The 268,237-nt window shown below is 47.2% G+C and overlaps 8 protein-coding genes, 2 long non-coding RNA genes and 2 other non-coding genes across 27 annotated transcripts; 6 read left to right on the top strand and 6 right to left on the bottom strand.

The window, feature by feature from the left end:
* The first annotated feature begins 28,370 nt into the window (after positions 1-28,370).
* Positions 28,371-43,207, top strand: LOC101952156 (uncharacterized). Its single transcript, XR_002888153.3, has 6 exons — positions 28,371-28,505; positions 28,847-28,904; positions 31,396-31,535; positions 33,177-33,262; positions 37,063-37,176; positions 38,158-43,207. It is a non-coding gene; the product is annotated as an uncharacterized LOC101952156 (long non-coding RNA).
* Positions 31,223-31,300, top strand: LOC112058989 (small nucleolar RNA R38). The gene has a single exon (XR_002888185.1). It is a non-coding gene; the product is annotated as a small nucleolar RNA R38 (small nucleolar RNA).
* LOC112058988 (small nucleolar RNA R38) lies at positions 32,999-33,078 on the top strand. Its single transcript, XR_002888184.2, has one exon. It is a non-coding gene; the product is annotated as a small nucleolar RNA R38 (small nucleolar RNA).
* Positions 37,332-63,591, bottom strand: ST6GALNAC2 (ST6 N-acetylgalactosaminide alpha-2,6-sialyltransferase 2). 3 transcript variants are annotated; one of them, XM_042841155.2, is made up of 11 exons: positions 63,123-63,591; positions 50,378-50,470; positions 48,082-48,139; positions 46,212-46,386; positions 44,143-44,308; positions 43,066-43,204; positions 42,532-42,635; positions 41,592-41,675; positions 41,067-41,166; positions 40,499-40,662; positions 37,332-37,739 (listed from the first exon to the last, which is right to left on the bottom strand). In XM_042841155.2, the coding sequence occupies exons 1-11, from the start codon at positions 63,230-63,232 to the stop codon at positions 37,604-37,606; spliced, it is 1,329 nt and encodes a 442-aa protein (XP_042697089.2). In that variant the 5' UTR covers positions 63,233-63,591; the 3' UTR covers positions 37,332-37,603. The 3 variants fall into 3 exon arrangements, with proteins under 3 accessions (XP_042697089.2, XP_042697090.1, XP_005297599.1); XM_042841156.2 differs by having other exon boundaries at positions 37,332-37,965; positions 63,123-63,586; XM_005297542.4 differs by lacking the exon at positions 37,332-37,739 and having other exon boundaries at positions 39,150-40,662; positions 63,123-63,582.
* On the top strand, positions 60,897-84,423 carry LOC135974789 (uncharacterized). Its single transcript, XR_010591871.1, has 2 exons — positions 60,897-62,238; positions 80,364-84,423. It is a non-coding gene; the product is annotated as an uncharacterized LOC135974789 (long non-coding RNA).
* Positions 78,938-106,829, bottom strand: ST6GALNAC1 (ST6 N-acetylgalactosaminide alpha-2,6-sialyltransferase 1). 2 transcript variants are annotated; one of them, XM_005297543.4, is made up of 9 exons: positions 106,577-106,829; positions 100,998-101,538; positions 91,586-91,754; positions 90,659-90,830; positions 89,308-89,443; positions 86,541-86,644; positions 85,212-85,301; positions 82,569-82,668; positions 78,938-81,550 (listed from the first exon to the last, which is right to left on the bottom strand). In XM_005297543.4, the coding sequence occupies exons 1-9, from the start codon at positions 106,702-106,704 to the stop codon at positions 81,380-81,382; spliced, it is 1,611 nt and encodes a 536-aa protein (XP_005297600.2). In that variant the 5' UTR covers positions 106,705-106,829; the 3' UTR covers positions 78,938-81,379. The 2 variants fall into 2 exon arrangements, with proteins under 2 accessions (XP_005297600.2, XP_042697091.1); XM_042841157.2 differs by lacking the exon at positions 106,577-106,829 and adding an exon at positions 101,631-101,758.
* Positions 106,830-135,563: 28,734 nt separating this feature from the next.
* LOC101952591 (circumsporozoite protein-like) lies at positions 135,564-144,150 on the bottom strand. Of its 2 annotated transcripts, XM_065563390.1 has the most exons (4): positions 143,992-144,131; positions 142,543-143,898; positions 142,210-142,307; positions 139,560-139,694 (listed from the first exon to the last, which is right to left on the bottom strand). In XM_065563390.1, the coding sequence occupies exons 1-3, from the start codon at positions 144,059-144,061 to the stop codon at positions 142,273-142,275; spliced, it is 1,461 nt and encodes a 486-aa protein (XP_065419462.1). In that variant the 5' UTR covers positions 144,062-144,131; the 3' UTR covers positions 139,560-139,694; positions 142,210-142,272. The 2 variants fall into 2 exon arrangements, with proteins under 2 accessions (XP_005297601.2, XP_065419462.1); XM_005297544.4 differs by lacking the exon at positions 142,210-142,307 and having other exon boundaries at positions 135,564-139,694; positions 143,992-144,150.
* Positions 144,151-148,863: 4,713 nt separating this feature from the next.
* On the bottom strand, positions 148,864-197,420 carry MXRA7 (matrix remodeling associated 7). Of its 5 annotated transcripts, XM_005297547.5 has the most exons (5): positions 196,724-197,388; positions 173,762-173,822; positions 166,583-166,682; positions 162,558-162,638; positions 153,017-154,781 (listed from the first exon to the last, which is right to left on the bottom strand). In XM_005297547.5, the coding sequence occupies exons 1-4, from the start codon at positions 197,213-197,215 to the stop codon at positions 162,605-162,607; spliced, it is 687 nt and encodes a 228-aa protein (XP_005297604.2). In that variant the 5' UTR covers positions 197,216-197,388; the 3' UTR covers positions 153,017-154,781; positions 162,558-162,604. The 5 variants fall into 5 exon arrangements, with proteins under 5 accessions (XP_005297602.2, XP_005297603.2, XP_005297604.2 ...); XM_005297545.5 differs by lacking the exons at positions 153,017-154,781; positions 162,558-162,638 and adding an exon at positions 148,864-149,282 and having other exon boundaries at positions 196,724-197,379; XM_005297546.5 differs by lacking the exons at positions 153,017-154,781; positions 162,558-162,638 and adding an exon at positions 148,864-149,282 and having other exon boundaries at positions 166,583-166,679; positions 196,724-197,373.
* Positions 197,421-203,923: 6,503 nt separating this feature from the next.
* Positions 203,924-220,189, bottom strand: JMJD6 (jumonji domain containing 6, arginine demethylase and lysine hydroxylase). Of its 2 annotated transcripts, none has more exons than XM_024101665.3 (7): positions 219,834-220,189; positions 217,580-217,968; positions 215,480-215,766; positions 213,476-213,611; positions 211,952-212,090; positions 210,559-210,686; positions 203,924-204,238 (listed from the first exon to the last, which is right to left on the bottom strand). In XM_024101665.3, the coding sequence occupies exons 1-7, from the start codon at positions 219,960-219,962 to the stop codon at positions 203,992-203,994; spliced, it is 1,455 nt and encodes a 484-aa protein (XP_023957433.2). In that variant the 5' UTR covers positions 219,963-220,189; the 3' UTR covers positions 203,924-203,991. The 2 variants fall into 2 exon arrangements, with proteins under 2 accessions (XP_023957433.2, XP_005297605.1); XM_005297548.5 differs by lacking the exon at positions 203,924-204,238 and adding an exon at positions 205,615-208,317.
* METTL23 (methyltransferase 23, arginine) lies at positions 219,078-228,178 on the top strand. 3 transcript variants are annotated; one of them, XM_042841161.2, is made up of 5 exons: positions 219,078-219,170; positions 224,378-224,482; positions 225,309-225,546; positions 227,261-227,345; positions 227,621-228,178. In XM_042841161.2, exons 2-5 carry the CDS (start codon positions 224,399-224,401, stop codon positions 227,802-227,804), a joined length of 591 nt encoding a protein of 196 aa, XP_042697095.1. In that variant the 5' UTR covers positions 219,078-219,170; positions 224,378-224,398; the 3' UTR covers positions 227,805-228,178. The 3 variants fall into 3 exon arrangements, with proteins under 3 accessions (XP_042697095.1, XP_005297606.1, XP_065419464.1); XM_005297549.5 differs by lacking the exon at positions 219,078-219,170 and adding an exon at positions 222,309-222,608; XM_065563392.1 differs by lacking the exon at positions 219,078-219,170 and adding an exon at positions 222,471-222,608 and having other exon boundaries at positions 224,331-224,482.
* Positions 228,179-229,187: 1,009 nt separating this feature from the next.
* Positions 229,188-232,792, bottom strand: SRSF2 (serine and arginine rich splicing factor 2). 3 transcript variants are annotated; one of them, XR_006172393.2, is made up of 5 exons: positions 232,067-232,766; positions 231,340-231,650; positions 230,926-231,029; positions 230,127-230,238; positions 229,188-229,618 (listed from the first exon to the last, which is right to left on the bottom strand). XR_006172393.2 is itself a non-coding variant. In XM_005297551.4 (3 exons), the coding sequence occupies exons 1-2, from the start codon at positions 232,426-232,428 to the stop codon at positions 231,347-231,349; spliced, it is 666 nt and encodes a 221-aa protein (XP_005297608.1). In that variant the 5' UTR covers positions 232,429-232,792; the 3' UTR covers positions 229,188-230,238; positions 231,340-231,346. The 3 variants fall into 3 exon arrangements, 1 of the variants encoding a protein (XP_005297608.1); XR_002888179.3 differs by lacking the exon at positions 230,926-231,029 and having other exon boundaries at positions 232,067-232,781; XM_005297551.4 differs by lacking the exon at positions 230,926-231,029 and having other exon boundaries at positions 229,188-230,238; positions 232,067-232,792.
* A 4,052-nt stretch (positions 232,793-236,844) lies between these two features.
* On the top strand, positions 236,845-263,890 carry MFSD11 (major facilitator superfamily domain containing 11). 3 transcript variants are annotated; one of them, XM_024101798.3, is made up of 14 exons: positions 236,845-236,978; positions 237,333-237,503; positions 239,793-239,848; positions 240,656-240,763; positions 241,244-241,323; positions 241,426-241,522; positions 241,975-242,033; positions 245,497-245,641; positions 247,016-247,056; positions 248,208-248,273; positions 255,124-255,249; positions 256,659-256,833; positions 258,327-258,462; positions 261,313-263,890. In XM_024101798.3, exons 1-14 carry the CDS (start codon positions 236,952-236,954, stop codon positions 261,475-261,477), a joined length of 1,452 nt encoding a protein of 483 aa, XP_023957566.2. In that variant the 5' UTR covers positions 236,845-236,951; the 3' UTR covers positions 261,478-263,890. The 3 variants fall into 3 exon arrangements, with proteins under 3 accessions (XP_023957566.2, XP_023957568.1, XP_023957567.1); XM_024101800.3 differs by lacking the exon at positions 236,845-236,978 and having other exon boundaries at positions 237,361-237,503; positions 240,709-240,763; XM_024101799.3 differs by lacking the exons at positions 236,845-236,978; positions 237,333-237,503; positions 239,793-239,848 and adding an exon at positions 240,351-240,462.
* The last annotated feature ends 4,347 nt before the right edge of the window (positions 263,891-268,237 follow it).

Below are 268,237 nucleotides of genomic sequence, written 5' to 3'. Positions count from 1 at the left end.
GGTGGTTTTATTTTGTCTATTAGCAGCAGTGATCGTCACCTTCAGTGTTCAAGACCCATGTTACTGCAGTGGAGGAATATTTTGCATCAAAATCTTTGGAGCTGAAAACAGCCAAAAACTGGAGAATAGTTGAGTTTTGGACAAAATGGCTCGGGCTCTTGGTTTTCCAATGAAAAATCAATTTGTTTTTTAGGATAAAAGATACTTTCCAAGACATCTTTTGTTTCATTGAAAACCCAGTTTTCCACTGAAAAAAGTTCTGATGGAAAATTTTTGACCCCGCACAATTGAGGTTATTTATGGAACTTTCACTTTGAACTTCTAGACTTTCAAACACTTACTTGTTCTTAATTCTACCTTAGGCCTAGTCTACACTCAAAAGTATCAGTATAATTAGAGGAGTGGCTTTTTTTTTTTTTACTGAAATAGCTATACCGCTCCAACCCCTGGTGTGGACACAATTATACCAGTGTAAAGGTGCCTTATCCCAGTTTAGCTTATTTCCCTGCCTATACAGAAGAGCCATATTAATATAATTGCATCCACACTAAGGGTTTGTAGTGCTTTAACTAAACTTGCTACTGTAGACAAGAATTTCCTAGTTTCCATAGTTAGACTTCTGTTAATGTCCACAAACTGTTTTCTAATGGATTCCCCTGCCGCCGCCCCCAAAGCATTTAATTAAGTCTTTATAACCTCAGCTCAATCGTAATGATGGTTTTTTGTCTGGAAATAACAACGGCTTTGGGGTGAAGAAAGTCACTGCTTAGCTGGAGCTGTTTCCATTTTTACAGCAGATTAGGAATAAAGAGGAGGACATGGAAGGTGCAGATAATTAGATAGAAGAAGGATCAGGTGAAAGGAAGAGGCAGCACCATGCATTCAGTGAGGGCAAAGCAGATGAAGTGAAGGACTGTTCTGCTGAAGGCTGGAATACACCCAGAGACTCTGTTGGTATAAATTGGCTTAACTCCACTGATTTCAATAGAGCTAGGCTGATTTACATCAGCTGAGGACCTGGCCCTATGAGGCCTTCACATTTTTTGGTGTATTGGCTTTTTTTTTTTTTTTTTTAATAAGCTCAGGGCTTAAACCCAGGGCCAATATTGGGTTTGCCTTGTTGATGATCACATTTAGCTCTAGTGCAATAAGAGCGTGGTTCCCACAGACTTTACAGGATAAATTACACAGCCCCTTTCAGCTGAGCATCTCAAAGTACATTACAAAAGTAGGTGAGGATTTATTTTTTAAACAACCGAGGAAACTGAGCCGCAAAGAGGGGTCGGCCCACATGTTTGAAGATATTTAGGCGCTGCTGTGCCTCTCATTTTCCAAAGGGATTTTAGCACTTAGGAGTCAATGGGATTTTAGAAAATGAGACTTAAAAGGCCTGGTTTACACTACAGAGTCAGGCCGACGTAAGGCAGTTTATGTCGGCCTAACTCTGTGTGTCTACACTACCATGTTGGGCCTGCCTATGAACGTCGCCCATTACACCAACCTAATCACTCCAGCTCCGCAAGAGGCATAGTGTGTAGGTCCATGTCGTTTGGGCGACGCAGTGTCTGTGTTGACACTGCATTACTTACATTGCCTGTTAGCTGTCAGCTCTGTACAGCACGGAGCTCTGTAGCTGCCTCCTGATGACAGTTTGGGCGGGAGGAGAGCCCTAGCCCAGCCGCCGCTGCCCAGGCTTGAGCTGGGCCCCCCATTCCTCACTGGGAGGCTGCTGGACTCGGACTCTCCTTCTCCCGGCCCCCTGAATCCCTCACCGAGAGGTGGCAATGGGGTACTGGGCTGTCAGCCACAGGGGTCCAGCTGTCAATGCCCCACAATGCCTCACTTCAATCGGTGGAAGCACTCCTGGTAAGGACGCGTACTGCTGACAAAAGAAGCAAGTGTGGACATGAACCACCGCTTTAATTATTGCGGTGGCCATACGTCGACCTAACTTAGGTGGACTTAATTTTGTAGTGTAGGGTTAGGCTCCTAAATCAGTTAGGTGTTGAGCACCGCAATGACTGAGTACCTTTAAAAATCCGTGCCTAAGCAACTTGCAGAAGAACAAATGTTGAGACAGTGGCAGGTCTCCCAAGGCACAGCTCTGAATTCACAGCCCCTTGCTCCAACCACTCTCTCCTTTCTCTGAGTCTTGGAAAAAGCCAATTCCCTGCCTAGGGGTCTCCAAGGAGGTGTATTCCGTGAGAAGCCCTCTGGTTACTTGATTAGTTGCAGCCAGAAGTTGAGCTAATAATGGGCGGAGCCGCTTTCAGTGAGTGGCTGAGTGAAGATTTCTGGCCCACAATGAGGCATTTGCTGTCTGTGCTAAGATTTGGGTGGCTCCCAGAAGGCCCCTGATGGCTTGGAGGGAAATTTGCGTAATTTCATTATCCACAGCCTCACTACCAGCCAAACCCACACTCGGCTTAACAAGAAAAACAAAACTGGAACTGCCAATCCTCTGGGAGCCTTCCAGGCCTGACACAGCCTCGCTGGCATTCTGCCACGTCTTGCCCTTTAACAACGACCAAGCCTCTTTGGAAATGAGATGCTGCATGGAATGGCCCAGCTGGGCACGGCCCCAGTCACAGTGCATTCCAGCCCGCAGCCCTGAGGTGGATGGACGAAGTCCTGAGCTGTTCCGCAGCCTTGTCAGGGCATCCATGTTACACGGCTGTCGCCTTTACAGAAGAAGCAAGTTTCCTTCCCGGCCCTAGCGCTGTCCTCCATCCTGGCCCCTCCGCTTGCTGGCTGCTCCTGGCTGACCCTTGTGAGTGCTGAGAGGAAGGAAGGGTTGTGACACACTTTCTCTTCTTCTTTCCTCTCACCACCTCTTTAAAATAGAGGTGCCCGGGGCCAAAGGGAAATGAAACGGGTGTGCAGCAAAGACGACTCCGTCTTGTTCTGAGTGGATGCAGGAGGAGGCAATGGGGTAGGCTGGGACGAACTTGCTTGTGCAGCTGGCAATGATGGTGGGAAGGCAGATCTTGGCACTTGCTCCCAGGAAGGAATTTTTGGCTTACTTCAGAACTGGTGGATGTGCCGCTGCTTTATCATCTCTCCCCATGTGCCTGTGAAGAGACAAAGGGACCATACAGCAACACAAAGTCCAGGAAATCAGCAGGGAAGGCACCTATCTCCATGCAGGACCAGTCCACCTCTCCCCTGAATGCCCTCCAAGTCTCATCTCCTCCTCAGTCCTTAGGCTTCTTCCCCAATGTGCACCTGACCTCAGCCCCTTGCCATGCCCGTCATTGCTCCGCCAGTTGACAGAGAGCAAGTGTGTGTGGGACAGGGGTTTTGCTACAGAAACTTCTTACCCTTCAGAACCTCTGCTTAGAGGCTAAACGGTCCCTGTCTCTTTGGAGCCAGCTGGGATTTTCCCTTTATAATTCCTTCCCTCTCTTCACCACGTGGGGAGAAGAGCTGTGCAGAAGTGTTCCTCTGGGAAAGAGTAGCAGAGCCATCTCCAATATGCAGCAGATCTCATTAAAGAGATCTGTGATACTTTGGCCTGGAGGCCTCTGCCCTAGGCATTAAAGGAAGGGCAGAAATAGCAGAGCAGGAAAGAAGTGTTCATAATGAGATCTGGAACTGTACAAAACTTGCCTGCTCTGGGGTTTGAAACGCCAACCAGTTTCCCACGGCTTCAGGGCGAATTGCCTCCCCCTTTGGATCTGAACTGCCTCAGATCCCCGGGGCATGTGGATCCAGAGTTCAGCCCAGTCTAGACATGGGAATCCAGATTCCAAGGGGTTTTGGATAAGGCTCATTCGCAAGAACGGCTGGCGGCAAAGCTTGGGTTGGAGCCCAGAGTTCTAGGATGTTTAAGGTTGGATAGGCAGCGAGTTATATGGGCCTGTGGTGCCCGTGCTCCACCAATATTCAGGAACATGGGCCAGGCTCCACCAATGTTTAGGCTTATATTTAATCAGAGCCGTCCAGTCCATAGGACGGACCAGGGCAACTACCCTGGGCCCCATGCTTCAGGGAGACGCAGGGTCCAGGGCAGCCTGGGGGGATAGCGTGGGGCCTGGCACCCGCAGCAGTGAGTGGCCCAGCCCCAGCCCGCCCCGCCTCTTCCCGTCCCTGCTCCACCCCCATTCCACCCTTTCCCTCAAGCCCCCGCCCAACCTCTTTCCGGCTTCTGCACCTCTCCCCCGAGCGACACTGGGAGCCAGCAGAGCCACCCTAGACCCTGTGTCCCCCTGAAGTGTGGAGCCCCCCCAAATCATGGGGCATGGTGGGCGGTTGCCCCCGTCCGTCCTATGGACAGTGTTGACAGCTCTGCATGGACCCATTCTGGGCACCACCAAAAATTATACAAACCTGGCACCCATGTTGGAGGGCTAGTTTGGACCCATCTCTACTCTAAGGTCGCTGGGCCCAGTGTGCCTGTGGGGGGGGACCTTCACCTTAAAGCTGTTGCTGTCTCAGTGAGCTTCACAAAAGCAGGTGAAACTCTATGGTTGGAGTTCTCAGAGTTCTTTCAGCCCCCAAAGAGGGAATGAAAGTGGTGAGGTGCAAACCCCACACAAACTGAGCCTAAAGAAACACCCCCTGTGCGCGGTCCTGGGAAGAGCTGAGCTTCATGCAGCCCTGAGAGCCGCTATTACAAGGTCCTTCCTTAGCTTGCCAGCTAATTACGACACTATTAAGGCTGAATGCTGCTCTGCTACCTCATGACATCCCCCCTCCATCCTGCAGGTCAATGTAGGTTAAACAGATGCAAGTGAGAGTCGAATTTGGCCCTTAGTCTCCCTGGTTTCTTCCCTGGATCTTCTGATGCAGACTTTGGAGGGAGAGGGGGGTTGATCTTAGCAAGGAGGCTCCTCGCTTTAAGTCCTGATTAGAGACACCATTTCCTGCCCTAGCCAAGATGAAAGTGCCAGTCCAGCCCACACACACTGAATGGCTCCCACTATAGTGTCGCACGTGGCTTGCTCTCTATGGCAAAGCTGGTCCTGATCAGAGAACCTCCATCCAGACTACTATACAGGCTGCCTCCCCCTGCTCCAGTCAGAAGACCAGCCTGTGTTCTAGGCCCAGTGTTCTGGGGATACTGAAGGTAACGTGCCTCCTGTATGTTGCCTTAGGGCAGAAAAGCTAAAGCGGGTGGTGGGAGAGGGGTTGACTGCAAGTTTCCCAGTATTTCATGGAACAAATCATGCCCTTTCAGGCTGCTTTGGGGAGAGAGGGGGTTGCACATCACTAATTAATGCTGATTTATTAAGAGGGCCAGGCAGTAAGATCGGGAGATGTTCCAGCTGCCTGTCTCAGTAAATCTGGAGCCTGGATTTTGATTCACGCACATAGGATTCATGCACATTTGATTCCCTCCAGTCTGTTTGCAGTTGAGATGCCATAGACTGTAGCCAGAAGGGGCAGTTTTGCACAGGATTCAGAGAGTCTAAAAAGTAGGGCTGTATCATGACTATAATGAAGCAGGTTAGATCCAAAATTTGACCTACGTTACTATTGTAATAATTGGGGTGGTGGGGAAGATCTTCTGGATTTGTTTAACCAAAGCAAATAACTAGGGTATCACAATTTGGGTAGGACTGACTCAAAAAGAGCTCAATTCTCCCTGACGTGTATCCCGTCCAGGCACCTCCTTGCCCAGCGCAGAGATGGCAGAAGGGTTCTACACCAGCCCGGCTCGCAGACTGGTCTGGGTTTGAACCACGTTGGAGGCACTGTCAGAGCACTCTGCATCGCAGCTCTTTTCTGCTTCCTGGGCCATAAGAAGCAGACTGTAAATCAGAGCAACCCTGAGGCTGTGAAAACTTATACTGGGAGCTGCACAGGCCCCTGCACGGCCTAGAATATGCTCTAGTGCAACCCCAAACATTTAAAGTCAAAATCGTGAGATTGGCTTAAAAAATCACAACGTTTTTTTTTTTTAATAATACATTTGGGGGTCTTTTTATTTGCCGTCTGGTTTCTGGGCCTTTTGGGGAGCACTTAGGCCATGTAACCCAGGTTTTCCTCTACAACTATGGGTGCTAGAAACTTATGTTTCTTAAAATCAGTAAATAAATGAAACTCTCTTCTGCTTGGCAGCCACTCACTGGAAAAAGAAAAATAGCCCAACCGTAGAGGAATGATTAAAAAAAAAACCATAGGAAGTTGTGGTTATAGAAAAATTAATGTACCAATTACGCACCCAACGAAACAGACAAAGGACAGATAGATACTTAGATATTTGTTTATCTTTTATTCAGTACTCAGACACAGCCCATTCTCTGGCAAAAAAACCCAGCATCCCTGTCCAATTTTTTTGAATATTAACATTTGACAGACACACCTGGTCTATTCAGTGATTTCACTCCATTTAATAAAATCATTAGAAACGACAAAGGTGTTGTAATGACACTCACTCTATAATTCAGTAACACCCTGTTAAATAGAAAGATCCGTTGACTATATTGCTGTACGATGTCTCTTTAAACAAAAGCTAACTGTTGTGGTGATTGTTTTGTTTCTGATATTTACGTGGCAAGGATTTGTAAATTTGTTAAAACGTCCTAACGAAATAGTTTTTTAACAAAAAGGAAATCTGAGATTCTCCCATAATCACCTGCCTCCAAGGGCTGTGGCTTTGATAAACATAAAGTATTGCCCGACTCATGAGAGCATTGCAAGAGGTAGCAACGGGGACTATGGGGAGTGCAGCGATGACTTAAAGCCATCCCTGCTCCAAATGCAGGAAAGAAACACCTGAAAATCAGGCTCTTTGCACCTGATTCATCAGTGCCCCACACCTTGTTGGTAACATCTATGCAGCTTGGATTTCCCACGCTAGCTGTAATCTAGCTAGCCCAGTTAAAAATAGCAGTGAAGCCGCAGTCAGGGCCGGCTCCAGGCACCAGCTTAACAAGCAGGTGCTTGGGGCGGCCAAGGGAGAGGGGCGGCATGTGTGGCAATTCGGGGGCGGCAGGTCCCTCACTCCCTCTAGGAGCAAAGGACCAGGGCCGGCTCCAGGCACCAGCTTAACAAGCAGGTGCTTGGGGCGGCCAAGGGAGAGGGGCGGCACCTGTGGCAATTTGGGGGCGGCAGGTGCCTCACCTCTAGGAGCGAAGGACCTGCCACCGAACTGCCGCCACCGATCGCGGCCTTTTTTTTTTTTTTTTTTTTTTTTTGCTTGGGGCGGCAGAAATGCTGGAGCCGGGCCAGGCCGCAGTAGAGCAGACTATACAAGCCCACCTGGCACCCTGGGTATGTCCTCGCGTTGCTAGCTTGCACAGGGGTCCATGCTGCCATGTCTTCCCTACTATTTGGAGTGGGGCCAGCTAAACTAAAGCGAACATGAGTATGCCTACCTGCGCTGCAGTCACAGCTCTGAAGGCAGTTTAGACATACTCGGTGTCATCATTTACACAGTACGTTGGTGGGGGGCATGGATCAGTGTTCACATCGCACTCCCCGTCAGTACCTGGCCCAAGCCAGGGAAGCTAATGATCCAACCAGCGGACCAAATTTGGTGATGAATCCCGCCTGGGCATGTGCCACCTGCGGTACATTGCGCATACGCTAAGGGTACGTCTATACTTAGCCGCTGGTTCGGCAGCAAGCTATCGATCTTCTGGGATCAATTTATCACGTCTTGTCTAGACGCGATAAATCGATCCTGGAAGTGCTCGCCGTTGACGCCGGTAATCCTGCTCCGCGAGAGGAGTAGGCGGAGTCGACGGGGGAGCCTGCCTGCCGCTTGTGGACCCGCGGTAAGTACCTTTAAGTTCGAACTAAGATACTTCAACTTCAGCTACGTTATTCACATGGCTGAAGTTGCGTATATTAGTTCGAACTGGGGGCTTAGTGTGGACCAGCCCTAAGACCAACAACTTTGGTTGCATTTTGCACTCTCTGTGCACTGGTATAAATGACAACACAAGGGCCCATTGCGTCGAAGGTGTTTAGGCACCAACTGGAGCTAGCTGCCTTGAGCATCTGTGCCAAGGAGCATAGCAACGAGGAACCAGGCCCTTCATTTAGAGCTCTGTGCTCTTGCTTGCGCCAGCCACAGTGATGGTCCATAGACAAGGATGTTTACAAAAGGACGCTGCATTTAGTGTAAGCCCATTAGAAACAGGTCAGTGGCCAAGTTCTACTCTCAGTTAAATGCTCGCAGCCCCGTGAGATGCTGCTGAGACCAGAATTCTGTGAAGGCTCCTCAAGGCAGGCAGCAGGGCCATTCGCTGGCCTGTTTTGAAAAAAATACATTCTGATCTTCACCTTCTGCTGTAAACTGGTGCTGAGTTGACCTTTTCTGCCTCACTTTCACTCACGTGCTTTCAAATATCACCAGTCTCCACTGGCAAAATCTCTCCTTAAGTGCGGGGGGCAAAACGGATGGGGGGAGAAATGGTCTTTTCTTCATGATGACACTGCACATGGCAGTATTTCTAAGCGTGAAGGAGAGAAAAGCAAGGGGAAAAAATCCCAAAGATAATATTGGAATATATGAATGCTTCAGATCTGCACTGTATAACAGTGATAATTGGGGTCAATATCAGCCAAGTGACATGGAAATCAATAATATCTCTGAGCTCCGTAACAGCAAAGTGCTTTGCAAACGACAGTGTATATATAGGATCAATGCAGCCACCTCTGGGGTGGAAGGTAAGAGTGGTCTGACAGTGCACAGGAACCCTATGCAGGAATGTAGGCTAGGAAATGAAGAATAATATTTCACCAGATCTTGAGCTGGTGTAAATCAGGATAGCTCATATGTAAGTTACACTGAATTACACCAGCTGAGGTTCTGGTCCATTGTATCCAATTAAAACGGCAGGAACTTATAGAGACGGAACGTAATGTACCCGCACTGGAATCCTAGTTTAGGAAGGGAGGTAGAGCTCAACGGATCCAATTCATCCCTGGTGTAACTCTACTGGAGTTACCCCCGGGCTATATTTGGCCTGAAACATTTAAACTATCTCATTTACTGTTATTCATGCTCTACTGGAGATGAAAATGTTTATACTAAATGAGAGTCTCTAATACTCCATGGAAATAATAGAGTGTGAGGTTTATATGGGCTCTCATTTGCGAGGGCAGCTAGGGAGGCCAACTTGTCACAGATGATGTGGCAGCCACAGATTCCACGGTTCTTTAAGCATGGTCCCTGCGCGGGGAGGCAGCTGTCCTTTCTCTTCCTTCCTCCTCCAGTGTTTCCACTTCTAGCAAGTGGCTCCTAGCCCAGCTCTGGCCCAGCAGGCTTGGATTCAGATCCACACCGGTACTTTGTTCCCTAGGGCTGGATGTGGAAGATCTGGGCCAAAGATATGGTTGGGAGCTGGTATTTTGAAATTGCTGGGAGTTAGTTTAGCAGCTCTTGCGGTGACTGATGGGCATGTGTGCAAAACCCAGGGTGGGGGAAGGGAGGGACACTAGAAGCTGGTAGCTAGGAAGCAGAAGTAGGTGATATAGGAGCCCGGGGAAGAGGAATGGAAACTGCTGAAGGGCAGCGTGGCCTCATGATGACTGTGGCTTTTTTCCATAAAGCCCCCATAAATCACCAGTGATCATAAGGCAAAAATCCCCCCCCTTTTTTTTGCCATCCTAGTTATAACAAAAGAGGAAGAGGGAATTTGCTCCTGTGCTTATCCCTACGGAGCAGCTGCCTCGCTTGTCTCCATCGGCGTGACGAGCAGGAACAGCACATAAGAGAATTCCGAAGTGTGGGATCAGTGCCTAAGGAGTGAGCGCTCCATTTAACTTGGCACACGTGCACACTCCAGACAGTGCCAAGATGCAGCCTGGGTGTCCTCCTCACTCAGTACTCCCAGCCATTAGCCGGAGGCTGTTTCACTTGGTTACAGACTCCATCTCAAGGTCATTCCAACTTGCCACCCAGGCGAGATTCGCATAATGGCTCCAGCTTGATCGTGAGCAGAGAGCACCACACCCCTCCACAGACAGCTGGGTAGAGTTTGGACAGCCAGACTTCGGGGACCCATCTCCATTCCTCCCCGGTTCAGTTGGGCCACCTTTGCCAGGTCTGGAAAAATGTGTATTCTGTAGGTCTCAAAAGCAAAACCAATGGGCTAAATGCTTCCCTAATGCATCGCCACTGCAGCCAATGGCATGATGCCAGCGATTAATTCAGCCCTGTGTTTTCTTTGTAAGTCCAACAGCCTTCAAAATCCACTCCTAGAATTAACAGGTATTTCTTCTCTACGCAGGCATGCGGCCACATTGTTGCAGACCTTGCCATGCCCTTCGCTGGATTCTTGGAGGGCTGGTGCTACAGTTCCGTTCATTCTGTGTGCGTTTCCATTCCAGAGGGGAATTTCCAAGCAGCTTTGTGGTCTGTCCCTTGACTCCCTTCCCACTGGGAGCCCCAGACTGTGCAGTCTTGTTTGTTCAAATGCAATTTCTAATGTCTCATGGCTTAATGGGAAATGAGATGTTCTCATCAATTCTGACTGTCACTCGCTCCTCGGGGGATTTCAGATCCTCCCCGGCCCTCTCGTGATACTTCCCCACTCGCTGTAGCTGTTTCTCTCATTTTCATTTCCAGACTTTTCCAAATGCTATTTAACAGAATCGGTCTTTGAAGCTACTTGCTTCAAACTTTCTCCTGCTACGTTTTCCCCAAGCATGAATAAGCTGCAGCGTTGCCAGACGCCTAAACCTGGAGAAAGCGTGTCAGGTACCGGTTGGAACAGGGACTCCTGGGCTCTAGTTCCTGGCTTCACCACAAATTCCTGTGTAAAATGGGCCTGGTACTTAGCTCACAGCTGTGATGCCATTGACAGCAGTAAGGCTGTGTCAGTGTAGAGCAGGTTGGACTTGGTCCTATCGTTGTGTGCCAGCCTTGTTCTGTACAGGTGCCCCGATAAGAGAGTAGTTCATTCTCTACATCCACTTGATCGTTGGCCTTTCTGCTGCGATCGCCAATGAAGGTGGCATTCTTTTTTGCAGTATTTCCACTGGGAACCAAACACCAAGCGCTGGCTTATTTCACAGAGGCACCAGATGGTAAGGACGGTCGCTCATTACCAACCTGCGCTGGATCCCAGCCGGTGGCCTTGAAGTGAAAGGCTCTGTATTCCTCTGCCCATCCGCTGGGCTAGGCTACCCAGCCCCCAGCCAACAGAAGCAGTGTCAGGGGATACTCTACTTTGATCCAGGGCTGCCCTTGGCGTTTGTGTGTGTGTGTCACAGGATAAACAGAGACGCAGGAGTCTGGGGAGCAAGAACCATTTTGTATAATTTGCTGAATTCCTGCTAAACCTCGGCTGCCTCTCCTGACCCCAGCTGCCCTGCTATTCCCATATGCAAGCCATTGGGTTGCTATACACAGATTTAAACATATCCCCATTTTTGCTAGCAGAGACCCAGGCTGGACCCCAGTTGGCAGTAACTCCTGTTCCTCTCTGTCAGCCATTAATCTTCCCAGGAACACCCCAAATCCCCCATCCCACCCTCCTCTCCATGTCTCCTGCTGCCTCCCCCCACCCCTGGGCCCCCACCTGAGCATGGAATCCTTTCACTTCCACTTAACATTCTCATATTTCGTATGCACAAAGATCGAGGAGTGTCTCTGGGCATCAGCATATAAATCAAACAGCTGCCGCTTCTGATCTGTGGGGGTGGGGGGGCGTGAAATACAGTGGGAAAGGGGAAAGGCAAGGAAGAGCAGAGGTGGTGCTAGCCCATTGGGGGCCCAATGCAGGAATATCCCCCCACCCCACCCAAAAAACCCCACAACACATACTAAAACAGCAAATAAGGGGGCCTTGAGCTGTTCAGGGCCCTAAGCAATTGCTCAATCTGCTTATGCCCAGCTCTGGCTCTGCGAGGAAGAGATCTTACAAGGGAGAGAAAGTAAAATAAAAGGAGGGAGGGAGGAAGAGAGAAAGTGCTCAGAAAAGATTCAATTCTAAAGGAATGAACTGAGACGAGGGGAGAATTTGCCACCTGGCAGCAGGGGCTGGGAGCGTAGCAGAGGACCTCAGGGCCCAATGCTCCTCTGCTGCTGGTCTCAATCAGGAGTGAGCTTAATGGAGTGAGACTGATGTAAATTTGAGAGCCAAATCAGGGGCACATTCCTGTGAGGGGACTAGAATCACCCATGTGACTCTGCAGAGCATAGTTGGCCAGTTTCTCTCTTGCTCTTTCCCACTGCCCTCTTGCCTGTCCTTCCCTTGCTCCCACCAGGGATCTTTTATGTGGGGCAGGCGTTTAAGGTCCCCCATCAGGGAGGGCAGGAAATGCTGAAGGAAGTCATCTTGGGGGCTTTGTGTCTGCCGACACAGAGCGCTGAGACCTGCCCCACTGTATCACCTGTGGATCTTGGGGCCACTCCCACTTTTATTGTCCCTAACTAAACGGATGCCATTGCACATCATCAGCATTTGCATATGGCTCAGGAAGGAGCTGCAGGACTGAGTGGGGGGGGAATGCACAGAGCTAAGCCCTAGAAAGTTAACAGTCAAATTTACCCTCCCCTCATATACACAGTGTCCTCTCCCGTTGGCTGGGACATTTAGTGACTCTGACACCCAGTCCCAGAAATAAACGGCCACAATCTAGCCACTGACCCAACGCTTACCAAGCCAGCCCTATTGAAGAGGAATACGATAGCGGGGAGGGAAGGGTCTGTGCCCAGAGTCGACTGGGGGAATGGAGAGAAGACTGCGGGGGAGACCAGAATGCTAAGCCGTCAGCGAGAAATGTCAGCACACGGAGAGCACAACCAATTTTCTTTCAATAGAGTTCATGCCATTCCCGCAGTGCCTAGAATAACAAACTCTTTCCAGCACCATCCAAGCCTGAACGCTGGAGGAAGCTGCTGAGGAACTTAATTGATTAGCCGGATGCATGCGAGAATAGATTGCCCAGCATCAATGAAGTTACTGTCCTGAGAGCTAATGTGCGGGTCAGGATGATGCTGGAGGAACCGGCTGTAGCTTCGTGTTGCACAGCCCCTTCTTTCAGTTCAGAAACAACGCAAGGTTTGTTTTTATTACGTGGCCGTTTTGCAGCCTCCCTGATACTATTGCTGGAATGCAGAGGGATTTGAATCCAGGAGCAATAGCCCAATCCTGGCATCGCACCAGCATTTAAACAGGAAGGTGACAGCCGGTCAGTTGGACCCCAGAGCATGGGAGGGCACGCAGGTGACCAGACCAGTCAGTCATAGAGCCACCGCAAAGCAGTGTGGGAATAGCAGGAGCACTGCCAAACCAGTCTGAATGAGCAATGTGTGCACGCGAGCATCGGCGAGTACGCATGGCTCTTGCTACGCTGTCAACGCGTACTAGAGACTACGCTTTAACGGTGGAGCTAGTACACTTTTAAGGGTTTACAGCTTGTGTATGTAGGTCATTTCAGTGAGCACAATTCCAAATCAGTGCATAATAAACCTGCCTGTAAACAAGCCGTTAGGCAATATGGTGGTAAAAACGCCTGGTCCCTATCTGCACTACAGCCTCCACCATTGCTACTAGAGGCGGACCTGCACCCAGGTGAATTGTGTCTCTCATTGCTAATGTAGCCAAGGCCTGGTTCTGTTCTGTCTCCTCCCCCAGGGCCCATTCCTGGCTCACCCCAACCCCCCATGGAAGCCAGTGAGCATTTTAGATGCATCGGGAACGCAGGATTTGGGTCCCTGTGTCTCTGCCTCACTTGCCCACGCTGTTCGGGCCCCACTGGCCCTTCCCGTGCATGCCACAGCTGAGGGAAAGCGCTCACTGTACAGCCGAGGGCCTGGGCTAGGTAGCAGTGAGTGCTTAGCTGATGAGACACTCACGCAACAAGTGCCATCGCACGCATGATCTCGGGCTAGGGTGGAAGCTGTGCCACATTCTCCACAGCCCAGCACGAGAGTGGGCCTGGGGGGCAGAGTGTGAGTGCCCAACATGAGACACATCCCAGGGCCCTGGTTTTCAGAGCCCAGGTGCGTGGCCCCTTTGGAACATCAGGCCCCTTTTAGGTGTCTCAGGTTGAGCATCCAAAAATGGAGGGCCCGAAAATGATGAGCCACTTTTGAAAATGTTAGGCCCCTGCCTCCATCCACGCTCCCCCACCCACTGAGCGGGTGTCTGAACGGGACCACTGCATTATTCACTCCGTGTCTCTAGCTCGGTCATCAGAGATGACTTCCGTCCTAGATCAGCCGAAGAAAACAAGAAGCCAAAAGTCTGGTAGGGCTGTGAACCTGCCTGTCATGTTTCCTGACAGCCGCAGCATGTCCCTTCGGTTTTGTTTTTACCAAACTGTCACCGTATGTCACAGCCCCGGCTCAGGCCATTGGTCTAAAAACTTCTCAAGCCAAGAGAAGAAAGTGTGTTGTTGTTTTTCTTGTTTGCTGACAGTGAGCGCAGTGCCAGTGAGAGGGGCCAGCCCCAGAGAATGAGCCCTCTGCCCACAGAACAGGAACAGGCAGGACAACTGTAACCCACTGGTCAGGGTGTGCTCCAGTATTGCCAACCCCAAATGTTCAGAAATCATGAGTTGGGCTCACCCTGGTTGGATCCTCAGGGTTGACTGGGATGGTGACTGTCACACAAGCTTCCCCGATGTTTTCCTCATCGATATTCGACCTGGAGGATGAGAAGGGAGTTTAGTCCCAGAGTCTTCCTGGGACAGGGTCTGTTTTCTGGAGGAAACGGGAACAGAGTCTCAACAGGGTCAGCTGGCAAAGTATAAATCCTCACCCAAGGCCTGGGGCATCCTGAGGTTCTTGTGGGCAGAGCCAGGGCTAGGCAGCGCTAGGCTAAGCAGACTAAGCAATTCCTTCAGGCCCCAAGCAGCTCAAAGGGGCCCCCTATGAATAACTAGTATGTGTCATGTATGGTGGGGGGGCAAATATTCCTACTTAAGGCCCCTAATAGACTAACACCAGCACTGCTTGTGGGGTAATTGGGCCCTCATGAAACTCACTGGAAATGCAAGGGCTGGAGTCCAACATTTGGGACCCATCCCACTTCCCTGCAGGGAGGTCTGGGAACAGCAGGGGGATTGCTACAGGCCAAGGAGATATGACAGTGGCTAATGACAGTGGTGACAGTGTCCAGGCAGTGCAGGTGAGAGCCGCCTAGAAATACTAATAAAAGGAGAAACTACAGAAAACAAAACAAAACTGTGAGGAGAAACCAAGACCCCCTGCTCTCTCCAGTGGGGATCAGAGGAAGAGGCAAAGCATTGTGGAATAGAGGGGGCACTCTGGCTGGATCCTGAGCCTGTCCAAATATCTTCCCATCGAGCTGTGCCTGGCCTCCAGCTACTTTTCGAGGGTCTGTTCCGCCAGTCGTGCTGAGATGACTGGCTGTGCTCCTTGCTGTCTGTAGTGTAACGGGATCTTGGGCTGGCAAAGAGGCTAAATGGCACTCATCCCCCTGGGCTGGAGCAATGCCAAACTCCATTAACTCCCGAGGCCCTAACTCACTGCCACCGCTCGCACAGCATTCCCACTGAAGATAGAGGGCGCTATGTGTGCAGGGTTGATCACTTGGCTTTCAAAGGCTGCAGAGGGAACAGACAATGTACGTACGTGCCTGGGTGCAGACTGGTGGTCGGACCGGGGAGTTTGCGTGTGTGAGCCTGTTTTAGCTCTGCCGATACAATACACAGTTTCACTTTCCCGTCCCCTTTATCCTGACAATTATCCATCATCTCAGGAGATTATCTGACTGCAAGACAGATCTTCAGTCGAGTTGGCATAGGCCTCTATACCAGGCCAGTCCTTATGGCAGTGTATGTCTTCCCATAGCTCCTTGGGGCCGAATGAGCGGAGGTACAGAACGGGGATGGGCCAGTGCTAGTGAATCTTCTGGCTCATAGTGTCTGCGGGGAGGAGAGGAGCACATTGGACCAGCACTTAATTTTCCTGCCTCAGGAGTTTCTTTCCTCTCCCTCCCCATATTGACCACAGAGCTGTTTCTGTGAAGTGGATAAATTCCATAAAGGCTACCCTGAGAAAACGGAGACCCACAGACTCGCTTCACTTGTGACCTAAACCAGATTGGATGAAACCGAGTCTGAGTCTTTCAGAATTGCCAGCATGGAGGAGCCGGGTGGGGAGTCGACTAGCTCATCCTCAATTAATCCTGAGCCATCCCCACGGGGCAGTCGGATTCCTAGCGGAAATGCTTGTACCCAGCAGGGATTGTGCAGGCTGATCTACAGAAACCGGGAACTGCTGAAGCTTGGAGAACTAAGAGCTTAATTAAAGTGAAGGATTGAAGCCACAAGAGGAAGGTGGGCAGGCAGGCACTGGGCAGTTCCTCCGCAGATGGGATCCATCTCCCACCTGTCAGTCCATACTAGGCCCGTGCTCGGCATCACCAGTTCTGACCTGCATGCTCCCTTCATTGTTCCAGCCATGGGGCTCCTCCGGAGGAAATAATGGTGACCAGATTTGCTGCGTAGCTGTGATCTTTCCAGCACAGGCTAGGCATTGAGACTGCTAAACACAGTTCATCCTGGGGCTTAATCAAGATTTGAACCCAGGTCCTTGAAAGTAAAAAGCCAAGTGTATTAAATTATGGTGCCTCCACCACCTCACATCCTGTGGTTTACTTATATTATTATTACGTGTATAATCACAGCACCTAGGAGCCTAGTCCTGGCCCAGGACCCCATTGTGCTAGGCACTGTACAAACACACAACAAAAGACAGTCCCTGCCCCAAATTGTATCTGCTAGTAGCTCAGGTGTCCACAAATGTGCATTGGCAGTTCTGAGCCACTACCTGATGGCACGTGTAGGCTGGAAACCAAAACCTGGTTTGGTGACATTGAAATGTCAATGTTGTTTTCCTTTCAAAGTGTTCAAAATGGCCTCTCTTTTGTTATATTTTGTGATTTTTTTTCTCTATTTAAAAAAAAAATAGCAAAAATGACCAAAATTGTTTAATATTTGAAAAATATTTTAAAACTGCACATTTCCCCCTCAAAATGAAAATAATTCAAAATTTTCATCAAAAATTTAAATTAAAAGAAGCCCACCTTTTTCCCTCACCAAAAAATTCTTGTTGTTGGGCTGGTGTTTCTTTGCAAGGGGCTCAGGCAGAGCTGTGATGATCACGGATGCAGAGATTATAACTAGAGGGAGTATGAAGTTCTGGGAGGTAAATTCCCATGCAGATCAGGTACACATAGCCACAAACGCTTGTCGCAGCTGAACCTTTTAGCTGGAGTCTCCCCCAACGTATGGATTTTCTACATGCAATCTGGGCATTTACCAGCTTGTAATCCCTTCCACATTTTAATCACACCTTAACTCAGCAGCACTGTGGGCTTGTGGAAGTGTAAGGCAGCACAGTCAATGGCTAGGACACTGGACTAGCATGCAGGCTAGCTGTGGCCTATTCCTGACTCTGCTACTGAGTTATTGTGAGCCTTGGGCAAGTCCCTTAACTTCTCCCCATCTCATTTTCCCTTATTGTAAAGTGGAGCCAGCAATTCTGACTTCCCTTAACAAAATGCTGTGAGATCTGCAGATGAAAAGTACTTAAGTGCTACTAATAAGAAATACTTTGTTCTTCTTTAGCTCCTTTCACCTGAGGATCTCAACATACTTTAAAACCATTAGCTAATGGTTCACAGCTCCCCAACCTACAAGGTACATAAAGTAGCATAATCTTCATTTTACTGATGGGGAAGCAGAAGTGAAGTGACTCCCATAAAGCCATGCAGCAAGTCAGCGGCAGCATCTGAAAGAGAGCAAGGGCTGAGAAACCCAGCATGAAGTGCACTGTCTACATCAAGAACACATGCTGAGCGATGATTGTTAGGGACATTATCTCCCTGAGTGAGGAGAGGAGGATGCCACTTCTGAGTTATCCCCTCTCTCCTCACAAGTAAACACGACTGCCATAAAAGATCAACCATCTCGCATTATATATGTGTTCCTCTCCTTCAGCAGCAAAGACTGTTTTAGATGCCAGCTGGACGGGGGCGGGGGGGGGGGGAGGAAAGTGCTTGCAATGTGCAAATACAAAGGCATCTGAAGACTGTTCAGCCTTTAGCAATGTCAGAGTTATTAGATCAACAAGAAAACAACAATAAATGTGTTTGTAGTTCAGTTGGAAAGAGAAGCACCTGAACTGTCCTGGGCAAACCTCCGTGGATTTGCAGCCCGGGTTTGGTTCATACGTTTTCAGCTGAAATCTGGAAAGAGACGGAGAGCTGTGAGGCATGGAGTCTGATGAGGCCGTTTCAGATTGCAAAAGCTGCAGAGGAGAAGGCTCTTGCACAATTGCTAAGCCTGAGTGAAAGGACAGAGAGGAGATGGGTGAGGAGTGAGTGGTGGAAGCAGGAAGAGAGACAGAGACTCCATCTATGAGACAAGCTGTAGGTGAGTGCAGGGAAGTCTTTAAAGGCAAGGAGGGTGGTTTTGAATGGAGCCTTCCCAATGAATAGGAAACCAGCGGTGTATAAGGATGAGAATGGAGCACTTGGTTTGGTCTGCACATGACAGAGTCTGGAGAACTGGGACTTGGGGAGGCCAAGGAGGAGCAGTTTGAAGTAATGACCTGGAAAATCCACCTCCATCTTCCTTAGCAGGATAAAATAAACCACTCCAAATGCCCCCTGCCTGCTTTGGCAGAGGCTCTAGGGCAGCTGGGACAAGGGGTGAGTGGTTCAAGCTTGTGCAGCCATCCAGTCCAAGTGTATGTTTGCACTAAACCTGCCGACTCTTGACATCAGCACTGAATTTTAGTCTCTCTATTAATTCCAGGCTCCACCATCCCTGGGGCAAAATGGGTCATGGGTTCGTTCTCACTGCCAGCCACTCTCACTGCAAACTAGGCCCAGTTACGGTGCCATGTGGCACCGGCTCATTGGGCAGAGCCCGTCACAGCCACAGCATGCTGGGGAGCAGAGAGGTGCTTTCCTGCAGTGCCATCGCTGAGCGATTATGTAGAGGTGCGGGGGGAGGGCTCTCTGCCTCCCTTGATCACTGCTAGACCCAGCGTGTGGGAGAAGGTTTGTGAAAAGATGTCCCACATTCAGACCTGGTGTAACCAAATGCAATATCTATGGAGTTTTCCCCATTTACACCTGGCCTGAGTTTGGGCCATTCAGACTGGGCTTAGGAGGTGGTGACAAACCCCATCCTTACACCTCAGAGATTAAACTGGAGCATGCCCCGGGGATAATATCACTTTAGTGGCCACTGTTGATTTATATAGGCCTTGGAAGGGGTGATATATAAGAAATACTCTGCAGGAAGCATGCTTCGGAAACACCTCTGTCAATTACAATTCCTCCTTGCCCGAGGGGGAGGTGTGTGTGTGTGTGGGAGGTAGTATAATTAGCACCTGCCCTATACCAGCAATAACGCCCCCTACCACAGTTGCACTGGCCATAAAGTTTGTGCATGGGGGCGGGGGACCAGGGGTCCATCCATTCCCTTCCCACCCGCCCCCAGAAAGGGGTAAACTGGCACGTCATCCCAGGTACTCCCAGGGGCCCATGGCCTGCATAGGTGTGTCAGGGTGTTTTTTACACCCTGACTCAGGCTCATAGTCCCACTCCCAGTGTAGCCCAGAATACGGGCCACATGAGCTGACTCTGGGCATCAGGCAGGCGTATGGACCTGAGCACCGAGCGCACCCCCTGGGAGGCTGCAGGAAGGCAAAATAGAATTCAGACCGTTTAGGTTGGAAGGGGGATGGGGTGGAGAGAGCAGGCCGGCCTCCCCCACTGGCAGCCTCCTTTCTTGTTTTCCTCTTTTTAAATGTCTGCTTCGAGTACAAAGGGAATTAGAACTTGGCCAATTCACTTTAATTATCTGACTGGCTGCAAATCTCTGTTTGTTTGTTTGAAATCCCTTCCAGGGCCTGACAGGAAAGAATTCCTGCACATTTGAGATAAAGGATGCTGAGATGTAGAGGAGGCGTTTCAGGGTCAACAGAGGAAAAGCCAGCCAGTAAACTGAACTGCTGCTGCTTCTCTTTATTATCATTACGGCTATTATTCAGTGCCATTTACGTTGCTGTGGCCTGACACGAAACATGACATGGATGCTAATGACGGCTAGCGTGAAATGGACAGAAAGCAGCCTGGGTTTCAAGGGCCGGCCCAGCCCTGAGCAGCACCTTCAGTTTGTGTGGCAAGACACAATGTATTAATATATTATGCTCCCTACTTTTTTGTTACCCCCTTTCATTGCATCATGGCTAAAAGGAGATTGTAAGCACCTCTGGGCAGATATTGAGCCATCTTGTTTGTTCTGCACAACACCTAGCACACTATGGGCTCCGTAGGGTAATTGCTATTTGCGAACAAACTTAGGGTTACGGTTTTGTAAGTATTTAGGTCCCTAATTCCCATTGAAAGCAGTGGGAGTTAGGCACCTAAAGACCTTTAAAAATCTAGCCCTTAGCTTTTAGATAACATGCATCCGAAGAAGTGGGCTGTAGTCCACGAAAGCTTATGCTCTAATAAATTTGTTAGTCTCTAAGGTGCCACAAGTACTCCTGTTCTTTTTACTTTCCATCTGTAGAGCTCAAAGCAATTGACAAAGAGAAGGGAAGTACACAGATGGGGAAACTGAGTCACAGAGCGGCACCATGACGTGGCCAAAGCTACACAGTGAGTCAATGGCAAAGATGGGGATAGAATGTGGGTCTCCCAACTCCCTTGTCCAGTGCCTTCTCCAGGCTGCTTCCCTCCTTGATGCTGTACAATACGCACACTTGAATGCCCTGGTCTAACAGACAGACACTGGGGGTACATCTACACAGCAAGCCGCAGGCCAGGGCAGTGAGTCTCAGCGCTTGGGTCTAGAGCACCAGGCTGCCGCTTGCCATGTAGACGTACCCTGAGATGACAGGGCACACGGGGAAATCAGAGGAGAGAAGAACTTAGTGGTTGGGGGGGGGGTTGTAGCATCCTTCTTGTGGAGAGCCTATCAACCGTGACTCTGCAGGAGGGATGAGGTGGGGAAGGTATCAGATGCATTAGGGAGATGTGGGAGAAGGAGGTGCCTGGGCCACAGACTCTGGCCTGGATGTGATGGGATGTTATAAGGCCTGAAATGTCATCTGGCAAGGAGTCGTGTGACGGGTGGAAAGGCAAGAACATTTCCCTCATGGGCTATGTGTGTGTGCACCTTCATGTGTGTGCTGGTATATTGTGTGTCCAAGCATGTATGTACTGCGCATACACATCTGCAGTGGGTCAGAGATGGGCCTCAAGCAACTCCCTGATGTGATCACTCCCAAACACTAGGGAGGGTCAGATCTGGATCTAAACTTCCAAGTCCTGGCCCATCTCGCCATGGCAGCCATTTAAAGTGATAGCCCTGGGTGTGGTGGTATGTGTGCACCCATGCTGCATGTCTGTATACTCTGTGTGCACATGGCTGTGTATCAGGTGAGGAATTTTCTTTATGTCCCTTACCCGTGGAAAATCCAGATCCCTAGTGTTATTGTCCAACCAGTACACATGGGCGTCCCCACTATGTGTATTTATTTTTTGTAATCGGAATGATTTATTTGGGGTACACGTGTCATAATTTACTCCTTCAAAGACAAGCTGCTGATACAATCTGACCGATATTGAAACCCTGGCTGCCTTGACTGACTGGAACATCTGACATGAAGCTGAAAATTCAAGTGGTTTCTGGCTTCAGGTTGTATCTCGATGCCTCTGTGTGAGCTAGATACACCCAACAGTGCATTCAGAGGAGACTGCATTCAGGGTGGGTGCACAAATGGCTGAGTGGAGCCGCAGCGGGAAGAAGTGAGCAAAATAATAGGCTGGCTGGGTGAATCATTCATTTCTTCTGCTATCTGGTGGCATTTACATGTGATGTGAGGCGGGAGGTCAGTTTCCAGTCTCAGGCCAGGTCTACACTACAGACCTATATTAATATAACGAATTGTGAAAAAAATCCACCCCCTTGAGCAACATAATCGTACCGACCTAGCTCCCTGTATAGACAGGGCTATGTTGGTGGGAGAGCTTCTCCCACCGGCATAGCTACTGCCTCTTGGGGAAGTGGACTAGCTATGCGGACAGGAGAAGCTCTCCTGTTGGTGTAGAAGCAGCTATGCTACAGTGGTGCAGCTGCAATGGCGTAGCTGTAGCGCTGTACAAACCCTCAGTAGTGAAGGGCCTAAATTGAACTCCTGAACCCACTCTGCTTTTTGAATCTGTATCTGAAGTTTGCAGCCCAGGCCCTTACTAATATTCCACCCTGAGACAAAGGGGTCCATCAGTCAGTGCACCCAGTTCTCAGCTGAATTCTACCCTCAGTTAGGCCCCAATTCACATACACACATGTTTAAAGTTTAACGTATGCTTACGTGACTTGATCAAAAGGGATGGATTTAAGTGTGCGCTTAAAGTTATTTGTATTTAAGGGCTTTGCTGAATTGGGGCCTGTCTGATTCCAGGGTGCAATCCAGACCAGTGAGAAGTTGAGTCACCACCTGCCCCGTAACCCTGGGTGCCTCAGAATGCTTTGCTGTTGTATCTCCCAACCTGGGCCACTCACAAACAACTTAAGAGCATGCAGGTCATACCCTGAGTATGTGTGTATAGCCACAGCCCTGGCCCAATAGCTCTGATCCCAGCAGCCTGTCAGCAGCACTCCAGTCACACTCTGGCTTCCACCAGCCTGGCAGGGTGGCCCCAACATACTCCCAGTCCTGAATTCCCCCCAAATGTGTGTTCTGCACTGACCCTCTCCTGGGCACTTCAGATATTAGCGGTCCGTTGCCCCTGTAAAGGGTCAATATGCAACTGTTTGCTACTTTAACTGGAGTTACCTAAACAGTTCTGTTGAAACACAACACTGAATTAGTTTAATTAAAAAAATAAAACAAGTTCATTTAACTGCAAAGAGAGAGATTTTAAGTGAGTACAAGTATAAGACATTAAAGTCAGAAATGGCTACAAGAGAAAGAAAGATAAAACACTTTCTAGTAGCTAAAACTAAAACAAGCTAGCAACGTTGCTGACCAAAATCTCAGATCAGGATCCCCCCCAAAGTGAAAGGGCTGATTCTTTTGATTTTGTGGGGGCAGGGGGTAGAGAGAGAAAGAGAGAGATGGGAAGAGAGAGATAGGGACAGAAATCAGGAGAGATCCCTGGAGGTGTTTTTTGTCTTTCACTTTTATAGTCCAGCCACCCTTTGAAGTGGATTCTTCTGAGGATTACCCCTCAAAGCAAAGTTTATACAAACAGTAACAAAGGCAACTTTATGGAGTCTGGTGGTGAAGGTGGCTTCTTACTCTTTCTTCTCCCCTGTGTATGCTGAAATGCAGATTTGCCTTGTCTCCTACCGGTTCCCCCCTTGATTTCTCAAGAACCCTGTTTACTACTTATATGTAAACTGAGGTAAACACACAGGTCTGTGTTTAGGACCGATCTGTTTAACAATCTTTGCTTAGTCGGGGTTGTGTGGGTTTGAACATGTGCTAACAACATCATACCAGAGAAATTCATAACTTTACATAGACTGTTGCTGCACACATTTCACCATGATATTATTGACCAGCAAGTTATTAGTTTTCAAATGAGACCTTACGAGGTATATTTTGCACAAAGGTTATTACAATGATGTGTAGGGTGTGAATATGGGAGTGCTTTCGGTCACAGGGCCTTACTTTGCAGTATGCCTTGTCCTGTGCAGGTGGGGTATAATTTCTGTCCATTGTGTTCTGTTTTTTTCGGGGGGGGGGGCACTTCTTTGTATCACCTTATTTGAACCTCTAGTGACTCCAGAGAATTAGATTTGAGTGACTCATCTTGCGCTTTCTTTAGTACAACTCGGTAACATAAAGGTCTTTCCTCCTCATGGTCTAATAATACCTGAATTACTGGGATCTGGCCCCCAGCCATATACCTAAGGCCAACTTGATATGCCCAGCAATAGGCTGAAATCTGAGAACACAAAGAGCAGAGGTAACAAACTAGACTTCCAGTCTGTTCAGCTACTCTGCTTCCCACTTTCTTTCATAGACTCCATTTGTAGATTGCTGCCCACAGGAAACATTGAGCAATGGGGGGCTTTTTAAAAATAAATTCCAATATCCTTTTTTCCTAGCCATATATTTAAGCAGGTAACCGCAGTGGCCGGTCTCAAATCCAAGGCACGCTCTGCTTTTCCTAGCCTCACGTACCCATGGCGTTTGCTGCTAGGCAAGATTGTGATGGGCAGGGCTCCGAGATGGAAAGTGAGTGGCATCATTCAATGGATACAATTAGTAAGTAAGAAAATTTTCCCAGGTGGAAATGCTTGTTATGCTAGAAGAGTGGGATCAGGTAACAATATTGGAAAGACGACCTTCCCCTGCAATTCTGGGGGAATCCTGGACCCATTGAAATCAACAGAGGTTTTCCCCTTGATTTCAGTGGAGACAGGATTTTATTTTACCCCTGGGATGGATCGATCGATCATCCCTCATACACCTTGCTCATCACCCTGGCATCTGAGCTGGGGATCAGCAGTAGCACAGAAATATTGTATCCCAAACTAGAGCTCAAACTGCTTTGTAAACAGTGATGACTGCCATTAATTTGTATGACTGATCCAGGAGAACCCATTACTTATCTGTTGAAATTGATTAATTTTTGTTTTTTCACAGCACCTAATTAACCTGAAGAACTCATTTGCACAAAATCTTCCAGTGGCCAAGAGCTTATTAGCATTCAGAATAGAGTTAGATATTTACAGTGATGATAACATCCACCGTTGCATGAGGCAGGATAGAAATATGTAACAGATATAAATCCCAATGCTCCAGGGCATAAACCGACTCCTGACTGACAGAGGTTAGGGAAAATCTTCCCCGATGCGCAGATTATTCCATAATTGTCCTTTATGGGGTGTCTTGCCCTTCCTATGCAACATCTGGTACTGGCTACTATAGAGTTTTTTAAGCAGGGATAGAATTCTCTATTCAGTTCTATAGAATGGTTCATAAAGCCTACAGAAAGGCTATCATTTTCTATTGAATTCTATGGGGCTTTTCCATACACTACAATTGTAAGGCAAAGTTCTGCCACTGGAGATTTGTTTGACATGAGCGCCCCCTAGAGTTGAAGGAAGCGTCAAGATTCGTAAGCACACAAGTCTTTGCAGATAAGCAATGAAACATGTAAGGTACCTAATGCATGATGTGCTTAGTGGAACCTCGTTAATTCTCACTTTGTTAAGCCACAAACTCCACCGCTCACACAAACAAAAAGCTTTCTCCGTCACCCAGCAAAGATTTAAGAGTGGATGCACGGTTGTAACCAGAGACTTTCTCATTTCTACAAAATAGCCCCTGGAACATTTTTTGCTTCAATGTGAGTGTAGAAGCTTAAATAATTACCGTGAATGACACTCATCTCAGATAAAGGGCCTAAGTACATATTGTGGCACTTATTTATTGTGTTGGTTTGCTTACTTGCTATTTAGCAAAATTAATTCATGTAGGCTTCTAGTTTTTTAGGCTTTGACAATTTTTTATTAATTCACCTTTATTGTTTTTTATGGTTGATTTATTAAGGGTTTTTGTTTGGTTGGCCGGTTTAGGGGTTTTGGGGTGTTTTAATAACTGGGATGACAAATGTACCCTCATTGTGGGAAAGTGGATAAAAGTTTACAGAATGTTTCAATCACCTATAATGATAAATGGTGATGGGAAAAGGGGAGACAGAGAGATTGAGTTGATGGGTTTCAGTCCAGCACCTAATAGGCTGGTGCCCACATCACACAGAAGCACCATTCAACTGGCACTAGCTGGCACCCTCTGCAGAGAGGCTGAGCACTGAATGGACATGGAGACTGAACTCCAGTCTCATCCCTGGAAATGGTTTCTCCGAGTCAGGTAATTGGTGGGGGCGGGGGGCATTGGTGGGTAAGAGTGAATGGCTGGTGCCCATGCTGTGTAAGGCCTCTGGTTAGACAGAGGGTGACATCCAGAGGCAGTACAGTCATGTGGTTAGTGAAATGGTCTGTGAGACCTGGGTTCTGTTCCCACATCTACCACTCACCAGCTGTGGGACCTCAGCTGACTTCACCTCCATTTCCCTTCCCACGCTTTATTTCTCTCAATCTCTTTGGAGCAGGGACTCTCCCTCAGGGTGTTTATACAGTCCCCAGCAAACTATTGTAACATTAGTAATAATTAGGAGGTCATTCGTTAGGGCTTCCACCAGCACTGTGCTTCCTGGGGGGATGGAGGAAAGGGAGGATTCCTAAGAAAGGGCGGGGGGCTCTGATTTCTAATGTAGGGAAGATGCTCAGGGTTTTTCCTGTGTTAAAGATTATACACCTGCAGGTTAAAGATAGCATCTATGCATGAGCAGATAAACCCCAGAGGTGTAGAAATGGATACTTTGTATACTTGCTACTTTTGCTTTTGTTCCATTTGTTTCTTTTAGAGCAGTATACATTTTGGCTATTTAAAATTTGTTACAATTCATGGGTTGAGTGGTGCCCTACTAATTTTATAGCATCTTTTAATAATAAATGATAATCAGACCACTTATAGCATGCATTACATATTCAAAGTATTATACACACACTTACTAATTAATCTCTAATTAATCCAAAACCTCTAGCTAATTAGCCATTTAAAATTAAGGCTGGTACTGCCTGTTGGAGATGCAGAGCTCTGTATCAATGCTAAGTATGATCATATTTTTATTATTAACTGTTGAAGATTCAACAAACGCCATTAATAACCGGTAATGGTAATACTGTGTTCACAGAGGCACTAGTGCTTGATTCTGAACTCACATCCATGTAAATCAGGAGAAACTCACCAACATCTAATCAGATCTGTCCATCTATCTATAGTGTACTATTGCTGTGGTTTCTGTGCAGCTGGCGTGGAGTTACACCAATGTGACAGCAGTATATGTGAGATCAGGACCAAGCCCGGGGTTTGAATTTGTTTCATTCTTTATTATTATTGTATTTCTTCTTTGTTAAGTGCCAACAGGAAGCATGGCTCTGTTCTAAATCCAAAATTAGACAATCCTTGTCACAGAAACTTACAGTGTAGAGAAGACAAGATGTAACAGGGAATTTAGAGACGGGCATCACAGAGAATTCTTTATTTATGTTATTAGCTCCTTCACTAGGGTTACCATATCTCATAAATAAAAAAAGAGGACCCTCCACGGGCCCTGGCCCCGCCCATTTCCCCACCCCAGCCCTGCCCCAACTCCGCCCCTTCCCCACCCTAACTCCGCCCCCTCCTCCCTCCCACTCCCAGCCAGGGGGAAAGGGCTGCCCCAGTGCTACCGGCTTCAGGGTTTGCTGGGCAGCCCCCAGACCCTGCGCCCCCAGCCGGCGCTTCCCCAGCGCAGCTGGAGCCCGGGCGGGGAAGCGCCCAGCCGGGGGCGCAGGGTCTGGAGGCTGCCCGGCAAACCGTGAAGCCGGTAGCGCTTGGGCTTTGGGCAGCCCCTATGCCTCCGGACCCTGCGCCCCCAGCCGGGCACTTCCCCGCCCGGGCTCCGGCGGCACAGGGTCCGGAGGCACGGGGGCTGCCCGAAGCCGGTAGCGCTCGGGCAGCCCGGCTCTTAAACAGAGCCGAAGAGTCGGGGAGGAGCAGAGCCGCCATTTTCCCGGACATGTTCGGCTTTTTGGCAATTCCCCCCGGACGGGGGTTTGACTGCCGAAAAGCCGGACATGTCCAGGAAAAAGAGGACGTATGGTAACCCTACCTTCACAAAGGGGGTGAGGCTTTGGGTCTTTCGTCATTTAGTCTCACCTTAGCTATCATCTTCTATATGGTATAGTGCTCCACCACTGATGCCAGCCTTTAATGCCCATTAGTCAAATTTCCAACAAGCACTGTTGTACTTTCTGCCACAGACTTTTATTCTGTGTGTGTACGATACCTAATCCAGTGGCGCCTGTTCCCTCTGGCGCTGTGGCTGTACAAAGAGGAATAATAATACTTTCAGGAAGGGCTCAAATGGAGATATGGAGGCAGCTTTGTGAACTCTGCTAGGTAGAGCATTTAGCATGGAAGAAAGCACCAAGACAGGAGTGGGAGAAAGAAATTAATCAAATTCTGATCTGATGTGCAGCCCCATTGCTTCTGACTGCCCAGGCCGGTGTAATCCTGGGCAGAATCTGGCTTTCCCATCAGGCAAGCTCATTGTTAACAAAGTTAGCAGCTTGCCCCATGGAGCAGCAGCGTGTAAAACACCCGGGAGACCAAGCGGGCTGTACGATGAAAATACCGCAAAAAGAAGAACAGGAGGACTTGTGGCACCTTAGAGACTAACAAATTTATTAGAGCATAAGCTTTCGTGGACTACAGCCCACTTCTTCGGATGAAAATACCGCCACTCCCTCCAAAGACTCAGCCTCCCTCCAAAGAAGCCTCAGAGGCACTAGCGGGCCAGACGAAAAAACTACATTTCCCACAATCCCCTCTCAGCCTCGCGAGAGATGAAACGAGACTTGCAGTGGATAGGGCGGGACACTTCCGGCTGTTGCGGTCTCTTCCGCTCGCAGCCGGTGGAGTGGCGGGTGAACTGGTGGTGACTAGATTCGGACTGTGGCAGGATCCGATGCCATCTTCGGTAACGGCGACTTGTAGGCAGACGCGGTCTCGTGATATGTGAGCGGGTGGCAATTGTGCATCGCCCCGCGGTGTATCAGTTGGGTTGGTGCCCGGTCAGCGTGTCGCTTTGGTGGTGTAAGTGCTGCCCCCTTCCCCGTCAGCCTGTGCGGAAGATCTTTGGCCGCAAGTCCCATGGCTGCCTCTAGCTTGTTCTCTCCTCCCCGATGGGGGAGTGACTAGGGCCCGGGTGCCCCTCTGTCAATTGCCCCTGTTCCTCTGAAGCTACTGGCCCAGCTGGGTATGGGAAAGCGGCTGGTGATAAGATGCCCCAATTAACCCCTCTGGTTTCCCCTGTTGCAGGTCCCTGCCTAAAGCATGAGGGAGGAAGGAAAGCCCAGCAGCACCCTGCTGAGTCCTGGTAAGTGGGCAGCTTAAATGACAGTGCAGCACAGGGGAAAACTGCTCTACAGTCATCTGGCAGCTCCCCCTTCCCTGCCTCTGGAAAAACAACAAGGAGTCTGGTGGCACCTTAAAGACTAACAGATTTATTTGGGCATAAGCTTTCGTGAGTAAAAACCTCACTTCTTCGGATGCATCCGAAGAAGTGAGGTTTTTACTCACGAAAGCTTATGCCCAAATAAATCTGTTAGTCTTTAAGGTGCCACCAGACTCCTTGTTGTTTTTGTAGATACAGACTAACACGGCTACCCCCTGATACTTGCCTCTGGAGAGCTTCATTCAAGAGCCTGGGCTGAGGCACCCGAAGTCTTGGTGTAATTCAAGTTTAAAACCCACCCCTACTAGGTCATGTGACTTGCTGGGCCATTGAGTTGTCCCTTAAACCAGGGGTTCGCAACCTTCTTCTTTTGGAGGCACCGCAATGTGCTATAAAAACTCCATGGCCCACCTGTGCCACAGCAACTGTTTTCCTGCATATAAAAGCCAGGGCTGGCCTGCAAGCAGGGCAACTGCCTGGGCCCCATGCCACGGGGAGCATTGTGAAGATAAGTTGCTCAGGCTTTGACTTCAGCTCTGGGCTGCAAACTTGTGTGATGGGGCTTTGGCTTTCTGCACTGGGCCCTAGGGCGTCTAACACCAGCCATAAGCATGATGGCCCTGAAACCTGCCTGGGGGCCCTCAGCCCCTAGTTGGGGGATACTGCCTTAAACTACTCTAGGGTTCTCTGCGTAACTGTATATGCACTCATAGTGGTTCCTGATTCTACCCAATGGGCATCGCTAATGGCATCTGTGCTAAATGCGTCTGGGGTGTGCATATGTCACATGAATGTTAAGGTTTGTGGCTCAAGGGGACACCTCCTATTCAGATATTCTGTTTCAATGACTCCTGTATATTATTGCCTACTTTGAAGGGACAGCTTGAATCCTGCTATTGTTGCTGAAGTCATTTCCTTTTGGCTGTAAACTGAAAAGCACTTCTGGTCTTGGTAGCTCATGGGAAATGTCTGAGAATTTTTACTTCTAAAGGGAATGGTTTCCCCCAAGGAACAGAGACTGAGAGTCTGTTCCCTTCCTTGCTCAAACTTTAGCATTTTATGCACTTCTTTGACACCTTAACAGGAAGTCAAGGTAGGGGAAGTAATATCCTTTTGTTGGACCAACTACTGTTGGTGGAAGGGACAGGCTTTTGGGTTGCATGGTGTTCTTAAAGTCTCTTTTGGTTTCTCTTAACATGAAACAGTCAGTGTGAAATCCAGTCAATATAACAAAGCTAAGTTATGTCAGGTTCTGCTGACTGCCCTTGCTAAATACGGCTGTTCTGCAAAACATGAACGTGTAATTGTATATGGTGTGTTTCTCTCCTGCTATGTGGGAGAATTGCACAAACAGGGAAAACCAAGAGATTTTGGAAGTGTTCTTTAAAGTCTATAGGGATCTTTTCATTCACTTCAGTAAGGTTTGAACCATTGCCTTAACTGATTATTTGGGTAAACAGTACAGCTAACAGTATAATATGCTGCATGTGTCTATGATGGACAGTGTAAGCTTTTTAAAAGGTACAGTCGAATCTGAGTTACGAACACCAGAGTGACTATTCAGTTCGTAAATCACACACCTCATTTGAAACGGGAAGGACACAGTCTGGCAGTAGCAAAGATATGGGGGGGTGAGGGGGGGAGAAATGTAGTACAGTACTGTGTTAAACATAGTTTCAAAGCTGTGTTTAAATCAATGTTCAGTTGTAAACTTTTAAAAGAACGACCATAATGTTTTGTTCAGAGCTACGAACAGCCTCTATTCCCGAGGTGTTCATAACACTGAGCGTCTACTGTAAATAAATTTCTCCTTTACTCTTTTCATTCCGACTAATCTTAAGGGGTTCTGGTAGCGGTGACAGAACAAAGTGATTGATTTATTTTTAAGCTGACTTTCCCGTCAGTGTGAAGCGCTTCTCTGAGCAGTTCTGGTGTGAATTCTACTACAAAAGCAATACTCTGATACTAGAAAGATTTGTTTGTTTTTTGGAGTGGGTGATGAGTTTGGCTAACAAACAGCCTTCATGCTGAACTTGCAATGCCTTTGCACAACACAACCTCTAACTGAAATGTCCAATAAAGAAAATGAGTGCTATTGAAGGTGCATTCTGCTGATGCCACCAGGTGTCGTCACATGGGGTGGAGAGCATGGCGATCAAAGGAACAGATACAGTTAGAATAGAACCTTTGGCTTTGCACACACCGACTTTGCTTGGTACGGGTCTTAACTGTTTTGAAAGCTGAGCAGGTGATGATACAAAGTTATCCCTGTCTGAAAAGGATCTTTTCACTTGTGGAGTTGTGACTCTGAAGCTCAGCACTGCAAAGTTGATTTAAGGAAACCCAGAAATGAAAGCTTGTCTGATTGTATGTTGACTAACCCTAACCCTGTGACCTGTTCTTAAATTCCCAGGGTACAGCACCTCTTTCTGTTTGGAAATCAAGAATGAGGCTTTTGGATGAGAGTATCCCTCCCACTAACCACCCATGAGTCTCTAACGAAGGTGAAAATTCCTTTGATCAGCCTGTGTTTGTCTGCTCATCTGCACAATGGTGAGGCATGTTAGCATCTGTCTTGTGCTGTCAATGTCCCTTTCATTGTTGTTGGGAAATGGAGGCAAGGCTGCTCTATTCAGTGGTTTTGGATGACACTGTTGTGATCCCTAGAGCTAATGAGTGCAATGCTTGATTATTGTAATTATTCTGTCTCTCCCTCCCACCTGTCCTGGCTGCTGGTTTGTTGCAGTAGACATTTGAGTGCAAACCCCTTTGCTATCAAAGACCACAAGTTGAAAGGTAGCGTTCCATGAATGGGCATTTAAGTCTGTCATTGTGCTAGGCTGGACAGCTGGGTGCTGTGACAGTCAAAGGTGAGTGGGAGAATGGAGTACGGAGGGATTAGGTGACTCTCTGCTATGGAGATGCAGCTCATCCCACAAATATATTTGTTAAAGGAATAGAGCTAGTGAAAGAATAAATAATTAGTCTGTGCATTGATCTGGACTTACGCTGAAGCCTTTTTAAGCTTTCTTTGGCTGGAGGGGAGGCATAGATCAGAATCACCAAGTGATGACTCAACAGGGAATATAAAAGCTAAAGGCACCTCCAAAGGATGTATTAATAGTTTATTTTCTATATGTCCAAGTGTATTTCATGTAATAAGCCCTCAAATGTCTTACAGAAAGTGCTGGTGGATTCTTCCTGTATGAGAGTTGGGGGGGGGGGAGTGTTACAATATTTCCACATAACGTTTGTCAGAAGCTGGAAATGAGCGATGGGATGGATCACTTGATGATTACCTGCTCTGTTCATTCCCTCTGGTGCATTGGCCACTGTTGGAAGACAGGCTACTGGACTAGATGGACCTTTGGTCTGACCCAGTATAGCCGTTCTTATAAGTTCTTAACGTAGCGCAGGGTAGTCCAACTGGGGCCCCCAAATGTGTCCACTACACAGCAGACCTGCTCTAGAAAATGGTGTCCTCTGTGCAGCGTGACCCTGCACGCGTTGTATGTGACAACATCACATGGAGGACACCATTTTGTAGAGCATGTATTTCTGTATGTGGCTGGTGGAGGTGCCCCAAAACTAGCATCCGGCCATGAGCACTGAAAAGGTTGAGCCAAGAGGGATGCTGTTGGCTTGAAATACAGCAAATAAAAATGAATTTTAAAGTAGCTTCAGGTAAGGGACCTTCCCCTTCTTGTCCCTGCCAGCATGTAGTTTTACAGCCTTGTCTCGCACGCAGGGGAAACTGACACTAATCACCCAATTTTGATCATACAAAGGGCCCAAATTGGGAGGGGGTTGGGGAAGTGGTACTCTCTTTTTCTTTTTCTTTTTTTTTTTCTTCATTTTAGTAACTATAGGTAACACTTTAAGTTGGTGTTCCTGTAAGCAAGGATTTAGAATGAGAAATCTTGGGGGTGTGGATGCCTACTCTTGAGTGGGTGACAAGTAAACAGCTGCAAAGAATGTCCTTTGGCCTCCTGCTGGGCAGATCTCTAGTCTGAGTGCTGAGCTAGTGATGATGCTAAGTTATCCCTGTCTGAAAAAGACAACTTCCTTTGTGGAATTCTGACTCTCTGAGGCTCAGCACTTTCACATCTGCTTTAATGAAATTGAAGGATCCAAGTTTACTTTAAGGACTGGTATGATGAATCTTTAATATGTGGCTTGTACTTGCATTCACAGGATGCAATGTGTCTTCCACCCAGTGATCCAGTACTAAAGAAAGTGCCTGTCTCAAGCCAGGAACTGGTAACTTTGACTGCAAGCTGGTAAGGAATTGCTAGAGAAATGTTTGCCTCTGTGCCTTGTGAGAAATCAACAGGCTTTTTGGTCAGCAGAGGTGGGTCATGGCGTGCAGAGTGCTGATTCCTTGAACCTGTTCCTTGCCAGGGAAGCATAGGAATGTAGTGGGTGATCATTAGTATGTTCAGCTGTTGCCCTCCTGAACAGATTGAATCCTGTCTCTTATAAGGCTGTAACTTGATGTGGTGAATGATAAAGGGCTGAGGAAATGATGGTCCAAATGTTGCCGAAAGGAGCAGAACTCGACTTGATGTCCAGTTTTCCACACATTCCTCCTCCCTGCCAGTTGCTTAATCTCTGTGATCATATCTGGGTTACACCTGCAGTGGGCAAGGCTGACACACTCTACAGAGCTCTTCAAATAAATCCTAACTAGGTTTTCAGTCTGCTTTTCTGTCCCTTGAAGTCTATAAGCCAGTGATGTGATGTTATCCCTGTCTGAAAACTCAGCCGTGAGGGGAAAAACAAATATTCTGAGGCTTTTGAGCTTTGCCCCTGGCAGTTTATTTTCCTACCTTGGTGACCTTTGTAGAAGATTAAAATCTGAAAGACAAGATAAATGATAGGGTGTCCTTTGAGTGTCCCATATGTCTGTGCTGAATCCTATCCTGGGCAATCATCACAGCTTTGTCTTGGTGAAATCCTATAGAACTTGCACTTGGGGACATTTCCCAGGGGACATCCTTTTTCAACATAATGGATAAATGGAACCCTTCAAAATAGGCATTGCCCAGTTTGGTGCATTCTGTAAAATCTTTAGCAAACAAAAAATTGGTTGTGGATTTCATGTATGATAAAGGGTTTTTTAGAGACGCATGTTGCTTGCCCTGGCTAGTGGGAAAATTTTGAGACGTTTGTGCTTAACTTGATTGATCAACCTTCTGTTCACTTACAATCTGGTTTTTGTCTGTTACCTTGACACTGCAATAACACTGTCAGTGTTTCTGGTTGAACCAGCTTTGAAGCTTGTTCTGCTGGCAAAATGCTGATTTCACTGATTCTAACTGGTGGGGAGACCTATAGGCAAAACATTGGCTATAATAACTTGATGGTGCCTTCTGCGGTGGCTCTTTTTATGGTGTCAACAAAATGTGACATCAGAGGAATATGCTCCTGGGAGCCAGGATTTGGACTGGTCCATAACTACTTGATCTATGTGCTGTACCACTAGCATGTCAGAGCAAAAGTAGTGTTCTACCTCCCCACTACACTGGTGACAATTGTTTCTTCCCATCCCAAAGCGATAGGCAGCAGCCAAATTTGGGATAGTGTTTGAGTTTCAAGTACATTGCATAATGCTCTGTTCAGTACGCTGACCTGATCAGTGCAAGATGCAAAGACATAGTAAGAGATAAGAACATAAAAATGGCCGTACCAGGTCAGACCAAAGGTCCATCTAGCCCAGTATCCTGTCTACCGTCAGTGGCCAATGCCAGGTGCCCCAGAGGGAGTGGACCAACAGGCAATGATCCAGTGATCTCTCTCCTGCCATCCATCTCCATCCTCTGACAAACAGAGGCTAGGGACGCCATTCCTTACCTGTCCTGGCTAATAGCCATTAATGGACTTAATCTCCATGAATTTATCCAGTTCTCTTTTAAATGCTGTTATAGTCCTAGCCTTCACAACCTCCTCAGGTAAGGAGTTCCACAAGTTGACTGTGCGCTGCATGAAGAAGAACTTCCTTGTATTTGTTTTAAACCTGCTGCCTATTAATTTCATTTGGTGACCCCTAGTTCTTGGATTATGGGAATAAGTAAATAACTTTTCCTTATCCACTTTCGCCACATCACTCATGATTTTATATACCTCTATCATATCCCCCCTTAGTCTCCTCTTTTCCAAGCTGAAGAGTCCTAGCCTCTTTAATCTCTCCGCATATGGGACCTGTTCCAAACCCCTAATCATTTTAGTTGCCCTTTTCTGAACCTTTTCTAGTGCCAGTATATCTTTTTTTAGATGAGACCAAATTGTACACAGTATTCGAGATATGGGTGTACCATCGATTTATATAAGGGCAATAATATATTCTCAGTCTTATTCTCTATTCCCTTTTTAATGATCCCTAACATCCTGTCTGCTTTTTTTGACTGCCTCTGCACACTGCGCGGACATCTTCAGAGAACTATCCACGATGACTCCAAGATATTTTTCCTGACTTGTTGTAGCTAAATTAGCCCCCATCATATTATATGTATAGTTGGGGTTATTTTTTCCAATGTGCATTACTTTACATTTATCCACATTAAATTTCATTTGCCATTTTGTTGCCCAATCACTTAGTTTTGTGAGATCTTTTTGAAGTTCATCACAGTCTGCTTTGGTCTTAACGATCTTGAGCAGTTTAGTATCATCTGCAAACTTTGCCACCTCACTGTTTACCCCTTTCTCCAGATCATTTATAAATAAGTTGAATAGGATTGGTCCAAGCACTGACCCTTGGGGAACACCACTAGTTACTCCTCTCCATTCTGAGAATTTAGCATTAATTCCTACCCTTTGTTCCTGGTCTTTTAACCAATTCTCAGTCCACGAAAGGACCTTCCCTTTTATCAACTTAATTTGACAACTTAATTTACGTAAGAGCCTTTGGTGAGGGACCTTGTCAAAGGCTTTCTGGAAATCTAAGTACGCTATGTCCACTGGATCCCCTTGTCCACATGTTTGTTGACCCCTTCAGAGAACTGTAATAGATTAGTAAGACACGATTTCCCTTTACAGAAACCATGTTGACTATTGCTCAACAGTTTGTTTTTCTATGTGCCTGACAACTTTATTCTTAACTATTGTTTCGACTAATTTGCCCGGTACCAATGTTAGACTTACCGGTCTGTAATTGCCGGGATCACCTCTAGAGCCCTTTTTAAATACTGGTGTTAAATTAGCTAACTTCCAGTCATTGGGTACAGAAGCCGATTTTAAAGGACAGGTTACAAACCTTAGTTAATAGTTCCGCAACTTCACATTTGAGTTCTTTCAGAACTCTTGGGTGAATGCCATCTGGTCCCGGTGACTTGTTAATGTTAAGTTTATCAATTAATTCCAAAACCTCCTCTAGTGACACTTCAATCTGTGACAGTTCCTCAGATTTGTCACCTACAGAAGCCGGCTCAGGTTTGGGAATCTCCCTAACATCCTCAACCGTGAAGACTGAAGCAAAGAATCCATTTAGTTTTTCCGCAATGACTTTATCGTCCTTAAGCACTCCTTTTGTATCTCGATCATCAAGGGGCCCCACTGGTTGTTTAGCAGGCTTCCTGCTTCTGATATACTTAAAAAACATTTTATTACCTTTGGAGTTTTTGGCTAGCTGTTCTTCAAACTCCTCTTTGGCTTTTCTTATTATATTCTTGCACTTAATTTGGCAGTGTTTATGCTCCTTTCTATTTGCCTCACTAGGATCATTGTTTTCTCCTCAGGGAACGCGAGAGCCCTACTGTCCTCTGTCATGCTCCACTTTATTTCTCCATCCCTGAATAACCCCTTGATTCTTTTATCAAAACAATAAGAGTAATAGCATTGAGAGCAAGAGGAGAGGCTACAGCAAGAGATTGGACATCCAATCAAAGATTTACGTTCTATTCCTGACCTGCAGCTTGACCTTGGGCAAGTCACTTAACTTCTGTACTCCATGTCACAAATGAGGAAAGAGAAGAATGCATACTTGCCTTTTTAAGCACTCTAATCTTGAATTTAAAAAGTTTCCAAATGACTGACCATTAACTGCATTCTTTCTAGCAACTCACTGTAATTTAAACTCCAACAGGATTTGAAGGTGTGATCGATCTGCCAGAGGTCCTTGTAACATGTGCATGGTTTCCTGACCTGGAATGAATTGGACAATGGATCCAAAGATAACCGAACTCCTTTAGGCTTGGAGGTTGGTATGTGGGATGGGGAGGAATGTAGTAGAAAAGCAATGGATTTGTTTTAAGTGTTTGGTGTTTGATATGCGGTAGATTGGCAGTGAATTCCTGTACAAAACTTTGTTCTATCATTTGGATTTTTCATGTCACACTTGGTGCAATGTCAGGATTTGTTTAATTAGAAGGCATAATTTATTGAGTAAGAAACTGGAGCTGTCTGCTCCCAGGTTGCAAATAAAACAAAAGAGAGGCTAGAAATAGAAAATAAAAGTAAACAGTGTTCAGTACTTGTGGAGATTCAGGAATTGTTTCAACACAAATCTTATTTGCAATATCTAGATAGCAGCTGTTTTTTGCAGACTTTGCATGTCAGTTGACTTTGATAAGTCTCTAACTTCAGGATGCTGCTGCAAAAGAGGAAGAATGATCTGAAGCAAGGTCTCAGTCAGTCTGTCTCCTATATAGTCCTTGTTTATCAGTACTTCTCATTTGGTACCTGATACCCACAGGTGACGTCACCAGCACATAACTGCAGGGTTTCCTCTTTGCTGTTAAGTTTGACACAGCTCCGGGGTGTCTGTTAAGGCAAGAATGGGTCTGAGACTCAAGTGCTGAAAAGGGACAATTGCTTGGAGTGCTAGGAACATGGCTCCAGTGAGATTAGCTGTGCCATTGACAGGACCAGCCTTGCATCTGATAAAGTGCAGGTCTTTATCATGCCAGTCAGTAATAGAGCAAGAACGGGCCTGTCCATCATTTCAGTTAAGTCTTGCCAACCTCCTCAAACGATCTTCTTTGTATTCCTGGTAAAATAAAGATGGATGGCTCCTTTGTGTCCTTGGCGCTTGGCCACCTTCCCTACTCTGATTTTTTTTTTTTTTTTTTTTTTTTTTTTTTTTTTTTTTTTTTTACAATAAATTTGACAGCACAGAAGAAAGGGGCTTGTTAATGTTTTCCTTTACTGACTAGATCCTGTTTTGTTTTTTCCCCTACAGGGCTGGCTGGAGAAGAGAGCTGTTGACCAAGGAGGTTTTATCTTTCAGAAATAAATCATCAAAAATGTCAGGTGTCTGAGTTTTAGTGATGTTCTAAACCCAAAGTTAAGTGAGTCTAACCAGCCCTTTCACCTATGATACATCAGACTCTATGCTATATGACTGCAAGGAGAAGGGCGAGTCCCTCATTACTAAAAGAGGCTACATCACCAGGCTATAGAAAAAGCTAGTAACATGCAGCACTTTACAGGGCTTTCAGAATGTAAGGCCCTCCACACAGGGGCTTATGGCTGGAACAGTTTTCAGATATGGTTACAGCCTTCCATGACTAACCTACCCCTATAGAAGGCAAGAGATCTGCTTGCACCGGGAGGGTATAGTAGAACTGTTCCCTAACTGAGCTAAAGTTCTAGATCATCCATGTTGGGCACTGATGTGGACTTGGACGATTCACATCCCCCATCTGTTAAATGCAGATAACGTGTATGTGCTTTACAGATATGGAATGAGTCAGTATGAACACTGCTAGTTTCTGTATCTTGCAATACATAAAATCAAACCTGAGAACAGACACAGTGGCACAGCGAGGTTGAGTTTCTGGGTCTCCCGATACCTAGTCTTGTATCCTAGCTGTTCCCCTGTTACAATCTGCAGCCCTGAGTGCTGTTCTACAAGGATGACTAGGACAAATAAACTATTTTTTAAAATGTTAATTCTTGGGCTTAGAGCAAAGCAAGTGGGTGCTGAGTCCCTGCCTGTGCGCGTTAGGATCACGTTCATCAGCCTTTGCCAGCACTTGTCGCTCATGGAGTTCAGAACTGTTCACCCTCCCCTCTTGTGTAGAAATTCACTGCAGCCGTACCCCCAGATCAGACTCCTCTCGTGTCCAGCCACCCACTGTATTGTTGCTCTGCTTTCAGTGCCAGCCTCTGCCAGTCATATTCTACCCCCTTCCCCCACCCCAACCCAAAACAACAAAAGAAAACATAAAAGATCATTCAACATTTATGCAATTATACAGAGTGGGAAAATGTTTCAAATTACACTCCTCCATTGTGCTTTAGCATCCATCCATCACTAGTCATTGCAACCTCCCTGTAGAACAAAACCAACCTGTTGCTGATCTACTCTTCCTAGTTACATGTAATTAACTTACAAAATGTAGCTTCATGGTTAAAGAATTTTCCCTCCTTACTGCTGGCTAGTTGAGTTTTTTATTTAGCTTGAGGGGGATTTAGTATTAAGTAATGGAGTGGTGGGTTCCATCCATCTGTACAAGAGCTGGGGCTCCTCTGAATATACACGGTGCCCCTAGGTTTGCAATGCAAAATAATGCATAGTTCAACTCCTCCCATTTGACCAGGTCCACCTGCCCCAATTTCCTGTGGGGGGCCTAATTAAGCTATGACAACCCCACCCTCACCTGTTGACATCAATGTGGAGTGAAAGCCCCAGGAGTGTGGCTGAAGCACAGGTTGGAGAGGGCAGTCAGCCTCTGCTACATGCTGCTAGTGATGGGAGATCTGTCTGGAAAGTGGAGTGTATGTGCATATGTTGGCTCGGGGGGCCTTCATACAGTTAAGGCTGCCTGGCCCCAATGCTCTTCACCTACCCACCCAATCTATTGAGGAGCAATGTCCACAAGCTCCATCAAGGTGGTCTCAGCTATAGGATTGTGGCTGTGATGTGTCCCTCCATGAAGGAGTTTGAACACAACAAATTAGGCTCTTCGGGGTTGTGGCAGACCCTTGTGTGTGATGGAAAGGTGGGACCGGCAGGCTGGGTATTTTCCACAGCCACATTCTGTGCTCTGCATGTAATACTCAAAGGAAGGCAATGAGAAGCTGGAATGTGCTGGGGAGCAAGCGTCTTCTCTCAGGGCTATCACGCCCCTTTGGGAGACGCGCATCGAACATTCAGGCTTATTGCTTCTGAAATCCCCTCGTCGTTTCCCAGTGTCAGAAGTTACTCCTTGCAGGTGTCGTATTCAATAGGAGGAACCGGGGCATTTCTGGGACAAAGGCAGGGTCTGGGATTTGTTGTCTCGAGCCAATCAGCAGGTTCCTTGGAGAGAGACCTCACCCCACTTGCTTTGCCATCTCAGCAACATCTGAGCAAAATCCTCCAGGCAGCACCCCTGGCTTGCAGAAGGCAGTCTTGCACTTCATGCACTCGCCCTCTGCTCCTGCTTGTAAGGCTGGCTTTGGGTGAGCTCTCAGTTTGCCACCTTTGCCCATGAATTCTGGACAGCCCCTGCCAGGGAGAATGGAGCCCTTGGGGAAGAGGAGAAAAACTACTTTTGTTACAGCAAGAGTCCAAGGGATGTGCCACCCAGCCTCACCGCTGATACAGCTTCATGATGCCTGCCCTGTGCAGGCTCTTCCACAGCTCCGCCTCCAGCAGCATGTCATGGTTGGCATAGAACACCAGAGGCTTCTTCTTTCGCTCATAGTAGTGGTCTGAAAACTCTCGGTAATTGTCCGTGATAAATCCATAGGCACTGACCTGCAGATGGGGGAAAGGGTAACAGAACAGACAGGAGGTAGGATCGGTGCCCAGCCTGTCCTAGGCAGACCTGACCCCAGGCTTCAGATAAGGAGTTACCCACTCAGTCAGACGTTGCTGGAGTAGTTGTGTGGAGTACAGTGCCCCACTGGTGCCGCCCCATGTACCTGGTACATCCTGGAATCCATGTGGCACACTGCAGCAGGCACCATGAGTGAAATGATTCATACCAGGTTGGGGCTCATGGAGCTCTACCCAAATATCTCTGGTTCCTATAACAGGAGGGTTAAGAACCAAGCCAAGGCCATGCTTTAACTCCACCCCACGCTAATTCCATCAGCCTTTATTCAGGCTGGCCAGCAGAGTACTAGGCACTGAAGAAAGGTAGCCCTGACGGCTCTTACCTGGTCACAGGTATGGAGGGCTGTCAGTAGCATGAGGGCACCAGTACTGGGCATGTAGAGATACCCATATTGAGTATTTATTATTTCAGATCTCAGAAATCTGTAAACAAACAGGGATTATAACAGGTGAGATCAGTGAAATGGAGAGAGATGGGCTGCACCAAATCCCAGTGAACAAGATGAGTTGCCGAGGAAAGGATGACACTGCATGGCAGTGAATGGACACACAGTGGCTTGCAAGAAACTGGATTGGCTTGCAATGAATGGGAGCACGTGGGTGTAAATCCAAGAGAGATCACAGTGGGTTGGGCTCCAGTGACTGGAATGTAATGCACTGAGTGGTACTGGACTACATTTCAGTGATGGGGGAAGACTGCAGTGAGCAGGTGCGATAGAGATGGAGGGGTTTGATTGCGGGGCAGGCTGCAGTGAACAGAACCAGGGCAGTTCCAGAGCGGTTTGCTGAATGAGCTGGAGGGTTTTGAGGCAATGTTTTCCGTAGAGGCAGTGCCTCGTTTTCCTTACCTCAGTGTTAGATAGTGTATGAAATCTGAGTGCAGCAGCTTGAACTTTTTTCCAGATGCCTCTGGTCCAAAATACGTCCGTGGGCTGTGGCAGGAAGATCAAAAGGACTAGTTTCATTTCAAGTCAGTATTTAGACAGCTCAGTGTTTATATTACGACCTGAAAAGAATCTGAATTTTTAGATTGACCAATGGTGCTGGTTGTCAGCAACGGAGGGATCAGACTGAGAGAAAATATTAAACAGTGGAATAAAAATACAACTCCCTGGAGCCCAGAGTTAACACTTTTCCTCTGAGGCAGAAACTCAGAGAGACACTGAAGGGCTTTCATTTCTTATTATGGAGTTAAGGTTGCAGCCAGATGTACAATGTAAGCTTTGTTTTGATCCTGCTCCCTTCTAACTTTGCTTACAAATGAAAGGTGCTTGTGAAAAATGATTGTCATTAATAGAAGGGAGGAGAATCATTTCTGTGTGCAGAGATTTTCTGCATTAAATTACTTCTGGGTCGGTCGTTCGGGACGTCTGGGTGATGCTTTCAGAGCTGCTCCAATTGGGGTTGTGAAAATGAGGTGCTGCTGAGGCCCAAAGACAGGGCAGAGAGAGGAAAGATGGTCCAGTGTTTAGGGCACTAGCCTGGGATGTGGGAGTCCTATGTCTCTGCTCTGCCACAGCCTTCCCGTGGGACCATAGTCATGTCACTTAAGTCTCTGTATTCCAATCTGTATAATGGCCCTTCTCTCAAAGAGGTTCTGGGAGGATGAATACAGAGACTGTGGGCCACGTAAGTACCTTAGAGAGGGCTGAGACAGCTTTGCAGAAGGCAGTGTGCACTAATGCTGTCTATGCTGTATCCACCCTGCAGTTGGAGGACATCCATTGCCCAGTAGCATTATGCCTGAGATGGCTCAGGGTGGGCAGAAAGGTTGGAAGTGTTACTTACTCATCGCCTTTGTCATAACCCTCTTGGACACGGCTGCCCAGTATGGCTGACTTCAGCATGATGTAATCGCGTATGTCCGAGGGGATGAAAATATACCGCAGGTCCTGCAGCAGGGTGGGGGCACAAAATACATAATGCTTTGGTGTAGCAGGCACTACAGCACGACATCCTGTCACACCCTCAGCCCCACTTAGATGCAAGAGCCTCAGTCACTAACGCAGAGCAACTAAACATACACATGCTCTTTGGCGGTAAGATTGAGCATGGGGAGCCATGGACACCCAGCGCTTCTCAAACATGGAGAAGGTTTCTGGTGGAGCTGAAAGGAACCAGGGCGACCTCACAGGAAGAGTCACAGATTGATGGTCTCAGGGCCTCCTGCACTTTACGCAGGTTCCAAGGTGGTGTGAGTCAATGGCCAGAAAGGCCAAGATGGTCAGCAAAGCTCCATCCCGCAGCGGGTGTTGCCACGGCCTGGATGACTCCAGTTCCAACCAAATATTTGCACAACAACCCCCAGCCCTGATGGCTTACCTTGGACTGGGGTATCTGGATGAAGCCATACTCTCTGTAGGCGATCAGGGAATTCTTCATTGTGTTCACCGTGAAACCATAGAATGATGTCTTGGTCCCGACGTCGTCTTCAAAGCCTTTGATCACAGCCCCATTTAGCCTGTGGGTGGAAAAGGGAGAAGACCAAGGCTCTGATTAAGGACCGGTCTTTCACCACAGAGCCCTAAGCACAATTCTCCCCCATCAATGCTGCTGCTAATTGGGATTGTGTGCCAGTTTATGGCTGTAGAGTTGTCACCTAAAGTCCCTCACACATTATTACGCAGGGATGGCACAGAGGGCCACGCGTGCAGTTTGAAAGGCCTAGGGTCCTGGTTCAGTTCCCAGCAGGGATGACTCATCCCTCATCCTTCTGAGGTAGCCGTGCTGGGTATCATGCACTTATTGTATGAGGAGGGACGGGAACGACACTCAGATGGGACGCTACAAACTGAGGCCTCTCTCACTTGGACAGTAAATATCTCAGCCCCTCTACAGCACCAGGGATTTGGTCTGGTGTCCTTGGCCTACATTTCCTCTCCCCACACTGGTGTGCAGAGCACTGCACTGATGCCTTCCCTTTGGCCGAAGTGCAGGCGCGGTCTTTGGCAGCGGTTACACCTTCCTCCTAATTGCACAAATGCTACCCTGGGGCCAGATAATCCCACAGGATGAGGCTGTGCTGGTACAAAGTGACTGGAACACACCTTACACTGGGGCATCCAGGAAAGGCCAAAGCAGCCTGAAAGGGGAACCGTGGGATAGGGATTTGCCATATGGTCTCTGTGAAAGTTGTATAATCCTGCCCCTTCTGCTGGAGCAGCTGGGCCACATGACAAGCTATCAAGCAGCATTGCCCACAATGGGCAGCAATCACAGCCATGGCTGCAAGAGGGCATGAAATGTACAGCCGGAGCTGCCCTACGAAGAATGCCCTGGGTTAATACACAAGATCTTTAAGCAGGATCCCCTGCTAGTTAACTGCTGATCACGGGTAAGTGCCCCTGGTTCCCTCAAACTACAGCTCCCAGGATGCGTGGGCTGCTGAGCTCTCCATACCTGAAAACAAAGTCATGGGCATCTATCTCCTTGCCTTGCCGGGATCCATTGAGAATCCCTCCGTTCCCGACCACGGCGCAGCGGACGCAGCCTTCAGTGAACCTGGCTTTGTCGAACAGCCAGCTGTTGGCAGAATCATTGAGCAGATGCAAGGTGGAGGCAATGGCTGCAGATCAAGGCAAGAATCGGCTAGTCAGCACCAGCCCCGTACTGCGTGAGCAGAGGCGCAGGTATCTACAACAACATCTAAACTGGGCCCAGCTCAGAGCTCCGCAACCCCGACTTCTGCCGGCTCCCCGGCACTCCCCGGGTGTGTCTGGCTGGCTCGGGAGCAGTGTAAAGGCTATCGTCTGAGTCTGAAAGGAACGGCTCTTTGCAGTAGGGGCCTATGGAGCGCTCTGCTCTCATCCCCCTACTAGGGGTGGTGAGACAGAAGCAAGCCTGCCCTGGCCCTTTCAGGCATGACTCTTTGCAGCTGGTGCTGCCCACGCAACTGCCAAGTGCCTCTGTCGTCATCGCACCATTGAGGGAGTCATGCTGCTGGCGGCTGGAGAGGTGCAGAGGGTGGGAAGGGAAACAATTCCCAGCAGCCAGTCGCCAGCAACAATGGAGCAGGTTGTTTGAGAGCCTTGTGGTTTGAGTTAATAATTGTGCAGACACTGGGACCTATTATTCAGGAAAATGTCACAAGATGTTGATTGCAGCATTTCCAAACCGTCCCCTCCCACCCCGCGGGCTCTGACTCCCCGGGGAGGAGGGGCTTTAGTCAAAAGGTATTTAATTCTCTGGTTACACAGCAGGCGTTTTAATCAAGGCCTGGGCTGTAGGATGACCTCTACCCAGCCATGCCCATACATGCCCCTCCAGCTAATCTCTCTGTCTGTGGCAAAGAAGTTTGTAGAGCAACCACCAGCATTTCCAACCTGAAGTGAGCTTCTTGTCAGAGATCACCCTTTACCCTCAGAGGCGGTTTGCCCACCCTCCCCCGCCTCCCCTCAGGCACAGGATGAGATGGTTGCTCTACAGAGAAGCTGGGAGCAGGGGAAATCTTAGTGTAATCACTTGGTTTGTAAATCTGCTGCCACGCCCCCCCCCTCCTATCCCGCTCCCCCACCCCAGCTGCCCTATCCCCCTCCCCCCATCCCACTCACTCACCCCAGCTGCCCTGTCCTCCCCCATCCCATTCTCCAGCCCAGCTGCCCTGCTTCCCCCTCCCATCCCACTCACCTACCCCAGCTGCCCCGCCCCCTCCTCCCATCCCACATATCCGCCCCACTCAAAACAGGAAGCGAGTGCTGGTGGAAGGTGCCTGTCCCAATGCTGGAGGAGCAGTCCTCCCAACAGCTGCAGCACGGGCAGCTTCCCTGCCACTTTCCTGCCCATGTGTCTCCACAGCCGGGGCCACTCCTCGAGGTGAGCAGGGAGCTCATGCTCCATGGCCTGTTCACTCCTTGGCCTCTCTGCCAGTCAGAGCTCATTAGTTTGGAGGCTTCTGTGATACGGGTGTCTGCTAGGAAGCTTGCAGGGGCAGCACTGGGATATAGGGTTAGGCTGACACAGCTAGAGCTGAACCCTGGGAACCTATTCCTCTTACAGCTCAAAGGCAGTGGTTCAAGCCCTAGGCTGAGACCTTAGTTCTATTCCCAGCTCTGCCATGGAGCTGCTGGATCCCCTTAGGTAAGTCACTACACCACTCCGTGCCTCAGTTTCCCTACCGGTACAGGGGATAATGATACAGACCTCTTATGTGAAGGGCTTTGAGATCTACCAATGAAAAGTGTTATATTGGAGCTAGGAATTATAAATGGAAAGCAGGGCCCGGCCGGCTAAGAGGATTGGCGATGGGATCCAAAATCTTCCATCCCTACGTCACTTTCCTTTTGTTCTTTTATCCAACCTATTGTATTTATAATGCATCCAACACAATGGAGGTACCAGTCCCAGCCTTGGTGGGCGGCAAGGGAATGTTGTCCCCATCAGATGGCTATTGGGTAGACTATTCCTGGGACCAGGAATGGGGCTTCTGGCATGTCACAAAGGGGTTTGCAGTGCACCATCACTTCCATTACCTGTGTTGGACAAACCCTGCCAGCCATACGGGACGCTGCGCTCCTTCAGTCTGTCCCAGGTCTCCTGGGTGAAGTGCCGTGCCCACATCAGCACTGGGATGTGGAATCTAAAGAGCTTCCCGAACCTGGGGTCCGCCTTCACTATTGACGTCAGTGACTGGGGGCACGAGCTGGCCTGAAAGAAGAAGGAACCACATTTCGGTCTTGAAATCATCCCACACTTCTCCTTAACACCTCCATTCCTTACCAGATGCCAGGGAGGCGTGAAAGGGATGCACCCACCCATGGACTTCTGCTAACCCCAGCAGCAGCAGCTGTTTGAATTATTCATTATTATTATTACTATTTTTTTGGATTGTGGGAGCCTGTATGAGCCCTAATCATGGACCAGGAGGATCCCATTGTACTAGGTGCTGTACAAACACAGAACAAAAGAATGGACCCTGCCTCAAGGAGCTTCTATACGTATTGGTCTGAGCATAGGACTGTGAGCTGAGAACTCCTAGATCCTGTCCATGGCTCTGCCACTGACCTGCTGTGTGACTACCGGCAAGCTACTTCCCCGCTATCTGCCTCAGTTTCCCCATTTGTAAAAGGAGCATGGTGATACCCAATTCACAAGGGGTGTTGGTAGAATCAGTTAATCAAAGCACACAAATCACTTAGAGATTAAGAATGCTCAATAAACAGTAGCAGTATTGTCTCCTCTGCAGACTTATTCTGTGTTAAGGGGCTTCCAATACCTTATTAATGATTCCTCATCACAGCTCAAATGTACTTTCCTTGGCTGGTCTTAAAGCTTGAAGTCACAGCCAGACCAAGCATGTCCATGGAAAGCATGAATACAGGGTGGGGGAGCTGAGCACTAGACAAACCCCACATACACTGGCCAGGCAAGCCAGTGTGAAAGCCATGCAAAAGCAGAGTTCTAAATGGGGTTCTGCCACAGCTTGGAAAGCCAGTGGAGATGGGTAGAACAGTGGGTCCGATGGTGACCAAGAGCTGCAGAACTAGGCACTGTGGACTGGATCCAACTCCCACGGATTTCAAATGGCACTGGAGCAAGCTCCTGCCTTGGTAGAACATTGATGTTCCACCACTGTTCTACCATAGTTTGGCTAGTGTGGACAGTACAGACCCGGGCTTAGCACTCCCACACATGCTGCTTAACACGCTCCTCCTCTTCCACCCACCAGCTATGACTTCTTGTTATTTATTTACACTGGGAAGGTGCAGAGAAGGCCAGCCCCTTGCCAGTCACATCCTGGGCAAAACATAATACAGTTCACATTCAACTCCTGCACTAGTCCAGTGCCACCACACAGGCTATCACTGGTATAGCCGTTTGGATTAAAGAAGTATTGGATAATACAGTTCACCTTCAACACATACTTCAGCTCTTCTGAGGTTCGGAAAGGTTTGGCTTGCTTTTCCATTAGTATCTTTCATGGTCTCGCTTCCTTGGGTTCCACCCAGAGCTGGGTGCTCAGGCACAAACATGCCGTGAGAAAAGTCACTGGCATCCAAAAGCAAATGCCTGTCCCTTGAGAGTCCCAATTCAGTTTGGCAGGCCCAGGAGATCTGGGGAGAGCTAATGAGTGGCTGAAACTCTGTCTGCTTCTCTGAGCCAAACCTCCAACCTTTTCAGAATTGCTTATCCTTCCTGCAAATCTAGGATCACTCAGTCTCTTAGGAGAAGTGCCGTGGGAGGGTGTGTGTGTCAAACACCTTTCAAATAAACGGACCTTATTTTCAGAGAACATTTCCCCTTCCTCATCGGGTTCTTTTCCCAAAGCCCAAACTGACTACAAACTTTGGAAAGACAAGGACAAAGTGATGAGAATGACAGCACTAAGCATATGCTTATTACCTGTTCCTTGGTGGATTTAGCCTTGCCAGGCTCCGAAGAATATTTAGATGGCTTCTCTCTGGGGGGGAGGGGGGAGAAAAAGAGAAGAGCTAAATATTCCTTTTGCACTGAATTTCACTTGTGTGCATTTCTCTTTCATGTGCTGGTAAATCAGAAGAAGATCCAACAGCTTCTGCTGTAGCTCTTCCTATCCTTCTTACTGGGATTCCTGATGGTCTAATGATTAGTGCCTGGGGGGCTGGGAGTCAGGAGACCCGGGGTTTAGTCCCAATTCCGATACTGGGTCAGTGTGTGACCTTGAGCTAGTCACTTCGCTCTAAGCGTTCAAATCTGTGCACTAAGGTTGAGCGCCTTGGGTTTTGGGAGCCCAGTTTGAGAGGCCCAGCGATTCAGAGGTGCTGAGCCCTCGTGACTCCATTTGGAAGAAGTTTGGTCCTGTGGTTAAGGCAGCACTTAATTTGTAATGAAAGAGGTGCTGGGGCTCAAGCAATTTTTTCTTTTATTTTCATAACTGATGTGGCAAGCCCAGGCACAAATTAAGCACTAGGTTAAGGCACTAGACTGGCACTCTTATGGGGTCAGTCTGTCCCCTTAAGGGTAGTAGGCCCGAGGGGGCAGTCCACCTCTGTCCCAAAGCATGGCCCTTTAAACTTTTGGGCACCGGGCAGATGTATGCAGGGACCTAGGAAAATAGTAGTGTCTGGGGGGCAAACTTGTTATTGTTTCTTTAAGGGCCTGGGACCAGGAGCCTTGCAGAGTGGTTGAGACAAGGCTCCTCTCCCACCCAGCCAATTGGGATGAGCTTTGGGAAGGAAACCAGCATATGTTCTGCCTCCTCCCGCAGAGCAAGGGATGATGAGGCATTAGCTGGAGCCATTCCCCTCCTCCCACATAAAGGTGAAAGGGCAGATGAGGGGGGGAAAGGGACAACTGGAGGAGAAGCCGGCTGAGGACCTGCAGCTGGCCTGAATGAGAACCTAGCTCTAGAAGAGCTAAGGGGAAAGCTAATGAGCAACAAAGTCATTAAATGCCTGAGGCATAACTGAGCTGCCAGGGAGTGCACTTGAGGGAGCCTCTCAGCAGCTGGCTGGGAAGAAGCCACGTGTGGAACCTGAACTACAGACAGAGCGGGGCAATGAAGCCTGCAGCCCTGTGAGAGAGGCTGACAAACAAGGCAAAGGCAAGAGTAGCAGTGAGGGATTATAAGGAGCAGCATTTAGCTGCCCCACGCAGGTCCCTCCACAAACAAGAGAGGGAAGTACAAGCTTCGGCACTAGGAGAATCAGATGGGGACTGAAGGCTGAGCATCATGGCCAGGAGACTCTGGGTTTGTTTTGTTTGGACTTTTCTCTTACCCCTGGAAGGGGCCGGAAATGGAAAGGGGACCTGGCTGGAAGGCTGAGCCATGGAAGCTGTCCAGCAACAAGGGGCAGGACAGTAAAGAACCCCTGCCACACCGTGTCCTGGCACGAAGGGGGGATAGTGAGCGTGCCCTGGCACAGGCACTCCGGAGTTATGGATTTTGTTATTGCCTCTGCCGACTGCCCCACGTCACTGTGGGCGAGTCCCTTGATCACTCTCTGCCCCGGCTCCCGCTGTAAAATGGGGGTAACAGCCCCTGTCCATTTAGACTGTAAACTCTGTGGGGCATTGGTGACGTACAGGCCTGGTGCGGGCTCTCTCCTGGAGGTTAATGCACCCTGGAGGGAAGGGGAGGGGGAGTGAGATGGGCAGCACAGCCTGGGGGAAGAGGGGCCCTTCCCCTCTAACCAAGGAGTTAGATTAATGGAAATAAATAAACCATGTGGTGGCCAGTTCCAGTCCAGACAGCACTGAAGGCTGGCACCATCTGGCAGGTGCCTGGGGACCCTTGTGAGCTGAGGTGCTGGCCTCCTTCCAGTCCAATCACGAAAAACCAGTTGGGAGTAAGCGAGCCCCTGGCTGGCAGTCTCAGCGCAGAGGCAGGGGACTAAACTTCCATCCCATCCTACAGATGGGCCTTCCAGGGCTGGGTTGAGGGGCATTGGCAAGACAAGGTAAAAGCTGGTCCTGTTGCTGCCTGATCTGGGGATACCTAAAGGGCTTTGCTGTGCAGGGCTGTCAGTCAGCCCGGTGCCTTCCCCTTGCATAACCTTCATGTGGGAAGGAAAATAACAAAACCCAGTGATCTGATGCTGCTGGAACCATCCCCTGTCTAGGAGACCACAGTAACCCCCACCGTCCAATGAGAACAATTGGCAGGGGAAAAACCATGAGAGATGGCAACTAATTTCCTCCTTACCCCTGCACCACTCACCTGTCCATGCTGCTTTCTCTGCTCAGGCCATGGCTCCCGGCATTTCGGGACATCCCTCCAGGCACCAATGGCAGTGACTCTTGCTGCAGCAGGCTAGAACAGAGAGAGAGCCTCAGGGGGGAAGGTGCAGCCAAGCCATCACCTCCTGTGTCTATCAGGCCTCCCCTGTCCCCTTCAAGTGAGAACATGTAAGCACAGGAATACCAGCAGCAGCATAGACCGGTCGTGCATCAACTGGATTCATGAGACAACCTGAGATTTGATACGTCTGAACGTGGCCTGGATGGGCCAAAAGGTAAGGGCCTCGAACCCAGCAGTGTCTGTTTCAGGTAGACTTGCAAAAGCTGGGGGCCCCTATGGAAAATTCAGGGGACACTGGATTGGAGAGGCTCCCTGTGACTTGGGTGCTACATCAAACCAGGGGTTTTCCCTCTTCAGTGCTGGGCCCTCAACAGTTTTGCCCATTGTGACACGTACATCTTCTAACATGAGGCATGCAGGGATGCAATCTATCCTATAGCACTATACAATACACCCAAGTGAGGAACTCCAGGCATGCCAGAGGAACATGAAAGGTGTATAGTATTTTATACGATTAGCCGAGCTCTTAGCACCTTTCATGTCTCCAGGACTTCACCAACATTAGCTAATACCAAGTTGATGAGACCAATGATGGAAGTTGGGGCAATCTGGGAAATTGAAGGGGCCTGATTGCATTGTTTTATTGGAAAAAGTGGGGACACTGGACCATCCTGCAGGTTCCTAAGGAGCCATTCACCTCTAGGTTTTTTGTCAAAATCTAGCCCAGGTTGGTCGGGAGTCAGTCATTAGTAGAGCTGGTTAAAATTTGGAATTTCCATCGTAGGGGAAACTCCAAGATTCCAAAACTTGGTTTTGTCCCGATCTGGGCCAAAATGTCTCTCGCAGAACTTTTTGCAAAATGAAATATTCTGAAAATATTTCATTCTGATCTTATCAAAATGCTTCTTTTAATATGATATCAAAGTCAAAACAGTACAAACAAAACCCATTTTGATAACATCAGGAAACATTAGACCAAATTGGTACATTCCCAGGAAACATTTTGATCTTTGTCCAATCAGCATATTCCGACAAAACTGTTCTATTGGGCAATTTCCGACCAGCTGTAGTCATTGGCATCTGATGGTTATTTCACGGTCCACATGAAATGGGTAGGTGGGTCTCAGATGAGTTCCTAGTGGGCACGTGTCCACATCTGAGAAACTACCCATGCAATTTGCCCAAAGTGGGCATTCTCAGAAGAGAGGCCAAGCAGTCAATGGAAAGGCCAATGGAATCTGAACTCCCCTCCTCCCCCTAGTGGGGTCCCCCCACCCAGAAGCACTGGCGTGGGGAGGCTTGTACTGCTGCTGCCCATGCTGTAACTGTCCTGTGTGCAAACAAGAAACCTCAACTTTCATGGCTGGCACCCTTCACAAGCAGAAATGCCCTCTTAAAAAGGGAGGCCACAATTGCAGAGAACAAGTCTAGGTTTTTCTGTCTTTTTAGGTAGCTGAGAACAGAGGCAAGTGGGCTGGGACAGTGTCCTGCCTTTGCCCATGGCTGTGTCTGCTGGGGGTGAGTCTGAAGGAGGTGGTTCAGGAAGAGGAGGGCACGGTGTTTGGAGTCAGAGGCTGAGGAATGGAGAGGCGTTTTAGGTTGGAATTCAGCGAGCCAGCTTCGTGACTGGTATTTATCATTCAGCAAAAAAATGTTCCTGTTTAAACATTAACTGTCGCCCATCAAGGCAGTGATGCAGGGAATGAGAGACAACCCAGCCCCCAAAGGGCACACACCAGCCCAGCCCAGGGTGGGGGGGTTAATCCAGCCTTAGCCAGTTCTAACCAGCAGAGAAGCACCTGGTGTTCCCTCAATATGCTCTGCCTGGTGCAGTGAGAGAAACGGGCCTCCTGGCCTTTCATTGACCCTCAAAGGCGCAGTAACGGACCTGAGTGCGGCTCAGATATGCAGCTTTGCTCTGGCCCTTCATCCCCGGCTGCACCTACACTGGCAAATTTAAGAGCCGTGATTACCACCAGTGCAGCTGTAGTGTAGACAGGGCTCCTGTGTTTTTAGCATCATGGCATTAACCTCACTCTGGACAGGTCTAGATTCTAGATGACAGAACGGTAAAGATGCCAGTTAGTGAGGCTTGTTTGTGGTCTCTGCACCAAGTTGCTTATGACCTGGGACCCTGATCCTGTGAGAGGCTGGGCCCCTTCCACTGAAGTGGTCATGCTAAACCCAGGGAGGTGCTGAGGACTCATGGCTCCTATTGAAGCCCATGGGAGTGGAGGGTGCTTTCGCCCGCTCAGGATTTAGCCCACCAGGAGTCTCTGTTATTCTGTGCAGGCACAAAGGGCAATGGGCTCACTGCCAGGTAGGTCGAGATGCCATCGCCCTGGAGTTCAAACAGCAGTGTCCAAAGTCAACAGTAAATGCAGATCCAAATCTGCCCCGTGCTCTGGAGAGATGCGTGGCAGTGAAATGGAAGCTCCATGCCAGCTGCTGGGTGCAGTGAACTGGAAGTCTGATTTTCCTAAGCCCTCCCTTCATTCTGTCCTCAGGCCTGAAAGGTGAGGTGAGTGGTGAGGGATTATCTCCCTGACTCTGCCCCATTGAGAAGGGACGGAAGCAACAGGTGGGAGTGGCACCGCCTACAGATTGGATATCCAGTCTTTTTGGAACCACACGGCTCACAGCAGTCACTTTCGGTCCAGGAGAACCACCCAGGGGAAATTGGGTTTATTCACATTTGCCGAAGGGAATCCCACCCCCTTCCAGAAACATAAGCTTCCTGGCGTGGCACCAGGAGATCCAAGCTCGGGTAGTTCTAGCCCTCCGTACCAGCTCCCTGACTTGACATGGCTCCCAAAGTCACCATGGTAACACGGCCCAGAGCAGAATGGGAGGTCACTGGGGGGGTGGGGGACATGCAGCCTTGGGGTTCCTTTCTTTAAACTACCTGCTGTTCCCCTTGGGGTGAGAGGTCACCCGTCAGCAGAACACTTTATGGCAGGAAGCCAGTTGTCACCTGCTCACTGGGAATGCCTTCTCTGAGCAAGGAGAATTTCTCTGCAAACAATAGTCTCTTTTAGTCATCAGTTCCCGACCTACTGGATTATTTTCTTTACTCCTTTGCAATTTGAAAAAGACTCATGTTCCTGTTGGGGTTTTTTTTAAATAAAGAAAACCAAAGAAAGGCCCAGGCCAAATCCCTGGATAGAAACACACTCAAATGTGGGAAGAGTTCAGTCAGATCCAACACTGAAATCCATGGCTGGCTCCTACATCTATAATGGGCTGAAACTAGGCCTCAGTCTGGACACCCTGCAACTTGAACTTCTCAGCCTCTTTTTCTTCCTTAAGCCTCTCTTGGGAGTGATCAGAACAACTCAGGATTAGCTATGACGTGTCTGCACATGAGCCAACGGAAGCCAGCAGCCAGTTCCCACCACTGGCCAATCCCTTATGTTTCCGATGGAGATAAAAAACACACTTGGGCAATTGGGCAATGCTGTGCTGTGTGGGAGGATTCCTACCCTGGAAGCATAAACGTTAACCATCTGTATCACGCGCTCAGTTTGCATATCTACTCATCAAGCCTCCCAGACCCTTTCGAAATGGAGAAAGGCTGCTGTTCTGCAGGCTCCAGCTAAATTGATTGCATGGGTCCTGCAGGGTCTTGATCCACAACTGCCACTAAGAAAAAAACACAGACCTTTGATAGGGGGAGTAAAGGGCCTATGTCCTCCCAACCACCCCATCTCTACCATTCTGTCCATGATGACAGCTGTCAGTATATCAGGATCACCTTCAAAACATACTAAGCCTCAAAGCTGATCAAGACTGTGCAATAGAGTTGGGGTCATGTGCCCAGACTGCTCTGAGCAACTGCTTTGACTTCCATGGAAAACTGCCCCGATCCTGAAAGCTCTCCGTAGGAAATCGGAGGGCTTACAGTACCAGGTGCTCAGCTTGTGTGTGTTGTGTGCAAGAGAGAGACGGCTCTAGTGGATGAGAGCGTGCCTTCCAGAGGCTGCAGGCCACCTGCATACTTCTACTTTCAGAGGCAGGAGAGATAAGTTTACAGCAGCTCCGCATCCCAGCCTGCCAGCTGGGCCCCCTCAGAAAGGGGAAAAAAGGTTCCTATTCATCAGCAAACAGAAGGTTCACTTCAAAGCGACTCCTGTGGCAGTCTCTGTTCTGGATGAAGGGGGCCAGCTGGGGAGGGGATGCGTATCATCAGGTGCCTGAATTAAAATGCCTTACTGTGGACGAGACAAGAAGCATGTTGTTAGAGACATTGTCTGAGGAGCCTGGGACAGGTAGAGGCAGGCGGATAATGGAGCCTGCCTCTGGGTCCTTCTTCCCAGGTTTCTGTAAGAAAAATACCAGAGCTTGCTCCAGGATTGGATTTCCAGGTAGCTCCACCAGGTTCCCAGGATGTACGCCATTCCCCAGGGCCCTCTGCCTACTTAACATGAGACCTGGAGTGGTTTCTTATGTGCCAAACAGGGCTGAATGCACAGCTGCAACCACTGGGGAGCAAGGATATGTGACCCGCTCTTTTTGGCCTGCTGAGGGGTCCTCCTTAAACATTGTATGATAGGGCTGCCTGTAGTGTCATGAAGAATGTCACTTTCACAGTGGCCTCCTCCTCTGAGTGAAGTCCCTCTTTATTTTCTAATATACAGTACAGGTTGTCTATCTACTGTGAAACACCTCTACCTCGATATAATGCTGTCCTCAGGAGCCAAAAAATCTTACCGCGTTATAGGTGAAACCGCGTTATACTGAACTTGCTTTGATCCACCGGAGTGCACAACCCCAACCCGCCCCCGGAGTGCTGCTTTACCACGTTATATCCGAATTCGTGTTCTATCGGGTCGCGTTATATCGAGGTAGTGGATCTAGGCACTATTTCACACTGGGAAAACATTCTAATTTAACTGCCGATCAAAGCAAGGGCCTGTTTTCCTTTAACCAATGCTCCAGTTGGTGAGGAAGCAAAGATGCCAATTACTGAGCAGCACAAACATAGATCTTACTAGCATTGCCAACAGAGTCTTTTTCCCCGTCTCCCCCTTCAAAGAAATCTGCTTAGTCTGCAGTTTGTCTCTCTTTCTGGGCTGAATCTCAGTGAACCTGGTCTCAGCCAGCTGCTAGCAGCATGGCTAATTCTTTTCTTTTTACCAGTTTAGCTGCTCCCCCTGGCTCCCCCAATGCCACCTTCTGAACTGCTGCTTTTCACTGATGTTCCAGTGGGCTCATGACAGATGGCTGTGCTCTAGGAATTTGGGGAAGTTCTCTGGCCTGTGCTATACAGGAGGTCAGACTATATGATTACAATAGTCCCTTCTGGCCGTGGAATTGCTGATTGGGCTGGTACAGCTGGCCTGACTGGCTCTGACTTGGAGGGCAGGAGGCATGAGTTTTAGTCCCAGCTCCACTGCTAACCTGCCGTTTGACCTTGGGCAACTTATTTTCTCTTTCTCCCTCTCCCTCTGCATTGTCTAATTACACTGTGAACTCTTCAGGGCATGGATGGTGCCTAACTGCGTATTTGTACAGCGAGGCCTGCAGACACTACTGTCATCTGAATAAACTAATGGTGGAGCTGTGTTTCGCTTGATACCTGGCAGTTCAGCAGGTGTTTTTGACCCCCTAACAATACAGTAATGGTGAGTTGCCTTTTTCCCAGTATGCCTGGCCAGGGTTGAAGACTGCAGCCCCCTTTTAGCTGAAGTACTCAGCACTTCTGCAGCCCTGAAGCAGCAATGAAATTATTGTGATGCTTTCAGGGAGGTGGAAGATGTCCATAGCTGGCAGAAGGGGGGGTTGCAAAGTGGGCAGTAGAGAACAATCTTCTGATTTGGGTGTTTAGGGAAGAGAAAATGACGCAGGGTGGAGGTTTGGATTTGAAAGGTAACCCTTGTACATGCACAGTAACCCCTTTTCATAAAGATTTCTTGTCCCACATACAAGCATGCTCTAACTCCCTACATGCATATTTACACATACTGAAGGACTTTGGATTGCTGAACAGAGATTGGAGAGAATGGAAGTGGCTATGCAAACAGGCTGGTACATGGTGGAGGAAGGCAAAAAACAAGACTTCTGATAAGCTTTACAGGACTTTGGTCTGCCCATTCCAGACCCACTACGGGCTCAGGATATTTTTGGCCGACCCAGCGCACGTTCACCCTTGTACAGAAGGAGATTCCTGAGAGAAAGTTTGCCACCTTCAGGCAAAAACTGAAGTAAACCCACCCTGAGGCCCCTGCCACCTTCTTCCTCAAGCCTCACCCCCTCTGAGAGACAGCTCAGCCCTGACTCCTCTGCTTGGCCTTTCCTGATGTACTCAGGCTCTCTAGCAAGGCCTCCGCTTCAGGCCAGGTGTAGACACTGCGACTACGTCCGCACTTCAAGCTGGGAGTGTAATTTTCAGCTCAAGGACACACTGGTACTAGCTCTGATCAAGCTAAAGATAGAGCACGGCCCTGGCAGGTAGGGCTAGCCAACCTGAGTAACTGTATCTGAGTACCTGTCCAAGAGCCTGGATACACACACAGAGCAGCTAGCCACTCTTGCTGCTGGTGCAGCCGTGGTTACGCTCTATTTTTAGCACGCTGGCTTGATTGGAGCTAGAGTGGGTATGTACCCTTGAACTGAGAACAGCCCCCAAGTCGAAGGGCAGATATACCCTGGCACCTTTTGTGCGGCATGCACCAGGACTGACACTCGTTGTGCTGGACTCCTTCCAATTCAGCGATGTGGACCAGATGAGAAACAGGTGCCAAAGACGCTGCTGCCTAGCCAGCAACCCGATGTGGGGGATGCCATCAGCTCCCAGATGTCACCTGCTGGTGACCGCATCAAGATGGCAGCTGCTACTGGCAAGCACGGAGGGGCAGGGTCCCTCAGGACACATGGGAACAGGTCTGAACACTTAAAAGCTAGTTATCCTGGTTAGAAACTGTCACAACACGTAGCAGGGGTAAAGTGGCTCTATCCACTTCAAGCCCATGCCTGAATCAATGCCACATAAAGTTAAGCATGAACTGAAAGTCCTTACTCATGCAGAGCCTTCGGCTGATGCCATCCCCCTAGTGGCTGGAGAACAGAGAGGATCAGAGACCTGCTACTGGTAGCAGCTACAGGAGCTCGCTGTGAAGAGGCAGAGAGCTTTTGGAGCTAGAGGAGGCGTTTAAAGCTATGGCTACACTGGCACTTTACAGCGCTGCAACTTTCTCGCTCAGGGGTGTGAAAAAACACCCCCCTGAGCGCAGCAAGTTACAGCGCTGTAAAGCGCCAGTGTAAACAGTGCCCCCCCGTGGAGGTGGAGTACCTGCAGCGCTGGGAGAGCTCTCTGGTCCTTCGCTCCTAGAGGGAGTGAGAGACCCGCCGCCCCCGAATTGCCGCAGGTGCCGCCCCTCTCCCTTGGCCGCCCCAAGCACCTGCTTGTTAAGCTGGTGCCTGGAGCCGGCCCTGGATTCAAGCTAAATAAATCTGCCCCTGCCCAAACAGGTTTGCTCTTTCCAAACTGTCTGGAAATTATACCAGAATCTTTTGTTCATAGTGAGGTGTCCATTGCAAAGGGTGCTCAGAGGCTCAAGTGCAAGGCAGCTGGGTAGCGACTGCTGACCTTACACAGCAGGCTGCTCACTCATTCCTCAAATTGCAAGCACTACGGACCCATCAACCAGGGCCTGCTCCAGGCACCAGCTTGGCAAGCAGGTGCTTGGGGCGGCCACTTCGGGGGGGGCGGCACGTCCAGCTATTCGGCGGCAATTCGGCAGACGGCCCCTCACTCCGGCTCGGAGCGAAGGACCTTCCGCCGAATTGCCGCCGCAGATCACGATCGTGGCTTTTTTTTTTTTTTTTGGCTGCTTCGGGAGGCAGCCAAAACCCTGGAGCCGGCCCTGCCATCAACGCAGAGGTCATTGGTGGAATGAGCTTGGAAGTCAATACATTTTTTGTTTGCTGAATGGGATACGCAGCAGCAAACCACAGGGTGGGTCTTGGTTGTATTTTAATTAAGCACATGGGGCCCCCAGCTGCTGCAGCACCCATCGCTAGCCAATCGAAGGAGCACCATCAATGGGTTCTGGAGGGAGCCCAGCTCTCCACTGTGACTCCAAGGACGAAATGGAGAAATTCACAGTGCATGCTGGGGGTGAGCCACAGCCGTATCCAATACCCAACATGATTTTTAAAAATTCCCCATGCTCTCTAGTAAGTGGCTGATAACCCCTGTCAGTCATCCCTGCCTGTGTAGCCAGAGCTACTCTGCTCTGCTTTTAAGATCTCATCCCTGAGCTGCTCCTGGGGCAATGCCCTGAGACCACAGAGAGGTCAGGCCCACCAGCAAGGCTTCGCTCAGGTTCTGTATAGTCAGCCAGTCCACTGGAGGTTATACACTTACATTTAAGCATGTACTTAAGTCCCACTGAAGTCACAGAGATGCTTCTTTGAACTGCAGCCTAAGATCTGTCCCCTCCCAGTCTTTGAATGACCCAAGTCACCCATGTTTAGAAATAGTGTGTCTACTCCACCCCGCCAAACCGAGATCAGATATTGTCTGGGAGCTTGGGAAAGGGAATTTAGTTTATCTGAGACTCCCCACCATTCTTTCTCAGATACTTTGTTTGCAGAGATGATAAGATCTGAATCTCTGAGGCGTATGTCTGTGAAACAATTGAGTGGCACAGAATATTTTGTTCTTTCTCCAAGAAAGGTCCTGACTAAAAAGAAAGATCGTCCCCTCCCCTCTCCACCCTTCCCCAGACATTGCATTCCAGGGACCTTACAGTATGTGGAGTTATAAAGAGCTTTAAATCCTGTACAGACCACTCCTGCTAAAATAAGGCTTACGTACATCTGATTGGGACTCTACTGCAAAATGCAATCAGCTAAAAAGTAGAGTCAGAGGAGCAGACTCATGACATTCAGAGCGGAATCAGATCTACAGTCGACTGTTCTCAAAGCTGAAGAGGGGTTCGGCCCTGGGCTGGGCCTATCTCTGATCAAAAACTTACATGTTTCAAGAGAAAGGTTGGAAAAATCAAAACAGGTGGAAAAACTTGCAATCTGCCAGCAAACCAAGTAACACAGGTGAGAGAACATCTCCCCATGGTGTTGAAATGCTGTAAGATGTCCCTCTCCCCCTACTTACCTAGTGTAGGATTTTCACAAGCACTCAGCATTGGCCTGGATGTCAATGGCAGCAGAGTTAGGCCAATCGTTTTTGGAAATCCCATCCCTATGATTTTTCTAAGGCTAGGAGATCTAAGCACTCCCAGTGGTGATTAAGCACTATATGGTGTCAAACCAGCAGTTTAAACTCACTGGGCCCAATTCATCCCTTGGCTTGCACAGGCACCAAGGGAGAGAGAATTTGCACCTGCCCTTTTAGGGGATCACAAGGGCATGTACAGGCCCCAGTGCTATTTAGAACAACCCTTTACCGGCTGCCCTACTTTGCATGTCCCTGCCCTTCCATAATGGTCACTATGGCCTATGGCAGGGGTGCAGAAGTGCCCAGGTGCAGGCCTGCCCCAGTCATACCCGTTCATGCTCCAAGACACTCCAGCACCCAGGGCTGGTGCAGACGCTCCCTGCAGCAGCAGGGAATTCCCTGGAATGTAGGGGAATTTACACCTGGCCTGCAGCCCCTCTGCCACAAGGAGCTGTGGCCCAATATTAACTGGGGCCCACTCCCTGCAGAAAGTTATTTTTCCTTTAATGGACTTTCTCCCCGCCCCCCCCCCGCCGCCGCCCCCGGCAGGCTGGCCCTTCCATAGGTAACTGTTGTCATGACTGTCAAAGTGCTTTGCAGACAGGAGTCGCTCCAGCTTCAAGCTGACTTGTGAGTGACTTCTCTGTCCAGATTGTTTGCCCATTTCTCAGTGCTCTGCTGCATCCCGAGGGGCCCGCGCCCAGCTTTGCAAGGGATGTCCACCCAGACAGAGGAAGGTTGTTCCCATCTGTTCTGCCTTCCAGATGTGTGGCATTTTACATCCACTTTGCACAAGTGTGATTGGCTGTGCAAAAGCACTGGAGAATCAGACTCACGGAGTGGAAGTGGGCATGTACATAGGAACAGCTTGCATGTACGTAGCACCTCTTAGCTGGAAGGGTTCCAAAATACGCACTAAATATCAGTCACCAGTGAAATTCAGCTACCTATAAAACGAAGCAGGGCAGCTGCTCATCTCCCAATCTTGTAGCAGGAACAGCATGCTTGCTTTAAACTGGGATTGAGTTCTGTGAGCCTGGCGCTTGGCTATCCAGACTAAACAAACACAACCCAGCCCTTGAATTATAGAAATGGCCTTGAGGTTATCAATTCGGATACAGACTGGTTTAGCTTTATGATTCGAGGGAAGTAATTAAAATTCAATGGAGTGCATAGAGATAAGGAATTTAGTTTCGGGTCTGTGATTGTATAGTTTAGGTTTAGAATTAGGGGTTTTAATTTAATGTGGGGTGGAAGGTGTTGCTGTTTTGTTTAGAAAGTAGAGGGACTAATGATCCAGGTTGGCACTTTTAACCTTGTTTTGGGATTAGGATTTTGATTTTACGAATATATTCCTCCTTTTTAGCATCCCCACTGGCCCCAGGAAGCAGCGTTGTCCAGTGGCTATGGCACTGAACTGGGGGGTCAGGAGTCTTGATTTCTGTTCCCTACTCTGACACTGTCCTGCTGTATGGGATCTTGGGCAAATCACTTCACCTCGCTATGCCTCTGTTTCCCCATCCATAAAATGGGGACAATAACACTTTCTACAGCACTCTGTAGGATGAAAAGCTCTGTACGAGAGCCAAGTCTTCTCCTCCTTCTCTCCTGATTACTAGATGTTGTTGTTCAGTGCAGACACAGGGGTGCAGAAGTGTGGCTGCCCTACTACTTCTCCACTGCTGCTTGACCTTTAAACAGGGCTGCAGAGGTAAAGACTGGGGTTTCCAGTTGTGCCACTTCCCAGCAGGAGAAGGAATCACAGGATTAGAAATGCGTATTAGGGACAGGGAGAATTTAGCAGAGCTTTGCTAGACAGCGGCTAGAAGGGAGGGAGGGTGTGGATCATGTCTGAGAGCCAGATTTAAAATTTTTGTTAAGATGATGTTAAAAAAAGTGAACAGAGTTTGAGCATAGACGTTTCTGGTTCTCAGAAACGTCTATGCTCAAACCCAAATGGATCCCCAATCCCCACAGCTGGGTGATTCCCACTGTATTTACATATAGCACAGAGAGGTGTCAGTGCCAGTGCCAGTCACTGACTCACTTGCAGGCTGATACAGTAAAAACCATCACCCTGAGTCGCTTGTTACATCCACTCTCTTTACATCCATTTACTTGTCCCAAGGCTGCGTGACATAGAGGTGAGCAATGCTCCTAGAGGTAAATGCAAGTGCAAATACGGCACAAGCTACTTGATCCTCCCAGCAAAGCAGGATGGATTATGCCCCTGGAAGCAAAATGCCCTGCAGTGAAACTCGCCTCCCACATGCATAGCTGCTACATTGCAAGCTACTTCAACATTTTCACCATCTGGGTTGGCAGTGGATGGAACCCTCCTGGAGTCCCTTCAGGGCCTGGCAGCTGAGCAGGGCTGAGCCCAGGAGATTAGGAAATGGTGTCCATGAAGTTTTGCAAGTGCTGGGAATCTCTCCAGGTCTGAGATGACAAGGTGCCATAGGTATGTTCAACGTGCTGGGGGCCAGGCCTCCAGCGGGTGTACATCAGCACTGCTCTGTTGAATTCAGAGGGCTGCATCTCCAGCTGGGATGAATCAGCCTCGGCCCATTGAAGTCCAGGGTCCAGATCTGCTGCTGGGGTAAGTAACTCCGTGTAGATCTAGTCTAGGTCACTGGAGCTATGCTGATTTACGCCAGCTGGAGCTCTAGCACTGGGGGGGAGGCCCTCAATCACGTAAACCAATGTAAACGGAGGGCTCTTCGCACCATGCAGGATTGGGCCCAGAGAGAGACCTCTGCGTAGCACGTTACACAGCCCTTGGCTTGACAGAAAGCTAAGGGCAGCCAGAAGCCTGGCTTATCCCTATGCACTTAACATTCCCTGTCTTCTTTTACTACCAGCCCCTTGAGACCCAGATTAAAAATGCCCCTCTTCTCTCCTGCGCTTTGCTGCCTGCCTCACGCTCCAGGGTGGTTTTTTCCACTCGGTTGTCTTCATGTCTGTCCTTTGCTCTCTGTGTGTGTCCATCCTTCACTGTGTGTGCCTGCCTGTCCATCCTTTGCTCCATATATGTGTCCTTGGCTCTGTGTATGTGTCTGTCTTTCTCTCCGTGTGTGTCTGTCCGTCCTTCGCTCCGTTTGTATGTGTGTCTGTCCGTTCTTTGCTCTGTGTGTCTGTCCTTCACTATATGTGTGTCTGTCCTCCCTTCACTCCATGTGTGTGTTCTTTGCTGTGTGTGTCTGTCTGTCCGTTCTTTGCGGTGCCTGTCTGTCCTTCACTGTCTGTCTGTCCTTCGCTCAATGTGTGTGTTCTTTGCTGTGTGTCTCTGTCTGTCCGTCCTTCACTATATGTCTGTCTGTCTGTCCGTCCTTCGCTCTGTGTGCAAGTCCGCTGCTCCGGCCCCACCGCAGAGCATGTGTTGCGCTGCTGCCTACCGCAGGACACTGTTGTAGCCAGAAGTTCTCAGGAACTGTCTCTTCCCGTCCGCTGTGAGCTCCAACCCGCCCACCGCCGCCGCCTTACCTGGGCTTCGGGGAAGCCTGCGCGTCTCGGTCGTGCCCACACAGGAGCACCCAGAGCGTCACCGCCGCCAGGAGCAGGAGGCAGAGCCGCGCCCAGCGCGGAGCCCCCATCCCGGGGCGTCGCGCCGCCGAGCCCCCGGAGCGCAAACTCCGGCCGCCAGCGGGCGTGGAGCGAGCCAGGCACCCGAACGCGCCCCGCTCCGCTCCCGGGCGGCTCCTTCTCCCGGTGCGCGCCCAGCCCGGCCGCTCGCTTCGGCCCCGCCCCGGCCCCTCCTGCCCTGCCGCTCTCGGGGTCCCTCCGGCGGGGGAGGCGGCACAGCGCGGGCGGGCGGGGTCCTCGCTGAGCGATGAAAGCGCTTTGAACTGGGAGCCAGGCGTTCAGTGGTTCCTCCGGGAGGGAGATGCCATTTTCGGTTCCCCCTCGCCTGCTTCTTACAACTCTGCAGCAAATCCAGCAGCCACTCGAACGCACAACAGGTTTGCACTCTCGGGCACAGGCCCACGCGCAGTGGCCAGCGTGCACAGGCCCAGGGCCAGCCGGATCTCTGGGACGCCCAGTAACTCCGAGGCCCCCAGCTCTGCTAGCCAATCCTTGGAAGTGGGCGCTGGGGTCAGTGAGCTCAGAATCTGGCCCGCAGGACCAGGGAGGCGCACAGTGTCACATACCCAGGCTGACACACCTGTTCCACAAATACTGACCTGTAAAAACACCCCCTCCCCCCGAAATAAACAATGGACACGACCTCAGATACAGTTCCTAGCTTGGCCACAAGACCAGCAAGGCTGCCTCTGCGTAGTTGCCTTGTGTACATTAAGGCCATGTCTACACTACCACTTATGTCAGCAAACCTTATGGCACTCAGGGGTATTTCTAGTGTAGACATAGACAGAGAGAGACAAGGTGGGTGAGGTAAGATCTTTTCTTGGACCGACTTCTGTTGGTGAGAGAGAAGCTTTGGAACTACACAGAGCTCTTCTTCCGGTCTGGGGAAGGTACTAAGCCCTGGTCTACACTGCAGACTTATGTTGGTAAGCGTTCACATCATACTCCCCATCAGTAGCCAGGCCGAGCTGGTCTGGAGAAGCAGACCAAATTCAGTGATGAATCCTGGTGACGTGCCAGCTCAGGCGTGTTGCACATATGCTAAGAAGAAGGGGTGCAAAAAATCCACACCCTTGAGCGACATAGTTAGACCAGCCTAACCCCCAGTGTAGACAGCACTATGTCGATCAGGGGCTTCTCCTGCAGACATAGCTACCGCCTCTCAAGGAGGTGGCGTACCTACACCGACAGGAGAAGTTCTCCCATTGGCACAGGTAGCATCCTCACTAACCGCTACAGCTGCACCGGTGCAGCATTGTAAGTGTTGACAAGCCCTAAGAGCATCACAGAGAAATACAAGATTGAACAGATTGTTTAAAGTAGTTAGCACATACTGACAGGTTTCAGAGTAGCAGCAGTTAGTCTGTATCCGCAAAAAGAACAGGAGTACTTGTGGCACCTTAGAGACTAACAAATTTATTAGAGCATAAGCTTTCGTGGGCTACTGCCCATATAGAGTGGCTCTATATGCATCCGAAGAAGTGGGCAGTAGCCCACGAAAGCTTATGCTCTAATAAATTTGTTAGTGTCTAAGGTGCCACAAGTACTCCTGTTCTTTTAGCACATACTGTATTCTAAGGGACCATTTGAGGTGAAGTGGCCCATTAACACCCCTGTAGTCATAGGACAAAAGGAGTTAGTGGATTACAGATTGTTGTAATAAACCATAAATCCAGTGTTTTTAAGACCATGATTTTTAGTGTCTAGCAAAGTTATGGATTTAAGCTCCGAGGCTCATAGGTTCCAGCACCCACAGAGAAAAATTATCGGGTGCTAAGCACCTACTGGCAGCCAAGCTCCCCCTGCCCCCCACCGCCTCTCACCTGCCCAAGGCCTGTTGACCAACTCCGCCCCCTCCCTCCCAGCAACCTTCTTGCTCCCCCAGCCCCCGCAAACAGGAACTGCTGTTTCACGGCTTGTAGGAAGCTCTGGGAGGGAGGGGGAGGAGCGGGGATGGGGCGCGCTCGGGGAAGGAGACGGGAAGAGGCAGGACAGGGGCGGGAGCTTGGAGGAAGGGGTGGGGTGGGGGCGGGGCCTGAGGTGAAGCAAGGGTCGAGCACCCCCCAGCTAGAGGGGAAGTTGGTGCCTACACCCAGGCTGATCTTTTGAAAGAGTTGTGCAGGTTTCCTTTGAGGAAGAGGTGTAACGGGAGATACAGAGATTGCTTTGTGAAAAAACATGTGACAGGGTGTTTTTGTCTTCTATCATTTTCCTCGGGGAGTTCATTTGAAAGTGTTGTGATTGTCTTGTTTCACCTACACAGTTGTTATTGGGGCATTTAGTGCACTGGAAAAGGTACACCCCATGTTGTGAGAGGCAGGTATAGGACCTGGGGATGAGGGATCTTGTAAGATACGCTGTGGGGGGTGTTGATCATTGTAACAGTGAGATGTCTGCAGGTTTAGCATCTGTTGTTCTGGCAGAGTCTGGTGCTGCTTTGAGTTGGTGTATCCTGGTCTGTGGGGAGATTGCTTCTGATGATAAGATTGGGGGGTTATTTGAAGGCCAGAAGAGGGGGTTCAGGAAATATTTCTTTCAGGATGGGGTACCCATTAAGTATGGGCAGTAGTTGTTTGATAATACTCCATATGGGTTCAGTGTGGTAGGTGACAAGTAGGGCTGAGGTCAGATGGGGTTTTATTTCTGTATTGAAGCAGGTTCTCTTGGGGTATTTGGGTGGCCCGTTCCATGATGTGATGTACTCCTCTGGTGGAGTGTCCTTGTTTGGTGAAGGCACTTTTGAGTGCACGAAGGTGTATATCCCACACTTTCTCCTCGGAGCATATTCTGTAGTATCTGAGTGCCTGGCTGTAGATAACAGATTTCTTGGTGTGTTTAGGGTGGTTACTGGATCCATTAATATCATTGTCTGTAGGGTTCCTTTGTTGAAGCTGATTATGGTGTCCAGGAAGTTGATGCTAGTTTGGGAGTTTTCCAGAGAGAGTTAAATGGATGAGTGGTGGTTGTTTAAGTTGTGGTGGAAATTTATGAGGGAGTTGAAGTCATCTGTCCAGAGGATGAAAATATCATCAGTGTATCTCAGGTATATCATTTGTTTCATTGTGCATTTGTCCAGAAATTCTTCTTCAGGGAGGCCTATGAAGAAGTTGGCATGTGGGGGAGCCATCCTAGCACCCATGGCTGGTCCCATGGTTTGGACAAAGGTGTTTGTTGTTTGAATGTAAAATTGTAATGGGTGAGGATGAAGTTATGTAGAGCTTGAGTTTGCTAATGTTTTTGAATTTATGAGAGAGAGTTCATACAGAGCAACGAGAAAGCAGCAAACCATTGAAGGCAGAATGCATCACTCTGAAACGTGAAGGAAAATTACAGGGATTAAAGAATACCTTGCATAGTTAATTATATATTTTCTAGATAGGAATATGATCTGATTCTCCTTTCCGTTATGCAAGAATAAATCAGAGCCAATGGAGTTACATCAGTATAAAGCAGGTGTGACAGGAGAATCAGGCCCCTCGTATAAGAAGTACATTTTTGATAGCGTTTCTAGCAATCCCTAACTGCCTTTCATGATCCCCATAACTGTGATCAGTTCTCTCAGTGAATAGTATCATTTTACTGATACTTCCCGGCAGGCGCTCCAGGCTGGAAAAGTGGAGCAGGAGTCACGGACTCCAGCTCCCACTTGAATGCACAGGAAGAGGGCGATTCCAAGTTGTTGCACAGTAAATCCTGCTATTCTTTGAAAATAAGTTTGGGTTAATTGAATATTGGAGACTGTTACATTTTTAAACAATTACAATGTACCTTGAAGCAGTTTGGAACCCCCTGTTTTCAGGTGTCTGCAAATGGGAGATTTATTCCCTGAGCCCTACTGGCTCTCGTCAGATTGTCAATCTGGCAGCTCCCTGTTTGTTAACAGCACTTGGTTTATGCAGACTATTCCAAGTAATTGTGTGTACTTTATTAGGACTTAGATCTAGGAAATGACATAGCCTTGGGTAAAAATGATACTCGCTGTTTTTCCTCTGGATTACTACTTCTTTTGGGCTAGGATGCATTTAGCCAGTGTCCAGAAATTAAGTGATATCGATCTAGAAGCTGAATAAGTGTAAAATTTTGAGCACTAGTCTCTTAATACTGAAGTTGCCACATAAAAATAAATCCAAGAAGAAAAAATCAAGATAAAAATAGAGTCTCATTTTTGTCCATGACTTTTTATTGGAAACAAAGCTAGTGACATTGCTAGAGAGAGAAAAACAAGAACATTTTGCATCTTATGGCTGTTGGTAGCAAATTGCTGCTGAAAAGCTCTGAAGTCACGCTCTGCACTGTGAAGTGCCATCATGCTGGGGGAAGGCGATCTCCATAGATCACACAGAGGACTGTGTATAGACCCAGTTTGTTCAGCAGAGGCCAAAGGTGCATTCAGCCAACTGCAGAAAATTTGGCCTAAGGAAATCTCCCTCCAGATCAAAATCTGGAGCGATGAAGCTTGTGTTCTGTCAACCTTGCTGTAGAAAGCAGAGCATATGGTGCTCATGAAGGCAATGCTGCAGCATACTGACAGATTCGATAGCAGATGTCTCAGGAGGCTTATGCAAGGCCCCTCAATAGCAAACATGAGGAGCACAGAGAGGAGAAGATGTGTCTAACAGCCCCTTAACAGCTCACCCACCAGAAAAGGGGCATGCATTTATGGGAAGGAGCAGCCTGCAAAATGCTAGCCGGAACTGAAGGCTAGTTGGTAGGGAGTGGATTCCAGGGCTCCATTCCATCTCAGCTGGGGCTTTCGGTGCTACTGCAATATGAATAATAATGAAGGAGATGATGATGGGTCACAGAGATCTGGCAGTCATCCGCACACATAAAACGCTGATTGCTAATAAGAGCTCTCATATGTTCCAAGGACCTGAACTGATTGCTGGCCTTTGGGCTGGATGAAACATCAAGGCTGTGTTTGGGTTGGTTCCCCAACTTTCTAGGCTGGTTTTTTTGCCGAAGTGACCAGACATTATGGATTCAGGGACATATTGAGCATGAAGATCATTAGTCCCAAGTGACTCTATTATGGTGACAGTGGACATAAAGGGGAGCAAGACCTAATATGCGGATCTGAGATGCTCAGGACCGTGCTGGACTGCTCACAGGTTGCATTAAAAGCATTTCAACAGTGACTTTCATCTGAAGATCTCAAAATACCATAATGGCATTAATGAAAAACCCCTCCTGAGTGGTAGGTTATATTTTTATGATCCCATGTTATAGATGGAGAAAAAGGCTTGGAGCAGTAAACCTGGTGAGTCAGTGGCAGAATGGGAATAGAACCCAGGAGTCCTGACCCCCGGCTTCTAATCTTCCGTCTGACCTCCAGTCTAGACAAAACACCCTCCACACCTAAAGAAGAGGGCTGGTCCGGTAGTGTAGACCTGGGGCTGGGAAGTCCTAAGCTAGTCCTGGGTCTTATACTGACTTCTTGGTAAAGTCATTTAACATTTCTGCCTTAGTTTCCCTATCTATCAAATGAAGCTAATATTACCCTACCACGCTGAGGGTTTGGGAGGCTTAGTTAATCCTATGTTCATATACTGAGTGCACCAGCTGGGAATGTTTTCTCTCTGACTGTTCAGCCAGTGTCAGAGCCCGCAGAAAACAGGATGCCCATGATCCAAAGGTGTTATGTAGTATGGCTGTCTCACAGAGAATGTTATTCACTTCAAAACACCCCCAGCCGATTGTTAGATACAATTCACACTTCCGGTGCACAAGGCCTGAGGCAAGGCAATGGACCTCAATGGAGGTAGCTCTTTGTGAGGAGGCTGGAGCCTATGGAATTTCTGTCTGAGAGGCTGCTAATAGCACCCATTACCATAGCATCTGAGCATCTCTCAATCCATTTGTCCTCTACACCCATGTGAGGGAGGAAAGCAGGTAGGGCACTCAGGCCCAGAGAGTCTGTGTGTCTTGCCCAACATTGCACACCAAGTCTGTGGCAGAGGAGGAACTGGAACCCAGATCTTCTGGTGCCTAGGCTAGGGCCCCCACCACTGGAACATCCTTCCTCTCTCCTGGGTGTCTAATTTCCATTGAATTTCAGTGGGGTTTGGGCACCTCACCCCTTAGACTGAACATCCCAGCCTTGTTAGTTAAATAGAGGTTGTTGGGGCTTTTTTGCTTCCTAGGTGGTTCGTGTCTCTGGGACATTTGGGTAAGAAACATCCATTAACCCTTTCCCTGCTGAATTATCCAGGAGCTGCTGGGCAGTAGTGGGCTGCGGTGATGTTGTTCTGAAGCACAGACGTTCCAGAGATGCATGGTGTCCAGGAGATATGGGGGCACCTGCATGAGGCTCCTGCATCCCTACTGTGCTTGGCAGCACACAAGTGGTTAACAACTGTGTCAAACTACATGTACACATGCTGTGCCCTTAGCTCAAACCGGTGTGAAATGCTCACAGAGCCATGGGGGGTTAAGGATAGTGGGCAGCTGGGGGCCTTAATGCTGAATTTCCTGTCTTTTGTTGGCTTGTGTCACAGGCTGCCCAGAGAATCCTTCCAAACACTCCCATCCCAGATGCTACTGGGCACAATGAGGAATTACTATAACACAGCCCCAGGGCCACCCCTCAGGCAGAGACATCAGGGAAGAGATGGTCTGTGCCCTAGAGGGCAGGAGGCTCCGGATGTCTCCATCAACAGCGCCTTGGCTGACCTGCACTGCAGAGCGATAGATCCACTGGGGGATCCCTGCTCTGGCCCCAGGTCACAGCAAGGACTCAGGAGGACATGACAGGGCTCTTTTATGGAGCCCATCTGCCCTGCTCACTGCTTCCAATGGTAGTTGCCCTTGACCCCCACGAGGCGCTTTGCTCCTGGCCCAAGAGGGGCTGGGAATACTGGCTCAGCACCACCTGGGGGTGGGGAGTGCAGCACGGCTGGAACTGAGTGTGCTGGCTGGCTGGTTTCACCCCAATCCCCCCAACCCAACCCTCTCCCCCCGCCCCCCAGCAGATGTGTCCTATTCCATGCTGCCTCAGCCTCCCCCCCCTCCACACATCTCCCCTGGGACATGTGTCTTTAATTCTGCGAACTAGACCTGGAACAGCTTTGGGCACGTGCCTCTCCCTCCCACCCGATTCCCTGTGGGTTGGCAGCCCGTGGCCTGGGACGAATGCTAACACCTCGGCGAGCGAGAGACAGCAGGGTGCTATTTAAAAGCCTGACAGGGAGGAATGCAGATCCTTCCCCATGGCTGTGAGAAATGCTGCCAGCAGGGAGTAGAAGGCTGTGCACTGTGGTGTACGTGGCACCCATGCCAAGGGGCAGGCGCAAAGCCAGGGCTGCCCACTAGGCATGGCAGAGCAGTGGGGGTCTTCACTTTCCTAGCCAGGTTTTAGTGCATGGCAGCAGGGAGCTTTCAGCACTGACCTAGCCCCCCCGGGAACCAACCAAGGGCCTCCTCCAAAGCTGCTGCCTACAATAGGCTCTTGTCTTCCCAAGTGCAGTGATACCCCCCAACAGCAGAAAGCAGCTTTCTCTGGCAGCCATAGTGCAATGGGACATCTCAGGGCCAGGACACAGAGGGAGCTTATCTGTCTAAGGCCTCTATTGCCATGGTATCTGAGCACCTCCCAACCTCTGGGGTATTTATTCTCACAGCACCTCTGTGGGGGAGCGCAGGGCTGTTCTTCTATATTAACAGCACTGATGGGGAACTGAGGCACAGGGAGGCTAAGTGACTTGCCCGAGGTCACACAGGAAGTCTGTGGCAGAGCAGGGCATCGAATGTAGGTCTCTCATGCCCCAGGCTAAAGCCCTAACCACCAGGCCATCCATCCTCTCTGGGAGTTTAGCAGTCCAGGCCCTGGGTGGTTCTGCAGCAGAGGATGGGGATTTCCACAATGGGCTTGCAACCTGTTGTGCGTCTCAGGTGCAAAAATAGCTCATGTCACCTGCCCCAACTCCCATTGTTACCTGCCCTTCATACCCCATAGGGGAATTTTCAGGAGGGTATTAACTCAGTGGGCCAAATTAATCCCCAGTGGATTTATTCTAGAGATTAATTTTGCCCAGTATGTGAGACTTCAGAGTGGTAGATGCATAGCTACAGCCCGGTTAGCTAGCTAGGTATGAAGCTCCCATTTTACAGAAGGCACAGAGGCTTAAGCCAAGGTCACACAGCAAGTGAGCAGTACAGCTGGGAACTGAACCCAGGGATCCTGGTCTCCTGAGCTAGCACTAAAATATTAGACATAGACCCATTGGATTGGAAGCTCTTTAGGGCAGGGACCATCTGCCTGTCCTGTGTTTGTACAGTGCCTGGTGCAATGCACATACTAAATATTATTTAACATGTATTAATTATTTGTGGTGTGTGTTGCAGCAGAACCTTGGAGCCCTACAACTGGCCCAGGGCCCCACTGCGTTAGGTGCTGGATAAACATAGACCAAACAGCTGGGCCCTGCCCTGGTTCCCATCCTCCCCCTGTCCCACCCTCCACAGATCCCGTGTGCTGTCACGGGAAATTTCACCTTTTCTGGTTTTCACTGCAATTCGGAACAAAACCTTTTTGAACTGTCAGAATTTCCTGTTTCCATTGTTTCCTCCCCTGTGCGGTCCATGCCCTGTGTCTCGTAAAGGAGGCTGGCAGGTAGGGCTGGGAAGAGGGCACTGTACACACACCGACACTGCTCTGTGTGGAAATGTGACGGAATGGCTCCTTGGGGACGGTAACGGGATGGCCTTGTCTAACCTCGAGGATCTGTGTGCACGTGGACAACATGCTCCGCCGACCACCCCAGGGATTGCCAGCAGGGGGAGGAGGTTTGGGGCTGGCCCTGTGATGTCAGTGGGGCCGTGCCCGGTGACACCGGCTGGGGGTCTGGCCCTGTGATGTCAGTGGGGCTGTGCCCAGTGACACGTGTTATCCAAAATTGGGCCAGCTAGTAAGCTTAGGGAGGACTAATGACCCACCAGAGTTTGGAAGAAAGCAACACTTTTATTATACTGATAGCTAAGCTCAAAGGGGGGGGGGGGCAGGTCACACTCACACTTGCATACTCATGCTCCCAGGACAGGCACGGCATTGGAGATGTCAGGATTCTTCAAGGTAAGTGTCCCACAGCACAGCGATGGATGGTGCAATAAAGGTAAGCCTTCCCGAAGCATGATGGACTGCAACACGGCGAACCACTGGCCAGGCAGTCCGGGCGAAGGGCCTTCACGGGAGGTACAATCTTGCTTCGACTGGAGATGACTTGGCCACGTCTGGTTGGTCACACTCCACCTCGGGCAGTGTCAATGCAGTGTCCATGCATTGGGTGTGTGAGCGCTGCCTAATTAGAGTCCCAGACACCTTGTCTACCTGGGAGCTCTTCTGATCTTCCATCTGTTCAAGCAGCCCATTCATCCCACAAGCATTCCAGGAGGGATGGGGAGAGGGAAAGCCACTTCACAGGTATTCAGAGAGGGAGAGGAGACAAAAGGTGTGGGGGGGGGGGGGGGGGAAGTGTAACAGACCTTTTGAGCATACAGGTTATACATAGCATACAGATCACCGGTGCTCCTACAACAATACCAGCTGCTGGGGATCAGGCCTTATGTTCTCATTTTGGGCGATTTCCTTTTATTCTTTGAGAGTTCTTCATCAATGAGAGTTGGCATCACTGTGTTGAGTTGGTTGAATTTTTCTTTAGGGAAGACACTCAGGCTGTCATATTTTTCACAAACTCACTTCCCGTTGGATTGCATGGGACCCAGGTCTCCAAACTAGGGCCTTCTAAAATCCCAGCTTTAAAACCCAGGGAATAAGGCAAACTCATTTGGCTTCTTCAGTGTTACAAATCCCGAAAGGGAATTAGCAGGCTGGGTCGATGGAGGGAGATTTTCAGTGCTGATGGCCCTTCCTCCTGATACAGAGTAGCATTATACAGGGCCCTGGGAGAGCATGTGTTGTTGGGAGAAAAGATCGCTCTGGACTCTTGTATCTCTGCTAGTGAGTGATGCAAGTCAATTCCCGCAAGAGACAAAAATCCAGGGTCCTTCAGCCCCCCTCCCCCAGAATGTGAGTAACTGCTCTTGACATCAGTAGGAGTCACTGGTCTCCTGCGGTAGGGGAGCCTACAGAAATCTGCACTGGGATCTGACCGGTGCAGGGAATAGTTACAGGCTGTTAATTCCCTGGGCATATGAGGAGGAGCCTCTGAACTGAACCTAAAACATGCACTCTGGACACTCACAAAGAGGTGCTTCCATTGCACGGTGCTGTTGCATTGCCTAGTGCTGCAGTGTACTACCATAGAATCATGGACATGTAGGGCTGGATGGGAACGCATGAGGTCCTCTAGTTCAGTGGTCCCCAATGTGGTGCCCGCGGGCACCATGGCACCTGCTGGGGCATTTATGTGTGCCTGCCTAGTGCCTAGCAGGGGAGAGAAGCCGCAGCCCCATGCCTGACGGGGACAGAGAACTCAGGCTGCGGGTGCGGTGTTCTGTTCCTGGCAGGCGCGGGGCCCGCCTAGGGCCCAGCAGGGGAGAGAAGCTGCGGCCCCGCACCTGCCGGGGAAAGAGAACTCCGGGGCTGCAGGCTGCGAGCGCCGGTTTTCTCGGTCCTTGGCAGGCGGGGGGCCCGCCTAGTGCCCAGCAGGGGAGAGAAGCTGCGGCCCCGCACCTGCCGGGGAAAGAGAACTCCGGGGCTGCAGGCTGCGAGCGCCGGTGTTCTCAGTCCTTGGCAGGCGGGGGGCCCGCCTAGTGCCCAGCAGGGGAGAGAAGCCGGGGCCCCGTGCCTGCTGGTGACAGAGAACTCCAGGGCTGAGGGCGCCAATGTTCTCTGTCCTCGTGGCTTCTCTCTTCTCTCTGGATTCATATATTATTAAATATGATGTTTTTTCGTATTATTTAATGTACAAATACAAAATAAGCCTTGAAAAATTGTTGGCACCCGCCACACTCTTCTGAAAACATGAATGTGCTACTGGCCACAAAAAGGTTGGGGACCACTGCTCTAGTTTCTGGTCCATTCCACTCTCCCCCCCCCCCCCCCATCACACTGAGGCAGGACCTCGTCCATCCCTGACAACTGTTTGTCTAACCAGGTCTTTAAAAAAACCCACTGACGGGGCTTATCTGGCCGTGGGGTGCAGTACTGTGTGGTATCTTGGGGTATCACATTGCACTGTAGTACTGGCTGATAGGATCATCAGTAATATTACTACAGTGCCGTTGAGAGCTGCTGCCACGGATTGTCTCACCATATTACCTCAGCCCTGTCAACCCTGCATGGAGACAGACCTGATGAGGTTTTTCTGACTGGAATTCACGCCTACTGGGCTGCCCCGGTGCATTGAGTAAGGTAGGGTTAACATATTTAACAAATAAAAAAAAGAGGACCCCTCACAGGCCCCTGGCCCCGCCCACTTCCCATCCCAGCCCCGCCCCAACTCCGCCCCTTCCCCGCCCTAACTCCGCCCCTCCTCCCTCCCACTCCCAGCCACGCGAAAAGGGCTGCCCGAGTTCTACCGGCTTCATGGTTTGCCAGGCAGCCCCCAGACCCTGCGCCCCCGGCCGGCGCTTCCCCAGCGCAGCTGGAGCCCAGGAGGGGAAGTGCCCAGCCGGCAGCTGGGGTCCGGAGGCAAGGGGGCTGCCTGAAGCCCATAGCGCTTGGGCAGCTCGGCTCTTAAACAGAGCCAAAGAGTCAGGGGAGGAGCAGAGCAGCTGCGGGAGGGGAAGTGCCCGGCCGGCATTTTCCCGGACATGTTCGGCTTTTTGGCAATTCCCCCCGGATGGGGGTTTGATTGCCGAAAAGCCGGACATATCCGGGAAAAACCGGACGTATGGTAACCCTAAGTAAGGCCATGTCTACATTAGCAAACCTACAGTGGCACGGCTGTATCGATGCAGCTCGCTTGTGTAGCCGTGCTATGCCAACGGGACAGAGAGCACTCCCAGCGACATAATTAAACCACCCCCAACAAGCAGCGAGAGCTACGTCACGCTGGCCACACTGGCATGTCTGTCGGTGGAACGTACGTCACTCAGAGGGGTGTTTTTTTCACACTCCCGAGTGACATATGTTCTATTGACAGAAGTGCTAATGTAGACATAGCCTTAGCTTGTGTTACAGCGTGACTCATTGTGTTGCACTGTGCTAGACAGTCCACCACAATAGAACAGCATGCTGCATAACATCAGACCAGGTTGGCCCGCACGTGCTGGCCAGTGGGCCTGATCCCTGGCTGCCTGGCACCCTGTGTTACCATATGGGCCGTGCCAAGTAGGTGTAGGTGTGCAGGGCAACCTGCCCATTCTCACACTGGTAGGGTTACCATACATCCAGATTTTCCCAGACATGTCCGGCTTTTTGGTCCTCAAATCCCCGTCTGGGAGGAATTTCCAAAAAGCCGAACATGTCCAGGAAAATAGGGAGGCATGGTAAGGGGACCCCGAGTGCGAGTGGCTGCAGCAAAACTTACAACTCCCGCGATCTGCCGATCTGCTGGGGCACAGAGGCGGCGGGCGGCATCCGAGCACGCAGCCGCCTTCTCCCTGGGCTCCAACTTTCCCGGCTCCCGCTGCTCTCTACCACGCGCCGGGGCCGAAGCAACTTCCCCAGCGCAGCAGCAGCCAGAGCCCGGGGAGGATGCCGCCCGCTGCCTCTGTGCCCCCGCAGATCGGGGGAGTTGTTAGTTTTGCTGCAGCCACTCACCGGTAGCGCTCGGGCAAAAGACGCTCGGGGGACCCCGAGTGCGAGTGGCTGCAGCAAAACTAACAACTCCCCCGATCTGCCGGGGCACAGAGGCGGCGGCAGCATCTGAATGCACAGCTGCCTCCTCCCCGGGCTCCAACTTTCCCGGCTCCCGCTGCTCTCTACCGCGCGCCGGGGCAGAAGCAACTTCCCCAGCACAGCAGCAGCCAGAGCCCGGGGGGCAGGAGGGAGGAGGGGGAATGCGGAGTGCTATGGGGAGGGGGCGGAGTTGGGGTGGGGACTTTGGGGAAGGGGTTGGAATGGGGGCGGGGAAGGGGCAGAGTTGGGGTGGGGCCGGGGGCAGGGAAGGGGTGGAGTTGGGGGTGGGGCCCCCGTGGACTGTCCTCTTTTTTCAGTGTTGAAATATGGTAACCCTACACATTGGTGGCCATGTTTGACGCTCACTTTATGCAGGGGTGCACGATGAGTAATGGCCGAGCATGCTTGGTATTTATTGCTAATTTAGCCTCTTTGTTGCATAGTGAATCATTCACAAGTGGATCCTGCAGCCTTTGGGGTTTGTAACCAGTCGCTGAATCGTTTGGACAAATCAGTGCTGCTCGGCCTATTGTGTGGTTGAGAAATGGTCACTTCACATAGTCTCTGCTGCCCTTCCCCCACCCTGCTCCCCAGCTCTGCTCCTCCTGCCTGCTGGACTCTGCCCCTTTCCAGGCCTGAGGAAAGGGTAGCTGATGGTCTCCAAGGAGATGGCAGATTCTAGCATCTGACCTGAGTGATTTTTTTCAGAGGAGGTCAGGCGCATGACTTCAGTGGCCTGTATGTGTGCTAGCCTCAGACACACAGCTTCATCCCTGCACAACCCAGGACTGGAGTAGCAGGTGGGGCTGCAGAACAGGCGTGGAATGCCTCGTCAGAGCTGTGTGGGGTTTCAGGACTGGACTAGCTGGGGGTCACTGCAGGAGAGGATCGGGGGTGCGTTGGCAGAGCTGTGTGGGGGTTTCAGGACTGGCATAGCTGGGGTCACTGCAGGAGAGGATTGGGGGTGCATTGACAGAGCTGTGTGCGGTACCCAGGATTGGAAATAGCTGGGGTCACTGCAGGTGAGGATCGGGGTGCGTTGGCAGAGCTGTATGGGGTTTCAGGACTGGAATAGCTGGGGTCACTGCAGGTGAGGATCAGGGGTGCGTTGGCAGAGCTGTGTGGGGGTTCAGGACTGGACTATCTGGGGGTCACTGCAGGTGAGGATCGGGGTGCGTCAGCAGAGCTGTGTGGGGGTTTCAGGACTGGCATAGCTGGGGTCACTGCAGGTGAGGATCGGGGTGCATCAGCAGAGCTGTGTGGGGGTTTCAGGACTGGCATAGCTGGGGGTCACTGCAGGTGAGGATTCAGGGTGCGTCGGCAGAGCTGTGGGGGGGTTTCAGGACTGGCATAGCTGGGGTCACTGCAGGTGAGGATTTAGGGTGCGTTGGCAGAGCTGTGTGGGGTTTCAGGACTGGACTGTCACCTTAGAGCTGCATTGTGTGGCCAGAGCTGCGTGGGGTCCAGATCAGGAGGAGTGCAGGTCGGAGCCTGTATTGGCAGAGCCTTGGGGGCTGGCTCACGGGGAGCTTGAATTTATGTCCTTCCCCAGCCAGCACTGTCCATCTCTCATGTGCTAAGGCCCCTTCGTGCTTATCCAGCTTCTCCCTCCCCCAGCCACAGCGTACCCGACGTTAGCTACGGCGAGGAGACACTGGCTGACCTGAGCCTTGTTGGGGAGGACGGGGGTCGGGTGGTGAGCTGTAAAAAGGGAGCTTTTCTGCCTGGGGCCTGCTGAAAATGGCACTCGAGGCCCAGCATGGGAAAGGCCCCTGGGCACCAGCCATTTGCAACCTTCCTAGCCCGGTGCCCTAGATTGCCCGTTGACTCAGGCTGGGCCTTGTGGCTAATGCTTTTCTGGCCCTCATGGGTGGCCACACCCCCGTGTCCCCACACGCACATACCCTAATCCCCTCTTCCCAGCCCAGCAGCGAAAAGAAAGGAGGGAAGAGAAGAGGAGGAGGGGATGGGGGGGAAGGGCAGGCGACAGAGAAACTTCTTCCAACTTCTTGGGAATAAAAAGGCCCTATTCACTTTGAAGAATAGCAGTGCAGAGACGGTCACCTAGCAACCTGGAGCGATTCAGCATGGCCCAGACGCTGCCGGTAAGGAACAATGATTCCTTGCTACCCTCCTGAGAGCTCAAAGCCTGGGGGCCTTCCCAAGAAGAGTGGGGCGGGCAGCGGGGCTGGGAAAGCCAGGCGTGTTCAGCATGAGAATGGGCTTCCTTTGAGACTGGAAGATGAGCTTGTCCCAGTGACTGTGCAGGGGAGGGGGGGCGGGGTCAGGCCGGATTCTGATGCTGACGTAAATCGGGGACAATTCCACTGGAGCTATACCGGGTATAAGAGAGGAGAGTCAGACCTGCGGGTCTACTGGTATGCTGGCATCCTTGGCAGGATCCTCACCTGCGCCCTACACAGCCCTATTTCAGCCTCCTCTACAGTGGGGAACACCCTGATTCCTGCCATCGGCACATGGCAAAGTCCTGCGGGGTACAAGCAAAGCCTTGATTGGCACTGGTGGAACTTACCCCTTGGCCGGAGGGTGGGCAATCCCCATGTAGACAAGGCCAGTACATTTCTCCCACGCTCAGGATGGATCCAGACAACTGAGGGGTTACTGACAAACAGGACCCAGTCACAATACCCTAGAAGGGCTGAAGGCATGATCCAAAGCGTATTGAAATCAATAGGAGTCTTTCCATTAACTCCAGTGGGCTCTGGGTCAGACCGGTAAAGGGTCAGTCTGGGTAGGCGCAGATTTGGTTTGCTGGGAATTGCCTCCTTAGAGCAGCTTTGGGGGCTGTGCAAAATATTCACAACAGGTGACACTGCACATTTCAGCTCAGCTCCAGTGGGGAGATGCCAGCAGAGGCCACACCCAGCCGCCATAAACACGTTTTGATGACCCCAGCGTCAGAGTTTTTTTCCCCCAACAGCAAATAAATGGACTGACAGACACGTGTGAATCTGGTCACCCTTTGTAAAGCACCTGTATAAAAATAATAAAACAACACTGGTCCGAGCTGGCCAGATGATGGTTACAATTCGTGTTGCCAAACAGATCTGAAATTCCTCCCCTTAGAACTCAGGTGGCGTTTCCATGGCTTTGCAGAACGGCCTGGCAAAGGGAAGTCGTGTCACTCGCAGCCAGAGAAACTCCACCCATGCACCCAGGCTGAATTCACAACTGGGTTCGGACCCAAAGCCCAGTGAGGTCTGTGGGAAGACTCCCGTCTGCTCTTCGGGGCAGGCCCTTGGTTTGCAGTTGGCTGCCACTCGGGAGAAAGGTTTCTGCCCTTTGTAAATGTCTGAGTCATGTTAATAGGAATGTCTCCACATCCCTGCCCCTCACCCTCTATCCCAGTTTCTGCAGAGCATTAAAGGGGGTGGGACGGGCTTGCTGGAGCATGTGTATGTGTGAGTGAAATAAACATGCTTCTCTTGAGGTTGCAGTGAGCAAAAGCCTCCCTAGGCAAAACACGGCTGTGTAGTTCGGCAGCAAACCCCGTCTAGTGCTAGCAGGTCCCAGATTTGCCATCTCTATATGACACTCAGCGATGAGCGGTGGTGCAAGGAATTACCACAATCGTTCGCCTTGAAATATCTGGGAGGTGCTAACTGCTGCGAGTGCCTGATCCTATGAGATCCTGAGCGTGTCTGACAAGGTGCTGAGCACCTCAACCGCCCATTAGGACAGGACGGGGCCGCAAACGAGTGAGGATGATTAATCAGATGGGGGAAACTGACAGCAATGAGAACAGATCATCTTACCCCACGCAGTATTCATCGGCATCAATGACCGGCTATAGCTATGCCGGAAGAAGAGTGTCTCCTGCCAACATAGCGCTGTGCAAAGGAGTGCTTTTGCCAGCAAAAGCAATGTTGCTCACCGGGGGGGGGGGGGGGGGGGGGGGTGCCTTTTTCACAGCTCTGAGCAACCAAAGTTTTTTTGACATAGGTGCTAATGTAGATGTGGCCTAAATGTCTAGAGATAAGAGTATTATACTCTAGCTTCTTCTGCCAGAGGGGCTCCCAGAGCTACTCTGCTAGGTCAACCTTGTAAGTAGAGCTGGGCAAAATCTTTTGGCTGAAACTTTTCTTCGTTAAAAACTGCAGATTCAGGTCAACCGAAACATTTCGCAAATTCATGTCAAATTCACCAGATTGTTTTGGTCTAAAATAGCAAAAAACAAATAAAAAGAAAATCCAAAAAACCAGAAACAGATTTTTTTCAGTTCAAAATGTTTCATTGAGAATTTGACTTCATTTGTTTGAAAGGTTAAACTCAAAAATGAAACAAAATATTTATTGCTGGGTTGATGTGAACATTTTTTCAACCTGAACTAAAATTTTAACTTTTTTCAGTTTGTTAAAGAAATATTTTTGTTTCAGGTCGAACCAAAACAATTTTCGGCCAGCAAACCAAAAAGCCAGTTATTGACACAGCCTGAGTCACTTGAGAGAGAAAGCCTTTTTATGCCCATTTTACTGAGTATAAACCAAGGCACAGAGAGAATATGTGACTTACTCGAGATCATCGGGCAAGTCAGTGGCAGAATCAGGAATGGAACCCCGGAGTCCTGGTGCCAAATCCCGAGCACTAACCATTAGACCATATTGGTAACTGCCTGGAGAAAAACTAGCCCCATCTTAATGGGCGCAGTCTCTAATTGCACCCAGGCAAAAAGGAGCTAAACCAGAGTGGGACAATCAGTGCTGGATCGGCTTGGATTGAGCTCAGGCACAAACCTCCCTCCCCAAAACAATCACCGCCAATTACACGGGGGGACGGATGGTGACACATGAGCTGCAGCGGAGGAGTGGGGAGCAGGGCAACGGTTAGTCTGTGGGCTCAAGCGGGGGTGTTAAATGGGACTCCTGGTGCTCCATGCAATTGGGACTCACCACAGCAGTTCAAGCAGACTCCGTCCCCAACGACTGCTGCACCTCTCCCAAGAAACCCAGCTGAATGCCAGTTCAGATCCTCCACAGACAGGTCTGCTGCTAGCAAAAGGCTTCCAAATGGAATCATTCAAGATCCCTCCAGCTTGGAATCCTCTCTCCCAATGACAGCACTGCAAACCAAAGAACCTACAATGGCTTTTGTAGCCCCTAGAGTAATGATCAGCCCTGCACTGGCTGCATGTGTGCTTTGAGCTGGGGAGGTCCATGCTGTTTGCTTAGTTCTTCCTTCCTGCGCTGTTGCTGAGGTGCATGGGGTGCATATTCCTGGAACCAATGCCCTGAGACAGAAGATTTCTGGTGCCAAAGAATTAACGTACCTTCATGAAAATAAGTAGAAGATGACTTGAAGTCAGGACGCACCCCTGCCTTTCAAGTTTCTTTCCCACATGACCCTTTTACCAGAGAGGGTCAAACTCTCCAGCCAGTGTCCCTTCGGCCCCAGGTCAGGATCGCTGGTAGAGTTTCATGACATTTGCATCGTGGAGTTTTTTCCACACCCTTCGCTCCAGATCGAAGTCGTGATTGGTGTAGAAGATCAGACGTTTCCGCTCCTTGTCGTAATAGTGATCCGAGTACTTCTGGTAGCCATCTGTGATGAAGCCATAGGCACTCACCTGGAAAAACCAGAAGGGTCCAGTGGGTTAGAGGGCTTCAGAAATGGGGAAGTCAAGGGCTGGAGGGGTGGCAGGGAAAGAGAGCTGGATGGGCATGGCTATCACAGAGGGGAGCTGCTTCCAAATGGAAAGGTGAGTCTGGGGTCCCTGCAGCTGGGGCAAGGGGCCTTTTGCCTCCCACATTGCTATATGTAGGATTCCAGCCAGACCAAGCTAGGAACTTTCACTCCAAAGAATGTCCTTCTGCTCTCACACCAACTCCTTGGAAGTCAGGGGAATTATACTCCCAGCCACACAAGAGGAGGACCAGGTCAGGTCTTCTTAACCCACAGGGGTGTTTTTGCCATTTGTCTTATCCCCAAGTCACTGGGACATTTAGACTGTCTGCCCCAGGTCAGTCTGCAATGTAGTTCCAACTGGCCAACACAGGTGCTGATGCATGACTTGTACCAGGCCTCTTCATCCCATTCCTTCCCCCCTCCTCCAGCATACCCAGAGGCTGAGTGCCCTTCCCATGCGTCTGCCAGGAATATGCTCTTCCTGAGACAATATAATCAGGAGACTTAGACCTGTCTGTCAAACCTAGGATTTTACTCCTTGAAGATTTACGTTTCGCAAGAAGCACCTATCCCATACATTGTTATTATTAGGCCCCATTGTGAGTTTTCACTGAGTCCAAACTCCCATTGTTTATGGATACCCATAATACCCATTTTCCAGATGGGGAAATGCAAAGTTAAGGGCCCCTGATTTTCCTTAGTGCTGAGCACTCACAACTCCAAAGGAAGCCCACAGGAGCTGCAAGTGCTCAGTGCTTTTGAAAATCAGGCCCTAAATGACTCACCCAAGCCCAGAGAGGAATTTGGTGGCAGAGCTGGATTAGAATAAAGTTTCTGGCTACCAGCCCCGTGCTCAATCCCCCAAACACGCTCCCTCTCACCAGCTAGGGGCTACGGGACACTGCCTTTTGCCCATCCCAGGCAGTGTGGTGGGATCAGCAGCCCCATGGAGTCCTTACCCGGTCACAGAGATGGAGGGCAGTCAGCAGTAAGAAGGCCCCTGTGGTGGGTCTGTACAGTGCCCAGTAGGACTTATCCAGAGTTTGGGATCTTAGAAACCTGCAGCAGGACATAAGAAGGAGGAGCATGGTCTCCAGGTGTGATGGCTTGATTGTGGGGCAGCCTGTCCATCCCCATGTATCTGATGCATGATGCACACATTCTGAAGGCTCGTGCTGCCCACAGTACGTTGGGCATTTCAACATTGAGATAAGGGTCAGCCAACCTTTGATTCGGGTTTGGTCCAGTGCTTAATTTGTGCCAGGGCTTGCCAGGGCTGAGCCTTGGCACCTCTAGGCTTGGCAGTTCATAGCTCCAGTACCTCTGGGGGCTTGGCAGTTCATAGCCCCGGCACCTCTGAGCTTGCCGCGTCAGTTATGAAAGTACAAAAATTGCTTGAGCCCCAAAACCTCTTTCATTGCAAATTAAGCACTGATTTGGTCCAACCACAAAATCAGGCCAGACAGCTGGAAAGTTGGGGGGTCTCTATCACCCACATGCACCTCCACCCCTCTGAAATGCTACACTCCCAGATGCAGATTTGGTTTCCTAGGGCCCTGGGGCAGAGTAAGTGGGTGGCCCCCTCCACACCCCTTCCGCCTACAGTCCCGCCCCCATTCTGCCTGAAGCCCCGCCCCTGGCCCCCACCCCTTTGTGCCTCTTCCCCCATGCCCCGTCCCTGTCCCACCCAGGGTCTTTCTGCCTCCCCCACTGTGGCCCCCAACCTGTTTGCTCCTTTTTACCCCCATCTCCACTGTGGCCCCAAGACTAGAGAAGCTCTGTCCCTGTGCCACACCAGGGCCGCAGCAGGGAGAGTGAGAGCTCCTCCAGTCCCAGGGCCGCAGCGGGGATCTGGGTGCTGGGGCTTCCCCTGCCACTCCCCGTGCTTCTGCAGGGGACCAGGGTCGGGGCCCTGGGGCTTCTCCTGCACCACCTGCTTGGCGCTTCTGCTGGAGTTTGGGTCGGACACAGGAACTTCCCCTGCCGCCCCGCGGCTTCTGCCAGGGACAAGGTCAGGGGCAGTGCTGGGTCTTCCCCTGCCGCCCCGCGGCTTCTGACAGGGATGGGGTTGGGGGGGGGTGCGCTGGGTCTTCCCGCATCCCACGGCTTCTGCTGGGGAGCAGGGTTGGGATGCGGGGGCTTCCCCACCCGTCCGGAGGCTGGATTTTTTCTGGGGGCCCCCAGTTGGCCAGTGCCCCTGAGCATGGGCCCTGTGACTAATCTGCCGCTGTACACTCCAACGTCTTGACTCATCCTGACCCTGGGCTCACTATGTGCTACTATAGAGCTCAGAATTACTCCCCCAGGTGCCTAACAGGACTCACCCTCCTTCCCCTGCACAGAGGGGTGGGTGTTTGTCCTGAAGATTGGGTGAATGAATAGCTCCATGATGCATGGAGTCCCATCAGGAAGTACCACCTCTGAAAACAACATGGGACAGCCATGCATGGCTGATTGGCTGCCATAATGGTGCCCCATCCAGAAATGCTGGTTTTGTAGGGCTGGTCTCTAACGTTGGTCTCATCCATGACGGTGTGATGCGCACACGCATAGGGAGTCCCCTGGATAGCATTTACAGGGCGTTGCACTGGTCAGGTATCCCAGATCCCACCCACTTGTAGAACGCAAAGAGCAGTTGTAGAAGAGGCTCAGAGAAGGGGAATGAAAGCTGTTGGGGGCCTGCGTGTTTTGTGTAATGATGCATTGATGAGAGACACAAGGTAGGACACAAAGCCCTTGCACTCATTAGCTTGGAGGGAGCAGAGTCAGGGGAGCTATGGCTGATGTCTGCAAAATAAAGGATGGTCCATTTGGGCTCCAGTTTGCCTTCCCAGGATCTAAGCACAGGTGGGCACTCAAAGGAATTGAAAGGCATCATGTTTTAAGGGGGGGGGGGGGAGGGCAAAGGAAGTAGTTTTTTCCCTACACACGGAACCTGGTACAGGCAGACAGTACCACGGCAAATCACTTTGTAGGTGTCTAAAAAAGATTAGACAATTATAAAAGACTAGCAGTGGGAATCACACTAGCTAGAGTAGTAAAAAAATTATTCACCCTCATCCTTCAGGACATAGAATGCTGGCAGGGTCAGGAAGAAAGTTCATTTTAGGGGGTTTATGATTTCCACTGAAATATCTAGCACTGGCCCCTGACAAAGGCAGGACACTGGACAATTCGGCCCTTATCCTGCAACTTGACCTCAGAGGAACTCTGTGGGTGGAACCCCTGCACCCACACACTGATCCATTGGCAGGATTGGGGCCTTAATTTGTTCTGATGGGGCAAATTTGATACTCTTTTCTCTTGTATGTTGAAAAACAAACTGCCCTGCAGTCATTCCTTCTCCACCTCTCAGCTTCTTATGGGGGAAATCCACCCCTTGGCAGAAGGCCAGCATGAGGGCTAGATGCCACTGAAGTTCTGCATAAGCATTGCTTGTGTTTGCTCTCTGCATGGGGGTGAATTTCACCCCCCTGTATGATTGGGGTTGTGAGGAAGAGGGCGGGGATGAAAGAATGAAGACGACGAAATCCGGCAAGCGGCCTTTCAGAGACAGCCTGACAGATGGCGCTCGCCATGGCAAATAACACCCTGCTACTGACCTGTTTTTCATGTATCTGAGGAAATCGGGGTGAATGACCAGATAATTGTCCAGACTGAAATCCTTACTGAATCTGTCCCGTGGTCTGGGCCTAGGGAAGGGAACGGAAATAGATTCAGGATAGGTGAGTGCTTGAACCACTCATTTCACTTTGTGAAAATAATCAGGCCCCATCATGCATGCTGCTAAGCAGGGCCGGTTCCAGACACCAGCTTGTCAAGCAGGTGCTTGGGGCGGCCGCTCCGGAGAGGGGCGGCATGTCCAGGTATTCGGCGGCAATTTGGCGGACGGTCCCTCACTCCACCTGGGAGCGGAGGACCTCCCGCTGAATTGCCGCCACAGATCGCGATCGCGGCTTTTTTTTAATTTTGTTTTGGCTGCTTGGGGCAGCCAAAACCCTGGAGCCGGCCCTGCTGCTAAGAGCTGAAACAGACAGAAATGATGCCAACTGATACTGGAGCATTTCCCAGAACAGCACAAAAACTTCACCTTCTTGTAGCTTTAGAATATAAGCAATTTGGGGCAGGGACCATCTTTTCATGGCATGTGTGTACAGGAATTAAAACAACGGGGCTCCGATCCCTCAATGGGGGATAAAGGACCAAATAACAATAAAGATGTGCCCATAATGGGTTTTTTGTTTCAACGGCAGCTCTGAAAAGCTCAAAGAAAAAATGGAAACTGAATTTTTTTAGAATTTTCGATGCATCGAAAAGTTTATAAAAATACTAGTTTGGGGTTGAATAAAATGTTTAGTTCGACCCAAAAGGAAATGGTTCATGTTGATGTTGAGATATTTTTCCCCTTTAAGTTCAAATAAATAAATGAATATGGTTAAAGGTTAATTCAAATCAAAAAGTCAAAACGTTTCATTTTGAAAACATCAAAAAACATGAAACAAAATGTTTCCATGTGTTCAGATTTTTCCTTTTTTGGTTTTTCCTCAACCAAAACAATTTGCCCAAATCTGCACAAACTTGGGAAATATTTTGGTTGGCCCAAATCTGCGGGGTTTTTGCTGGAAAAAAGTTTCAGTTGAAAAATGTCACCCAGCTCTAAACAGCACATTTCATTCAGGAGAATCACAAAGTATTTGACAAGCTACTGATGTACAGGCTGTAGCATTCAGACACCCATCACTGAAATGCAGCCACTTCTGGGGCAGCACGCGACAGCCATTCCTGCAGCAATGCACAAAGGAGCAGATGGGAAGTCTGACTTCTCCAAATGAAATGACAAGGGGAATTTTTTACGTAGCTCTGCACAAAGGGAGGTGAGGCTGCAGCAAGCTTCAATGTACAAAGACAGGGTCTATGGCAGTCTGTTTTACCCGAACTGGTCCAAAAATCCCTTCCTGACATTCTTGTTCAGCAGGAGAGCCTTCAGCCACTCAAAATCCCTCGCGCCCTCCAGGAAGTGAAGGTACTTGATCTCCTAGAAAACCCACCAAGGAAGAGTTAGTGGCCAACATCAAAGGGAGATGGGCATTAAAAATTAATAGCAAACAAAAGCCCGAATTCGCTGGATTTCTTGGGCACAGAGCCAAGGTCGGTTGTTGCTAATTATATCCCCTGGAAACAAAACAGGAATGTAACTGAGCAGCAATGACAGGTTTCAGAGTAGCAGCTGTGTTAGTCTGTATCCGCAAAAAGAAGAACAGGAGTACTTGTGGCACCTTAGAGACTAACAAATTTATTAGAGCATAAGCTTTCGTGGACTACATATGCATCCGAAGAAGTGGGCTGTAGTCCACGAAAACTTATGCTCTAATAAATTTGTTAGTCTCTAAGGTGCCACAAGTACTCCTGTTTTTCTTTGAGCAGCAATGGTTAGGTAGCTTGAGTGCATTTACTTGTAAAGAACAGCAAAAGACACACCCATTAGTTTCAGGGTGAAAATGATTGACACAGGTCTGAGCTCTGATAGCACAGTGATGAGCAAGACATAGGTTCATAGGTAGAGAGACAGGTGAGAGAGAGGGAAAAGACAAATTAGATCCGATCTATAACTACAGACAGAGAATCATTAACTCAGTAGTTCACACCCTTTTCAATACTGGACGCTCCCACCATCCCCAGATTTGCCCTCCCATTTACTGACATAGATAGGGCAGGGTTGTCATGCTGACAACTGGCAGACATTTGTTGGATAAATGGTTTATTTGCTGAAGAATGAAGTCTGGGGCCATCCAAAATTATTCAAGAACTTGACTCAAATTCACAAATAGTTTTGGCCAAAAACAAACAAACAAAAAATTAGAAAAGTTTGAATCACTTTGTTTCAACATTTTCAAAATGAAACATTTCAAATTTTCATTTTAAAACAATCTTTCATTTAGAAATGTAGCTAGATTTATTATAAAGAACAAACAAACAAAAACCAGTAAAAACCACCCCAAGAGAAAATGAACAAAAATTGTTTCAGGTCGACCAGAAACTAGTTTTTTGGGGGATTTTTCGATTTGGCCCCAGAACTGAAAAATCAATTGTTTGCTCAGCTTTAGTCATGACCCCGATGTCTGTTCCCAACCCCCAGCTGACAACCTCTCAAATCAGTTAGATACAATTAGATTCGATTGAACTGAAAAGTGATCCGAGGCCAACTTCTACCCCACAGCTTCCCCTGGATTTTCCCCAATAACCCAGCCATCGGAGGAGAATTCAGTGCACCAGAGTAACGTGATCTCACACCTCTACGGCAAATTTCATCTCAAAGGTGCCCATACCACTTTACAATGACTCAGCTATGAACACAGATCACGTCATCCACCTCTGGGATGAATTACAGTAGCTGATTAGCAGCCTACAACAACACTGCATAGTGCTTTAGAACAAGACGTGAAGAACACTATTTCAAACTGAAATTGCAGGGGGGGCGGATAGGTAAATGACACATAATCCGGCCATGACACTGGGATTAGTGCCTAGCTCTTGCCAAAATAAATGTAAAGGGATGTTTAATAACCATAAATGGTCAGGGCCTCAGTATGACGTCTCCTCCCAAAGGAGGAACATCCAGCATCGCACGGCGCTCTACCACCAGGCCACGTCAGGGCTGACTGAGGGGAAGAGCGACCCAACATAGCTTCTCTACAGCACTTGGATGGAAAGTCTTCATGGAACACCCAAGTATTGACCCAACCCATCTCTGCTCAGCTAGGAGAGCTGACAAAAATCACAGCACAAGGTGGCTGCAGGCCAAAAGCCTCTACCTTGGAGTGATATAGGGCAGAACGGAGTTGCATTAATGCCAACTGCCTGAACAGGTCATGTTTTTGAGTTGGATCCATGCCTTGCTACTGGCTGGGATGGAGGCCACGGAAGCGAGGAGCGTAGCAAGCCAGAAATGCTTTACTTTACTGTGTTGGCTGGCTCAGAGCACTTCCACAGCACACTGCAAAACAATTCCTAGAGTGACACAGATTAGTGCAGTGCTCAGAACCAGGGCCGCCCAGAGGATTCAGGGGGCCTGGGGTCTTCCCGCCGCCGAATTGCTGCCGAAGACCCGGCACTTCGGCGGTGGGTCCCGGGGCGGAAGGATCCCCCCACCGCCAAATTGCCGCCGAAGACCCAGAGCGGAAGAAGCTCCGGGGGCCCGGGCCCCACGACAGTTTTCCGGGGCCCCCGGAGCGAGTGAAGGACCCCGCTCCAGGGGCCCCGAAAAACTCTTGTGGGGGCCTCTGCGGGGCCCGGGGCTAATGGCCCAACTTGTCCCCCTGCCCCCCAGCAGCCCTGCTCAGAACCCTGGGCTACACCCCCAACACTCCTAAGCCCAGCTCCTCCAAGGTGCCTCACTCAGTGGGAGTTAGGGGCCTAAATACCTTTGGGGACCTGGACCCTAGCATCTAAATTGGGCTAGTTCAGCACCAGTTTGGCCACACCTACTTGGAATGACTCAAGTGTGCCTTGCCACTGTGGATGCTTGACTGGGCTAACTCGGGCTCCCAGACCCAGGCGTTCAGACCTGGGTTAACTCTGCTGTGACCTGATATGCCTCTGCCCTGCTGCCCTTCACATGGGTCAGGATCAGAAACACAGGCCATAGGCAAAGCAGAACCTTGCCAAGGGCATGTTACACACGTCATCTGCCTGACTTACTTTTCCCATTGGGATCTTGCTGAATTTGCTCCCCAGCACCACAATAGAGGCCACCAAGGAGTAGGCTGTGAATCCATAGAAGGACGTTTTTGTTCCCACGTCTTTTTCGTAACCTTTGATCACGGCACCACTCACCCTGGGCCAGAAAATCAAACAGAATTGCAAAGTCAGCAGCATCTTGGTTTAATCACTGGGCTGGCATTCACAGCAGGGCTGGGGGAACTGGTCTGGCCAAAATAACCTTGAACCAAAACTAGCGTTGAACCTGAGCCTCCTAGGAACCGCCTCACACTCTGGGCTGGACAGCCACAGCGGGAAATGAATCCAGATGGAACCTTCCCTGAGGCTCAGAAACATGCTGTTCGCAGGGCCGTCCCTACCCATACGCAAAGTACGCAGCTGCATAGGGCACCAGGAAATTTGGGGCACCACATTTCCTGGTGCCCTGCACAGCTGTGTGCTGCTGCAGCCCTTGCTCCAGCTCTTCCCCTGGGCCCCTGCCCCGCCCCCACTCCACCCCTTCCCCAAAGCCCCCACCCCTGCTCCGCCCCAGCCCCGCCTCTTCCCACCCCTGCTCTGCCCCAGACCCGCCCCCCCACTCCCCAGAGGACTGCTGCCTGGGTCGGGCCTGCACTCACTGGCGGCGGTAAGTGCAGCGACCTGGCCCCAGCCCGCTCCGCTCCGCCGGCTCCCAGCTGTGCCGCTGGTGAGTGCTGGGGGGCGGTTCCCCCTGCTTCCCAAGGCTGGGAGCCAGGGGAGCACAGCGGGCTGGGACCAGGAGCCAGCCCACCCACAGAGGCCTGGGGCCCCACACAGCCCCCCCGCAGGGGGGTGCGTAGGGCACCCAAATAGCTAGGGACGGCCCTGCCTGTTCACACTTTGTTTTGGATTCCCATCCCCATTTTCACTTGCAATCTCCGCACCTCTAGATCCCAGTGTGGCACTAGAAGTGACAAAATACCACAGCCACAGCTATAGTTTTTTGTCCCAGCCAGAAATAAGATGACCTGGGAATAGCATAAGAAAGCCCGTCCCTCTGAGATTTCCAGTCTGAACTACAGACCAGGGAGGTTTAAATAAGGTTGAGCACATAGGTTATTTAGCCTTGGACTTCGCAGGCCAGTAGCAATGACTTGGAAACAGGGTTAAAACATAAAAAGAACGAGGAGTACCTGTGGCAGCTTAGAGACTAACAAATTTATTTGAGCATAAGCTCATGGTTAAAACATGGCTCTGGAGTTTTTTGTGGGCTCATCTCTGTAGAGGGAGTAGAAGGGTGTAGAGGGGAGTGGGGGGATAGAGAAAAGTGCATGATGGAGAAAGGAAAGTAACAGGAAGCTGCGCCTCTTACCGGAACACGTAGTCATGGGAGTCGATCTCCTGGCCCATTCCAGAGTTGTTTAATATCCCCCCATTCCCCACCACGGCACAACTGATGCAGGTCGGCCTCTGCTTGCTGTTGTTGGCCAGGAGGACCTGCTGGTAGGGGTTGGGTGGCAGCATCGTTATGACCTCCTTCACCACTGAAACACAGACAGGTGGTTTCCATCAAGGAGGATGAGTGAAAGGTGCCTTTTTGGAGAGCTTTCGGGCTGGGAAGGGAACACCGGGAAAGTGCCATATGTGAACTAGCCTGTGGGCCATCTAGTTTGTTACCCCGTCTCTGACAGCAGCCACACGGGATGCGTCGGAGGCAATACCTTCACATCTTTGGAATGCAACAATACACCATGGAGGGAAATTCCTTCCTGATCCCAACTGGCAATCAGTTTATGGCCTGGAGCATGAGGGCTGACAGCCCACCTAACTGTTATCCTAACTAGTGTGGCTGCTGCTGCTGCCTTGCCTATTGGTATACTTGCCCATACCTTCTTGGATACTTAATACACTACTTGCTTCAAGAGTCCATCAAATAAAGGAGCCATCAAAAAAACACCATAGTCTTTGCAATGAAAAGAAACCATGGGCCCGATTCACCACTGCATTACGCTTGTTTGCCTTCAGTGAAACGCCATGACTTCAGTGGGGTTATATGGCACTGATGCAGTGGTAAATTAGGGCCCATGCCTCAGGGTCAGCACAAAATTGGGAGCTGATGGAGGGACTGGCCTGCTCTGGGAACTGACAAAGAAGTGGAAGACACCTCCCTGAGGAACCATTGAGGGTGTGTCCCAGCTTGGGAGTTCTGTCCCTGCACTGCGAGTGGGGAGAGGGCACCCTGTGAGCGTCAGGGAGGGGGCAGGCCCAGCCCAGCCCACCATCCCCTTGCTGGACTCACATGAGTAATTCAGCTCCATAAAGCCGAACGGTGGTTTGAAATGCTCCAGGCGTTCCCACTCGCTGTGGTTGAAGTGTCTCCTGTCTATGAAGAGCGTGATGTTGGGCAGGAAAAGGTCCCTCAGCCAGGCAGACTTGGCGGCTTTGGCCCGCACCGCATCGGGGCAGCGCTGGAAGCACAGAAGATAGGGTTGTAAGGAAGCAGACAAGGGTTACGTGATGGCCGCCATCTTAGCTGCCACACCAGGGACTGAGCCAGGGCCTTCACGCTGCAGCAGCTAAGTGCCAAGCCCTCCCAGACGCAGGCTGCGCTAGAATACCCACCCAGGGGCACTTGCTCTTGCCTCAGAAAAATGCCATTATGGTTTTATGATGCAGAGGCTGACCAGGCCTTGCTGAATGCGCTTGCTGCTCCTGCCCTGAACGAGGTCTCCATGGCCTTATGCTCCTCGACACAGAGCTCATGCCATGCACAGCAGGACATCCCCTTGCACCAGCTCTTAATGTGCATATCTGCCCAGGCCCCAACCACGCCTCCTTTCCTTGGAGCCACACCCCCTTCAGCCTCCGGGTCAGTCACTGTGGTGCACATCCCCTTACGGCTGCTTCCACTGGGTTACACGCCTCCCTGCTTTCTGCATCTCCTCCCACAATGCAGGCGGCGTGCTGCCAGCTCTGAATTAACCCATTTTAAAAATCAAAGGTAAAAGCATCACTCCCTTCAGTGTGCTTCTACTTGCAATGATCAGGAGTCGACTGTTTGCGTGCAGGAGCAACGGAAACCTGCGCCTGATCAGTTCGATCCTCCACCTGCAGGTACAGGCAGAGAGCAGCTCTGGCCTGGCTGAGCTTGAGCACAAACTAACTATATGGCTGTTTGCGGCACTGTTCTTTCAGAAGCCTGGAACTCGCAGGCCAGCCCTTTTTTATGTAACCCACACACCTCCTGAGTGTGGTGTTCGGTCCCCTCTAGTGGCACCGAAACCCTCTAGAGATTAATGAGTCTGGTCTACAGCCTTAGCTAAGGGCCATGTGGCTTTTAGCTCATGCAGTAGAGGCTCATGCATGTAGTTTCAGCGGTGCCCTGGTTCGATCCTGTTACACTATTATTATTATTATTGATTTGTGTTGCGATAGCACCTGGGAACCCCAGTCTTAGACCAGGACCTATTGGGCTGGGCCTGGTACAAACCCAGAACTGAAAGACACGTCCTGCCCCAAAGAATTTACAATCCCGCTCTAGCTGTGCTACCAGAAATAGAAGTAACAATAGGACTCACTGCAGCATGAGCTGGCTACGCCCAGCTCAAGTACTCCTTTGCAGGAAGTTAGGGCCCTGAGCTTATCTGGGTTTAAGAGGCTGCCTTAGGCCAGCATTGTAGCAAATCTCACAAGCCGCATCAGCCCTTCAGGCTGCACTTTGGGCAGCTCAGCAAAGTGAGCGCTGATTGGCAGGAAGAAACTTCCCAAAATCTAGTTACTTCCTGCAGCAAGTTCGTTTTAAGCCCCAAGCTAGGGTTACCATATTTTGAGTGTCCAAAAAGAGGACACTCCACAGGGCCCCGGCCCTGCCCCCAGCCCTGCCCACGCCCCCACCCCAACTCCACCCCTTCCCCAAAGTCCCTGCCCCAACTCCGCCCCCTCCCCTGCTTCCCACGAACATTTCATTTGCGGGAAGCCTGAAGCAGGCTAAGCTGAGGGGAGGAGGCACGGCCGAGTCTGGCCCCCCTCCCCAACCGAGCGGCTCCCTCCGGCCCCCGGCCCGGCCCCAGTCCCCAGCCCCGCCGGGCCAGCCCCCGGCCCCGCACCGCCGGCCCCCGGCCCAGCACCTCCGTATTTTCCCGGACATGTTCGACTTTTTGGAATTTCCCCCCCGGACGGGGATTTGAGGCCCAAAAAGCCGGACATGTCCGGGAAAATCTGGACGTATGGTAACCCTATGCCCAAGCTTCTGTCTGCGGCTCCAACTCCCTGAAGCTTTAAGGCCTACTCAAGGATTATTGCAGTACAAAATGGGTTGATTTCTGAGCCTATAGCATTGACTGGAAGATTAACTAAACTCTGCTCAAGGCCGTGCGCTAGTTAAAGGCACCTTAATTACTTGTAGGACAGCTGCACAAGCCCTGCCTGCATTCATACTCATCAGCACTCTTCAGATACGCAGGGAAATCATTGGTTTCAGAGTAGCAGCCGTGTTAGTCTGTATCCGCAAAAAGATCAGGAGTACTTGTGGCACCTTAGAGACTAACAAATGTATTTGAGCATAAGCTTTCGTGGGCTAAAACCCACTTCAGCAGATGCATGCAGTGGAAAATACAGTAGGAAGATATATATATATATATACACACACACACACACACACACACACACACAGAACATGAAACAATGGATGTTACCACACACACTGTAACAAGAGTGATCAGTTAAGGTGAGCTATTACCTTAATAAATGGATACAAATCAGACATCAAGAATTATAACATTAAAAACCAGCTGGAGAACATTTCAATCTCCCTGGTCACTCGATTACAGACCTAAAAGTCACAATATTACAACAAAAAAACTTCAAGAACAGACTCCAACGAGAGACTGCTGAATTGGAATTAATTTGCAAACTTGACACCATTAAATTAGGCTTGAATAAAGACTGGGAGTGGATGGATCATTACACGAAGTAAAACTATTTCCCCATGTTTATTTCCCCCCCCCCCCCAGTTCCTCACACCTTCTTGTCACCTGCTGGAAATGGGCCATTTTGATTACCACTACAAAAAGTTTTTATTTTTTTTTTCTCTCCTGATAATAGCTCACCTTAACTGATCACTCTCGTTACAGTGTGTATGGTAACACCCATTGTTTCATGTGCTCTGTGTATATATGTAAGGGTGCGGACTCACCCCTGCAGCACCCCCTACTGGTTGCTTCGGGGAATCAGCTCATCCAGCATCTGGAGTGCCCTCTGCAGGCCGGTGATCTGCCTTGTCCCGATTTCTGGCCCCTGTGTCCCTCCCAGGACCCAGTGCCCCTATTACTGGGATGCTGCCCGCTGGCAGTACCCCACAGATCTGGGTCTCCCCTCCCTGGGGAAACCCCACCCACTATCCCAACCTTGCCTCAGCACTAGGCCACTGCCAGTCACCAACTAGCCCCCACTCCCTGGGGCAGACTGCAGTATAGGCCACTCATCACTGGCAAGGGGGGTTTGGACCTGCTGCCTTGGCCTAGTCCTGGGCTGCTCTCTGCAACCCCCAGTACCCATTGGCCTAATACTAGGCCACAGCCTGGGGCTTTCCAGGCTGGAGCTCCCCAGCCCTGCTCCACTACAGGTACCCTATGTCTAGCTCTCTGCAGCCAGGCCCTTCTCTCCCTGAACACAGAGAGAAACTGTAGCCTGAGTGCCTGGCTCCCTGCCTTTATAGGGCCTGCTGAGTCTGTTTGGGACATTGCCCCAGCTGCAGCCACTTCCCTCAGTCAGCTCAGCCTTCACAATGCCTGCTTCCTAGGCTATCTCAGGCCCTTCCAGGCCTGAGCAGGTGTCCACCCTGCTACAATATATATATATATATATATATTCCTACTGTATTTTCCACTGCATGCATCCGATGAAGTGGGTTTTAGCCCACGAAAGCTTATGCTCAAGTACATTTGTTAGTCTCTAAGGTGCCACAAGTACTCCTGTTCTTTTTAGGGAAATCATTGTGACATATTCTTGATTGTGAATGCTGCAGGCGTTATTTGGAAAGCTCACAGATGCTCACAGCCAGTTGCCTTAGAATCCCTGAGACTCCCACCGCTGGCACGCAGTGGTAGGTCAACAAACCACAAAGGGGATGTGTTGAGTCTAATCCATGGGTTGGCTGGAGTTACACGTTCCCTTCTGTGGCCTGTCCACACAGAATGTGAGTCTGTTACTCAAGCATCACATCATTGGGCGGCTGCCCAGATAGTTCTGTATCTGTGAGATTTTCATCCCTGCTTCTGCACGCTGACAGCATCTACTGTCCAAGGCTCCTCAGACAATTTCACTAGCCCTGTGGCCTCACCCCACTGATGTGAGTTATTGTTATTTGTATTAAGGTAGTGTAACCCACACACCTCTTGAGTGTGGGGTTCTGTCCCATCTAGTAGCACCGAGACCACTTAGCGAGAGAGAGAGAAAATGAGTCTGTTCTACAGCCTTAGCTAACAACCAGTTGGCTTTTAGCTCATGCAGTAGAGGCTCATGCACTATGTTCCAGAAGTCCTCGGTTCAATCCTGCCTGGCGACGACCGGGGTCAGTTGGCATTACAGTAGTACCTAGAGATCAGTGCTGCTAACACACAGTCAGGCAACCCCTGCCCCCAAAGAGCTTACAATTAACTAGTCAAGATAGCCAAGAGCGGGAGAAAGGAAGAATTATTATCCCCATTTTACAGATGAGAAAGAGAGGTGAAGTGACTTGCCCAAGGTTACACTGAAAATCTGTGGCAAAGCTAGGTATAGAACCCAGGGCTCCTGAACCCTACCCCCATTTGACTGCTATAATCACAAGAGCCTTCTTCTTCTTGAGCTAGGTGAGTATTAAGCCATGTTACAGGTGGGGAAACAGAGGCATTGGACCAGTACGGGCTGGACTTTCAGTGGTGCTAAGCACCCACAGCTCCCATTGATTTCAGCTGTACATTCTGAGAAACACCACTGCCTTCCACTGAGATCAGAATCCAGCCTGGTGCATACCAAAGGCAATGGGGACAGCCACAGTGTGTGCCAGCGTAACACCGACAGACCCCACTTGTCGGTGGCGGGATCAAACCTGGGGCCTCGGGGAGCTTAAAGCATTGGCCTCTACTGCATGAGCTAAAAGCCAACTGGCTCTTAGCAAAGGCTCTAGAGCAGAGTCATTTTATCTCTCTCGCTAAATAGTCTCGGTGCCACTAGAGGGGACACAACACCACCCGCAGAAGGTGCGTGGATTACACCAGGTTCCAGGTACTAGCTGCCTTTGGGCACAGGTGGATTTCCTGAATAGCTTTGAAAGCTGCAAATGAAGATGAATGGTCTGGCAGAGGCCTGGAAGGCATCTACAACTCTCTGAGCCCAGCAATGGCGAAGCAGGAAGGACGGAGGGCAAAGCCCCACACAACGCTGCTTCGCCAACAGAGGAAACTGCGCTGTGCGCGCAAGTGCTGCCAGTCTCCTCTTTTGCGGTTATCGTGTGACACTCGTCTATTACACTAATGGGAACACACCTAATTCTATTTCCCTTTTTTTTTTTAAATGAGTGCAGTGTAGAGAACAGTGCAGGATGTTCCTGCATGTCTATTGTTATCCATGCAAATACCGTATCAACAGCAAAGCGTTATTTAACTTGGGCGGTTTGGTCTCTAGTGACTCAGGTCATTCCTTCTCTGCCGGCAGCTGCATGACACTGCTCCAGGCTTAGAGCTTGTCACAAGCTCCTAAATTCACACAGAGACAGCGTGGCACAATAGGTGGGTGGATGATTTCTAGGGGAAAACCCAGTGAAGCAAGATGTGCAGGAGATGGTGAATCAGTAACAAGCGCTGCTTCTCCCCTGAGACTCACTATCAGAACCTTTGCACCCTTAGGGGCTGAATGATGGGTCATATTTTGGGTGAAATCTAAAACATGAGGTCCTGACATATGTGTTCATTAAATATCCCCTGCCACTTTTTGTAAGACTCTGGGAGCCTCATCCCCCATGTGCTGGCCAAAATCCAACGCGAGCAATTAAGTTCTGCCTAGCGAAATTTTGTGTAGTTTTAGCTGAATAAGGTGTCCTTAACTTCCTGTCTTAAACTGACACCCAGTGTCACTTTGTGCTGGTCTGCCAGCCACTGCTCTCCACCCCAGAGATAGCTGCATTGGAGCAGTGGGCAACGTGATTTCTATGGGGACAAAGTTAATACATTCATTTGGGGATCCATTTGTGACCCAAAAACCCCTTAATGACAACTGGCAAGGCGGGTTACAGGAATATCGTGATTCTGGGTGTGTACATTCTGGGTCACCAAAGAATGTCATGGGAGTTCTTACTGGTCATTCATAGCATTGTGAAATGTATGTACACATACTATTGGAGTTATGTACATATACTGAAAATATGTTTTAAAGTCTGGATCAAGGCAGAGCTGACAAATAGGCTTTTTGTCAGACAAGGGATGTTTACTGACTGGGTGCGCTGTGGAAAAGTAAATTACGTATTGTCTCATTCACAGTGGGTCTCCTGTCACCTGTTTATGCTGAATGCCGATGAAAGATTGTAAGAATTTCAGAAAGAAACTAACAGGTAGAAAAATACAGTGGGAGAAGAGAACCTTATATGGAGATACACTTCAAAGGTTTGCTGGACTATATTTGGGGAACAAAAAAAGACACCCCAGCATCCTGCACCTAGGAAGTAAATGGGCAGTGCATTTACATTCATGAAAATGGGATCACAAGCAGATTTGGTTGGAAACATAGCAGGAGACTTTGGGCGAGATAAGACTTCTTTAGACAGGAGATTAGCCTGTTAAGTTTAGTCTCTATGACTTTATGTGTAACCTTTTGTTTCTCTCACCCTTACTCCTAGGTGCCGACTTTCTTAAACACACCCCTGACCGACAAAAGTTTTACCAACGAAAGTGCAGTGTAGACATGGCTGTGTCGACACTGCCACTTTCAGCGCAAAAAGTTTAGTCATTCGGGGGGGGGGGGTGTTTTTTCACACCCCTGACCGACAATAGGTTTACTGATGAAAAGCGCCGGTGTGGACAGCACTGTGTTGGCGTGAGACACTCTCCCGCTGACAAAGCTACCATCCCTCATTGGGGGTGGCTTTATTTTGTCGGCAGGAGAGCGCTCTCCATCCTGCCGACAAAGAGAGGCTACACTGCATACCTTACAGCAGCACAGCTGTAGCAGCACAGTTGTGTTGCTGTAAGGTGCACAGTGTAGACATAGCATGAGTTAACACTGACATAATAACTGAGGGTACGTCTACGTTACCCGCCGGATCGGCGGGTAGTGATCGATCTCTGAACGTGCTCCCCATCGACTCCAGAACTCCACCGCTGCGAGAGGCGGAAGCGGAGTCAACGGGGGAGCGGCGGCCGTCGATCCTGCGCTGCGAGGATGCGAAGTAAGTCAATCTAAGGCTACATCTACACTACAGGGGGGAGTCGATTTAAGATACGCAAATTCAGCTATGTGAATAGCGTAGCTGAATTCGACGTATCGCAGCCGACTTACCCTGCTGTGAGGACGGCGGCAAAATCGACCTCCACGGCTTCCCGTCGACGGCGCTTACTCCCACCTCTGCTGGTGGAGTAAGAGCGTTGATTCAGGGATCGATCCCCGAGAGGTCGATTTCTACCCGCCGATTCAGGCGGGTAGTGTAGACCCAGCCTAAGATACGTTGACTTCAGCTATGCTATTCTCATAGCTGAAGTTGTGTATCTTAGATTGATCACACACACACCCCCTCCCGCCCCCAGTGTAGACCAGGCCTTAGCTTCACATTTAGCACCCCTTCAAGATGAATTGGAAGAGTTCTCACATCCTCGGGTGTTGCTGTTTCTTTCTTTGTGACTCAATACACAGACATCTTATTTGTATTGTGATGGCTATCACCACTTCATTGCTAGAAGGGACTGAACTGAAACGGGATCATATAATATAATAGTATCTGGAGTAGTTATGAATCACTGTTGCTCTTTAAACCACAAGGTAAATATGTAAGTGCTAAAACCCAGCCATTCTCTTACCTCTCCTGTTTGGCACGGTCACTGACTTCACTGCAAGAAAAAGTACAGATGGATACAACACATGGTTCTAATAGGGGTGTCCAACTGAACAAAACATAGTTCCAGGTGGCACAAAAACTGAAATTTCTGTTTTCTTTCCAAAACAAAATTCAGCCCAAAATGATTTTTTCCCCCCAGTTTTTCATTTAGTTAGGGTTTGGGTTGTTCTTTTTACCTCCTTTCAAAGATTTTAAAACAAAACTCCCTAAATTTCAAAACAAAAACCATTTTGACTTTTTTTTTTAAATTCGTTTAATTATTTATTTAGATGAAACTGGTTGCTGCATTTCACCGGACTTGGGGAATGGTTTCAGTCACCCTGAAATTGCATTTTTTGGGGGAGGGGGGAAATTAACTCAGCTCTACATGACACCCCATCCCACTCTTGTGGTCATTAATATTTCCATTCTTCTCACCACAGTCATCAATAATTCCAAGTGTGGATGATAAAAGTTAATCTCCGCCTTCTCCAAAGTAATTACAGCCCTGGGGAGGGAGACATCTGATGAGATACCAGAGAGTGACAGTCACGGCTCCTTTAAGTGCTTTCTCTGCCAGGGCACTGAGCTTGGCGAGGATTGGCAGGGGAAAGGTTCTGAATTCAACTCCCTCATGGTTCACCCTGTGAGAGTTCTCTGCATATTTGTTATGAGCTGGCAGGACCTGAGAGATGCAGAAAACATGAGTGTGACCGGGGAAGGGAGGGGGTGGAGAAGCAGAAATGAAAGGTAAAAGTCTTTGATGTTGCCAGTCTGGATATGGGAGAAACACCTAGCTGCCTTCACGTTCTGTAGACTCCAGAATAAACCCTGAAAACTTGGCATTTGGGTTTATGTTTCTCATGGGCTTTATTGATTTGCCTCAGGAAGCCATTTATGGGGCTGAAATGACAAGATCTGATCTTCTCATGATCTTTCCACACACCAAGATCTGAAATGTGGCAAGAAGACCAGATGAGCTAGTGTTTGAGCCCAATAATTACTCGCTGGGAAAAAAACTATACACAAATACAAATAGGCTCTGAGTCTACCTCATCCCATATTCCTTCTAAAAATGCAAATATTCCCTTTCATTCCCTGCTGGGAGACCTACTCGATGCTTCTTTATGATTTGGACTATGCCCCCAGACACAAAGATGCCACTATTTCAAGCTTATTAATGGGTGGTCAAACAGGGATCCACCAGGCAGTACACTGGGGCAGAGGGATTTATTTCTGGTGGGATAGAAGAGGGAGGGGGGAAGGATTTTTTTTTTTTTTTTTGCAGAAAAATAAGGACTGTCCCTCCTAAATATGTACAATTGGCCTGTGTCAGAGGCTAATCCCAGGGTTGGGCTGGGCAAGGTGTATTAAGGTGAACTCTGCTTCCTCTCAGTAGTTATATATTAAACTCTATTGTTTTGAATGAAAGGCCAAATTCTGCCCTGCCTTACAATCCACACATGCCTCCTTCATTTGCGCTCAGGGCATCTCCTGTGCATGCAGCTACCTGTCCATGCCAGAGGCTAATCAAGAAATCCCTGAAAATATGTGACTTGGAAAAACTAATGTGGAGGCTAACAAGGAGGTAGATTTATAGGAGACCGTCCAGCTGTATACATGGCCAGAACACATAGTAATCACTTACTGACTGAGAGGATGAACTGTCCAAGAGATAGCGGTCCTCAAAATCCCACTGAGGCTCGGACTTGAAGTCGGCAATCCTCAGCTTTCTCTTTTCTGTCACTGGAGGAGCCTGAGTCGTGGCATTCTGCATTGTGGGAGCGGCCACATTCCGCACCGGGAGGCTGGGATGAACCTTGCCTTTTGTAGAGGGTCTCAGAGCACTGAGCTTAGTTGACACAGGGGCCTTCTTTGGTTTTGGTTTTGCTTGGTCTTGGTATATGGTCTTTGCATTGGCTTCCTTCCCCTTGGGTGCTGGTAAGGCACTCTTAGCCTGGGTTTGCATCTTGTTGGATGCTGATATTACATTCTTATCCTCTGCTTGCTCCTCCATGGCCTCTCCTTCATCTGCTGCCATTCTCTTAACCATATCTTGCGCCGGCCTATTGCTGTCTGTGTCCAGTATCACATTTCGCTGGCTCGAGGAATCCCCTTCAACGGGCACAGTGTGGAGCTTGTTCTGTTGGATGACCGTTTCTTTGGTATCTTGCAAATAAATGACTGGCCTAAATGTAATAAAAAGAAAGGCAAATACACCACATGTACTTCAGCCGAATGACACCCCCTCCATCCCCTTTACCACATTAACAGCTCTTACCCTCCAAACGTTTTATGAACCTACTGAGTACAGCAGTTACCCTCTCTAGGGCTCCACTTTTGTAACCTTCACTGAGTTTCTGCAGGGAATTGTCATTATGCGTTGCTCAAAGGAGACCTGCCTGAACTGGTTTATGATTTAGCCATAAAATGGATATTCAGCACCTTGGACCCATCAGACATGAATCATGTGATTTGCCCCCCTCCACCCATGTAATAAATCAGACGTAATTCAGACTATTATACAGATGGTTTTTGAAATATTCATGACCAGCGGTAGCTGGAAATCAATGTAGGGGCAGGGAGGAACCTATTTGCAGCTAGGCACAATCCATAGCAATCATCCCAGGACAGTGCCGCATCCCACATGAAAGAGACAGGACTATGGTGTAGTAAACAGAGCAGAACCTTTATTCAGGATACTGGACAAACACTCTACCTGTAGCCCCCTTGCTCTCCAGCTTGCATTCTCGCTGAGTAATGTTGATGCACTTCACAGTTCCCAGCCAGAATGGGTCTGACACCTGGTCCAGATTTGGCATTCATGGAGTATACTGTGGGCACTGCTGCTTTTCAACAGTTAGAATAACAAGCATGATGTTGGGAAGAGTCATCTGATGTCTAGAAAAACTTCTGTGCAGGCTGCAGGGATACCAGCTACATACCGCTTAACCTAACAAGGTGCAAATGGGGGAAACTAGGGCACAATTCTGAGATGCTGGGTGTCCCCTACTCATACTGAAGTCAATAGAAGGGGATTGTGCTCAACACCTGGCAGGATCAAGCCCCATGTGCGACCCAGAGCCAAAATCAGGGACACCAGGAAGTGATTAGAGCAAGGTAAGGTCGGAATGAGGTAGGATTTGTTTCTGTAGCGGAAATGGCACTTTCTATGCAGTCTGCATTTCCAAAGTATGGAACGTACCGCAGTCCGAGTCAGAGAACACTGACTGCCCCTTCCTTGCAGTGACTAGGGACCTCTACTGAGCTGGTACAGAGCACTGATAAATGCTTGTTTTAAGGAGAATCATCAGTAGAGCCCTGCATGGTTCCAAAATTTATATTCGCATGCGAACCACAAACAAGTTACTTGGAAGCAGATATCCACAGATATGAAGCGGATATCCGCAGATTTGCAGGGCTCTAACGATCAGTCCCAATGTGACCAGGTACATCCCAGCCTTCCAGTGAGCTCAATGGAGCATTCGTGGGCAACAGCAGCACAGCAGAAGGCCAATAAAAGGGGTAAAGACACAGCACCAAATCCTGCCGTTTGGGGATTACATGTGAAAATCCATCGTGCATATGTACTGTAAATGCTGCGCTAGCCCAGGGCAGGGAATGGCAGCAGCTGGATGGACCTGCCATACAAGGGGCCTAAAACCACCTGCAAGCAATGGGGCAAAGCAGCCTGAAAGTCACAAAGCTTCATCTTTCACATAAATGGGCTTCAAGGCTGCAGGCTCAATAGAATAGTTCTGCCTCTTCCCACAGTTCCAGTTTCACTCCAGGCTGACTGTCACAGCTGGCTCGTGGGCAGCCAGACCTAGTGGTCAGAGCCAGGCTCCACAGTCACGAGACAGGAGTCAACAGTTGGTCAGGTCAGGATACTGAGATATCAGAAGCAGGAGACAAAGTTGAGAGCAGAACCAGGAATCTGTAACCAGAGTCAGGCCGGGTCAGGATACCAGGGGGTCAGAGGCAGGAGGCAAACTGTGATCGGAACCACAAGTCGGACACCAGGAGTCAAGCCGTGTCAGAATGCCACGAAGCCAAGCCAGGGAAGCAGGAGCAAGAGGCACCCATTCCAGAACAGGGTGACTCTCAGCTGCATGGACAACTTCCTGTTTCTGTGCTGGACAAACACTCTACCTGTAGCCCCCTGTGGACCAATCAGGACCTCCAGCATTCTGCCAATCAAGTTCCAGGACTGGAGTCCTCTGTCAGGGTTCAGCTTTTGCCCTAGCTCCTGTTAGCAAGTCCCTGGGTGGCAGGTTGGAACTTACTAGCTCCTAAGAGTCCTGTGGCGCAGAGTTCAAGACCTACAGTTCCTGATGCTGATTAACGAAGGGCATAAATGCAAATTCGCAATTTGCAAATGCAAATTCAACACCATTAATCTGGGCTTGAATAGGGACTGGGAGTGGCTGGCTCATTACAGAAGCAGCTTTTCCTCTCCTGGAATTGACACCTCCTCATCTATTATTGGGAGTGGACTACATCCACCCTGATTGAATTGGCCCTGTCAACACTGGTTCTCCACTTGCGAAGTAACTCCCTGCTCTCCATGTGTCAGTATATAATGCCTGCATCTGTAACTTTCACTCTATGCATCCGAAGAAGTGAAGTTTTTACTCACAAAAGCTTATGCCCAAATAAATCTGTTAGTCTTTAAGGTGCCACCAGACTCCTTGTTGTTTTTATAGATACAGACTAACACGGCTACCCCCTGATACTTGTCACTGTTACAGTGTTACTTTCTCACATATTTTTAGTCCCCACCCCCTTTTAAGTGGAAAAAAAGGGAGGGTCCTCCCCCCCTCACACACTTTCTCTAAAACCCCCTCCTCCCCGGAGATCCTTAAAAACCCTTGAAAAGCCAAAACATTTTTGTTGTTGTTGGACAAATGAAAAGTAAACATGAAAACCAACAAACGAAACAAAAACTACATTCTGTTTTTTGACCATCCCAGATTTTTGCAACATGTTTGCAAAGTGCTTTGCGCTCCTGAAATGGAAGATAAAATGGGGCTAATCCTGCCCCCCACCCCCACCCAACCCTAACCCCAAATGCAGGACTACCAGGCTCAGAAAGCTAAGTTACCATGGTAGTGGTCCATGTGGGGTGTCGTGTCATGGAGAGGCTATGCAGGAAGCCTCCACAACATCTGTGCAGGGCCCTGATCCATTGATCTCTGCACTGGTGCAAGACAGGGGATTTGACTACGGACATGGGATTTGCAAACTATACACTGACACTTGCTTTTAAAAATATATTGGTTTTAAGGAAACATTGTTCCATGCGGCTCTACTGTATAGAGGTAATAACTACCTGGGTCGTATGTCACATACTAGTGCAGAGTGCTTCTGTCTTTTGGCTCGTCAATCCAATGGCTTCATACATGCGTCATTTGACATGCAACAGGCAAAGGGACACATCAGCAAGTCCCCGGGAATTTTAGAGCGGTTACATTTTTTAGAGTTGTTACATTTTGAAATACACTGTATAAAATGCCAACATTTTCAGAAATAGCCTCCAATACAGTGTGAGCGTAATTACATCCGTTTGGAAGTCCCATTGCCTGATTTACAGATACAACCAGGTAATTAGGTCTTTAAATGGATGCAGCTGGAAGTGCCATTATTTCCACCTGCAGTAATGGAGGCTGGGGTGATCCCCAGCCAAAAAAACAGAGCCAAAATGTTTAGGTTTTTCTTGAGAAAATTCACTGTTGTCTGCATGCTTTCGAAAGGACAGACAGGCCTTGTCCCCATAGGAAAGTTCTTTGGTATAAACTAAGGTGTGAACTGAAATCGATATAATTTTACCAGTATAACCCCCGTGAGGATACTGTTGTTCCAACAACCCCCTGCACACACTTTTATTTATATTGCTTATGGGGTTTAAGCTAAACCAGGGGTTGGCAACCTCTGGCACACAGCTCGCCAGGGTAAGCACCCTGGTGGGCCGGGCCAGTTTGTTTACCTGCCACGTCGGCAGGTTCGGCCGATCATGGCTCCCACTGGCCGTGGTTTGCCGTCCCAGGCCAATGGGGGCGGCGGGAAGCCGCGGCCAGCACATACCTCGCCCGCACAGCTTCCCGCAGCCCCCATTGGCCTGGGACGGCGAACCGCGGTCAGTGGGAGCCGTGATCGGCCGAACCTGCTGACGTGGCAGGTAAACAAACTAGCCCGGCCCGCCAGGGTGCTTACCCTGGCGAGCTGCCTGCCAGAGGTTGCCGACCCCTGAGCTAAACCAAAAAAAGCCACACCTACTCTGGAATAAGAGTGTCCACATGGAGGTCAGTTTAAATTCACACCTTAGGTTATACTGAACAAACGTCCTGGCCCCAGTCATTGAACTCAACCCAATACCTCTTGACTTTCTCAGTGAGGACAGATCTTGGTGGGTTAAACTGCATGGAACAGTTCCTTTGGGAAGGATCCCACGACTGTACTGCTGGGTTGCTTTCTATAATGTTATTATCTGCATTATATGAATGCCCTGATTCCGAGTCCGACTTTCCTTTGTTTGTTTGTTTGTTTGAGATTACCAGTATAATTTTGGCTCAAACTCCAAATCAACTCAGATTGCCGAGCAAGCGTGATGATTCAGCTGCCCCACACCTGACGGGGCTCTTTGTATCTCATTCTGCTCAGAGGTAGGTTTCTTTCCCTGGCTCCCTAAAATAATTGAATTTGGAGAGTGGCAGAGTTGGCTTGGATGGTATTTTAGCCCTTGAAATGTAGTCTGAGTGCTTATTTCGGTTAAGGAAATTTGCACTACCTGTATATTGATTCCCTACTTTGCACTAGTGCAAAGCGTTTGCATTAAGGGTTTGCTTTGATGCAAATTTCCCTAAATTAGACAAGCCCTGAATTAGAGGTTTTAGAAAACTTTAAATATATTTTATGCATACATAACAATTGTATTAATGGAATATCTGCAGTATTGTTTATATAAATAATGTTTTAATTTAATATTTAGTCAAGAGACGTGATGATTTACATAATGTACCATCTTTCTTGTACCGATATTACCCAGATCTTGCTTCTTGCTTTCTAGTGCAAGGTTTTGGGTGTGGGTGTACACACACACACACACACACACACACACACACACACACACACACACCAGTATATAAAAAGTTTCACACTTAGAGCTAGAGAGATTAGAGAGAGTACACTACATGGATAGTTTGTTTTAGAAGGAGCTGGATCTCTTACCTGAGAAGACATTTTTCTGCAAAGCCGAAGAAGGAGCTAAAAGAGACAACGAGGAACAGAAAGACTGTCACAAAAATGGGCCAGAAGATCAACCGGGGCACCTTAGCAAATCTCCGGAGAGATCGCATGGTCTCGCTTTAGCCAGGACTGGAGGTGTTCTCCTTCCCTGCTACAGGTGTATTGCACAATGAACAAACTGGCCGTGTCACTCCTCAGATATCCCTGGCCAGTAGGTGCACACCCTCTGTCCCAAGACTCAGGGATAGTAATAAATTCTGTATGCTGAGCTTTCTCTGCCAAAACAAAGGTTGGGTGTTGGTTTTTTGTTTTTTCTCCATGCCAATATCGCAGCAGCTTTGTGAGGATTCTGTGGGCTTGGCAGGTCCGTGGGCAAACACCTATTGTTTAAACTTGCTTTGCAAATGTTTCTTGATGGTTGATGTAAAATAAATACCCCTCTTGTATCTGTTTCAGGCAAAAACAGGAGCAAATAAAAGCCTGTGTGAATGATGAGGTTTACGTTAGCTACACTTAGAGACTAGTTTTCAGAACAGCATCTAGGTGTGGGTTCAAGTCAGTTCTAGCGATATCTACATTATTACACTAGTGCTTGGAAGCTCCAACCACGATCAGGCCCCTGTTGTGCCAAGCACTGTGTAGACACATAGGGAGAGACCGTCCCTGCCCCCAAAAGCTCAACAGCTAGATACATAGATGCCCAGGCCACAAGTCTGACCTCTTTATAACACAGGCCATACTTTTAAACATGATCCAAGATGACCCATAAGCAAGTCCAAAGTTAAATCCATTATAAAGCATCAGGAATTTGTTTTTTTAAAGTGAATTTAGTACTTGGGTGAAGTGCCACATTAACAGGCCTGGAGCTGGAAATTTTCTCTTCCTCTCGCGAGCAGGCACAATATCAGTAGTGGCAATGCAAGCTTTCCCCAGCCTCCGCTGCCTATTTAAAATTGGTCAGGAAAATCCCCCACTCCACCCCAATTTTTTTTTAATTGGAGTTTACCAGTTTGTCGAAATTGAACGTTCTACAGAGACGGAGTGCCTTTGATCAAGTGCCAGTGGAACCCAGGCAAATTTCAAACCCTGCCTGGTTTCCTGCCAGCTTGTCTGGCTGGCTCCTGGGAGCCTAGCTGCCTGACAGCCACGGAGTCAGGAACCCCTGGGCTAGCAGAGTCTGCAGCTCCTGAGCAGTCCACCAGGTGGACACCAGTGGAGCCAGCACTCCATTCCTGAAACAGGGCCAGCGGGAAGAGGGAGTGTTTGTCTCTTGATCCTGAAGATACAAGGATGTTTGGATAGGACAACAGTATTCATCCTGTGAAATTCGAAATGGGAGGAATACCTGAGACAGATACAATGGGCCCCATTTCAAAGGTAAAATTATCTGCTCTTTGGAATGAAGAGCCACACAGAGAATTATTATCTCTGGCAGGGGTAATTTAGCAGCTTGGAAAGGGAGAGGTAGGGAAATCACTCCAAGGCTGTTTACAGTTTCACACTGGCATTTTAACAAGAGGCCCTCCCCGGTGCAAACCTGCAATTAATCTAGGTTTCATGACTGTACTGCCGAACACGTGGCATGCCTAGCATATCTTACAAACTTTAGGAGGACAACGCTGCACCACAAGGCATCTCCAACACTTTTCTAAGACACTAAAGTGACAAAAGTCCTGTGTAATTATTGAGCTTTTTGGTGTGCCCAGATCAGGTAATTGCCCATGCAAACACTCATTTGTGCATGCAGCCACCTAATTTTCATATGCAAGCAAGATGTTTTGCTGTTGTAAACAGGCATTACCAGAGTTTGCGAATTTCACTTGGCTTGCACAGTCCTTTCAATGTCTTGTCCAGAGAATCTTGTGTATTTGCACTGGTGTTAATGACCCTATCAGCTGCAAGGAAATAGAAAATCAGGTCCATTGTGTGACAGACCTTTCTAATGATATCTCACAAGACCCATCTTGCATAAAATACATCTTAGCTATAATCATGTTATAACAATATTTCCATGAAGAACATGGGGCGTAGTGTCACACATTGTTCCTTTCAAACTCATGCACAAGTCAACCTAGTCACAGCTCTCCATTTACACAGCATTAACTCTTTGCCTATAAAAATTGCTCAAAATGGTATTGATCCAAAAGACTGTTACCCATCCTTCAGCTCCCCTGACTCCACTGTGAGTTCCATGTGCGTAGAACCTCTAGAAAACTAGAATAGGCATGAAAGCTTGTTGTGTTATCATAATACTCCTAACCCTGTAAAGGTCTAACACAAAGATCCTTGGAATAGCACTGACAAGCAGAACTTTATTTCACTGATTCCCTGCCATGCAGTGCACAGGCATTTAACATTCCCACCTCCCAGCCTCCACCATGGGGAGGAGAATCGACCCCAAAGAACATTTATGACGGGTTGGATCACAGAACCCCCCTTGGGAGCTGCCACTAGATGTGCAAACACTACCCCTGCTTCTGTTTTCTACCTCTACCCCTGCTTTCCCTGCCAGCTCAGGACTCCAGCACCGTGTCTTGCTGAGCCAGACACTCCCGTCTGCTCCAACAAAGACCCAGGGTCTGAATTACTTGCCCCAAAGCTGCAGGCTTACCTGAAAGCAGCTCACAGAAGTGTGCTTGTCTTTAACACTCAGATGCCCAACTCCCAATGGGGTTTAAACACAAATAAATCCGTTTTACCCTGTATAAAGCTTATACAGGGCAAACTCATAAATGGTTCGCCCTCTATAACACTGATAGAGAGATATGCACAGCTGTTTGCTCCCCCAGGTATTAATACATACTCTGAGTAAATTAATAAGTAAAAAGTGATTTTCTTAAATACAGAAAGTGGGATTTAAGTGGTTCCAAGTAGTAACAGACAGAACAAAGTAAGTCACCAAGCAAAATAAAATAAAATGCGCAAATCTATGTCTAATCAAACTGAATACAGTAGACAATAAGCTTTGTAATGATACCTTACAAGAGACCTTTTGCATGAAGCATATTCCAGTTACATTATATTCACACATTATCATATTTTTATAAAATCATATAGACTGCAACATCACACCATTCATTTGCTTTTTAAAAGAATGACTTACTGTATATTCTCACAGGTCAGACACTCTCCTAATTATTCATCAGTCCCCCAAGAGTCGATTTAGGTCTCGATTCCATACAGTGTGATACGTGGGACGACTATGGCACCTGTGCTCAGTGTGGCTTCATTCCCACCCAGCCACTATGCAATGCAGCATCCGGGCCTGAATGATTAAATACAAAATACAGCTTCAGTTATGAAATATAGTCATTAAACTCTCAGGGCTAAATTCATCCCTGATGTAACTCCACCAACTTCAATGGAGTTACACCAGAGACCAATGGAGCACATTATCACAGAGTCAGATTCAGAATGAATTCAGCTTCTGATTCATTTTTGCTATGTGATGCTCTCGCTGGCCACAGATTCCATTATATATCTCTCATCCCCTGTATGATAACCATGTTACCCTAGTTAACCTCCTGTGACAGTCTGTACCCTTATGTTCACCCCTTTTACAGGACTATAATACATAGTATATGTATTATACATAGCATATGTATCATACATAATACATAGCATAATAAAGTATGCCTTGTGAGGTATCATTTGAAAACTCATACCTTGCTGATCATTATTGTCCTGATAAAATGTGTGTGATGGCCTTGCATGTAAAGTTATATGATTCTTCTGTACAGTATTACTAGACATGTTCCGAGTCTGGGGAGAAGCAGGTACAGACCAGTTCCCCAGAGACAAAAGGCTAGCCAATGCCTCAGCCAGGTGTCGGCAAAATCAAATGGACCATCACCTGGTTAAGTGGACATTCTTTGGCAGGAAAGAGGATGTGGGTGAAAAGCTACATCTTCACAAAGAAACAGCTAGGGGTTCCTATCCACACAGACTTTCTGTCTCCTGAATCTCAGCTGGAAATGATTCTTGAAGAAGAGAAAGGACTATAAGAGAAGAAAGGAGGTGCCCCATATTATTCCTTCCTTTCTCTCTACCTAGGACAGGGGTGGGCAAACTACAACCTGGGGGCCGCATCCGGCCCTTCAGACATTTTAATCTGGCCCTCAAGCTCCTGATGGGGAGTGGGGTCCAGGGCTTGCCCTGCTCTGGCGCTCCAGCCAGGGGCTTGCCCTGCTCCGCACATGCTGGGGCTCCTATGCATAGGGGCCACCAGGGGGCTCTGAACGCAGCCCCTGCCCCAAACGCCACCTTGCAGCTCCCATTGGCCAGGAACTATGGCCAATGGGAGCTGCAGGGGCAACGTCCGCGGATGGGGCAGTGCACTAAACCGCCTGGCTGCGCCTCTGTGTAGGACCCAGAGTGGGGACATGCCGCTGCTTCCGGGAGCTGCTTGAGGTAAGCACCGCCTGGAGCCTGCACCCCTGATCCCCCTCCTGCCCTCCAAACCCCTTGGTCCCAGCCCAGAGCTCCCTCCTGCACCCCAGAGCCCGCACCCCCAGCCAGAGCTCTCACGCCCCTCCTCCCATCACCTCAACCCCCAATTTCGTGAGCATTCATGGCCTGCCATACAATTTCCATACTCAGATGTGGCCCTCAGGCCAAAAAGTTTGCCCACCCCGACCACATCTGAAGAACAAAGGAAGGAGCTTTGGAGTTGGAAAGGGATCCGGTCTGAGATTCAGCCAGTAAGACTGTTAAAACATGTGATGCGAGATTAATTTAGCTTGTTAAGTTAGACATTAGTTGCATTTTACTTTTATTTTCTTGTAACCATTTCTGACGTTTATGCCTCATTACTTATAGTCACTTAAAACCTCTCTTTTGGAGTTAATAAACATGTTTTAGCTAAACCAGCGTGTTTGGATTGAAGTGTTTGGGAAACTCCATTTGGGATAACAAGATTTGTGCATAGCATTTTCTATTAACAAAATGACACACTTTGTATGCGCTTGTCCAGGAGAGAGCTGGACAGTACAAGACGTACATTTCTGGGGAAAAGTCTGGGACTGGGAATTCGCCGGTGTTGCTCTGCAGTGTAATTCATGCGTGGCTGGGTATAGCACTCATACACAGGGCCGGCGCTTCCACTTAGGCGACCTATGCAGTCGCCTAGGGCACCAGGATTTGGGGGGGCGGCATTTTGCCGCCCTCGGCGGCAATTCGGCAGCGGTGGGTCCTTCACTCGCTCCGGGACCCGCCGCCGAAGTGCCCCGAAGACCGGGAGCGCAGAAGGACCCCCCGCCACAGAATTGCCGACGACGACCAGGAGTGCGGAAGGACTCCCACCTAGGGCGCCAAAAACCCTGGTGCCGCTCCTGCTCATACAGTATAAGTGAGAGTAACTTATATGCTGGAGGTTGTGTTTGAGGAGACCAGGAGTGGTAACTCTCACGGTGAAGCAGTGTAAAAGACACTGCAGCTTGGAGAACTGAGGGGACACAGCTGGTCATCAGTCCAGATTTTCATTGTACCCTGGGTAACGTCACACCTACCCAAGTTGATCAGTGTATAAAATGACTACCTGCACCTGAACAAAGGAACCTTAACATTTCAGAATAAATCTCTCAACACAGTCATGCATTTATTTTATTCCAACAAGCAGCCTGTTCTAACCTGCTTTATTCTGACAACAACAAAAAACCCTCACCCCCAAAGCCTAGGCAGTTTTGCATGTTATTAAGTGTCATTATATGTATTATTCCAGGGAATAGTTAAATTTTAACCCTGCTGATTTGAGGGAAGGGGCTCATAGTGTTGTTTCAGTTGAAAGAGTGCTGTCTGCTGAATTCTTATCAGTCATTAAGCACAACTATCAATCAATCAGCCAAATGTTTATGTGCATTGTGAGGATAAAGTAGGCCTGCCCAGGTAACATTCAGGATAAGTGTTTGGGTAAGAACCAGTCTGGTCACCACAGGGAAATAGGGTTTCACGGAGTTACACCCATGTTGCACTCATTCAGATGTCACTTCCTACTCCAAGTGGAATGACTGGGCCCTGCAGGGGCTCAGCCCCTCTGAAAATCAGGACCTAAGAACCTAATTTACATAATTGCAATGGAGACAAATGGTGTTAAGCCAAGGCTGAATTTGACCCTCAGAGTCTCAGAGTTTCTAAAAAAGAAGTTCTAGTTCAACCACAAGTTATTGGGCTCAATCCATGAATCAATGGGTGAAGTTCTGTGGCCTGCGCTACGCAGGATGTCAGACTAGCTGGTCATAATGGTTCCCTTCTGGCCTTAAAATCGTTGCAGCTGTGAAAACTCAGCACCCAAAAAAATGAGGTATCAAAGTCAACGGTTTGTGCAAACCTTTTGGCTTTTGCATCTCGACCAGCATGAATTTCTTAACACACGCAAATAGTGTATGACTGCAGGCACCAAATCATCTGGGAATTTTTCCCTAGTAATTAAGAGTGGGCATCTAATTACTGAAGAAATTGGAATGTAGACACAGTATAACAGATATCAAAGAAATCCCATGTTAACCCTGCACCTTGTCATTACACACACAGCAGCCACCTTAGCACTAGCGAGGTTCGTGGGGGATCAGAAAGGAAATATTTTCTTTGTTCTGTTCAGGAATTTTGCCAGAGATGGCAGCGATAAGACTCTTTAGATAGGGTAGAGTGGGACTGTAAAGTATCTGAATCTGCTGCAGGTACACCAGTCTGGAGCTGGGGGAATGTTTGTATTTTTCAGGGCACAAAAACTATTGGTGAAGTGGAGGTTGAATTCAATGAATAGTTTCACATGAAAAACAAATTGATTAAACAACAAAAAAAAGTCAAAATGCTTTGCGTTGACCATTTCAAAACTAAATACCTTTTGGCGTTTCATTTAGAAATGGTGCTTAGTTTTCAAAATGTAGCTATATTTATTTAAAAAAAAAAAAAAGATGAAAAACACCTGAAAACACAAAACCCAAAACAAAGCTCCCAAAGTTGTGTTGGATTTTTTCATTTGGTTTTGGGTGTCTTTAATTGAAAACAAAAATTTATTTTTGGCGTGAAAACCAAGAAGATTCAGCTTCAGTTCAAAAGGAAACTGTTTTTCTTTTTTAGTTCAGATCCTCCCTTCCCCCAAACCAAAAAAACAATTATTTGCTAAGCTCTACACGAGCCAAAGACAAGTTTCTCAAACAAACCATAAACTTCTATGCGTCGATGAAAGGGGATTTAGAAAGACAAACTTCTTGTAGATATTCATTTCCTTGTTGAATTAGTTCAAGGTCAACTGCCGTGCGGTTTCTGGCAACAGTGTCCTATCCACTGCTGGAAATGACCCACTATAGAATAGATCTTAGCCAGCCAGCCTATTTAGATCATCATACTCAGCAGTGAAATAGGCCCAGGTTAATGTTCCAACCTCATATTACTGATCATAAATGACATAAAATCTACTGTGGTAACAAAAGGCTATTCAGAATTTCAGTTAAAATCTATTATTAGTTCATCCTGGATATGCTTCATCTGTGGACAGTTTTTCTTTTGAAGGTGAATGAGTCAATAATTTGGTGGAACTTTTCCATCTAACATCTGTGATCCAATACATTTCATTACATACACTGGATGTGCAAAATGTATATACACCTCTACCTCGTTATAACGCGACCCGATAGAACATGAATTCAGATATAACGCGGTAAAGCAGTGCTCCAGGGGGCGGGGCTGCACACTCCAGCGGATCAAAGCAAGTTCAATATAACGCGGTTTCACCTATAATGCGGTAAGATTTTTTGGCTCCCAAGGGCAGCGTTATATTGAGGGAGAGGTGTATTTGCTCCTTCACCAAGTAAACAAACTGGATTCTGGAAAGGGCTGCAACAGAGGTTGATTTTGCATCAGATTGCAGAAAAACAAAGCTGGCTATGAAAGCCCTAGTCCCATTGTTAAGAAAGGTTTGTTGTTTTTTTGGGGTGAGGGGGAAGGGGGTCAGTAGCTAACATAAGCTTTCTGTGTGTGTCACTGAAGGAAGCGCAAGGAGTTATACCTCTGAGCACTTCCTCTGGATAGCACCACTGCACATTTATCCAGCCAGCTGTGAACTTAGCCATTCCTGGATCATTTCAAAGGAAAAAAAGAAGCCATCTGCAACCAGAATGTAGGAAACTATTCACATCACTCACCAAACTCAAGCCACTGATGCCTGGCCAATGGCACTGTGGGTTGTGGGTGCAGCTCTGCACGTTGACTGAAGACTCATCACAATGACCCAAGAACACTGGGATAAGGCTGAGTCCTGCCGCTGAGTAAATACTGTGACAGGTATTGCAACCACCTGCACTGTTTTGGGGGACATATTGTCTTTAATGTTTAAAGCATGAAAACCTCAAAATACCATTATATTGAGATGGGCCAAACAGCATGAGCTACAGAACATACATAGCCTCTGCTACCAACACTGGACACTTGTGTTTGTATGTTCCTGGCCCATGGGGAGGTGGAGGTGGGGGCGGGGGGAGGGCCTGTGAAATCTGGAATCACAGATACCCAGCCTTTGAAGCCTGACCACCCAGCGAACATGGGAAGGGACGGGTTTTACCTGTGGGAGGAAAAGGTTTGGGGATTTGGAGGCTGAGTTAAACAAACTCAGACCTGTTCTACACGAACCAGGGGCATCGGAACAGGGGGGGGGGAGTGGGGGGCTCCCGCTTTTGAAAGTGGACGGGCGTGGCCCAGCCACTTTTTGCCATGGGCCTGGTCCCTCAATTTTCCCCCCCAAGACCCTGCCCCTGACCAGGCTGGAAGCTGGAGCCCAGCCCAGGCAGCTGTGGGGAGACACAGACCCTCCACCTGCCCGGCGTGGGGGGCCCCAGAGCAGCCCCAGATGGAGGGTCTGCAGCTCCCCACAACTGTCCAGGCGGCTCTTTGGCCCCAAGGCCCTGCCCCCAGGCTGGAAGCCAGAGCTGGGTCGGGGTAAGAGCAGCACGGGCAGCTGTGGGGAGCGGCGGACCCTCCACCTGCCTTTGGCAGGGGGTCTGGGCGCTGGGGACATGGGCTGGGGGCTGCTCTCAGGCCCCCCCGCCCCAGGCAGGTGGAGGGGCTCAGACTCCCCAGCCCAGCTATGGCTTTGCCAAGGGGGGCTGGGCCTCGTGGGGAAGAGGGGCCTCGTGGCCCCTCCCCACTTTTAGGAAGGCTTCGTTGCCCCTGAAACGTGTAAGTCGATCTAAGTTATGCTAGTTACGTTATATAAGTAACAGAACTTAAGTCGACGTAACTTAGATCAACTTACAGCGGAGTCCACACTATGCTACGTTGACGGGGGACACGCTCCTGGCAACGTAGGTTCCGCCTCTCATTGCAGTGGATTATAGATGTCGCCGGGCCAACGCTCACCCGTTGACTTTGCGCGTCTTCACCAGACCTGCTGCAAGAGCACCGATTTAGATGTGTAGTGTAGACAAGGCCTCAGACCTTCTTTCTAATCCAGCAAACAGACATTATCTTTTGTCCGGAGCAGAGATAGGAGCAGCCCTTGCTGAAAGGTTGGAAGACTTTAGCCTGCCAAGGCCCCATAGGACTGACAGACGCTTTCTGATACATTTAAATCCTTGTATTTGTTTTCAATCCTGGATGAATGTGCTGTTTGGAAAGAGCTGTGTGGTGACTTGTAACTGCTGGCACACCAGGGCCTGGCACAGAATCAGACTTGTCTACAGGAGGGCTTTTAGCCTTTGGCAGAGTATACCAAGGCGTGACACGTGGCTAGAAAGGGTTAAATATCCTGCAAAATAAATACCCTCAAAAGACATGTGGGGAAATAACGTTCGTGTTTTTGTGTATTTGCACATGTATGAGTAGGGTGGACAATGTAATCAACAATCCCTGTCTATGCTGTCTTCTGATAATTCAGAGGGTACCTGGATGGAGGCCTGAAGCTGGATCACTTTAAGGGAACTATGGACTTCTGAGTAACCAGTGAGGTAATAAAGGGCATGGCTACACTTGCGAGTTAGAGCGCATTAAAGCAGCCCAGTGCGCTCTAACTTACGCCGCGTCCACACTGGCAAGGCACGTAGAGCGCTCTAACTCCACGGCTAGAGCATTCCTGGTACTCCACCTCGGCGAGTGGAATAACATTTGATGCGCCCCCGGTGGAGTGCTGCAGCGCCAGTGTGGTCGCCCTAGTCTGTTAATGCACTCTGCTTGGCCTCCAGAAGTGTCCCACAATGCCTGTTCTAGCCACTCTGGTCATCAGTTCGAACTCTACTGCCCTGCCCTCAGGTGACCAACCATCAGACCCGCCCTTTAAATTATCTGGGAATTTTGAAAATCCCCTTCCTGTTTGGTAGCCGTGTTAGTCTGTATCTACAAAAACAACAACGAGTCTGGTGGCACCTTAAAGACTAACAGATTTATTTGGGCATAAGCTTTCGTGGGTAAAAACCTCACTTCTTCGGATGCTCATCCAGGCGTGAAGTGCTCTCAGCGAGTCTTTCCAGGTGACCATACCTCCACACGCCAGGCGATCCCCAGTATGGCGCAATGGCGAGGTGCTGGACCTCACCAGTGTTGTGGGGAGGAAGCTGTCCAGTCCCAGCTCCGCTCCAGCCATAAGAATTACAATACCTTCAGGCAGATATCAAGGGACATGATGGAAAGGGGCCATGACCGGGACGCACTGCAGTGCAGGGTTAAAGTGAAGGAGCTGTGGGATGCCTACCGCAAAGCCCGCAAGGCAAACCGCCGCTCTGGTGCTGCCCCCACAACCTGCCGTTTCTACAAAGAGCTGGACGCGATACTTGGGGGTGACCCCATCTCCACTCCGAGTACCACCATGGACACTTCAGAGCCCAGTTCAGCAAGGCAGGAGGAGGACCAAAGCAGGAGCGAGGGTGATGCGGCAGAGGAAGACACCCCGGAATCCCTAGATGCATGCAGCCAGGAGCTGTTCTCAAGCCAGGAGTAAGGTAGCCAGTTGCGGTGGCCGGTGCTTGGGGAAGGACAAACACCAGAGGAGATTCCTGGTAAGCGGTTTTTATTTTGGGAAGGAAGTTATTCGGTGCGGGCTCTTGGGGCGAGGAGGGTTAGGGCTGCATGCATGCCTAGATGCAGAATAGGGCATTGATGTGCTCTCACACCACAGTAATCGGCCCCAGTGATCTCTTCAAAGATCTCAGCCAGAACTTGGGCAATGCACTTGCGCAGGTTTCTTGGGAGAACCCACTGTGGTCTTTGTCCCAGTCAGGCTAAAATGTCCGTGCCAGTGTGCCGTGAGAGGGACCATTGCTGCACACAGGCAAGCTGCACAGGGGCCAGGGCGGAAGCTGCATTGTGGTAGAAGACCCTCCCTTGTTTCCCAGGTCACCCTCAGTAGCGAGATATCTTCCAGGACCAACTCCTGTGGAAAATGTGGGGACAGTGTTCAGTATAAGGGCCCGCTGCAGCTGTTGGCTCTCCCCAGTGCACAGAAACCAAGAGGATAGTACAGCCATGAAACAATCAGTCCCCCTTGACCCTGTGCATATTCACCATTTCGGGGCTCCCGTGGGTTATGTGCGCTCGCTTTGGGATGGGCAAATTATGCTATTGTGTAGACTGTGCTTGCCCCCCTTAAGTACGGGATCTTATCGCCACCAACTGCCTCCAACACCTGTAGCTTCACCACCCAGCCCTGAAAACTATGACCCTTACCCACTGCACTCAACCCCCGTCACTATGCAGTATAGCCATCCTGAAGTGCAGCACTCATTGCACAGCACTCCAGCCAGGAAGGCGGAGTATAACAGGACATACACAAATCTGTGATTGTACCGTTCCCCACCCCACCCCACCCTCCTTGCCCTTTCTGTTTCCCAAGCAGTTGTGTTTCTTTTCAATAAATGGATTGTTTGGCTTTGAAAACATTCTTTATTATTGCATAAAGTAAAAGATACTTTCCTGGGCTAAGGTAACAGGCACTGCAAGTCAGTGTAGCAAACACAGATTCCTACTAACATTGGAACTACTGCACTTCACGCCCGTGCAGGGCATCAGACATTACTGGTGGCATTCAGCCTCAAATTGTTCCCTCAAGGCATCCCTAATCCTTGCAGCCCCATGCTGGGCCCCTCTAATAGCCCTGCTCTCTGGCTGCTCAAATTCAGCCTCCAGGTGTTGAACCTCTGAGGTCCATACCTGAGTGAAGCTTTCCCCTTTCCCTTCACAAATGTTATGGAGGGTACAGCGCACAGACATAATTGGGGGGATGCGGTCATCGGCCAGGTCCAGCTTCCCATACAGAGAGCACCAGCGGCCCTTTAAACGGCCCAAAGCGCACTCTACAGTCATTCTGCACTGGCTCAGCCTGTTGTTGAACTGCTCCTTGCTGGTGTCAAGGCTCCCTGTGTAGGGTTTCATGAGCCACGGCATTAAAGGGTAAGCAGGGTCTCCAAGGATCACAATGGGCATTTCGACTTCACCTACAGTGATCTTCTGGTCTGGGAAAAAAAGTCCCGGTTTGCAGCTTCCTGAACAGGCCAGTGTTCCGAAAGATGTGTGTGGCATGCACCTTTCTGGGCCAGCCTGCGTTAATGTCAATGAAATACCCACAGTGATCCACAAGCACCTGGAGAACCACAGAGAAATAGCCCTTCCGATTAATGTACTCGGATGCTAGGTAGGCTGGTGCCAGAATTGGAATATGCGTCCCATCTATCAACCCTCCGCAAAGCCAGCCACAATGTCATGCACGATACCCAGAGTCATGGTTCTTCTGAGCAGGATGCGATTAATGGACCTGCAAACTTGCGTCAACACGATTCCAACGGTAGACTTTCCCACTCCAAACTGGTTAGCGACCAATCGGTAGCTGTCTGGAGTGGCCAGCTTCCAGATTGCAATAGCCACCTTCTTCTCCACCGTCAGGGCACCTCTCAATCTCGTGTCCTTGCGCCGCAGGGTGGGGGCGAGCTCCTCACACAGTCCCATGAAAGTGGCTTCTCTCATCCGAAAGTTCTGCAGCCACTGCTTGTCATCCCAGACTTGCATGACGATGTGATCCCACCACTCAGAGCTTGTTTCCCAAGCCCAAAAGCGGCGTTCCAAGGTGGTGAGCATGTCCGTGAATGCCACAAGCAATTTTGTGTCGTATGCGTTACTCAAGTTGATATCATTGTCTGAGTCCTCACTGTCAGTTTGGATCGTAGGGAATAACTCGACTGCCAAACGTGACGTGCTGGCGAGACTCGTCAGCATATTCCTCAGCAGTTCGGGTTCCATTCCCACAGACCGAAAGGGAAGACAGAGCGAGCAGCACAAAAAACGTTGAAAGATGGCGCCAAATGTGGACAGAAGCAGAGGGATTGCTAGGATGCGAACCGATGCATCACGGGGCATTGGGACAGGACCCAGAATGCCCCCCACTCCTCACAAGCCACAGCATGGGAAGAGGTGCTCTGTGGGATAGCTGCCCATAATGCACCGCTCCCAATGCCCCTTTCCCTACTGCACTCTCTGAAGGCTGGTTTAACTCAAAGCGCTCTACATCTGCAAGTGTAGCCATGCCCAAAGAAGCTGTTTTATGCTGGCTTGGTGAATCTAAGGGTATGGCTACACTGGAAACTTCAAAGCGCTGCCGCGGGAACGCTCTCTGGGCAGCGCTCTGAAGTGCGAGTGTGGCACGCAGACACCTTTAGGCATGAATGCCAAGCAACAACAAGCATCATCATCTCAATCCCACTCCAGCTCATTTGGCAGAGTCTACTCCAGCCTTATAGCGAGTCTGACCATTTGTCACCATGCTGGATATCATGATATTTGGGCAAAACCTACCTGTCTTCTGCTGGGAAGACTCAAGCAAGTAGTTGGCTAGGACAGGAGAATAGTGCATTGTGCTGGAATGGTGGAAACATCTTGGGACACTCACTCTCAGCAGCACTTTGTAGGCATGTGATTCCCCTGTGTCCAATGGAGCTGCCCAGTTTAAATCCAGTGAACACATTGGGATGGGGCGGGAAAGAGAGAGGCTGTGTCATGGGCCTGGAGCTTTTTAACTCTAGTGAGCTCACAGGTCATTTTTCTTTTAGCACAGTCTTATTGCCCCTTTTCAACCCAAGCAATCTAGTCAAGATTTGGATGTTCAAGCTGAGAGTAGAAGTTGGTGGTAGTCAGGTCCTGATGCAGTTTTGTTTATTTACAAAGAGTGTACAACGTCTTCTTTGAATGCAGAGGGAATCTAATAGCAGGAAACAGCGTTGTTCGCTCACAGGACCAAAAACACTCTTTTCAGCCTGCACGCCTGACCCATCAGCCTCTTCCCAGCTTTCTTCCAGAGTCAGGTACCTAAACTCATAGTGTAGACCAGGGCTATGAGTCTACACCAAACATAGCCTTCCCCTCTGCCTTCCATCTTTGGAGGTCTCTTGCTGAAGTCTTAGCTTCTTCCTCTAGCATTGTAATAGTTTTCAGTTCTGCATTTCCAGGTTGTCCTTGGTCTACCTCACTGCCTCTTGCCCTGGGGTTTCCAGTTCAGTGCCTGCCTTGTTACCGTTGTTCATAACTCCATGTGTGTTGTAGCTATCTTCATTTTCGTTCCATAGTTTCCGGTCTTATCAGTTTCTGTTTCATCATCTTCCAAAGCTCTTCATTTGTGGGGGATTTTTCCCTACCTATTTGATGTTGAGGATTTGTCTAAGGCAGCTGTTTATAAAAATGTGGAGTTTAGAAAATAGGGTCTTGACAAGTTTCAGCACCATATAAAGAAGACTAACTTTACAACGATTAGCTATGGTGTTTTTTAAGTGAAGTAATTCTTTTAGGAGTATTTAAGGGCAAGAGGAGGCAGGCAACTAGAGGAGAAAATAATGATTGGGGGGGTATCATTTATCCCTTTTAATGTTCGGTGTTGCAGTCCTGATCTGTGTAACAAAGTAATTTAAGAGTCCATTCATATAACATGTATTATGGTTTCTTAGCTTTATATAGCACCTAGTACTAAGGCACCCCCACCTTGCACCCCCTCCAGTGGCAGAGCAAACACACTCACCTCAGTTTCCCTCTTTCAGAGTCCTCAGTAACTCCACACCGGCTTTCTTGACTCTAACACCCTCCTTGGGGACAGTATTACCAAAAATAGTTCAAATAATCCATGACAAAAGTCCCAAACACAGTCCATTTCTCCTATCAAGTGCATACAGTCCTTCAAATCCCACATCTTCTAATCCACCAACATACCACACTCCAGTGTCTTCCAGAACACTGGGACTCTTCTTTGGTTTTCTGTCCTTCTACTAGGACGAAGTGCAAGGCTGCTCTTCCAGTGGAAACCTCTACTGCCACTCTGCAAGCAGTTCATCCTCACCAGAGGAGTATCCCTCATTCCCACTGACCCTCAGCCCTCTAGCTCCAACTCTCCAGCATGGAGATATCAGCAGGCAAGCCAGGGGTTCTCAAAGTGGGGGTTAGGACCCCTCAGGGGTTTGGGAGGTTATTACATGGGGGGTTGCAAGCTGTCTGCTTCCATGCCAAACCCCGCTTTCCATCCAGCATTTATAATGGTGTTAAATATATTTAAGAGTGTTTTTAATTTATATGGGGGGTTGCACTCAGAGTCTTGCTACGTGAAAGAGGTCACCAGTACAAAAATTTAAGACCCCCTGAGGTAAGCCCTTCCGTGGCTACTCTGCCTTCAGCCATCTCTGGCCCTTGGCTTAATCTCTCTGGCATAGAAATCCGCAGTCAGCTCCCTTCAGCCTTCTCCAGCCCTGGCTTAGGGAGGTCAGATAGCAAAACTCACTGGCTGTTCTCCTGTCTTCAGCCTTCCCCCAGGAACCTCCAAAAGTCTCCTGGTCTCTGGCGGGCCTCATCTGCCAGTCTCTCCCCTCTAGGCCCCAGGTGCTCTCTTTTAAGCCCCACAGGGGTCAGATTTGCTGCAGATGCACTGACCTCTTCCCTCTTAAAGGGTCAATGTCACCCTGTGACACACCTCTTACCATAAAGCAGCCCCGTCATTCCTGATCAGCTCCCTGCTTTGTATAAACACCAGGGGCATTCCAGGAAGTGTCCAGGCAACAGCGCAAATCTATAGCTGCCATGACCATTCCTGCTCCTTGCTCTTAAATTCCTGATTTGACTTCAGCTTGATTTGGACTTTGCCACCTGACTTAGACTCTGACCCTTGGTATTGACCCTGGCCTGGCCTGACTACAAACTCCTCAGCTACTCCTAGCCTCAGGTTTGTCCCTACTCTGACCCTTGGCCTTGATTGCCCTTGTTGGGATCCTGATTTTTGGGATCAGTTTTTGTTAGTGTCTCAATGGAAGGTACCACTGCTGTGATAGTGGTGTTGAATAGAAGAACAGAGGAAGGCTGGAAACAAGACAGTTTTGAAAGTTTGGGCTCAGCTCTTGTCTATGTTCACTAAATGTGATGGTTGTAGTCCTGATTTAAAAGAAAAAAAAAAAATCTTCTCCACTCCTCTTCCCTGTTAGTTATTTATTTTATTTATTTTAAAGCAACCCAGTGAGAAAACCATTGGGTGGTAGACGTAGCTGAGAGGACTAGCAGGTCTACTGTAATGGTGTGGCAAAACATTTGCTGTGCTACAACCTTTTGCTTCTGGGCCATGCAGTCTGGACCTCAGAGAAATTCCCAGGGGTGGAGACTCCATTATTTGAAAGTTGGAAATGTTGCATCTACCCTGGACACGAAGGGTGGGTACCCTAGGGACCTGGTTCAGAGTTGTACTTTACTGAGAAAGCACTAGCCATCTTTTTTCTGGAAAACTTCCCATCAGTGGAGCTCTGTGCCATCTCGCACTGGTCTGAGATTGTCTGCACAATGTGATAGCCACCAGCTTATCTGCACTAGTGCTCTCGCTGCTGCTGCCGCCACCAAAAGTGTGGCCCCAGCAATAGTAATGGTGGGAAATTGCAAAGGAAAGAAGTCGAATGTAGACATAACTCCACCTAGGCTTATGTCCACTCTGTGGCAGAGAGGGGCAATGCTCTCTACTTACCTGAAGAGGACTGAGCTTGAGGGTGGCACCCAAGCAAAGGACTCCCTGGATAAGGTGCTGTTTGCTGGCAGACACCGCATAGTGAGGATCTTGCTGGGGGGGAAGAGCACCACGGTCTGCCCTAGCGTGGGCTCCGCACAATAGGGATGGGGAAAAAGGTGAGTACCCCCCAGTATGCTGCTGTGGGCTTTTGTGGGCTCCAGTGCTCAGCAGGTCATCCCTCTTATTTGCAGAGGGAGCTACTGTACCTGTGATACCTCACACGTCAGACTGAAAACTCAAATATTTGTAGTGAAAGCACCTGCAGGCTGAGTGCCAGCTTCATCATTAAACTTCCAAAGGAAAAACAAATGCAGGTCACTGTTCTAGATGTGTATTGAGGTAAGTCCTGCTCTCTGCTATCAGGGGTCCTGAAAGGCTACAGTGGAAGTAGCATAATTCTGCTGCACAGGTTTTCTCCCTGTCCACCTGTGAGAGGAGTAGAGGGTAGGATCAGGACCACGCAGATCCACCAGCCATTCTCCCTTCTGGGGCAAAGGTTAACCATATTTGGGGGGAACAAGGGGTGTGTGTGATGGCTTCAACCCCACTTCTGAGACGCCATCTGGTGTACTGGGGTGTCACTGAGCCCCTCCTGCTCCACTAGTCTGGGTTCCCTCTCCTGTTTTGCTGAATTAGGCTTTCCAGCCTCTTGCTACACAGACATGTGTGACGGTGCTGCCCATGGGAGCCAGCTGAGGTCACTCAATTAGGACGAACTGCAAACAGAACGGGGCAGACAAACCCAATCACTGGTGGATATTCCAATACTTAGATTTACCAAGCCAGCACAAAATAACTTCTATATTACCATACAGGTTACTCAGAAATCCAAACAACGCAGTTCCCTTAAAGTACCCAGCCTCAGGCCTCCATCCAGACACACCTGTCAGATATGATGATTACTGAAAATCTTATCTCATCATATAAAAGAAAAGGTTCTTCTACTCCCAAAGGATCAGCCACATACCCAGGTCCAATTATAACTTAGATCTTACCCAAAATACACACTATAGCCAATTCTTATTAACTAAACTAAAATTTATTATAAAAGAAGAGAGAGAGAGTTGGTTAAAAGATCAATGTACATACAGACTTGAATTCAATTCTTGAGGTTCAGATACATAGCAGAGGTGAGCTTGTAGTTACCAAAAGTCCTTTTAGAAATAGTCCATAGGTTATAGTCCAATGTCCATATTCAAGGTGGCTCCATGACTGGGGACCTCAATCCTTATGGCTTAAGGTTTCCCCCTCTTGAAACCCAAAGCGGATCTAGCTGAATAGCTCCAACTTCCTAGTTGGAGATGCAGGAAACTACTAAAATACTTTAGGATCTGTCCAGGGGAAGAATGCTCTAGGAGATACTAAAAATGGAAAGACTAAGACAGAAGTGAATTAAGTCGCATGAACAGGATTTTACCAGGGCATTAGAACAACAGTCACAAGTACCAATCTTCAGATGCCCCAACTTCACACATGAGCAAGGCTGTCTGACACTGCAGGGGCAAAAACAAACACCAAACTCAAGTGTTGGGCTCTGGCTAAGCAAGGTTGCCTCTGCAAAACAGGAAATAATATGATGCATAGCAAGCTTTTCTAGGATGATTCTGGGTTAACTTACCGCACCTTACTGATCCTGCAAACATCCACACCAAAGCTGAGCAATGCTCACTTTTGAGGGGAAAGCTTCCCAGTTAATCTTGGGATTACTTTCCTTTTAGGCACAATAATATCTGCAAGTAGCTTAATTTAAAAAACAACAACTGGACATCATGTTGCTGCGTAATCATTCAAAGGCTGGAATTGTAGGAGGTTGATGAGGGCAGCTAGTTAGGGCACTGCTTGCTGTTTTCATCTATACTAATCAGAGTCCAGCCAACAGGCTCGGACGAATTTTGGTTAAGAGGCAGATCACAAAATATGTGGGGTTGGAGGGTGTGAGCTACATTTTAAATAGAAAAGGTTTGCACACACTTCTCTCCTCCCCCCCCCCCACCCCGTTTACCTCTTTGAAATAAAACAATCTTCTTTTTGAACTGCACAGGAACCTTCGGAATTAGAATAATAGTGACGTGTGCACACAGCAACAGTACCATCCAGTGGACTAACCAATTATTACCAGTGCATTGTTTGGATTGTTTCTGATTTTTCTACAGTTGCCAGCAAGGTCCAATTCAAAGGGTAACGCAGCTGAGCTGTGTGACAAAAGGTAGCAGAGCACCTAGCTAGATTTCGCTGCCTGCTGGAAAGTCCATGTACGCTACCTATTTCCATCCTTTTCCAAGTCATGTATGCATGAATTGCCTTCTAACAAGGATGCCCCTATATCACTGCTGCCATCTTCAGAACAGTGACATTTTGCACTTATCCCCACTGAATGGCTTAAAAACACAATGCAAAACAAAAACAAAACTGTGCATTACTTGCTCATCTCACGGTGTTGCAGCATATATCAAAATTAAAATGTGAAGTCATTAGTTTTTCAGGTACTCACTGACCTAGTGGGAATGGCTATTAATCAAACAGATTATGGGGGGAAAACAGCACTAGCAGAATTTTAAGTGTTACAGTTTCAGCAAGGTGGCTGTATATTTGCACAGAGACTGGTTTTTCAACCACAGCCAGCCAGAGGACAATAAGAACATGAACATAACCTGGAATTTAACCATTTCTTCCACCTTTCCCAGGCAGCCAGTCAATCTACAGCTGTGCCTACACCAGCCACCTCACCCATAATTCTTCACTAGCATTGAGCAAGGGTGGAAGAAAGGCCTCGGGCATTTTATAACAATGGTTAAAAAAAAGTCTGAGCCTCCCTGCAGCTACATCTTCCATCACTGCTACCACTGGTGGAGATTTACAAATTCACACCTCACTGCACCAGCCTGGGATCCCTCACCCTAGGGGACAGGGAAGAATTCATCCTCAAGGAGGGCAGATGGTGCTGCCACTACACCCCTCCTTTTGAGTTTTCCCTCTGCAAGTTGAGGGGAGCAGATTTACTTTACAGTCAGGGCTCCACAGGCATTTCGCAAACAGAAGCTACTGTGGGGAAAAAGAACTAGGTGGCCTTCTTTATGGCAGCCAAAGTAACACCGAAGGCCCAAGTTCAGGCCCTCTGACAGAAGCTGACTATACAGACTGCCTTTACATAGAACAGTACAGGCCAGGGCCTGAACAAAACTAAGCTGTACAAGCCCCTGTCAAGGCTATGACTAGAGGAGGGGGAAAAGGGGGGGGAGGGAGCAATGCAAAAGGCTTAGCAACATAACTGCTTGTTTATGAAAAACATGATAGGCAGTTATGTTTCACAACAAGCGGCTATCTGTAACAACATAATAACTGCTTGTTTATGAAAGATAATGGCTTATATGACGAAATTGTTTCTAGTAAAGGCCAACTTCCCCTATAGTTCCAGCTATCTGCCAATCAGCCAATCATATATCATCTTTGGGCGTCCCATGCCCTTAACCAGAGAAACCGGAAAAAAAACAATATGTACCCTGACGAAAACAACACTCCAACCGGTGCCAAGTACCACCCATGTTGGAAACCCCCCACGCAATAGGCACCCAATTCTCGTAAATAATGAGGGAGCTACCAGGAAAAAGGGACAGACCCCAACTCTTATTTTCGCATAAACGACACATTATTTGTACTATGCTTGCGGTTTGAGCGAATAAAGCAGCCTGTGTGCTGTGCTAGGTGTGGTAGTTTTCGGACTATTACCCCAACGCGTTGGTATGTTTTGCAATAAACTGGCCTCAGGCTTGAGTCTGAACTAAAATCAATGCGTGGGTGACTTTTTCCACGACACTACCAAGGTCATGAGTTAAATCAACATGTACTCCTGCTACATGTCCCGCCCCCACAGTCAGCACTGCCAGTTTTGGGACAGCAGTGAGATCCTACGGGTTCCCTTTCCCTGCAAGAGGAGGTGATTGGCTTCTTCACTTCTTTCCCTTCCTAATGCCCCCAAATTGTTTGGTCTATTATATAAAAACCACACTCACAGCCAATAAAGTCAACAGGCTGCTGCCATCAGAAAACGCAAATTATTTTTGTTTACCTGCCTCTTTGGAAATGGAAATAAGGAGACACATGGACTAAATACAAGATATTTATCTTTTATTAGTTTATTTGTCATTTTCAGTACAGTTTGGTAGTTAACAAGTGCCAGTGACTGGGAGCATTCAAAATCTGAAACACATGATACTTCCGTTTCTTTAACTACCCATAGAACAGTTCAACGACAGCCTTCCCAATCTACTACTTGAGGGAGAAAAGCACATGGAAAGGACAGGATTCCATTTTACCTGATGGAAAAGGGATGTCCCATAGTTGTGGATACTTATTCCCAGTTTTTCCAGCTTGCAATGGTCTCTAGTGTGCACCCATCCTTCTCACCTGGAAGGATAGCATTTACATTATGGGAATGCTTAAAAGACACAACCAAGTTGGGCCCCATTGTTCTGGGCACTAAACAAACAAATAGATGCAGTCCTGGGTATAAGTCTTAAGAACCAGGAGTCCAGAAGAGGACTGTTTTTCAATGGGAGCATTTAATATTTCTAAGTCAACATGCACCTGGTTTTTGGTAACTCCAACCATCCACAACTCCCATCAATTTCCAATGGTGTTGTGGACCCTCAACACCTCTGAAATGAGGCCCTGTAAATATTAGGCTTCTTAATTAAACAGCTTTCACAAAGTTACTATGTTAAGTCTATAGTGGAGATGAACATAAAATTTCCATCAGATTTTATTGAGACAAGTTTTTTATTTAACAGGCTTCATTTTGTGATAGGCTATAAAGTTCTCAGAGGTTAAACTTGTGTCGTCATGACTATTTGGCACAGGGGCTTGGGTACAAAAACCAAGTGCAGAAGACAAGATTGAGTACACTTCATTTTGGACTATAGTAAATGAAAGCAAATATCATTTCTTCCCCAGTTTCACAACACATCTCCCTAAATACATCAATGCATAGAAGATAAAGGTGGAAAAGACCTATTAGAATATCCAGGTGGTCTCCTTGCCAATCTCCGATTATTCTCTACAGTACATGGTCCAATGCTTTGCCTGGCCTAGTCTTAAGTGCTAGTGCTTCCACCTCTTCCCTTACAAAACTATCCATAATCCAAAAGTGTCTCACAATCCAGAATTTTTTCCTACAATTCTGCAAGTTTCCCTCTCAATTGCATAGTTCTATTCTTGTGCACCACAATATATAAACTCATCTCAAATAATTGTTAACTCACGTCACCTCCTCCTTAGCTGTCATTTGTAAAAGCTAGACACATTTACCTTTTAATCCAAGTCACACCTCTAGCACCCTAATCATTTGTACTGTCCTTCTCTAAACTCCAACCAGTTTGCTGGCTCTGAGCTGTCTAAAAGTGAAAAGGCCATTTCCAGGTGCAGCTGCACTGGAGATGTATAAGAAAATGTTACCTTCAGCTTCTTGGGGTATGTCCAGACTACCCGGTGTATCGGTGGGTAGCTATCGATTTATCGGGGATTGATATATCACGTCTCGTTAAGACGCAATATATCGATCCCTGAACGCGCTCCCCATCGACTCCGGAACTCCACCGGAGCGAGCAATGGTAGTGGAGTCGACGGGGGAGCCGCAGCCGTCGATCCCGCGCCGTGAGGATGGGAGGTAAGCCAGAATAAGATATGTCAACTTCAGCTAGAAGTTGCGTATCTTACATCGACACCACCCCCCCCATAGTGTAGACCAGGCTTGATGTGTCTCTATATGCAGCCCAAATTGCACTGGCCTTTTTAATTTTTTTGCAACCACATCACATTAGAAAAACCTCGGTTGTAGTGATGCCCATCATGACTTCCAAGCCTCTTCCAACATTCCTGTTTTTCTCTGCATATTTTTTAATTGTTGCTCCTCAAGGATATTTAGCTAGACTAAGTTCTTTGGGATACAGGTTATTTTTTACTACGTGTTTGCACTGGGTCAAATTTTTAAAGTGCAAGTGACTTAGACGCTCAAGTCCCACTGATTTCCATTGAAACTTCAGCTCCTAGGAGCCAGTCTCTTTCGGGACTTAAGTTCTGGTGAAAGCTTTTCCCTTTAGTGTACAGTACAATGGGAACCCAATCTGAGTTGTGGACTCTGTTAGGCACTATGCTAATGCAAATAATAAAATTGTTGGTGTTTGATATTAATTTTCTGTATTTCTAACTTATGTTCCATTGGGTTGTGTGTCCACTCCCCATTAATCTTATGATCTCAAGCAGTGCCTGCCTCTCAATAAGAAACAGGGTTCAGATTGCTTCTCGTCTGCTAGAAAACTATGTTCTGCACCATAGCTTCGTCCTGCAGAACTCTGGAATCTTTTGCTATTGCTCAATACCCAACAGATACCTGGGCAGTTAGAATACTGCATGAATTCTTGCGGTCTTCCTGTTTTGAATGTCTGTAGTAGATGCCCACAGTTCTGTTAATGCAAGGGGAGATTATCTATACCCAAACAATTCCTTTCATCACACCTGATAACCTGGTGGCACCCTCCCATCTTCTCCTGTACAGATTAGTCTCCTCTTTACTGACATTCTAGTCCTCAGAATTATCCTGAATGTGTGTGCCAACTTCATTATAATTGTCACAATTTAATCTCGGTTTTCTCTGCACCTGATGTTTTTATCCAAACAGCAACTCTATATTCTGCCTTACATTGTATGTTCAGCTCAACCCACAACCTTAGCACTTGCTTTCTGGGGAACACTCAGGGATTCACAGTTTGGGACACACGACACATTTGCTGGGGGGGGGGGGGGGGAAGAACCACATTTCTATAAATAGGAATGCTTCATTTTTCATCTTTTGGACTTACCTTGAACATTGTAGACTCCTACTGCCCAGTGTTGTTTCCACAAATGTAGTTTGGAAATGTGCACGTGCCCATAAGCTAATAACTTGGCTCCTCCATTTGACATTTAGAGAGGACTTACAGAAGAGATCATATCCACAAAATCAGTCATAATGCATATAAATCTTATCTTTGAGACAAGAAACTAAATCCAGATAGTTGATAAAAGGATTAATAGCAGTCCTAATATTTTTCCCAGGACTGCCATGTTCAAACCCCACAGTGATCAGCAACCGTCTAAAAAACACTAGACAGATAAGGTTATAAAATTAACATTGCAGCATCTGAAAAGCTTTTTTGTTCTTTCAATCCTGGTGCGTTCCTTCTGCCTTGTCAATGAATGAGTCTTTGGCACTGGTAATAACCTCTTAATACTGATGAAAAACAAGTGCTGCTTTTGCAACTTGCTAGCTACACATAGCATGCATTTTCTTATTGTCTGATTACCAATTAGAACAATGATTACATCTTTCCTAATCTTGTTGATTACAAATAAAAGGACTGATTAGAGACCTAATTAGAGTGAAGTAACTGACTGAAAACTACTATAACTTATAGTATACTACAATCCTAATTACTACAGTATGGCGAATTTACCTGTGATCTGATTTTGACTGTGTGAATTTTTGCCCCCCCCCCCAGATTATGATCTTAGAACCCTGGAAAATAGGAGTAAAATTGGATATGGTGTTTAGGAGATATGAGGATTTCAATAATAAAAAAAGTGATCTGACTTCTTGAACTAATTTTAGCTCATCATAACTCCAAAATGGGTTGGCCTAGGAACTCATTGTTTTAGCTTGTTGTATCGTAATGAGAAGTGCTGCCTTTGATTAATTCTGAGGAACGTCTTAATGGAAGTTATTCAAAATCCCATCCACATTCCTTTTGCCTTAAATGCAGATTGCCACAATGAGAGAGTGTGGGAGAGAAGGCAGCAGACGGAAAACACAGTGGTGTGGCCTACAGGAAGAAACTCATATGGGGCACTCAAATGCCAGTCTAGGAGGACTGAAAGAAAGCCATATGGCTACATCTACAATGGCTCCTGCTTTCTTTAAGGCCATATGCCAGCAGAGAGCACTAGTGCATCTCTTCACTGAAACGGATCATATTCAGAAAGTTACCCAATGCCCCAAAGAATGCCTTACTTTGACCCCTAGCATAGATGCACGATTACTGTACCTAGAACTACAAACACTAGACGAAAAGTTAAGTGGCTTACATGAGCCACTGCAGGAAGCAGATCACACCTTCATATTGGATACATTTGTACAAAACCAAACCCATGCACTCCACAGCTCGGCAAACAGGAGCAGATTTAAGATGTCTGCAGCCACTGGCTGTGAACTTAGTCCTCATCAAAACCACCTTCATTTGAAAGCCCTGCATTAAAAGTTCTCCATCTTTCTCGTTAAGTACAACAGGTGAAGAGAATGGAAGGTTGGCGGGATACAGGGGTAGAGTTAAGGTTGCTTGAGTGGCCACAGATGTGCATTCCCACACTTCCAAGTTTTCTAATTCTGGCTTTCAAACACTGGTGATTTTACCAAAAGAACTCTCCCTTAAAAAAAAAAAAAAAAAAAAACACCCTACAAAAGGAAGAGCAGGCTTATGTCCTGAGTTCATTACAACTTTTTTCCATGTCCTAGGCTATTTTGTTCTGATAAAATGCATTTTGCAGAGATCAGTTCAAACTTGATCATTCCAATCTCCATTCATTGCTTGACGAATTCTAAATGGTTAATTTCATAGAGCAGCCAAACAAAATGCCAAAATGTTGTTCCGAGTATTTCTTACCTAGTGATCCAGCTGCATTCTCCTCTAACAGGCAAAGTTGCAGTTGACTGTTGGTAATTTGATCAAACTGATCAGGAAAGTTGGGAATGTCTAGTTACCTCAACATATAGTTTTACATAACTTATGGCCAGTAGGCCATAGCTCTGACAGCATGATTGTACTAGGATCCTTTCAAGTTTTAGGGGCAGATTCTCTGCTCCTAACCTCTGCCTTTGCAGCACTCAGGGAGTGCAAATCCACAACAAGTCCCTTGCTGCCAAATCCCCATGTGGGAGAATCTTCAATGTGCAAAGAGTTCCTGTATCTCCCTCTTTGCAGCCCCAATGCAAAGGAAACATCACTTGCAGGGAAGGGGAGCATCTTAAGGGGGATGCCATCCAACAAGATACTGGGGCGATGGCATGGCATATCTTGCACTGCTCCAGATGCAGCTTTCTGTCAACAGGTCTGTTTCCAAAGCGGTCAGTCCAAGCGCTTTCCAAGGCTATCGCAGACTAAATTGACACAAGAGGAAAAAGAGAACAGTTTAGCCAATGGCCATCTCAAACAGATTTACCTGATTGTGGGCCTGATCCAAAGCCCACTGAAGTCAAATTCTACTAACTCCAGTGGACTATGGATCGGGTCCTATGCATGCAGTGACCCTGTGACAGACTGTACCCCTATGTCCATTCTTTTTACATGCCCATGATATATTTTGTACAAAGTATGCCTTGTGAGGTATCATTTGACAACTCAATCTGCTGGACTTTATTGTCCTGGTAAAATAGGTGTATCAACATTGTATGTAAAGTATAAGATTCTACTGTATAACACGGCTGTAACATGCTCCAAGTTTAGAAAAGCAGGCACAAACCAGTTCCTCAGAAACAAAAGACAAACCAGCAACTAAGCCAGGTGGCTTAAGCCAACCAAGTCAAGTGGATTATCACCTAGTTAAGTGACCATTCTTTGGCAGGAAGAAAGGTGTGAGAAGTTTACATATTAGCAATGGAAAACAGCTAGGGGTTCCTGTGTAAACAGATTGGCTGCCCCCTGAACCCCAGCTGGAGATGACCTTCAAGGAGGGGAGAAAGGTATAAGAATAGAGAAACACATACAACACAAATTACCTCTCTCCTCCATTCCTCTATGCTCACGGCAGGAACAACAATGTAAAAGACAACCCAGGTTGGTGATCTGAGGGGACACAGCTGTCCATCTGTCCAGATTGTATCCTGGATAATGTCACAGGTCCTCACCAAGGGCATGGCATATCCATATTCGGTATCCTACAAGTAATCGTGCATAGACAAGGACTATGGGACAACATGGATTCCCTATGTAGTTTCCAGGAAAATAGACTATAGGAACAAAGCCAAATCTCTGGATTTATTTCTTTGCATATTGTCTTTGAAGATCAAGCTATTAAATTGTTAGCAACAATCAAACAGAAGTGATACATACAGCATATACATATACGCACTAATAAAGATGTTCCAGTTTCCCCTTCTTTTCTATACATTATTGATACTTACCCATCTCTGCAAAGTATTTTGAAACCTACAGATAAAAGCTCTATGTACTTTTAAGCATTATTTCAGACAATGAAAACTATATTCTAGACCTTCCCTCGTAAATGCAAGCACTCAACAAAAAATTGATGCTATATACCCATGGGAAAGTGCATCTTACCAGATAAGACGACAAAGACTTATTCAGAAATAGAAAAGAATACAGCAGTTCATAAGAGTAACACAAACTTGTTATTTGACTTGTGTATAAACCAAAAGAATTAAGTTTTATTTGCATACAGCTTCACAAGAAGAGGTAAGTGGTAACTCACTTTCTACATTTTACTAAAGGCTAATGTTATTAACTCCATAGAAGCTCATTAATACAGGTAATTTTACAAAATTCAGTGTTCTACAACAGCAAAAAAAGTGGGGGCAAGCCTCTTATTTAGGAACCTAAATTTAGGCATCCAGTTTGAAAATTCTGGCCTAAATCAGTAACACTGTCCTTTTCCCCACATCTGTTTTGTATGTAGTGAATATTTCTAGGGAATCAATCTTCTGTTAAACAATCAAATGTAATGCATTTCCATCCTGAAAGTTCAATTTAAAGGTTAAATACACCCAAACCAATGACAACATAACCATGGGCAAAGACCAGAGCTGGAAAGCTGAAGCCACCACTGGCCTTTGTTCCCTGTGCTAGAGGGCCAATTATGTTATTGAGATGTTAGAACTGTCACCTAGACACAGCAGAAAGTCAAACTATATGACCTAACAGCATCTCTAAGGCCTGATTGCCCTTACAAATCTGTGCAAGTCAGGAGTAACTCCATTAAAGTAAATGAAAATGCACTCTGTTTACATCAGTGTAAAGCAAGTATCACACTGCCCTCAATTTGTTTGTTTTTTTAAATTCTCTGCTCGGCCTTTGGGGAGGGACAAAAGAGAAGGAAACAATACAATAAAATAATAATTTGTTAATGCCACCTGACAGCCAACAGAGCATCATTCATTAGTATTTATTACCAATGATCCACCCTTTAAGGGGAATGGTCTGATCATGCTAGTTTGAAAAAGGAGCAGAGGAAAAAAGGGCTAACTCCTTGAGAACCCCATTTCTCTGGGTATGCATATAAAAATGATGGTAGTATCTCAGTACCACATGCGAGTTCTAGCCAAGACTAGAACCCTCAAAAACAGAGGCTGGTACAAGCTAATGAGTGAAAGGCTACCACAGCATTTACAAAGATATACCATGTAATTACTTTTACTACCATATTAATCATTATGGAGCACTGACATTTAGGCCTATAAAGCCTTATTCATAGAGATACCGGGCACAGGCATAGGGAAAAAATACTTGCAGTTTAATTGCTATATTAAAAGTTTTACTCAGCACTACTCTGAAGTTTCACTTCATACTATAGAAAAATTAAGTTGTTTGACAAAATTAAATTTTAATTACATCATCATTTCTGAGTGTCACTGACAGACATCAAGAGTGGCATTCTGCCAGTGCCATTATAGAAACCAAATAGGGGTGGGTGGAAAAATTGCAAGCATGTGTCAGTTCTACCTGAAGATCATAGGAACACCAGGGTATGTTGCTTATAATCTTTATGAAGTAGTAATGAATTTTACTTAAAAGTGCCCCACAATGAGAACAGCTCTCCCCGCCATGTTAACTTTTGGGTTGCAAAGGCAAAACAAAATGCATGCAAGGTTTTGCTATTCTGCAGAAAGCTAAACACTGGTAGGCACTTCACCAAAGCATACAAATATATCACAGCTTTGAAGAGAAGAACACAAAAATCATAGCTTTATTAATGTACAAAAAGTTACAGTGCTGTTCACATTACAAATATGTTCCACCTACAAAAATGCTCAACAACTATGTACAGTCAATTGAAGAGGTCATCAGCCAATTTCTCCACTCTTGGGAGATTCCATCATTATTACAGCCTTGCCTTAGAGAGGCGCTCCTAGACTACCCCAAATCTTCCACCTCATGTCTTCCAAAAGATTCACAGGTAACATGGATAACTTTTCTTCTTGCCCATTTCTGGCAATTAAGGTTATGGTATTTCAACCCCCTTTCACTCTCATTCCAGACTCCCATGCAAAGACAGGAAGTTGTGGAATTACTGCCATTCCCAGTCTGATGACCTCTCAGTATAAACCACTCAATAAACAAAACATACACATGTGTTTTGGCCAGTATACCATCAACAGTGTTATTCTGATCCTTCTAAGCAATGACTTGTAGGCTTAACACAAACATAGGGAAAGAATTAGATGGCATTTCAACAGTCAGCTCTTTGATTGCTATTCATATAAATGATCTCAAAACAAGAGAAAGTTTCTCACTGGACCCTCATGAGAAAATTCCCACTAGTTATGTGTTCTTATACAGACACACACAAAAATTATAATCCCTAGCTATTGAGCACTTAATATCTTTAACAAACCCTTTGAGGTAGGTAAATGGGTAAATTTGAAATGGGACTATGAAATGGTAAGATGAGGCACAAAGAGGTAAGTGATTTGTTTGCAGGTCAGCATCCAAGCCAGTAGTGTGCTGGAAGGTAGAGTTCTTGAGTATAGCCAGAAATGAATGTGTTATTTGAGGACAGGTTGCAGAGCAACTGATGGTGAGGAAGCCAGTTTTGTCAAAACCTCTATTGCAGAGCAGGTTACAGAATCAGCGTCCCGTTACTAGTCAGACACTAGATGGAAGCTAGATTCAAATGAGAACAGGATAGAGGATACTTGCGAGCCCTATGTACTTGTTAGTGTTAACACAGGATTAACCATGAAGAGCAAGAGAAAGACAAACGAAAGTGTAGGTCCTCTACTTAGCAGGGAAGCAGAGCTAATGACTGACAACATCAAGAAGGCTGAGTGTTTAATGCCTATTTCACTTCAGTCTTTTCTAAAAAGGTTAATGGTGTTGAGTATTGGGTCACAATATTAACAACAAAGGGGAAGGAATGCAAGCCAGAATAGTGAAGAACGGGTTAAAGAACATTTAGATAAGTTAGACGTATTCAAGTTGTTAGGTCCTGATGAAATTCATCCTATTGTACCTATGGAACTAGCTGAAGCAACCTCATAACCGTAAGCAAGTATCTTCGAGAATTCATGGATGCTGGGTGAATAACTCGAAGATTGGAGAAGGGCAAAAATAGTACCTATCTTTTAAAAGGGGAACAAAGAGGACCCAGGGAATTATAGACCAGTCAGCCTAACTTGCACACATGGAAAGATACTGGAACAAATTATTAACCAATTTGTAAGCAGCTAGAGGATAGCAGGGTTATAAGAAATAGCAAATCATGCCAAACCAACCGAATTTCCTTCTTTAACAGGGTTACTGGCCTAGTGGATGAGGGAAAGCAGCAGACAGGATATACCTTGATTTTTAGTAAGGCTTTTGACGCAGACCCACATGGCATTCTCATAAGTAAAACAGGTAAATGTGGTCTATTTGAAATTACTATCAGGTGAGTATAAAACTGATTGAAAGACCATACTCAGAGTAGTTATCAATGGTTTGCTGTCAAACTGGTAGGGATGAATCTAGTGGGGTCCCGCAGGAGTTAGTCCTGGGTCTGGTACTATTCACTATTTTCATTAACATGGAAAATGCTGTGGAGAGTATACTTATAAAATTTGCAGTCGATACCATGCTGGGAAGCACGTAGGAGGATAGGATTAGAATTCTAAATGACTGACAAACTGGAAAATTGGTCTGAAATCAACAAGATGAAATTCAGTAAAGGTAAATGCAAAGTACTACACTTAGAAAGGAAAAATCAAATGCACAACTACAAAATGGGGAATGACTGACTAGGTGACAGTACTGCTGAAAACCATCTGGGGTTGTAGTGGATCACAAACTGAATATGAGTCAACAGCGTGATGTAGTTGTGAAAAAAGCTAATGTCATTCTGGAGTGTATTAACTGGAGTGCTATATATAAAAAATGCAGGAGGTAATTGTCCTGCTCTACCTGGCACTAGAGAGGCCTCAGCTGGAATACTGTATCAGTTCTGGGTGCCATGCTTTAGGAAAGATGTAGATAAACTAGAAAGAGTCCAAAGGAGAACAAGAATGATAAAAGGTTTGGAAAATCTGAACGGTGGGGTGGGGTGGGGAGGGGAGGAGGGAAGAGAAGGGGAGACCCTAGGCATGTTTAGTCTTAAGAAAAGAACTAGGGAGGACCTGATAACAGTCCTCCACGATGTTAAGGGCTGTTATAAAGAAGACAGTGATTACATTGTTCTCTATGTCAACTGAAGGTAAGACAACAAGTAATGGGCTTAATCTGCAGCAAGGGAAATTTAAGATGGTTATCAGGAAAAACTTTCTAACTAGAAGGGTAGTTAAGCACTGGAATAGACTTCCAAGGGAGGTTGTGGAATCAGCATCCTTGAAGGTTTTTTAAGAACAGAGGGATGGTCCTGCCTCAGCACTCAGAAGGCTGGACTTGATGACCTCTTGAGGTCCCTTCTAGCCCTATATTTCTATGAATAATTGGAAACAGTCTGTTTAGTCAGAGCCCTAATATCCAGGGCTTTGGAGCTGTGCTCTGGCTCCACTCCAGCTCCAGGCAAAAACCTGCAGCTCCACTGCTCCGGAGCTGCTCCACACTCCAGCTCCAGGATCTGGTCCAAAGCCCTGCTAATGTCCATAACTTTCCAACAATTACAGTCTATTATACCAAAGCATAAGAGACAACATACCATGCTGCACACTTACATTTAAATGTGTTATGGTGTATGCACGTGTGTATATACACACACTCACACCTTAAACAAAATGTTTATTCCACACACATCTAATTTAAGATAGAAATATGTGAACGAGCCATCTGAAACTCGTTAATCCTGAATTACATCTTATTGTCTACAAGAATACTGCTATGAGGGATCAAAATGAACAAAATTAACACAATGAACATTAACTCGCTCAGAGGTTATGTATCTGTCCAGTCTCCCCTCTTCACAGGGGAAGGGGGGGTGGTAACTCCATAGTTACTACAGTCTTTTGTGCACAGACCTGACAGACCTGTGAAACTCCATGGGTGGGCAACCCAAACCCACCTTAACTTCCGGCACATCAAGAACTTGCCAAGGACAACAGGATGTGGACGCAACTGCAAAATGCTCCTTCCTGCCAGTTTAAAGCAACGAAGCTTTAACTTTCAACTGGTATGACCATCTCCCTCCCTGCCCCTCAAATCCTAGACTCCCGTGCACAGATGGGATGTCATGGAACAGTCCTGAAAAATTCGTTTCCCCAGACAAAAGCAGATTAGCCTTTACCAAAGCCCAGGCAGGAATGTAGGGCCCCTTTTAAATCTGCTGTAAAAACATCAGCTCCTACATCAGACAAGTCATCTACATCAGGCAGGAACATGTTTGGCTTATCGTAAGTGATTAAATCATGTCTCAAAAACATTATGCCATTTTCACTGCAATAATGGGACATTTCCCTGTTAATCCCCTTCCGTGCCTTTTCTATACTCACTGGTTTTTCGGCTCCTTTCCAAAAACGCCTTGGCAACAGTGAAGACCAAATTATATGGGCATCAGGGAAGGCCCTTCTAAGGATGCCCAAGTCATTTTTCATTTTGACAATAAGTGACATACTGGTGTGTTGCACAAGATCATTTTCCCCAAGGTGAATTACTATAATTGATGGAAAAGACCTGAGATAATAAATTTCATGAAGAAGAGGCAAGAGCTGATCCCACAGCATTGCCTGTATGCCATGCCAATACAAAAATGCACTCGAACTTGGGAAACCCAGCTGCAGCCCATGTGGGTGAGTGCTTGCCCTCCTCTTTGTCACCAAAATCACAGAATGGCCGCAAATCCATATTTCCTTTGGTTCAGCTTGCATAAAGTTATCACCACCTAAAAATAAAATACCATACAGTTAATTTTACAGACCCTATAAGGTCTATATCCCACCACCCCAGGAACCCCAGTCCTAGCTGACTGAAAACTATAAAGATCCAAAACTAATAAGTGTGACAGTTTTTCAAGTACCAAACTATAACAAAGAAAAGAGTAAAAACCAACCCCATGATGAGCAGGCTGGTTTCCCTTAGATCAGGGGTAGGCAACCTATGGCTGATTTTCAGTGGCACTCACACTGCCCGGGTCCTGGCCACCGGTCCAGGGGCTCTGCATTTTAATTTAATTTTATATGAAGCTTCTTAAACATTTTAAAAACCGTATTTACTTACATACAATAGTTTAGTTATATATTATAGACTTATAGAAAGAGACCTTCTAAAAACTGGCACGCGAAACCTTAATGTATTACTAGCACACGAAACCTTAAATCAGAGTGAATAAATGAAGACTCGGCACACCACTTCTGAAAGGTTGCCGACCCCTGCCTTAGAGCTATACTTTAAATTGCACCTTACTTCCCTTAAAGCTCAAAGCAAACTCCCCACAAACATCCTTCACTGATAGGCTCAGAGTTTGAATTAAATCCTATTCCTACTGTCACATATGTCACAAGATGCACAATATTGTCAATTTGTTTTTGAGGTGGGGGAGGGGGGGGAAAGAGGTCACCTTCATGATTCTTCATACCATGTTGTTCAGGCTGTTAATCTCTATAGGGTCACTCAACTGATTTTCTTGCCATGACCAAGTTTAAGCAAAGATTTTCACAGAACATTCCTGCTTTTCTGTATTAATTCCTCATATCCCATCAGTAGAATGCATGCAGGACAGCAGTCCTCATATTGCAAGAGCACATGCTAATTCCAGTCACTCACTCTCAAATCACACTCTGCCTGCTATCAGTACTCCTGTTCCAATTCTGCCCACAATACAAGCAAGAATTGGAAGAGGGACAACTGGATACATGGATGTATGTGAGCACAAAGAGGAAAGGGAGCAGTGTTTGGGAAGGGGAGACATAGGAAGCAGCAAAGGTTGTCAAAAACAGATGAAGGAGAAAAGAAAGAAGAGCCTTAATTGGAAGAACATGGAATTAAAAAAAGAAAGAAAAATCCAGCCAACCACAGATATCACCCCTCAGTCACAACAAGAGGTACTCAATCAAGAAGTAGCAATTCAAATATGTGAAGGATATAAACACTAAGGAGGAAGATAAATAACTTACAGTAGTGCATGGGGACTGTGAACACTTAAGACAGTGACCATCTTCCATGGGTATGTACAGAATGGATCAGAACAGGGACCCAATCCTGACTGAGGCCTCTGGCCATTACCTCAATTCAAGAACAGCAGCAAAGAATGGAACAAAGCTTAAAAAAGTAGGCTGAATACAAGAAAATACTTCCCTATTGCACAGCCTAATATATGTTGCCACCAGGAAGTGGAAACTCCATCGACTGGGATATTCAGACCTATAGACAGCACTGGGAAAAAGTCTTGTAGCAAACAATCCCGCCCTAGTCAGGTAGCAGGTGTGTAAACTAAATGATTGAACAGATGACTTCCATCACTACTTCCTACAATTCCCACATTTCCTGATTGAAATCAAGCATCAGAGAAAGACTAAGTCACAAAACCTCAGGTAAGAAAATAACAAAAGATACTGAAAAAATCAGAAGGGGAAAGGCATAATTTTGTTTTAGCATTAAGATGATTTCCAAATACATTACATTTTTCCAAAAGAGCAATCAGGATGAGGGCTCACTTTCCCCTAGATGTGAAATTAGAATCCACAGGACATTAGATGTCTTTGCTTGTCTCACTCACCTCCACCTTTTCATTCCGAATCAGCCGCAATGCACTCCTTGCTACAGTTCCTTGCCATTGCTTCATTCACTGAAAGTCAAGTAACCTCCAGAGACGCAAGGTGGGTGAGGTAGTATCTTTTATTAGATCAACTTCTGTTGGTGAGAGAGTCTCTCTAATATCCTGGGACCGAAACCACTACAACGACACTGCATACAAGTAATCTCCAGCTCACAGCATGACTTCTTTTGACAGTTAGTAGTTTATATTTCCTGCACCTCCAAATCCAAACTGCCTAAGATTTTCTGTTATTTAGTTACTGCTTACAGAGCAACATCTTCCCTGCCACTCATTCACTGTTATGGTGGTAATACCACAGAGACATTAGAGGCTGCAAAGTAACAAAGTACCCCAGTCATGTAAGCAAAAAAGAAGAGTCACTACCGAAGAAGAAGAAGAAGAGAGGAAGACTGAAGGGCCAATGTGGAGATGGGGAAGGGGTAGCAGTGGGAGGGGGGCAGGAAGAGTCAGCAATATGCCAGGATTCCTTGGAAGCCTCAGATGTGAACTTGGAGTTCCCTCAGTCCATAATTTAAGATCTATTTTCTCCTAATGGATTCTCAGATGTTTGAGTTAAAAAAAGTGTTAATAAAAATGAGAAATATTAAACAGTCTGAATAAAAAAATAAATAAAAAACACTACCTCTTATCAGTTAATTATGGTTTTTGTTGCCTGGCTTCTCAAATGTCCTATTCCTAATTTTTTCTAGTCACCCATAGTCTTCCAGGTGAAACAGGGATCTACAAAAAATCATAGAATCATTTCTACTTCTCCCACACCATTATATTTATATCAATCTCTTTTTAGGGTTTTTCTACCATACATCATAAAGAAGCAGGAAAATATACACAAATGATCTTCAGACTACCTCTAAAGATAAAGCATCATACCCTGGAACCCACAGTCTCAACATCTTCTGTTGCCACGGACTGCATTATAGAATTCCATAGGTTGAAGCCCTCCCACTCCACTCACCTGGTACCATGCTTCTAATGTGGGAATCTGGTGGGAAAAATGACAACATGGGCTCCATATTGTAGGCCTCTGCTTGGTCCTCTGATCCCAGGGGGTTGGGCTTAGGCTCCTTTATCCTATCCTCAGTGCATGGTACAAGGTTCACTAAGGTTGTGCGCTCCTGGCTAATAGGCTTCTTCTTTCTCTTGCGTTCTGTCACAAGTAGGGTGGGGGTCCAGGTGAGTTGCTGTGGCTCACTGCTCTTGCCACTTGTCTCTCTGCTCCCGCTTCCCAGGTCCTCCTCAAAGGAGCAGCCCACTTCCAGTTCTGTTTTCACTGCAGCCACTGCCACTGGGTCCAGCCAGCCACTCCCACCAGCTGCAACCACAGCCTTGAAGGCTTCCAAAAGGGCTGGACTATGGTTGTCATCAGGCCCAGGCAATTTGAGGAGCTTGGCTGCTGGAGTCCCACACACAGGGACATTGTTGTTGTTGTGTCTCTTTGTGGCTGCCATTGAAACCACAGAACCCTTGAAAGCCAATGTGCTGCTGCTGTTGGGCTCCATTGTAGATACAGATACCCCACTGTTGTATTTTGGCAGTGGGATGGCCGCCTGTGACCCAAAAGAGGGAGACTGAATGATCTCATTGGCCACCTTCGCCGCAGGGCCCATCGCCCCAGAGCTTGAGGCCGCCAACATCACCGCAGGGCCTGAGGTCACTGGGCTTCCACCAGCCACCTTCACCGTAGGGTCTGAGGTTGCTGCTGTCCTCGTCACCGTCCCACCAGCCACCTTCATTGTCGTCTCCGCTGTGCTCCGGTCAGCCTCCTTCACCACAGGACCCAAACCCACCACCATCATCTCCCCCACTCTCCCAGCGTCCACCTTTGCTGGGGGGCCCGGGGCTACCATGGTCACGCTCCCGCCAGCCACCTTCACCATGGGGCCCGAGGCTGCCACCACCATGGTCACGCTCCCACCTGCCACCTTCACCGCGGGGTCTGGGGCCGCCGCCGTCTCCGCTGCGCTCCCGCCTGAGGCCGCTGTCATTGCTGGGCCCACCGCGCTCCCTGCCCCCACGCTCCCACCAGCCACCTTGGGGTCTGCCGCTCCAGCCGCCTTAGCCTTAGGGCCCGATGCCGCGCTCCCTTTCGCCCTGGGGGCGGCTGCCGTCCTTGGCCGCGGCTGCCATCCCCGCTGCCCAGAGCCGGCCGCTCTCTTCCTGCGAGCGACTGGCCACGACTGCTGGCATTGGCCCTGGAACGGGGCCCAGGCTGAGGGGCAGCGGGCCCCGCGGGGCAGGCGCCAGACCTGGTTACCTTGACGCTGCTGCAGCACCTGCTGCTGCCGCCGCCTCAGCTGCCGGTCCCTGAAATCTGAGAGAAGGGAGAGAGGGTGAGAACTAGCCGCGGGGCGGGGCCGGGCCAGCCGCCTAATGCCTGGCTGGGATTTACTCAGCTATCACTTACCCATATCCAGCCCCACCATCTTGACACTGCGCATGCGCATAACGCGCGGGGCAACGTCGGCCGCGTCCATCCGGGCATTCCCTGAGTCCCCGCATGGTAAGAGTTTAGAGCGATAATATACAGATGTTACGCATGCGCAAAGCAGGACATCAGTCACCAGCCCCGCGTAGGCGCACGCGCAGAGCCGTCCTAAACGGCTCACGCGCGGTGCGTAACCGTTCTCGCAGCCGCTTCCGGAGGCAAGACATATTTTCGTCCGGAGCGGCTATGCGAACACGCATGCGTTGTACTGGATTTAGGGGCTGTTCTAGCTGGGTCCTTCTCCTGCTGCGCGGGCTGACCACGGAAGCCTGCCAGGGATAGTTCAAACCAAAGTCACAACTCAGTTGGGAAAGGGGAGCCAGTCATGCCCAGTGGTGGCTGCGTGCCTTCGATCTTCCCGACGGCATCTTCCCACAGCCTGTGTGAAGTCGGGGCGCCCAGGGGTCTCGCAGGTCGGTGTTGCCATGGCAGCAACACAGGGTCTCAGGCGGGGTTGCCATGGTGACAGACCAGGTTCTCCGTTCCCATAGCAGCCACACGGGGATTCACATGGCAGGGTGTCACTGCAGTTCGTAGGCAGGCTGCATGTTTAATCTGTTTGCCATCCGCCTGTGTACACTGAGTTGTTTCCCATACCTATTGTCATTCATTGTTTATATAGTGGCAGGGCCTAGGAGCCTCAGCTGTGGATAACTTCCCACTGTGCTAGGTGCTGTACAAACATAACCAAAGGAGGGTTCCTGATGCAAAGAGTTTATACAGTCTCAGTATAAAACGAGATCAGCTAATCAGTTTTTTCCTTGCTTAAAACTTATCAACATCAACACAGGAGCTGAAAAAAACATATAATTTTTTATTTAGTTAAAAAAGAATTGGGGTACACTCTCTAAAGTGGCTGCAATAGTGGAATCTTGGTTCTTTTAAAATTTAAGTTAACAGTGTCCTTTAACCTGTCATACCCTACACAGATACATTTCAACAATAGTAACCAAATGAAAGGTGGCCTGTAGATTTAAAAAGAAAAAAATATGTAATATTGAGCCCACAGCCTGTCAAGTGGGAATTGCCATTCCTTGAACTCCCATCTCTGGATTTGAGGGCTTGCCAAACAGGAAAATTTACCAGCATTACTATACTGGTATAATTATACTGCTATATTTATACCAGTCTAGCTCCCTGTGAGGACATTTATTCAGCAGAACAGTGGGCTTTTTTTTTCGATTTCGCTTAGGAGAAAGGGGCTATTGTTTTTCCTAATAACAGTGTCTACATGAGGAATTATACTAGTATAACTATAGTGCTATAATTATACTGGTATTGTAATTCTGGTAAATTTCCCAGTGTAGACTCACCCTTTTTGATGGATCAGAAGTGGAGAGGAAACTTGTAGTCAGTTTATTAAAGAAGGGAATTTCCCTAAAGTTTTTGTACCTTCAAACTCTTGCACACAAAATGACTTTGTGTTTCTATTCTACAAGACAAACTAATATCAAATAGATGTACAACAGGCTTATCTTTATTAAAGCTTTCTAAGAAAGTACACTGTTTTCCCCACACATTAAGAAACTGAACATTAAACTGGCAAAGCGTTCTAGTCCCACAATCCCTTTAACTATTATGCTCTTAGCGTAGTTCAGGGAGATCGTAGATTAATTGGCTTCATTTCTTTTTACATTTGGGCCTTGTTAGCTCTGGCAAATTTCTGAGAATCTTTCACCATTACACAACCACTGCTGGAATTTTAACCACCCATGTCATCTACCACTAAACAGGGTTAGACAGGACAGGGGTTAAAATGCCAGCAGATGGTCTACGCTGGTGCTTCTACCATTGCTGTCATCAGTGATAGTGTATTGTTAGGAGATTTTCAGAACTCCACCTGTGTAGAAGCAGCCCAAATGTAAAGGAAAAAAACAAAAAAAGACAGGAATAATCCTGAAACTACAGGATTTTCAGACATGAAAGTCAAATTAAACCATGATTTCATGGTAAAGCCAGCATGATCTTGTAGTAAATATGCCTGCAGGCAAGTCCTCCACCCAAGTGAAAAAAATTAGAAAGCAAGATGTTTTTAAAAAGTTACATGTTATTGTATTATGGAGTATACGTGGTGAAGAAGTGTTCTGCTAGTGAGATGGTTTTTCAAACTAAATGGCTATAAAGAAATTTTAGTTTTTAAAGCGATTATTCCTTAGAATGGGGCTGGAAGAAGTTAAATGAATGTTGGGTGACATCAGCAGTGGCATAAACTAGGAAATGTCCCCTAATATCAAGGGATTTAAAATATTTCATAAAAGAAGAGAGAAACTGGTGCATACCAAATACATGGAATGCACTACAATTTTCTTGATGAACTAAAAGTGCCAACGTCTGGCCAGAGCTGTTCAAAATACTTATCATGAAATAAAACACATTTGAAACATGCCCTTTTTTGTGAATTCACAGAGCTTCCCCAAAATGGAGTTTCCCACAAACATTCTGCATCAAGGAAAATTTAATCCAAATTGGACATGGTAATTCCTATTAATAATTTCAATGCATCTTTTGGCAGTATATTTACCAATGGGTTTTGTTACCTGGTTGAAGTTACGTGGTATTTCTTCAGGCTGACTGATAGGCAGAGCCTATGCACTCAAGAGGATCAGCAGGAACCATCTTGACTTGTTTTGAAAGGGTAGGGTGTGGAGGAGGAAGGGACTTGCCCTTAAAGGATATAAGAAACTGGAATGGATTCCTAATCCAAGTACCAATGCATTAGATTTAGCTACTTATTTAATAAACAATGGGATCGGGAACCAGAGTGTGAGAGAACTAATTCAGCCCCTCTTGATGCTGATGCCCCTTTATTAATTATTATTATTATTTGTATTATGATAGCACCTAGGAGCTCGAATCATGGACCAGGCCCTATTGTGCTAGGGGCTGCACAAACACAGAACAAAGACAGTTTCTCCCACAAAAAGCTTACAATCTGCAACATGTGTTCCTGCCTGCTGGCATCTATGTTGGTGGCTCTCCTTTCTTGGCAGAGCATGGCTGGGCACCCAGCACCAGGACCGAATACCCCATTTTATATGTGTTCTTGAAGTGTGCTCTGTTCCTTACATGAGGCCCAGGACCATGGATGAATATAGGATCCACACTGAATATTACATTACAAGCCCATTTTTCATCCAAGGAATAGTATTCCCAAACTTTGGACATTCTGCCCTTTCTCCTCCACCATCAGCTACATCAACTGACCTGACCCCCATGCTCCACCTACACTCTACCTTAACTAAATCTAAAACCTGCTCTCCCTCACTCTGTCTCACAAAGGACTATGACGTAGATGTAAATCAGTTTCTCACTGTGCTTCCCATCCTCTTGCCTCTGACCAAAGATCATTTTCAAAGATGGCCACTGTCCTGCTTCCACTCAAAAATTCTAATGGAAGTGGCATTTTCTGCTGCTGCATTATGCAGTGAAAAAAACACACTTTTATGGAGAAGCAAATTGGGGGGGAATGAAATTTCCCAAACTGGAATGGAAAAGTTATTTGCATGAAGAAGTGAGGTTTTTACCCATGAAAGCTTATGCCCAAATAAATCTGTTAGTCTTTAAGGTGCCACCAGACTCCTTGTTGTTTTTATAGTTCGACTGAACATTCTGTTCCACGTAGGTTTTGATGGTGATTATAGATGCAGTATATACCCATAAGGAGATACTTGGTCTGGGTGACAGCAAAAATGCACTTACAAAATGACAGGTTTCAGAGTAGCAGCCGTGTTAGTCTGTATCCGCAAAAAGAAGAACAGGAGTACAGCCCACTTCTTCGGATATGCATCCGAAGAAGTGGGCTGTAGTCCACGAAAGCTTATGCTCTAATAAATTTGTTAGTCTCTAAGGTGCCACAAGTACTCCTGTTCTTCTTTTTGTACTTACAAAAGTTATTCACATATTGTTCCTGGTAGCTTTATCCTCCTTCAGAATCACTGGTTTCCAGCCAAAAAAACTCGCTGAATCATGTGATATCAGCCCCATACTGTCTGAATAATCAATATGCATGATCCTAAGTGTATATGCTGCATTTGGGAGCATATTTTCCACCGTGGGAAGACAGACACATGCTAGCTCTGCTTGAACTAGTGCACCAAGAATAGCAGTGTGGCTGTGGTGGCCTAGGCAAGTAGCTCAGTCTAGCTGCCTGAGTATGTACTGAGAGGGTTGAACATGATTGTACTTGTGTGGCTAGCCCAAGCTGCTACCTGTATAACCATGGCTCAAGCTAGTGTGTGTCTGTCTATGCACACTGGGAAGCACACTCTCAGCTGCAGTGCAGATATACCCTAAAAGGGTAACCTCCCTGTAACAGGATGCTGGCCAGGAGGTCCTGAGCCAGGCCCCTGTTAGCCCAGCTCCAATTAAGAAGCATTCATTGGGGCTGGCTGAGTAGGCCATGCCAAATTGCTAGAAAAGAAGCATCTGCAGGCCTCATTAGCCAGGGGGCTTTATAAGGCTGGCAGGCAGGCAGGAAGTGAAGGGGGAGGGAAAGCCAAAGCCTGTGCATCCCTGGTGGCTGGAGAAACTAGCTGTCCCCCAGGTTGCTGGTTGGGAGCAGACTATAAACAGAAGGTGGTAGGAACTGACACTGAAAATAAAAAGCACTGGTGATTGCACTCAGAAGAGGTCTCTGGCTGATTTGTTGCAAGGGCAAGTGAACTCCTCATTACACTCCCATTTTATCCATGTTAGAGTGTGCAGCAGCTGTGGTCTTACTTTACTCAGATTCCTTTAGACACCAAGACGATGGAGGATCAGAGTGAAGAAATACGTACTTACAAAGCATAGTCAGAATACAGTTACAAATTTCACCATGTGGTACGGTCTAGCTCTTACAAACTGGCCAGAAAGAGTTGAAATATCTCTGCATGAGATGAAAATACAGCAATAGCTCCTTTAGGAAAACCAGTAAAAAGGGACAGAAATTACAAGTCTTTGAAATATTTCAAAGAGGCCTATACATTTTTGCAAACCATCCAAAATATGAAACTGATTATGTATTTAGTGACAGTTTTATAGCACTACAGTCTCCAGTGTCGAATGATAAGGGGCTGAGGCAGCAGGCAGGCCATAGACTGTAGTGGCTGTGAGCCTACATGTCATAAAGTTTAAGCTGCTCCTTCATATCTCCTTCAGACATCTCTCCAAAAGTCTCACTGTTTTCCTTCATGAGCCTGAAGATGGCAGTCAGCTGCTCTCTCTGAACCCTGTCAAGAAGAAAAGTAAAAGGAGAAATAGCCACTCTCCAAGAGGCACTGTGAATAGCAATGATGGAGTCAAATGAGACAGGACGCTCACCTTACAAGTCCTGTTGACTTCAGCAAACCTGCACTTATACAATAAGCAGGATTTGATCCTTAATACCCACTCCTCACACACACACACACACACACACACACACACACACTATCTAACTCTTTATTCCAAGACATATCCCCTTATTTTGAGCTGTTTTAGGGCTTGTCTACAGACACTCTTATATTCTGAAATAAGTGTCCACACATGGAGTTATGCTAAAATAGTTATTGCACTTTAAATATTACCTTAATCCAAATTAACTTTCAAGTGTACACAAGCCATTTGTACACAACTTTCAAGTGTACACAAGTAGTCTGCTACTGGGAAATGAGTGATCAGAGAGAAGTCAGTCTAGCATTGGGGTTTACTAGGTTTTTTTCCCCAGTGTTGAGTAATGGGCATCAGGAGTTGGCCCTGAACCTAGAACATGGACATATTCTGTTATACATACCCCTAATTTTTTTTAGGGGGAAGGAGGAAAGAGTACTGTTTCATTACTAGCTGGGATTGGTTACAGGACTGATGTGGTCTCACTGCAAGTCTCCCTGAGAGTGCAGCAAGTTTCCCACCTATTACACGCAGTCCTTGGCTCTCCTTCCTAGGATTATAAGAACTCAAGGAGCCATGGTGTTATGACTGTAACAAGGGCAGAACAAGGCTTTGCTATTATTATCTAAACGTGAAAGCTCTTACTGCCCTTCCATCCCCCATGAGAACAGAGTCTGTTGACCCACAGCAGGTCAGAAATGCAGAGCTGGTGCTGTCCACAGATTCAAACCCTCTCAGCATCACTGGTCCCTGAAGCAGGCTGCTGACCGTGGATGGAAGATTGGCCTTAACTCTCTGCCGTCCCAAAACCCACCTTCCTAGGATTCTCTGCTTCTGGCACAGCCAGCCCTCCTGTCTATAGTAGTAGAATCTCATTCCAGTTGCCAAACCTATCCTGACAAGTCCCTTCCTTACCTGCCAGATATTCTGGCACCCGGCCCTGATGATAAACTCTAGGGACTCTTTTGCCGCAGCCGAGACAGACAACGGGCGAGTTTGCAGCAAGAGTTTTCGCTAACAAATGAAAGCATGAGAATTTTGTTTTACTCCATGGTGACGATACCACCATGGAATGAGTCTCTGCAGGTTGTGCTGGGAAGCAGATATTACAAGTGGCAATCTCACAAGCACAGGAAGATGGAAGATCAGAACTCAGCCAGCATTAAGCTATGTCTTCACTGCACTAAAAGATGTGATATTATATCAAGATAGTAATATCAATGTAAAATCCTACTGGAGACAAGTCAATATAGCTAGATGAGGTCGATCCTATAACACCCTCCTCCCTCCCCTCCACTAGGATTTTACATCTAGATAGTTATCTTGAGTTAGTTACCTTGATGTAGAAATACACCTTTTTTTGGTAGTGAAATCACAGTTTTAGGAATGTGGTTGCTTAAAACTTAAGGGGGAAGCTGCTTAGAAGTTGTGGCGATGGGAGTGGTATAAATGTCTAGAGCAGACAAAAGACGTGAAAAGCTCTGTGTAGCTCGAAAGCTTGTTTCTTTGACCAATAAAAAAATATTACCTAACCTCCCTTCTTTCCCTAGAGAAGACAGAAACAGTTTCAATGTGTGTGTGAAACAACAGAGCACAGCACTGATCCATCAACAGCAATTCCACTGTGCTCTGTTGTTTCACACACAAATTGAACCTGTTTCTGTCTTCTCTAGGGAAAGAAGGGAGGTTAGGTAATATTTTTTGATGTATCAGTGCTGTGCTCTGTTGTTTCACACACATTAAAAAACAAAATCAATGGTAGGAGATGGGCCATAGTCACAGGTGAACAAAGGAGCTTTCAATCTGTGAAGCACAACTTGGAACTGGAAGGGTTGTGCGTGTTCCTTACATCTACTGATAAACACGAATACTGATCAGAAGTGGTGACAAGTGAGCTGCATTTCCCACCCTGCTTTAACATTGCAGGGGAAATGGAATTCTGAAAAAGCAGAGCTTAGCAAACAGCAGCAGTTATTGTGCCAATTACTTTGTTCTACAATCAAAATCCATGTGGCTGTAGCATTTAAAGACTATATATATTCTGTTAATGAGCTAGGATCATTTTGTTATGAAATGAAAGCTTCTCTGTACAGCCTTGGCTTGGAGCGGTCATTATACCCCCACTGAACCAATGACATCTCAACTCTATAAGCCTCAAGAATCCCACTCTCTCTCATATACTTTACTCACTTGCATGAGAACACATTAATCTAACCTTTTCAGAATAGGAAAAAGGAAGGGAGGTAGAGCAGTTACAGATCTTTGTATTTTATTTCAGAACTTAATTGGATTCCAGGGGGCATATCTCCTATCTAGTCTGGAGAAATTCAGTATGTGTTCTTCTCCTTACACAGGCATCTTTGAAGTTTATTCCAGCTGGGAACAAAAACTAGTTCTGGTTCTCTTTGTTATTGTTCCAAGAAGCTTAATAGATTGTGTTTAGACTTTCTCAATTGCAACTTTTAGTGACCAAACACTTTTTTTCCTAGTATGGTCACAGAAAAGTCTCAACATGTTTTTTGGTTTGTTTGTTTTGTTTTTGTTTCAACCCAATATCAATGCATTTGGATTTCACTCATCACTGACAAAATAGGCTAAGGCTGGGATTTTCAAAACAGCTAAACTCTTGTTGAAAATCAATGGTATTTGGGCTCCTTGTCCCCTTAGCTCTTTGAAAATTCTAACTCAAGATTTTCAAAAGTAATTAATGATTTGAGGCACCTAACTTGAGACCCTGCAAATGGACCTGATTTTCAGAAAGTGCTGAGTACCCACCTTCTGAAAAATCAGGTCCCTGTACAGCAGTGGTTCTCAAACTTTTGTACAGGTGACCCCTTTCACATAGCAAGCCTCTGAGTGTGACCCACCTTATAAATTAAAAACACTTTTTAATATATTTACCACCATTATAAATGCTGGAGGCAATGCGGGGTTTGGAGTGGAGGCTGACAGCTCGCAACCCCCCCAGGTAATAACCTCACGACCCCCTGAGGGGTCCCAACCCCCAGTTTGAGAACCCTTGCCGTACAGGGTCTTGGCTACCCAAAAATGGAGGCTCCCAAAATAAAATTGTCACATTTGAAAAATCTTGGCCAAAGATTCTGCAATTGGAACTTCACGAATACTACGGATGGTGAAGGAGCAAAAATAGTCTCCAGCTCACCTCTCCCAGCTCCACTGACTCTGCCTAGCTCCAACAGAAGTAAAATCAAAAGGTTTCAGGGTGTGATTTTTAACAGTGTTGGCCTAATTCTGCTCCCACTGAAGTCAATGGGACTACGTGTGGAGTAAGATACCCATATTCACAGAGTGACATCACAGTCTGGCCCTCTGTCACTACAGTCCTGACTCTGGGCACATATAGGCAAATCTGCTGAGTAAGACTTTACAAGTGTCTTCCTCCACATTCTATACGACAACAAGTCCTTATTGGGTATTGTCACATGAATAAGAATTCCCTGCTAGGGCAGCAAAAGCAGTGAAAGATAGATGTGACCCAGATGTAATGCTATAAATCACCACTAGACAAGTTCTGTGGAAGAGAGAAGGGAGGGGAAAAAAGCAAAAGGTAAAAACAACACAATGCCCATCCAAATAAACTATTCAAAGATTTATTGAACTGAACAAAGGCAATTTACAGTTTCAAGCCACTAGAATTACAGTCCTGTGTATAATAGCCACCTTCAGATGAAAAAAAAAAAAAAAAAAGTTAAAAAAATACCTAGACAGCCTTTTTTGTTGTTAAAGAAATAGCTTAACTCGCTGCCACTTGCAAAATCTGGGCTCGGCTATAGACTTCGCTTGCTTGATGTATATTTTGCCATATAACTTAAAGATATCTGTGTATAAGGCATTCTTTGCATAGTCACGCGCTTGGAACGTCAAATCTGCCAGCCAGCACGAATTGGAGACAGAATGGCCAGTCATGTTGGATACCTCGAAGCAGAGCGGCCTTGTGTGTCTAGGAGTCATAAGCAATCCATTTAATGTGCTAGCAGTTACCAGCTTGGAAGGGGCAGCTTCCTTAAAGCTGAAGCCTCCGGCTGTTTGTGAAATGAGCCCTTTTTACAGACAAACATTCTCCAAACCCAGGCGCTGCAAAGAACGACCAAGTAAATAGTTTCAAGTATTGTCTGTGTAGGAATAAAACAAAGCAGCCTGGTTTTTGATATGCTTGAAGCTTTAGCTAAGAGGCGACCTCTCCACAAAAATGAAGGGAAGCTTGGAGGACAGATTCCAACTATGCTGTAATGCTGCAGGACATGAGGTGATGTCAGCAGAGGACTCAAAACCCTCTTCCCATGGAAGGACTTCCTGCAAACCAACCCGACCCTATTTGAAGTTAGATCTCAATGGAGCGGGTGCTGATGCCCATCAGAGCTCATCTCCTGTACATGACAAGGCTCAGAAGAGGAGCTGAACCTCGGGCAAAGCAGGCAGGCCAGCAACAGTGACAAAAAGGAATGGGAAAGAGAAGGGGATATTAGAACAGCAAGGTGGTGTGGAGAAGAGAATGGGAAACGTTGTTGGCACCCCCAGAAACTCATCATAATCCAGAAGGAGCCCTCAATTTCAGGGCTACCTCCTCCACCCTCTCCCTCTTGGGAACTAGAGCAGGGAAAAGTAAATCCAGGCACTACCAGTCATTAACAAAGCTTGGGCTCCTAAACGGGAAGTCACCACAAACAGTAGAGCTACAAGACAAACCAATCTCACTTCTTAGGTCTTCCCTCTACCTAAACTAAAGGATAAGCTTTCTGCTGAAATGATTACAGAGCAAGATTAAGTCAGTCCAGTGATAGTGTCTCAAACCCCCTTTCCCCCCCAATGCTAAACAATGTTTTAAATCTCCAGCTGTAATTTTCAAAGCTAAAGGATGAGTTTGGTCCCCGGAAGAAATGGGTTGGATACTCGGGTACAACATCTGGGTGGATCTAAAATAACAGCTGGATTTTGCCCATTTCCTCTAAAGGAACAATACAGGTTTCAGGATAGGGCAGACAGAGTGTGATTAACACAACTCAATAGACTCACTGAATTTTTGGTGTCCACTCTGGGTTCGGTTTGGGGGATCTCAGTCCATATTAGGTCTTGAACCCCCCAAACACAACTCCAGTCACAGCTCTAGCCTGGTTGCGCCCAGGGACAAAAGCAAGAGATTCTCCTTAACCTTGATACCACAAGGAGTTATTTTGAAGAACCCAACTTCAGCCAAGGAGAAACTCCCGAGTTTTGAGGGTTTATTGTTTTTTCTTTTGTTTGTGTGTTTGGTTGGTTTTGGTATTTCTCTCAAGCCTTTAAGATGCCAAGGGGAAAGCCTTTAGGAGGAGGCTAGGGATAACTTCGTATAGTCTTCAGTTCTGCAAAAAGAGAAACAAGGAGAAAAGAGAATTCATTTCAGTCATTTCACCTTTTGAGTTTGGTTTGTTAATTATTTTTGTAACGAGCAAGGGAAAAGGACTTAGTGCTGGAGGGGGAGGCAAAGAAAGTTTCTGAATCACAAAGAGCCATTTGCAGACTGTAGTGCCTCAAAGTAAGAGGCCTTTTGCTTCATCAATTGCAGCAAGATAGTCTAAACCCAAACAACAGAGTAAGCCAAATGACTGCATGCCCTCTTGATTGGTACCCAATACAATTCAGACCCTTCTGATCCTACCAATTGGGTGCTGCAGCAGCTCCTATTCTGAGTGGACCCACTGTCCCACCCAGAGCATTCCAGAGCAACTGGATTACCTGCCTGGCTGAATATTCCTCAGTACATGCCAAGCCAACTCGGGGAAATAAGCCTTGTGGTGAACACGTGACTGCTTCGCTAACATTCTCATGCTATCGGTAGCAGGCTTGAGCATGCAAAGACAAGAGGAATAAGACTGTTCTTTCTAAAATCTTCCTCCAAAAAGAATACCTATTGCTCTAGTGCTGCCTGTCCCTTTTGTATTAAGCAGGACATAGTCACATGGCAGGCCGGGGGGGGAGGGACCCGGGCCACTGCAGCTGTTAGATGATTAAAGCACAAAACAATCTCTTTCAAAAAGCAGCCAGGTTTAAATGTCTCCTATTCCAGCCCCCTCTCTTACTGCCCTTCATCCCCAAACAGCTTGGGAAGGGGAGAGTCAGACTGCCACATACTGTCTGGGCCTGGCATCAAAGCTTGAGAGTCTCCTCAAGAGAGTCGCTAATGGAGGTCCACACCCCTCACTTTCATCTCAAGGCTACAAAGTCTCTCATGCAAATGCCATTAACCTGATTGCACATGAATTCACATGGTGCTAAAGGCTCAGTTTAGGCTCCTCCTTTACAGGGAGGCCTATCCCCACACCTGGGGCAGGGATTGGTAACTCGCCAAGAACTGCACCCAGCTGGTTTAGCAGAGGCACTTTCACCTAGCACGAGGGGAGGTTTGGATGCTGCAGGTCCCAGAAGGCCATGCTCCACCTTGATCCCAGCAGAATCCTGTCAGGCGGGGACATGCTGTCTCCGTGGGTGGCACCTCCCAAGCAGAGATGAGGGCAGCTGCAGGCCAGCCCGTTAGAACTCTATGGAGTGCTCTGGCCCTGCTGTTGATTCCCTTCACTCAGAGGTAACCAAAGACTTCTGGTCATGGACCTCTCGCTTCACAGGTAGAGCAGAGGTGGGGTCTCCAGCGCCACCCCTTCCCACAGCTGATGTGGCACAGCCGGGGCGCAGCAGGAAGGGTGTAGAAGTTACTCCAGTCAACGTGAGATAACAGGACTCCATACTATGCACCCGCTGGAGGAGTTCCTACAGTCCAGGCATTAGGCTGGGTGGGGTGGAAATGGTGGCACCACAGCTTACCCATGGAGGACACAGAATCAGGGGAGAAGCACCATCTAGCAACTGGCCAGTGGGACTGGGGCAAAAAGCTCCCAAGTCCCTTTCCTTCCTTTTCCATTTCAAATGCCTCCCTCCTCCACTCTCCAACACGAACGCATCGGGGTTTACATGAAACCTGAAGCTTCCTTTGGAGCTTTGGGAAGAGTCCTTTAGGCTTTCTGTGGCTCTGTTTCCTCATCCAAATGGGACTGACTGACTACCAGCCTCCGGGGAGAGCAGGAAAGCCTAAGCAGTGCTGACAGAGCAGAGGGGAAGGCAGTTTCCATGCACTGGCTGAAGGGGACAGGTGTGTGGCACTGTGAGGTCAGACACATGAAAACCATACCAGACGGGCCAGCTATTAAGCACTTGGATTAACCCTTGCTAAACATCGAGGTGCGGACCCAGACTTTCAGGGGATATGGTGTAGCTCCCAGTGCAGGTCCTGTTTGCTCACTGAAGGAGATAGGAATGCCTTTGCAGGCTGAATACGGTAGCAGCTGATTCACTTAGGGCCCCATTTTCAGAAGCGTAGACTTTGTCCGGAGCGCCAGCTGCTCAACCTCTGGCGTCTATGAAATCCAGAAAGGAGAAGTAGAAGCTTGGCTGGCTCCATGAAGGGCCAACCCTCTCCTAGTCCAGAGTGAAAACATGCTCGATTCTGATGGGATGTCAATGAGGAAGGGCCACTGGAACTGGGTAGACCATGACATTGGGTGGAAGAGCTTCTCTCACCATCCCAGCCCACCTTTGGCCTCCCAGTTCCTCCTGTGAGGGATGTTCCCAACACCACTTTTCTTCCATACTGTCCCTTGCAGGTACTGAGCCCCTTTTTAATTACCATCTTAAATTTGGTACAGGGTCCGGCTAGCAAGGGGTGTCCAGTAAATTTAACTGCCCCCCATGGCTGGGACCTTAACTGTTCTCCTTGATTCACCACAGCACTCTGAGGTTTTGCTGAGTCTGAGGAAGGATACATTGAACCCGAGTTCTCTAGCTGCTTCTGCCAGTGGGTGAGGCATAGAGAGACTGCTTCAGCATAGAGAAAACATTAGAGACTGTTTACGCTTAGAAAGAGAGACGAAGAGGGAAGGTGAAGAGCTATGGAATGAGCTTTAATCAACGGGAGTCCAAATGCCTCCTGCAGCATGGAGTTAATAAGTCAAAAGGTTAAATACACAAAGTGAGCTCCGGAAGTACCCAGCCTGTCCATCGTTTCACAGGGACACTAGGCAAGTGGTATTTTGAAAAGAGTCTACATGATTTAGGACCACAAGCCCCAATGACTTTCAGTAGGACTTGTGCTCCAGGGACTTGTCTACACTTAAAACGTTACCGCCGCACAGCTGCAGAGCTTCAGTGTAGACACTACCTAGGCCGACAGCAGGAATTCTCCCGTCAGCGTAGGTAATCCACCTCCCTGAGAGGTGGTAGATAGCTTGATGGAAGAAATCTTCTATACTGGGGTTCAGGTTGGCTTAACTACATCGCTCAGGGGTGTGGATTTTTCACACCCTTGACTGACAGAGTTAAACTGACTGAATTTTCTAGTGTAGACCAGGCCTACGTCCCTTCAGCTCCTGAAAATCCTGCCCAAAGGGCCAGACTCCAAAGTGATGAGTAAAGTGGAGCAAGAGGCAGACTTATGCTTACTTCTGGCCCCTTGGCATATAAATTACACCAGGTTTTGGCTTTCCACCCACTTATTGGCTTGTAACTTATGCATTGTCTTGGTATTCAACCCAAGTTCCTCTACTGGCACATACTGCTCCCTGCTATGGGAGAATGCAGGCATGCCAGAGGTTTGAGACTGAGTTAGCAGATGGAGAATGGCAAGCTGCCCATGGGAACACAGGACTAAGCAAAGCAGAAGCTGAGGAAGACATGTCATGAATAATGGACCAGGGAGACACAGAGAAGCAGCCATGAACCAGAGGAGAATTGGGGAGCTGAGCAGAGAAAGGAAGAGAATCCAGCAGCTCAAAGCGGGGCCCATATTCTCAGCCACACACAGTGAAAGAGAAGAGACTCTAAACCTATGGAAAAAGCTGCCAGGAGCTCTCAAAGCTCCCCTGTTGCCACCCACAGAACATGGGCAATATTTTCTACATGTGACTCTTATGTTTGTTTTATGTGCAACACCCCATTTGTAGAGGGTGTTCTACCAAACGGGGGAGCTGCCCCAGAAAAGTTTAAGTCTGGGTATTAAGTGTGGGGAGGGAAACAGGGATTTTTCCATGACGCTGTTGGCTCTCTACTATGGAAGCATCGTTTGTGGCTCCGGACCATAGTTAAGGCTGCAGTGAGTTTAGTGCAGGGGTCTCAAACACGTGGCCCGCACCCCTCCTGCATTCCCTGCCCTGAGCTACCTGCTGCACCCTGCACCCCGCCACACCCCTCTTATACCCCACACACCAACTCCCTGCCCTGAGCACCCTGCACACCTCCTGCACGTTAACTCCCTGCCCTCAGCCCCCACTGCACCCTTTCTGCACCCCCTGGGGGCAGCATTGGGGTGGGGACTTCAGGGAAGGGATTGGAATGGGGCAGGGAAGGGGCCTAATTGGAAGGGGTGGAGTGGGGGCGGGGCCAGAGGCAGCGGGGGGGGGTATGTGTCAGTGATGCAGCCCTCAGGCCAATGCACTAGTCCTCATGCAGCCCTCGGGGACATCTGAGTTTGAGACCCCTGGATTAGTGGCTACATTGGAAAACAATAAACGGGCCAGAGCTTAACTCTTTTAGATTAGAAGACCTTTTTGGTAGGGACTTAGTGGGAAGAGGTAAATATTTGGCCAGAAAAGGGGAGGGGAGGGTTGGCACTTCTGCAGCAATGCCTGGGGGCAGGTTAACCCCAACTGCAGTGTGGGCCCAACATAGACCCACCGGAGAAGCATAGGACTCCCATCAGGGATGTGGTAGGGAGGGGAAAACGTTTCTTGGCGTTGGTTGTTTTTTGGCTGAATGGCAATACGCATTGCCTTGCCCATAATGCTCTCTGCTGCTAGACAGGGCCATCATTCTGACCTAAATAAAATAGCAGATGCCAACCCCTTCTCCTCGCTGCTTGTTCCTCGCCCCGGGACACCTATCGTGCTGCAGAAGATGAAAAGCCAAAAAAGGAACAACAACAACAAAAACTTACCAGCCTCTCTCATCCAAAAGAAGCGCCATGCTGGACAGGAAAGCACAGCTGCCAAGGAAGGGGCCAGGGAGAAAGCAAGCAGCAAAGGGGAAGAGATGAAGGAGGAAGGGAAAAGGCCCACCCCGTCCCCATGCTACACAAAGGAGAAAGCAAGCAGAAGGCACCGATGAGCAAGCAGAGGGGAACATGCGATGGAGATGCTAGGAGAGCCCAGGGGCTGGGAATGCTAATGGAGACCTGTCCAGATACAACCCCACCCCTTTTGCACCCTTGGGGGAAACAATAATGGAGGGGTTTGAAATATACACCGCGAATAGACTAAGATTGTCAGACTGTCAACCAGCCCCTTGCAGCCCTTGTCCATTCTGGAGGAGTCGCCACCACTGCTCTCCAGTCCAAATTTTAAAACAATCCCCTTCCCTCTATATGTCCAGCTGCACCCCTGTTTCGATCCTAGGTTCATGTTGCGATGCTACGTCATGGCAGGGTCTTTTCTCCCCATCCTTAACTAGGGGTAAGCGAAGACTGGAAAACCAGCTCTCCCACCCCGTCCCTTTGAATTTCAATACTCTAAAACTTCAGATTCCAGACTGGACCCAAAGTGGAAAGGGGCCAATTTTCCAGTTCTAAATTGAGGCCCAAGAGAATGGAAATCTCATGAGATCAGCTCATAATATTCTGACTCCCCTGGGGCTGGACTCCAGTTTAGGTTTGAACCCTAGCCTAAGCCTAAGCCAGATCCAAGCATCACCCCCTCAGCTCATTTCCGTTAAGAACTGGCCAGGAGAGTGGAGGGGAGGGGGACGTTCAGAAGGAGGGAGAGAATTTGCCCCCAAAGAGTTCAGCTGGTTGGTTGGATAATGAGCCCACTTCCCCCAAATGGGACAATCACTGCCCTCCACCCCCTCCCCCCCGCCGAGTCTTTCTGCAGCCTCCCCAGCCTTGAACAAGGCAGGGATTTCTCAAAGCACTTGCAGATTCAGCTGCACAACACATGTGAAATAAGCAGGGCGGGATAGAGTCTAGTGGATCATTTAGTTCCTAATTCCAGTGGCTCCCACTAAGTAGCAAATTCACATACTAGGGAATCTTGCCTCCCAACTAGTTTGTCCTACTTGTGGGTTTGAAGTCGGGATCCAAATCAAAAGGGTTTACTTTGCCCTGTAGAGGGCGCTCCTACTCCAGGCATATTATGGCTGTGCTGGAAAAATAACCCCTGAAGCTCAAAGGATGGGGAAGAATTCGCACACTCAGGATCAGGGTTCCACTTCTCCTTCCTGACCAACCTCATCCTTGAGCAAATCTGGGGGCAAACGCCTTCCCGTTCCATTTCCAATGCCTTCCCCCCATCCCATTCTGACACTAATACAAGCTGGGCTTAGCTGACACCCTAAAGTTTCAGACAAGAATGTCTGGAGCGTATGGACTTCCCCTTTCTAGCCCTGCAGCCCACGCAAGAATTAGAAGCATTTATGATGCTTGACACCCACCAGTGAAAGGTGATTATGCTGAAAATACAGCTGCCATCCTTTCTCTCTCCAACTCACACTGATTACCATTTCCCCCATAGGATTAGAGACCCTACAGATACTTCTGGCTATGTTCACCTTCTCCTAAACCCCTGGAATGAGGAGTGGAGGAGGGAGAAGAGACCCTCCCACAAACACTCACTCTCTCCTTGCTCCAGCCAAGGTCAGCCAATAATTCTGGGAAGGGAGGCATGTTAAGAAAGGCATAGACTCCTGGGGCCTGGCTCCTGTGTCCCACTAATGTCCACACTAGTTTTGCCAAGCACTTTAAAAGGACCAGGCTCTGGGCCAAGAAAAGAGGTCACAAAAGGATTAACGGACCAAATGGAATTATTCCTGGATTACTTCCTCTTTAAAAACACCTGTCTGCCAGCCCTGCAGAAGCTTACAGAGTTGGGTGAAGTCCTGATCATCTTCCTGCCCAGTTGCAAAAAATTTTTATTGGACTCGGAGCAAAGTTTGGGAAGCAGCTGACAAAGCCTACTTTAAAAATAGTCAGTGTGTCAGTCGGTCACTGTAGTTGCATTTAAGAGCATTGCCTGTACCCCCTTGTGGCCCAGCCACCAGGACAGCTGCACCAGTGCAAGCACCTCACGTAGCCAGGTTAAACCATTACAAGCAGTGATTTGCACAGGTATAGCATGAAACCGGGGTAAACCACACCAGTGCAAACTGTGGATTAGCCTGTTTGCACCAGTGGTTTGCATTGGGGCAGCTACACATATGGCTGGCAACCGATGGCCAGAACTGGGGCAAATCCCTAGAGCAGAAGACAAGGCTTTTAAGAAACAGGATCTGGCAAACCACGTTTAGCCAAAACATTCACCAGTCTGGTCACCGTCCTTCTCCCTTTCTGAGAAGTGCCTCTATTTTTAAGACTGAAATGATCAGAGACAGGAAATTGCAGCAGCTAGTACATTACATACTCCTTCCCCTATCAGGGCATTTAGGGCAGATTTAGGGATAAATCCTCAATTTGGATCAAGCAAAGTGGTGCAAAAATATCTGCAGTTTTGAGGCAATGTGGGATGGCATGAAGCAGAAATGTTTTTTTATTCAATAACCATTTCTGCTGCACGTCCTTCCCCTTTCCTGCATGGGGCTGACAACTCCTCCAGGCACAGACAAGAGATGCTATCAGAAAAACAACCAAAACGCCTTTCTGTGCAACTTTAGCCTGCACAACCTAAGGCACAACTCGCGATGGCTCCGTCATCCAGACTGTGACCCTAGTTTTCAAACTTGGCGGACAAAAGCGGATTTAGGGGCCTAACTTCCAAGTTTCACAGGCCGAGCACACAGGTGTGACGGACAGAGCCTAAGAGGTGCTGAGCACGCATGGCTTTTCCTGCGGAGATCACAGCTGCTCAATACAGGCCATAGCTAGAGGGGACAAAGGTCTGTATATCCCATTTCTCTAGATCAGTTTGTGGTGCTGATGGAAAATGAGATGGGGGCACGGAGGAGAGTAGATTTATTAATTTGTTATGAGGAGGGAGTGGGGGGGGGGTGAGGGAGGTGGGACAGACATGGTTACTTCATTTAAAAAAAAAACAAAAAAAAACAAAACAAAACCACTAGCAGAGGTTATCAGGTGGTACCACTACTTCTAAGAAACATCATCTCCTTACCAAAAAGATTTGCAAGAATGTTTGTGGCCGAGGACCTAAGGTACTTGCTACAGGGATGTGAGGTCAGAGGTCAGTTCAATCCTGTAATATAAACGCAGCAAACCTGGGTCATATCAAAACAGCAGCATTGTCGGGAGGTGCCTGGCAGCGGGGGTGGGGGACGTAAAGGGGTATGAGGCAGGACGAAGGAGGAGGCTGAGCTGCACTGCTACTCTCAACGGATCTGCTTAGCATCTTACCTGCGGGCAGCTCTGCCCCAATAGAGCAGCTAGAGAAGAGGAAGCTGTGAAGCCTGAAATGAAAAGTTGCTGATGCCACAGCCGAGCTCCAGAGGACAAGAAACCAGAAACAAAACACAAGCTTCTGACAAACACACAGAAACATGGAACATTGACAAGAAAATAAAGGAGCTGTTAGGAGAAACACAACAGTCGGCCAATGTCCCTTCACATGGAACGCTGAGCAGAACTTTGAAAAGAACCCCCAAGTGGAAGAGCCAACTCCGGGTGTTCTCGACAGGTTCTAGGTGTGACGATACCCCACAGGAAACCCCTTTAAAAAGGAACTAAAATGGAAATAGATGCTGGGGCTTGGTAGTGCTAGGCATTCTCTGCACATAGCCCAGCAATCAGGAGTTTATCCTGCACTTCTTCCCCTAACATTACAACCCTCATGCCCAGAGAGACACATCACCAACTGAACTGGGCCCATCTCATCCCAAAGGTGCGTTTTACAAGGCGGACATGTCAGTTTTCTAGGAGACTAGGAACACAGCAGGTCATTCACTGTTCCTTTACCTCCTCAAAGCCAGCGTGGCCCCTCCCTCACTGCTTGGCACTGAAAGAATGATGTCTAGGATCTCATGATGAGACAGTCTCAGAGGGTTCCTGAGGGGAAAATCCCATAAGACGGTTGGTTCCGGCTCAGCTTTGCCAGGATCAAGATGGCAGCAACCTATGATTCATCAGCCTTCTGTTTTATCTCCCAAGACCAGGGGAACCTGGCCTATGAACACATGTCCTGGGCTGGATCCTCCGGTAGACTGGCTGTGTCACAAGTTCCCAATTTGCTTTCAACAGATCCTCACCAGACCACGGCTCCCCCATGCCCCAGCACACAAGGCAGTGGGATAAAACAGAGGGCTTGCTTCTCCCTTGCCCCGCATTCTGTGCAGGCAGTTACACCAGTACAGAGTAGGTGTAAAATGTTACCCTTCTGATTTAGCAGCTTTTCCCGCCCACTCTGCACTAGCGTACGTGATTACCCAAGGTGCAGTGCAATGAAGAATCAGGCTCCAGGGCTTCCACTATAGAAGCAGAGGTGGATATTTGCTTCGCTATAGCATAGGGGGAGACAACTTTATAGTGAAAGGACAACAATTTGAACCCCCACTCGCCGCATCACGAAGGCCAACCCATTAGCAATGGAAGAGGGCTGCCTAACCCACTACCCTGGCAGCTAGTGAGTTAGAAAACCAGCCTTATCCCCAACCCTGGACACCAAACAGCAGGAATCACAAAGGTCCTGAAGCTAAATTTGCCTAACTGCTAAGTCTGCGATGCAGTGATAAGGGTATAAAACTTCCTTCACTTCACTCAAGTCTTTAGTAACTATAGCTGTACCATAGGCTTTTATATCAGACCTGCCACCATAGCATTGACCCAAAACACAGCCTGGAAAACTTTGCTCCACTGTAATTGTCCCAAGAAAATTCAGTCCATCGGACAGCTGATAGAGACGTACGTGTGCGTGCGCGCGCTTTCACACCGGAGATGATCATCTGAAGAGGAATGAACAGTCTAGGAGACAAGAGTCCCTTAAGCAGCCTTTGAGAATTCATCAGCAAAGCAACTTTCATCAAAGTTCTGAAAAGGTGATGGGTAAAAAACCCCAGAGTATGTTGTCTTATGAAGGGAGAAAGTCTGGGCTCTGTTGTTTTGAGGTAAGGCAAAACTTCTCCCCTGGCCTGAATGAAAGGGAACCGCAGAAGTTGGGTGGGTAGCACTGCAGGGTACAGTACCGGTAGTTACCATTCTAGACGCTGTCTGGAGGTAATTGTTAAGAACATACCGCAGTTAATAGAATGCAGTCTCAGCAGAGAAGCCCCATAGAGCTGGTGTACAGCAATGTACACACTAGTTCGCTAGTAGTTAGTGGAACCTAGGAGGGACTGGCTCGGGGGGGGGGGGGGGGGGGAGAGAATGCCCCCATCCCCAAGGTTTTTGCACTTGCTCAAAATTTCTTAGGCTGCAGAGGTAGACGGGTCATGGCCTGACCATGCAGTGGTTTTTAAGTAGTGGTTTGGTACTAAATCATACAGCTGTGCTGGAGCGGTATGGAGCATTGCTTCGGCTGCATGGTCAGTGCCACTGAAACTGACCCATGAGAGGCTTTGTGACCTGGCGCATGGGGTTGCGACGCTACTCAATTTTGACCTAGCCACCCCTCTGCACAGACACATGGGGGCTGGGCCAAATGGTGTTGCAACTTGGCTCACGGGAAGTCTCTTCCTGTTTTACGGCGTGGCAGAGGAGTCACCGAGAACTTGACGTCTGGCAGCACCAGCTCATGCACTGAGTGGGTAAGAAAGAGAGGAGACTCCCCAGCTGAGGGAGACCCGGGGTCTCTGTGGGGGGAGGAGGAACAAGAGGAGGGGATGTGATGAGCTGGGACTGGAACAGGATCCCAGCTGGGGGGCGGAGGGGAAGGGAGGACATGGAATTTGCCCCGCCTAAGAAATATCTGAATTGGTGCCACTGCTCATAGTCACTGAGCTGAGAGCAGCGGTTCATTCAAAATGGGGTTTTATACACAGGCTGCGGTTCGGTGTGGGGGCTTAGTCTGGGCTTTATCAGATTGCAAGATGGCAACGCATAATCTGCCAAGTTCGTTTTATGAAAACGTGGCAAGCCCTGGGGCATAAAGAGCCTTGAAAAGTGTGGTGTTTAGATGCTGCACGTGATTATTAGAACTGGGAGGGGAGGAGTTGAGGAGGCTGGGAGAGTTACAGAGTGTGCAGCTACAGCTTGGAAAAGACACTTCCACTATAAATAAAGTTCTGTTGAAGTTGTTAATACTTTGCCTGGTGGATACAACAAAAAGCTGGAATTCTAGAGGAGCAGCAAACTTCAGGCCTTCCCAGCAAGCAACTGTGAACTTGATCCACAGAAATCAGAGGTGGGAAGAAGCCACTAGGCCATCTGGGGCCTGGGTTTCATAGCTGCTGAGTACCTGCGCTTTCCAATGACCTCATTCGATTTTGTGAGTGCTCAGCACTTCATAAGGTCAGGTTCTCTGTTCTCTCCTGCCCTCTCCGGGTTGTACCATAGGATTGTCTCATGTAATTTTACAATGACTTGAATAGTTATTACTATCCCTTTACATTCAGGCTGCAGGGCACAATCTTATTGTATTCATGGAAAATACTACTAAAGCCCTATATAAACTTCTGCGTTCCAGCATCTCTGCGTTTTAGTCAATCTCTGAACGCCCTCATTTCTGAGACCTTCCATGAAAACACAGCAGGTAAGTGATAGAGAAAGGTAGATGGGGGCCAAAGCCTCAGCAGGACTAAATCAACATGGCTCTGATAAAGTCAGTGGAGCTATGCTGATTTACCCCAGACGAGGATCTGGCCCTTGATTTCAGTGGAGCTGTGCCGATTTACAGGAGAGGAGGATCTGCCTCTGAGGCCCAGATCTTCAAAAGGTATTTAGGCACCTAACTCCCATTGGAGTTAGGCACCTAATACCTTTGAGGATCTGACCCAGAGTGTCTACAGAAGGAGCTTGAACAGATACAAGGGAACCCAGTGTCATGGTCTCCCGGCCTTCCAAGTCCAGGTTGCTTCTAACAGCTCTCCAGCCTCTCTGAAAGGGACAGGGCCAGACCAAATGCACTGGCCAGACATTCACACCACAGCTCCCGCTGCGACTCATGGAAGGGAGGGGTTAAAATCGACACCGAACTGCAAGAGGACGGCCGCAAGGGGCCTTGTGCCCAAAGTAAGAGGAAGCTCAACGTACCTTTGTTCCTCCTCGAGTTCTTCTTTGGTCATCATTGTCTTATACTGGTTCCCTCTCAGCTTTCCGGGGCTGTATTTAAAGGAGATCTTCTCGTCCGCTGCTGGAGAGAGAGAGCAGTCATGTAAGAAAGGAGACCCCGGTGAGTTCTGGCAGGCGGCCAATGGGATGGATGGATCCCTTGCACTCCTCCCTCCGCACCCTAGAGTGGGAGATGCGGCACCCTGGAAGCACATTTGACAGCTAAACACCAATTGGAGACACGAGCATCTTCAACAAAGTTACATGATTCCAGTTGAAGACCAACGGTACCTGTAACAAGACCCCAGCCTGGTCATTCGGGGAGAGGTTTAGAGTCCTACCTACAGCCGACTATCACCACAACCATCTAATGCTGGTTGTTTTTTTTCTTCAAAGGATCAATAATGCTCACACTTATTAACAATCCTGTAAACTGGCAATAAAAATTAAGTCAATATATTTGAGCACAGAAATAAGGAACGCTAATTGAACAGTCTCTTCATTTTTCAGTTACAATATTCCAAAGAGTCTATTCAAGTTATCTTTCAAGACTGCAGTTGGGTTTTGTTTTGTTTTTGAGGGTGCAGGGGAGAACAAGGAGATTCAACACTCCAAAATGGGTCAGTGGTGGTTTTTGTAGCAATGCGTATTTCAGGTCTTGGGGAAGGAGAGACACATGTGTCATTAGAGTTCCCATTAGAGCAGCTCTTTACAAGCCCAGCTTGGTCCTTCTCCAATGTTGGCGTCACTGAGTTTGCCCAACTCACCTGGAGTTGGCAACAATCTGTGGTCCATCGTTAGTGACCTATCCTCTTTAAATTCTAGCACATAGGGACCTTGTTGGTCTATTTCTCTCCCGTGGAGTCAGAGCTCTGGAGACTCATTGGGCTTAGCAGGAGGATGGTAACCTCCACTTTGATTAGCCTGCAGAATTCATCTCTATTTCTGTCTGGACATTCCTTTCCCCTCTTCCCCAGGAACTAGGACCCCCGTGCTTATACTTTGGGTTTGTGAATAATTGCTCAGGAGACCATGCTGTAAGCACATTGGGCATGTGCCACACAATCTATTCAAACTCACCATGGTCCAGTCACCCTGGCCGTGCCTCGGGCTTTGAAATCACAACATTCCAGCAGCCAGGAGCATTGCAAGAAAGCTTGAGAAATGGTTTTGGGAAAGGGAGACACCATGCGGCAAACTCCTGGGCTGCAAACAGAGACGGTCCAAAGCATTCTCGACCGGATCAACAGTGATTACAGTGGTGCTGAAGTCCCTCTGTGGCCAGTGGATAGACACAACGGGAAAAGGGTCCTCTTTATTAACCTGTTTGGGTAGCATCCCTTTGCTAGAGCGCAGTGTTTTCAATCCTGGGGGTCCACAGGCTGTCTAAAATTTCCAAAGGGGTCCACACCTACATTTGAAATTTTTTAGGGGTCTGCAAATGAAAAAAGGTTGAAAACCACTGCTCTATTGCAGGCGTTCTCTCCTCTGCCCAAGCCCCTAGATCACATCTCTGTGCTAATTAAAACTCTGTAGCTCACAGATGTGGAGCCAGAGCTTTAGCTTCTCCAAGCAGATTTTGCTCGAGCGCTTTGTTTATTTTTAAACCACTCCTCGGGGTTATCTTCCTGCACGAAGTCAGCCCAAAATGCATCCCAGGAGGGCCGGGGCTTGGGCATATTTGTTGGCTTTATAACAAATAAATAAAACATCTAGCGGTTGTGTTGAGATAAAGTCGACACTCCAGGGACCATAGTGCCATATCGCCTCTTGCCAGATACTCTAGCATGGCTTCTTCCAGCACAGGAGAAGGATACAGACCAGGGGTGTTGTAAATATCCCTGGAACCTGCCCTTGCTAGTGTGAGAAAGAGAGAACTTTTGAACCTTGGAAGGATCCAGGCTTTGTTTGCTAATCCTCTCGTCCGTGCCTGATCAAGCTATTTTCTCCTACTTCCCAAGCTCAAGGGCTGGAAAAACAGAGGTCAAAAACTGCCACCACATTGCTTTTCTATCCACAGCTGAGCTTCAAGCACTTTCCAGGCCTCAGCATGGGGCAGGCAAGTACAAGCCTCAATTTACAGGTGGGGAAACTGAGATGTGAAATGACTTGCCGAAGGTCACTTGCAGTGTTGTGTAGCCATGTGGGTACCAGGATATTAGGGAGACATGGTGGGTGAGATGATATCTTTTACTGGACCAACTTCTATTGGTGAGAGAGACAAGCTTTCGAGCTTATCCAGAACTCTTCTGCAGGTCTGTGTAACTCAAAAGCTTGTCTCTTTCACCAACAAAAGTTGGTCCAGTAAAAGATATCACCTCACCCACCTGGTCTCACCCACGGCCACACAGGCAGAGCCAGGAATAGAACCCAGGTGTCCTGTTTATTACATGACAGTCATTGCTAGGGCAAAAAATATCCCACAGAGCATGCATCCAGGTTTTAGTGTGAACCAACGTTTACCGGTACAAACCTGTTAAAACTGCCGACTTAACAGGAAACAGAGGTTCCCAGACAGAGCTTCTCCTCACCCCCCACCTCCACAAACAATTCACTCCCCAGTCGCTGCACCTCAGCGTGTCAACAAGCCTCACACTGCTGATCCGGGTCAGTTTTCCAGTGGGGAAGGTCCCGAATCAAGGGCTAATCACTTCCCTGTAGCGCTGGAGTGAAAACAAAAGCCGCTGTCTGGCCTCTTGTGAAAAGCTACACCCATCGCCCAAGAGCTCAGCAAACCTAAGCCTGTCACAGTGCCCTCGCTTCACAGCCCAGAAAACGCAGCTCCATAAAGTCTCATTTCCCTCAATGGAAAAAGCTTAGCACTGACAGGCAAACAAGCCTGGTCAACGGGAAGCAAACAGAGACTAGGCTCAGTTAACCAGGCCTTAAAAGTGCTGTTGAAATGTGCCTTTAACTGGTTGTTGCTCGGGGAGATATTAGGCTCGAGTCTCCTATTACTTGCACTGGCGTAAATCAGGAGTCATTTCTCTGAAGTCAGTGGAGTTTCACTAAGGTACGTGAAAGGAGAATCAGGCTTCATCTGCGCCCTTCACATCAGAAATCTTTATTCTTAACGTTTTTTGCTTGATAGAAAACCAAGCTGGTTTTCCCTCCCCGAACAGGGGCTGTTCAGATCAGAATGAAGAAGGGACTTGAGAAATTGAGGGGAAGGGGAATAGCCATCCGCCCATCTGCCTGCCAACGTGCGCGTGTCGGTTTTGAAGGGAAGAGCTGGAAGTTTTCAGTGCTCAAGGGCTCTCTTTCTCTTCAGAGTGGAGACAGACTTCAGGAAATACATTGAAAATTCTAGGCATGATTTTTCCCATGAACTGCAAAATATTTAAGAGTATAACATGACCTACTTAAATAGAACAGCTGTGAGGTGAGTTTTAAAAAAGACATTTGTCTTGTGTATTTCCCCCGCCAATGTCTGCATTGGTTGCCAAGACACTGGGTTTGCAGGATATTTTCTTACTGGCTGTCATTTTGTAAAAAGAAAAAAAGAGTCCTAATTCAAAATCTACCTCTCCACACCCAGTGCTTCTTTCTCTACCAGACACCTTGGCTCTAGCTCCAGGAACCTGCCAGCTCCCCAGAGGTTTCTGTACAACTTTATTTCTTGAAATAAAAGAGAAAGAATGTTCTTGTGTTTAGGCCATCCAACTAGTATTTAGATAGACCTGAATGCTATTCCTGGCTCTGCCACAGACTTCCTGCATGTTCTTGGGTAAATCACTTAATCGCACAATGCATCAATTTCCCCATGTGTAAAATGGGGACAATAATACTTTCCCACCTCACAGAAGATGTGAGGATGCATTCATTAATGAGTGTGAGGTGCTCAGGCACTACTGCAATGGAGGCCCTATAAGTGCTTAGATGGAAAATTCATTAAAGAAATAAAAAGGTAGCTGGCTAGCAATCTGAGACCCTTGTGGTTATATTAGATGCATTCGCGTGGCTTAGTATCCTCACTGGCCAGACTGAGTCATCATCTTATTCAGCCCATTAAAATGCCTGAATTATTTAGAACATTCCTTTAAAAGGGAATGAATTGCAGCCTGCATGTCTACAGTACCATTTATCCAAGGACAGGTTAGTTAAGCCTCACAACTCCCGCTGCCTCCCCATCCCAGTAGTGGAGAAGGGATCACTTAACCTAACCCTGAAATGCAGCCACTTCAGGGATGGAACACAGTAACACTTGAACAGCACCCAGCAATACAGTTTAGGACAGGAACTGAAGATCATAGCATCTATTTCAAACTGCTGGAGGAATTCAGGCAGGCAGAACGGGGTTACCCATCTCACTTCCTTTTTCCCTTTTACCACTGAACAAGGAGGGGAGGAGGGAAAAAAACGGAAGAGAGAAAACGGTTCAGGTTCTGTTTTTTCTTTTCTTCTAATAAAATAATGATGACGACAATGTCACCGACACTGAAGAACCCAAGCCAGAGCCTGCCGGGCAAATGCCCGAGCAAACATCAGTTTGGGAAGGGAAATGCAGAGGCTGGAGATGGGCAGCTTAGCGAGAGTCCGATCAGTTTCCGTGGCTGAGCTTTAGAACTGAGCCAGAGGAATTTAGCGCGGAAAATCTCGGCCTAAGCGCTTTGTTAATGTTGGCCCAACGCTCTGAAGGCAGAAAGGAGGAGAACTGAGCAAGAGAATTTTTACAGCTTGGAAAAGGCTGGAGCCTTGATCCTTTACTGTAATGCTGGCCGGGGGCACAGCATCGCAACGGCCCTCATTTAGCAAAACAAGCCGGTGTGGCAGCCTATTGCTAACGCAGCAGGTACTGCCAGGCAGGCGGCCTGGAGAAGATATCGTGCATGGAGCCTGGCGCTGCAGGGATTGGGGCAGCGCAGTCAGCCCAGAATGGGAGGAGGGGGTGCTTTTTCCAGGTGTGAGAAGATAGGGAAGAGCCTTGAGCCCCTCAACACTGACCCCACTAGCCAGTTAAAGTGGGGAGCCAATGGCCAATAGAGGGACTCCTAATTCAGCCCCACTCCAAGCGTGGGTTTGCCAGAGCTCTGACTCCTTGGTAGCACAGGTTCCAATCCCAGTGTCCTTAGCCCAGGCTGACCTCCTCCTGAGGCTGGCTGGTAGGGCTCTCGTACAGTTTGAACAACAGACTGGTTGCAAGAGCAGTTTGCCGCAGGATCCTGGGCCCAAACTCCCCTCCCCCTCCCATGTGTAGCCTGCTATGTGCCCTCTCCCACCCCAGAGGCAGCTGCATTTCAGACAGTAGCACTGAAGGTCTGCGGGAGGTGAAGGGAATTTGTCAGGATAAAAGGCAACACAGTTGAGTGGCATGCGCTCTAGACTGGGAGTCAGGATACCTGGGTTCTAGTCACAGCTCTGCCACCCACTGGCTGTGTTCCCCTGGGGCAAGCTCGCAGTGCCAGGCTCTGTCCCCCACTCCCCTCTACGAAACAGCGATAGCGGCTCCCTGCTTTGAAGGCACATTGCAAGGATTAGCGTTTGCCTATTAGCATTCATCGTAAGCCTCCTGCTCCAGAGGGATTGTGACGGGGGGCTGTAAAGGCGAGCAAGGAAGTGGGACAGGGAGGAGGGATTCCTAGTACTCTAGCCCCCCAGGATAGAGGCTTTTCTGGAAGCCAACACATTGACTGTGGTGCTGCTGGGGGACTGTCTCCTGGTCAACACATACACTTGCCTGTCATCGTCGGTTCTGGGATGTGTGTTTGTGGGGGGGGGGGGGGAAAGGAGTTATGAGCAAGGTTCCTGGTTGTTGTCCCAATTAGTCAATTAATCATTTTCTAATAAAGTAATTGACTAATCAGTTAAACACAGCTCTAGCTAAACCCTCTGGAGATCTCCCGGTGCCTTCAAGGAGCTTTTTGGCAGGCTTTGTTCTCGTGTCATGCCAACGGCTGGAGGCAGAAGGCACAGCATATCTGTCATCAGGATGGGGAGGGGGCTGCTGGGGTGAAAGCAATGCAAGGAGAGGGGAGGTGAGAGGAACCCACAAGAGCCGGCCGTGGAGCTGGTGTGCCACGCGCAGTCTTAAAAGGATTAAGGCAGCTGTGTTGATATGTTGCTGGCCTGTCCCCAGCTCTCCATCCTCTCTGCACCGCGGAACCCAGCAGCAGCATGGCTTATCCTGGTCCCCTCCCCCTCCCCCTCCCGGGCCTGCAATGACAAATGCCAGCGATGCGATCTGTTCTTTGTGCTCCGCTGACTCTAGCCCAGCCGAATGAATTAACAGCTCAATAATCAGGAGGAAGAGGAAGCCGTCAGCTACTGAGGGGAGCTAATCCCCAGCCTTCCCCCGGAGGCTTGCAGCTGAGCAGCTTCCAGGCCTTGCTGACCAGGGGCTGTATTTATAGCAAGTGACAACCTTGCCCTGGTCCCCCAGCATTGTCCTAGAACAGGCCCTCCCACCCCAGACTCTGTGCCTGGCACACAACGAGCAGGGTAAGGAATGCCTAGGCCATTGCATTCCTGCAGCCCTCCCTTCTCTTTCCACTCTCTCTGCCAGCTGGGAATTTAAAGGGACAGAGACCTAAGTCCCAAGAACGGAGATTTGTCAGTCTGACAAACACCCCCTACCGCTCCCTATGGTCTGATTGTACTGTGCATCCTTAAAGCCAGATGCCCCTTGCGCTACTGCAGCACTGAGTGTGTTTGCACACAACTTGGGTCTGGTGGAAGCAGGGGTGCTGGAACAATGTGTATAGTGGGGGTGCGGAGAGCCATTGAAACAAACCGTAAACCCTGTCTATCATGGAAACCACTTCAAGACAGGGGTATGGCAGCACCCCTACTTCCAGCACCTATGGATGGAAGGAAACACCCCCCACAAACTGAAAGGTGATCTGTATGGGGGAGGAGAGGAGGGAGTGTCACCTGCCACTCTATTTTTTTTTTGGGGGGGGGGGGGCGGCAGGCGGATTATTTCTTTATGGAGTATGAAAAAATGCCCCGCAATGTGCTTGGGGTTTTTTTAATACAGTCTTTCCTCCTTGTGTTTTATGACCCTGGACACTCCGGCCTTGTCTCCTGTTTTTCCTAGAACTCTAGAAGAGGGAAATTTCACTCTCAGCCTTCAGGAGCTTCCAGCTCAGACCCAAGGCCCTTGGCAGTGTGGCTGCTATCTACACCCTCTCCCCCACCAGCTGCTGCTTCGCCAGCACTTACCATCGTCCAGATCTGGTTCATTCACCACCAGTCTCTCTTTTTCCCAGTCTTGATCTTCCTCCTGGAGAGAATGAAGAGCAGAGCAGTTCAGAGGTGAGAACCGTGTGCGGAGCAAACGGAGCTTCCCGAGGCGGCATGGCCTGGTGGATCAGACAATGGACTGGGACATGGCAGACTCGGGTTCAATTTCTGGCTCAGCCATTTGGCTGCTGGGTGAGCTTGGGCAAATCACTGCCCCTCCGTGACTCAGTTTCCCCCATCTGTAAAATAGGGGTAATGATCCTGACCTGCATAGAGATCTATGGATGAAAAGAGCTAGTTTTTATTAATAAAATTATATATTCCACACACAAACTACAGTAAAAGAACATTACGGTTGCCTGTGCATCCTTATTTTAGCCTCCCCTTGGGCACATACATGATGATACAGTCTTTAATTATGTTGTCACATGCTATATTTTCCACAGGACCCCTGCCTCATTCATTGCCCAGGATGGACGGTGCTCACTTACTGCTCAGCTATTCAATATTTTGTTTTCTCTTCATTATTCCATGTGTGGCCCTTGGTCTTATTTACAGCACACAATTCAAATCCTGCTCTGAAGGGAGAACTATTGATTTTCTAGGGCACTCCAGTACCTGAGCGCTCCACACACATTCATTTATCTTCGTGGCACTCCTGTGAGATGAGGAGCCATCACCTGTTTTCTCACAGTACTTGACATATTCAAGCACCGCTCTGAGTGACTTCAGGTGCAGTTGAGTGTGCTCACACTTTTGCTAGTCAGACCCTGGCTTCTTGTCAGTTCTCCCCCACCCACAACCTTCTTTTTTCCACCCCACTGCTTCCCACTCCCAGTCTCCCCTAGTCTAATCTCAGCCCCCTCACCCATTTCCCTCCTTGGCTTCCAGTCCCAATTTCTTTGGCCAGCCACTCTCATTTCCACCCAGCTAGTGCCAGTCTCCATCCAACTCCCAGTGCCAGTTTCCATCTCACTCCCCCTCCATCAGCTGCCCCTCCATTAGCCTCCAGTCCCAGTCTCCCCTGTGTCTCCCACGTCTGACTCTTGTCCACTCTGCATTTGATTCAATCAGCGTCCTCCTCCACATGATGTTATGTAGAAGCATCCTCTAATTTCCTAGGCCTGGACTAGACCCAGCATGGCCCAGAAGTCAGGAATTGCAACTGCAGGGAAAGTCCTGCTCAATGCCGGGCTGATGCCTTTTCAGTGAGAATGGACTCTTTGGGGAATTAAGCTGTGAGGCTCTAGCAAGTCTACTACGCATTAGCAAATTGCAAGTTTTCAAAGGCTTATTACTTGGCCGAATACAGGCAGTTTTCACAGGTATGTTAAAAGGCACATTCCTGATACAAAGGGCACCTCCCTGCTCCAACGCATGGGGGTGCTAGAACATCTTAAAAAACAATCACCAGACTTTAACATCAGCAAAGCAATGCATGTCTTCCCTAGCCTCGTTCTTGGAAACAGCTGAACTGGTTTGGCTGAAATTTTCCAAAAAAAAATTTAGCCTCAGGCAGACACCAGGCTTGGAAAACTTCAGCCCAAACTATTAAATTTTGGCAAAGATGTAAGCAATGGAACCCAGGCTCTTGTAAAGGGAAGAGTCAGGCAACTCTAACAATCTGCAGGGGTAGGAGCACTGCCAGATTCATCCTTGTCCTGTACAGTGCAAAATGAGCCCATCCTCTGTCCTAAAGGCCAGCCCGAGGGCTAACAACTAAACCACCAAAAGGAACAAGGAACAAAATTTACCCTGGGGCAGGATTCAAAATCAGTGGCACCTCAGAGAGGGCTGTATGCAGCCACCGTTATAGGGATTTTCCCAAACATTGGGGGCATGGGAAAGAAAACCGCCCTAGACTTTGATCAGGATACCGTCCACGGAGAATGGGCTGGAAAAAGGGAGAAGAAAACCACAGCCGCCTTCCTCCAAAATCATAGTGATGCCTCCAGAGTGTCTCCCATCCCCTCTCCAACACACACACACACACACACTGCAATGCACATCAGAAAGGCAGCAGGCAGAGTGTTCTTTCTCTCTATCTCCCCAGCACCGGCAAGGAGACCCGCAGTTTGTCAGAATCCAGAGGGTGTGCAGTCCTGGCTCCTGCCTCCACCCCTGGCTCGTCTGGCTTCCCACGTTTGATTCAAAGCGACGGCTCCTTCACAGCTGCCCCAGCTTGCTGGGGGGGGGGGGGGGCGCAAAGGGCAGGGGGTGGGTTTGTGTGCGAGCAGAAAGAGCCTGGGAAGCTGCCAAGCTCAGTTAGGGAGGAAGGGGGTTGAGAAGTTGCACGGGAGAGGAGACAAAGAGAACCAAGATGGCCGGGAGGGCCGACTCGCTGAGCCACGGGCGTTGTTCAGGTGAGCTCAGTCAGCAATGCAGAGATGAAAGACAGGACAGGAGCTGCCCCCTTGCAGGACAGGCCAGTGGGGTTTCTCAGCACAGTTTTATATAAACATCAGGAATCTGGGATGTAGCCCAGAGCCCAGGACTGGACACGTTATGTCACCAGCGGGGAATGAGCATTATTCACGGCCATATGGGCTCATCTTGCACCTCCGGTCCCTGGCTCGTGGACAGCGCACACGCCCTGTATCTCTCACACAGCCCATCACAGCTATTTTGGGCCACACTTCCAAAAATGGAAGCTCCCTTTCACTCTCCATTCATCTCTTCCCAGGCCCGCATGGGTGGGGGAGCCCGCAGAGCCCTTTCTTTTATGAACAGCGGCGGAAAGAATGTCAGCAGCATTGCCGGGAGGGCGACTCAGCTCACGTCCCAGGAATGCCAAGAGCTTCCATGCAGAGGTGTCTTCTCCTTGCAGGGAGGCTGGTGCTGTGGTAGCTCCCGTCCTTGGCATGTACCACATTGAATCAGAGGAAGTGGCAATGGAAGAGGCCCACTGGGCTCCTCCAGTCCATTTCCAGTGTGCCTGAATTTTCAGAGCTGCCTGGCTCTTCTATGGGTGCCTGGGGTGTTCAAGTCCTTGGAAAAATCAGGCCCCGACTTGATTTTTGTTGCTAGTTTTGCAGCAATGGGCCAAGAGACTATCCCTCAGCCTCATGGGCTCAGTTCTCCATTCCCCCACGAAGGATCCCCTCCAAAGCGGTGCTGAGCCCTAGGCTAGCACTGGCATAAGCCAGCTGGCTAGCACTGCCCTGGGACTCCTGGGAGCAGTTCCTTCACAAAGTCACACTCCCCCAGTTACCAATGAAGCCACAGTGGTGCCTGTGTGTAGATGGGCATATTTTTGGGAGGGGACAGTAGGTGGGGAGAGAAGCGGGCCTAGTGGTCAGATTACCAGGTATTCCTTGGGAGCGCCCCCTGGCCTGCATTGCACAGGAAGGCACCAATAGTGGGGAAAACCCTCTCTACCAGGAGCTGTGGGTCCCACCAAGCCCAGCAGGACATCCTGAGGCCCTGGGTCCAGCTAGAGTCTGCAGTCCAATAACTCCTCATGCAGAAAAATTTCTCAGCTCCAGCTCAGGGGAAGAAATATCTGCAGCAGGGAACAATGAGGACTTTTGAATCTAGCCCAGCATCAGGCCAGCACAGGCTCCCATTAGGAAGAGGGCACCACCCATCCGAGCACAGCCCCATCCCTCCCTCTCTGCACACTGGGGTGCAACGTTATCCTGCATGAACTGCCTTGAGCCAGATGTGAGAGCTCCCGTCTGTCAGCATCAGGAAACCCCAGGCCTGGGAAGTGCCTGGTGCTGTAGGTGGGGAGGGTTAGAAGAGACCGCAAGGGTCCTCTAGTCTACCCCCCAGGGTCTCATCCTGGCTACTCATTGTGTCCATTTCAACCTTTCCGCACCCACTCTTGATTCCCTGCCACTCTCTACACCTTAGCTGAGCCAGCCCCTCACCCTATCTCTGAGATCCCCCCACTCTCACACCACAGGGGCAGCTCCAGAATAAATACAGACGCTGGGTAGTGGAATGATTATTCTGGAATAAAAGGCACTTTTATTTATGGACTCCGGAGCGTGCCAGGGCATTTTTAGTAACGCATGCAATTCTACACTTGCGTGCAAGGCATGACCTCGCACGTACGGGGCCTGTGAGGTCATGCTGCGTGGAGGATCCCAAAATGGCATCCTCTGTGCATGTTCAGGGCCCGGATGGAATCGTCCTGTGGGCACAGCTGGTCAGGAAGACACATTCAGGGCTTACATGGGCATGCAGTGCATGTGTTGTGTACATAGACAGCACCCCACTGTTTGGAATGCAGCATCCACATGGGAGTTGTTATGCCCGTCAGTTTCCCCGTGTAGACAAGCCCTTACCCACTCTAGGTAGAGGGCAGCCAGCCGGGAAGCAAACATTAACTCAGCTCCTCAGCGGGTGCAGCTCCGTGAGAGTCAGGAGAGCTACAGCAGCCTACACCAGCCGAGGATGTGGCCTGAGGGTTTTCATGACCACCGCTGTGCTTCAGAAATTACTCTGCACCGCTGACAGCAAATCCGCTACCCTTGGACTCCTGGGTGCACTTCGGATTGACACGACAGGCTTCGTAACCCACTTCCATAGCTAGATCTGTGACACAGTTCAAGGGCCTTGGTGCTTTGCATTACCTGCCAACTCATTAACGTGGGGAAGAAATCTCGGCCCATTAGCAGAGCCATGGGTCTGCGCACAGTCTATAAGCAGCGACTCTATACCCCGGAGCTTCGCTCCTCTTTATAAAGTAGTTGGCATCTCTGTGCAGCCAAGAACCTCCCAGCTTTTAATCACCCGACCATGTGGGCTTCGCCCCTCTGCAGCTGGCACTAGCTTGGAACAATACGTGACTTGGGTAGCATCGCTCTCTCATGTCGGCGCAGTTACCATTGTTCACAGGCAGCCCTATCAGCAGCCCTGCCGCCAGGCCCAGGCCCACCCACGACTTGGTTCATTGTGCTCTAATGGACTTTTCAGGGCAATCCCACAGTCCCACGCCTCTTGGGATTGCCTCTGCCCATTTTGAAAGCTGTCGTCGGCATGGGGACGTGGACCCTTATTTGGATACATACAGGCCTGATCACAAAAGCGCGAGAGATGCTGCGGCATCTGGACTGATGTGGAAAAGCCCAATAAAGCGAGCCCATGGCAGAGAGGTACCAGCCTTTGTATTAGACAGGTAAACCCCATAGCGGACTTGCAGTCCCACCCACCCATCCTCGCTACTCCATTCCTGGGCCTCTCCTGAGCACAGATTGACCTTTGAGCTCAGAGGCAATATGTGGGGGAGGAGGCGGCACGTGGGGTCACATGTCCCCCCCCAGATTTCTGCCAGGGTTTGTATGCCCTGCCCTGAACCCTGCTGCATACCATCAGAACTTTTAAATTGTGCCCCCCCCCCCCCCCATCAACAGTTACGCGTCATCTCTGTTTCATTGGTGAATATCAAGCTGAGACCTAAAAAGCTTGATTCACTTGTGACCCAAGCCAGGATTTGGACCCAGGTAATGCAAGGAACCAGACAAACTTATAGTCGAGAGTTTTTCCAATAGCACGTACAAAGGCGGGTCTGAGCTAAAGGACTGGCTCCTAAGGGCCCACGAAAGCAGCTGGAAGCATATCTAAGGCAAAGGCATCGCGGCTGTTGCAAGGTTTGGCCTGTCTGGATTTCCTGGCAGGGTGATAAGAACCACTCCCCTAGATGCCAGTGCACCGAGTCTCGGCTAGCAGGCTGCAGGAGGAGTTTGGAGAGGAGAGGCGAGCAGCCTCTTACCCTGTCAGCACTTGCAGGGTCTGCGTGGCAGACCCACCTCCCCTGGACAGCTGCTCATTCCAGAGAGTCTGCGCAGACCTGCAGCCACCTGCCAACTTGCCCTGCCTGGTACAGAGCTCGGTGCGGCCCGTTTGCTCAGACCCCTGCCAGCTTCGGAAGCGGAGCTGTGCAGACATTTGTTTAAATCCTGCCCAGCCCTATTTCCCACCCGCCCCTGCCAACCCTTCACGCCACAGACTCTTTGCCCTGGCTTTGACAGTACTGCATCTAGCAGACAGCTGATGCTAACACAGGGGAAGGGATACGGGGCCACTGTGTCCAATTCGCTTCACAACAGGCAGGACCAAGCCAAGACCTGCAGCACCCGCCCAGCTGCTGGCTAGAAGAGAGGCTCCCAAAGGTATCAGCGTTGGGATAGGAGGGGATAACGGGGAAGTGTCCCCCTTCCCCCTCCCCATGCCTCTTCCAGGGAGTTTGGTATGAGCGCTCCCTGCCTCTTTGAGGAGACATGCCAAGAAGCCGAGTGAGACCCACAGTCCCCAGCTGGGGTGGGGTAGGGAGGTACCAGGGGGAGAGCATCTCAAGTCACCGGAGCAACAGCTCTCCCCTCGCACCGTGTAGCCCCTGTGACAAGACGGAAGGCAGGGAGAGGACGATACTGGCAGCTGAAGGGACTCAGGAAGCGCAGCTTGTAGCCCCACAGTGGAAGGGGAGCTCCATGACAGATGGGACCCAGTGGCAGAGGCCTGAGGACACCCCTACTGCCCCAGCGGGGTACGGGGAGTGCATGGAGGCCTCCAGGGCAGGGGAATGGAGCCAGTGATAGAGCAGGGGAGGTTAGGGAGGCAAAAGTGGGAGTAGCGGGTGGGTTTGGTGCCCTTCCTTGCTGCCTCAAAGTGCTTACAATCTAAATGGACAAGACCACAGGGTGGGAGAAAGGGAGGATTATGATCCCACTATACAGGTGGGGAACTGAGGCACAGAGTGGCTAAGTGACTTGCCCAAGGCCACGCAGGGAGTCAGAGACATTACAGGACTGCTCCACGTCCGTAGGGATGTAGACAGTTAGCTAACAGAGCAGGGGCCAGCAGGTGGTGTGCTAGAATATGTGCCACAGCTCCTGGGTTTTTGCAGGACCTGGTTGTTGTTATGCTCCAACAGCAGCTTTGGCTTCCTTTGTGTAGCTCTCGACACTGAGCTCTTAACCTGCCAGGAACTGAAAGCGCCTGAATCCCAGTCTAGAATAATCAGCTCATGAAAAGGTTTCACTCTGGACCCCAGTCACTTCCCAAAGTGTGAAATAGAGGGGTGGGGCTTCACCCTGCTTTCAGAGCGGGCGGCTGCCCGGCCTGGACACTGCAGAGGCAGACGGGCTTTGGTTTTTAACCCCAGCCGAGCCCTGAGTGTGACTGAGGCTCCAGGACCTGCTGAAGCCAAGCCAACCGCAGCAGCTCCGGCAGGCAGACAGCCCAGCCGGCCCAGGCTCTGTGCGAAGCTGGGCCTGGAGCTCTGCCCAGTTGAAAAGCAGCCAGGGGGAGGCTCAAGGAGACGTCTTAGGGCCATCAGGGCAAGCCGCCCCTCCCAGCAAAGGGAGCACTAGAGTTGGGAGAAGGGGACTCAGCAGCAGCAGGGACTGAGCCCAGCTGGCAGCAGAATCTGAAGCACCTTGGCTAGGCGAGCCCCATAAACCCCATGCTCTCCCGGCCTCTCCTCTCCCCACAATTCGCTGGCTGCATCAGACAGCAAGCACAGTCTCCCAGGGAGGACACCCCCCTGCAGTGAAAAGCCCTGCTTGCCTTAGGGAGGCAGGACACAGCGATAATTATCTGGGAGCATCTGGAGGACAGTTACACAGGCAGTTCGGGCCAGCTGCTGTAACAGACAAAGATCACGTTACTGCAGGCTTAACGACAGGCCTGGTTATGCAGCAGCTGCCCAGCCCCAGAGCAGAGACATAGATCAGCCACCTTGGCCGATGCAGCTCTCAGTGACCCCTGCCTGCTCCTGCTCCACTGCCATACCTGGCCCATTCTACAGCACCTCCCCTGCTGGTGCATCCAAGCAATAACAACACTGCAGTGAAATGTCTTCTCTTGCAGAGTCTCTAAGCACTTTGCAGACAGTCACACCTCCCAGCACACATGAGAGGGGTGGGAGTTATAACAACACCCCAGGAGACAAGCACAGAGATGTTAAGTCACCCACCTGAGGTCACAGAGCATCAGCTTTCCAGCTGGGAACAGAACCCAGCGTCCCGACTCCCAGCGTCACCAAAAAACAAGGCAACTTTCCAACACACTCCTCCAATAACAAAAGGATAGCACGCTTCCAAAGGCAGTCTCGCCAACCCCAAATGTGAAAAATACCCTGAATCAGGCACCCCCAAAACCATAAGATTGGCTTAAAGATCATGAGATATAAAAATAACCAAAATTATTTGTTATTTGCCTTCTGGTGTTTGAACCTATAGGGCGAACCTAGGTCACCCTAGCTAAAAACTTCCTTTCCTGGAATTTTTTAAACAACAGCTGAGCTTCTCGTGTTCACATGACTCCAGCAGCTGGGGCTTTAAGAAAAACACCAATTATCGTGAGATTTGCAGTCAAATCCCAAGAATGCTGAAAAAAGTTAAGAGCAAAGTTTGGCCTTTAACTGACTTAAGTACAGGCAGGGTGGTCCAGAGAAGGTAGCTAGGATGTCCTGTGTTCTAGTCCTGGCTCTGCCAGTCTGGGGCCTTGAAGTTTGCTAGGGACTTTGCTATTGATCTGATGTGGAAGACAGTCAGGATACATGATAGGTGGCAGTGTAAAACCTTAAGATAGACAAGTCAAACCACCTTCTGCCTCAGTTTCCCCACCTATAAAATCAGGATAACAATAGTGATCTACCCACCTCCCACTCAAGGTGAGACTGACTTAATACCTGTAGAGTGCTTTGAATGCACACAACTATTAATGATTAGCCCATTCAAAGTCCTAACCCTTGGACCGGGAAGTGAGAGACAGAGAGAGAGGAAATGGGAAGGATCAGAAGAAGAGATTGTCAGGAGGGAGGGAGACCCAGCTCACTCTCTGCTGTACAAGTCTGTCCCCTCACTCCACCCTCCACCCATTGGCAAAGTCATCTCATAATCTGTTTTTAAACACAGTGCTGGACAATGCGAGCCATTACCTCACCTCTTCCCATTTCCTCTGAGCAGCCCAAACCCTCTCTGCGAGGAGCTCCCTCAAGCCCAAGTCTCCCCTCCCTTTAGCAAAGGGGGCAACCGAAATCTGACCGAGTAGGCTGGTGCGTCTAGCTGCCCTTCATTGTTGGAAGGCGAAGCTCCAGTTGCCCCAGTGTGTCTCTTACCCCGGGGGGAGGAGGGAGAAGTGAGTCGCCAGCCTACAGGAGAAGGGAGGAAAAGCGTGCTTTGGAATAACCTCCCAGGCCCCACGCAGACGTGAGTAACATATTGCCATTTATGGCTGCGCTTTCTGATCCAAGCCTGATGCAAGACATTGCAAGAGAGAGAAAGAAAGGAGCAGACAGAGAGGAGAGGGAATAAAAAAGAAGAGCCAAGAGAAAAGGGGGAAAGAAGAGGCATCTTCTCTGCGGAGTTTGGCCGAACAGATGGTCACCGCCCAGCCTGTCCCCTCTGACCCTAATCACGCCACTCAGCCTCGTTTGTGCGTCTAGGAAAGCAGCTGCTACAACGTAAAACCTCCTTGCTCCCCCATGAAATAATCCTGGCCAGCGAGGATTTGAGGGGCCAACCAGGGACATGCCATGCGAGCCACCCCAGGCCTGGCTGCGATTCAGCGCATAAAGGTCCCCTTCCCCCCCCACCCCATCGCCAGCTCAGTGCTGCCCCTGTCCCAAGCACGTGTAGCTGGGGAGTTCCAGTTCTCCCATGCACCAGGAAACAGCTGCAGAAGCAAGTGGGCAGCTGCCTCTGACAAGGAACCCCACTGAAGGCAATATTCTTCCCTTCTAACCCATAGGGAGGCATAAAATTCTGCCTTGCCCAGTCCAATTGCGCCCAGCCAGGCAAAAATATACATGTATCCATCGGCTGGGTGAAAAGGCTGGTGTGGGGGTGGAGAGGTCATGGCAGGGGAGTTTCTGAGGGGGTGAGGGTAGAGGATAGAACGAGGAGAGGCAGGTCCTCGGTGGCCTGGACCTGTTTCACATCCTGACTTGCAAGTGACCCAGCCCCTCCACCCCACATCCCACCTCCAGACCCTCTGCTCCTCCACGGGCTTAGCCGCGCCTCCCGCTAGGCTCCGCCAGCAGCGCCGAGTCCTAGCCTAGCTGTGAGCAACAGCATTCTGGGTCTAGGCATGCAACTGAGCTCCCCCAGCAGCCCCCTGACAGTGCTGGGGAATGCACTTCTTTCCCCCCTCTCCCAACCTCTTCAGCAGGCAGCCCTGAAAGCTGGGAATCGGCTGCTGGCACCACCAGGACACAAACAGCTCCTGTGTTAGGCAGATGTACTGAGAAGAGGGGGAAGACGCAGGGCGAGGGAGGTGCTCCTGGGTAAGTTAATCATGCGCATCAGAGGGTGAAGGGACTGGGCAAAGCTACCCTCCATTAGGGGGCAGGTGGGAGAAAGGTACCAACACTAGCTCACACTCCTGGGATGGGGACTCAGCACTGCAGGCCTCTCCCCAGGCAGGGCTGAGCCAAACAGTTGTCTGGTTCCAGCAGACGAAAGCACGAGGCCCCCACGGTTCTATGCAAAGAAACGGGTTGCCGGCTGCAGCGCGGCTCTTCGAAGTGGAAATCCTGGACGCGGCTGGAGAGCGGGTGAATTTGAGCGTTTGAGGGGAGCAGGGCCTCTCGGGCCAGGGCATGAGTGGCCGTTTTGGACAGGGCAGCGTTCTCCAGCCTGGCCTAGGGGAGCTGTCAATTATTTCAGAGGGGGGAGCAGCAGTGCACATAGCGCTAGTGGGTCACCCTCCATGTCTCCCCCACCTGCCAAAGCTATTCACAGCTGTGGTGGCACGAGAGAGTCAGGGGGCCACCAGGGAGTCAAAAGGGCAGGGCCAACCAGCTATCCTGCTGCACCGGCCATTCCCTTCGAAGACAGCACTTTGTTGTGACTAGATCCTGAAGTAACAGAGGGCGGAGTGTTGGGCTGGGTCGTATGCTGGCAGTAGACACCATGACTGGATGTCTCTTTTCCCAGGGCCGGCTCTAGGCACCAGCAAAACAAGCTGGTGCTTGGGGCGGCACATTTTTAGGGGCGGCATGGCCGGCGCCAGAATGCCGCCCCTAAAAATGTGCCCCGGCCGCCCTAGCTCACCTCCGCTGCTGCTGCCACAGCGCGCGAAACAGCTGATTCGCGTGCCGCTACTCGTCCTCCCTCCCAGGCTCTCAAACCTGGGAGGGAAGGAGAGATCCCGAGCGGCCGTTTTGCGCGCCGCTGCTCCCCCTCCCTCCCAGGCTTGGGCGCCTGGGAGGGAGGGGGAGAAGCGGTGGCCGCGGTGCCGCTTCTCCCCCTTCCTCCTAGGCTTGAGAGCCTGGGGGGAGGAGGCAGGGCTGGGGATTTGGGGAAGGGGCAGAGTTGAGGCGGGGCCGGGGTAATTAAATAAGTGGGGGGCCAAAATTGTTTTTGCTTTGGGCGGCAAAAATCCTAGAGCCGGCCCTGTCTTTTCCGCCTCTCATTTCTAGGACCATGAGACCAGAGCTTTGTGAAGCCCAGACCTTGGGCCAGACCTGGGGACCTAGACTATCTTGTGAGCCACATTCGGTGGTGCTGCTGCGGGTGTGAGATAGGGGGCAGAGGCATTGGCTGGCCCCTGGCGACTGAGGGGTTAATCCTCAGCTCAGTCACCCCTTGCCCAAGTGCTCAAAGCAAGGGCAATGAACTGGGGCTTAAGGTGCCAGGAAATACCTTTGGGAAGGAGGCAGGAGCCACGTTCCCGGATGGGGGTTGACCCCTAAGCCAGAGTGGTTTTGAATTGACCTATTTTTGCTCCCCTGTTATCGACATTCCTGTGGTGGAAGAGCCCTGCCGGTGGCCTCCCCATCCTGCGAGTCCTTCCCGCAGCAGCCGGGGGAAGCCAGGCACTCACTGTGCTGGCTCTCGGAGATTTAGACTTGAAAGCTGGTGAGAACCTCCCTGCCTTTAGCGGCTTGACCCTCTCTGGAGAGCAAATCTCTTCATGGCTGGGTGACCTAGTCCAGCTCCCACCTGCCCACTGGCAACTAGGTTCAATAAAACATTCCTAGGGAGAGTCCAACTGCCTGGCTGGGTTGTTGTTCCTTTGCACCCCCAATCCTCAATAGTCTCCATGCCCCTCCAATGCCTCATCTGCATTAGCACCTTCCTCTGGGCTGTCATACTGCTGGTGGCAATGTTGGGAGTGCTAGTGTAGACCAGCTGCTGGCATTTTAACCCCAGGGTCAAGCAGACCACCTCTGGGCAGAGGGGCTAAACACCAGCAGCTGGTCCGTCCTAGTCCCCCTGCTCACACAGGTGGGGCAGCACCAGGACTAGAGCAATAGGGGTGGAGCCAGGAGAAAAATGCTAGTCTAGGTGCTAAAGCCCTGTCTGGGCTTTAGCCAATCTGCTTTGTAAATCACTTGATTAAACCACTGGCCCAGCTGACCTCTCCTCCCCTGCTTCCCAGTGCTCAGCTAGCAACAACACCAGCAAGCTCTCACTCACCCCAGTGCCATGTGTCCATTACACATTTCCCTGCCTTCGGGAGCCTTTTCCTCCAGGACAACTGGCTCAGCCTCTCCCCTCCCCGCCCGCCAGTTACTGCCATGGAGCAGCTGCAGCCTGCCAGCCAAGGGGCTTGCGCTCACAGCGAAGGTTCATCCTGAACCGGCCGAAGGAGCAGGTCCACCCAGGGGAGCCTCCATGGCTCAGCACAGAAGGCCCTTCTGAAGCTTGTCCCGTTTTTTAGCACTGAACACTCTGCACACGCCGTTCCCCCCAGGGCAGACTGGGAACCTTGGGGAACACAGCTCTCAGGAGCTAGTCACATGCCCTGATGGCTGCACCTGGGACCCCTGCAGAATCCCAGATGGGGAATTATCACCAAGGCAGCACCACACCCAGGCAGCTCCTTTACAGTCAGATTTCTGGCTGCGCAAATCTCAGGTTATTTATTCCTCTCCCTGCCCAAGGTCTCCGATCTCCCTTGTGAGCTGTGACAGAAGGGCTGCGTCGCAATCAGACTCCTCTGTCTCCTTGGGATGTCTTATGTCCGGTCAGCACCAGGCCCCAGGCTACATTCTCCCTGCAATTCGCTAAGTCAGTGTAGTCACAGGTTGGCCGGCCAGCACTGACACGTCCCTACTGTGTTTAAGAAATCGAAGGAGGCTGCGTCTCTAGTGGTTAGAGAGCAGGACGGGTAGTCAGCAGATTCTAGTCCCCACTGTGTGACTGTGGGCAAGTCACGGCACCTTGCTGTGCCTCACTTTCCCTACCTGTAAAGCTGGGATAAACCTCACCCACTAATTTAAAAGTACCTGATGATCTTTGGATGAAAGGGGCTTAAGTGCAAAGTTATATCTCCTTCTCCAGGGAAATCTGCAACTGCTATGGCCAAACTGGATTCAAAAGCTTAGCAAGTGGCTAGCAACAAATCTGAATTTGGGAGGAGCGGGGGGAGCTTATATATGTTAGCCCACCGCCCCGGCCCAGTGGAGTAGTTATATAGTAGTGTCATGAACTGGCTAGTGTCTGTGAACCACTGCCCTCTACTGGATGGAATCAGAACTGTCTGATGGGGCATCATAAACCCTATACTGCTAATGAAGATTTTCCTTTAGCCTCAGAAGATGGGGCCTGTGCTTCTTAGAGCAGGAGGATCAGAGTTTTACCCCCACAGCTGCCTCCAGGAAGTTCCAAGTGGCTACAGTGAACACCACAGTAACAGCTCCAGAGTCCCCAGAACCAGCACCTCCTCAGAAGCACATCCCAGATTTGGGGGAAGACATGGACATGAGGAAGAGAAAGCGATAGACAGGTACAAAGGGGAGACAACATTAAGGTCCCGCTCGTGTCCCAAAACCTCTGATTTAGAATCCTACAGGAAAAGGCTGAATGTGGTTTTCCTTAGAAGTCCACACCAGGCCAGGCAGAATCAGGAGCATGGGATGGAAGGGCAGACACCATATTCCTGCAGCAGCACGGGACGAACCCAAATCCACCCCAAAAGAGCTGCTGGTACCTACTTAAAGCCTGTCTCATGAGACATAATGACAAGGTGAGATCTCATCTCCCCAGGTCCTGGGGAAGGGAGGAGCATGGCAAGAGCTGGTATTCATGGGAGGAATTGGTTACTTCCTGGTGTGGGGGAGGCTGCTGGGTTTATCGTATTTTTAAACATACCAGAGGTCAGAGGCATTCAGAGCCCTTGGATGAGTGCTTTGCAATGTTTCATGTGAATCCAAAGAAAATAAAAACTGCAATGCATTGTGGGTCAGAGCGTGCACATAGTAATAAAGATGCTGGCATGACGCATGCTACGGGGGAAAAAATGTCTTGCAAAACCTCACTTCACAGGGGAAGGGATTTTCACAGGCAGACAAAATCTCTTTAGGGCTTTCATTATCCTAGTGGTAGCATCTGGACAAGTGCATTTTGTGCCTGACCTGGTACGTTTTCAAGAGGATTTTCCAAAGCTGCTGCGACTTGGGTCCCAATCCTGCAGGCTGAACTGATGGGCTCCACATAGGGCACAGATCAGCTTGCAGGACTGAGGCTTAAACCCAGCAGCAGCTGGATGTCCCCTGCACACTGAAACTCTGCTCCCTCCTTACAGTTTCTCTCCACCTCTCTCCCTTTGCCCTGTTCAAATCCTGGTCTTAGCTTCCCAAGTGGATATTCACAAGAGCTACCCCATGCCCAGCTGATGCCAGGGTAGCCATCACTGATTCCCAGCCACCCACACAGCAGGGCCATCAGAGCAGCTGGGCTAATATCCACCTCCAGCCATAAATCAAGGCCTTGTCTGCCTGCAAAGTGATACCCCAGGTGGGAGGCCAGCTGACTTGGCGGGGGGAAGTGTCAGTTTATCCGGAGAAGAAGGCCAGCTTTGTCTTAGCACAGTTCATCTTCCATGTGGCCTGCCCTCTCACAGCCTGGGCTCCCTGCAAGAAGCCCAAGGCTGCTCCCTGCCCTGCAGTCTTAGTGCCATTGTTCGCTCTGACTGCTCGGTCTGACAGGCGGTTTCTAGTGCAAGGCAGCGGTGATTGGACCTGGTGGTTAACCCTCTACAAGACGGGCTTGATCCAAAGCCCACTGGAAAAAAAACTCCCCTTGACTTCAGTGGGCTGTGGATAAGGAGATCACTGAGCACACCCTCAGGCAGAGGTAACCAGAAAAGGAGATTGTTTACCTTCCCCATATCTGTAACGGCAGGAAACCTCTGTCCTGTGATGGCTCCTATCCAAAGGACATTCAGACACCCTCTCTGCTGCTTCATGGAAAACAACCCCTTTAAAAGGCTGTTCTGCCGGGGTTGTTATCTGTCTCCCCCACACCCACACCCCTTCCCTATTTTGGTTTTTGTTACCAGGGCTGCTCGCATGGGAAAATTGCAAAGGGCAGTTTTTCTGGGAGGACCGGTGCTTTGTAATGTTTCTCTCTCATCTCGGACAACGGCCCTGAGGCTTTCCTTAGAACAGAGCATTCTCTAGTGGCCAGGGCACTGGATTGGGAGTCAGGAGACCTGGCTTTATTCCCATCTCTGCCATCAGACCTGCTGGATGAACTTGGGCAACTGACTTCCTGTCTCAGCCTTTGTTTCCCTTCCCACCCTTTGTCTATTTGGATCATGAGCTCTCCAAGGCAGGAACTCTCTCTCGGTAGGTGTCTGTACAGCACCTCGTACCAGTGAGCCCCAATGTTGGTTGGGGCTACTGTAATAAGAATAGAATTGGGATTTTCTGATTAAATTTCTCACAGGAACCAGACCGGTCAATTTCAAAGATGGCTTGGTCTGGTTCTCACACTCCAAAAGAACTCATGATATAAACTCATCTTGTGTTAATGGAGCTGACAGCATGACCAGTAGGTGGTTATCAGAGAGCAGACGATTAGACACCAATCAAAATCAAGTACTTTGGCAGGATCAGTTTTTAATCAAAGGAAGGGGGAAGTGTTACTGGTAATTAAAGAAGCCAGGACTCCTGGGTTCTCTTCCCCAGCTGTGCCACTCACTTGCTCTGTGAGCTCAGGCAAGTCACTTCGCCTCAGTCTGTGGTGTCCCCACCTGTGAAATGAGTCTGAATCTTTACCTGTTTCATAGGTTGGTTGCAAAAAATGAATACGTTTATAACATGCTTTGAGATCCTTCCACAAAAGGTGCTAGGGAAGTTCTGAGCATTCTGTTTACCTGGGTCCAAATCCTGCAAGGTGCCGAGTACTGCACATTGCCATTGACCTCAGTAGGAGTCAAGGATGTTCAGCACCTTACAGGATGGGGCAGCTCATAAGAATATCCTTTAGAATGGAGCCAGTTTGCTCCCCCACTTCCTATACATCCCAGCTCTCAGGATCCTGCCAGCAAAGCAGATTTGACAGCCACAATGATAAAACCACTTGGAACAGTTATCTGCACTGTTGGCAAGGATCTGATCCCTTTTGTTCACTCAGTGCTGGCCTCAGCTGCTCTGGTTTAGGATCTTCCCAAGGAAGTTGGGCCAGAGCCTGGACGTTTTCACCCCCACAGCTGGAAGCACCTGGAGAAGGCAACATCAGGGAGTGCGTGTGTGCGCATAAAACACACACTGAGCTCACTTTCGAAACAACATATGGACAAACGCTCTGTAATAAACTTCAAGTCATCAGAAGGGGAGGGAGATTCTCACGTGCAAGGGGGAGTCCGGTAGCAAGGGCCCTGGATTGGGCGTCAGGGTACCTGGGTTCTGTTCCCAGATCTGCCACTGAGCTAGTCACTTACCCTCTTACCCAGCTTTCTGTGGGATAGGAAGACCTCTCCCCCACCCTTCTTTCCAAAGCACTTTGAGATCTAGGGATGGAGAGCGCCCAGGAAAGCCGCGATAGCTTTTAAATGTCTGTTCCTTTCCAATAGCATTAACGGAGATGGTGTCTGTAAGGGTCATTTGCGTGGAAAGAATGAGCGTGGCCTTTCTTAGCAACAAGCTACCCCAGGCCTTGTCTCATCTACTCTTTGCTAGGAGGAAGCTCCCCTCTTGTCTGACCCATGACAGTTATTGGCCAGGCGCTAGATCCCTTTTAAAACTGCTTCCACATCAAGGCTTTGCAGCATGACAAGCAGCTGGGAAGCTTGAACTGCTTCTGAACCAGCCCAGGTCAGCTCACCCGGCGGTAAGGCACTTAGACGCAAGCTCCTCTGGCCACCTGACCCCTGCACACTGACTCACCCTGCAGCCAGGGCCAGCAAGAGCAGAGGCCGGGAGAGCCATTGCTGTATGTTCACCCCTCACCAGAGGGGTCACCGCATTCCATCCTACTAGATTATGTAGATCAAAACAAGTGGAAAAAACAAGCCAGGCAGTCTTGGTATCCTTTGGGGGAGGGAGGAAAGAAATCTCTGTCAGACCTTCGTATGATATCAAAGCACTTTACAGACATTAGCTAAGCCTCACAGCACCCCGGTGAGGTGGGGCCTATTGTAGCCATATCACTAAAGGGGAAACCGAGGCACAGAACTCCTAAGGGGCTTCCACAAGTTCACACAGTAAGCAAGCAAGCAGCAGAGGCAAGCATAGAATCCAGGAGTCCTGGTGCCCAGTTCCACTGCTCTAGCCAGGAGACCGTACATCATCTCGGTACACTGAAGAGTAACAGATTCTGAAGCGAGAGAAAGTGGGTGAGGTAATCTCTTTTATTGGACCAGCTTCTTCCAGTAAAAGATATACTACCGCACCCACCTTGTCTCTCTATTATCCTGGCACCAACACGGCTACACCACCACTGTATACGACTCTGAAGCTGTCTGAGGAAGAGCAGCAGAGAAAGTTAAACAGACACTCCTGGTTGGCAGTGCTAAGGGAAAGCTCAGCATGGCATGAGCGTATGCTAGGGAAAAATAATCGGAGACAGCAGAATTCATGACCCCAGCCAGTCAGCATGAAAGACTAAGACACGCCAGTGCTGCTTGCTCAGAAAAACGTTTCTCCCTCAATGTTCTGGTTGATTTGTTAATGGCTGTAGTGAAATTGGACCACTCCGAGGCAGTACATCTGCTGATCAAGGGAAGAAACCCACGCTGGCACTGCAGAACACCCCCCGCCCCGCAGTCTGATGTACTGATTCATTTATAAAGCTCTCAGCCCGCAGAGCAAACCCCTGCCATTACTACGGAACAGCCAGCCAGCTGACTGCATCTGGGAATCCTATGAGCTGAGTCATTTGGGGGACTGCAGTTTTCCAGATTAGACTGGACCCACTGGACAGGATGCATTTCTACCAGCACCAGAAGTTGCCCATAAGATGCCTGCGGCCAGGATGTTGGACCTGAATCTAGACCCAGATCTTTACTGAGGGTCAGAGACAGCTCCACACCCCAGAGTCTAACCTCGGTGCTGTCTGGATAGCACCTGCTTAGCTCACCTCCATTCTACCTCTCTAGTCCCCCTGCCCATTCCTAGGGCACCTTTCGCATCTACTAAAAGCCTCTAGGATACACAGAAGTTATGGGGCACATGACTGCCTAGTGCTGCTCCCAACCTCTTCTATATGGACTCTGCTGTAACAACAAACAACAGAGAACTGCCATACCCCACTCCCACCTCTTCTCTCGGATCCTCTCCTCCAGGGGTGCAGGGTGAGGTTAGCAGCCCGAGGACAGTGAGCGCTCTCACACTCCTACAGTCTGCTGATGGGAGAATCATCCGTCTGCTGATGGGAAGCCAGTCACTGGCAAAGTCACACCCCAACCTTGGGGTATGTAGCATGTTTTGAAAATTCCTCTGAGAGAGGGGACGTGGGGAGAGCTAAATACCTTCCCCCAAGACAGAGACCCTGTCGTTTTCACAGTAGCCAGAGAAAGACGCCTCTCTGTCTAGGTGAGCAGCTGCCAAGAAGTACAGTGATGGGGCATTAGCTGTTTTATATGAAGTCCCCACCCCACACACACTCCCCTTTGGGGTGGCACATTTTCTTCCCTCCGCTCTACTGTCCTGAATCAGATTGTTTAGCTAGTGCCCTTGTTGTAAAACTCAACGGCCTGCTTAGAGGAGTCCTAGCACAAGCTAGATCTCTCTTTCTCTCTCACACACACTCAGCACAGAAAAATGTCCCCCCCACCCACCCTCTCCGTCCACAGCCTTAGGTCCACCAGAGAGAAACTGTTTGGAGCATGACCTGAATGAAGTCATTCTTCCCAGGGGGAAAAAAAAATGCCTTGCATGGCAGAGAGGGCCTATTTTAACTCACTTTGGGAACCTGTGCGGGAGGGGAGGGGGGGGAAAGAGGGTGAAGGAGGGAAGGAAGCCCTGCCTAGGAGTGTGCTTGTCAGGGAACAGGGTGGGCTGGGAGAGGAGAAAGGGGCAGAGCAGGGAACCAAGCTATTGCCCCAAGTTTGCTTCCCTTGGGAGTTTGCTGGCCATGAAACTGGGCTTTGCTCTTGGGGGCAGTCGGGGCTGGCCTGGGGCAGGGTTCCTGGTGGCACAGATCAGTTTCCCTTGCCCTGTTTTGTCAAAGGAAGCGCTGCGGTGAGTCCATGCCCTGGTTAAGTGCCTGGTGGGGTCAGTGTCCCAGCTGTGCTCCTCTAAGTGATTAGTCATCAAGGTGGGCTCTTTTGGGGAGCCAAGTGCACCAGCCTTCAAGCAGCACAGCAAGTTGCCCACCTCCCTGGCTGCCTAAATCGCTTCAGGGTCCAGCCCTCCATTGCCTTCTGCCTGCTTCATGGCCCTTCTGCCTGCTTCATGGCCCTTCTGCCTGCTCTCCTCCCCCTCCCCGGGCACTCATCTAGCATCAGCCTCCCTGCTCTATCCTTTCCCACAAGCTCAACACTGGTGGTGCAGGAGCCTTCTCCTCCACAGCTCCTGCTGTTCAAAACAGACTCCCCCTCACTGACTCTCCACATGGTCACCTGTACACGCCTCTCCCTCTAGAGCATGTCAGAGGCCAGTTTGTATGGGAGACATCTCCGGTTTATACATCACTGGACTCTAGTCCAGTGGTTCTCAACCTGTGGTCGATGGACCCCTAGGAGTCTGCAGACTATGTCTATTATTTCCAAAGGCGTCTGCACCTCCATTCAAAATTTTTTAGGGGTCCACTCATGAAAAAAAGTGGACTAGGATAGTGGTTCTCCATCCACATATGCCCCATGCTTTATGGTTTCTCCTGTACCTGACACACACACACACCCCTTCTCTCTGGACATACTTTACAAGGAGGCAGCCATGCCACGCTACGGACTCCTATCCTTCAAGAGAGTAAGGTGCTGAAGGGGTTAAACAAGTTTTGGGGAAACAACCCTTGTTTTAAGATGGGGTTGGGGAGAGAGGCAGAGAAATGTAACTGCAGTCTGCCAATAAGCCTATGGAGCCCAGACAACAAGCCAACTGGGCAAGGAGATCAGACAAGCTGGTTGAGACACCTTCACTGTGGATGGTGGTCTCATCTCATTTGCCCAGCCCCATCGCTGAGCAATGAAGAGACGCCTTCAGCTGCAATCGCTCTCCTTGCAAGTAAAACCAGCAGGCTCCTGTCACTCTGTCTGGAAACGCCCTGGCTAGCTTCTCTGCCCACTGACCAAACCCAGCCAGGTTCTGGAGTGAACTCTGAGCAAGCTGGGGGATGGTGCAAACCAAGGTGCATGGTAACGGTCACCCTGACCAAGTTACTGGTTTGAGCACGAGCATCCAACCCCAACAGAGCCATGTTTGTTTAAAAGGATCCGAGCAGCTTTGGTTAGTGAAGCTCTGAAATAGGGACCGTGTGTAGGGTGAGGTGTGTATATGTATGAGAGAGAGGAGGAAGAGCCCTCCAAACAAGAGCCATGCTACAGCACCAATAAGCCTGGAGGGAAGCCAAGGGTACCAATGGGAACCCTCTATAAAGTCAGCAGCTTTAATGGGATGCTGCCCGTTTCCAGCCAGAAAAGCTGGGACACATACTGGACCCTGCAGCTGACTGAGGAATGCAGAGAAACCTGGCTAATAAGCTTTTCAACAGCAAGCCTAGTCAACAGGGTGGCTACCACCAGGGCTAGTATCTCCCCAACTTAGGCCTCCAGGTATCATCCTCTTTATCCCAGAGGCAAAGTACTCCCATTATGAGACCAATAATATGGACAATCCTCAGTGGGACAAGAGATAAGGATGTCCTCAGGAACAACATGACCAAGCTAGAGTAGCTCGATTTTCAGAGGTGCTGCCCATGCGTAAGTCCCACTGAACTCAGGGGTTATGGGAGCTCAGCACCTCTGAAAGTGAGAAGCTAAGTAAAGTTGAGCATGGATACTGCCCAGGCCCCACTACAGAGATGTTACAGATTAGGAAGAGCATGATTAAAATATAGGCCAGCATTCATGTGCCAAAGTCACCACGCCTGCTTCAGTCTTCTTTCCATACTAATTAATAGGGCTTGGCACATCATCTAGCACATTTCCATTCATAGAGCTCAAAGCACATTACAAAGCGTTAACCTCATTTTACAGGTAGGAAAATGAAGGAACAGAGTGACTTGGCCAAGGTCACATAGTGAGCCAAGAATTGTAAATTCTCCAGGGCAGGGGCTGGCTCTGTTGTGTCTATTGTACCGTGGCCAGGACATTTTAAAAGTAAAGCTAACAACAACATAACCAGGCATCTCTGGCCCCGAGGCCTGTGCTCCCTCCACTGGAGCATCCTGCCTGGAGTGTGGGTTTTAAATAGACACCCCACACACACACTTTTTTTTTTTTTTTGGGGTAAAGCCACCCTTAAGCTACTCACCCAATGACCCACAGATGCAAAGTGCCCTTGAAAATTACCACCAGGCAAACCCTGGGGGAAAGCTTTTGGTAACTGCAATTCAGCAGGTTCAGGCAATTCATGTTTAAAAGAGTCAGAGAAGCATCAGGCCAAGTTTACCATCCCTTGGCGACTGGCCCCCTGGAGTCCTGGCTGTGCTGGAGGAGGGGTAGCAATGAAGCATGAACTCTTCATGCACCTAGGATTGCTCATTTCTTTTTAAGCAGCCAAGATCTGGAGCGGTGGGAGGATTTACTTTTGCTGCATGGCACTGGGTGACTGCCACACACACTGCAGATACCCAGGGCACTTTTCAGGGCTCCTGGGCACTGAGTCTAGATTTTGGGAGTCGTCTCATGCTGAGACTGCAGGGCAGTGCGTTCAAATCTCTCCTTCCTTGGCATGGGGGAGGAGGAGCACTGGAGGCCGCTGCACAAGGGCTCATCCCCATTATATTCAGAGCCGCAAGAAGCCAGCTTCCACCAGAGACATCTAGATAAAGGGTGCAAAAAGGAGACTGAGGGGGAACCCTCTGAACCTTTCTCCTTATCTGGATTAGTGAGGCCAGTGATAGAGAGGGAGGAGCCTCACAAACCAGATTTGCAGACTCAGGTCAGCTCAAGCAAAGATTAATCTGATTTGCATTCAATTCTCAGAATTCATTTTTTTTAAAAGAGGTACAGGCGGGGCAGGGCGGGTTGGGAGTTAAAATCCTAAATCAAAATTTCAGTGGAGCAACACGAAGCAGCATTTTGTTCTCACACTCTCAGAAGCAACAAGCTTGTCATAACTCATTAGATCAGAGGAGGTGGGAAGGAGAGAGATTAAATAGATCTGAGGTTTGGGGCAGGATGGGATGATCTGGAGGCCACAAAGAGAAACAAAACTGGCTGGCTAGAGGCATTTTTGTGCCAAGTGCATGAGATCCCAGCGCAGAAGTAACTGTACAGACCCTGTGCACAGCACTGTATGGGTGTGCCTGGACTGACAGGGAGTTATGACAAACACTAGGTTTCAGGACAACCGTAGTATTTGCTGCTGCTGTCACACACACACACACACACCAGCAACACAACTTCTAGGTAGGGAGCTGCACACACGTCATTCCCACAGGCAGGAGTGCTGGCACAATTTAGGGGGCGGGGGGGGGGGAAGGTGCTGAGAGCCGTCGAACCAAACTGTACACCCTGGATAATGGAAACCACTTCAAGCCAGGGGGTGCTGCAGCTCCCCTAGTTCCAGCACCACCCCCCACAGGGCCAGGCAGCAGGATCCAACCCAACTTCCCAAAGTTACACAAGCTCCCCGGAGCTCCCCGCTCTTACCTTGCTCTCGTCGTCATCGTCCTCCTCCTCCTCCTCTTCTTCCTCCACCACCTCAGCAGCCTGGCGGGGGATGTTCATCTCCTGAGGGTGGCTCTGCTTGTCTGCTTTTGCAGTCCTGGCTGCCACCGCCACCGCCTCCTCCTTGGTCTGCTGCTCTTCATTCTCCTCGGCTCTCTTCGCCTTCCCCTCTTCAACCCCAATCTCCTCCACCGGGATCCTTCTCCCCTCGTCCTTCGCTCCTTCCTCGTCCTTCTCCCCCCTCGGAATCCCCTCCTCCTTCAGCGCTTCTCCCTCCTTCCCTTCCCCCTCGCCATCCTTCCTCTCCTCCCCCTGCTCGGTTGCCTCCTTGCCCTGGGACCCTTCCCCCTTGGCTGTCTCGGCAGCTTTGTCCCCTTCAGTCGCTCTCAGCTTCACAAAGACCGAAGCCAGGATCACAGCCAGGACTGTGAACAGCAGCGGGACCACCAGGTACAGATCCACGGCCACATCCATCTCAGGGCAGCCTCTGGAGCCCGAGTTGCAAGGGACTAAGGGCGTTGCTTGTTTTTTTTGTCTGGCTCCCCTGCGCGGCTGCTGCCTGGGAACAACTGACCCGCTCTGGCTAATTTCAACGGGCAGCGCAATCTGCCCGCAGCTGTGAGCGAAATCCCGGCTCTGCTAAAGCTGGATAGGGTTTCACAACATCCACAGCAGCAGCGTCATTTCCCAGGGCCCTGCCCACAGCTGCCTTCCCACCGCGCAGGCAGCCCAAGTTGTGAGGTTTTCTCTCCCCCCCTTTCTCCTTCAGTGTGTTCCCAGCCCCCCTCCCCGAGCATTGAGAACCAGGTCTCCACTCCCCTAGGAAAGGGGTTTCCCCCCCCCCCCGGGACGATGTTGGGAACAACCAAGCTAGCCTGATGGAAGTGATCAGCTCTCATAGAAGCGGGCTGTGTCCAAAAGGCTCTTTCCAGAAAGTTCCGGGGACTCATCGAGTTCTTAATTTAAACGAGCCTTGCTTTGATTGTAGCAGTGTTTAGGCAGCACCCTTGTCCTCCTCTGTAAGGCACCTGACTCTCAGCCCCTCCCTCTCCTTCCTGGAGCCCGATTAAATTCACTGCATGGGCATCTACTGACTTGGATCTGACTGCAGGATCTGGGGACCCTGTAGTGAATGATTTGCACCTTATTATCCCTTTGTTCAGTAACGGAAGGGCTGCTCATGGGAAAGGTGGATCTGGAGGTAAGAGGATGCCAGAGCTCCAGAATGCCTCCTCTTCCTCCCTCCCTCCCTCCATGCTGGAAGTGACAGGAAGCCCTTGTTTGTGGACTGGCCAGGCTGCCCTTTGCATGGATAAAAAGGACTAGCAGGGAAAATTAGATGCCTGTATTACTCCCATCTGTCAAATGGGGTTGGTTATACTTAGGCTGTGGAATGGTCTCCCGAAGGGAGTGACGGGACATTGCGTGGAACATTTTAAAACTAGATTGGGCCAAATGCTTCACAGGGACCCAGCTTGGACTGGGTGATTTGTCAGGACTTTTAAGTCTCTGCCATCCAGGATTCCCTGCCTGTGGGAGGCTCAGTTAAGGTTTGCAAAGCACTTTGAAAATAGAAGGTGCTATATGAGTGCTAATTATTGTTGCCACAGTGGAGTGTCAGGGGAGCAGACATGGGAATCTGGCTCCCATAGCTACCCCAGCAAACATTCCGTGGTTGCATATGTGAGTGGGCAGTTTATTGATTGACTAAAAAATAGCCCCCTCTCCCCCCATCCAAATTAAATCCCAAGGGAGGGAGGAAATGGACTGGAGCTGATTCTTGCTGCGCTGGGTAATCCTATCAAGCAGGAGCTCATTAGCCTATGGATATTTGTATTCTTAGTAACAAACAACCACAGCACTTAATCTTCTTCTTCTCTGTGCAGCTTTAGGTTTCATGGGAGATCATCATAGCCACACTACAACTCAACCTGAACAATAACAAATGATTTACAGCTACTCGGGATTTAGAGAATCAATGCAGCATCTCAGGCTTCTCAAACACAGTTTTTGTTACCTCTCCCCTCCATTCTTGAGGCTGGTAATGTTATGAGCATCAGAAAATTTGACTCATTAAATAGAGGTAATGGGAAAAGAATGTGATATGCCATAGAACGAATCCTCCATCATCTCAGTTGTCCTTGTGGGCTATAGCTGGTGGAGGCTACCTCTTTCTCAAGCTGTCTCCTGTTATAATGACCCATTGTTCCCCAGGGTGGGCCTTGCCAGGCTGAGAGCCTGACGTCTATCAGCTCACTTTTTGGCACTGAATGGAATATTGATTATTAGGGCATGGCAAATACCCCACTCTTTGGCTCTGGCTGATATTCCTAGGCAGAGGTCATGCCTCAGCTAGCACCTTGCATCCCAGGATCTTACAGCACTACAAATGAGCTGAGTCTCACAACCCGCAGTGATCCAGGGACATTGTTCCTATTTTACAGAAGGGGAAACTGAGGCACAGAGCAATTAAGGCCAAATTGTACAATAGCAGCCTCTGATGTGAGAGCCTCAAGTTTCAGGTGCCCAACTGTAGACACCTGGAACCTGATTTTCAGAGATGATGTGCACCCACAACTCCAGCTAATGTCAGTGGGATCTGCAGGGGCTCAACACCTCTGAAAAACCAGCTAGAGGTCTTGAAAGTTTGGCATCCAATAATGCTGGGACGTCTTTGAAAATGTCACCCAATGCAATTGCCCAAGCTCACCCAGTGAGTCAGCAGTAGATCAGCAACAGAGCTCAGATCTCCTGAGTCCAGCCTCTGGCTCTAACCACTAGACCTTGCTCTCCCTCTACCCTTCAGGTGCTCTTTGGTCTCCTGAATATAATTTTCCTCCACTTCCGAATAACAATCTCCCACAATGGGCCCTGAATACACCACACACATTTACCCATTTGCTGAGGATAGCTGGTGGCCCTCCCCTCTTCTCTATTTTTCTCAAGGGGCAGGGGGATGCTGGCTCATCGTGCATCTTTTTTTGCACCAGGCACGTCAACCTGCCCCCAATCCAGCATGTATGTTTTTTGGGGTGGGGAGAGAGGCAGGCTGGGCAGTCTACCAAGCTCCCTCATCTCCTCCTAACAAATTCTGCCCCTTAAACTGAGGGTGCACTAGGCCCTTGAAAAACCTAGCTCATGTAACCAGCTGTTTCCCTGAAGGTCTAGGTTCATAAGGACCTCCTTTCCTGGATCCCAAAGGAGGATGGCTGCTGGGGGAGATCTTCCTGTGCCTTTGGAAACCAAGAAGAGGGGGGATTCCAAGCCAGCAGCAGGATTAATGCCCCCGGCTCTTGTCTTGACTGCAGCAGACTAAGAGACAGGAAGCCAAGAATTCACATAGCAAAAACACAGGCTGGAAACACTCAGCTTGCTGAACGTGGCTGATTTTCACATTAATAACTATCTGTCAAATTCGCTATTCAGGTTCCCAGCCCTGTTAATTGTTGCCCTGCTCCTGCCCACCATGTAAAAAGACTCAGCAGGGCCCTTGCCAGGCTTGGCAGCATGGATTGCCAAGGGTGCAACACAGTTGGTCAATCAACCCTGTCTTACCCTCCACTCTGTGTGTGTCCATTCAATCTTTGGCTTCTCTGCTGCCATTGCCAGCGCCAAGGGGATCAGGTAGTGCTAACCGTGACGGTGTTTAATGCTCTGGGGACATACATCACCCAGGATTCCACTCGTAAGACTGCCCCCCTTTTTAAAGTGCTGTTTGTTAATGGGTACAGCCCTTTTTCAATGGGCAGGGCTAGCTTTTGAGAAAGCCGCCATGTATTTGTGAGCCATCTTTGAAGAGCATGCTGCCCTCTACTGGGAAAAGGTTGGCTCAACACCAGACACTCAACTGTCAACCAGGGTATGAAATAATCCATGGAAAAGGGCTTGCCTACACAGAAAGGCAGACAGTGGCTTTGTAAAAGCATAGCGATCATCAGACTAAGAGGAACCATCTCTGCCAACCATCTGTGGATGGATCTAATCAGAGGGGCTGAAAAAAGCTGGAGATATTTTTAACTAACAAAAGAGGAAGAGAAAAGCCAAAAGGAGATGACTTAAAGGGCATTTCCCCAGGGACAGAAAATCCAGTCCAGGTGCTTAAGAATGTGACCAGCTGCTAGTCTCCCTCCTCTATATATTCAGTTCATGGACAGAGGAATTAGATCCCAATTGTACCCTCAGGAGCGTCTGGCACAGAAGGGACACACCCATTCACAGTAGAGCTAAAGCAACCAGGAACAGTTTCATCTCACTCTTGCGAGACAAGATCCTGCTCTATTCAGGTATAATCCTGGCTCAATACATCAGCTGGGTTACTGCCCACATGGGATGAAAACTGTGCTAGCAGCAACCCTACTAAGTGCTCTATATTCTCAAAACTGCCATATTGGGGTGGGGGGTTGGGTCATGCTCGAAAATCTTCCCTGCATGAATGGGAGCAATATCCTGCTAGCCAAGGAAACTGCTAGCAAACGCTATGCTTCAAGGTCCAACAAGAGGTAAGTTTATCTAATCAGTCCACCAGGGCCATGTCAGTTTCCTACCTTACAGATAACAGTGCATGAGGGTTGATGCGGCCTCCTGGAAGCAGATGGACAGCTTCAGAGGAGGCCCTTGTAGTAGAGAAATGACCAAGGTGTCAACCACAGCCCCTCCCCACCAGCAACCCCTCCTTTAGTAGTTTTGCTAGCAGAGGGTCCTGAACTACAGTTATTTGCCGCACAATTTAAAATAAATTAATAGATTGATTCTATCCCCAAAGGGAAGGCCAAACTGATTTATAATTTAGGGGCCTGTCATGCTTTCTGTACCAAGCACTGAGAGGAGTTTGGCCCCATCTATTGCCAAAGAAAACACCCTAGGCTGGGTCTGCCCCGAGGTGCTTTTGAAATTCCCCTACTCTGCTCTCGCACCAGAACATCTTCACGGGCAATGATAGGAGCACTAGTGTAAATCTGCTCCTGTTGCTGTTTTAACCACCCTATCATCTCTCTCTGCTCACAGCAGATTCTGTGCTTACTTCACTAACTCACTGTATAAACTTAGGCAAGACACTCAAGTCACCATTTTCAAATGTCCACCCATTCTGGGTGCCTTCATTTTTGAGTAGTCAACCTGCACCCCTGATTCTCAAGCTACTAAGCACCCATGGCTCCTTTTGACATCCGTTGGAGTTATGAGAGTCCAGCTTCACTGAAAATCAGGCATCAGGAGTCTCATATGTTGGGTACCCCAAACTCACAAGGCCCATGGAAAACATTGGCCAGCCAGGCCTTAGTTTTCCCTTGTCCAAAATCTACAAGCCAGGTGTGATATGGGTGGTGCCTTGTAAAGCACTGTGAGATCCCTGCATGGAAGGGCCTGTTGTGCATGATATTATTTTAATAACAGGGATTTGCCCAACGCAACCATGGCAGCCACAAGGTATTTAGTGGTGTTTAGGTGGCCCTTTTTCAGCTCTGTGGGAACACTGCCATTCTAGCATACGATTGTGAGGCTATTGCACATGCTGCATTCGAGATTCACTGTGAAACATCATTGTTTCTAACCTCTGTTCTGAGGTCCATGACAACATTCACTTCACATCAGACCCTGTAAGGAGGGGGCCACTTTTACCTTATTTGGCAAGTGTGCTTCTAATTGAGGCTAATAGGGGAAAGATGGCAGAGTAGACAGGCTGTCACATGGTAATTAAAGCTTTACATTCCAACTGATGTAACCTCCTCCAGCAGCTCATTAGCAGCAATTAAACAAAGGATCAATGTGCCCATCCTCTATGCTAGTGGGAGGAGCCACGGTGCAATTGCAGTAAAAGGATAAAAAATTTGAGGAAGAACAGAGCAGGGCCATAGCAATCCTTCCAATTTGGGGACATACGAAAGCATATATCATGGGAATTCTAGGCATGAAAAGCAGAATGACCGCCATTGCAAAAATACTTCTGCAGCTCTGCATTAATCCAAACCGCAGCCCTTAATGTTAGCATTTCAATGGCTCCATCTCCATCAAGATGTTAACTCTCCCGAAGGGCATGTGCTGGGGGCCTGGATTCGTTAAACAATGTGGTTGCTGTTGGTTCACTGTTTAGTTCCAGCCAGTTTTCCAGCAGGCAAGGGAAGAGAGAGCAATTGTGCATCTCTTGCATGGCAAGAGCTCCACCGAGGGAAAAGGAATAGAAAGTTTGTTTTTCAAATCAATCCTCGGCAGGGAGAGGCGCAAACTTGAGAGGAACGGACCAAGGCTGAGGCACAAGTCAGCAACATTCTTGTCTGGTGTTGCCACAAATTCATTTCCCCTTCAGATCTTTTTCTTTCCATAATTTCTGGAATATTTTTAAAATAAGTTTCTTAGATTCCTCAGGGCTTTCTCTCCCTTGCTGCTGCCATGTGCTTTGTGTTAACTTGTTGACCATAGGAATCTGGTTTCCTAAAAGGCCCATGATAAAACTTACAACAAACCCTGTGATAAGTTCCAAATGTTGTTCCAATACATGCAAACATGTATATGGGCAGGCTTAACATATAGATGGGTTCCGTCTAGTCTGTGCCAGTGACAACTAGGATAGTCCAGTGTCCTCCAGGAAGGCTAACTCCATTAGTCCACCAGAAAAAAAACCAAAGCACTTAAGCACTGGAGGGGCGCAAATCACTGCACTGCACTTTGAATTTAGCCTTTGCCTGGTCATCTTCTACACTGCATGTGTCAGCTGTATTGGCTTCAACACAACCCCCATCTACTCACAAGATCAAGCCCACTGCTGGCTTGTGACAAGGGAGACATGCAGCAGGAGGCAAGTTTCCAGCAATTCACTTGTTTGTCCCCCTCCCTCCCACTGATTGCAGTCTGACAATGAATATTAGATATGAGGGTCCCTCTCCTGGCCGCCATCACATCCCTAGTAGCTTTCCCATGGTGGCACAAGCTTCCAAAATGTGTGCTGTCCTCATCTGATACAAACATGCAGCACAGGGCTATGACTGAGACCATAGGTAGCACAGGGATACTGTGAGATAAAGAGACTGACACTCCCCTCCCCCCCCATACGCTACAATGATGGAGGCTCCTCTTTACTACTGTAACTAATCTGTCTGCTGCTACAGCACAGCAGACGACAGAGACACCTGCTACACATATGTAGTTTTTCCAGATCACTAGATGAAAAAGAATACGTGACAAATAGAGTAATGCAAAATAATCATTTTATTTAAAATAAGAAGCAGAAAACACAATCATCATCTAGACAAAACAATTCAGAGCATTGCAGCTCTGCCCGGCAGAGGACGAATAAGAGAAGTTAGTGGCAGTGATAGGGCTTTAACTGTCCAATGAATCAGCAGGCTCCATTGCCCCCCTCCCAAGAGGAACACACAGCACAGTGTCTGGGAATCCAGCCCGCACAGAGGTTTCACAGTGCCACCCATCTGTCCCCATAGGATGGCTGGGGATTCAGGAAGGAAAAGGGCCTCTCGATTAATCTTGCCAGAGGTGGACATCTCTCTAGTAAGCAGTTGGGAGAAGAAGTTGCCATTAGTCTGACCACAGTTAGAGAAAGGAGGAAGGGAGGCTACTACTAGCTTCCTACGACTAGTAGGAAGGGAGGCTACTACTAGCTCCCCCTGCCCTATGTGTATGGAGTAGGCATCTTCAAAGAAACATGCATTCTATGAACTGTAGCTATGTTTCTGACAAGATTTCACCAGTCAGTCCCTTTAACCTGTAACAAGGGAAGAGGTGAACTTGGGATACAGCTGATTCACATCAGCTGCTAAACGGGGGTAGAAAGGCAGTGCCTGATCTCAGATGTTCATTGGCCAAAAGGAAAGAAGAGAGGACAGCAAAGCTGACATGCAGTAGCAAACCTGGGATTCTAATTCAGCAAGTTTAGGCACCAATATTTTCATCCCAGAGCTCAATGAAACCTACCACTACATTTGGCACAGTTCATGTAGCGTGAATTGGTTTTGAAGTGGGCACTTCTGAAGTTATCGCTGAGCAAGTTCCCAGAAGCACTGAACCTTTGTGCCTGTAGCACTTGTTAGTGGGAGGAGCTAGTGCCAGTTTAGAAAGCAGTGTCTAGCCTGCTTAATAGGGGCTTAACCATATTCAGTCATTTCTAACACCTTTTGCAGAAGGATCAAGGGTGTTTTACAACCATTAATTCAAAGTAGCCTCACAACATCCCTGCAAGGTATGTATTATTGCCATTTTAGAGCTAGGACATCAAATACACAGAGAGGCTAAGCTATTTGGCCAAAGTCACACCGCATGAAAGTAGTGGACCTAAGAAGAAAACCCAGCAGTCCTGAGTAAGGCTGGCTGGAAAACAAGAATTCTGTTTCACAAAAAATGCTGAGGTGCACATTCCAGCAGGCTAGTCAGTCCCTTTTGCTCACTCTCGGCTGCTGAAGCTATTCCACTTTGTATAAATCATCAAATATTCAGCAGCTTAATGACTGGTGCTATAGGCATGTGGTTAGGGTACACACCTGGGATGCAGGAGACCCAGGTTCCAGTCCCTACTATCAGGCAGAGCTGGGACATGAACCTGGGTCTCCTCATCTCGGGTGAGCGCCTTGGCTATTCTGGGTCTGTCTCTCTGGTTTTAAGTAGAAACTCCATCCTAGACTTGAGGAACCTTCCCAACAAAGTTTTCATGAAACCCAATATACCTCTATGCAAAGTCAACCCGTTCCGAGGAGAAACATTTGAGTAGCTCTAGTTCAGAATTCCAGCCCTTGTACCTGGCGGCCTGAACAGGGCCATTGCTTCTCAGTTGAGGCAAGGGGTGGCTTTGTGGAAGTCAGCTGACATTACTTTTCCTACTGCTAGTTTCAAATGTTACCTTATAGACCATTCAATACGAGGAGACGGTGTCCATTTTAATTGACAGCTTTATTGTCACACCACTGATCTGTTCGTAGGCATGGAAAAGTGCTCTGCACTCTGGAGCGTCAGACTGTGCAATTGCTAGAAAAGGAGCAGCTTTCTTGGCAGTGGGAGGCAGGTTGGTTTCCCCATGACAGACTTCAAGGGCTCAGGCCCAAACTTCTTTCATACAGTAAAATATTAAGATGAGGCCCAGCTGTAACCATGCTGCTGAAGGCAATGGCTAGCCACCTCGGAGCGAGGCAATGGCCCAAACCACAGCCCCGAGAGCTTTATAATCCAGGTTAACCCTTGCCATTAGGAGGGGGGATACCCTTCTAATCCTGTAGCCACCACAGCCCCCTATCTTGTTCTAAGTGATAGCAGCTGCAGCCTGCTCCATTTTATGAAGATAACGTGCAGTATGCAGGCTCTGGGCAAGCTGCCAATGTGCCCCGAGCTAGGCAGACTACAGCATCCTCGGCCAGGGAATTTGGCTGTTTTGACACAAAACCATCTTCAGAGCTAAGCAGCCTTAAGGAAGAGTCCCCCTGCAGGAAAGACTGCAGCAGCTTTGAAGAGAAGTCTGCGCATTTGTGTTCTATTGCCACAAATGCACTCCTTGGATTTCCTGCTTAGGGATGCACTGATGAGCCACCTGCCTCACACCTCCAAACTCCCTCCCACTTCTGTTACATAAAAGTGACTGGCACAAAGGAGACTTGGAAACAAAGGTCTGTACTGCTGACCAACCAAGATAAGCAGGGCTCACTTTTACAACAGATTGGGCCATATCCTGAGATGGGAGAGGGAACACAAACAGTAAAGGACAAGTTAAAAACCAACATTCAGGGGGTCTACTTAATACACTGTATACAGAAAATTCACAGTTAAGGTTGCCAGTCTGCATTTTAATTCAGTCACTAGTGCAGTGATTCCCAAACTTTTTACCTCATGCCCCCTATACCCTGTCCACGCTCCCCCACTCTCCCCCCCACAGAGCCAGGAGCGGGGCTGCAGCTCTAAGAGAGGGGATGCGGACAATGGTAACGGGGCCAAGGCTGGGGCTACAGCTTGGGACGGGGGCAGACCCTCAGCCAGGGGTCGATCCTCAGCTGGGGGCAGAAGCCTTCAGCTGTGGCCGGGCGGGCAGCCAGGACCCCAGATGTGGGGCCAGCAACCGTGGTCGGGAGCATATCCCCGGGCCTGAGGCTGGCAGCCAGGATCCCGAGGCACAGGCCAGGAGCACAGCTGGGCAGCGCTCCCTCCCCGCCCCCTTTGGGGTTGGTCTGGGCCCCAGCCGCACCCCACAGAACTTTACTCCACACACACACACCCAGAGGGCGTGCCCCACAACTGAAGACCTCTGCACTAATGCCTAGGCATTGCGGCTTATATGAGAGAGAGTGCACTGCTCCTCTCTTTTCAGTTCCCCCTCCCAAACAGCAAAACTGAAATGAGGGTGCAAAGAGAAACAGTCCAATTAGCTGGCTCTTGTGTGCAGTGTTCTTTGTATCAGAGAAAGATGGTTATTCCCCCCTTTCCCCACAAGCACAGCCTCTAAGGCTATAGGAAAGCTTTAATGCACAGGCCTTGGTAAATTACTATCAACCATCCTAGTAGATTGCTTGGGGATGAGTCTTTATCTTGGCACAATACCACTGCAGCTGTGTGAACCCAAGCATCACCTGTTATTTTAAAACGTTTAAGACAAAATACCCCCCCCCCCCGCCCCCGTACTCTTTTACAGAGCCCAGAGCAAGTGCTACTAAGCTCCTAAATACATGACCTCAAAGAGACAGCTGCTTGCTGGGGCTGAATAAAGTCTGTAATTCAGTTATACAGTTTTCCCCCTACACCTAAGGTTCATGGGTAACTGTTGATAGATGGTGACTTTCAGTGGCTTCTACTATACAAGAAGCCACTCATCTCTTGTTCCCTCAAGCCCCAATGCTACATCCAAGTGCCAGTTAATCTTTTTATACTTAATATGGCAGATACCAAGCATAAGTACATTTGATCATTGCTGGTTTAGGTGTCACATCTTAGACTATCTGGGTTTAGTCAGAGTGTATGTAGATTAATATGACCACAAAAGGTGCTTCTCACAGGTAGCCATTTCAAGTCATTTGAAGTCACCTCCGAGTTCAGAGTACATAACAGAGTTAGTCTCCCTTCCAGCGCTCTGGTACAATATCCACCGGATGTTTGTGTAGAGCAAAGATGCCAAGATCCTCTCCTAGTTTCAGCATGTGCAGTACATGTAAACGTATGACAGTGTCAAAGCAGGGTAGGTTTCTGGATGTAGCTGCTGGTTTTAAAAGTCCTTTAAAAACAGGTATCAGACTGTTTTCCTTGCCAACTTCATGAACTGTAAGACATATGGCATGTCCTTGCCCAGAGCTGGGTTATTTTCTGATCATTTAGTGCACTTTTTTGAGGGTACAGAAGGGCACTAAGCATTGCGCAGTCATTTAGACTTGGGAGTTCCCCCCAGTAGTTAGCAAGGAGTCATCTTTAGTCAGCACGTGATGGAAGATAGGAGTTTGGATCAAAGTAGCAGTGAAGACTTGAGAAGGATCATAAGAGTAGATAGGAGCTGAGGGGGTAGAACAGAGCTGGCTGCTAACGGAGCTTCGAGTGGCAGCTGCCTCTAGACGGTTCTTGTTATCTCTCAGGGGTGAGCGCGGCTTCCGCAAGATTCCCTAATCCTGTCAAAAAAAGTACAACTGCCTGTCATGACTATAACCTTTCCTCCAGTGTCACAATGCAAGACAGCAGTATACTGCCTAAGCAAAGGACTAAGGGTTTTTTTTGTTTTTGTTTTTTTAATAAAGCTGCTGACGTGCTTGACAAGGCTTAGAAACAATTCTGCTTATATTGATGGTATTCTTCAACACAATTGCAGCTGAAACCCCAGCCCGCACTACAGCGTCATCTAGGAGCTGGCAGAGGTAACAAGCAAATCACGAGCTGCAACATAGAAAGGCCTGGAAGAGATCTGGGCAACAGAGAGTGGCTCTTGGACAAGGTGCTAACTTATTAGTCTTTTGTAATACACCTCTACCCCGATATAACACGACCTGATAGAACACGAATTCGGATATAAGGCGGTAAAGCAGTGCTCCGGGGGGGCAGAGCTGCACGCTCCAGCGGATAAAAGCAAGTTCAATATAGCACGGTTTCACCTATAAAACGCGGTAAGATTTTTTGGCTCCCGAGGATAGCATTATATTGAGGTAGAGGTATATATACCAAATATTAAAATTAAATGTTTTCACTGTAAGAGGCTGAAAAAATGCAGAAAGGATGGAGCTCTGCAATATAGTTTGCATTTCTAAGAGATCAGGAAACCAGGATCTGTGTTCATTAGCTTCTGCTGCTCATTCTCAGCCTGAAGTCAGAACTGGCTGCTAGAACTGAAACTGAGAGTATCATAAGAAGGGATTAGAACAGGGATTCTCAAACTGGGGGTCAGGATCCCTCAGAGGGTCGCAAGGTTATTATATGGGGGGGGTCGCAAGCTGTCAGCCTCCACCCCAAACCCCGCTTTGAATCCAGCATTTATAATGGTGTTAAACATATTAAAAAGTGTTTTTAATTTTTAAGGGGTGGGGGGTTGCACTCAGAGGCTTGCTATTTGAAAGTGGTTACCAGTACAAAAGTTTGAGAACCACTGGATTAGAACCTCAGCTGGGAAATAAGATGCTAGTTCAGTTAACTCCAAACATTTAAGGATAGTTTGGTGTTTTGACTCAACTCCATATGACTTGCCTACTACTCAAAGACAGGAGAAGTTGAGTGCTGTATCACTGAATGTTAGATAGCCATATATACCGAAAGACCAGACAGGCGCCTACACAGGCACATTATGCATGCATCTGGGAAGCGAGACTCCTCCAGCTGGGTCAGTACTACGTGCATCTTTCTGCTATTTCATCACAGAGCTTGCAACCACAAGACAGATTCAGAGCAACCCAAGGTCTGTGATGAATTAGGGGATGCATAAATGAATGTGAGGTGGTTGGTACAAGCAGCACTTTAGTGTGGTTAACTTGTACCTTTTACCCAAGGGAATCAGGGACAACTGCTCAGAAGCAGGATGGTTTCTAAATCCAGCATTTTGCCATAGCTTTTTAGTAGTAAATATCTCCCAAGTGCTTAACGTTTTCCGATCCTCCTTACCTTGGAGCCCATGGAGGGGAGAAAAGACCTTGTCCCAATAGATTCACACCAAGTGAATTCCGTTATCATTTATTTTAAGTGTCTCCCTCCACAAATCAGCTAAGATCTCAGGCTTGGGCACAGCTTCTTTTTTCTCCTTTTTTAAGCGTTTAAAGCAACAAGGCCTTAGAATGAAGTTTATAATCTGTTAATCCTTACCAAAATTGAATAGTAGGCAGAATTGAAGTAGTCCAGGCAACAGTGAAGTAGGAAAGACTAAGTATATAGAGTTGCTTGAAGCTTTTCAGTTTGGACACTCAGGTGATCAAGCCTTGTTTTCTGCTGGTTATTCCTCCCTTTGCCAATTTACCACACAATTATGCTCCTCAATGGGCACTGAATCTGATATTCCACTTTCCCCACAAAATGCCCCGCTACTCCCAAGTTCATCCCCAGCAATTGGAGCATTCCTTCTATATTAAAAAATGATTAGAAAAAAGTTATAAAAAACTGTTTATTAAATAATGTAAAATTTCTCCTTGGCACTTTCTTTTTTAAAGAGAAGATCTTAAGTTCCTGTTTGGAGCAGGGCAACGTAATTAGAATTGGGGAAGAAGGGAGAGGAGAGAGGACATCATCAGTGGCAAGCTGTTTCACAATCTAGCCAGCCCCCTCATCCTCCACCCCCCCGCATCCCATGCATGATGGAACAGCCTAACTTAACCCTGCCATCCCTGCATTAAAACGTCTTTAGTTTGGAAAAAGAAAGAGCTGTCACATCTGGTCACCTGGAGGAGCTGCGTTCTTTGCTCACACAGTCATCTTGAGAGGTAGTGTCACCGTTACCCATCATGCTGCAAGTCCTTCTCTTTTTCCGCCGATGCATCATCCCTTCGGTCTCAGAGCCAGAATCACACTAAGTACAGAGAAAGACAAAATGAATAAACAAATCAATGCAGGGAAATACAAACCTTCAGTTATTACTCAGAAGATCTGACAGTGAACCACACCTGTGCTAATAGTCACCAGAGAAGTTATCATGCATGTTCTTCCCCGAAGCATCACAATTTCTATACAAGAGAGCATGTTGCATGCCCTGCAACTTACTGCAATACACTTAGGCTAAGATTTACAGGTATTCTAATCTGGCACCCAAAGGCCCCTGATTTTCAGACTGAGTGCTCAGCACTTTCTGGAAAGTCAAGTCACTTAAGGTGTCTCAAGTTGGGCAACCAAAATTACTAGTCACATTTTAAAAAAATCTTGGCCCTAACTCTGTGGCCTTGTTCCCCATCTACAAAAAATAGAAAGTAAAACTATCCTTATAAGGGTAGATAGAAATTTGTAAAGTGAATAAAGAGCCTCAGGTGAAAGGTGCTGTGCAAGTACTAAACTAGTCAAATTTTCTCAAAGGCTGTAAAGGTTGGTGGGAACTCAAACTCACCCTCCCTCCCACTAAGAATTTTTGGATGAGAATCTCTCATTCAGGTTCCTCTGAACACCTTAAAGAATTAGTTATGCAATTTAATAAGAGTCAGTTAATAGATATTACTACTGAGTGGCAAAAGAAGAAAGTTTGAAGGATGGGAAAGAAAATGAGAAGAATGTTTCCAGGTGTCAGAACGTGAACACTGTATGACCGGAGAAAGGAGGCAGGGTCTACACAAGTCCCTACTCACGGAAGTGACAAGGTCTCAAAGAAGTTGGGAGTATATCCATGCAACTTAAAAGAAAGGGAAGAAGATCTGCAAGGAGCTGGATGCCAAAACAAATGGGAAGCCAGTGGAGCCATTAGAAGATGGTGACAGAAGCAGCGCGAGGTATATTAAGCATAAAAAGATGGATTCTGGGGAGCACAGAGAATCAGGAATGCCTCAAAGCCAAGTTTGTTTTGGCAAGAGGAGTGGGCCAACCCTCACAGAAGACTAAAACTCTCACCAAGATCCCCACTGGTCCAGTCCTTTGCTTTATATTTGCACACCATTAGCTTCTCTGAAGTTTAGGATTTAACTTTGGAGTCTAACGTTTATTCAACTGTTACCTTCAAACCCACTAGAGAGTTGTGAGTCAGGGAGATTGTATGTATTTTTAGAAAAGAAACAGGCAAGGCTCCTTCGACAACTGGTTTAAAAGGGTAGCATAGTCATGGGATAAGGGTCATCTGCAGTGTCAAATCCTTACCTCTGAATCAGAGTCCGAGGAGCTGGAGCTAGAGGAACTGGAGGAATCACTGGAACTATCAGAAGCAATACCTGTCGATTCTTGTAGATCAACTGAATCAGCCAACACTGCCAGGTCAGGATGCTCTTGTTTTAGGATCCTAAACACAACCATCATGATTAGCAATTAGAACACAATGAGAAACAAAAGATTGTCCTTGCTTTTATGGGTTTGAATTTACTCTAGCATGGTTTTAATTTACACTAGCATACACCACAAAATCTGTCCACTGCCACGATAATACAAGAGCAACAGATAATGATTTGCTAGCAAGGTACATCACGTAGCATTGTGCAACTGCCTGCACTCTAGCTTTGATGGGTTTTTATATAGTTTCCATAGTTATTTTACCTCAATTTAATATTCTAACACCGAACATCAGAGTAGAGGACATTAACAAGATTTTGATATCAATAAAGGTCCTCCTGAAGGGAGAATGGAATTAGTAGTGATAACTGAGTTGCCTATTTTTTTATTTGAAGTAGTTAGAAGTAAACTGCGCTTATATTCAGAGGCTACTGGGTGAGAAAAATACCTTGAATTTAAAGGTTTCCATAAGATGCTAGATCTGGACAATAGACACCTCTAGAAATCAATAAGGCATATGAAGCCTTTAATTCCTAATTTACATGGATAAACATGAGCCACCTCAGTAGTGACCTAAAGTTGTTGCTACCTGATGGCTAGTTAGCAGAATCTCAGCTCCTACCACTACAGCCTTGTCCATGTTACAAGAACCACATCACAATTAGCCTTATTGGTGGTGGTCTCTGCAGAACCAGAGAGTGAATGGGAAGGGAGAATAAGATACTCTCACCATAGTAGTTATCTCTGCAGATCAGGGGAAAGATACATCCTTTCCAGGGGATAGTGGACTTCCATCTCCAAGGCAAATAACAGGACTCCCATCTCCATGCCCGTTAACATAAATCCTTTCACCAGTACTAAATTCCCCTTAAATGCTTAGAGCAGCAACACCCAGCATATTGGATCACGTACCACCTTCTTAAAAAATTGTGAAGTAACTGATGGAACATCAAACTCACGCAGCACCAGTGGAACATGTACCATACTTTGGCAATCCCTGACTTAGAGCATTAGTTTACTAACTTACTGCCTCTACATTTTATCATTCTTAGCAAAGAATTTTCAGATTGCATCGTCTAAGTTTTATGCATGTCACTTGAACTCATCAAGTCAGCTCCACGAGAGGTGAAATCCAGATCAGATCCTTCCCCAAACAGCAAGACTAAGCTACCAACTCCAGGGGAGGGAGCCAAGAAATGTTGCTGTAAAAAGCAGGACATAGTTTAGAAAACATGTCTTTAAAATGACTCAATGTGTTTTTCCCCCAAGAACGTTGTACGCAAGTATATACTATTAGTGTTATTCCAGCTGCATGTCTTGCTTTGAAAGAAAGTGTTTGGACTATCCCTTCAACTGCCTGGAAATTAGAAATAGGAACAGAATTTACTGCACCGTTACCTGTACCACTTCCTTGATAATTTTGGCCTCCCTCTTACTGTCTTGTGCCATACCACAGGGAAGTTGGTACAGCTGGCAAAGTTCTGTGTGATGGCAATGGTTGTATCGAGATTGAGAACTACGTGCCACCAGCCACCTACAAAATGCAATGCAAGAGCAACTTTTAAACACACTTTTTTATATTGTTTATCTAAAGTATTGTAGATACATCTCTCTAAGGTACTTGTATGGCCCCTATCACCACAGTATCTGAGCACCTCACAATCTCTAATGCATTTTCTCTCAATACCCCAGTGCTGTTATTTTACAGACGGGAAACTGATGCACCAAGAGACTAAGTGGCTTACCTAAAGCCACACATGATGTGTGTGGCAAAGCAGGGAGAATCAAGTTCAGTTCCCAAGTCCCAGGCAAGGGCCCTAACCACTGAAATATCCTTCCTCAGCAGATGGAATCAGCAATAGCTCATAGAGCCCACATTAAGAGGTGGAGTTGCATGTATATTAAGACTGGTCTGTGGTTATGAATTTATGTGTGTGTGTGTGTATATTATAAAGTTATAACCAAAGTTGTACACATCTCATGACAATCAAGTTCAGAACACTACAAGCCTCCATAAAAGGCTTTACGGATACACTTTTATAGTACAATATACAATCAGTTGGTTCAACTGCTCATTTTAGGGATTTAAAGCATCTATTCTTCTTTTGAGTTTCTGGACCCGGATCATCACACCTTCCTACCAGGAAGTCCCTCCACTCACACTCCAACATCTTCCCCATATGATGATCAAGTACAGAAGACTGCCTGCAGGCTTTTTCCTAGCTCTCTTATTCCAGAATTTCCCCCATACATAAGCCCCTATTGGAAAGCTGTAATCCTTTGACTCAGTGCAGTATTCTTCAAGTTCAGTGACAGAACTTTCCAGCACACTATAAGTTAAATCTTCATTTTTGGTTAAGTGGTATTTCTGAGTATCTGGCTACTGACAGCTTGCTTAACTGCAAATGCCACTGTGACCCAAGCTGCACAAAGGCCCAAGGTCTAACTGCAGATCAATTTTCACCCTCAAAGGAGTTTTTAGCTTGAAGAATTTCACTATTTTTTTTTTTTAATAGAAATGTTTAAAGTTGCTTTTTTCCATAAAAGGGTAAAATTAGAGAGGTTCATATGGTCATGTTGTAATCCCATAAAAAAATAAAGCCAGGATTCATAATGGAAATTGATAAGGCTCCAAAGCCTTTTTAACTGAAGACATAATAAAAAGGCACTAAGTGCCAAGATTATTACAAGGCACTTTGCAAACATGAAATCATCATCCCCATTTTACAGAGAAGTAAACAGGCACAGAGGGGAGATAAAGGATTTGCTCAAGCTCACATAGCAGGTCAGGGACAAATAAGAATAGAATTCAGGTGTCAAACTCCCCTGCTCTATCCAACAGTGGTGCTCCTTCCCCTCCCAATTAAAGGAGGTGTAAGTGTGCATCAATTTCATAGAAATGCTATGCCCTTTTAATAGAGACACTTTTAGAAGCTATGGCATAATCTTGCATTTGAAATTAAAGTGGTGGAAAAAAGAAGATGGATGGGGTCTGTCTGCATTTTTGCATGACTTTTTCCTCACAAATCCTGTCATTTATTACACTGTCAGTAACCCAAGAAAACAGAGAATGAGAGAAAGTTATTGGTCTTCAAAGGCCTCTATTCTTCCATGCTTTGATTACTTCCTCACTGTATAGTTTAGTTCAGGATCATTTTCCCAAGCACACATGTCCTGCTTGTTATGCCATCAGTCCCCTGTAACAGGGGAACATACATGGCATTTATGTTTTGGATATTCAAAGGGCAACATAAAAATGGTTTTAAACAGTGTCCTACAGTGTACAGAATTGGAAAATGGAGGACCATGTAAACAAGTGTGGATACTTTTTCAACAAGGATACATCTAAATACGTGTTCTCCCATACTACTACAGATTTCCATTGGAGTCAGCCACACATACCTGGTACAAAGACGGTCTCGCCTGGTTTCTGCACAATTTCCAGGGGTTTGAATTCAGGAGGCCAGGTGGGGAGCTGCGTCCTAGGGTATATGATACTGAACCAAGTGATCGCCTCATCCTGCTGGTTCCCTCCTTCTTCCCGTGTCACTTTGATCAACTCTCTGGGAGTGCTGGTAGGGAAGAGGCACCAGCGCTTATGTCCATGGACTAAGGCATTCCAAGCACTGGTTCCCAGAGGATCAATATGAATTCCTGTTCCTGATCGAGGTGGGCCCATTACAAACCATCTGCACGGGGAGGGGGGAAGAGAGAACCAAACATCCAGGTGCATTACAAGAGATAATTACTTTCTTCTATGAACTTTCCATTAAGCAAGCATGTTTCCCTTCCATTTCTACCACAGCTTGAAATTAACATGGCTCTTTATATTTTTCTTTGTTTGGGTACTAGAAGCAGAGTTGGCAGCAAAGCATTGACTATAGGGACTGTTAGTTTAATACTGCAGCAAAAAGCGCATAACATTTTTGCCTACGACCTATATAAATAATGGCAATTGTTTTCTTAGTTTCTTGGAGCAAGGGTTTGTTTGTTTATATTACAATAAAAATTGTTTAGAAACCAGAAACTGTTCCTCAGTAGATGATGATTACATCTGTTTTAAGGACCTAAACCACCTGGTGTATAAAATGGTAATTGTGTTTTTCTAAGCTTTTTCCTGGTTGTGAGTAGCATCTATAGATGTGCTGTTCTACAATTCTTGTTCCAATGAGGAATAAACAAAAAACATCTTCAGATAAGGGTTAAGAAGATGAAGTTAAGACAGCTCCCATCACCCACACACTGTTCACTTGTGACTTTCTATTCACCATTGCATCATTTACCTGGTCATAGTTAATTCCCCAATAGTCTCGTTGGGAAGATATGCAAGTCATTTTTCTCCATGCAGAGAACTACTGCTTCGAAGGCTTAATGTTACACCCATCCTTAGTGATCTCAATTGGTCTGGGACAGGATATGAAAATGTACACAAGATACCATACTAGATACTGTTATCTTAAGTGGGTTTAATCACTAATAGATGTCCACAACAGAAGGAAATAAATGCAGGTTTATATGGGCAGAAGAGAGATTATGAATTAAGCACTCAAACAAGGGAATTGTGAGTCCTATTTCAATAAGATGCTTTGAGAACATCAATTATGACCAGGTGACAGTGCTGGAAATGGCAAATACCCCCAACACAAGAACTGTTCACTTCCCTGAGCTACATAGTTGGATCGATGTTAACTTTGTAGTGCAGGCCAGTCCAAATGTGTGGGGAGCATCTAAATTAGCTTTCATAAAAACCTTCACTACTTTGAGACAATTACGATTAATTGATAGGCAGTTAAAGTAAAAACTCTAGTGTAGAAAAGCCTTTAGGTAGAGCTTGTATGAAATATGGAGCTAACATGAACTAGCTAAGTCTAACCTAAACCTGACACTTTCCTAGGGCTGGTCTACATTGGAAACTTACGTCCACAACCCTGAGACACACAGTTATGTCGACCTAACCCCTGGTGTAGACAGCACTAGGGTGATGGAAGAATTCTTCCATCAACCTACCTACCACCTCTCAGGGGAGGGTGGATTACCTATGCAAACAGATACTGTCTACACTGAAGAGCTACAACAGCACTGCTGCTGTACAGTTTTAGCCCTAATCTAGACATGACCTAAAATACTGCTTGCTTTAGCAGGGCTGGACTTAAGCACAACCAAAGTCTCATTGAAGGCCTAATAGTAAACTTGAGCCCAGTAACATAATTTGAAAATTCTAAGGCACTTTACAGCCACACAACATGGCTCTGGGGTAGGCATTATTCTCATTTTACAGATGAGGAAACTAAGGCACGGAGCAACTTGTCTAAAGTCACATAGCAAGTCTGTACCAACAGCTGTTAACTCAGAGTAAGTTCTCCTGAGTTCTGTTTTCTCCTCTATTCCATATTTGCATGATAATTTGAGATATTTATAATCAAAGTAAATTTAGTTTGCTTGTGAGCAACTGACAGAAGAAACTGGAATCTACATCCCAACGCCACCTCATGGATACTGTACCTATAAGGTGGTCTGCGCTTCTCTCCTGCATATTGGAATAGGTCATCGGTGAAGAACTTGGGCACTTTGTAGTCTTCCAGGAGTTTCCTGCGCTTAGGGTGCTCTCCATAGCTGCTGTCGAAGATGTAGAGGGGGCTGTCATCACGTGTGGTCTCCATATACTCTATGTAATATTTCATCTTCATCTTCACAGAGTACCCATCATTGTCCTCACCACACTTGAACTTCTGGTTCCTGTACTTGCGCTTCAGGCGTTCTAGAGTCCACTTCTCTTGGGCAGACCAGCCCATCTGAGCATTCAACAGAACTACAGGCTTATAAGGCTTTTCATAACGCTCAACAAATTCTTCCACCGATAAATGGAGTGCATCTGCCCTTTCCACATTATCCTGTAAAAATCAGAGAACAGTTGGGAAAAAATAACTGTAATGTACCACAAACCATCTTAATCACCACAGGCCAAGTTTCTAAAGGTTGGTGCCTAAAATGATGTCTACACTATAGCTGTAGTACCATAGTGTAGACATTTCCTACTGTGACAGAACAGGTTTTTCCATTGCTGTAGATAATCCAACCCCCCAAGCAGCAGTAGCTAGAGTGACGGAAGCATTCTTCCATTGACCTAGTTGCGTCTACACAGAGGTTAAATTGGCATAACTACAGCACTCTGAGGTATGAATTCTTCATATCCCTGAGTGCTGTAGCTATGTCGACCTAACTTGTAAGTGTAGGCCAGGCTTAAGCTGCATCTGGTAAATTTACGTTGGCAAGCCCTACACTTGCATTCAAATCTAGAGGATATGGAGACATTACACAGAGTGCATGCAATTTTAGCCTTCCCCTGCACAATACTGCAGTGTCAGACCCCAACTGTAATAAGTCTTTGTCCCTGCTCCTACACACCTCACCAACATCATGAGAAACATGAGCATATTTAAATTTTGCTTTATGCTCTTCACTGTAGACGTGACCCAAGATCCACTAGGGGTAAGAAAATCCATAGCCTGAAGCCTGGCAAACAGTCCCCCTTGCACAGCATTTTACTCTGCTATTTGTGATGTGAGAATTCTATTTCTTCCTCCCCCTGATACCATGGGGAAGGGATTTAGAAACTACCTTTGAATTAAGTAGGCATGTCTGTATTAAGTAAAAATACACACCACTATAGAATCCAGAGGTTTTCCCAAGTCCCTTGTCAATCCTGTTTTTATTATTTTGTTTTTTATTATCCATCCTCTGATTCACCCCATCCTGTCTTCCTCAGACATTTCTATGCATCTCCCAGACTCTTCTTTCAGGTCACCTAGTTAAATATTGTAGGACCAACAATCACCCACCACTAGGACAGTTAACCAAATGACAATAGCTTTTTTCCATTTCCAAACATTTTCCTTTCCTTTAAGCCCACATACTGCCCATTATCTACAGCTCCTGCCCCTTCCCCCCACTCATACTCCAGCATCAAAAACGTGCTTGACGAGCTTCCGGGAAGGGGAGCGCTCCACCAGACCTGAATCCTAGGAGTCACACTCAAGGAAGAGCAGCACGAGGCACTCCCTCCCTCTCTCAAGGAAGGAGGAAGCTACTTCTAGTAAGAAGGCAATGCGATGCATGCCAACCCTTTCCCATGATCTGGCCAGTCCCTTGCTCTCCCGCAGCTTGTACGATACCCAGTTTAGACTGAAGCTCTTTTGGCCAGACCCTGGCAATTTCTTAGCTGCCTTGGGGTGAAGTACTAGCAGCACCCCTGGCTATAAATAATTTGCTGGCTTCATAGGACTAGGCCACGGGTCCGGCGCAACACTACACTGCTCTCCCAAGCCAGCCTCCTGCCTTAGGGAACCACAGAGCCGCCTGTCCCCTCCCCACTCCTCTTCATATCTGGGGTAGTGGGGGAGGGGTGGGGGAAGTCTCCCAGCTTCCCCTCTGCGAGCTCCCACACACACCTTGGATGGATGCTCTAGGGACGCGCCAACCCCCTTCCCTGGGTGCCTCTTCTTCCTGGGGCATCTCGGGGGGCTCCACCGTTCCCTCACCAGAGACCCTAGGCTCTGTACCCCAGGATCCGAGTTCAGCCTGGAAATCCCCTTGCCAAGGAACCGACCCCCCCTGGCCAGCCCGCACCGTAAAGCCCCCTCCCCTTGGAGCTCAAGTCTGGAACGAGGCGTCCCCCTCCCGGTCGCCCCCCGTGCACCTCCCCAGGCTCGGGTGTGGCAGGAGCCGATCCCCGGGCTCCCCCCAGCCCGGTCCGCACCGTGCAGGCCGCCGGGCTCAGCGGGAAGGTCTCGCAGTAGTTGTGCCGGGTCCAGTCCAGCGAGTCCTTCAGCTCGGGCCGGGCGCTGCGCTTCGCCTCCCGGATCCGCTTCTTGCTCTTGTGATTCATGCTCGGCGACCCGGGGCCGGGGCCCGCCACCTCCTCCGCTCCCGGACGGGCCCCGACAGCCGCCTCCTCCGCTCCAGGCCCCAGGACCCGCTGCTGTTGCCGCCGGCACCACTAGGGAATCCCGGCCCCGTCGCCGGCTCGGCTCCCAACCAGGGCCGCCCGCCACTCCGCCAAACCCGCGGCCTGGAGGCTTCGAGAAATTTCACCCCTGCCGCTACCTCTACCTCAGCCAGACCGGAGCCCCGCCCACGAGCGCCGCGGCGCGATTCTATTGGTCATTGCCTTCCCTTCCGCCACGCGCCCCTGCCCATCCCCAGCTATGATTGGCCGCGCCGGACCCGGAGAGGTGGGGTCTTTGCCGCCATCTTGGGAAGGAAACGTCAGCGAGAGGGAGGGAGGTACCTAGGGCTGAGCAGGGCAGCTCCATGCTCCACCTACCCTCCTTTCTTGTGCTTCTCTTCTCCAGGTTCCCCCTCGCTGCGCTTTGTCTCTGCGCTCCTTGATTTCCCTCCCTTCTTCTTTCCACCCTCCTCCACTTCCACCAGCCCATTGTCTTTTCAGACACTTAAATGTACTGAGCAGCACCCTCAGTCCCTTTCCTCTGGCTCCTAGGGGAGCTAAGGTGGCTCAGTTTGTCATGCGTTGGGGCTCTGAAAGGTTAAAAGGGGGGGGGGGGGGTCTGCAGCCACTGGAATCACCACACTGCCAGATTAGCTTTTACCTTTTGTAGCAACTGTTCAAATGGGTTTGTGGGTTTTTTGTCTATTGTATTGTTTTCATTGGTTCAATGACACACAACACGGTATTTTCAGTGTTTATATTTTGTGGGTCTTAATTGAAAACAAGTCAGAAACTGTAAAAAAAACAACAACCAACCTTTTTCAACAAGCAGCTTGTTTCATCATGTTTATCATCCCAATAAGAACAATATTTATTTGTGCAAAGCTCCCAAACACTGGGTTTTTTGGAAATTGAGACTTCTAATAAGATGGAATGATGGAAACCAGGGTAGATCCTGAGATCATGGCTTGCAGGAGGGAAATCCAGACAGTTCCATTTAACAAATTTCAAGAGATAGTTTTAAATCCCACTAAATGGAAATACATTGAGTTAATTTAGGGCAAAATTGTACAGTGTTAAAACACTGCACTGGTAAAACTCCCATTGAAGTCAGCATGAGTTTTAAGAAGTGAGGTTTTTACTCACGAAAGCTTATGCCCAAATAAATCTGTTAGTCTTTAAGGTGCCACCAGACTCCTTGTTGTTTTTGTTTTTATGAGTTTGAATGACAGCAAGAAAAGGCTGTCTTCCATATGATTCCACTAGGATCAGCAGTTTTCAACCTTTCCCATTTTGTGATCCCACATTACAAGAGAAAAAGTTTCCTGGTTCTTTCTCTCACCTACTCATGAAGAAAGGGAGGGTGGCTATGACCCTCAGCTTGAGCCACCATTTCTTAAATAAACCTAATTTAAGGCTTGAGCCTACAGATTTGCTCACTGGAGTAAAAGACTTCCCACATGATTGAGTGTCACAGGATCAAACTCCTTAATTATTGTAACTTCCCACAAACTGAGACAGTAACTCTTCAGGGCATGTATTTGGCTTGGGAAGAGATTGTCATACACTAATAGCTCATTTCACCTCTCTACAGTGCCTAGAAAAAATTATGCAATAATCTTTGGGTCAAATCCTGCATTCCCTATATCTGCAAATCTCCTATTGACTTCAAAGGGAGCAGGATCAAAACTCAGAAGGTTTAGTCTGGAGTAAGAAGCAACAGAGGGTCCTGTGGCGCCTTTAAGACTAACAGAAGTATTGGGAGCATAAGCTTTCGTGGGTAAGAACCTCAGAAGTGGTTCTGAGGTTCTTACCCAGGAAAGCTTATGCTCCCAATACTTCTGTTAGTCTTAAAGGTGCCACAGGACCCTCTGTTGCTTTTTACAGATTCAGACTAACAGGGCTACCCCTCTGATACTAGTCTGGAGTGGGAGTACAGGATTTGGCCTTCAAATGCCCACTGCAATTTAAGTCTTTGCTGTTTTCATAAGGGAAGGAGGGGATGGTGTGGGCCTGGATACTACCCCAGAAATTTGCTGCGCTTTATTCCCCTGCAAGCAGAAGGTGATGTTATCGGGATTATCCCAATATTAGGGTCTTTGTCTTATATGGGCAACTATACCTCCCCCCCAAAATCCCAATTTGTCACACTTGCTGTTGGTGACCCTAACTTCAGAGTCACGCTGCAACAGCAGACTCAGAGCACGTGCGCTGCTGCCGGGGAGGAGCTAGGAGACTGCGGGAAGGGATTAAGGGAAGGAAGGGGGCGGACCTTTGTGCCATTTTATCTTCCCGGGTCTCAGACCCTCTCAGCCAGCTACCGATGGTTGGACCTTGACAAGACCCTGCCTTAAACGTTCTTGCCTGCGATTGGTCTGCTTTGGTGTCAGTCAGCTCATGGGGGAAGTCAGCACAGGGGAAGAGGTGCGTGTTATCGGAGCAGCAGACGCCGTCGCCACTAGAGAAGTGGTTCCAATGTGCGATGAGGGTCCGCGGTTCAGTGTCAAGGAGTACAGGTTTGTGGAAGAGCAGGACGAGCAAGAAAGAGAAGAGCCGAGGCCAGAGCTGGTGGTGCTGATTCCTGAGGTGCTGATACATTTACACATGTAGCCCTTCAGTTCGTTATGAAGCCTGATTTCCTTCCTCCCCTAATCGGGGAGCAGGGGCCAGGAACGCTGAGCTATGTGGGGATGGAAAAGAGGGGCAGGATTTTTTTAAATATATAACAACAAAAAGGCCTAGATTTTGTATTCTTTCCCTGGATTTCTTTGTATCATTTCTTCTTATCTAGTCCAATACATTCAGACCCACAATATGCCCCCGTATAGCAGAAATCACTGTATGTACAGCACCTTCTTAGCATAAGGAGGCTCCAACCTAAATTGGGGCGTCTGGGCATTACTGGAAAAAATAAAGTGGGGGATGGGGACAGGACCTTCTAGGAAAGTTGAAAGTAAATTTTACAAATTGGCTCATAAGTGCACGTGTAGCTCTAGCACAGAATTCACTATTCTACTTTGTTGGATGCTTAAAGATGAAGTAGTAACACATTTATGGAATGTAATGATCAAATAGTGGTTTTATTTTGAATTTCTACATTCATTAAATTTGAACAAATAGTTTCTAACTCCTGCAAAAATTTGAATTGATTGAAAATATATTTTTTTAAATGGTAAAAATGTTATTTGTGAGAATGCATTAAGAAAACTAAAATAAGAAACCTATTTAGTGCTCACTTGTTTAGAAGCCCTGCAAGTGAGCTGCCTTTTTGACAGTAAGTGCCTGAGGCCCTATCTATACAACTCAAATTTAGCTGTTGCTGAAATGCAGCATATAACCTGTTTGCTCTGACCTGTGTAGACTCCTCCAAGCCATGTAATAAATAGGCTAAAACCCATTATTCAATCCCAGATAAACAATCATTGGTAAAACAACGAGGAGTCCGGTGGCACCTTAAAGACTAACCAATTTATTTGGGTATAAGCTTTGAAGAAGTGGGTTTTTTATCCACGAAAGCTTATGCAGAAATAAATTGGTTAGTCTTTAAGGTGCCACCGGACTCCTGGTTGTTTTTGTGTATACAGACTAACACGGCTACCCCTCTGATACTTGGAATCATTGGTAAACTCATTTCTTTTGACTGTGTAGACACAGAGGGCCTTCATTTTTAAATTGTGAAGAACTGATATAGATAATTGGGTCTAAAATGCACTGAAATCACCATATCTAGGCACAAATTGACTTTAACAGGAATTTTGCCTGAGTAAAGACTGCAGGAGAGATCTTTCACCAAGGAAAAATGGGATGAAATCAAGAAAAAGTAAATCTAGGCTAAATTTCAGAATAAAAATTTAACAAAGATTCCCTTTGATCCTAAATTCCTTACTAATGTGTGCCTACCTATGCTCTTTTGCTGCAATAGGACTACTTAGCTGAGTGAAAATTCCAGAACCAGACCATTAGATTGTGGAATAATATCCCAAAACAAGATGATAGAAGTGTCATTGTTTGATGTATTTCAAACTTGCACTGGTAAAGCACAAGACTGCATGCTTAAATCTTTACTAGTCTAGAAAAGTTAACCAGGAGGGTGAGGCAAGAGTCTTTGCTAATCAAGTGGGAAAGCTCTAGCCATGTGGAAAATAACTTAATTGTAGGGATGTACAATTTGTTTGAATTACATATGAGCAGAAAATAACAGTAGGTCAATTGAAGTAGGTATAGCTCAGGATCAGGCTCAAAATGAGTGACCAAAGCACAACTAGAGTAAAAATGCACTAATGTAATATTTTTCTGCCTCTTTCAAAGTGTTTTATGGTGCTGCCAAAGATCATAGAAGGGGCTTATTGTTTCAGGTCCTGGATTCCCAATATGGCATGTACGTTTGGCCCTGTGCTGTGGTTCTTGCTCAGTACCTATGGTTTCACAGAAGAATGCTACCTGGCAAGAGAATTTTGGAGGTAAAAGTAGTCTTGAAAGATTTTTTTGATCATACAAACTTACCTTTAAAAAAAAACTAGTAGGCTCATGGTTACTTGTCTTAACTCTCAATCAGTTTTAATTTTGATTTTTTTTTTTTTTATTTAGGTAAGCTGCAGGATGCTTTTTTCCTATTTCTGCTTCAGTATTAATATAATTCTAAATGATCCTACTTCGTGATCTGCCTTTTGGCATTTATTTTCTGTTCTGCCCATGTGTCTTAAAAAGGTCTAACCTTTGATCCAATTAATGTCAAAAAATTACTGTGGTAACTTTTTTGTGGTTGGAGATTCATGAAACAGTTTGCAAGTTCTTTTGGTCAAACATTAGAAAAATGCCCAAATACTCAAAGGAGTGATATAGTAAAACCATAATTAAAGCAGATATTTTTGCAGGCTGATTTATGGAAGCACCAGTTAGGAGCCATCGAAGGGGCTTCCTGTTAAATATAAGTTTTGCTCATCTATGAACTGCAGGATTTATCTTTGTGAATAACATGTTTAAGCATGTAGGATTCCACCCACTTCACTATATTTACAAGAACAGAAACAAGTAAGATTCATGACATTCTTAAATTTGTATCTGTGGTGTACCACTGCTGCTACAGATCAAATACAAATGTCTTTTCTCCTGAGCAAGGGCAGTTCAGAGGTGAACATGTAGTTTTAAAGTTACCATGAATTCAACTAAAGAATGGCATCATTAAACACTTTGAGGCAAGATACAGAATATACTCCCCCGTCCTTCAGTTATCCTTTGCATTAAATATAATTGATGAATGAGATTAAAGTCTTTTATTTTGTTTAGATTGGAGCAGGCATGAGCCTACCTGGTATAGTAGCTGCTAAATGTGGGGCCGAAGTGATACTGTCAGATACTGAAGAACTGCCTCAGTGCTTGAAGAACTGTGAGCGAAGCTGTCAGATAAATAACCTTCTAGGGGTACACATTATAGGACTTACCTGGGGCCAAATATCTCCCAATCTGCTCTCTCTGCCTCAAGTAGACATTATTCTGGCCTCTGATGTATTTTTTGAACCAGAAGGTTAGTGACTACTTATAAGCAAATAAAATGTTATGAATGTATATAACAATAAGCTAGAGAAAGTAAAGAAGTAAGTGATGGTAGTATTTAATTTAGTCATGGCAGTGTCGCCAACTCCACCTAGCAGGAAGTCACTAGACACACCCTGAAAAGTTGGTAGATGTAGCTGTTTTAAACACTCAAAAGGTGTCAAAACTGTAACCAAACAAGATTTCCAGACTTCAACCAAGGCTTAGGGCTTGTCTACAGTGGCAATGCTCTCCCAGCGCTCTAAGAAACCCCACCTCAATGAGGGGTGTAGCTCTCAGTATTGGGGCACTGTTTACACTGGCACTTTACTGTGCTGCAACATGTGCTCAGGGGGGTGTTTTTCCACACTTGAGTGAGGAAGTTGCAGCACTGTTAATTGCCAATATAGACAAGCCCTTAGTATACACACACAGGCACATATGTCACAAAATCATTCACAAGCAGCTCAATAGCGTTAATAAAATCCATTCCATGCTGCTCTTACTATATACTATTGCACACCAGAAGCAATAATAGTACACTATCCTCCTCAGGAGGGTGCCCTCTGCTCATTGGGAAGGAAACCCCAGCCTTCTGTTCACTGGGAAGGGCACACTGCAGCCCAGGCTGGCTGGGGTTGATTAATTGCAGCTGAACCACCCTTTCTTGCCAGCATTGATTTGAACAGACAGGCTAGTGAAAGGGAGAGGCCAGACCCAGGGGGAAAAGGGGCATTCATCTGACCTGAACTCACTGCTGCAGGGAGCCAAGAAAGTAGATTTTAAAACAAAAATCCACTAGCTGGACCCCCTCTCCCCCCACACACTTTCAGGGTTTAACTTCTGGAAACAGCTGGGCAGCTAAGCCAGGGAAAGGAGTAAAGGGCAGCTGAAAGCAAGATAGCCCCACCTTTGATCGAGGAGTAAGGGCTTCACTCCTGGAGGCACAGTGCCCCACTGGGGCACATGGCCCTGTCTCATCCCATCTTCCAAGAAGCCCTGGAATAAGATTCATTCTGATGACATGCTCAATTAAGACAATGACACTGACTTGGTGTGCAACAGAATGTAGTGAGCCTGAAATGGATTTCATTAACACTGAGCTACTTATGAATGATTGACTATAGATATTGGTGACTTTTCTCTGAATGTCACTAATTTGCAGTGAAAGTTGCTAGATTTGGCACTGGTCACTTTGACATATTTTCTTGCTAGGGAAACCAAAATCACTAAATCTAGTGACAAAGTTGCTAAGTTGGCAACATAGTATTTCAGAGGGAAGCAAAAAATTGTGACTGGCACCAAGAAAACATTCCCTAATCAACTGCAAATTAATGCATGCTTGAAGAAAGTCACAGCTGGGTGTTTGACTTTAATAGTTCTGTGGGAACAAAACTCGTATTGTTATAGGTTCCATGAAAATAGATGAATATTAGAACAAACATGGTCAAAAAAAGCAAACAAAATATAAAGGGGATGAAAATACTGAAAGTTAATAGCTAACTTTAAAGCTAGGAGCAATGGTGTTAATTTTTACTTAGGACAACTGTTGTGTTTAAGACTTACTGAAGAACTATGCTCCAACCATAGGTCTTAGACAATTGTAGCTTTCTGAAGTTATTCTAATCATTAGTGCATTGTTTGCCAAGGCATATTTCAACATGCACATAACCAGCTCAAATTGTTTATTTAAAATCTATATGCAGATTTTGAAGATGTTATAACTACAGTGTACTTCTTGATGAAAAGGAACCCAGATGCTCAGTTCTGGACTACATATCAGGTCCGAAGGTAATTTCAGGAGAAACTAACTTGTGTGCATTTTGTCTTGAGGCTCCAAAGTCAACAGATGCAAAGGGCAGAGTTTTGATAAACAAGGCCCTAAACCAGTCAACCGAATAAGATAGAAACATATGGGTAGCTGTGTATTTAAGCTTTTTGTATTTTAAGTTTGTCACTCTTCTATAGTTACTGTGCTTGTTCATGCACAGTAGTTTAATAACAGAAAAGCACTGAACTGAGATTGTACTTTTATCAAAACAATCCATCTGACATTTTTCCTTCAGTTCTGACTGGTCTATTGAAGCTTTGCTGTACAAATGGAAGTTGAAGAATATCCACGTTCCCTTACAGTCTTTTAATGCTGACAAGGAACAGTTGGCTACCTCTCCTCTCCCAGGAAGACACACCATTGAAATGATGATCATCTCACTAGCAGGAGCAAGCTACACTTCAGTTTCTGCCAGCTGATGGTTCTAATTCAAGAAGGTAGCTCAGAAGACTGACTGCACTCCACTTCAAGCAACTTTTGGATAAACAGCATTTCCATTTGTGTGGAGAAATTAATGCTACTTGATCAAGAGGCAGGGAAAATGTTTGCTTACCACAAAACAGAATGCATTTCCTCCACAGATCCATGCTACTAAAGTAATTTATCATACCCCTAAATGGCTTTAGTGTAATTCTTGTGAAAAGCAGGTATACTAATTAGTACAATTTTAAACAGAATTATTTCATCTTATCTTGTATTGTACAAATAAGATCTATTGAAAGTATTTGGTTATGACTTTCTTCTAAAGAGTTGTGTTCACACCTAGAGAATAAAATTAAGAGTTTTTTACATCTACTTTAATTGCATCACAGGTATAGGAGAAAGACTAAGTGAAATTCTGGCAAAACATTCATGTCTACATACTGTGCTTTACCATGCTGATTATTTATAATGGCCAGGTTATGATTTTCTTCAAAGTTCAAGTTAGGAACTTGACTATTACATGTTCAGCCTGAAAGTTACTATTTCTTACCCGTTTTCCAGTTTAAGAGCTAAACATGGTGTACTAACAATTTAACTTTAAGGATCTGAACAATGTTCATTTTATGCAGTTACCCTTTCTGTATTTAAGAACAATATGTAATTATGTGAATAGTAAGATTCTCCTGGAACAAAGTTCTAGTTTAGTGGCTCACAATTTACTTTAGACATCTTAGTATTAGATAGACACACTAATTTTTAGAGCATCTACACAAAATTAATTCCATTGTTGACAGTTGTTGTAGAACAAGTGCACCTTGTTTCTATTTAGAATATGCACTTTCAAGACTGCATTAACTTTAAAAGTTTAGACAAGCCCACTGATACTCATATCCCTGTTAATTCTGAAGATTAGGCAATCAAGACTTTTCATTAGATGTGCACTGAGGCAGCATTTTGATAAACAGATGGTTTTCTACATAGTGCTTGCAGGCTGCAATTACAACTCCATTGGTGTCTAGCTCAAAAATACTACCATTACTTCTCACAAGATTAGCCACCTTCACTTTTAAGCTGGCACAAAGGCAAATCCAACAAGTACTGTTTTTCGTTACTTGTTCTTTTAACAAGCAGGACTTCAAGCAACCAGGTCTGCCACTTGGCACCTTGCCTAAGCGGTCAATATTTAAGGTTTGTATTGTTCAAAAAGAAATGTTTGTTCCCAAGATGATATACTAAACTTAGTATTGAAACGGCTACTCCCTGTTGATACAATTTAAAAGCAATGGACAATAATAAGTTACTGAAGAGAAGTTAAACATTCACAATATAATTGCTGAGATCTTTATAAGCTAAAAATAAATGTTGACTCAGACATTAGATTGAGAAAAGTTAACACCAAGAAAAATGTTTAATAACTACAGGGACAGTGGTTATAGTACATAATGTCATAAGCAAAAGATACACCAATCAGTACTTACAAAGGAATGAAACATTTGCTCTTAACATTACATTTCTTATATGCAAGTTCATAAAAGAAGATGGTAAGATTTACCATTCTGGAAAAAATAAGGTGTGTATATCATCAGCTAGATGTGCTCACTGTATGCTCCATTATTTTTATGCAAGGCCCGGGTGACTGGAAGTGCAGTTGTCAGGCATTTTAATTAACTGGACAGCCATTTGTTTCTGCACGACAAGGCATCGTTACACAGGAGCAATCAGGAGAAAACAGGAAACAGCCAAGCACTCTGCACTGCAACACGCCACCTTAACAGCTAACCAGCATTACTCAACTGCTACACAACTGCGCCTAGTGCACAAAAATACATAAGAGAAGAGATTAGAATTGAGTCTGATAAAACAATCCTTTCAAAATCAACTGTCACCTGAAAAGTTTTATACAAATTTGGAATAGACGATACTATTTAAATTCAAAGCAAATAGCATTTACAAGAAGTTTACATCTGAAAAAGTTTTGCAGAATTTTATTTAAGGAATGAAGGCAAATTGAGAACACTTCCTTGACAGTCAGCTACTCGGCATGTAATGGCTGCATGTTTCCGCAACATGAAACTTGAGGCAACAAATTAAGTTACCATCAGTTTTTTTAAAGTCAAACAAAAGCCAGTACTATATAAACAAAAAATGAAAATTTACCTCAAATATCCAAGCCAATAATGAAATCGGTAGTCGTTCACTTCACTAAATTACAAGAAATTTGAATAACAGCAACAAAATGGCACATAAAAATGTAAAGTCTGCCATTTGAGGCTCAACTTAAACAAGTAAAAAGTTAGACAAAAATGTTACAAAATAACCTTTTCAACAGCTGGTTGCTTGTGCCTGGGGTCTCTCCAATGGACTGAAGATTCATAGGATCTTTTCCCCCAGAGGCGTCCTTTATGTAGATTTCTCATTTATCTGATGCATCTAGATTTGAAGAGAGAACAGTTCAGCCACATTTCCACCATGCACCTTCCCAATTACGTGGATGACTTCAAGTATGCTTCTGGTTGTGATTCAACTGGCCTTGCCTAATTTAATTAAGTTTTATTAAGGATTATGTATAGTGCTTCACCTCCCCCCATTTGTCACCACATTACCTCTAATTCAAAGGCCAAATTTGAAATTCAAAGTTGATAGCGAAGAAGCATTTAATAGTCACATTAGTTTAAACTGAGTTAGTGAAGAGCAAGCATCAGGCTGTAAATCGGACACTTAACTTGAATTCAGCCCATATAAGAAGTTATAGAAACTAATATTTTTTGTAATACTTAAATACTTAATTTTATCTTCCAACTGGCATTCAATACAATCTGAGACAGTATCATTAATTTTAACATACAATTATTTAACCTTACAGCTATCTTAGGCCCATTTCCATTTTAAAAACAGGACCAAACAGTTTGAGGGGTTAAAGACACACTATCCTTTCCCCACCCAGTATATCCTTAGAAGCCTCTAAAGTTCATTTGAGGAAAAACTAGTTTCCATCTTTTATTGCATTGCATTTGCCACTTCTATAAGAACTTTTTTTTACCTCCAGTCAGTACAATGACCACTGAACTGATGTTCCATTACAAAAGGATAGTGTATCTTTAACTTTTAAAGACAAACCTGCTCCAATACACGCCCACAGAAACTGGTCCCTGGAGGATCAGCCAAATCAGTTAAAATCTGCAATACTGGCCAATATTCTTTTAGCAAACAGGAGACCGCAGCTTTAAAGGGGAAAATGCAGATGTTGGATAAAAAACAGCAAGAAAGTCATTTTCATTAATAGGTTGCGTCTCATACAATATTTCATTAAAACCAAACCATTAATCTCTCAACAAAACATAAAAATATGTCCTCTGCAAAAATTTATTTCCCTAGCCAAATAACTGAAAAGTCTGCTCAAAAAGCGAACAGTGTCTCCCATTACGAGTCACTTGATTCAGGTTGTTAATATGGTAAGAACTACCCCATACACCCCACTTAAGGGCTATTATGAAGTAACATGCAAATTGCATAGCGTTCCAGCTACATTACCATTTTCCTAAGAGGATACAGCTCCTTCCTCTTCGGGAGATTTGGGGGGGCTCTTAGACCTGGATCTGGATTTAGATTCCCTCTTTGAGACTGGTGGGGGACTTCTAGACCTGGATCTGGACCTCGACCTGGATCGGGATCTGGAGACGGATGACGACTTGGATTTGGATCTCCTGGCAGACCTAGACTTAGAGGTCGAGCGAGATCGCGAGCGTGTGCGGGATCTGGACTTGGACCGACTGTAGCGGGATCGACTGCGGGACCTAGAGCGGCTCCTGCTCCTGGATCGGCTGCGGCGGCGTCTTCTGGGGCTACAACGTTAAAATCACTCGGTTAGACGTGAAAAAGGCGTGTTGCACTGGGCTAGTCAGGGAGGACGTGGAACAAGTCTCCCCCCCGCGGCGGTTACAAGACGTCATTATTCCGAGGAAGCGGCCTGGGGCTGAGCCTACCACCCACCCCCGAACACTCCCCGCCGCCATGGACACCACGTGGCTTTGTAAGCCTGCGTTTTCGCGCCGATCCTGCCTTCCCAGCCATGAAACACCCTCCTCCATCGCGTCATAGAGGGGCCACTGGTTCCCCCAGGCTGTACCTCCACTGCCCCCCCCCCCCAAACCCATGGCTCCCACCCTCAGCCCTGCGCCTCCCAAGTCTTCTATAGCCCCGGGAAAGCAGCCATCTGCCCCTCCTCCCACCTAACACTCCTGCCTTGCTGGGCTCTCACCTGCGGCTGCGGCGTCCGTAGCCGCCACCTCCGTATCGGCGCGGCGGCGGCCCCCGGCGGCTGTGATGGGAGTCCGGGGGCCTCCCGTAACGGGCCATCTGGACGCGGAGCTCTCGGCCGTCCAGCACTGCGCCGTCCATGGCGTCCATCGCATCCTCGGCATCGCGCTTGTCGTGGAAGCGGACGAAGGCAAAGCCGCGGCTCTCCTTGGTGTAGCGGTCCCGGGGGATGTAGACGTCCCCCACCCGCCCGTACTTCTCGAAGACCCGTCTTAACGTGTCTGGAGACGTGCGGTAGGTCAGGTTATCCACCTTCAGGGAAGTCATGCCCTCCACATCAGGCGGGGGGCGCCCGTAGCTCATGGCGGGCAGAGGCCCCCGAGGGGCGGCGGGACTGAGGAGAGAAACCTGGCGAACAGATCAGGAGTCAGTACCGGATCTGGCCTGGGAGGCCCCTCAAGCCAGGGAATAGACGCCGAAGCGGGCCCCAACCTTCAGGCCACAAAGGTGGAAAGCTACAGGCCGTGTAACGAGATCGCAGAAGATTCACGGGCTCCGTAGAGGCGACAGACGGGCACCCAGCCCGGGGATCGGAGGCCAAGAAGGGGGAAGGGCAAATGCAGCGCAGCGGCCACTCTCCTCTCACCGCTGCTACTAGCAAATGAGCGAGGTAGAGTCCGCGCCCTCCTACTTAACGCCACAAAATGGCCGCTTCTGACCCGGAAGGGAAGCGGGTCCGCGCGCGCGACCGCGGGGCTCTCTCCATAACCGACGTTTTCCGTTCATTTTTTTCACCCCTTCGCGCGTTTTACAGAAGTGGACGCGAAATATCCGTGGCGAGTCCGCCTCTAAATAAATATTTCGGCGAGCCTAGAAAGTGGCCGTTGGGGCGGCCGGGCCGTGACCCCGGAAGGGATTGGCTGAGGCGGGGAAATTTTGAACGAAATGTGGCCCGAAAATCGGGACAAAGATCGAGCGTGAATGTTCGTCCCTTTGGGAAAGGAGAAAAAAAACCCATACAACGTGAAATTTCTGGGAGGAGACTCCCGTGGCGAAGCAGGGGGGAGCAGTTGAGGAAAGAAACGAGTCAAAATGGCGGACGATCAGCAGAAAGGGCTGGTGGGTGTGAGGGGGAGGGAAGGTGCGAGCCAGGCTGTCTCATGTGTGAATGACAGGGCCAGAAACATAGCCACAGGCGGGAGGGAGCTGTAACAAAGTTAGATACAAGCTGGACACGACATTCCCCAGTATCGTGGGCTGATCAGTTAGGAACCTCTCACTTCAGCGATACTGGGGAGGGCACTTTCCCCTCCCCCCATGCACCCTGTAGGCCCGTGCTCACCCCCTCATGTGGGATGGGAACCGTGTCCTGTGCTCCTCACAGGCACACCCACACGCTGCTGCTGTGCTGGTCAGTCCCCATTAAAGTCCCATTTCTCCCCCACACCTGCATTGCCACAATATGGGGTCAGTGCACAAAGCCCCCCACTCGCCTTGCCGTGGTGCAGCGGATGCTAGGTGAAGGCACTACACGTAGGCACTTCCTTTTCACCCTGCATTCACGCCCACTAGGGTGACCAGACAGCAAGTGTGAAAAATCAGGACGGGAGTGGGGGGTAATAGGAGCCTATATAAGAAAAAGACCCAAAAATCGGGACTGTCCATATAAAATCGGGACATCTGGTCACCCTAACGTCCACCTAGGTGCAAAAGGTCATTTTAAACCCCCCATCCCAAATCCACAGGGGGGGGAGGGGACACAACCTGAAGGCCTCAGCACATCCGTGCACATCTGCTCTGCTATTGTAAGGCCAGCATGAAGCCTTATGTCAAGCTGCCATGTGCTGCAAGTGTAATGTCAGGGCATTGTGTGAAACTCTTTCCCTTTCTCTCTCCCACGAAACACACACTCCCTGCAACTATGCTGGGGTGTCCCATGCAAGTGCCACTCCCTCCCCCTGCCAAAGTGCTGGAGGCAGTTTGTGAAAGTAGCACTCCCTCCCAAATACATCCCACCACTTTGCTTGGGGTGCCACATGAAAGCTCCCCACATTTACACACATTTTTCATCCTGTGGTTGGGAATGCTGCACACAAGCCCCTCACACATATATACATTGCCACACTACTGGGGACATGGTGTGTAAAAGCTCCACAAACATTCATGCACTTCTATAGTGCTGGGAGTGCCATGTGAACTCTCCATGCATGTATACACCCTCTCCAGCAATGTGAAAGCTTCCCAAGGATACCTCAGCATATTGCTTGGAGTGCTGTGGAAAAGCCCTTATACGTGATCTGTGACAGTATTGCTGGTGCCGTGTGAAAGCTTACATGCACATTGCCAAGGTTTTGGGGTGCCATGAAAGCTGCACAAGCATACACATGCTGCCATGTTACTGCTGGCATCGTATAAAAACCTCCCTGACGCCAAGGCATGGATATCACCTCTCAATGGCTTCCACATCTCTACTCCAAGGTGCTAGGACATCACATATACACTTCAGTGGCACAAAAGACTGCTAGCATTTTTCTTCAGATTTCCCACTGCTGCATTGCCACAGTGTAGCTCCACTAGTGGGATTGTAGCAATAGTGGGAGTACTAGGGTAGACTGGCATTTGGAATTGTTACTTTTCTGTTGTCTACGCCTGCTCAAACTGGTGTAGAGATACAATCAGCCAATCCATACTAGCACTGTGACCATACTCCACTAGCCAGTGGTGCAATACCAGTGTTAGTGTGATAGTGGGAAATTTGACCTTGTCTACACTGTTTTCTTCAATGATACTAGTCAAATAATAATAATTAATTACTAATAATGACTAATTATTATGTAGCTCATTACTAAAGGTTTATGATTGTGTTCTTCATAAATTACTTTGTTTAAAAAGAAAATAAACTGAAATGAAGAAGAGACTGCATTTCCAGAGATCTCTCTTTAACTGGGATTACAGTGTGAACGAGAGATTTCTAAAAGCTAATACACCCCTAGCCCGATATAACGCTGTCCTCGGGAGCCAAAAAATCTTACCACGTTATAGGTGAAACCGCGTTATATCGAACTTGCTTTGATCCACCGGAGTGTGCAGCCCCCCTTCGCCCCCCCGGAGCACTGCTTTACCGCGTTATATCCGAATTCGTGTTATATCGGGTCGTGTTGTAGAGGTGTAGTTAGATTTTACTTTTTGTTCTTAGTGTAATGCTTTGTTTAATAAATATTTTGCTCAATAGTGAAAATAACATATAACAAGAAGCAATAATGTTGATATCAAAACAAGAAGCAAGATATTTCCTGCATGAGTAATCTAAATTAAGGAAATAATGTCTCACTTCTTGTTTTTATTTCTGTTTTATTGCTTCTTGTTATTTATTCATTTCACATAGAACAGTGAGATTTAAAATTTCTCTCTGACTCGCACCACAAAAAATCCTTCATATCAGGAGAGATTTAAAAATCTGCTTTACAGCGAATCCTTCAAAATGGTAGAGGGAGTCTCCCTCCTATGTCTCTTAGAAATCTCCTGTTGTAAGTGTTCATAATGTAGAAACCAGGCGGAAAGAGCTACTCTTCCCAAGTACATAACCAAGACCTTCTCCTGCAGTGTGATCCACGCAGGCATCCCCTTGAGCCCTGGCTCTTTTATTCCAAGTCAATACTCATAAGAGTAGTGTTATTGACTTGCATAAGTAACAACAAAGCTCTAGTTTCAAATAAAATACTGTACAATTTTGTAAAATACTAGCTGAGCAATCTTTAAAATATTGAATAAGTAATATATTGTTTTTGGCTGTTGTTGGAATGGTAACTTCTGGATAAGGCTTTCAGGGCAGGACATAATGCTGGGTGAAACTGGGACTCCACTGAAGTCCATGGGAGTTTTGTCATTGACTTCAACTGGGCCAGTTTTGCCCTATGTCTTTGTATGTATTTGTGCAGCAGTTAGCACAGTGGTTCTCAAACTTTTGTACTGGTGACCCCTTTCACATAGCAAGCCTCTGAGTGCGACCAACCTTATAAATTAAAAACACTTTTTAATATATTTAACACCATTATAAATGCTGGAGGCAAAGCAGGATTTAGGGTGGAGGCTGACAGCTCATGACCCCCCATGTAATAACCTCGCCACCCCCTGAGGGGTCCAGACCCCCAGTTTGAGAACCCCTGAGTTAGCTCAATCCTCACTGGTCTCTGGGTACTCTTCTAATACAAGTGCTAAATAATAATAGCAGGAAGTGGGGGTAGACTTAATATGAGATGTCTGACTTTCTTTTTCTGCTTTACTCACTTTTTAAAATAGGGATCTTCTGATCTTGAGGATTACTTATTTAAAAAAAGTTACAAAACTCAATACATAAATATATTAGCAATTAAATAATAGGTTTTATGTTGGAAGGATTTCAAGGCAAAATATTGAGTGATTGTAGAGGCAGCTATTTCACTTCCCTTTCAGAGTGAATGCGCGACAGACGGAAACAGTGAGAGAGACTGTGCATGTGTGTCAATGACAATGAAATATTTCTTTTCCTTTCTTTTCTGCTGTGTTTACTGAAAGGACCCCCTGAGCTTTTCAGTCTTCATTTATGAATGCTTTTTGCGTGACTGAAAGCAGTAGGTGACAGTTTTCTTAAAAGACTTTCTGAGAAATTTGGTTTCTTGCCCAAAGTATTATCGTCTAAAGGTTACAGAATATTATTTACAGTAACCACAAACATACTGTTGTTATTTTAAGTAATATTGTAGATTTACTCTTTTTTTAAGTCGTAGAAATGCTGAAACTGCATTTCCCAGAGTGCACAAGGGTGTTCTAGCCTGATCAGTCAGCTGACCTGGATTGTGAAATATTCCTTATTTCCTGTTCAGCATGAATGGACATGGCTTGTGTTTATGAGTGTCTTTTCTTTCCTTTGTCAGGTGATTTAATGTCTTTTGACTAAAATCTGATTCAGAGCAATGGTGGCGAGGAAGTGAGCTGATTTACTAACTCAGCGGCTGGGAAACTACTTCTGGGGGAAGGGATGTCATGAAGAAATAATATACTGCACTCTACATATCTTCATATGAAAGGATCTGAATAATCTTCACAACTCGTACTAAACCTTTGACTTGTTTTTTTTTCCAGTGTTGTTGTTTTTTTCTTTATTTTATTTACAGTGGAGACTAGACCTCTTGGCTTGCCAATGAATACTTCCTAACACTTAACCATTAGTTTAAAATAACTTGTGTTTGTGAAGGGTTTTTTTCTTGTTTTTTTTTTTTTTTTGGCAGAACTTAAAAGGGAGCTTTAAAAGGAAAATAGAACTTCTCCGGACTGAAGAGGACAACTTCCTAAGAAAAAACAAAATGTCTCCTAAATCGAAAAAGCTTTTTAACATAATTATGTTAGGAGTTGCTTTTATGTTTATGTTTACTGCCTTCCAAACGTGTGGAAATGTTGCGGTAAGTGCAAATATCAAAACACTCCACATCCTCACCTTTCTTTCTGACATCCCAATTTTAAGGGTTGTTTTGTTTAGGGATCTAAGGTGCATGATAAAATTTAATGCTATCTTTTTGTGTTTCTCTTGATTTAGTATTTGCACAGGTACTTAAGTAATCTGTTTCTTTAAGAGAGTATAGCAGTGAAACAGTAATGGTATGAGACAACCCATGGTTGCTTAGAAAAAAATTAAGTTAATTAAACACATTCAGCTTAATAATATCTGTTTTGGCAATTATCTGTCCAGCAATTGAATTAAACTGGATCCTGTCATGTTTCTGAGCTTTTTTATAATTTCACTTTAAAACATATGACCAGGATGCTATTATTTGTAACTTTGTCACCTAATTTCTCCTGGTTAATTAATCTTCCTTAATCTCACATTTTCACTGTGTAATGACAAACTGGAGATTGAAGGGGTATGAATACAGTATCTGGCAAGTAGTCATACTGTCACAACTGACACTGCCAAGTCACTTTACATCTCACTAAATAATTAACTGCTAGTCTCTCTCTCCTTTACTGCAGGCAAATTGGACATAAAAATAATTAAATTTATCCTTAAAAGCAGACTGCCCTTTTATTACTTTTATTATTATAATCCTGTGTTTTCTATATTTAGAGACTCTCTTTTCTTATTTTCAGGAGGAATTCCTGTTTGTAGATGTATAAAGGTTGCTTTACCATGTTGTATGGTTAATTTATAGTAGAGGAGGCTGATCTTGTGGCTAAAGCACAGGACAGAGAGTTTGGAAATAGAGGTTCAATTCGTGTTTGCTACAGAGCATGTCCATGGCTCAGTTTCCATTTCTGTAAAAATGGGGCTCATACTGCTTTACATTAAAGAGATGTTGAGAGGCTTAATTTGTTAATGTCTGTTAAATACTTTGAGATCTAAAGGCACTATAGAATCACAAAATACTAGTTATTGTTTCAAATGGACAGCTTCACCCCAAGCATCTTTGTGGGGCGAACTTTTATAAATAAAAGCTGTATACAGTGTTGTTGTAGCCATGTTAGTCCCAGGATATTAGGCTACAAGATGCACAGTGTAGCCACTCTTTGTTGGCAGGAGAGAGCTCTCCCACCAACAAAAACCTTCCACCCCCAACGAGCGGCGACAGTAGCTTTGTCAGCAGGAGAGCTCTTCTGCCAATAAAGCGCTGTTCACACCGGTGCTTTTTAATCGGTAAAACTTTTGTTGTTTGGGTGTGTGTGTGTTTTTTTTTCACACCTCTGAAGAACAAAAATTTTACCGACAAAAGTCCAGTGTAGACAAACCTTAGAGAGACAAGGTAAGTGAGGTAAGATCTTTTATTGGACCAACTTTTGTTGATGAGAGAGTTTGTCCAATAAAAGATACTACCTCACCCACCTTGTCTCTCATAAATAAAAGTGTCTGCAAGCAATACTCATTGTCTGGCAGTGAATGAATCAGGACTGAGGTTCCATAGTTCAAATTGCAGTTGCCCCGTGACCAAACCAGCATACCAGAAAACCAGTAGACAGAGGGAGAGTGTAGGAAGGAAGGCCTAGATCAGTGGTTCTCAAACTTTTGTACTGGTGACACCTTTCACATAGCAAGCCTCTGAGTGCGACCCCCCCCCCCCCTTATAAATTAAAAACACTTTAAAATATGTTAACCCCATTATAAATGCTGGAGGCAAAGCAGGGTGTGGGATGGAGGCTGACAGCTTGCGACCCTCCCATGTAATAACCTCACGACCCCCTGAGGGGGGGTCCCGACCCCCAGTTTGAGAACCCCGGCCTATATCCACAAAGGGACTTAGTCCCAGATCCTTCTAAGGTATTTAAGCACCCTAACTTCTATTGCAATCAACAGAAGTTGGGAACCTAAAAACCTTTGAGGTTCAGGGCCTTAGGCTGTAATTAATAAATGTGGTTTTCAAAGGCTTGTGTACTGCTCATTTGAAAAGAGAAAGGAGTGTAGAGTAATTAGAAAAGCGGATGAGAGTCAGAATTTTTTATATCAAGTCCTTGACTCTGTCACTGAATCTGAACAAGCTGCAGTTTAGTTTCCCTGACTGTACAATGGGTGTAATAGTTACTTCCTCACATAGTTTTACGAGGTATAATGGTCATTTCTAAGTTACTTATAGTTCCTTGGGTATTGTTATTAACAATCAGTTCTAACTTTGCTCTTATGCTAATCTGTCTGTAGTTTTCAGATTTTAAAAAAAGTATAAAATGTACTTTCTGTATTATTATTTATAATTTTCTCTACACAGCAAACTGTTATCACGAATTTAAACAACACAAATTTTCATGGCAGTGGCTATACCAGGTAATTTACAATGATATTTTTGTCCTTTTGTTACTTTAAGAGGCATAGCTAGTCTTAATGAAATCTTATAGGGATATGCTCTTAGGTGATTGTATTTTTCTGCTGAACTTACACGTTAAAAACAAAATTATGTTATCATACTTAAACACAGCTTACTGGTAATTTTACATGTAGATCTTCCTATTTAAATTAACCGCATTCATGTTTTGCACTTTTTCCGTGTAGGGAGAAACAATGCCATGCTTTGTTTTTTATCTCAAGTCATGCAGTCTATGGTGAAATTATTGAAAAGTAAAGCAGCTAGCTAAGGCGTTGATCCTACAAACTTGGACCTTTGTACCCACATAGAGCACAGGGTCTGCCTGTGCAGATCAGCTTGCAGGAGAGATTTCAACAGTCACATGGAAGGGAACACTCCGAATGATAGGAGGATCATCAGGGTATCAGAGCTGTGGAAACCATTTTTTTAATGTTTATTGTATTGTCATAGCAACCAAAGTCCCCAATCATGATCAGGGGTCTGTTGTGCTAGGACTGTGCAATCATTTAGGAAGACTTGGTCGCTGCCCTCAAGAGTTTACAATCTAATTTAAGATAAAGTGCAACAAACAAGGGTAAATAACAATAGAAGGGAAAGAGGGGCTAGAATAATAAGATCATGCAGTTACATAGGCTAGGCGATATGTTTGATGTAATAGTTTTGAATCATTTGAAAATTTTCCTTAAATAAATAAAATAGACTACACTAGCCAATACTCTTGAATTTCATTTGAAATGCTTATTCATCTTTATTATTTATTTGTGTAGCATGGCCATTATTTATGGGGTGTTCTCTGCATCAAATCTTATTTCACCTTCAGTGGTTGCTGTAGTGGGACCTCAGTTATCCATGTTTGTTAGCGGTCTATTTTACAGGTAAGTAATTCATTTAAATCTATAGTTTCTGCTTCCTATGCATCTCCTCCCTTTATTTCACCTCCAAAAGGTATCATGTCATGCATGAAATTGTACTGGCTGAGGAGGTCAGGGTTTGGCTTCTTGCAATGATATCAGTATTGATCTTGAGTCACTTGGAATGTCACTTCAGAGCACTCCCTCCCCCAGAGACAGTGACCATGTTATTTCCACAGCATTGGCAGGTCTGGCTGACCTTGGAGTAAAAAACCAAGATCAAGCCTCAGTCTAATGACTGTATTAGAAAAATAGCATTATATGTTTAGGGTAATAAAAAACTGTTTTGTTTCAAATCTTATTGACCTGGAGTCTTTTCAAAATGAGCTTAGCAATAAGTACTTGATTTAGAGGAAGCTAAGATGCAAATCTGATTGTTAAAAAGCATAATCAGCATAACATTGCCCACATTAAATTTGAATATAATTCATTGTTATATTTTAGCATATACATTGCGGTTTTTATCCAGCCTTTCACATGGTCCTTCTACACTGCTTCTGTTTTCATTGGGATAGCAGCTGCTGGTAAGTATTGCACTTAGTGTTTATCTGCTTGTACTTCTTCACTACATTTCTCTCTCAACTATTTTTCCTCCTTTCTCAGCAACTTTTTTACTTGAATTTCAGTACTTTGGACTGCACAGGGAAATTGCCTGACGATAAATTCAGATGAAAACACTATTGGGAGAAACAGTGGAATCTTCTGGGCACTTTTACAGTCCAGGTAACTTTCCTTTATTAAATCTTTCCCTTTGGTTACATGCACCCTGTACTTGCTGTGTTGTTCAGTGAGGGTGCAAGGGAGACTTTTGTCTCAGACAGTACTTCAGAGTGATACTCCACAGACTATGAAACGAAAGGAAAAGCTGGAGGTGACGTTGCTGATATTGAGCAATGCTTAATGGTAAATAGGAGTTATATACGGCAGATCTTTCCTCCTGATGGACTAAAGCTAATGTCATTTCTCATATCTTGGATCCCTTTGAAATGTAGAGCTGGCCTTATGAACGTGAATCCTCAATTTTGTTTTACATTTCTATGGGGCTAGCCGTTTGACTTTGACAGTGTGAGGACAGGCACCCTCTGTCTCTTTCACATTTACACCATATTCTTTTATATATAATTTGTTACCATAATAAATACTATATTCCTGTGTTATCCCTCTTTTGTTTGCAGCTTGTTTTTTGGAAATCTTTATATATACTTTGCTTGGCGTGGGAAAACTCACATATCAGGTTTGTATTACTTGCTTTGTGTGTAGAATACTTTGATGTATCATAATGTATGAAAAAATGGATAAAATAATGAAGTAGGAAGCAGCCATAGGCTATGTCTACATTACGGACCTTACAGCAGCACAGCTGTACTGTGCTACTGTAAGGTCTCGTGTGTAGTCCCTCTATGCCGGCGGGAGAGAGCTCCCCCGCTGGCATAATTAAACCACCCTCAACCCAAGTATCAGAGGGGGTAGCAGTGTTAGTCTGGATCTGTAAAAAGCAACAGAAGGTCATGTGGCACCTTTAAGACTAACAGATGTATTGGAGCATAAGCTTTCGTGGGTGAATGCCCACTTCGTCAGATGAATGCGTCTGACGAAGTGGGCATTCACCCACGAAAGCTTATGCTCCAATACATCTGTTAGTCTTAAAGGTGCCACAGGACCCCAACCCAAGTGGCAGTAGTTATGTTGGCGGGAGATGCTCTCCCACTGACATAATGCTGTCCACACTGCCATTTTTTGTCCGTGAAACTTTTCTCAGTTAGGGGATGTTTTTTGCACACCTCTGACGGACAAAAGTGCTAGTGTAGACATAGCCATAGTTGTGACAACTAGAAACACGGAACAGTAGGTAAAATTTGTATTTGTTTTCTGGGGAGTATTTTAGTTTTAGGCTTTGTCTACATTGGTAATTGAAAGACAAAACTTTTGTCATTCAGAGGTGTTAAAAACACATACACACACGAAAGACAAAAGTTTTGTTGATTTCAAGTGCTGGTGTGAATAGCGCTTTGTAGTCAGGAGTGCTCTCCTGCCAACAACGCTAATGCCGCTCATTGGGGGTGGAAGTTATTTGTTGGCGGGAGAGCTCTCTCCCGCCAACAAACAGCACCTATACTGTGCACCTTTTAGCAGCACGGCTGTAGCGCCATAGCTGTGTCGCTGAAAGCTGTGTAGTGTAGACGTAGCCTTAGTACGTAAAGCCGTGTGATACAAGAGCTGTGAATATCTCCAGTATTCCTGGCTGCTGTTCCTTTTGCCTGCTTTTAGGGCTCGTGTACAGAGGGAAATTCATCAGAATAGTGTATTGCAGAATTCCATAATAGTTTCCCATGTGAAGACTTTTATTCTTGAATAAAAACAACAAGGAGTCTGGTGGCACCTTAAAGGCTAACAGATTTATTTGGGCATAACTTTCATGGGTAAAAAAACCTCACTTCTTCAGATGCATGGAGTGAAAGTTACAGATGCACTCCATGCATCTGAAGAAGTGAAGTTTTTTACCTACGAAAGCTTATGCCCAAATAAATCTGTTAGTCTTTAAGATGCCACCAGACTCCTTGTTGTTTTTGTGGATACAGACTAACATGGCTACCTCCTGATTCTGGAATAAGAATGTCCACATGGGGAGCTGTTCTGGAATAGCTATTACACTTTAAATTCACATCCTACCTGTTCCAGAATAATATCCTGGTGCAGACAAACCCTCAGTGTCCCTGTCTTGATACAGATCATCAAGGTTAATTTCTTGTTTGAATTATAATTAATATTGTGGCTGGAGCCTTCCAAATCTATCAGAACTTGGAGTAAAGTGCCCTCATATTCAGTGAAGAAAGTGATAGGTTGTCTAAGCTGTAGGGATCCACACAGAGCATCTGAGACCTGAGTTGCTGTAAAAAGGTGGAGGCAGGGACTGATATGTGGGTAGTGGTTGTCAATTAAGAAAAAAAAACAGAATTGTAATACTAAATGGAGCTGATGATCCTGCTGTAAGGTGAATGTGAGGAGGAGGGTTTCCTATAAAAAAGAACTCAAAATATCTGATAGACCATTCAACTATTCACATCTTTAAAACATGAAGCCTTTTCCCTGTAAGACGTCCTTCCAAATAAATGGAATTTTCAACCTCATTGGATAAATGTTTTAGGAGGATGTTTCTGCTAAAGACAATTAGGAATGAAATGTTGACTTTTAAATAATCATCTCAGACTTCGGAGTTAGCATCCTCTTGTGCTGAACATGGCAGTTCACAGCTCTGCTACTGTACTATTGATTCAGGCTCTCTGCAGACTGAGTAGCACAGCCTAGATAACAAAATAAATAAATTCAAACATCCAAAAATTAAAGCAAAAGCTTAAATTCTGCCAAAAACATAAATCTGTGGAATCTGAAATTCTATGTTTCCGGATTTATATTGCTTCTGCTAATCACCTCTTATTACAGCGTTTAACAGAACTCACATTCAAGTTTTCCTTTACCTTTAAGTGAATTAAAGTCCCTTGAAGCACGTTGAAACAATTTAGGAGTCTCCTTCCATTTCATTATAAGGTGAATGTTCCTACATTTGAACATCAGTCTCCCCTTGCCACGCTTGCACACACACAGACACATTGTTATTGATTTGGAATTTTACACAGTTTTTTTTTAAATGTATTTTAAAACTTTTCTGTTCACCTTTAAGCCATTGGAGAAATAAATACAAGTACATAGGAAGTATCTTTAGGATTGAGAAGTGGGACCCCAAAGGTTGGTTTGTCTCAACACACCGCATGATTAGCTGCTTCTCAGCAATTTTTCTGCCTGATGAATAGGGGAAGCCTCTGCACAAAAAAGTTTACCATGCCAAACAAGTTGGTTAGTGTAGAGGGACTGGTGCATGGAACATCAGGTACCTTTCCTCCAGATACTCAGTTATCTTTTGTCAAATTCTGAGGTTTCATGAGCGTATGGCGTTTGAAATTTATAGGTCTACCAGTTTATGGTATCACATGACGTAACATTAGTTCCTGGGGCTGGAGAGGAAGAAAGTTATTTCTAATCAGTGTAGGGGAGATGATGTAGCCTCTGCCCTGCAAGCAATACTGAATACTGTTATTGAATAGCCTCTGCACTTCCTCTTCCCTTTTATTAACTCCCGCTAGGCCTGAATCGGCGGGTAGAAATCGATCTCTCGGGGATCGAATTATCGCATCTCGTCGGGACGCGACAATCGATCCCCGAATCGACGCTCTTACTCCACCAGCGGAGGTGGGAGTAAGCGCCGTCGAGGGGGAACCGCGGAGGTCGATTTTGCCGCCGTCCTCACAGCGGGGTAAGTCGGCTCCGATAGGTCAAATTCAGCTACGCTATTCGCGTAGCTGAATTTGCATATCTTAAATCTTAAACCCCCCCCTGTAGTTAAGACCTGCCCTTAGCCACAGCAGAAAGTGGTGGTGATATTCTTTGACCAGCCAGTATTCCATTGGCATATCAGCAATGACAAAGGAACTTGCCAAACATGTGGGGCACTTTGCCCCACGGATTGAAAGTCAGACAACACCACTGAAGTTAATATGTATTATATACACCTCTTTACAAACTGTACCTATCTTTAGCATAGAAACATCTTAGCTATCTGCACAATTATTTGTGGAGATAGTTTACTAGATATGAATTATTTTATGCAGATCTGTGTGTGACACCTTTTTGATTTTCCACAGAGAGTGATCGCAGGACTGTCTTCATTGCTCTAACTGTCCTCAGTCTCGTGGGCACATTTCTGTTCTTTCTGATTAGGAAACCAGAGGAGTCAAAAACACTGGAGGAGGAAGTTTCCGCCACTGACGAAAGCATTGTAGACAACTCGTAAGTGCTTATGACAATAACACATTACCATCCAGCCAAGCATGCGTGTACCTAGTGCATAACGGAAAACTCCTTATTTGCTTCTCCCTCCGAACCAAAAGCATGAATAATTTGGATAGAAGAGTCCCTATAGCCATTAACTAGTTGATGCAATCCTTACTTGTTCTCCTCATAGGTAGTACACTTGAGCATGGGATAGGGCATAACAAATAGTGTATTTTCATTGGTGAGTAAGAGTCTTTGGAGAGACATCATTTATCTCCCTCCTCTCACTATTAAGCGTATGTATGTTCTTTCATAGTTTTCCTTGCCCTCATCTCCAAACAGTAACTATTGGTCTCCAACCACGGAAGTGATTTGGGGATAGAAGCAGAGCAGAGCGGGGTTTATGAAGGCATATTGGGGTCAGATTGGAATGAGACTGTTTACTTCCCTCCTAAAAGCACATTCTCAATGTGTGTCTCTGCAATAATTATTCTGCAAGAGAGGGCTGACCTCCTTATTGAGCAGCACAGAAAGAATCTTCAGAGCTCTCTGAGAATTATAGGAAGCTTGATTCACAATCAGAATTTGTACCTGGCAGTCAAGTGCCTTTGTAGTTCTAAGAGCTTTGTAGGTCTCTAAACCCTTTTATCCACACCCCTTACCTTAAACAATTCTTCCATTGTTCTTTATTAGTTATTTGAAGCTAAGTGGTTTGTAATTTTGATTTGCTGGTGGAGATAGAGCTTAGAATTCTTATTGGCAGGTGCTTTATGTATGGGTCAGGATTTTCAAAAGCATCTGCCCATCAAGGCTTGTTGTATCAGAGGCAACGTAGGCTGATTATCTGGCCAACAGTTTTAAAACAATATCATGCCACAGTGGTAGGCAAGGGTTGTTTGGACAGATTTAATAACCTGTAGAGATCTGTTAAGCTATCAGTTATTATTTAGCAGCAGATCACTCATAAATGGTCTAGGTACCATGCTGCTGTGCACATTAGAACTGCAAAGATATAAACACTGATGTCTTCCTGAAATGATATTTTCGGATACAGTTATTTTATTAGCATAGCTGTAGGATGATTAGAAAGACGAGAGCACATGTAGTGGAGAGAACAAGTCTGATACAGACAAAGCCCAGAGACATAGTGCTATAAAAGAGGATACTCTGTGAATGACAGATACCCACACTAAAGGCAAATATCTTTTACAGCTAGAGGGTTATTTCACAAAAAAGTTTTATTAAACATATTAGTGTGTTGAAATGGCTAATTATGTGCAGGAAAATGTACAGAAAACTAAAAGATGAATTAGTCTGTTTTCCAACATAATGGTAAAAGCATGGTTATCTCTGGTTCATCTTTCTGATCTTAAAAAAATATTTACCCAGGTCTGTCCAAAGCAAAGCGACGAGGGCAGTGGATGCATTTAGTAAGTATTATTGTACTTTAGAACCATCTCTCAAAAATATTACAACAGATTTATGAACTGTCAAATGATCCTATTTGTACACCACCATATATGAATAATTTTAAATAGAAATTTGGCTTCAATAATGCAGAGCAATAGACCTGCATTCTCCCCTTTCTTAATCCTGAGACACTTAATCTTCCTTGTTTATCACTCAGCTAAACAACCCTCACAGTTCCCTCATCTGTTCTTAATTCATCCAGTGTATCATGTAGCCCAGATCCTTCATATCCCAGATTAGTCCAGGATCTTTAGTCTTCAACTGTGGTGCCTGGTTTAAAGTGACATGACATTGAGGCAAACAGTAGGATGCATCTGTGTTTTGAAGGCTCTAGGCACCTCCTGGTTCAAGCCTCAGTGGAAAGAGCAAAGATCTCATTCTGTGGAGATTAAAGAGGATTGATGAGCAACTGTGTGAGTTGCTGAGTTGAGAGGGAAGCAAAGGATATTTGACAATCTCAGGACAGAATTGAAACAAGTCTAAGGAGGTGAAAAAGAGGGTTAACACTAGGAAGGGAGGACAGGGTATGAGAGGGAGAGATCATGGGGATGAGGGGAGGAAAAAAGGAAAAGCCACATGAAAGTAAAACGTTTTGCATTAAAGAAAGAGCAAGATGAAGTATAAATTACCTTTTGTATGAATTTACATCAACATTTACAATAAAGTTCAGCAATTTAAAAAATAAAAATTCTTCATTCAGATACATGTGTGCAGCTCCCATTGGGGCTTATAATTAGTGGCACTTAACTGTTGGTATCTGAAAGCAGAATTTGTCCCCAAAACATGTAGAAAAACTCAATTATTTTAAAATAAAAATATTCTGAATTGAGATTATAAGAGTACAGTACATAAAACCACTCAGCCTTTTATCACTGGAAAATTTATTTGGTTGATTTCCCTCTCTACCCTGTCCCCCCACAATAAAACCCATTCAGATTGGACTTTTATGTTAAAGGCCCCCTATGTAGCAGCCTTATTTAATCAAAGAGAGAAAAAATCAGTGCATGGTTTGCATCACTTTAATGTATTTGTGCCTTTGGTAAACAGCAAAAGAAAGTAAATGTGCCCTTAATGTCAGTGAATTTTATTCATTTATGTTTTTTCTTTGCAGAGAGCTCTATTAAGCTATACTTCACCAAAGAGATTTTGCTCCTTAGTGTTACAACTGCTTATACAGGTAATGAAACAGGCAAAAGGACACAATCATTTGATAGTGCCAGGGCATTTTATGGGACAGTAAATGAGTACCCCTCGATCAGGATTATATTCCTGTATCCCAGGATATATTACTTTAACATATTGGAGTTTATTACCCTTCCCGGCTCTTTGAGCTCTGGTCAAGTGAAAAATTCTCTATTTTTGTACTCTGTTTCTGAAAAATGCTCTCCTGTAGATTAATATTTTTGTACGTAACCCTGCCAAAATTATGGGGTTTAATAAGAGTTGTTAAACCCAGTTTAAGGTCAACCAAGTTGTATCTTGGCTAGAGCATGGTTTATGAATCTGTTTTATTACACAGTTTGTCCCTGTTCATACTGGCCAGATTGAATCATGTTAGAACACAGTTAAACTGCAGTGGAGTCTAATAATGGTAATTAAACTCACTTTTGTAGATGAGTTGTTTAATATCAGCTCCATCAGACTTGCAATGAAGTGTAGGAGACTTTTGTAAGAGCCTTTGTCCTAAAACCATGTGTGCATTAGGAAAATGTTGCAAAGACTTCCTTCATTGCAGTCACTGGTTTGACTCTGTAATAGGGCAGCCCCCACGTGAAGTGCCCTCCTGCGGCAGGCCGCTACTCAATAAAAACATAAGAACGGCCATATTGGTTCAGACCAAAGGTCCATCTAGCCCAGTATCCTGTCTTCCGACAGTGTCCAATACCAGGTGCCCCAGAGGGAATGAACAGAACAGATAATTATCAAGTGATCCATCCCCTGTTGCCTATTCCCAGCTTCTGGCAAACAGAGGCTAGGGACACCATGCCTGCCCATCCTGGCTAATAGCCATTGATGGACCTATCCTCCATGAATTTATTTAATTCTTTTTTGAACCCTGTTATAGTCTTGGCCTTCACAACATTCTCTGGCAAAGAGTTCCACAGGTTGACTGTGCATTGTGTGAAGAACTACTTCCTTTTGTTTGTTTTAACCTGCTGCCTATTAATTTCATTTGGTGACCCCTAGTTCTTGTGTTATGAGAAGAAGTAAATAACACTTTCTTATTTACTTTCTCCACACCAGTCATGATTCTATAGACCTCTATCATATCCACCCTTATTCGTCTCTTTTCCAAGCTTAAAAGTCCCAATCTTATTAATCTCTACTCATATGGAAGCTGTTCCATACCCCTAATCATTTGTGTTGCCCTTTTCTGAACCTTTTCCAATTCCAATATATCTTTTTTGAGATGGGGTGACCACATCTGCATGCAGTATTCAAGATGTGGGCGTACCATGGATTTATATAAAGGCAATATGATATTTTCTGTCTTATTATCTATCCCAGAGATGGGCAAACTACAGCCCGCGAGACCGTCCTGCCCAGCCCTTGAGCTCCCGGCTGGGGAGGCTAGCCCCTGGCCTTCCCCTGTCCCCCGCAGCCTTAGCTCGCTGTGCTGCCAGCGCTCTGGGCAGCGGGGCTGCAAGCTCCTGTCGGGCAGCGCGGCGGCCTGGCTGGTGCCGGCGGGGCGGCATGGCTACCAGTCCTGCTGCTCTGAGCGGCATGGTAAGGGGACGGGGAGCGGGAGGGTTGGATAAGGGGCAGGAGGTCCCGGGGGGCAGTCAGGGGACACAGAGCAGGGGCCAGTTGGATGGGGCAGAGGTTCTGGGTGTGTGTGTCAGGGGGCGGTGAACAGGGGGGTTTGGATAGGTGTGGGAGTCCCGGGGGGGCCTGTCAGGGGGCGGGGGTGTGGATAGGGGTCAGGGCAGTCAGGGGACAGGGAGCAGGGGGGTTGGATGGGTCGGGAGTTCTGAAGGGGGCAGTCGAGGGCGGAAAATGGGAGGGGGTGGATGGGGCGGGGGCCAGGTTGTTTGGGGCGGGGGCCAGGTTGTTTGGGAAGGCACAGCCTTCCCTACCTGGCCCTCCATACAGTTTTGGAACCCCGATGTGGCCCTCAGGCCAAAAAGTTTGCCCACCCCAATCTATCCCTTTCTTAATGATTCCCAACATTCTGTTCGCTTTTTTGACTGCCGCTGCACATTGAGTGGATGTTTTCAGAGAACTATGCACATGACTCTCTCTCTTGAGTGGTTACAGCTAATTTACACCCCATCGTTTTATACATATATTTGGGGTTATGTTTTGTATCATCTGCAAGTTTTGCCACCTCACTGTTTATACCTTTTTCCAGATCATTTATGAATATGTTAAATAATACTGGTCCCAGTACAGACCCCTGCGAGAAACCACTATTTACCTTTTTCCATGCACCTGCCTCAGTTTCCTGTTTGTTTGCCCATGACAGACTCTCAGGCTTAGTCTACACTGAAAAGTTATAGCTCCATACCTGTGTCAGTCAGAGGGGTGAAAAAAATACATCTCTTACTGACTTAGCTATGCTGACAAAATGTAGACACAGCTATGTCGATGGAAGAGGGCTTCCATTGACATAGCCAACTTTATTCAGGGAGGTAGTGTTCCTATGCCAGTGTTTCTCAAACTGGGGTCGCCGCTCGTGTGGGGAAAGCCCCTGGTGGGCTGGGCCGGTTTGTTTACCTGCCCCATCTGCAGGTCCGGCCGATCGTGGCTCCCACTGGCCGCGGTTTGCCGCTGCAGGCCAATGGGAGCTACAGGGAGTGGCGGCCAGTAAGTCCCTTGGCCCGCGCTGCTTCCAGCAGCTCCCATTGGCCTGGAGCAGCGAACCGCGGCCAGTGGGAGCCGTGATCGGCCGGACCTGCGGATGGGGCAGGTAAACAAACCAGCCTGGCCCGCCAGAGGCTTTCCCTACACAAGCGGCGACCCCAGTTAGAGAAACACTGTCCTATGCTGACAAGAAAACCCAAACTGTTTTTGTAGGCTGCATCTACACTACAGTGCTAGGCTGACATACCTATGCCGGTATAGTCTCCATCGTGTAGATATACCTTCACTGTCTGAAACAAAACCTTGGCATGATTGTTCATATATACCAGTACAATAATTCCCCTAAACCCTTGCAACAAAACTATTCTTGACAAACTCACAGTAAGAATACTAATATACAACAATTTTTCCAGTCCTCTCTTCAGGAATAATGCCTCCAGATCACCCACAGAGAGTCAATAGTGGCACGGTGTTCCCATTTCCTTTTTGCTCTACTTTCCAGGCCATCCATCTGAGTGACCAGTCTCATGAACTTTACCACAGTCCTCAAGTCAGGTTGCCCACAAGAGAGCTCCTCACTATGTTCCACGCCTCAGGACTCCCTGCCTGAGTCCTACCCCTGCTGAGAGCCCAACCTCTTGCTTCGAGGCCCAGCGTCTTCTCACCAAGCTGGAGAGGGGTCACTGCCCAAGCCTTCTGCTCATCAGAGGCTCCCAGTTTGGTCAGGTCTCACCAACAATTCTGTTCCAGCTCTCTGCAGAACTCTGCTTTCTCTACCAGGTCTCCTATAGCTCTGTCCAATCAGCTTTTTGCTCTCTCTCTCTAGATACTTCTTGTCTCTGATTCTCCAGGCTTTGTCTCTCTTGTTCTCAGACAGCCGAGGTTTCATCTGGTGATCACCTTCCTCTAGGGGCCAGGACAGGTGCCCTGTTTTAAGACCAGTTGGTGGTCAGCTGACTAGACATAGGTCCACACCCCTGAGCGACATAGATAAGCCAGCTTAACCCCGGGTGTAGAGAGTGCTGAGTTGATAGAAGAATTCTTCTTTCGACTTAGCTACTGCCTCTCGGGAAGGTGGACTAACTATGCTGGTGGGAGAACCTCTCCTGTTGCTCTAGTGAGTATCTACACTGAAGCGCTGCAGTGCCATAGCTGTGCTGCTGTAGTGTTTCAAGTATAGATAAGCCGTTATTTTCTTGGATTCTTATAACGTGTTTTCAAACTTTGCCATTTACCTTTAACACACTTTAAAAATTGGCTATTTTAGCCATGCTGCCTTCTCATCCCCGGGGGGAAACTGCATGAGAGACAGGAGAGTAACATTATTATAGAAATTTCAGTGTCATGTCTACTCACAGTACCAGAACAGTGGGAGAATACAATGTCCACCCCTTATGTTTGGGAAAAAAGTCTCTGTCAAAATCCATAAGGCTACCACTTTATCGTCTTTCAAATGCCTCCTTAAGACTTACCTCTACCGTATTGTCTATAAACCACTGCCAGCGGATGATGTCTAGGCTGGCGGTGAGCTGAGACTATTGCCTATTATTCAAAACATACTCATTTTACTGTTGCTTTGTCCTCCATCCCCTATCTGCATTAATTTGTTTCATCCACTGGTTGTGTTTTGTGACAGGGGCTCTCTTAATGCATGTCAGTATACTGCCTAGCATAGTGCAGCCCTCTTAGAGGTGCAGTACCTTTGGAAGTCGAAGGAAGGTAACATGGTGCTACTGTGGTACAAAAATACGAAAAAACAAGATGATGTCTTTTGATATCTGATTCTGCAATCCTTATTCAGGCAAAACTCCCATTGAAATCAATGAGAGTTTTCTGTAACTCAAGCCAAATTGGGCTCTTAAAGTAACCATGTCAGAAACTTAGTCTAGCTTGAAATATGTTGCTGCCATCTGGTGGCTCAATTCACCAGTACCATCTGTATTGTAAAGTGATTTGGTACAATTCATCATAAGAGCTCCAAAAGCAGATATTGATTCCGAATTGTTGTGGTCTGTTATTGAAACTGTTGGAAGTTTTGTGAGGCTTTACAGCTCACATACCATGTAAAATCACCTACTATTACTAGATCTTTATATGGTGTACTATATTTTCTGCAATAGTAAAGGCCAAAGAGGTTTACTTAAAAGTTCATTTTTGGCCTGGGTTTCTGTTGATTTAAGCAAGTCTCTTTGCACTTTTGTAAATATACTTGCTATGGAAGAGTTGACATTTATAAAATGGACTCTATCTATTGAAAAGTCTTATTCCATGACTCATGGTTCTGTGGTCACCCTAGTTGGGACTCAGCCATATTACCTTCCCTCATGTTAATGACAGTAGAAGGGTAGAGATGTACTAAGCAAAACATTGGTCTTATCTTAGAGTTTATTTTTATTTTTATTCAGTTTTAGTTAGTTATAAATGTATTGAAAGTAGTAGTACATAGTAGGAGCTTAACTTGGAATCTGTCACTTCCTTTATAAGTCTTTAGACAAGGGCTCTTTTTCAGAAATGGCATCACTGGACACCCCCCCCCCCCCAAAAAAAAAAAAGTTGTTTTTCCTGCATTGAAGTCAGGCTTTAAAGACTTGACTATTTGACTGTTTCCCTGAAGTTATATTTATAATAATTCTGTGGCACTTTTCATCTGCAAGAATTTCCAAAACAGTTTGAAAATTGAAATACATATTGTATTAGGGATCACATTGCTCATCATTAACATAGAGCTACCTCTGGGATGGAACACAGCAGCTGGTCAACATCTGCAATAACAATACATCACAGCTTAGGACAAGAAAAATACCATCTTTTTTTAGAACATTAGGGGAAGTGTATTAATTAAACACAGCTATTTATTGAGCACCTTAGGTATTTTTTTAGCTGTAAAATATATAAAGTTTACTAAACAAAGAACAAAATTTGTGTAGGAAAGTGTTAACAATCCAAGGGCAGTTTGTCTAGTGCTTAGAGCATGAGACTAGTAGTCAGAAACTCTGAGTTCTATTATTAATTCTACTTCTGACTGCTATGTGACCTTGGGTAAGTCACTTAGCATTTTATGGCCAGTTTTCCCCTCTGTAAAATGGGGATAATAATGGTTACTTACCTCATGTTAGGGGTATTATGACCATTTGGGTTTTTTTGTAAAGCACTTTGAAGATGAAGAGTATATGCTAAATATTATGAATGGATATAATGCACAAAATAAACAAAGTGGTATATGGTCACCACAATAGTGATTCTTCATGGTATAGGTGAATATTCATGCAGAATTTAACAAGACAGAAAAGAGTTGCCCAAGCGGAGATCTAGCCAGAAATGACTTTCTGTGTTGTAGTGACCTCAGAAACATAGCATTAGTGGAGCCCATGTCACAGTACCCATTTTTGTGAAAGCCACTACAAGTCTTAAGGTTCTCACAGGGTTCCAAATTTTGTAATGTGCTTTTTTGAAGTGTGTGTCAATGACTGAAGCACTGTTTTGGCTGGTGCTGGCAGCAGGCCTTCTTAATATAATATTAAATGGTCATTCTAGGTGTGTCACTGGGGCTATAGGTTTGACATCCCCATTATATAATCTTATAACCAACTTCCAGTTATATGTCATAGAATCATAGAATGTCAGGGTTGGAAGGGACCTCAGGAGGTCATCTAGTCCAACCCCTTGCTTCAAGCAGGACCAATCCCCAGACAGATTTTTGCCTCAGATCCCTAAATGGCCCCCTCAAGGATTGAATTTACAACCCTAGGTTTAGCAGGCCAATGCTCAAACCACTGAGCTATCCCTCCCCACCACATATTGTGCCACAGTATCTGAAAGTAGTGATACACAACAGCTGTGTGGTTATATCGTCATACATTTATTAGGTGTTTGGTGGGAGGTCAAAGACCCATAGTAAAATCTTACTCCCATTGAAGTCAATGTAAGTTTTGCCATTGACTTCAATGGAGCCAGAATTTCATCCCAGGTGCAGATATGACACTAACTGCACATGTCATGGTGTGTGGGTTTTTCTAAAATAATTTATGTATTCTGACTTATGAAAGTCATATATTTATATGGCTTGGAATATTCCTAAACTAATGTGATTGCATCTACGATCTTCATATTTTAACCATGTATTTGTAAGAGACAATGGTTAGACATAAGGAACTTTTACATAATGATGTCTGAAATAATGCATAATACTACGGCTGTCAACTTTTGTCTGCCTGTCCTTAAAGGTCTGGAATTGACATTCTTTTCTGGAGTATATGGGACCTGTATTGGTGCTGTGAATAGATTTGGCACTGAAGAGAAAAGTCTTATTGGACTCTCTGGTATTTTTATTGGCATTGGAGAAATTTTAGGTGAGTCTAAAGAAATTAAAGTTTAAGTATAAAATATGAAGTTGTTGAGATTATTGAAAAGGTTGTTTCTACACAAATGAACAGTGCACCACACATGTCAGGCTTGCAGCAAAAGTTGCATATGCAAGAAGTAAAGTATAACTAAAATCTGCTACAGTACTTGGCAGGGTTAGACTAGATGACCCTTGCGGTCCCTTCTAACCCTATGCTTCTATGATTCATTATTGTGCTGCATCTTGTGTAGTCATTTACACTAGTACAAACTGAATGCAGAGAAGGATGTGGAAATTACCAGATAAGAGTCTTAGCATTTTACACCCATTTTGCATTGGTATAAATGACTATGTAAGATGAAAACAACTGTGAATCCAGTCTATAGTGTTAATAGGCAATTTTTAGCATTTGTACATCATGCTTTTATAGTTAGCTGTGTCTGATTTACATTTTGTATTGCTAAGTCTAAACCTTTTTTATAATAAAAAGCTAAGGCTGTATGCTTAGTGATGAAAGGCTAAACATACACCGAGGGTAAACTTAGTACTCAATTAAAATGATTGAATACAAATCTCAGTTGACTAGATCAAAATCTCCTACCCTTTGCTTACACTAGAGCATTTTGGTGTAACTAACACCATTGAAATCCCCTAACTTGTGAAACACCCTGAATCCACACAGGCATTCACATCACGGTTTAATTGCACTTGCTCTGAATGAGGCTAAGCACAGTATCATCCACCACTATTACCCTTCAGCAGGGGTTCTCAAACTTCACTGCACTGCGACCCCCTTTGGCAGGGGGACCAAAGCCAAAGCCCAAGGGTTTGAGCCTCAGGTGGGTGACCTGTAACCTGAGTCCCACCACCCAGGGCTGAAGACCTCAGGCTTGGGCTTTGGCCCTGGGTCGTAGAGCTCAGCTTTGGCTTTGGCCTCAGCAAGTCTAATGCCAGCCCTGGCAACCCCATTAAAATGGTGTCACAACCCACATTGGCGTCCTGACTCACAGTTGGAGAACCCCTGCCCTTCACCATTGCAATCCCTCTGTAGATAGTAAGTACTGGCAGAGCAGCTGCACAATGCAATTAGCCCTTTCAGTACTGTCCCACAAAACTCCTGCTCACCTTTCCTGGATGGCTCTGACAGCCCAGAGAATTCACCTCTGTTACCTGTCAAGTTGCATCCCTCGCCCCATGGAACCAAGGTACCACTTGGCTGATCTCAGCTCTGCCGGTCCCTCCTTCAGGGTCTATCATAGATACATTCCTAATGTACATTTTCAACATGTGCTGCCATAGCTGATGTTTGGATTCTTTCTTTACACTGTAAATATATGATTTAATGGAAACTTTTTAAACATGTTTCTTTTTTTGTCATTAATGCTAATAATTATGTATTCTTTTCCCCTCCTACAGGTGGAGGATTCTTTGGCTTAGTGAACAAAGATAATCGCTTTGGCAGGAACCCAGTTGTGATGCTTGGCATTGTGGTCCATTTTGTAGCCTTTTATTTAATTTTTTACAACATACCAAATGATGCCCCCATTGCTTCGTTCGAAGGAACAGATAATAGGGCTTATATGAATCCAAGGTACAAAGTGTTTTGTTTCTCTTGATCAGTGTAATTCAAAAGCATAGAAATGTGAGGCTATCGTAAGGGCCTCAAGAGGTCATCTATTCCATCCTCCTGCACTGAGGCAGGATTAAATATACCTAGACCATCCCTGACAGGTGTTAGTCTTCCCGGTTTTTAAAAACCTCCAATGACAAGAATTACACAACCTCTCTTGGTAACCTGTTCCAGAGGTTAACTATCCTTATACAATAATTATAAAGTTTTTCCTAATATCTAATTTAAAACTTCCTTGCTGCAGATTAAGCAGATTACTTCTTGTCCTATCCTAGCTGGATGTGGAAAAGAGTTTATCGCTGTCCTTTTTTTAACAACCTTGGAGAGAAGCAGCTTGTTCTTCTGTTGGAAAGGCAGCTTCAAGCTGTTTTCACTGACTAGTGATCAAGACCTTACAGAAGGTTTCCATCCAGAGTTCTCCATTCTCAGTAGCTTCAGATGTTATAGCAATTCATACCAAAAATGTAGGGGGCAGATCAGAATGGTGTCAGTTCATATTAAGTGCATTGTTTGTGAACATTATTAATGATGATCGGAGAAATGACTTTAGTTATTGTAGATGCCGGTGATTTCAGATATTCTAATAGACCAGAGGGCACAACTATACCACACACACTGACAGCAATTTCTAAAGCCAATTGAATACTCATTGTCCAGGTCCACTCCATTAACTTGTGGCCAGATTCTGCCTGCCCATTACAGGGGTGCTCAGTGTTGGGGAGTGGGCATCGGAAGCTTTCTTGCCTTGTGCATGCATAACCCAGGTAAGGGCCAAGCAGAATTTAATCTCTGTGGTCAGGATATTGCAGGGACTACTCTGTTTCTGTGCCCCCATTGTTCTATCATCTTGCTTCCCACACACACAGGTGTGAAGGAGAATGAGTTGGAAGGGAGCAATCCCATGTTTAAATACAAGTAACTGCTAATTTGCCAGTGTAAGAAACTGTGAACATATTAATGGATTTGTGTTAAGCATTATATTTGAAATTTTCTGCAATTTGAAAGGTCCTTTTTAAGCCTCCCATATTCATACAGTTTTCATGCTCTCCATATCCCTGGCTGTCAGATTTGCGTTACTACTTTTCTATTGCCTGGGAAAGCATTGTGAGCTTGGTGGTTGCAGACATTAAGATCCAGATATGCTTGCCCGTTAACAGAAGAGGAGTCCCAAAGTGAGGTAGTTGTTTTAGCAGCTCCAATTCAGTGTAGGCTTGACTGGCTGTAGCGCTGGCAGAAAACTTAGAATTTCAGAGTACAAAAATCCTGTAAGGAAATATTTCTACCACCCACATGAGTAATTTTCCATCAAAATTCAAACCTGAATTAAATTTGCTACTTTTATTTCCAAGACAAGTCTGACAAAAGAGTTTGTTTATATTGAGAATCTCTATGTGTACTAGTACTAGCCAATAGTTGAATATCCCTATTAAAGTTGGTTTCATTTTTCCCTGCAGCAAAGCGTTGGCCATTTTTTGCAGCTTTCTGTTGGGACTAGGAGACAGCTGCTTTAACACCCAACTCCTCAGTATTTTGGGGTTCCTTTATTCAGAAGACAGTGCACCTGCCTTTGCTGTCTTCAAGTTTGTCCAGGTATTATCTTGCGTCAAGTAGCAAAGTCAGACTGTGTATGTGAAGATGTCTTTGGGGGTATATGAATAATTAGTATTTTACTGAAATAATACAGATTTTTTTAGTGAGCTCAATAAATTTAATACAGTAACTCCTCGCTTAACGTTGTAGTTATGTTCCTGAAAAATGCAACTTTAAGCAAAACGATGTTAAGCTAATCCCATTTCCCCATAAGAATTAATGTAAATGGGGGGAGAGGGGGTTAGGTTTCGGGGAATTTTTTTATATATATATGAATACAGCATAAGTTTTACTTATACAGTATAAGTTTTAAATAATTTAATACTGTACACAGCAATGATGATTGTGAAGCTTGGTTGAGGTGGTGAAGGCAGGGGGTGAGAGATTTCCCAGGGAATGCCTTGCTGCTAAATGATGAACTAGCACTTGGCTGAGTCCTCAAGGGTTAACACGTTGTTAATGTAGCCTCACACTCTACAGGGCAGCATAAATGGAAGGAGGGGAGACAGCATGGCAAACAGAGACAGAGACACACACCCTGTGTGTGTGTGAGAGAGAGAGATGCGCATTGCCCCTTAAGTACGCTGACCCCACTCTAAGTACATTGCCTTTTTAAGTAGATCAGCAAGTTGAGACAGCAGCTGGTGCCAGCAAGCTCCCTCCGTCCTGAGCCCTGTCATGTTCCCCCACCCTCCCGCTCTATGGAGATGGGGTAAGTGGGGGGCAGGAGGACACCCTGACGTTAGGCCCACCCCGGCACAGCAAGCAGTAGGCTCCCAAGAGCAGCTCCAAGGCTTCTGCTAATTGAATTCTCTAAGCCACAGGATTTGGGGACTTCAACAGCAGAGTCAAGGGAAAGGGTAGGGACGGCTTTGTGGCCTGTATCATGCGGGAGGTCAGACCAGATGATCATAATGGTCCCTTCTGACCTTAAAGTCTATGAGTCTGAGTCTATGAGGGCAGGAGCAGCACATGGCAGTGCAGGGAGGGACAGCTGAACTGCCGGCAATTGATAGCCTGCAGGGCGGCTGCGGCACAGGGAACTTAGGGGAGCGGGGAGCTGATGGGGGGCTACCGGTCCACCCTGGTTCCAAGCCCCCACCAACTAGCTCCAATGGGCTGTTCCTTCTGCAAGCAGTGGACATTAAGCAGGCAGCTGCCAAACATTATAAGGGAGCATTGTTCAACTTTAAACGAGCCTGTTCGCTAATTGATCAGCAACGTAACAACGAAACAACATTAACCAGAACGACTTTAAGTGAGGAGTTACTGTACTATCCTTCCCAGAAAGGATGGGAGCCTGTTCTGCCTTCTGTGCAAAAACTGGTTCAAGTAGTAGCCCTTGGTTCAGGAGAACAATATAAAAGTACGGTGTTGATGTATTGAGCCATCAGGCACTCTCAGGTTTTTGAGTGTGAGCTATAGATAATGGTGGATTCTGCTTTAATGTCTAAATGCATGTTCAGATATGCAGATTCTGATTTTTGGTTTAAATATTTATTTACTGGAAGAAGTCTTTGGAGATTGGGCAGTAGGTAACAGCAAATGTATTGGTTAAATGTTGGTTTCCAAGTTTTAAAAAGTTTGTACCACATGTCACTTGGAGTTACCAGTTGTGCCCAACACTTGGTTAGGAGAGCATGGGCATAAGAAGAATTGAAATGGTCATTTCACATGTCTTAAACCATCACCCCAAAATATTTATAATTAAGCCAGTTGTGGACTAAATTAGAAGCCATTCACATAAATGATTGCTTTCTCCTATTCTGAATGGGTTGATAAACTAGCAAACATGGAGCCCAAGTGGATTCCCTCTAAAAGAGGAAACCTTTCTGGTTTTGAGCTTTCCCAGATCATGGATTGTGATAGTCAGAAAACTGAGGCATGAAGAGGTGACAAGACTTGCCCAGGGTCACCCAATAAATTGGGGCTGGGAACATGGGTGTTCTGATTCCCAGCCATGTGCCTAATCCACTAGATCACAGCTGCTGTGTTTGTAAGGACTTTATTATTTCCAATGATTTCCCAACGCACCATTCATCGTTTTGATAACATTATCCAAGTTAGTTAAGTATTTAACGTGATGATGGGTCAGGCTAATTATAAGGGTTCTTTAATCTAGCTGGGAGCTAATGAGTATTGTAGCTTGAATCCTTAACAAGGGTGGAGTGCATTTAAGCAGCTACACTTGGTAAAAATGTGCAGTTATGTCATACATGCATGCCTCTGGTTCTGTAATAAAGTGCTGTAAAACTGGGAAAAGATTATTCAGGTTATTGTTTTATATACGCAAAAAGAAGAACAGGAGTACTTGTGGCACCTTAGAGACTAACAAATTTATTAGAGCATAAGCTTTCGTGGACTACAGCCCACTTCTTCGGATGCAGTCCACGAAAGCTTATGCTCTAATAAATTTGTTAGTCTCTAAGGTGCCACAAGTACTCCTGTTCTTCTTTTTGCGGATACAGACTAACACGGCTGCTACTCTGAAACCTGTTTTATATACTGTACTCATTCCTCTGATGTGTTGTGCATGAGACACAGTGGTTTCAGTACCAGAGAATTGAATATAGGATATTATAAATATCCTTGTGTGTGGTGTTCAATTCATCCAGTGAAGCCCACTTAGATGACAGAAGTTAAAACTGAATTTTCTGTGTATCAGACCAAAAGAAATACAGAAATATAGTGAAGCCTTTTTACCTTTAATATCTGATAAAGGAGTATATTTCTAAGAGAACTAAAGGCTAAATGTCATTCTGTATGCATGTCAGTAATGATAATCTTTACATAGAACAGTTAGACTGCATACCTGCAGTGATAGCCTTTGTTTTGTGTTTTTTCTTTCAGTCCATCTGTGCTGCAGTCGCATTTTTCTACAGCAACTACCTTCTTCTTCAGTGGCAGCTCCTGATCATGGCAGTGGTTGGGTTCTTTGGAACAATCTCCTTCTTTACTGTGGAGTGGGAAGCAGCAGCATTTGTCGCCCGTGGCTCTGACTACAGGAGCATTTGATCCAGGTGCTCCATCAGCCTGATGTGAGGAGATGCACAGAAACATATTTATTGAAATGACTTGAGAAGGCGAAAAGATCACATCACAGAGGCCGGGATGAAGGAAGCCTCTATTAAAGCCCTTTCAGTGTAACTGATAGGAACAGTCATAATGAAACATAGAAAAACAAAATGCCAAAATGAAAAGGCTCTCTTTCTTATTTTTATCGACGTTGATGTGCAGGGTCACAAAAATCCCATATGAGAAAATGGAAGGAAAACTGGGGATCTGTGCATTGAACAATTTTATTCAGATACATCCCTTTGCTGAGTGCCTATTTCTCTTAATTTCTCTCTTTGTGATCATGTACTATAGAAATTCTAGTTTCATTCCTCTCAAATAGTTTTATTTTTACTTAGATCCAAGCTCTGCAGACTCTTACCTTGTAAAAATTCCTTCTGTGTATGAGTGATATATTTTAAAATAAGATACAGTGTGCTGCAGCATGTCTACATATCTGAGAAACCAATCAAACCCATGGACTTTTGTGGCAATAGAGGTGTTCTCATTGGAACATTTTGTGATGCTGTGCCCCTCCATCCCTTGGTTCCTAAGTATATAACATTGTTGATACCCTATTTTATAGCTTAAAATTTTAGCTAGGCTCAGTTTTTAAAAAAGAGAGATCTTAAGTATTATGGGCTGACGTGAAGTATATTAGAAAAATTTGGACAGGATTTTCTTTATTTTAAGCTTATCAGAAGGCTAAGTAAAGGCCAAGATGATTAAGGGCCTGAACCGGAGAAGTGTGGAACAACTGAATCCCTATTTATATCAACAGGTATTATGAGTGCTCAGCACCTCTCAGCATCAGGCTGCAGATTAGGTTGGCTGCCAGAACGTTCTCCAGGACAAGGAGTCATAGAGACACAGCTCTCAGCCTACAAACATTGAGTTCACTGGCACTACTCATGCTTAAAGTTACTCAGGTGTACAAGTATTTACAAGATCAGGGCTTACATTAGTTAGATGTACATGTTTGTAATGGCATCTTGTGATGGGCACATTTTCCCATTTACCTCTTTAAAGCATGGTTAGAGGGGAAAGTGGACTGTAAAAATTGTCCCTTGTTACTGCACATCCAGTATCTGCTTCATGTGCATCATCTAAGTAATATCTGAATAGCTGATTGACAAACATGTTTTATTACTCAATAGAACATAGGAAGAACATGCAATAATTTATTCTGCATCATCAAAAAAACCTGGCAGCTAAGTTTTGGATGCAGAATTATTATAATTGGTGATAATATATGCAGCAGATACAACGCACCTAGATTTCATTTACCTAGTTGAACTTGCAGTGCTGGCAGTTAGGTTTTGACTAGTAAGCAAATTGATCTGAAGCAACTGAGAATAAATGTGAACACCAACGTGCAAACTCTTTAGAAACACCTTATTAGAAACTTCCTTGGTTCGATTTTTAGCAAAGTACCATCTTTTGTTAGACTGCAAACCTTTTGGTGAGCAAAGTTGGTATGTTGGCTTCTTGTATTTAAAGATGATTAAGAAAGATTTAAATTATGTTTCAGTTTCTCATACTATGTCATAACTACTTAGGTGTGTACGGAGGATAAATTTGGTATTGAATTGGGGAACCCTGTGCCTTTCTGTATCTCCATGCCCCTCTCAAAATGGTGTGTCACGTGAAATCCTCATGTGGTACAACCAAGCCTGTGCATAGTAAAATGGCACTGTACAGAAATTTAGGCGTATTGGCTTTGGGTTCACTCCAGGTTTCTGCTGTGAGGTCAGAAAGGTGTTAATGAGAGAACTATTGAAACCCCAAATACTTAGCTGGGAAGTGGATAGGTGAGGGAAACTAAAGGAAATCTTATTGGTCAGCAGGAGTTTCACTGAATAAAATGTAAAAGGGAGTGAGATGGAGAAGAAGATGAAAGGGGAGACGAGCGAATATAACAATTCTACTTTGTCAGTCAAACTAAAGGGGAAATTCAGGGCATGGAACCAAATTGAATAAATGCATATGATGTAGCTGGCTGCACATTAGTGCCTCCCATCCACTTCTTTTATTCTGTAATTTCAAATATAATATTTTTATATACCATTCATGATGGGAAAAAAAGTAACGACATTAGGAAATCCTTCAGTGATTAGGTATTTTCCTCCTGCATTCTTTTTTATATTTTCTTCAAAGTACCAAAAGGTATAAAGAACTTTAATTAAGAGATAAAATATCAATCTTCATACTATTGGAATCTGTTCTCCACACACTAGTGAGAGAAGTTTTTAATTGCTACAAGATCACAAGGAGCAATTCTGTTTGGTAATAGGTGGGTGAAAAAATTTGTGCTTATGGTGATGAGTGCCTTGCAAATGCATTAAAAATAATACAATTTTGTTTTAGAAGGTAATGCTGCTGATGAGATTGCTTTTAGAAATGGTGCTTTATTAATGGATGTCTGTGTGCAGTGTTGTTCATCTGGGATAACAGAAGTATGTAGAGTGCTTTAGTAAAATCTGTAGGGAAAGATTTTCACCTCTAAATTTTCACAATTTCAGCAAGTATTTTGGACTTGATTTTCAAAGGTGCTGAATACCCGACCTCCCACTGCTGACAATTAGAGTTGGGGGTTCTCAGCACCTCTGAACATCTAGAGCCTTTGTCTTTTTCTATTCTATCTGGTTTGACTCAAAACCAGATGATGTAAGACACAAGGAAGGCTCAGAATTACTTATTAGGTTATTAAAGTGAACTAAGTTTACTTTTTTGAGCCAAGTTTGATAAGAAATGTACAAAATTCTTCAAGCCACATTATGAATATCAAACATTTTAAAACTGAATACCCTATAAATATATGCAGTATTGTTGTAGCCCTGTTGGTCCCAGGATATTAGAGATACAAGGTAGGTGAAGTAATATCTTTTATTGGACCAACTTCTGTTGGTGAAAGAGACAAGCTTTCGAGATACACAGAGCCTGACTTGAGGAAGAGCTCTGTGTAGTTTGGAAGCTTGTCTCTCACTTTATCATGTTTTAATTCCAATTTTTAAGAAAAATAGAAAAAAAACCTCAATTATTCAGACAACCGTATGATATATAGCTATATCTAAACTTGCAGACTTATTCCTATGGAATGTCAGGACATGAAAAATACATTCAGCTGCACAGGATTAAGCACATTAGTCAGCTGGTTTTGATACAATGATCAGCAGTAAATAGGTTAATAATGTTGACATCTAATTTTGCTCCCATCTCTGTCAGCATTTCTAAAGCTCCTATCACCATATCTAAGCACCGGCAATAAGAGCCAATTGAGATGAATGGGATAAAGTCACATCTCTCTTGGCGCTTGAATCACTGCCCACTGAATTCAATTGTGATCTTCCCATTTTTTTCAGTGTGAATTTGATCGGGGCCAGGCTTTTTGTGAATTTGTTGTAGTCTGGTTTGCATGCTCCAAAATCACTGGTGCATGGTTTATATTGGGAAAATTATCTCCAGAAGCAGAGCTATAGATTGAACTTGGTTAGCTGCAAAGAAATGTATTTATTTGTTTTACCCTTTACTCTTAATGCTGTAATGGTTTCAGCTTCCTATGATGTCACATTGTGAGTCCGCCAAATAAATGGAAAAATCCTTTAGGAAGAAAGAGGAAGTCAAAACTGATATTCCTAACTTTTTAATGCAATTCTCCAGCCGCCTCCCTGATTTTTTAAAAATAGGCCTTCTTTATTCATCAAAAAAGCCTCAGGGTGTATGCAAATTTCCCTTCATTTTGCAGTTCTCAAAAGTTTAGATTCTTATGAAAACAGCAAAATCTACGGAAAGCTGTTTTGCAGTCTGGATGTCTGTATTCCTTGTTCATCACTAATTGATGTGTTTTAATTTATATTTTTAAATTTTGAGTATAATCTATACTAATAGGTTGGGATGAGAAGGGAAACTATTATAGTGGTTTCTTTTACAGAAACAGAGCCAAATGCTCAGCTGGTATAAATTGGCAAACCTCCAATTGACTTCAGTGGAGCTACACCAGTTTCCATCAGCTGAAGACCTGGACCGAAAGTTGTAGGGATCCATGGCTACCACACTGTTTGAATACTGCTAACTATTCTCACAGAAATTACCCTATGAGCTTGTCTTCACTAGAAAATTAGGTCATGTTTGAAGAGTTGTGTTAACTAGCACAATGCTAAACACAACTTTGCAGTCAATATAGACAGGGACCATTTTGTTTAACATCATGCCAGCTGGACATGGGTATACCCAGCTCGAACCATAGCTTTAGCTCTGATCAGCTGGCACAATGCTAATCATGATTTTTTCTCAATACAATGAATGCAAAATCATGTTTAACATGACCTAATTTTCTAGCAAAGATGAGTCTTATAAGGCTGTGTCTACACTGATTCTTCTGGAGTCCTTGCAGCTGTACCAGTGCTAGCAACGGTGGGAGGAGTAGCGGAGACCCGCTTCCAGTGTATTTTTCACCATGTCTTCTAGTTGGTGACATGGTGGTAAAATGTCAGCCCTAGTAGAATTTCAGAGAAAACACAGTGTAAGGAACATTTAAGGGCTAGTCCACACTAGAAATGCTAAAGTACTGGGCTGCAGTGTTGCAGCGGTAGCACTTCAGCATAGGCACTACCTACATCAATGGGAAAACCCCTTCCGTTGGTGCAGGTAATCCACCTCCCCAACAAGCAGTAGCTAAATCAGTGGAAGAATTCTTCTGTTAACCTAGCGCTGTGTACACCGGTGGCTAGGCTTGCTTAACTACATTGCTCAGGGTGTGAAAAATCTACACCCCTGAGTGGCATAGCTGGGTCGACCTCTTTTTAGTGTAGACCAGGTCTAAGAGATCTCTGTTTTACAAGACACTCCACAATGATACATGACCTGTTTGGTTCAGGGGCCGAGACTCCTGTTTGTTACAATTTCCATTAGCACACTCAACTAATGTCATTTTAGAAACTATCTAGCAATACAGTAAAGTGCTAATGAGCAAGTAGTGGAAGAAATATGCTCAGAGCTATAGGAGTGTAATGGAAAGGATATTTGGAAGCAGAGAGAGTGCGTCAGAAAGAGCATGCGAGGGGAGAGGTGGTCAGGGTTCAATAAAAGGGATGTTTAGGGAATTAGCTGTTGGCATTAATTCAATTTTTGTTTGTTCTGCTAAATTATTATTTTAGTGTTGACAAGCCCTCCTTCAAGCCATCTTTTCTGTTTTGTTTACATTTTGATGTCATGCAGAAGTCTTATTAAAATTGTTTTAAGCCTTTTTTACATTAAAAATGGTGTCTTTGGTTATAATTGATGTCACATTAACTGAAAGAGGAGCCATGTGATGACGATTATAATGAAGACACTGATTGTATGTGAGTGTTCTGACTGAAAACAGACTCCTTAGTATATTTCTTTTGTGGATACAGCCACACAAATAAAAGTGAATCATGGCCTATATTTTTGCTAATATGCTTATTAAGTTGTTGGAATTGTTGTTGTCATTGTTTTAAGCTGTGCAGTCATGCCAGAGGCTTTGTGATGTTAAGTCAAAATATGTGGGTTGATTGATCTCTGAAAGTCTTTGCATCACCTATATTGGCTTGCTTTAGAAAATAAATGTGTCCTGGAACACCAGCAATCCATTTCAGTCAGGAAGGATTTCACTTCATGCTAGTCATCATGGCATAGAGAGTAGAATATTGAGATGTCTGTGGAAATACAGATCTGACTTCCACTCCCTGATCAGTTTTCTCATCCCACTCCATTTGCAAGCCCATTTTATGAAAACTAGACCCAATCAGTGAAAGGAAGATTTGGTTCCATCCAGTTTTATAGCGTGGGATTTATCTACCACCCTTAAAAATAATTCTCAAGTTCTGATATTCCTTTCACAACTCTTTTCACATGTACCTGTGATATGCCCTTATAAAATCAATGTAATTGTAGCCTTGTTGATCCCAGGATATTAGAGAGACAAGATGAGTGAGGTAATATCTTTTCTTGGACCGACTTCTGTTGGTGAGAGAGACAAGCTTGAAAGCTTGTCTCTGTCACCAACTGAACTTGATCCAACAAAAGATATTACCTCACCCACCTTGTCTCTTGTAAAAATCAGTCAGTTTAATTCATAGATTCATAGATTATAGGACTGGAAGGGACCTCGAGAGGTCATCGAGTCCAGTCCCCTGCCCGCATGGCAGGACCAAATACTGTCTAGACCATCCCTGATAGACATTTATCTAACCTAAATGGGCTCCAGCTTTGTGGTGCTTTGGCACCTATTTAAGAGTCAGATTAGATGCAAGTGAGGAGAGATTTTTGTTCAATCTGATAGCTAGTTGGCTAAAATGTACTATTTGGACCAAACACAGTTTTCTTCAGGAACTGAACGGTGATGGTTCTAGTAAACTAGAACAGTAGCAACTTGGGTAACAATTCTGTTGGCTGTCAGATGCCAAAACTGTGGATTATGAATGAGGGAGTATGGACAAAAATCTGAAGACTGCAGTGGGGTAGGAAGCACCTGCATGCAGAAGGGCCAGCACAGAGGAAGCTGCTTTGCTGCATTTTCCTCTGAGGATGCTGCATATCCCACATCCACAAAATTCAGTGTGTCCTACTAGTCTGAGGATTGGATCCTTTCAATATTCTGATTTCTGAGGAGGTAAGAACATAAGAACAGCCATACTAGGTCATACTAAAGGTCCATCTAGCCTAGTATCATGTCTTCTGACAGGGGCCAATGCCAAAT

The sequence above is a fragment of the Chrysemys picta genome, chromosome 12 (genome assembly GCF_011386835.1).
Source record: "Chrysemys picta bellii isolate R12L10 chromosome 12, ASM1138683v2, whole genome shotgun sequence".
In the NCBI taxonomy this organism is placed as follows: Eukaryota; Metazoa; Chordata; order Testudines; family Emydidae; genus Chrysemys; species Chrysemys picta.
This window is presented reverse-complemented; position numbering and strand designations above follow the sequence as displayed.

Coding starts and splice junctions, on each gene's coding strand:
- ST6GALNAC2 (XM_042841155.2), bottom strand. CDS start 63,232: ATGGGGGCTCCGCGCTGGGCGCGGCTCTGCCTCCTGCTCCTGGCGGCG. Junction 41,167..41,591: donor ATACACTATCTAACACTGAG/GTAAGGAAAACG, acceptor GTTTGTTTACAG/ATTTCTGAGATCTGAAATAA. Junction 37,740..40,498: donor ATCATGAAGCTGTATCAGCG/GTGAGGCTGGGT, acceptor TTGCCTTAACAG/ACACCCCGGAGCTGTGTCAA.
- ST6GALNAC1 (XM_005297543.4), bottom strand. CDS start 106,704: ATGCGATCTCTCCGGAGATTTGCTAAGGTGCCCCGGTTGATCTTCTGG. Junction 91,755..100,997: donor ACAGTTCATCCTCTCAGTCA/GTAAGTGATTAC, acceptor CTGTGCTTCCAG/CGCTGCCCCGATGCGGTGCG. Junction 82,669..85,211: donor CTCAGATACATGAAAAACAG/GTCAGTAGCAGG, acceptor GTCCTGCTGCAG/GTTTCTAAGATCCCAAACTC.
- LOC101952591 (XM_005297544.4), bottom strand. CDS start 144,061: ATGGACGCGGCCGACGTTGCCCCGCGCGTTATGCGCATGCGCAGTGTC. Junction 143,899..143,991: donor GATGGTGGGGCTGGATATGG/GTAAGTGATAGC, acceptor CCCTTCTCTCAG/ATTTCAGGGACCGGCAGCTG. Junction 139,695..142,542: donor CATTAGAAGCATGGTACCAG/GTGAGTGGAGTG, acceptor TTTTATTTTTAG/GTGGTGATAACTTTATGCAA.
- MXRA7 (XM_005297545.5), bottom strand. CDS start 197,215: ATGGATGTGGCCGTGGATCTGTACCTGGTGGTCCCGCTGCTGTTCACA. Junction 166,683..173,761: donor TGAACCAGATCTGGACGATG/GTAAGTGCTGGC, acceptor CTCTCTCTCCAG/CAGCGGACGAGAAGATCTCC. Junction 149,283..166,582: donor GAACTCGAGGAGGAACAAAG/GTACGTTGAGCT, acceptor TCTTCTTGACAG/GGTTCAGAGAGAGCAGCTGA.
- JMJD6 (XM_024101665.3), bottom strand. CDS start 219,962: ATGAATCACAAGAGCAAGAAGCGGATCCGGGAGGCGAAGCGCAGCGCC. Junction 213,612..215,479: donor CGAGACCGTCTTTGTACCAG/GTATGTGTGGCT, acceptor TGCATTTTGTAG/GTGGCTGGTGGCACGTAGTT. Junction 212,091..213,475: donor TTATCAAGGAAGTGGTACAG/GTAACGGTGCAG, acceptor GGTTGTGTTTAG/GATCCTAAAACAAGAGCATC.
- METTL23 (XM_005297549.5), top strand. CDS start 222,420: ATGGGGGAAGTCAGCACAGGGGAAGAGGTGCGTGTTATCGGAGCAGCA. Junction 224,483..225,308: donor CTGGCAAGAGAATTTTGGAG/GTAAAAGTAGTC, acceptor TATTTTGTTTAG/ATTGGAGCAGGCATGAGCCT. Junction 227,346..227,620: donor ACTACATATCAGGTCCGAAG/GTAATTTCAGGA, acceptor TTTTTCCTTCAG/TTCTGACTGGTCTATTGAAG.
- SRSF2 (XM_005297551.4), bottom strand. CDS start 232,428: ATGAGCTACGGGCGCCCCCCGCCTGATGTGGAGGGCATGACTTCCCTG. Junction 231,651..232,066: donor TACGGACGCCGCAGCCGCAG/GTGAGAGCCCAG, acceptor TTAACGTTGTAG/CCCCAGAAGACGCCGCCGCA.
- MFSD11 (XM_024101798.3), top strand. CDS start 236,952: ATGAGTGTCTTTTCTTTCCTTTGTCAG. Junction 237,504..239,792: donor AAACGTGTGGAAATGTTGCG/GTAAGTGCAAAT, acceptor TTCTCTACACAG/CAAACTGTTATCACGAATTT. Junction 239,849..240,655: donor CATGGCAGTGGCTATACCAG/GTAATTTACAAT, acceptor TTATTTGTGTAG/CATGGCCATTATTTATGGGG.